At 41.5% G+C, this 243,099-nt stretch overlaps 6 protein-coding genes and 1 long non-coding RNA gene across 13 annotated transcripts; 3 read left to right on the top strand and 4 right to left on the bottom strand.

Moving 5' to 3' along the window:
• The first annotated feature begins 24,376 nt into the window (after positions 1-24,376).
• On the top strand, positions 24,377-42,075 carry col8a1a (collagen, type VIII, alpha 1a). The gene is made up of 3 exons (XM_033614756.2): positions 24,377-24,479; positions 38,089-38,389; positions 38,605-42,075. The coding sequence occupies exons 2-3, from the start codon at positions 38,098-38,100 to the stop codon at positions 40,548-40,550; spliced, it is 2,238 nt and encodes a 745-aa protein (XP_033470647.2). The 5' UTR covers positions 24,377-24,479; positions 38,089-38,097; the 3' UTR covers positions 40,551-42,075.
• Positions 42,076-43,475: 1,400 nt separating this feature from the next.
• Positions 43,476-46,430, top strand: jagn1a (jagunal homolog 1a). Of its 2 annotated transcripts, none has more exons than XM_033617038.2 (3): positions 43,476-43,569; positions 44,662-44,765; positions 44,878-46,430. In XM_033617038.2, the coding sequence occupies exons 2-3, from the start codon at positions 44,677-44,679 to the stop codon at positions 45,338-45,340; spliced, it is 552 nt and encodes a 183-aa protein (XP_033472929.1). In that variant the 5' UTR covers positions 43,476-43,569; positions 44,662-44,676; the 3' UTR covers positions 45,341-46,430. The 2 variants fall into 2 exon arrangements, with proteins under 2 accessions (XP_033472929.1, XP_033472930.1); XM_033617039.2 differs by having other exon boundaries at positions 43,489-43,569; positions 44,665-44,765.
• Positions 46,431-46,515: 85 nt separating this feature from the next.
• tfg (trafficking from ER to golgi regulator) lies at positions 46,516-69,038 on the top strand. Of its 2 annotated transcripts, none has more exons than XM_033617940.2 (8): positions 46,516-46,674; positions 48,636-48,849; positions 49,024-49,107; positions 54,483-54,629; positions 56,620-56,787; positions 56,888-57,034; positions 67,591-67,671; positions 67,809-69,038. In XM_033617940.2, the coding sequence occupies exons 2-8, from the start codon at positions 48,666-48,668 to the stop codon at positions 68,210-68,212; spliced, it is 1,215 nt and encodes a 404-aa protein (XP_033473831.1). In that variant the 5' UTR covers positions 46,516-46,674; positions 48,636-48,665; the 3' UTR covers positions 68,213-69,038. The 2 variants fall into 2 exon arrangements, with proteins under 2 accessions (XP_033473831.1, XP_033473830.1); XM_033617939.2 differs by having other exon boundaries at positions 67,591-67,686.
• A 1,408-nt stretch (positions 69,039-70,446) lies between these two features.
• On the bottom strand, positions 70,447-122,374 carry LOC117251509 (uncharacterized). Of its 2 annotated transcripts, XM_033617887.2 has the most exons (23): positions 121,517-122,374; positions 108,478-108,657; positions 108,263-108,331; positions 106,386-106,518; positions 104,926-105,116; positions 102,081-102,124; positions 101,256-101,304; positions 99,507-99,572; positions 99,230-99,307; positions 92,988-96,002; positions 91,428-91,505; positions 90,849-91,037; positions 89,992-90,057; positions 85,494-85,556; positions 82,965-83,090; positions 82,478-82,567; positions 82,106-82,315; positions 79,757-79,862; positions 76,828-76,907; positions 76,210-76,239; positions 75,914-76,072; positions 71,668-71,790; positions 70,447-71,585 (listed from the first exon to the last, which is right to left on the bottom strand). In XM_033617887.2, exons 1-23 carry the CDS (start codon positions 121,623-121,625, stop codon positions 71,470-71,472), a joined length of 5,370 nt encoding a protein of 1,789 aa, XP_033473778.2. In that variant the 5' UTR covers positions 121,626-122,374; the 3' UTR covers positions 70,447-71,469. The 2 variants fall into 2 exon arrangements, with proteins under 2 accessions (XP_033473778.2, XP_078030744.1); XM_078174618.1 differs by lacking the exon at positions 99,230-99,307 and having other exon boundaries at positions 121,517-122,373.
• A 46,212-nt stretch (positions 122,375-168,586) lies between these two features.
• On the bottom strand, positions 168,587-205,622 carry impg2a (interphotoreceptor matrix proteoglycan 2a). The gene is made up of 22 exons (XM_033616681.2): positions 205,146-205,622; positions 204,816-205,046; positions 198,295-198,461; positions 198,181-198,206; positions 198,049-198,081; positions 197,323-197,369; positions 196,533-196,600; positions 196,289-196,444; positions 195,309-195,367; positions 193,418-193,438; positions 190,665-190,873; positions 189,423-189,466; positions 186,575-186,770; positions 184,825-186,278; positions 183,721-184,008; positions 183,417-183,636; positions 180,544-180,754; positions 179,077-179,265; positions 176,636-176,837; positions 174,854-174,933; positions 174,299-174,359; positions 168,587-172,266 (listed from the first exon to the last, which is right to left on the bottom strand). Exons 1-21 carry the CDS (start codon positions 205,222-205,224, stop codon positions 174,317-174,319), a joined length of 4,023 nt encoding a protein of 1,340 aa, XP_033472572.2. The 5' UTR covers positions 205,225-205,622; the 3' UTR covers positions 168,587-172,266; positions 174,299-174,316.
• An 8,272-nt stretch (positions 205,623-213,894) lies between these two features.
• LOC117251428 (uncharacterized) lies at positions 213,895-239,656 on the bottom strand. Of its 4 annotated transcripts, none has more exons than XM_033617703.2 (23): positions 239,480-239,653; positions 236,944-237,032; positions 234,746-234,811; positions 234,520-234,638; positions 230,288-230,539; positions 228,209-228,333; positions 227,684-227,802; positions 226,337-226,667; positions 224,517-224,677; positions 223,789-223,911; positions 223,670-223,703; positions 222,604-222,831; positions 220,784-221,226; positions 220,354-220,481; positions 218,422-218,538; positions 218,160-218,276; positions 217,129-217,224; positions 216,836-217,041; positions 216,650-216,696; positions 216,477-216,520; positions 215,503-215,571; positions 215,267-215,417; positions 213,895-214,288 (listed from the first exon to the last, which is right to left on the bottom strand). In XM_033617703.2, exons 2-23 carry the CDS (start codon positions 236,998-237,000, stop codon positions 214,151-214,153), a joined length of 3,171 nt encoding a protein of 1,056 aa, XP_033473594.1. In that variant the 5' UTR covers positions 237,001-237,032; positions 239,480-239,653; the 3' UTR covers positions 213,895-214,150. The 4 variants fall into 4 exon arrangements, with proteins under 4 accessions (XP_033473594.1, XP_033473595.1, XP_033473596.1 ...); XM_033617704.2 differs by having other exon boundaries at positions 234,520-234,635; XM_033617705.2 differs by lacking the exon at positions 234,746-234,811 and having other exon boundaries at positions 239,480-239,656.
• A 1,271-nt stretch (positions 239,657-240,927) lies between these two features.
• On the bottom strand, positions 240,928-243,065 carry LOC117251059 (uncharacterized). Its single transcript, XR_004501184.2, has 3 exons — positions 242,926-243,065; positions 242,174-242,263; positions 240,928-241,756 (listed from the first exon to the last, which is right to left on the bottom strand). It is a non-coding gene; the product is annotated as an uncharacterized LOC117251059 (long non-coding RNA).
• Between the last annotated feature and the right edge of the window lie 34 nt (positions 243,066-243,099).

Here is a 243,099-nt window from a genome sequence, read left to right as displayed (position 1 = left end):
GAGCAGAGCAGCCACACACACACACACACACACACACACACACACACACTGCTTTCTCAAGTTACCTCATCTGGCACATCTTCACTACCTGCACATATGGATAATGTGAAATTTAATAGTCTGGAAATACAGCCATGGATCTCTTGCACAATAGTTACTCACTATTTTTCAATGAGTATTAACCAGGATTTCTGCGTTGGTCTCTAGCTGGAAACTGGTTAATGTTCGGGCTAAATGTCTAAGACCTCTTTTCACCCAGTTTTCAAGCAGCTAAAATGTGGTTATATCATCAACATGTCAAAATTTCAGATTTGTTGAATTATTTTGAGGGGTTTTTTCAGTTGCAGGTAAAAACAGAGACGATACTGATTAGTATGTAAGGTATTTCTCCAAGGTCATCATAGGTGAAATGTGGTCTACACTAAGACGTAATTTCAACTTATTTAATGTGTAATATAAATGTCATAAATATGGAATTATATAGTTTATAGCTACTAACTATATATAGTAGCTTTCAGGACATTTATAGAGATTCTACATCACTCATGGAAAATAACCCATTTGCGCTTACTGCTGCAATGCGCATGCGCAAGTACTTAACTACCGTTACAGCTTCGTCTAGTTCAAATGTACAGACTCTCGGACCAAGGAGCTGACGGAATAAACACGAGTCTTCACGCTTCCTACATACTTTGTAAGTACCCATGTTACTGTATTTCACAAAACAAACCAGAAATTAGTATTATTTGTTTTATTTTATGCCGCTCACGATGCAGGCTAGGCTGCCGTTGTGCCAAGCTAGCTTGTTGTTAGCATGCTACAAGCTAGCATGCTAACAACAAGCTAGCTTGGCACAACGGCATGCTAACAACAAGCTGGCTTTGATATGATGTGATGTGCAAACAAGAGGCCTTTGGGTTACAGCAACAAACAAACAATATAGAGAATAGTACTGTGTCATAAAATGTGTTTTATCCTTAGTCGTGTCGTTCACACTTTACTTACAGAAATTACAGTTAAGCTCAAAGATATATATCAAACTCTTGATGGACCCTAGTGAAAATATATTTCTTTTTAATACTTGTTGTATTTACAGGTTTCCACCATATCAGACTTCTTCCTCTAACCAGAGGGACCTTGCATCGATTATGTATTTTTCAATTTCATTGTAATTTTATTTCAAAGAGCATTTTTTATGTTGTATGTAAATTGTTGCTTGATAAATACAAATGTGTCATAGCATGTGTCATAAGGTCTTCTTTATCCTGTAGCTGTAAATGTGTTAATATGACTAAGTATGTAACTTGTATGCTGATTGTTGTCATTCTAAAGCCAGAACCTCTTTTACAGTTTTATATTATAGTGAGCATTTTGAGGTTTAAAAGACTTCAGAATTGTCAAAGGTGAATTTTTTTTTCACTGACTATAGACCATATTTCACCAGAATTTGCTATATTGACTTTCAACTTTGAAATTTGAATGTGACTTCTTAGTAAGATCCTCTACAGTGTATCTTTCGCACTGTAGAGGATGAAAAATCTCACTAATGCAAATCCTGGTGAAATGTCAAAATGTTAACGATCAATCAACGTCTACAAATAGCCGGTGAAAAAACTTTTTAAACGTGTTTTCAAAGGAAAAATGTTCACTGGGTGCATTCATATTGCTTTAAGGGCTCCACATGAAAACAAATTTGTTTAGATTAATAGAAAGCATGTGCATCCTGTTAATGTCCAAGTTGTGTGTGACCCTAAAATGATCCTAACAGACGACATCAACACATGATTTCTTTATCCTGACGCATAGGAAACAGACAATAGGCAGGTGCAGTACGTGATGGTTGGCTTCTTGCTGAGTTAAACAACTTTTAGAAATTGTTAACATTTCGACCTAATGTATAAGTATTATTTTTACTTATAAACTGCAGGTGGCAGTGGCTGCCCCCTCAGGTGCTGGCTCCTCACCCCAGCTCATAACTTGCAGAGTGCAGAGGAAATGCACTTTTAAGAGGTCCACGCTCGTGCACGCTCAGCTGTGGAGTGTGCCATCGGCCTTCTTAAGTGCAGATGGCGTGCTGTGGATGCCTCAGATGGCAGGAGTGGATGATGGTGTGCCACTGGTGGTTCAGTTCAGCGGCACAGGTCAGTCCCTAGAGTGGTAAGCAGTGAGTGTTCTACTGGCAGATGCAGCTTAAAAGAAATGAGCAATTTTGTTGGACTAATGCATATACAAAAATAAATACACAAGTTTGTTTTACGACAAGCGCTACCGTAAATGATGTTTTTGCTTCTGTCTTTATTGACAGTGAAGTGCAACATAGCACCATAAATAGTCTGTCAAAGTCCATGCAGTGTGCCCAAAGCTAGTATTAAAGCTATCCTCAGCTAACTTAGCCCTGTCACTATAGCCAGTCTGATTAATCTATAACATAAATATAGAGCGAAGTGAATAATGGGCTGCTGGTATTATTTGTGGCATGTATAGTTTATGAGAACATGATCAAACTTGACATCAAATTTAAATCCTTCAGATGGCCTGAAATGACCATGTGTGTGTGTTTATTAGACCTGTAGTTTTACTGTACATTCCAGCATTGGCTTCAGTCTGCAGAAACAGATTCCTATATCAGCCAGGAGAGGGCACTATAGGCCTATAGACATTCAGTAACTTGTCCTACTGCAGGGATCGAGTATTAGGTTCCTGGGGGCTTATTAAGTAATGTGATTGGAAACAGTAAGTACACCTTCAAAGGGGAACCATGCCCATTTTCAAAATTCATACATATTATTCCTGTAGTCTGGGACAGTCCAAAAATATAAGTAAACATTAACAACTCTCTCCCAAATCCAAAAACCAGAGTGCTAAAACTCAAATTTGTGATGTCATCAACCCATAGTGCTGCCTGAGCCAGTCATGTGACGTGCTGCATTAACAATACAAACTGATGTTGAAACAACAGAGCATATTTACCAGGCACCAGTGAACAATAACAGGAAACAGGAAACCATTCTGCCATAATCTTATCTCATATGACAAGTTTGTTTTGATCTCACGTCTCTTGACCTTAGCTGTTGATAAAAAATAAATAAATATATATATATATGTGTACCCCAATATCATACCAAAGCTACTGTTGAACAATAAAAGTCATATAAAAAAGTTGATAGCGGATACGTAACACCAGTTAGAAGGACATGAAACGACAATATATATTTATGCTGTTAGCCAAACTGACAAGTGTGAGGGGGAACCACGTAGCTCAAAACGTCACTCTGCATTAAAATTATTCTACACAGGAGCTACTTAGTGTGCGCACTTATTTGTTTTTTATTTTGCCAGATGTGTCTTTGGTCCAGCACCCACTAAATTGGCCGCTGGGTCTTTAGCACTGTTTCAGATGTCACTGAGAGCACCCAGGATAATGTTCTGAGTATTACATTATTTGCTCCAGAACTGAGAAAACTACAAAAGAATAAAACTCATCTGGGTATAAAAAATAAAACAAACATTATGTGGGTCCATAAAGTCAGGCTCCCATTCACTGAGCAGCTACAGGCTTAATACCTACTATGACATCACAAGTCTGATTCTTACTTCTCTACTGTGTGGCTTTCAGAGACGGTAGCTCACAAATATTGATTGAACTTTCCCAGGCCATGAAAATAACATATTATGTAACTGACGTGATGTTCCCCATTAAGTACGGATCTAGAGCCTGGTGATTAGCTTAGAATAAACACTGAAAGCAGGGAAAACAGCTCGCCTGGCTCTTCCCAAAGTTCAACGCAGTAATGTATAAACAACTTGTGGTTTTAGAACAGTCGCCAACCTTCACTATCAAAAGAGCCATTTTTCACCAATTTTTTTTTTTTTTTTTTTTTTTTTTTTTTGAAAAAGTCTATCTGGAGCCTAAAGACATATTAAGTCTTATAATGAAGGTAACACAGCTTATTAAATCTAAATTAGCCTGTCTTCATTACAGACAGACAAAGCAGCGTTCATTAATATGTTTCACCACCAGGTGGCACTGCAGTGTGCCATTTATGATTATCTGGAACTTTGCAGAGCTGGTGGTGAAAGCAAACTGCTGTAATCTCTTCACACACAATTAAATTCTGTTTTCTTCCAAACCTTGGAATCCAGAGTAGAGTAGTAGGCAAAATGTAGAGGGACAGGCGCTGGACTGAAGACGACTGACGCATATATTAGTCGCCAAAATGTTAAAACTTTTTTTTTATTTGATGTATAGGCTACACATTTTTACATTTGGAGAATGTCAGAATCACTTTAGGCCCAAAGCACTGTTAAATGAAAGTTAAAATATTAAAAAAAATAGCTGTTATTAATTTCCATATGATTGTTTTTTTTTGTTGTTGTTGTTGTCCCCCCCCCCCCCCCCCCCCCCCCCCCCCCAAAAAGCCAAAGGAGCCATGTGGAGAGGGGCTCCAGAGCTGGAGGTTGCCTCCCTCTGTTTTAGAAGAAGGTACATGTTGTAACTATTTCTTGATGAGCTCCAGTTTATCCTTCTCCCAGTGCTTCTGTGGCAAATGATTCATCAACTTTTTACTTTTGTTTATTCTCAGAGGTAAAATTTCACAACATATTTAATCACCCAGCACTGAGTCATCTTGTTAAAATTATTAGATGTTCAGTTTCAGTGAGTCACTGATGAGTTTCTGAGGCTCATATATAATATTGCATATACAAGACAAGGACTGTAATGGGCATGTCAGTGTGGAGACATTATCACATATTACCACTGTGTTCCCTGCATACAGCTGCACACTAGATTCCTCTACCCCCACCTAGTGGCTCCACACTGTAAAGTGCCATCCAGTCTGATTTGGCCACGCTGAGGTCAGGCTGAACATGAGCACTGTGTTGCGAGGCCACTCAGCATCATGAGGACACAGAGACAGAGTCCAAGTGCCTGCTACTCTGAGCTCTCTAACAGATGGGATGGGGCTGCACAGCTTTATGGGTTTCCCAGTTTGTAGATTTTGTTCATTTTAAACCGAATATCACGCCAAATTAATTAAAGTTTGACACTGTATCATGTCTTTCTACTTAATGGACTGAGGCAGATGAAATATACCACTGTTAGTGTTTAATTTCATTTGAAAAAAAAAAAAAGCAAACGGAAGCAGAAAATATCTGCAAATACACTCACAGCTGTTTAATGTAATAGTGCACGCATCAAGCTTACTTCGCCATGCGTGGCAGCCTAATTTGTGTAGGCTGATTGGTCATGATTGAAACATTCTCTGAAATGTCTTAAAATGCAACTGGACTTGTCTGTGAGTGCAAGTCGTGTGTGTGTGTCATTGACTGAATCAGCAAGTCTTTTCCATGCGTGCACCTCTGTTTGTGTGCATTTATCTGAGTATATACACAAGAGAATGTAAGTTATGTGTCATCCTCCATCCATCATCACAGAGGTTCAGCAGAGGAACAGTACAGTTTAAGTATCTGAGGGTCTGTGGTTGTCTGTGGTTTCAGCGATGTGGAAGGAAACGTGGTTTTCCAGCTACCGGTTTGTTCCATATTTTTGTTCTGCTAAATAAACGCGTGTGACTTGATGAGTCATTCTCAGTATCCTGCCTGTGGCCTTATGGGAGATCGTGGCTGGTGGTCCACCGCCATGTAACCATTAACCGCAGTGTCTGTCCACACCACAGCACCCTCCAGTGGGACAGTCGACATATGTACATACATCACACACCCGGCTTCCTACATACCTCCCCACACAAATAGACAGTTTAAGGAAGACATGCAGCAGTGATCGGAGCACAGATGGCTGTCCTTTCACTTGGAGAATCCGCTGTAGTTTTTAATGGGAGCTTTGGGAATAAGCTCTTTTTATCTGAAGACTAAATAATCAGCAGCAGACCCTCCAAACCAGGGGTGACTGTAAATGACGGGTGTCATTTTGCCTCAACTGGGAATCCCATCTTCACTGGGAATACACACTAATAAACACGTGAACAAGGAGCTCGTTTATCATTATCTGTGCACACAAACATACATAAACATAAAGAAGACATTACAGATTGATAAATTAAGTTGTGCAAGAAAAAAACTGGAAAGAAAAAATGTTAAAAACTAAAATATACCAGGTCTCCTGTTAGGGCATAGTTTGACTTGTTAGAAATTATAGCAAAACCAATTTACATTAAATATTTTCAGTTATTTTCCGCTCTCTGGCATCACTTTTCAACCCAGTGGCCAGAATACTTGTTGGCATTGTTTGTTTCTGCAAACCACAGGTATTTTACATTTGTACATTTTATATATTGAAACCTTACGTTTATTTACTTCTCAGTCAGTTTAATTTTATGTGACAACAATGTGGTTAAATTGTTAGTTAGTTCCAGGCACATAAACCACTTAAGGATTAGGAAAACATCCTATTTTGGTTTAAAATGCTCAGTTTGGTTGTTACAAACAGTTGAAAATGTCCTGAACTCTCGCAAAATAATAGCCGCTTTTATTGCTACAAAAATAGCCAGAAATGTCCCTACCTCTAGCTAAAGAATACCTGGTTTAATAAACAAGGCTGGTAATGGAAACTCTCACTGAAAAATACCTGGTTGGGTTGCTGCAAACATGGGTGGAAATGCCTCAAACTCTTGCTAAAAAATACCCACTTCGTTCACTCCAAATACAACTGGAAATGTCCCAACAGCTCATTAAATAATACCTGTCTCTCTCATCACAAACATAGCTGAAAATGTCCTGAACTCTTGCAAAAAAAAAGGATCTCAGTCTGTGAGCCTTTTTTGTGGCTGTTCAGCTCAGTTGAATTGTTGTGCGGGTATTTCTTCTGCCATCCTCTCTTGATTGTCCATTGTACTGATGCACCCAAGATAAACTTTTTTGTTGCCCTATGTAGGCGCAGTTTCACAGCAGCGCTAAGACTTGGAAATGTCCCAACCTCTCGATACAAAATACCCAGTTTTGTTGCTACAAACACTGCTAGAAATGTCCTGAACTCTTGCAAAAAAAATATACGATTCAGTCATGAGAAACATGATTTGAAATGTCCCGAACTCTTGCTAAAATGACTGAGAATATCCCAAACTCTCATTAAGTAATACCTGCTTTTGGCTCTACAAACATGGCTGGAAGTGTCCCAACCTCGCGCCAAAAAAACACCCGTTTTGCACCTCGGTTACTACAAACACGGCTCAAAATGTCCCAAACTCAGAAACCCCTGGTTTTGTTGGCACAAACAAAAAATACTCTATAGAAATGCATGTACCCTGAGATGCAACCAACAGTCCGGTGATGGATACATCTTGTATGAAGCTTATTTTATGTTTATATTTTTGTTAGTTTAACTTTGGTAATCTCTGAAACTGTAGTTTGTGTTGTTGATGCATTACATTTTTTGGTCACCCAGTGTACACTAATGTAAAGATTTACTGTATGTGATTGAGGTATTGGTTGTACAGGCTGTGGTTTGAACAGTTGAGTTTGAAGCTTCTCAAACTGGGGTAGATTTTTTAATCGGTGGTTTTTCTACCTTTCTAAGTGTTCTTTAATATCTAGTCTTGGTTCAAGGAGATTGAGATACTTGGACCTGAGCTGAGATGACTCTGACTTCATAGCTTTCTGGACACATTCCTTGTCCAGGTGCTGTGTATTTTCTTTTTCATTCTGCACGAGCACCCAATGTAAACCTTTCCAGGCTAAATTCATTCATTATTCACACACACAATAAAAGGTTTCATCTCCCTGGCAAACAGCTGAGTACTTCATTTTTAAAAAAAGATATTTTGGTCTAACCTTTAACTCCATTTAACCAGACTCAGAAGAAGACTAGAGTACAACAGCTGAGTTCAGGGAGAAATTTATTTATTAACTCAAGAAATAAAACCTCTTTTTCCAGTGACAAAGGCAGCAGGTCATACTTGATTCACAGTCAAACACAGGGAACATTTTCAGGTTGTATTATTTGTTCTGGTCCCAGTTTTTAATGGGGGAAGAAAAGCATATTTTATGAGTGTTTCATCTTCCAAGACAGAGCAAATAAACTGCTATATCTGTACTTCTCTGAGGTTCAAAGGTCAACTAGTAGGAGGTCTGTCTGGCCACACTCAACTCCCTTGTACTGTATATGGAACATGTATGCACGCATGTGTGTGTGAGTGTGTGTGTGGTCTAATGTTTGCTTATGTGTTTCACAAAAGCTCCACTACACATTGTTTACAAAGCAGGTTTTGTTGTAAAGTCTCCAAAATAGCAACCATCGTTCCAAGAATTTATAAGTGATTGATAGAAAACTAAGCGGTGACAGAAAGTCAAACAGTACCCTGTTGCTCCTGTTATAGTGGTATATTTCCCCCTGAGGGATCAATAAAGTTTATCTAATCTATAGTATCACATTATAATTTATTTGTTTCATATATTTTACGTTATTAATCGGGACATGCAAACTAATTAATGTTATCAGGTAAATGCAGTGAAGTAAAATGCAGGCGACGATATTTGCCTCCAATTGTAGTGAGTATTAGTACGAAGTAGTAGAAAATGGAAAGTAAAGTACAAGTATCTCAAAAGTACAGTACTGGAGTAAAGGTATTTAGTAACTTTCAACCAGAGCTGTCCATCTGTTCTAGCCTGGTTTCTCCAATCTAAAATGTCTATAGAGAATAAATCATGTTGTCCATGTTAATCTGTCCATGGTGTTTCTGTAACTGGTGCTGTATTGTGGTTTACCTCTGTATGTATAAATGTAGTGGTTCATCTGTTGTTACTTCCCCGTGAGAAGCAGAGTCAAACCGTAGAGGTAGTTTAGTTTTGGTGGTGAGATTGCACTCTAACTGAGAAGAGGACAGTTACAACTGTTTACAGAACCTGGGAACTAGAGAGACTTTTTGGCATAAACATCGGCACAGTTGTGCTTCTTTTGGGTTTCCCCAAACCTCTTTTTGTTCATTGTGTTCTTAACACTTGAGAAAGATTTTTAAACTGATGCACATGTACTAAAAAGCCTGCGGTGTTTGGGAAGGAGACCTGATTCAGTGGTCTATGTGCTCAACAACTAATTCATCTGAGTGACATATTATTATTACTTTATTGTTGCCACCCTGTTTCAGATCTAGTACAACAAAGCCAAATAAATATCATCTGCATATATACAGAACCTGTAGGAAGCAGTACAAGATTTTGGTGGGTTATCGGAAGCGTTCTGTTTTCCGTTCGTGGTCTTAGTAGTACTGACCCTACGCTGAGTCCCTGGAGAGGTTGGAAAAAGATATATGTTTCTTCCCTGTTCCAAAACCAAAATCAAATCCTGAAAAGTGTAGGGTTAGCTAGCTAGCTACTGAAGATATAGCCTACTGAATGTATACACATGCTGCTTTTGCTTTGTAATGATTATAACAGTGAAAAAAAAGGCTGACCCTGCTGTACAGGAACCAGTGAAGGGGAGCAGGGATGAAGGCTGTTTGACTTCCGCTCGTCCAGTGGTGGTGGTCCGGGTGTTGGCAGCAGCACGAGGACGAAGCCAAACACTGTTCATCTGCACACACTGCGATGCCACACAGCTGGTTCAATATCAGCAAAGTTTGCCTTTATATTCATTGTGTTCTGTGGCGATCAGCAGTGATGTGGTGGTTCACTTTTACACTGTGATCTGTAGCCTATAGTTCGGCTTTAGCTTCTAACTGTCTTTGTCTTTTTAACCTGTTGTTGCTGCTGAGTCAGTTTGACATCCTGGATATATCCTTCAAACACAGACTGTAGACCCCTCTGTCTGCTTCTCTCTGGAATCACTGTTTCATTTCTCCAAAAATATGATAATATTTCTTCAGGGAGTGCAGTTAGTTACAGTGTGGACTCCATGCTGACTCTGACAGCTTGTTGGACCATCACAAAGGGGCGGGGCTTGGCAAAAGGTCAACTGACACGCCATCCCTGAATGTCCAAAGCTGATGCTGATAAGTACAGCGCCACAGTTTGACATGAAAGGCTTCTGACCAAACGTTGGTATTTGACCAGTGAGAATGTGTTGCAACAACAGTGTTCACAGCTCAGGGTCCTGTTTATTTAAATTTGTTCAGGGATGATGATCACAGAAGGAATTAAAGTTTTTTTAAATGTTTGTAGCGTCGACCTGATGGCAGTGACTTTATCTTTAAACTCAATGGACATCCTTTACCTTGCATCTTTAGAAACTCTGTCTTGAAATCCATTTCATGTAAAGTTTGTGTGCATAAAATGTGAACAAATAACTTGGCACAAACTAATCGTCCCAGAAACATTTGTGCCATGTCACAGTTTTGGAAATACATTTTTTAGCTGCATTTTTTTCCTGCATATTATCCCTGGCATGTGTTGCCTGCCATGTCCCCTCGGTTTGACATTTAATGATGGCAGCAGTGTGTGTGGAATGGAATAAAAGCAGGTAGTGCGGTGGACTGCCTAATATATATGTGCCATTTGGGACCATGCACTGTACATTAACTGTTCTCCCCTGCTACCAGGAGTGCCAACATTTACAGTCATTATACAGATTATTTCAATGTGCTCTCAGTCACAAGGCAGACTTAAATAGTGCTTTTGTGCAATTGACAGAAACCATGATGGGTGGGTTTGGTTTCAAAGTGTGAAATTAATTAAATAAAGTGAAGCAGACTGTAAATTCTTATTCACTTGTGTGCAGTTTGGTTGTATTGTCAGCATGTGGCTCTCGGTCTGACTCGGTACATTGGCAGAGTCAAAGTAAACAGTGGAATCATTTTTGTTTTTTGAGAACAGAGCTCGCTTTATCTTCATTTTTCTTGGCTGTGTCATCCAGATTAAGTCATTTGTCATCAAGTTGTCATTTTGCATTAAAAGTATGCTCGATGTTAGGGCAGACATATTTGTTTTTTCTTTATATGGTGACCCCACTCTCTTTAAATACCGAATAATGTCTGTCTTAAATTTATTGGTGAGTTCCACATATGAGACAAACTGCAGATGCCAGAGCTGTCCTATCCCCATATGCTGCATCCCAGCGTGCTATCTGTTTGTCCCAGGTCAACACTGAGTCCTATGAGCATTCCACACATACTAACACCTCACTGCAGAATACCCTACCCACAATGCCTTTCAGCAAGCACCTGTGTTTATAGCCCAATACCTTACCCTTTCAGCCAGTGGGGAATACAGCTTTTTTCTGATTAAAAGGGTCGTTATCATAGGAAAAGCTTGTATACTAGGACCGAACTGAATCAGCATGTGTGCGAGACCTGAACATGCATGAGGTGATGTACATATTCTGTGTGCAGCTCCATCTCTAACATCTGTTATACTGCAAGTCAAAATTGCCTTTTAACCTACGACCTTTCAGCACCTAAATTCTGCTGTGCTGTGTGTTTGCTGTGTGCTCCGACAGCTTGCATTCACCCTGACCTTCCTGCTCTCCCCAGAACTCATCGTCACGATTGATATCAGGCAGTGGAATTAGCTAAAATCAGGGGCCATGATAGTAAATCATTAAAAACAGTGAAAGTCGAGTGTCAGACTTGCAGAGCCTCGTCATTAGTGTAAAAGGTCCAGTGTGTAGGATTTAGGCGGATATATTGGCAGGAATGCAGTATATATGATAAGTATATTTTCTTGAGTGTATCATCACCTGATAATGAAAATCCAATTCCTGAAATGGATTTGTCAGTAAATAGTTTGTTGGGCACAGAGAAACAGAGATCTGTGTGGGTACCCAAGAGACCCTAAAAAAGAGGGTGGATCATGGGGAGTACCACCAGGTGGTCCAGGAGCTTCACCTCGATTGTGGCCGTTTCCAGGCATATTTTAGGATGACTCGGGGGCAGTTTGACAACCGGCTGTCTGTCATATGGTCATTTGCTGTTAAATGGCATTGACTAGAAAATCAGCACCATCAACTGCTTATCTGAAAGCGCCCAACTCTCCATAATCCCGTAATAGTAATGGATGTAAATGTGCATTATTCCACATTTTCTTTTTCCAGTTTTCTGGTAATTCCATTAATATTTAATGTGATGACTGAATACAGTTTTATTTCATCAGGAAAACGGCTTCAATTTTCATCTATTTACAATAAAAACATGACAGATTTCAGGTGTGATGGTTACCGTTCCATGGCTTTCCTACACTTTTACATCACTGATCACTAATTAAAAGAGAAACATATCGCTCCTCATAGAAAATAAATGTGAGATGGCAGCTCTGCCTTGCTCTCTGTGTTCAGTTTGGCTCTCGATCAGTACCACGATTGGGGATAGGAAGCATCGGTTATTCCCACAGTAGCAGAGGAGGCGGGATTTGTACACAGCATGACAGGAAGAGTTGCCTGGGAGGCTCATCTCCACCATGGAGCATCCTTTTGCCTTTATATTCCCCTGCGACAAGGCAGGAGACACACCAAGGCAAACAGTTCATAAATCAAACATATAGATTGTTAGATCATCTGCACACAGTGTGCCAGATTTGGAACAAAGCTATGAAAAGTAGTGATCACACCAAGGCCACGTTTTTGTGCTCAAGCCTGATTGCAGCGTTGCTTTGATTTTTTTTTTTTCTTTCAGTAGAAAATTGTAGAGTTCTGATGAGCCCAAATCAAAGAAAATAACCTATGATTTACAGTATTTACTGCACATTTTTTCTGTGTCAAAGGTCAGGTTAGTGAGTGAGTGACTCAAACTAACTATAATCTGTAAGTATTAGATACAGAAAATCAGTTAATTACAAACAAACAAGCAGCAAATAAAAGAGAGTGAAACAGGACAGGCCTTAAACACACATCTTTTACTTTTCTGTCCATGTATGACCTTATTCTGTACAGCTATAAATATGTTTATCTATCACTCAGGTGTTTCTCCCACACACCTAAAATCTGACCATTAAATCAAATGTGACAGACGTTTACAGACTGTTTGTCTCCCCCGACATGTCTCACAGTATATTACACATATGAGTCTGTCTGCTGTGAATGCAGATGTATAGGAAAAAGGTGGTAGTACCACAGTGTGATGAGGGAGTACAGGGGGTTCTATACATATGTGTGACTGCGGGTGTTTGGGATTATCCAGCAGGTGTGACTTTACATTCCCATAAAGATTTCTTCCAATAATAAAACCTGTGCACAGGAGGTCACGGCAGCTAAAACACAATGGATGCTTTTGTCAGATGATATCAATGTCCCGCCCGTACATTAATGCTACGGTAATGGAAGATAGCAATGACAAAGAATCCAATGTCGAATGTGTCTCTATGTGTCAGCCCTGTGATAGTCTGGTGACCTGTCCAGAGTGTACCCTGCCTCTCACCCAGTGTCAGCTGGGATAGGCTCCAACAGCATTAGTCAACTTTAGAGGTGTTACTTCCTGCCTCCAGTCTTGATGCTAAGCTAACCTCGTCCCGAGTCCAACTCTGAATCTCAAAAGAAAACAAATAAGTGTATTTCAACAAAATGTGAACCATTGCTCCATCACTCATGTTCCCATCAGACAACGACACATTCCTTTAAGAAACATATGACAAATTAATTCTGTTTGTTTTCAATGTCCTGTTAAATATTTCCATTTGGATAAACTGGTGTTTTTATATGAGCCCATGAGAGAAGAGAGCCTTTTGAATCCGGCTTGACCCACCTAGCCACCTCATACCATGTAAACGGTGTCCTCGTTTCTCCCGGTAGAGTGATGTCATTGTCGGACAGCCCCGGGTGAGAGACAGGAATGTTACAGCCTGTTGATTGAGGCGAAGGATTGTGCTGTGTATGTGTGTTTTCTTAAGTGTGGAATGAAGAGACTATGGGCACATGTTTGTGCACATGTACGCCTGTGTGCATGTATGGGGGGCTTTGCTGCAACACTGCTGTGTGAAGTCTCAGGACAGGCCAGCTGTGAGCGGGGGAGTGTGTGGACCTCCTGTACATTCACAGCAAACACACAAAAGCCCACGACTCACTGAGGGGTACAGAGACATGTACAGTAGAGTGAAGTGTCTGTGCTGCTTGCACCATTAGATAAATTCCCTGGGTAGACTGAGAGGAGACTGTGGTGTTTGGGGTCACATGGCTGGTCATGGTGGTTGGTCCTGAATCATGGGAGCCTCCAGTGAGGGATTCGTTACAAATTTAGCTCCACTTTGGGAGAGAATTAGCCCAAATATGTGATCAAGTAGTTTGCCTTGTCCTTAATTCAAATTCTGTATGTACCCAAATACTGTAGATATGACAGATGGCTGATAATTTTGAGATAAAGTAAAGGTTGTGGGATTGTGACCTCACTGGAAGGCCTCACGCCTCAACCCCACAGTGTGCATTTGTTTCATAGGGTGGAGGTCCGTGAGAGAGGGAGGTGGTGGTACAAGTCCTGGGAGCCCCACTGTGTGAGCAACGAGCTTGTTTTCTTTAAAAACTGAATAACAAGCCTCTGGCCTTGTTGGTGGTGAGAGGGGCATTTTTGAAGTGACACAGGGGACTCTTAAACCCTGTGATTTATTACTACCCGTGGTAGGGGGCAAAGAACGAGAGGTACTCACCCTGAGTATAGCAGGTGTGGGCTGAAGGCTGCGACAGAATCGTCATCATAACCTATGATGAAGAGGGCAGGACTGAGCTAACTAACAACTGTAGCCCTACAGAAAATCTGTTAGCAATCCAGCTATGAGGCCAAAGAAGGATCATACTGCTGAGATGCCTGGACCACGTATGCTGGAGTTACAAACTACTTCCTGTTTCATGGCGAAACACGCAAGTTTGACTGCTCGCCACGGTCGCACAGATTGACCAAAACTCAAGCCTTTAACACACCAAACATGAAGTCGATCAGATTAAATATATAGGAGAAGTTCGTTTAAGTACGAAACCCGGAAATGGCCACAGTATATTCAAAATGGCCGACTTCACCCGCGAATATTCATTTCATTAACATCTTTTTGATAGGGATAGATTGTCACAGTGTGCACTTCTGACCTGCCATGCATGCCATCCTCTCAGCTCACACAGTAGTTTTCCACTGACTTCGCCTCTCCACCACACCTACCAGCCAGCCTATCACCTGTCCACACATTTCCAGCTCCTGTCGGTCCACCACGCCCACCTCATCAAGCTAATGCTGCTCATCTGTGGATCATTACTCCCTGCCTCTATAAAGACTCCAGCTTTACAGACTGAGAGGCCGTTTACACGTTGCCGGCTATTTTCATAAACGGACATTTCACCGTCTCCGTTTTCAAAAAGATCTTCGTTTACACTTACCCGTGTATATATACACAAGAGCATGCCAAACCTGTAGGTGGCAGTGTAACGAGAAGCTCAAGCCTTCCATGTATCCATTGTCACCATAGCAACATAGGTCGCACTTTTTACACAGGCGCAAGTTCCAGCGCATACTGTGACGTGGGCTGCCTATAACTCCGTTTATCTGCGTTTATCTCAGTTTACATGCAAACGCGCAACCGGAGTTTTCCAAAATCTCCACTCTGGCCGGAGTTTTTAGAAAGACTCGTTTTCAGAGGAGAAATCTCCGTTTGTGTGTAAACGAAGGGCACAAACGAAGGAAGATGTCTCTGTTTATCAAAATCACCGTGTACGTGTAAACGGCCTCTGTTGTTTCCAGATTGTTCCTTGCCGTTTCCATGCAAAACTTTTTGGCGCTTGTCTACGGACTGCTTCCCCATTGCCAACCTCTCCTGCTTTGTCTGCTCCCCAGTAAACCACTCAGCCCTCTGTCCCCAACCAAAGGCTCTGTACAGTATCAGTTATGTTGCTTGGTACACGTCCTGCGTCCCTGATGTATTAAAATCCGATAGGACTCACTGTTATATTTTCTCTGATAATGCTTTATTGTGCTAATGTGATTGTGCCACTGATCGATGCTTTATTCACTCATATCAATGATGCTTTAAAATCCAGGGGACATGCTGTATTGAAAAAATATTTTCACCAGCAGGTGTCCTTTCTCTTACTGTCTATATCATATATCTCGTGCAAAACAAGATCCTGTTTTCTTCCTACTCCCTGAGTTCAGGAAACGCCGTATCCAATTCTATTTATCCATCCATGGTGGTGATGGAGACAAAAGTCAAAGGATCACTAAAGTAATTTGGATACATGTTTTTTGGGTGCCTTGAATTCCTAAATCAAATTTCATGGCAATAGAACAGTTGTTGAGATATTTCAGTCTGGACCGATGTGATGATATGACATTGCATTAGCATGGGTAAAAATGACTTGATGAAAGTGAGATTTACACAGTGTGCTGTGGTGGCAGTGTCAGTGAAAGCATGATTTATGCAGTCTTGATATTATTCTTGACATAGTTTGGAGTTTGTTGGTTTACTTCCCCCCATTGTTCACGTGTGGAGTTAGTTCAGTGTGACCTGTAGGGTCAGAGAAGGAAGGTCAAGGTTCACCGTTCTGGGCACTGGGGCAAAAGTTCAGAATAGTAAAAGTCTAAAAGAAAGAAGCTGATCACACACTTGTTGAAAAGCATTGTAGGTATAACCCTGATTTACTCTGCTGAAAGAATCCCCCTGCAGCTGAAGACCTGTTGGTGGCATCATGAAGAAGTAAATATTGACTCAGTGTGAGATCACAATCTGGCAAACGGGACATAAATATTTTCTATATTCAGGTATTTATGCAGTATTGGGTTTCTCTTTTAAAAACAGAAATCACTGGTTTGCTGACATGGTGTGTGTAAGTAGCCTGTCATGCTCATGCTGGTGACAGTGATTTTCTTAATAGATCACTAGTATTTTTGGATGCTTTCTGGCAGGTCTAAATTCCACAGCTCTCTGTCCCTGCGGACGAGGTGACACGGACACTTTGAGATGTTAACTCCTGTTTGCACTGCAAATTCCAAGATTGCCTCATGGTGAAGAGAGGAGGAGGAAGGAATGTGAGAGCCTTACAAACTCAGATGCCATAAACTCATCTGAATTTGTGACGAGGACTTGGAGATAGCAACTCTTACAAGAACAGATTCTTTGGAGTGAGTTACTGTGGCGATGGGGTGAGTGTCTCAGCTTTATGACTGTAAAATGCAAACTCACAGCTGTGCAAATGTTTAAAAAAGATGCATCTACAGTTGCCGTGATGCCCTGAAGCAGAGACGTTAAGTTGCCTTTGGACACCATATGCACGCATTCACAGTGTTTGGAGGGTGGAGGTCAAAGAAAATGATCTGTGAAAGTTGGGGACAGGCAGTGATAAATAGCAGACCGGACACAGATTGCTGTGCAAGGTACAAATACATCTGATAAGCACATTTCTGCACACTGACATGCATACTGTGTCTTCTGTCTAAATGCCACTCCGTCTGCCATCTACTTGTTTTCACTATTAATAAGCAGTATTTATAGTACGGCCAGTTGAGTGTTTTCATTCAGCCTGTGAGTGGTGCTCCACGGGAACGCTGAGGCAAAAACACAAATACCTAGTGTAGCTTTCATCGAGGGGCTCTGGACAATGTCATGCATAATACGCATCATAAACTTTCTCAGGGCACAGACGAGACGTGCCAGCTGGTGGGAAAACAAAGACACTTGTATGCTCTGCGTGCAATTCTGTGTTTGGGCAAGAGCACACAAAAATATGTGTGTGTTTGTGTGTGGATTCTGGGATATGTGATCACTCAGGAATAATGTCCTTTTTATTGTCACATAGCAGCAAAGAGCATTGTGTGTTATATCTTTATATTAGCTATGTATTTTAAAGCTGGTAGTTAAGTCTGTAAAAGCCCAGACACACCACCAACTTGAAAGAACTTGCGGTGACGAAGGTCCCTGTTACGCTGCCTGAAATTGCCATTTCTCAGCCAAAAAGTTGCACATGAACACACCGCCAATACTACAGCTGACAGCCAACCAATATGCACGTTCTGCCTGCGTAAGAGGAAATGATTATCCAAACCAGACAACCGTCTTGATGCTAGTTAGCCAGTAAGCACATTAGCAGCACAATCCAATTTTGAAAGAACAAAGCATATTTTTACTGTGCGACAGTGAACAGTAACACAAACCATCACAAAACTTTTCTGCTGAAGAGCTCAATGGCTAAAGAAAAATAATCTTAACTTGTGTAATAAGTTGGTCTTGATCTCACTCCCTCTCGACTTGAGCCCTTTGTTTACTTTTCTCACTTCCGTTTATCCTCTTGTGCGCTGAGCTGAACTGCCAATCAGAGTGATTTCAGTCACTTTCATCGATGCTGATGCCAACGCCAACACCAATGCCAATTCAACATGCTAAATCGTCCAAAAAAAAAAAGCTGACAGGGGCCAACGAGGGGCAATGATGCGGGACACACCACACCAACTAGGGCAGCAGACACTCACCAACAGCCCAACATTGACCGACGGCCAACTGTTGGCTTAGTGTGTCAGGGCCTTTAAAGGGCCAGTGTGTAATATTTGGCATGGTTTATTGTCAAATCTGAATCTGAATCTGAATATTCTACCCATTAATATGTTTATACAAGTGTATAATCGCTATAAAATAAAATTTGTTTGGTTTTCGTAGCCTTATAATTATGCTTTCATACATATATATATAGCAAGGGCCTTGCTTTAGAGAGGTCGCCATCTTGCGCCACCATGTATGTACGGCAGCCCAAGCGGACAATCCAGCCAGCCAGAGAACACGTTTCGCGTGTATAAATAAACCAACGAAGAAGACAGCGGAAGGAAGGAAGAAGGAGGAGGAAACAGCAGAGAGTGTTAGTAGTTCGTCGATAGAGAGTAGTGAAAAGTTTTTTTAGTTATGAAGTTTGCGAATGGACCACACTTACCATGCAACAGGAGAGAATGAACCCAAACTGTCATCTGCGAGGAAAAGAAGACGCAACTTCACTCCTTGTGATGCACTCTCTGCGGCGCTTTTCCTCCTGATGATATATCTCTCCAACGATGGTAGCAGTAGCACTGAATCCCATTCTGTGCAGCAAAATGGGAGCAAAAGATTCAGCCTCTCTTCTCGCCCGACACATGGAGTTCCTCATCTGTATGCTCCGGCTCAAACAGGTATGGCTCTGGGTCTGTGTCCGCTACAAGAAACTCTTCAAAATCGCGTTCAAAGTCGTCCATTGCAGCTACTATAGTCCAGAGATATCGCTAGGCTAAATAAACAGCTAAGCTCTGTTTACAGGCTACGCTGTCGGTCAGTGTGCGGACTGGAGATTGGTGGAGCAGAGAGGGGAGGGCTGCCCCGCTGGGTACTGTAAGTGAGTATGTGTGTATGAAGTGTGTGTGTTACGCTAGAAGAGTCAGAGTTTGGGACAGAGTCTTTTACCCCCTGGAGTGTTACCGGAGTTTCTGGAGTGCTCAAATAAACGGGCCTTTTCCCCGAACGTTACTCTGGTCTCCTGCTCGTGAGTGATTCATTACAATATCGTAACATGGTTTAGATTTCTAAATAAATATTCACCTCGTCGCTAGATAGACCTACTCCTGAAAAACTCGTGTCTGCGCAAGACTTTTTGTCCCTACGAGGCCACCGTCATTTACCCGACGGGAGGGGTGAGCGAGTGAGCCCTGCAATCTAGAATTTGACCACTGATGTTACTGTTTTCAACGGTTTTCAACTCAATTTTACACACTGGCCCTTCAAAATTAAACTTGTTCAAACGTGGTCATTTATGTTGTATACTACACAGGATTTACAGAACACACTGTAATGTACTCTTTTGAATATAAGATTTTGATTTTTAAAACCTTCTCACCAGCATTTTCCCAACGTAACAAGAGATAACTAAACAGCACTAGAGACTGTCTCATGATGGGATCACTACAGCCACGATACAGCGATTTGCAACTTAAAACGAATGTCAACCAGGGGCATAAATTGAGGCAGCAATGGCCCTTTCCCTACTTCCTAACCCTCTACTTTCAGAGCCCTTAAAATGACCACACCCATCTTCTAACCCGACCTTGTTTTGATCTCAACTACACATCTGTAAAGTTTCGTGACTGCTTGTTGCACAGTTGAGTTGACAAAATCTGTTGGTCGACCGACCCACCCACCCATTTTCTCACCCGTTTTCTCATGATGACACACACACAGACTCACAAACTGAAAACAATTATCTGATAATCCATATATAATGCAGTAAATCATTTATATTAAACCTGAACTAATACATTTTTGGTCACTTGAGGGCGACGATATATTATCACCTGATAAAGCTGACGTGTGAACAAATAGTTGCTTGGGAGTGGGAGTGGCAAAAAGCAACAAAAAGCCACGTAACATCAAAACAGACTCATGTTAACATGACCAAACCTTATAGAAAGACACACACACACACACACACACACACACACACACACACATACATACATACACACATACACATACACATGAATCAGTTGTCATAGGGAGGCATCATCAGACTAGTGACAAGTGTTTGTGAAGTTGTGTGTGTATAAATGCCTGGATGTATGCATGTACGTGGCTGCAGCTATCACAAAGTTGTACTTGTTTCTGAAAATAGCTGCCTGCTGCAGCTGGAACTGACACTGATGAGAGCTGTAAGACTGATCCAAACAGTAACAGCTGTAGTAAAACCGAAGCAATGGCCTGGCAAGTTTGTGACTACAAGCTTCTGTTGTTAGTTAAAACACTGATTAGTGCAGCTTTAAATTAACTATAAGTTGCACTTCATTTCGGCACAAGAAGAAATTGAATGCTGTGTTGAGACAAGTTGATTTTACAGTACATTGAGTCAGCACACAGGGTCTGCTTCTACATGCCGCAGTGTACAGTACAACAGGTGCAGGCCGGATGGTGAGAGGCAGTTGTGAGGCCTGCTGAGGCTTCATTAATGGAACAGGAAGAGAATTGTAGCACGAGGGCAAACACACACAACTCATTACCTCCTGGCTTCGTGTACCTTTCACGCCACAACTCTAAGTGTGTGTGTGTTTAGGTATGTGTGTTTGTGTGTGGTGCATTTATTGCATTAGTGTGAGCTCTGTGTTTGAGTGGGCGGGTGAGGAACAATTACAAGCTATGCTCCCAAGAGATAAAAAAAAATGCAGTGCAGTATTGGATCTTAAGGTTGTGGGTTACATTATATACAGTATGTAAACGCTGTAGCATTAAAGCTGTCAGAAAGATGGGTTATTAATGAAGGAATCTGAGAGCTTTTTTCACACAGACATAGGACGAATCAACTCTGAGAACATCATCATTTCATCACAATAGACTGACAGATCTCAGCCGCAGAGTCACCTTGAGAGCAGTAAGCTGCTAAGGTGACACTTGGCTGTTGGAGATGCAACAGGACATCCACCCTTTTACACCACTGTGCCACTTAAGAACCGCACGCACCCACTGTCCCTCATATACACACACACAGATGAAGCCACCCTCCACCAGAACACACTGCCGGCCTCTGTTCTGTATCTAAAATCATGACAGCAGGGAAAACAGCGATTGACGCAAAGGAAATAAAAGATAAAAACACACAGTCACAGTCATAGCGGAGGTGCGGTACACAGGGTCGTGCTGTGTGTACATACTGTGTAATAGTTAGCGGGTTGGACATGTCGGAGTTACTAGGTTGTTGTAGACAGGTGTCAAACCTGCCCTGGAAAGTGTCTGTCGTCACTGACCAACAAAGACCCTCTGAGAAAAGGAGTATTTTTAGGGTGTGGCTATAACAGAACTCACTCCGCCTAAGTGTTCATGAGGCAGCTTTTCACCACATTTAATGCTGAGTAAATCCGTCACCCTGCTGCTATAACAGGTGTAAATGCAAGGATGCTATTTTTCACATATTCAGATGGTTAGCTTATGCTGATGGAAGATGATCCTCGTGTGACTCAGGCAACAAAAAGACAAAAAAAGTTCTCAAATGATTTATATAATCATAATAGAAACTGAAACTTGCTATTTATAGTTACAGCCCCACATTCAAATAATACTTAAGTGAATATACTTATAAGTACTACTATTGATGCATTGTTGTATAGTCAATACAGTAATTCTGTCTTTGCATCATTTCTGAATACATTATACTGTTAATATGTCTATTGATAGGACAGAAGGTGTCTTTAGTTTATGACATATTTTGAATTCTAATTCTAAGGGTTAATTAGTTAATTAATGTTCAGCTCATATTTTAAATACTTCTATTGAAAACAGACAACTTTGTATCCCTCACACCCCCTCTCGCATTTCTAGGTGCTATTATTTTTGGCATCACTGTCGCACAGACAACCAGATCCTTTTCCGTTTCCCTCAGAGCCTAGAAACTTCCAACAACACAGGACACACTTTATTTGTTTTCCACAGTTTCTTTGGTTGTTCCACAGTCCATCATTTCCGCTACTGGGGATAGTATCAGCAAAAAACTCTTATGCTCGTTGGTAACAAGGGGTAGCTACAGATAGCTACCAGGGAAAACAAAAGTGCTATCTTCATTCTGTTTTGGTTGTGCAGTGGTTTATGCACTCCATTTGTGCCATAAATCAAGCCTTCATTTTTTCAGGAAATCGTGTCTTTTGGCAGACAGAATTGTATAGTGAAAGTGAGCCTTAGTGTTGATGGTGTCATTATTCTATAGCCATTACATTGTGCAGTCAACCTTTACTTCGTAACAATAAAGCTGAAAACTTTTCGACAAGTTTTTTTAAATCTCTGTTTTATTCTATTTTAAGCTATCAGGGAACACAACAATGTAATATACAACACAGTCTTACAAGAATATGTGAAATAAACAGTAGCTCTTTACAGTGCATTTACTGTACACAGTGGTGGGCACAAAATGTGTTAAAATTACATCCTGGTAACATGAAACCAATGTCAGTGCATAGTCTGTTATGAAGAGTTTTCTTGTGAAATGGTCACAGTTTGGTTTAGGGAAAGAAAAACTTAAGAAATGATTGTGGTATTGGTCAACACAATCTCAGTCTGACCTCATCACATATCGCTGCTTGGTCATGGACTTTCCGTGTCAACAAATGACGTGCAAGGTAGCCTGGGTGCGGCTGTTGTTGACGTTCTGGGACGCCGTGTCAACCTCTGCCTGTTACATGCATTGTCTTTTCAAAATACACTTCCGTTTTCACAGTAAATGTACAGTTTACATACAGTTTCTTTCAAAATAAATGTACTTTGCTGGTACAACACTGCGATTTGATGTTTGTTTTTTTTTCTTCAACAACAAATGCACATGGTTAGGTTTAGAAAAAAATAACAGGGTTTAGCTTTATATTCATATGGGGAAGCAAACACTGGCTTCCCAGGTGAAAGACAGTGGTTGTTGGACCCATCCATCACCCCTCCTGTCCACCCTAATCTGACTTTTGCCTCCTCAACTTGCGTTGTTGTCCCCCTGACACCATCAGGCGCCATTACACAGTGACGGCACCCAACCATGTATCATGCCGACATGAAAGGACAGCTTTTTTCATTGATGTCCGACAGGGAAGTCACTGCCCAAGCACCAGTATTCAATGGCTTCGAAACTAGACTGGGTTGTATCGGCTAAAATACTATGCATAATTATGTAAAATAGCTACATAAAGTACTTTGTGTAGTTATGTCAAGTCCGCAAAGTCACGTCCCTACGTTGGCTTTTGGTTTTACACTAATAGCGGTCTCCTGGTTGAAAGTCCATGTTTGTTTGACCCATCTAACACATCTCCCAACAGCTTACGTGCCATAGACTTAAAATAATGGACGTAGCTACCACGACGTCACACATTTGTTTGTGGACTCCTGTTTTGAAGCCTCGAGTTCAGGAATTACGGTCATGGCCATCTTGTTTTTTTGGAGCCACAAGTGGACATCACAAATTCCCCATCGGGGAGTTAAAGTGTTAAAGTAACAGCAGTGTCATTATCTGGAAAATAAATGTCTTCAGTTCACACTTCTGAATATGCACACACATTTCTATATGTAAAGCTAATGTCTGTGATGCACAAGTGTTCAAATGCTATAAATATAATATAGTCTGGATCCTGAGTGTGTGTGTGTGTGTGTGTGTGTGTGTGTGTGTGTGTGTGTGCATCCTCGGCTGTTTCCCACTTGTTTCCCAGGTGTGTGCCAGGACAGGTGATCTTTAACAGCCAGCTCGGGCTCGTCTGGGCTCATACAGACGAATAATGACTTCCTTTTTTACTGCACACAGTGGCCCGCAGATCTCACCATTAATGAGGGAAACATTCCTGTTTATCATTGTCATCCACCGTGGGCACTCAGCGGGGGGATGTGAGCATGTTTTGCCGCTATAAATTATGGCATAACTTTTTTTGGGGAGGTTATATTTACTCTTGGTCAAGTCTCCATCCCTCCCTTCCTCTCTGTCTCTCTCTGTGTATCCCACCCACCAGAGTGGCTCCACCCTCTAGCAGATATAAGCTGTGTCCACAAGGTGTGCGTCTGTTATGAGCACATATCCCAGGGTTCCCTCTGTGTGGTTGTCTGTCTGCCTGCTATTCTGTCTGTTAGTCTGACTGCAGTGATTATATCCCCGTAAACGGCCACTCACAAAGGTAAGCATTGTCCTATTCTCCTTTTAACATGTGTTTCATTTGATTTTTTATCTCCTTTAGCAGGTAAATTGTGTGAATTGCGCAAGTATTTTCTTGTGCATCTGCATGAAATTTGCCTTTAATGAAGAGTTTGTGTGTTCTGTGAGTTGTTGCACTGCATACTATGCATCCAATACATCTTCTAATTAGTTAACTTAGAGTTTGCTTTTTGTCAGAAATTCATAGTGAAAATGAATTATTAGGACTTCAGCTCTGATTAAAGCTTTAAACTGAGGCTCTCATTTAAATATATCACGATAAATGTTAAATTGAAAACAAAAGATAAATGTTCATGACTCTTTATCGTTGATATTTTTAGTCCAAATTATTTGCATGTTTTAATTCCTGTTTGTCACAAAAAATAAATGTCACTGGTGGCTGTTCTGGGGGATCTGCAAGGCCTCAGGAATATGCCCTTTAGCTATGCAGTCAGCATCATTCCTGCACATCATCATCCTCCAGAGAAGCAGGCAGAACAGCTCCAGGATAAGCTAGCATGGTGTTTCCCAGGCTGCTGCATCCCTACAGTAATTAGTTTGCTTTCTCCCAAGCTCCAGAGAGCCAAAGTATGTGTTGTGCATCCATCTGTGAGAGAAATGTTTTGTGTGCATGTGTGCGTGTGTGCAGAGAGCTGGAGCCAAACTGTCAGATGCATGTGATGGAGTTAAGAGCAGCAGTTTGGTGAGAAGAGACTGTAGAGCAAACACAGTCTTTGGCTCTGAGCAGCTCTGTCTCACTGGAATTTGCTTAGTAATGCTCTGGTAAAGTGGGATTTGTACTGGTTTTCAGAACAGTCTCCAGTCATTCACGTGGTTCTGCCTTACAAATCAAAGGCCGCAGTTCTTTAGCTGCATGAAAATGAATGAGAACAATGTAAGGAAAGATATTTTGGATCCATTTTAAAATTGGCATCAACACAGATCTGCAGGTGTTCTGAGAAAATCACGATAAAATGTTTTTTGGTGCTTTGTTAGGATGCAGATCTAATCTTTTTCTCTTGTTTGATTGTTAATATGTAGTTTTGTCCTTGTTGATTTGATCTGTGTGCATGACGCTGAGGGACCTGCAGTGAAATACACTTTATATTGAGTGCAAGTAAAAAAAAAAATCAAGTTTCTAATAGCTTTCGGTATTCCTCACCTAATTAAAAATTCTTCTTTTCTTCACACACTTTCTTTCTTTCCTCTTGCCTTTCGCTTCTTCCTTTATTAATCAATATTGCATTGCATCGTGGGTATAAAATCAGTGTATTGCCCCTGCAGTGACCTCCTTGTGTGTAAAGGGCGACAGAAGACATATAGCTGCTCCTGTGCACAAAGAGTAACCTTTCGAATGGAGTGTGTGTTTGTATTTGTCTGTGTGCACATACAACAGTTTATCCTCCTGTACACATCATTCTGCAAACTTCAGGAATGCACCGCACAAAAAGGACAAAAGGACCCAATGCAAAGCAAGAATAATGGTATGGTGCAGGACAGGAGTAAACACTTTGGTCATTTAGCTGCACAGCTGTGGCACCGTGTGTGTGTGTGTGTGTGTGTGTGTGTGAGTGGTGTAGCCGTGCTCCTCTGGATTGTCTACGAGGTTTGTTTGAGCGAGGACGTTTGCAGCGTGACTTGAAGAGGTGTTAATTTTACGAGGTGTGCTTTGTGATAAAAGCTGTGTTTAGGGCGCCGAGGAGCTGCAAATGTTTTTTCCCCTCTCGCTGAGAAACCACAACGTCAGTGCACTTACCAAGATTGAGTGCACAGGCACAGCTGGCTTAAGAATAAATTTGTAAATGGTTTGCGGTGCAGGGAGGAAGGCAGAGTGGTTTGCCAAACATGTTCAGCAGGATTTAAATGGTAGCTTTTGGTCAGGCTGCAGAAGGAGGAACTCAAAGACCTAATTTAGCCGAATAATAGAATAGTTTAATGGCTTAGTGCTTCTGTAATGCTTTTTTTTCTATATATGCAAGCATCAAGCCCAAGGAAAGTAAATGCATATGCATGTGTGCTCATGTACAAACAGTTAAACACCTTATTTAGTGTGAAATCTTTGCCCAGAATGTAATCGTTACTAGTTGGCCTCTCACAAATCATCACCCCTGGACTTTTCTGTAGTGCCTGTCCCTGCTCTGTTAGCAAGGTAGTTTTAAGAGACACAGAAATCTGCGAGGTCACCGAGTGCCTGAGGTCAGTGCACCAGGAGAAAAAGGGCCAGAAAGGGCAAAAAGACAGACTTGAGGCAGAGGGTGAAGACGGTGCAGAACAGACATCGCTCTGTTCACACAGAGACACAGGAAGAAAGGGAGACGGCGAGGAGAGAGTCGTCTGTATCTGACAGAAGGGAGAGAATAGACAGATGTGTCTGGAGATGAGGAGACACAGAGCTGATATTTCCATCTCAGTCCAACGTATGAGAGGAGAGATTAAATAGAGAAGCGCTTTTGAGGAAGAATGTTGGCTGTCTTGTCCCATCAGCTGAGCTCTGTCACTGTTTGTCCAAGAGCCAGATTTTGTGCTCAGTGTGTGTGTGTGTGTGTGTGTGTGTGTGTGTGTGTGTGTGCTTGAGGACTATAAATCCAGGACACCAGAGACAGGTGTGTTTCCATGACTGAGGAATCAGCCAGCAGCAGCTCCCCCACATTTTTTGTATCTCTTATGTTATTCCTGTCCAGCATTGCTGGGTGTTGATGTGTATGATGCAAATTGCAACAGCTTAAAAAGAGATGTGTAACTTTTACATTAATCTTACCATGTTGGGCTTCAGTGCTACTAGTGTTTTTTTTTAATTCTTTCATTCCCACATCATCAAATGCAGACGCTTTGGGTTGGTAGTCAGACTGAACCACCAACTCAGAGTGAAGAAATTTGATGACCTGGGAATGAGACATGGCAGCATGTTGCAGTGGTTAACATTGTTGCCCCACAGCAAGAGGGTTACTGATTTGAACCCCGGGTTGGGGGAGCCCCTCTGTGTGGAGCTTGCATGTTCTCCCTGTGTCAGCGCAGGTTTTCCCCAGGTACTCCGGCTTCCTCCCACAGTACCAAGACATGCAAGTTAGGTTAATCGGTGACTTTGAATAGGCCCTAGGTGTGAATGTGAGCGTAAATGGTTGTTTGCCTAGAGTGGCGACCTCTCCAGGGTGTACCCCGCTCCTCAGCTGATATAGGCTCCAGGAAAATGAATGAATGTATGAGAATGAGACCCAACAATCAACTATACTCTCCAGAGTTACATACAGCACATTTAACAAACAGTGACAATATGATTGCAGGCAATCCAGACTCCAGAAAATATGTCCGTATTGTATGTTTCTGCAAACCACATTGCATACATTACATTATCTGTACATTATTATCATTATCTATACATACAGGGCCCATTTTCAGCCCCTTTGTCCATTGGTTCAATAATGGCCCCATGCCAGTTGCCTACATGGATGGGTTTGCCCAAATGGGCCATGCATGGGTTATGCTTGGGCTACCTGGGTACAAGTTGGCATGAGCCCAACATGGAGATCTTATCTCCAGCCCACTTGGGTAAAATCAACCATGTGGGCAATTGGCATGGGGCCATTATTGAACCTGTGGACAGTCCCATAAAGGGCCCATTTTTCAGCCCATTTACTATCCACATGAGCCCCATATGCAAATGTTGTCTGGGTCTCTTTGCCTAATTCCAGTGACTGAGAAACCCAAGCTTGCCACATTATAATTTAATGATAAAACAATGTTGTAAAATGTGCACTTAATGTTTTTAGGCTCATATGACATAGACAACAACAAAATAGATATGTTAAACTGACATTAAATTCCTGTTAGACAAGGGTCATGTGACACACTGGTTTTGTGTCTGGTGTACCAAAAACCTTTATGTTACAGTATTGTACTAAACTAAAAGTTTTGAGTGCAAGCTGTTAAAAAAAAAAAAAACTCACTTTAGAAACATTGATATGATGCATATGAAACATGTAAATGTAACATATGTTTGGTTTGCAGAAACATACAATACCAACATTTTCTTCCTAAACCCGACTGAGCTGTTTGCAGGCTGCCCCCTTTCCCTGTAACAGCAGTATCTTTTTCATCAGATATACAATCCCCCAACTTTGACCCTTGACACTAAAGCCAAGCTACATTCAGACTTGAACTCAGAATTACTCAGACCTGTAGTGTGTTTGGAATATACCTCGACGTTGTAGTGAATTCCTTATTATTATGTTTGATAGAAATACTGATGCAACAACAACAAAGAAAAAGATAGATGGTAATTCTAAAGCATTTGATCTTGTGTTAATAACTTTGTTGAACTCTGACACATTTTTTAAGAGGTTTAAAAATTTGAAGTTCGAAAAGATTTCTTGTTTTTGCAGTGAGTATCCCTTTGTCATGTGTGAGCCTTACAAATGTGTCCAAATTTCTGTTTTTAATGTCCTCTCCTTACGTGCAATGGTAAATCAGAAGTAACCAGGAAGCTGAGGTTCATTTCCACACACTGCAGTTTTGATAGCCTTATTCTTTCATTACACATTTGTTCAGGGGGTTGCACAGCTGCTGCGCTTTTAATGAGATTCTGGAGATCGCAGCTTGTATAAACCGCAGTAGACAACACCTCAGCTTCCGCTGGGCGAAGGTTGACTCAGCAAGAACAACATCTTACGGACACATGATGCCCATGAGTCCTCTCACATCGCACACCTGATGGGCGATTTACTATGTTGCGTTTATTTAAAATGTCAAAAAAAAGGACATCTGGAAGTAGTCGGGGAAACAGAGGCACACATATACACAAACGGTACACATGATGTGGACAACTCTGAAGTTTGCTTATTTTTGAGACTGTCTGGGCCAGGCAGGACATGCTGAGAGCTCAGTGGTGTGTGACCAGCCACACATGATTTTGGCAGCAGATGTTAAAAAGTTAGGGTCCGAACTGCAGATATTTGTACCTCCTTGTCCCTCTAGGCTGTTGTTGCATGGTTAATGTGTGAGTGACAGAACTCATAGAAGAACTCAAGGCGATGTGGAAGTGTGAAAACAGTCAATGAATAATTACTATTTCCCTATGTTTGCTATTTTATTAGTGCAATATACATAAGATTATAAAGTTTACTGAATATTATGCCCTTGGGCAAACTTCAACCTCACTTCTGGGACCCTGTGTCTTCATATGAGGATATTGCATTTTGAGTTTATTGCACCTTGTATTTCATTCTGCTTAACTTAGTCCTGTTGACCTCATTCGTGCTGTGCGTTCCAATACCCATACCACCATACTATAGTATGCCAGAAAAAGATTTAGTATGTCCCAATGCATAGTATGTCAAATGCAGTATGCCAAACATACCAGGATGTTCTACTACATCCGGTCCGATTTTGCAGCATACAAGCCAGCATGCTTTTCTGGCTGTTCTGACCTACAATCCTCTGTGCAGCAAAGAATACATCACAGCCACTGTCAGGAGTCACAATGATGGATGGCAGCGCATTTTGGTGACTGATGACCAGTTGAGTAATAATAGGAATAATAATTGTTGAATTGAATAACATAATCAATACAACAATCAACAATAAAAGGGCATAATTATTAAATAATGATATAGAAATGTATAGCGTCTTACTTTACTATCATGATTATAATATTTTACAATCTACAATGTATGCCATAATAACTAGCTCAGTGAAGAGCAAGTTGTTTTATCTCCATGGTAACAGATGTATGAGTAAGAGGGTCAAAGTTCAGGGTATGACATTAATGAGAAAGTAGTATGTCCCTATTGTGTACATACTCCATGCAACCAACCTGGTCTCACTCCGAAGTCATCGCAATCTGGCGCTTGAGCAATGACTTGTGGCGTCAGGCACTGTCGAAAAAAGCCATCCTTTAACGTCAGCATGATACGCGGCCGGTAACGGCGCTCGGCACAAGAACAAAAGTAAAGGTCAGAGGATCCAACAAACACTTTCACCCGGGAGAGCGGTGTTCACATCCCGTAAGATGATAAAGCCAAACCCTGTTCTTTTTTCCTAAACCCAACCACATGCGTTAGTTGTTGGAGGAAAAACGACATCAATTCACGGTGTTTTAACAACATAGTGCGTCTATATTCACAGTGTGTAAATTTTCACTGACAACGGAACTGTATTTTGAAAGAGGACAATGCATGTAACAGGCAGAACTTGACACGGTGTCCCAGATCGTCAACAACCAACACAACCAGGGTACCTTTTTACATCTCTGGACATGGAAGGTCCATGACCAAACGTCAACACCCATGATCACATTTATGTGCCATCTAGTGGCAGCAAGAGCACAGTACACTCATCTATGTTGAAATAAAGATGGCGGCCATCTCCCTCAAGTCAGTCTACAGCTGATCCAGACACAAGAAGTTTACAAACTACAAAACCTGACCAAATTTTACGTTTGAAACTTGTTCCTTTATTCTTAGTAACGTTTGTAGTTTGATATGAATATGATATTGAATTGGACCAATAGTAGCAATAGGAACAAACTAAGATACTTTTTGTTTCTGACGAACATGTTTGAGGACATTGGGACTTTGTAACTGAATTATCGCAGCATTTTACACAGGCGGTGTGACAGTCTGATCCCACGGACAAAAATGACATTTCTAGATTGCAGTATGGAGCAAGGAAAATACATACAGACTTACAAAGCCAACAAATCACAAGCCTTTTAGATATGTTGCATTGAAACATTCTTTTAGGTAAAGTAAATACATAAATACATAACTGATCACTTCTCGGAAACTATTTGAACTTGTTTTTGAAAGTGATCATAAATAGGTCTCCATTGCACATGATGTTGTGTATGTATTCTTTTGTCTAAGATTTGACACACTGAATGACACATGGGTGACATCTGCCTGGCATGAAAATGTAGAACATGGCTGCTGTTCCTGTTATAAATGACTTCTTGTCAGAGAGTCATCAGTGAGGGAGCCAGATTGTTTTACACCAGCGTGTGAAAAATTAAACTGTAAATCTCACAAATGAGAGAAACAGCTCACGCCACGTTACTCACGTCATCATGACTTCTCACAGCTGTGGCACATTTATATGTGACTTCATGTCTCACGTCTGTAGGGATGACACTAGTGTTTTAAAATAAAGCTAATTGGTGTAATGCACCTCTTCATAGTCACTTTGCTTTAACTGCACCCTGCAGTGAAAACATGGGAATATGCTGCTTAATGTTTATGTCAGGTGTGTGAAAGTGGCTCGACTGTATGAACGAGTCGCTCTGGAGGTAACACTTACGTAGAATAATGTGTTGGAGAAAAGCACACCAGGTAAAGACAGGAGGTGTTTCCATCACTCTGCGGTCGCCATGACAACATCATGGTGTTGCTCTGTGACATTGAACAGACCCTTGTTGTACGGTCTCTCTGATCTGTGGTCACACGTTTTTTCAGAATATTTCCAACCCTTTAAAAACACACACACACACACACACACACACATACATATATGTATGCATCTACATGCACATACCACCACTGCTGGGTGCTTTTTCCTGGCAGTTACAAGGTTGTAAAACTTTATTTTCTTAAACCTTCTTATGCACTTGGTCATATGCTCATATTAGGAGAAATATGTACATTCTAAATAACTGATCTCAGTGCAGCTAAGACCAAAAAATATAACATAAATATTTTTAATTAATAACTATTGTGATATCACATTTTAATGATTTAAAGTTTCTGTAAATTCTGTGAGTAAGTTTTATACAAATCGTAGAAGACATGGACAACACTGATCTTATCATTTAATTTACCCCAGTGGAGAGCTCTTTGAATACTCTTGAGTATTTGTAAGAAAATCATTAATGAAAATATGTCAAAAGTGCACTTACTGCAGGCTTGTCCTCCGTCCCATCATTAATCACATTTACATAAAATAAAGATTTAAGGCTTTTTATTTCTGAAAAATGCCTAATGACAATTTTCTCTCCTACAGTGTGACCAGAACCATGATAATTTCCACTTCCACTGCAGAATAGCCACCTTGACTTGATAGGCTGTATTATCTCTTCATTATGAGGCTAACATATGTTTGTGGCCTGTTTTACAGGATTTTGTTTTTGTTATTTTTGGTCATAAATGGCTTGTTTGATAGTAAAGCTTGCTGAACCCTCGCCTAGTGTGTAGGATTTTATTGGCATCTAGTGGTGAGGTTACAAATTGCAACCAACTGAAACTTCTTTCATGTGCTAAGCATGTAGGAGAATAGTGGCCGACGCAAAAACACAGATGGTCCTGTCTAGAGCCACTGTTTGATTTGTTAATTCTGAGCTACTGCAGAAACAACATGGCAGACTCCATGGAAGAGGATCCGCTCTGTAGACATAAACGGCTCATTCTGTGGGAACGAAAACACATCAATTCTTAAGGCCAGAACACCCCAGCAGTGAATCCAGGGTGTCGAAAAATACACCCCTATTATCTTCAATATACAACCCCAGACTGGTGGTGGCAAGAGGTGAGTCAGCGTTCTGGGACACTGCACTTTGCACCACTGTCCTATTTCCAGCCTTGTCGCCCCCAGAATTAAATGCCTTCCCCCCCCACGCGTTCTTCTACATACCAGCTCCCATCGCAGCTCATTTTCTCTGCTCCTATAGCAGTTCGACTCCTCTCCTCACCATTGATGCATGAAGAGAACTCTGTTGCTGTTGCTGTCTCATGTGTGACAAAGAATGGATGAGGAGAGACTCATTGAGGTCGAGAAATATTTGCTAGCTAGCTAAATGACCCATAATCCTGTCATTATAAAGACTGTGGCCAAAATGATATTGCCTGGCGAGTCACCGCTCTGGAGATCAGCTCTTCAGGTGGGAAATCAAGTTTAATTAGGGGCTCCTTAAACATGACTTTAAAGGGATAGTGCACCCAAAAATGAAAATTCAGCCATTATCTACTCACCCATATGCTGACGGAGGCCCTGGTGAAGTTTTAGAGTCCTCACATCCTTTGCGGAGATCGGCGGGGGGAGCAGCTAGCACACCTAATGGCTGACGGCGCCCCAGACTAACGTCCAAGAACACAAAATTGAAACCACAAAGTATCTCCAACATGCTCATCCATAGTGATCCAAGCGTGCTGCAGCCCCGACATAAAAAGTTGTTTCAAAAAATGTCATATGAACTCTGTTTTTAGCCTCACTGTAGCCTGTAGCCCTGACTTCTCTGTGCTCTGCACTCACGTGTGCACGCTTGCGCGAGACCAGCGAAAGCATGAGCTTTGCTTACCCGTGTTTACATCACGTGACACGTGCACCGCAGGGAGACAACGGTAACCACAGTAGCTAAAAGATAATTTGCACTACGGTCTTTTAGCAAAGGACAGCCCAACATGTCTGAAGACTTTGAAACTGAGGAGGAACAGCATTTCTTTGTTGAGCCGTATTTGTTTGAGCCCGAGTATACGGACGGAACTCAGGCTACTGGACGAAGCAGCCGCCACAGCTCATGAGCCTCAGCCAGCCGCAGAATACCGGAGTCGAGCACTGGAAACCTGGTGGTGTAGTTGTTTCAAATGCAAAGCAATGCCAACGGATGAGGAAAGTCTTTGCTGCTCAGACTGGCAATTGGCGATGCCTGCACTTGAGAATCTGGACATCAGTATGCGGAGCACAGAGAAGCAGTCAGAGCTACAGGCTACAGTGAGGCTAAAAACAGAGTTCATATGACATTTTTCGAAACAACTTTTTATGTCGCGGCTTCAGGACACTTGGATCACTATGGATGAGCATGTTGGAGATAATTTGTGGTTTCAATTTTGTGTTCTTGGACGTTAGTCTGGGGCGCCGTCAGCCATTAGGTGTGCTAGCCATTCCCCCCGCCGATCTCCGCAAGGGATGTGAGGACTCTAAAACTTCACCAGGGCCTCCGTCGGCATATGGGTGAGTAGATAATGGCTGAATTTTCATTTTTGGGTGCACTATCCCTTTAAGCTAATGCATAGGTAGAGGAGGTACAGATCTTTCAGCAAAAGTAGTAGTAACTTTGCGTGGTCATTTGTTGACAAGCTGCAGCGCAACACGTCCAGTGTGTGCTAGGGGTGGCATACACATGACACGCCACGTCTCAGCAGCGCCAGTGTTTTTTCAGTTTTACTTTCATGTAATTAAAACTAATGAAAACATAGTTGTGAAGATACCATTTCTACTGATAGAGCCCCCTAAATCCTACACACTGGTCCTTTAATTGTACATTTAGTGACATAAGTATCACTCCAATGTATGGAGGGGCTTGGGGGCTTCTGTGCCAGAAAAGAAGCCATTAAAGTTTGACCCTTTTTCACAAAACCTCAAAGCATTTCAGGCACTTGAGACACTTCAAATAGCTTTCTTGATGGTGAGCATTTGTTTGCAAAAGTGTGTCTGAATATTTTAACGTGACAAATGTCTCAGGATCTGTGAACCTCTTTCATCTTACCTCAACAACCAGCCTCCATCTCCCAGAGGTCTTTCAGTCATACCCTACAATACAAACATACATAGTGTCACCATTTGTAAAGAATTCTAAATCAATAATATACTGATGAAAAATGTTTTAGTGGTCATACATATTAATCATTCATTCATGTAGTTCGACTTCATCTGACTGTTTTGAATCCCAGAATGATCCTCAGGCCTCCTGGCACACACTTCCATTCCTTTTAGTCTTTTAAGAGAAACAGTATATATTCTTCTCTTTCTCTTATTAGACTGGGTATATTTCCTTTTTGATCTGCTTGGGGATCTCAACACAGCCTCACACAGACAATAGAAAAGCCTTGATGCTCAGGTTTTCATGCTCAGAGATCAACTTCATTCTTGTCCATTTCCTCTCCAACTCTGTATGATCAATAGACCTCACATTGTCGATTAGGATACTGAGAACAGACCACAGCTTCCTTTGAAAAATAGGTCGAAGTTCTTGTTGGGAAAACTCATCGGCATTCCTCCGGACTCTTTGGCATGTCTGGCCTCTGTCGCTGTGGAAGCTAGGTGAGCTTCTTTCAAAGGCCAGCTCTCATCGGGGGAGACAGTGGCACAGCCATGTCAAAATCACCAGTCGACTGAGAAAAACTCAGAGGGCGGAAAAGATCCAAAGAGCCAGTGATGGAATGGACACTGAGGATGTGGTTTAGGATGTGAATTAGAAAACTACAGATGAGTTGGCTGTAATAAAAATGAGAGTGGCAGGAGATGAGTAGACTGAGACTGGGGTGGAAATGGCACGTGTAAAGAGTGACTGGAGACACTCAGAGGAGCAGATTATAGTGGGTTATTCATGGGCTGTGGAGCCAAATAAAACCCCCTTGACTTGCTCCGTTACTGACCATCTGAAGCAGAAAACTTAGCTTGGTCTGAACTGAGCAGTTGGCACACAACTCTGCTTCTTTGGAAATGTAATTGTTGGACCAGACTTCTTGTTCTGTCATGTTCTCACTTGACTTTTTGTGTCATTAATTAGAACTTTTATTTTTGTGACTCCTTTGTGTGTCAATATCTGGCTGAATGTGTTGCAATGATGCAGGAACGACAAGAATGTTCTTATTAATACCAGCAGGAGTGGTGTGCATACTACTGAGTTAACTAGGAGGTGGTAGAAATACTTAACACACTTGTAAAAAGAGAAAGAAAAAAAGGTTGTGTATAATGTGATGAATGCATGTTCAAACAGTTGTTCTCATTCTAATGTCACCACACAGACAGCAGAGCTAATTAATCATGGCACTTGTATTCAAGCATCTTTGGTTAATTGAAAGGCATCACATTTTTCTCTACTCACATTTAAAGTAATGATATATGATATAATTTAATGATACTACTTAAATATGGACATCAGGGGACGTTGAAAAGATTCTGTGAGACATTAAGTGTGGCTCCATCTTGTGGACAGCTACAGTAACTGCAGTTCATCTCAGTTTACCCAGTGAGAATGACACATTGGTATTTGTCTCGTATTCATTTTTAAATGGCTTGTAAGAGTTTACCAGACCCCATTTCAGCTTAAGCTTATGCTTAATGCACATTTTAACTTATTGTTCTCAAGCATTATGTTTTCCAATTAGGTTATAAATCACCAAAATATTAAGGGGAGACACTACAGGTGAATCGGGTAACATTTTAAACCAATAGATATCATTTTGAAGCTTCCCCAGCTGATTACTTACATTAAGACAGTTTTTTTGTATTACAAGTTTTCTGAAATTTTATGTTCAAGTATGCAAATGAAGCATTATTATTTGCATACATTCCCGGAGCACAAATCTCAGCATTGGGTAAAGCCAGGTTCAAAATTCTTGTTTCATTTTGTTGATATATTAGCATCAAACTTCCCCAGTTGGTTACTGGTATTAAGACTTTTTAATACGTTTTCTGAAATTTTATGTTTAACTATGCAAATTGTGCATTATGTTATTAAATATGCACTTTTTGCATAATTTTCCAGAACACAAATCTGAGCTAAAATAGACACCTAAATGTATTTTGGACATTTCGTTTGCACTAGTCTGAAAGTATAGTGTCCCCCCCTTAAGAACCAAACCAGTATTTGACATAAGCAATCCAATCAATAAAGATTACAAATTATGAAAATTAAGAAGTACTCTGTGTTTTAAGAAAAGTGGGCATTGTTTGTCTCAGAACTCCACATCAAATGTCAAGATTTATAACTGCCTTCATACAGTCATTTTTCTGCAACATTTGGCGGTTAGAGACATGGCCAAAAGGTTATATAGAGAAAAAAACTTTACAGAATTTTAATCTGAATGTGGTTTTGTATCAGTCTGAAGAATGTGTATCATCTCTCTGAGGAACTCCCTCAGGATCAAGTCAATCTATATTATTTCAATTATATTATATTTCTGTATTCAAGTCCATGTGATTGTTCAACTCTTGCTAAATAGAAATTTGATTAAACTGAAAAATTTAAAGCCCTTCCCTTTTGTTGCTGTTGTTGTTGACATTTTATTTGGCACTTAATATAACTTTTTATGTATTTTTTGAGGAAGTCATTGAAGGAAATGATTTTTATTATTATTATTTCTTTGTTTTTACTGCCATTTATTTCCTGTTCATCACTTTTACGATCACCTGGGTTTTTATTTGTTTGTTTTGTAATAAAAGTGACCAACATGAACACAAATACATAAAACATATGACACAGCTCTAAACAACTGGACTCATTATGGTGTTTTTAAAGAATAATAGTAATAGAATAGTAGTTAACATAAATACCAACTTTGGTTTTTTGCTAATTGCCCACATTCAACCAGCCTATTTACTGAAAGGCTGAGCAGAAGCTGACATTCTGATACACACATATTGTGCAACTGACTGAAAACACTGTTCACACCATCCTTGTGTAGCTCTCATGTCTATCCAGCAGAGGGAGACAGAGTGTGACCTCATATTACCTGCATTTTAAAAATTAGGTCACCCACTTGTCTCATGCACTCGAAGGTTCATGGTATTTTAAGAAATGCTAACCTGATTCCACACCAATGTTTGATCTACTTACTATTTTATGGGATTTAAAACTGACTTTACGTCCTCTACCTTCCACACAGGCCTTGGCCATGCCTCCCCTCCCTGCCCCCCACTTCCTGACGCTGCTACAGCTCGCAGTACTCACTTATGTGGGTGCTGGGGCATATTATGGACACAAGCAACATCCTCAGCAGTACCAGCCGATGCAGCACCTTCAACACATGGGCGTGGCCAAAGAAGGCTTCCCCCAGCAACAGTACCTCGGCAAAGAAGTGCCCTACATGCAGTATCCCCACTATAGGAAGGAGCTTCCCCAGATGCCCATGCACAAGGGCAAAGACACTGCTCGTAAAGGAGGCTATAAAGGTGGACAAGACAAAGGTGAGACAGGAAACATTTTCTACAAACAGTTCCGAGAATATACATTCAGATCTTGAACATGCAACTTCACCTGCTAAAACACAGCAAAGGCACAACAGTTTCTTTATTTTGAATATCATAATGTACATTGTGTGTGTGTGTACATCCATTCAGTTTTTTTATTATTATTTTTATTTTACAGTTTATTTCTTTAATATTTTTCTCATTCCACACAGGCCAGACAATCCCTAGTGGTGCTGAGGGAATTCCACAAGGAGAGCAAGGCCCAGCTGGACCACCTGGACCAGAGGGATCTGTAGGACCTCCTGGGCCTCCTGGACCTCCAGGGAACGGACTGCCTGGACCTGTGGGACGACCTGGACCTCCTGGTCCACCAGGAGGGCCTGGAGTAGGAAAACCAGGTTTGCCTGGAATGCCAGGCAAGCCAGGAGCAAATGGGGAGGCTGGACCACAAGGAGAAATGGGCCCTAGAGGTGAAGAAGGGCCAGCTGGGCAGCCAGGGTCTCAGGGTCCCCCAGGACCCCCTGGGCTACCAGGAATAGGTAAACCAGGGGTACAGGGATTACCAGGCCAACCAGGGCCCAAAGGAGAGCCAGGTCACAAAGGTCTGCCAGGACTACCAGGATTACCAGGACCCAAGGGAGACAAAGGGATGGGCCTGCCAGGACAACCTGGTCACAAAGGGCTTCCAGGGCCCCCAGGACCTGCTGGCCCAAGAGGGCTGCCTGGATTTGGAAAACCTGGGTTGAATGGGGCACCAGGGCCACAAGGATCACCAGGAGAGAAAGGACATCCTGGAGAGGTAGGACCAGCAGGCCCACCTGGTGAAGGAGGACCGCCTGGACCACCAGGTCTACCTGGTCAAGGAAAGCCAGGTCAAAATGGCCTGCCAGGACAACCAGGCATGCCAGGTGGGAAAGGTCATCCAGGACCACCAGGTTTGCCAGGAAAGCCAGGACTACCTGGATTTGGTAAACCAGGGCTCCCAGGACCAAAGGGTGATAAAGGTATGGGTGGGCCACCTGGACTTCCAGGTCCAAAAGGAGATAAGGGCCACGGTGGACTACCTGGTATGCTTGGACCCCCTGGACCAAATGGTCCACCAGGTCCTCCAGGCCCTATGGGAACCCCAGGGGGTTTAGGTGCACCTGGTCCTAAAGGAGACTGTGGAGAAGTAGGACCTAAGGGGCTTGATGGAGCCCAGGGTGAGCCTGGTGCCACTGGGATACCTGGTAAGGATGGCCTGCCTGGGGAGAGTGGGGAGCCAGGACCAAGAGGTCCACCAGGACCAAGTGGTACCAAAGGAGACACTGGGCACAAAGGTCTACCTGGTAACCCTGGTCCTCAAGGACTTCCCGGGCCAAAAGGACAAGGTGGATTACCTGGTGAAGTGGGACCTCAAGGTCCTAAAGGAGTCCCTGGAATGGATGGCACAGCAGGACCAATCGGGCCTCCTGGTCTTCCAGGGACAAAAGGAGAGAGAGGTCTACCTGGTCCATCAGGCATTGCAGGTGAGGGTAATCCAGGTCTTCCTGGCCCCATAGGACCCCCAGGGAAAGAGGGCTCATCAGGACCCCCTGGACAACCAGGTCTACCTGGCCCTCCTGGACCACCAGGCCCACCTGGAGCATCTGGTCTGTCTCCTGACATGGCAGGAGTGCTCTCTGAGATGGGCCCAGCACTAGATGGTGTTAAGGCTGGTGGTTATGGTAAGAAGGGCAAGTATGGAGGTAACGGGGCAGAAGTAATGGGGGCCAGTGGGTTGGAAATGCCAGCATTCACAGCAGTAATAACGACTCCCTTCCCACCTGTGGGCTCTCCAGTCATCTTTGACAAGCTCCTGTACAACGGTCGCCAAAACTACAACCCTGACACAGGAATCTTCACCTGTGACTTGCCTGGCATTTATTACTTTGCCTACCATGTTCACTGCAAAGGAGCTAACGTGTGGGTGGCTCTGATGAGGAACAATGAGCCAGTGATGTACACGTATGACGAATACAAAAAGGGTTTCCTAGATCAAGCATCAGGGAGTGCAGTACTACCTCTACAACCTGGGGACACTGTTTACATTCAGCTGCCCTCAGATCAGGCCTCAGGACTTTATGCTGGGCAGTACGTTCACTCCTCCTTCTCTGGGTATTTGTTATATCCGATGTAAAACCACAAACTGCAGGGAGAGAGGCTTTAGTGAGAACAAAGTGGGAGCATATTTTGTATAATATGAAACATGATCATAATTCACTTTAGAGCAGAGATGAGAGGAAAAATCTGAAGTCTGTATGTACAGCGGCTTTTATATTGTATAGCCTTATATCGCTGTAATAGGTAGGATAAAGATGTTTTCTTTAACAGCTTTGAATATATGAATGTATAAAAAGGCATTCAAGAACACTTTAAAGATGGCCACAGACGTGTTTTCATACAGAAGAGTGCCAAAAACCAATAAAAGTGCAATTTATACAAACATATGTAGGGAACATGTGAAGAGTACGCAAAAAAGAAGATAACACCAACAGCAGTGTCAAACTTTGTCCCTGCACCTCTTCAAAACTGGCAGCTACCCCATGTGGTGAAGAATGTGAAATACACTCGCAAACATGACGGCATGTTCATGTTTGTCAGACATTTCAATTTTTGCATTTTTACCTTTGTACAAATAAGTTTGGGTTTCTCTCTTGACAATAGCAAGCGTGTAAAATGACCTCGTGTGAGTTTTGGTAGAAGGTGAACTGTGTACACCCTAATTCTGATTTTCAATGGATAATTTTCTCAAGCTCCCATGTGGACTACCCAAAAAATAATTAACTGAAGGCCTTACACACACAAGGGACAGCTGGTATAGGTCGTAAACCATTAATTGCATTTAATGTGATCACTTGTAGGCGCAAAAATAAAAATACAAGGTCTAATTACATAATCACACACATGTTATATGACAATTGCTCCCATGAGTGAGATTCAAAGAGTAAGAATGTAATATTAATTTTATGTTTTAATGTTTGTTATAGGTTTATGGATGTAAAGAAAACGTTTTGTACAAAAATGCAATGTCAAACAAACACACCATTTTGCCCTGAACTATGAAAACCACTCTTAATGCTATAATAAACATGACATCACAATATAAAGAAGAGCCAACACTCATCGGCATCTCTGTCGCTAACTGAACTGAAGTATTATACAATTATAAGTTACACACGGGTAACATCAGAAAGCACAGACCCTGCTTACAAACACATACAGTTGTAGAGATGTAACTACAATACAATGCTTTCAGTCAGGGATTAAGAGATAAGAGATAATGACTGCATTAAGTTTCATTTCAAAGCAAAATCATTTTTGATGTAAAATACAACTAAATGTGTTCTTACTTACTCCAGCATAAAAACAAAATTAAGTTCCCCAGCATCTTTGGTGAGCTACATTTTGGTATGTATGTGGGGAATATCATATAAATTTAGATTAGAAAGTCAGTCAAAATAAGTATTAGATGTCACAGTAATTCATAACAACGGTTATGTCAATAATTTATTACATTATCTGCCGATCACCTACATGCAATGACATGGACGTAAAGCATGACAATGTTTAAAGGAAAATAAATGTATATTTCTCATTTTAACAATAGTGCTAATATTGTTGTAACCAAAGATCTATGTCTTAATGTTTCACGTTTGTTATTATTGCTCATGTTTTTTTTTTCTAAATAAAAATTGTTTAATTTAAAAAACACTGTTGCTGACATCTCTATTTCTAAGATCAAAGAAAGTAAAATTAACACTTATGTCTGGAGCTGGTATATCAATTTAAAACTTTGTGGTTGATCTCACTGTGAGGGATTATCGAGGAGAAACTGTAAAAAGATCAGTTACTGAAAATTGTGGACAGGACTGTTGGGTGACACCTGTCCAGGTTGACACTTCCAAGTGTGAGTTTCTCATCTCAAATTACCTGCAACCTGTTAAATTGGTTGGAGAACTGGACACCAGCATCATTGGGACATGAGGTAAGACAATATAAGATAGGCTAAGGGCAGAACGTGTCACAAAACACCTGTTTGTTTGGTCACTTGGACTGATGAATGTTTGAGGCCATCATGATGATCACGTTATCACTCATAGGGTAGTAACTAATTAAAGCATTTTTGCACATCAAGAATCTGCACAGATGCACCAGTTTTCTTAAGGACAACTGGGATCATAATACACATATTGCCCTTTTACAAACTCTTGCTACAGAGTACAATTCTGTCAGATAAAATATCTATTAAAGAGGAAGACCACCTAAATTAAGAATTCAAATATGTTATTTTCATGGCCTAGGAAAGTTCAATCAATATTTTTGAACATGAGCTACTTTCTCTCAAAGCCAGAAACCAGAGAAGTTATGTCTCAAACTTGTGATGTCATTATATATAAACCCTGTAAACTAACCCTGTACCCACAAAATGGTTTTCTTTTTTACACTCAAATGAGCTCTATTCTATTGTTGTGTTCTTGATTTGGAAACACATTTTTACCATGTACGTAGATCATTCACCTGTGCTTTTCTATTGCTTGCGATATATAAAGTCCTGATGTAGGATTCTGCTTCCCTTTTAAAGGTACAGACAGAGGGTTTGGTTTTTAATACCTTCCATTTATGGATATAAAACTTGGCCAGCAATATGATGAGATTACACAAAAAAAACTCCTGTTCTAGGTCTTTCTTATAACTTCTAAGCCCAAAACAGTACGTCCCTAAAACAAAGTACAAAAGCATCATAGATGTAGTCCAGAACGAATGAGAGACAATCTCTGGGTGCATGTTAAAGTGCATATGGTGTCAATTTCCTTCTTGAACATGACAAAAAATCACTTGACAGGGTAAAAGCGATGAATGAACTCAAAGAAATCTCTTCAACTTTACAAACCAGTAGATATGTTTTAGAAAGATACCATATTTTCCCAGCAAACGCCCTGAACATGCTTATTCCAGGTTGCTGTTACATATGGGACTGAATGAGCATCACTGTCACCCTGCTGGGAGGAGAGATGCTGATGCTGCGGTGGGAGTGGACTTCCTGTTAGCGACTGAGGTTGTGCGCATGCGCTGAGCGGGTGGTAACATCTGTCACATCTTTTGTTTGGACAGATTCATTCAAGAAGCTCAGCTAAACGGTACGGAAATACGCAACGGTAAGCATTATAAGGAAGATAAACTTGATATGGTGTACAATCTGCTGATAATAACACGACGCATGTCCCAGCAAGCTTGTGACGTAGTTACGTTCTCCTAACTAGATGTGTTTACAGGTAATGCTGAATAAGGTTAGCTAGCATCTGCTGCTAACGTGCTAGCCTGCTTCATATCGCCCTAACAGCCAAATTAATCCGCCTGAAATCACTCACTTTAAATTAAATAGCTGGTAGTACCTTTGTGATTGAATTAAACAATGTTCTGGCTTATATTAGTTTAATTCATATCATTTTTTTACTCGTTTTTCTCTTCTTTGTAGTAGCATCTTCTTTTAGTTGTTACACCTGCCTCATGTCCAGTCTCATATTGTGATAAGAGCAGGATAACAATGTGCAGTGATGTGTCTAGGGCTTAACCAAATAGCTGATTTACTACAGCTATTTTGCTAAATGATTAATTGTTTGAGTCATTTTCAAGCAAAAAGTAGAACATTACTCAACAGGATTTGCTGATTTTCTCTTTTAAGTGATAGTAAATCAAACACATCTGAGTATCTTGAATATGTTTGGCTTTGGATGCTGCCAAAACAAAGAATTTGAAACATCACTTAGGGTTTAGGAAATTGTGATGGGCATTTTCCACTATTTCTGAGCATACTATACACCAGTGGTTCCCAAGTGGTCCAGCCACAGGGTCCAGATTTCTCCTCAGTCATTAGTTCAAGGTCTACACAGTTTAACTCATTCAGTATCATACTTGCATTTGGCCATGTCTCAAGCTAGTTTTCTGTCTCTGTCAAGTAGCTGTCTGTTAGTCACTCACTCTGCAGCAGGAAACAGCACTTCAAGATAAAAGTTCTATGATGGAAATTTGCTGTACCTGAAAATAAAGTGTGTTTTTCACAAACTTGTAATGTTGTGAGTCACTTCCGGTCCATTCAGAATGGACCCGTGACGCACCTTTTGACCTCGACCCACCAGTTGGGAGCCACTGCTATAGACCAAATAGATAAATCATTAGAATAATAAAGTTAGTTGCAGCTCTACTTCTGTCAAGTTTGGCTCTGAATTCGAATTTGTGTTGTGTATCAGAAGGTTTGCCTCAACATGACATCACGCGTTGGTCTCAGAGCTGCTGGTGCCAATGGAAGTGTGTACAGACACAAAGAGAGGGTGGCCCCATCTTACCAAATGAGGCAAGTAACTTTGATCTGATACTGATCATTAAAAATGAAGTTATCTCCGACTAGCAACAATATCAACAAGGAACGCTAACACACCTTTGTTTATCTGTTATCTGTTTTACAGTGCCTCCCTGAAGTCAGAGGTGCGCAAGTTAAACCTGGTCCACCTTCTCCTCTGGCTTCTGGTGGCGGCACAGGTGACTGTCAGCCACTTAAACCTGGTGTCACATGACACAGTATCCATGCCGTACCAGTGGGAGTACCCCTACCTGCTCAGCCTCCTCCCTCTGCTCTGCAGCAGCTTGTCACTGCCAAAGAACAATATCAGTTACCTGGTCATATCCATGATCAGTGCAGGGTTGTTCTCCGTGGCGCCTCTCATTTATGGTGGAATGGAGATGTTTCCTGTGGCGCAGCAGCTCTACCGCCACGGAAAGGCCTACCGCTTCATTTTTGGCTTCTCTGCAGTGACTGTTATGTACCTCATCATGGTGGTTGCTGTTCAAGTGCACGCCTGGCAGTTATATTACATGAAAAAGCTGTTAGACTCATGGTTTGACGCTACTCAGGAGAAGAAGCAGAAATAATGGTGTGAAGAAAGCTGTGACTGGGCAAAACTGTTTTTATCTTAATTTATTTACAAGTTATGCATCTTAATCATGTCTATTTATTTAGTCATTATCATGTAATATTGTACCTTAGACACCAGTGTTCCCTGACATTTATATGTAAAACGGAGTGAGATGAACAATTTATGCAGGAACCTGGATTTTCTTGTCATCGTTATTTATTTAAAGCAGATTAAAGTGTTTTGCACACAAGCAGGAGTGGCATCAAAGCAACATCAACAAACATGGCAGCATTCAAGGACATCCTTGTTATCTCTCAAAAAATGATTTGAGAACATGAGCTGCCCCCTCTCAAAGCCAAAAACCTTAGAAGTAAGTTTCGAGCTTGTGATGTCACAGGGTATCAAGTCTGGAGCTGCTCCATAGATAATAAATAGGAGTCTAATTTTTGTGGACCCACAGGATGTTTGTTTTGTTTTGTCATATCCAAATGTGCATTATTCTATTGTAGTGTTCTCAGCTCTGAACCTGAGAATATACCGATATACTTAGAACATTCCCCTGGGTGCTCTCAGTGTCATCTGTAACATCTTCATCATTTATTGTCTATGGAGCATCACAGAATTGAGATTTAGTTCTCTAGTTTTTGGATTTGGGGGCGAATTTTTCATTTCTACTAATATATTTGGACTGTCTTAGACCATAGGAATAACATGCATGAATTTTGAAAATGGGTGAAGCTCCCCTCTTAGATTCAGGCTTCCTCCAGTGATGCTCATGAAATATGTATGAAAGAAATATAGTGCAAGTTAAAATAAGGGATAGGAGATACAAAGAAATAGAAACGTAAAATATGAATATATACTGTTTGTGTTAAATGATTTAGCTTCTGCTGCAGATGTGCTGATGCTGCCTCCTTCATTAAGTCTACCTCTCACTATGTCCTCTTTTACCCCACAGAATTAATTTAAGCCATTAAAAAAGAAAGGTGGTAATTTAAATATCTGCCTGTACTGTTCTGTTTTCAGGTATTCTCATTCGCTATCATAAAGCAAGTGTACCTGCATAGAACATGCATTGTAAACCAAATAAAAAATAAGATGAATACTCTTCAACTTGCCACATGATATCTGGTAATGTTTACTTTTAGATGAGTCAATCCATCACAATGCACTTTGCTCCAGACGATCTGCGCCTGCGCAGAATGAATGCCACGTACTGGTTGACGTTGACAGTGTTGGAGGACACTTCCTGATGCTGGCACCCGGGTCTAGCTAGGCTAGTTAACAGATTTGATTTTCACGGTTTGGAGAAACTTGTGAAACACAGCGTGGTCAAGTCGTCTGATTCGGGTAAAACACTGTCTTTTGTTTAGTGTCTTCATACACAATTTAGTGTTTTATAGCCACACAGCAGCTTCTGTGTTTCAGTGTTTGAGTGCTATGTTGCTAGCTAGCTAGCTAAGTGGTTAGCTTGCTAGTTAGCAGCTACTAGTGGTAGTTCGCTACGCAGGGAGCTAACGTTAGCTCGCCCAAACAGGTGTTGAGGATGATTCATAGGAAGTTACTTACAAAAATGAACACTGCTATTCTTCTCTGGTGTCAAGGCAAGCGAGTTTTATACAATACTGTTTTAATAAAATGCTAGTTAAGCTAACGTTAGCTCCGGTAAATTATAGGTAGCTGTTACAAGTTACACAGGAAACCGCTTTTGCCGAGCGATTGCTATAAAGTGAAAGTATAGCAAGCTATACTACTGTAGATCATGGAATTTTACAAGTGGATATTACCTATGTTATTGCTTTTAATTCCATTGTCATAGTTTACCTTGTCACCATTGACAGGTCAGTGATGAAACGGCCTAGCTAACGTTAGCAGTCACTAGATAGCTGTTTATGGGCCACTGACAGATATATGACTCTGCGTTTGAGGATCTGTTACAGTCAGCTTTAGCGTCACTTCAGTGACATTTTAAATGTTTAATTCCGGTGTAGCAAACGTTTTACCAAACATCAATGCATCCAGTCTCGGTAGAAATCGGTTTTATGTTGTCCCCATTTATCCTAAGTGTATGCTAAAGCGCTAGCTACCACACAATCCCTAGCATCCAGCCAATTATTCATCTGGCTAGGAAAGTCAAAGCCGTAGCAATTCTGGAATTAAATTCACAGTTGTTTTATTGTCCGGCCTAGAAAATCAGCAGGTAACGTCATAGTGAATCCAGCTGCTGACTACACACAATCAATGAGTGACGTTCATTTGTCACGAACTGATAAATGAATGAATGTAAATTGCAGTTACACAGATGTAGGATTGCAACTCAAACACAATCTGTGAGGTCAACCTGTCAAGCAGACAAATAACCACACATCATATTCCTCTAAAAGATCCTGTAGACATAGTTGAAAGCTTTGATATTTTGGGTCAAAGTCTGTAGTAGCATAGAGTTGTCTTTGCCACCTCACAGGATGCTGTTTGACCCTTAGACTTTGCACCTCAAGTGAATTTGTGTGATACTGACACTGCAGCCATAGGCATCGTTCTTGATTGAATTACACTATATTCAGTACAGACTTCAGAAGACACATCACTGCCCTGCAGGGAGAGAGCGGCATTAAATAGCTTCAAAGTCCATTACATCAAATGTTAAGTAAAGAGAAGCTCCCTCCCACTCTTTGTAATTGTCAAAGTGCCTTTCAAGGATGACAATAAAGATCAGTTACAGTAATGAGGAGCTGCTAATTTGAACTTAATGCCAGTGTTCTTGTAAATGCAGAAACCACATTTTAATCACAAGTAATGACTCAAAGCAGCCACTTCCCCTGACCTATTAACCTACTAATACAGACCCAGTCATACCTGAGGCCTCAGTTTGACTTTTACTTGGCTGTTTTGATGTTATTGTTTTATTTATTCACAAAGATGGATGTACAGATTATTGTAAATAATTCAGCTGTTTTAATACTGAGCAGGGGATCATCGTCATTATTAATTTAACCACAATATAGCAGCCCTGGTGGGGTGCAGCATGTTGACTTGCAAACAGTATTGTTAGTATAGTCAGTTGCCTTGATACTATGGATGCCTGACGTTATCTGTTACCTCCTTAAACAATTGTATAAATGATAGCTTTTCTTTTTTAGTAATAAACATGATTAAAGTTAGTCCAATTCAGCTGTTGCTAATTTCTCATACTTCGATAGGCCCTGATTAGCACTGAGAAAGCGTTAATGAAAGCTAGAACAACAGGCTTAGCTTGTCTGGCTTGTTCTGTAGTTGGCTGTTAAACTTACCTCTCCTCTGACCCTGTACAGTGGTGGGAGCAGAAGAGGTCGGACGGCACCATGAACGGCCAGCTGGACCTGAGCGGGAAGCTGATCATCAAAGCCCAGCTGGGCGACGACATCAGACGCATCCCCATCCACAATGAAGACATCACTTACGATGAGCTAGTGCTGATGATGCAGCGTGTCTTCAGGGGAAAGCTGCAGAGTAATGACGAGGTCACCATCAAATACAAGGATGAAGGTGAGTCAGGACATAGGCCAGCTTATTTTTTATAAACCATAAAGTTTATGATACTGATAGTACTTACTTGACCAGGTCAATTATTCACTTGACCATGTAATTCCAATGTTGTTTAGTGTCTTAACATATTATCAAACATATTATCATTGGGTCTCTCTCTTTTACCTTTCCTAGATGATGACCTCATCACCATCTTTGACAGCTCTGACCTCTCATTTGCCATCCAGTGCAGTAGAATACTCAAACTGACTTTATTTGGTAAGATATCAAAGCATTTCCTTACTATTTCCCCTTTATAGACATAGGCAGCCATGCTGTGTGTGAATCTTGTCTTCAGGAATCCAAACTTTAAGCCTGCAGATGTCCTAAATCATGTGATAGCGTCATCATGATAAACAGCACACCAAAATGTTTCACACCAGCTGTTACAGCAGCCAGTCACTGGAGGGCAGTCCAGCTTATGTTTTACACAACAAACCTCAGCTTTTCCTCTGTCCGAATGAAAGTTGCCTACACTCCCTTCTGACTAATTTAGGGAGGATTGTGTTTCTTAGAGATGGTTCAGCAAACAAACAAAGTAACAGGCAGTGGACTGATGTGTTAACAAAAGCCTTTTGTGCCAGTTATACTGGTTCCTAATCTTAATCTTAAACATGGACCAGCCCAGCTAAATCCATAGTCAATCAGTAGCCCTGTAGCAATGTGACTTAAGGTATAGGTCATAAAGAATTTTTAACATTCCAACAAAACAACCAGTTAGCCTTGCCCTAATGTGTCAGGGTGAGGCCTGCTTTTAGTTATAGTGTATACGTTGTGTTGAACATGCAGGTTTTGTGCAGAACTTATATACAGTACTTGCAGATAAGTTAGTATTGATTGATTAATACTTGACCAAGGTTATGATTTTCATCATTGCTTGAGTAGAAATACTTAAAATGGCGTATACAGGAAATGCACATGCAGCTTTATGAGTAAGTGGTGTCTTCTGGCTTGTTTTATTACAAAATTTTAATAGAAACTTGATCTTGTCCAGACATTAGCATGTTAATTTTTCTTAAATTTGAGCTGTTAGTGGGGGTTTTCTTGTCATAAGACAGACAAAATGCACTGTTAAATCGATTAAGTTTTGGTAACTTGCAGACTTTGTTGCCATGGAAGCAAAGAAGGCAGACACAAGTGCTAAATTAAAGATGACTCATATTCCATCCATTAATCAGCTGTACCCGCTTTTCCTTTGAAGTAGGGCCGGGCGAAAATCAGATCACCTTATTTTTTTTTTTCGAAATACCGTGATCGATATTGCAACAATACTTTAGGGTTGACTATTGGAGCTTTCACTAAATACTTGCACAAGATTTTTTTTCCGACTATGTTTATTGGGTATAATTACATGTGAACTGAGCCCCCCTTTCTCTGTAACACACCTCTTGTAAAGCAAAACAGATTTACAGAACAGAAAACTACATACAGGGAGAAACAAAGAAAAGGTCTGGTGACCTGTCCAGGGTGCACCCCGCCTCTCGCCCAATGTCAGCTGAGATACGCTCCAGCCCCCCTGTGACCCTCAAGAGGATAAGTGTTACGGAAAATGAATGAATGAATGAATGAAACAAGACAATCACACTCAGTCCAGAGCAATATGACAAGCCATACTATTAACACATGACAAAAACAGATTCAAGGTCTTTTTCTAATGCATTAGGAGTGCCAGACTGAGTCAGCCTGATTACACGTGAGATTCTTAAAATAAATATTCATATGTAATGTCGTTATAATGACTTAGTGGGTTAAGGCAAATAATAGAACAGCTGTAACAGTCTGCTAAGTTCGGAAAATGACATCACTTTACTGTAACGCAGCCTTTTAAACCACGAAAAGGCAACACTTGTAATATGAGGTATCCATATAGGATGATATCTAGTTTCATATCACAGTATTGATATAATATTGATATGTTGTTGAAGCTGATCCGAGTTGATATTGAATTGTGCTGATCAGACATGCCATCTGGGACAGTTTTCTTTCATTCTTACTTTTAAATACATGTCCATAAAAGGCCTAATACACCACATGATCTGCGTCTGTAAATGTCAAAATACAACTTGATTTTTTTCACTGATTGTGTCTCCCAGCAGGCCGTTTCTACATTACATGTGTTTCTGTTAATGTTCATGAATTATTCTACGTCCTGTAGATGTTATTAATTTAAAGGCAGGATGATGACCTAGTGTTTGGCTAATGGATAGTCTAAATTGTGTTCTTTCCTGCCAGGAAATAAAATTCTGGTAGAGAGTCACTAGTATGGGAATATAGGCATAAATAAAAGTCAGAGCTGAGTCAACACAATATTGCTATCAGCTGTGGAAGGCAAAACTCAAAACCACAGCACACCGTGGATGTGCATCCTACAGATTTAATAATGTTATCATGATTTGAACTTAAAATGGCCCAACGTGAATCTGTAATGACAACATGATGTTGTTTCCTGCACTCTGCTCCAACTCAGTCAGTCCTCGTGTTGCTGCTATTATTAGCCAGGGAGCTGTAAGATTTTTCTCTTTCTTACTTCCTCCTAATCAAATCTGAGTCCTGGCTCCTCATTTCGTGTCACGACCTCACGTGGACCTGATATTCGCGGACATGTGTCAAGACTCAAACGAGTGAGAGTAGCTGGAATCTCGTGGCAGCCTGTGTCTCGGCGTAGCGCCTCATGACCCCGTGCATCTCTGTTCAGCATTATCCACTCAAACAGACAAACTTGTGTGAGAAAGGAATGTCCGGTGATCTCTTTTCTCACATCCATTTTTTTTTGCAATGGAAATTTCACTCCTAGGTCAATTTGTAGTAGGAAAATAAAGGTTGAAAGGAGGTAGAGCGACACATGTGGTACAGGTGACATAGGGTCAATGAGTGTGAAGGCCTCTGCTGTTTTTTTACTGCAGTCTGACAGTGTAATGACGGAACCTATTGGTTTGATTGTTGTGCTTTTATTTCATTAAGTAATCACAACAAACCAGCACCATTTTGCTCAGCATTCCCCAACTCCATTGTCAGCTGGCAGGATGTGATAATGAAGCTATTAATTCCTCTGTCAGCCCAGCGGCTGTTGTGAATAGCTTTGTGGATTCAAGCATGTGATACATGAATCTCGGGTATTTACAGTGTGGAGCCAACAGAATTGGGACAGGTCATTATTCATAATGTCCACATACTTAGTGTAGAATTATCAGCTTTTCCAGACCAATGCACTGCAGAATTATGAGTATCCATTGTGTTTATTTTAAATTAGCAGATGTTACTTTATAATACAGTTTGTACTCATCATGACCTTATTATACATTTTGTCTGTCTACTTACCTGTAAATCATTACTTGCCAGTTGAAAAAATACAGTGTGTCCTTTGCTTCTAATGCAGCCTCAATGTTATAAGATATAGTTTGGATGTTTGGGCATGGAGTTGTCTGAGATTCTTATCCATAGTCAGTTAATTACTTAAAGTAGATGGCAGTCAGCATGCCCTCAGTTTGGAGAAGCAGGCAGGAGTACCACCTTGAAAGCTCGGCAATGCATTGCTGGGAGTTAGGGTCAGCAGGAAAATGTATTTTAGCCACTTAAAAAATCAATATCAGTCTTAGTGGACCCTATTTGAGATTATTTTCATTGCTTTACGTTGCCTTCAGACTGCCAATTCCTTTGGCACTACATTTTTTCAACTGTACAACTTCCAAAATCCTACATATGAGCAAAACTGTGCCAGATACTGTTTTATGGCGCAGGTCAGCTGTTTGGGTCAGACTTTCAGCAGTTTATGGTAAAGACAACATATACAAGAACATTTTAAAAATGACTGATTGTGTCAGCAATAATGATATGCTGTTAACTACACGCCCCCAGTTTGGAGAAGCAGGCAGGAGTACTGCCATGGATACTAAGCAAGGTACTGCTGTGGACAGGTGTTAACAGCAAAACGTTTTTTCGCCACTTACTAAAAGGACTACCCCCAAAAAAAGCACATCAGTATCAGTCTAAGCGGGTGCTAAACTGAGAATAGTTTAGCACCCGCTTAGACTGATACTGATGTGCTTTGTCGTCAGGCAGCCCTTTCCTTTGGCACTAGCGCAACTGTATCACACAGCAGGTCAGCTGTTTGGGTCAGATAGTGATGTTGTGCAATAAAACTGAAACTGAACTTCACTGTACTAAAGATTTCTAAGATGGTGCGAGCTTGTTTTTTAATGGGCTTTTCAAACAAAGAAATGAAAACAGCTGTGGCTAGTTACACTGAATATAGACATCAACACTCCAACCGCAAGACTGAGACAACTCAGCGTTTTGGAGTGAATGTTTTTCTCAAGAGGATTATTTGAAGCCCCTGCCAAATGAGCGAGAGAGACACTTGTAGAAGAGCACTGCTGTGCCCAGCCATCAGGTTAAATTACGCTAAAAACCTACAAATAAATGAAGCGACTAACCAGACAACCAGTAAAGTGAGAAGTTCTGGCATCCTCAGATTCACACAGATCCTGAAGATGTGTTATAACCATGTCACAGTCATGGCAGCAGTAGATCTCTAGGTCCATGAGCATGAGCTTATAGTTTACATAGTTAGCTTGTGCTCTTTCTTTGCCTCCAGTTTCAACAGAAGTTTCACCTCTCTCTTTCGGCCTGTTCAGTCTCCCTCTGCACAAATTCTTCTCTATACTGGTTCACAAGGGTATCCTTTTATCTCCACAGTTAATGGCATATCATCATTGCTGACATTATCAGTCATTTTTTTAATTTTCTAGTGTATATTGTCTTTTCCACAAACTGCTGAAAGCCTGATGCAAACAGCTGACCTGCGCCGTAAAACGATATTTGGCACAGTTGCGCTCATGTGTAGGAATTTGAAAGTTGTATGGTTGAGAAAATGTAGTGCCAAAGGAATTGGCAGTCTGACGGCAACGTAAAGCAATGAAAATATTCCCAAAATAGAGTCCACTAAGACTGTTTTTTTTTTTTTTTTTTTAAAGGTTAATATGTTTTGCTGCTAACCCTAATTCACAGCAATGCATTGTTGAGCTTTCAAGGTGGTACTCCTGCCTGCTTCTCCAAACTGGGGGCATGCCCGCTGCCATCTACTATAGGCAACACACTGACTATAGGGCAGTCCCGCCTCAAAAAATCCAAACTATCCCTTTAAGTCCACCTGCATCTCTGTGGTAGCATTTTCCTGCCACCTTTGGTTTGGTTTACCATCTGCTGAGCTGTTGATGCACTTCTGCACGCTCTGACCCAGATATTACTTGGGGCTCATGGCTATAACTCAGATCTAGACCATGATCTATGTCAACACGCAGTTCAAATTCACGACAACATCGCCCCAAGTGGGAAATGGTCATAACTAATGAGATCCAGATTCAGTAATGGGCAAGAAAGCCCCATTAATAAAGGTATGAACCAGGGAATTGTTGTCTTCTGTGAAAGCGTTCAGGAATGAAGTTCTATCTGTCACCCTCCTCGAGATCTAACACACAAATGGAGACGGTTGTGCGGAGGTAGAGGAATGTCTGACTTTGTTCAATCTCATTCCCAAAACAAATACGGATTTGTTAAATTTGCTCACTTGTCTCTTCGTCTCTCGTTATCCGCAGTGAATGGTCAGCCACGGCCTTTGGAGTCCAGTCAGGTGAAGTACCTGCGCAGGGAGCTCATTGAGCTCAGGAATAAAGTCAACAACCTCCTGGACAGCTTGGAGCCCCCCACAGAGCCTGGTTTGGCCGCTACAGCACCAGACAGTGGTAAGCACTCCCACACACGAGCACACACATGTTAGATCTAAACTGACAAATCAGCCAATATTAGCTTATTGCTTATATCAGTTTGTACATGTTGGCTGCTATGTATCAAGGAATTACATTGCAGAAACAAAGTTTGAGGGACTTTTCTGTAGAAACTGTGTCACCTTTTAATAGTTGTCCACCAGAGAGCACCGATGAGTTGATTTTTTTCAGCTGTAAAGTGTCCTACTTAATATGTATCTTGGTCAAAATTTAAAAAGAAAAACTAATCTGATGGATCCATGTTAAGATTGTTTATGTTATGACAATTTATCATCGTCACATTTTCCAAAATGTAAAATATCGATATCAGGTATCAGCCTTAAAATCCAGTGTCCGTCGGCTTAAAATACGATAATAAATTTTACTCTTTGTGATTTCTGGAGTCATTTCCTACAGTGCTCATGTGCACACCTGCTCTTTGAATTGTTGAAACATGAGAACGACGTAAGCGGGATAATGTACAGCAAGCAGGTCATTATTGGAAACCAAGTCCTGACAGGGTGATACAGGACGCTCACGCAAAGTGTAGGGGTCTTGAATCGTCCTCACATAAACTAGTCGGATCCACACACAACATTCTGCCCCATTAGACAATGCCATATGTTCACACATACACACAATCCAGGTGGTTTGATTTCTCTTTGTTTTTCTAAATCACAAACTGTCTGTTAGGTCTCTTAACACCACTGATGGGAATCACAAGGCCTCTTTAACAAATAACGCTCGTTCATATTCCACATGCCGGCTGCCAGAATCGTAAGATCTGTATCCCACAGGGATGCTGGCACCAGACTGAGACACTTTATAAGGGTCAGTCATTGTTAGAATAATTTAACAACTTGTTTTCACATGGAGATTTGTCTGGCGTTATGCACTGCGTTTGTAGCTTTAATTATGAGCTGCGCACATACTGGTTCAGTCCAGTTTGGTTGTAGTCACACACATGCTGATCTCGTGCAGAAAAAGGCCCTTCCCGAAGCATTTATGCGAGGAACATGTGTCGTCATGTTACAGTGTGGTAGTAGGCTGCTGTAGTAAAATTGTAGTAAAAGTGATTTTGTGCTGTCGTTTATGATTCTCTCTGAGCTGTAACTTTTAATTTGGCCTATTCTTAAAAAGTACATAATCATATTTGTGATTTGGCTGGAATCAAGGATGAGAATAAACATTGGTGATGTGTAATTTGCAGTTTGGCCTCATGCTGAGACAAACAGGTGGAGTATAATCAAGGTCTTTTATGAGGCTTTGGCAGTGTTCATATTAAAAACCCTTAAATCGTCATACTTGTTGTGCTACATGTTTGTGTTAATGGTGTTATAACAAATCTTCTTTTACATATATATAGTTGAGTCAAAATGTTGTGTACATGCATTGCATTGTCCCCACATTTTGGCTGTGTTCAGACGGCAGGCAAATCAGATGATCAGGTCAGACTTGTGTGTCCATGCATCACCAACCTATGAGCATGGGTTGCTGTGGTGACAAGGTGGCATCAGTAACTACATAGCCACCCTAGTGACATGGATTTCCAACACATGAGAAATGGAGGCTAACAGCAACATTGACTGTTTTCAACATGGAAAATGGTTATGGGTTTATTTTACAAAGTCTCAAAAAACACACCGCAGTTCAAGGCTGAATCACAAAGCTTTTGAAAGGGATACGATGACACCGGAGCCCTCGTTGGGACTGTACGAAGGTTAGCGTTAGCTTCTGGGCAAATTTAAGCCAGTCTCTGTCATGCAGGATTGAAATCGCATTTCAGACCACCTCCAAATGTGGTTTGGATCCATGTTGCAAAAATTGCATTTCATGTGGTTTCTTGCTGTCTAGACTTTCTAAAATCAGTCTGGGTATGCCAAAACACGAATTTGGGCTGGCGGTCTGAACAAGGCCAGTGTCTTCTTCTCTGCTGCTTTTTCATCTCTGCTGTGGCTGTTGTTTCTAGAATCAGTGGATGGACGTGAAGGCAAAGTGGTGGTGGCGGACCCCACAGTTAAACAGGCCACTCCGGTCAGTGCAGCCAGCATGTCCGCCTTCGACCCGTTAAAAAACCAGGACGAGGTCAGCAAGAATGTTATCTCCGCTTTTGGCCTGAGCGAGGACCAGGCCCCAGGTATTGCATCCTATCCAACCCTACCCAATCCATATTGGTTATGTTTCAATGTATAGCTGTCATGTAAATAATTCCCATCTCCTCTGTGCCATCTGAGTAGCTCCCCCAGCGGTTGCACCAGAAGAGCGCTCAGGAACCCCTGACAGCATTGCCTCCTCCTCGTCTGCAGCCCCCCAGCCAGTGGTGCCCCCCCAACCACAGGCCCCCTATGCTGGAGTACAGCAGGGACCCCCAGCCGGCATGGACGGTAAGACCTGTGCACACACTTACAATATCCTCCAAGAAATCCTATATACACACATGCCATATTTATTACAGCGCAACTGGTGACTATTCAAACAGACACACACTGAGGCATATTTGTGTGGAAAGAATGCATTATGGGATAATATCCTAATGACCACAGGGAGGAGGAGATCCTGCAGTATGGGTGGTTAAGCAATTACATTCTCTTTTACAGTGGTGCCATTATGTGGGATGTTTTTCCAATATTATCACCAGTATAGCCTCATAAAAATGTCACCCCCTGTTGTTTAGCAAGTTTGAATGGTGTTGCCCTAAACGACCAGTTCGAGCTCTTTCGTTTTCCGATGAGTACTTCTGCCTGGGATGGGATCTTATAAACCTTAGGTAGGAAGAATAAAAATAAAAACGTATCCCCTGACGAGTCTTTGCGGGTATGATTTGATTTACAGGCCAGGTAATTACTCTTAGGGCTATATTTTGGCCAGGAAAAAAAACTGGCATGGCTGTTTTCACAGGGGTGTCTTGACCTCTAACCTCAAGATATCTGAATGAAGAAGGTTTTATTGGTAATGGGATTCCCCTCTTTACCGACATGCCTACTTTATGCTGGTCCTGTGCAGTTTTTGGCGAAAACATGCAGTTTTTGTGCACGCAGTATAAATGTGTTATATTCGCCTACTCTAAAAATGTTGTTTTAAAATATTTATGGTGTGCCTAAACAGTCTTGTTATTGACTAAACTGGGTATGACTGGAAAGCTGAGACTCTTGTGGATTCAATGAGCCTAGTTTTATTCATGTGTGATGATGATAGCCCCCACAGTAGTGATTTCATTGCAGTGAGACCATTTTTGAAACTTGACATCACTGTATAAAGTGACCTATTGTAACCTCTAGGATTATCACAGCCTCATGGAACTTTACAAACACAAACTACAGGCCCCAGACATTCAAAGGATGCATGGCTTTATATGCAGGTATATTGACAATAAGGGAGTTAAGAGACACATTTAAGCATGGGAATGGCCATTATTTACTTCTATCATAATATTCTAAGCCCTCACACACTCTAAACTTTTAAAGTTTGAATAGGCACCTAACCAAAACACATTTATCACTGATTTATGACTAGGAAAACGTAACACAAAGTGCTAAACTGCAACTCAAATTAATCGTCAGGTTCCCTGCTTTCAGATGATGTATATCACGTCTATGTGGTATATACTGTTGACCTGCTATCTCCTTATAAATATCCCCTGCCCCCTCTAAAAACGTTTGAAAAATGCATCAGTGATGGGTCTCAGAGAGTTCAAACCAGGGGTGTCAAATTCATTGTAGTTCATCAACCACATACGTCTGTGCACCATGCCAGTAAAACCATTACATAATAACCCATAAATAACAACCCCTTCAAAATTTTCCCTTTTTTGTGTAAAAAGAATACAAGTACGTTCTGAAAATGTTCAAAACTAACAGCCTGCGATATCCTTAGAAAACTATGTGCAAATACAACAGTCCATCTACTACTCACTTTTATTAAATGTGCATTTTTTTCATAATGTTCCACTCCCACTAAGTGGAAGCTGTTGGAGAAGCAGGTTGAGTCATCCCGTGCCTGACATTCCATTTACAAATCTGAAGTTTTGTCAGTGCCTTAGTGACAGGGCTGTGATGTGACCACAGTATGTATTTTTTTTATTATTTTTAGAGAGCTGTATTGTGGTCAGGGTGGAAAAGCCTCTGAGGCAGCATTTTATATGAAGTATCTACTCGCTGTTTAAATTGCTCCAGAAACCTGGCACCTCTCAGCCTTAATAAGTGCATCAATATTAGGTGTACAAAGTCATCTAGTGGGCCGGATTGGACCTGTGGCCGACCAGTTCTGGCCCCTGGGGCGTTTGTTTGTCGCCCTGGTTTAAACATTCTTCATCAGTAGTATTGGTTCTTGCAGTAGATGTAAAGGCTAGTTCACATTACACGATTGTCACCCCGATCATACCTGGCAACGTGTGTTTCTGTCATCAGGAGTCTCGCCAACTGTGTTACGACCTGTGTGTGCACACTACAAGATTTCTCCACCGAGCCCTCGCCGACAGAGCCCCAGATAACGCGGTGATATCACCAAACTACGTTTTTTAACTTGGACACGACACATCGTAAAGGCATGGATATTCTTCCCAGTGTTGAATCAGATCTGCCTCCAGGGCCTGGGTCTAAACACAACGCACACCCCGTGATCCTGTGGACGCTGCCATTGTTGTTGTTGCTTGCTGACTTGACTCAGTGTTGCCAGATCTTGGGAGAGAAACAAGCAACCAGGGCTACAGAAACAAGCCCAAAAGAAGCAACGTATATATATATATATAGAGAAAGGCGACGTTTAGAGAGCAAGCCCAAATAAGCAACTCCACTTTAGGAACAAGCCCAGAAAAAAGCAACCCAACTACCAACATTTGTAAGCGACTTTACAAAAAACAAGCCCAAAGTCGCGATTAATAAGCGGACCTGGCAACCCTGCGGCTTGTCCTCCTCATTTCTTCCGTCCTCCTGCGTGCTGACGTGGGATGTGTCCCGCCTCTCATTGGCTAATGCTCTTTGTCAGTCGTGTCAGACTTCTTCAGTTTTCTATCATGCCAGATATCCAGTCCCAGTCACAGACGAGGGGGAGACTTGCTTGCAGGCTTGTTCACACATGAGGACTCGTCGTGGCAGACTATCTGCCCACTCACCTCCGACCCAAGGTGACTCTCAAGATCTTCTGCGACATCAAAATCGCTTTGAAAATCGTGTAATGTGAACTAGGCTTAACACTCCACCACCCAGACAGATATGTTACTCCCCTCTCAGGTTGCTGTGCATCGTCTCAGAGTCGTGGTCCACTCACACAGTACAGCAGTAAAAACCATAAAAAGAAATCAAAATCTGTGACAGTAAAACGTATAAAATTATAGACACTGAAGTATTATAATTTTTTATGTTCGTATGAGTTTATTCCTGTCAGTACAGTACATTCACACAGGCTCGTTATGCAAAATGACCCCCTTTCCTTTTCTTCATAACTGTGACTAAAGGATTTACTCCAAGACTATGAGCAGTCACCGCTGCAGTCGTCATCGTCCTACTGTGTGTGAGAAGTAATTTCATGCCTCGCTTGACTGTGTCCACTCTGAAAACAATTACACGATCAAGTATAATTTCATATTTGTGTAACAGACTCGGATCAAAGAATACACCAGACCCTGCTATGCTACCTTTGTTTAGTTAGCTGTGTTGTTTTATTCCTGACTAGATTACAGATCTAATATCCTGTCAGCGATTAGATTAGATGAAATGTTAACAGAGTGGAAGAGTATTGTTTTGCTATGAGGAGAGCAAACTCCAAAGAAAATGTAAAAATTAAAGCAGCTACTTCAGTTAGAGGAACATATTGAGGAGGAAAATAGTTAGGATGAGGTCACAGACTTGTTGACAGTTTGCTGCATGTTCTATTAGCACGTGCATGTTCCTTGTTTTGGGGGAATCACATCCCTTCTGCTGTTGCAGCAGAAAAGATACTTGAGTCTCACCACTGTGGAATCTTAATCAACACTCTGTAAACAAGAGTATCCATGGATTTGGGGTTTATCTTACTCAGCAGAGACTTTATCAAAGCCCTCCCCTGTGTGCGATCTTTAACACGGACCAACCCAAGGCCAGGATGAAGATAAATGAACAAAGGATGTGGCAGCGTGTTGGCAAAAACAAACCTGACTTATTTTACTTCATTCTCAGCACAATACCATTCTGGGAAATCATCCTCTGTGCCAATCTTGTGTGTCCATTTCCCTTATCCAACTATGTCTGTTAGCATGAGGGAATTCTCTGGCTGTTTCTCGTGTTGTTATGAAGAAAGGCCCAGACAGGTGCAGCCACAGAGGTTAGGCATATTGTATTGTTTACGCTGTTAGTGGACCAGATTGTTTTCAGCTTGTGGTTTGGCCCCGCTGGATTTGGAGACCACTGGAGCAAAGGAGATGCCTCCTCCTTGCACCCTGTGAGAGCTGGAGCACGTTCGCGGAGCGGTCACACTGCTGACTCCTGACTGACCACACCTGCAACACAGAGGATCAGCTCACATGTGGTATAACTTCCATTTAACTGGTGGTTTGTGGTTTGGCCTGGTGGCGCTGCAGAGCCTGGCCATAGGGCTCAATAAGAGTTTAGTTGATCCAGATGAAGACTTGTTCAGTCAGGGGGTTTACCAGCTGGTGTACTGAAGGGATGCTTGTGCTCATTGGAGCTGTGGGGGTATATTGGATAAAAAAATGTTTGGGAACAACTGGTTCAGGTCAAGGACTGGGTGTAGGCAGCTAGAACGAACATTGTGTATGAAGTGGTTACCCTGTTATGAGCGAAGAATCCGAAAACAGGTCATAGGGGTCTGTGTTTAGTTTTAGTTGATTCAAAACACACATTAAACTTTTTTTTTTTTTTTAAATTTTATATACTTTATTAAATTAAATTAAAAAAATTAAATTTTTTCACTCCGTTGTCATTAACACACAGGTCCGAATGACACACACATGCACAAACAGGACCTATACCTGCACAAAGTGGAGAGATGTCAGAGTGAGGGGTCTGCCCTTGGTCAGGCGCCCCGAGCGGTTGGGGGGTTCGGTGCCTTGCTCAAGGGTACCTCGGCAGTGCCCAGGAGGTGAACTGGCACCTCTTCAACCACCAGTTCACGCTCCATATTTGGTCCAGATGGGGACTCAAACAGGCGACCCTCCGGCTCCGGACTGAGCTACTGCCGCCCATGGCTTAATATCGACGATTTCAAACACAAGTACACAAATCAGCTTTGTTATAACTGACAGCATTCATAGACAAAGAACTTGTCTTTATCTGGACACATTTTCCCCACAAATACAACATGCTAATGTTTTTAGCACAAGACTATGGCATTTTAAGTTGTATAAATTAGCCTAGTGGCTAGCAAACTTTTCCTCTTCTCATATGAAGCCAGGGACAACAGCAACATTTAACAAAGGTAACGTTACAAAATTCAGGTCCATGACAACTCACAAGGTTCACTGACAAAACAACGGTGTTCTACTAAACACGTTCTTCCAAACAAATACAACATGCTAACGTTATTAGCACAAGCCTATGGCATTTTAAATTGTATAAATTAGCCTAGCGATGTGCAGAGATTTCCTCTGCTCATATGAAGCCAGGATAAATCACACACAAGATTTAAAATGCTGTATTTGTGGAGGCTTTATTGTCTTCACAATTTATTGTTTCTTATCTGTGAAATTAAAGTAAATACAAGCTGCGTTTCCACTGAGGGAAATGATTTCAGCTTACAAAAATAGACAGGAGGTCTGCGTCGCTGCGACGTGTAGTTACATTTCTGGGGAGGTGCACATCAGGCTACGGCGTAAGGTACAGCATCAATTCGATGCAGAAATATCAATCCCTGCGATAGATTGTTGTTACAGTCTGTAAATAGTTCCATTTATAACTGAACTAAAAGTGAAACTCATCTGTTCTCTCTTCAAAGCCAGTCTCCATTGACACAAAGTAATTTTGACTTGATAGGAGCTGCTGGTCTTTCACTGCCTCCTTCAGTTAGTTTGTTTGTGTAATTGTGTGACTTTGTTGTTTGAGAGCGAGAGTTCAGATTACTCAATAAAACACAGACCCCTATAACTTCAGTTCACCAAGAATTTTATCTGTTTTTGCCTTCTTGATTCACCAGAGGCAAGCAGGAAATACAAAGTTTTCTTTACGAGTTCAATGTAACACAGGATGAGTAATTGATGTACAAATGTATGTGTTTGGGGGGTTGCAGCTTTCCTGACCTGAAGCTGCACTTTGACCTCACTATGCAGGCAAAAAACGTAATTTCCCCACTGAGATCAGTGAAGTTTTGTGATCACACACATTGGCAGCTCTTGCTAGATACCGTCTTGTAATCCTGTAGCAGGTCATTCGATACATCTCGAAACCTGATGTGGCAACGGACAGTCCATCCATTCCTTACAGTTTCCCTTCTTCGTCTCTTTTCTGACTTCCAATTCTGCAGATGGTTGGCACACACAGACAGTGAACTAGATCCTGCCCAGCCTCCTCTCTCACTCAACCCTTTCCTCACATTATTGCCTTCTCTGGCTGCAGACTGTTTGTCAGTATGACAGCCTCGAGGCAAATCAGAACAGCCAGTCAATGCACGAGAATTTATAAAAGGCAATACATGAGATTGGATGCCAACTGAGCATGTGTGGCCTTTTAAAGCTAGCCTTAAGCTCACATTTCAGTGCAAGCCCACTTTACTTGGTACCATAAGAATGCTGCTAACAAGATCCATAAGCAGATGGTACAGATTTCAACCTGTTGTCTGTCAGATGCTGACAGACCCTTGGCAATAATTAACATCTGTGCAAGACAGAGAGAAACTGTAAACACGTGTTTGCAGCAACTGCTCACATATTTGCTCGAGGCTCTTAATCAGATGGGCAGACATGCGTTTGGTGTGATATGTTTATTTAAAAATAGGACCTTGTTCTCATGACTCCATCTTGAGGCATGCTTAGACTGCAGCAGAACTACAGCCAACTGCATCTTTGTTCCAGTGAACATAATTTTCCCAACTTGGGGTTTTCTGCTGAAGCACTGCAGCTCTGTCTTTAGTGAGCCTCCAGTCATTTCTTTGTCCCGTGAGCGCTCAGCAGGCTCGTAGCTGACCTCTTGGTTACACCGGAGTGAAATGAACTCCCCAGGCCAAAGGGTCTGACGGCGCCACATCCTTCCATCATTCTTATATAACACCCCTGATGGATTACAGACCGGGGAGAACAGGAGGAGATGCCAATTTAACACACATGCCTTCTCATACAATGAAGACCGTGATGTTCATGTTAAAGGTGCTGTCAGTGAGATAACAGATGGTTGCCACATCACTACAGTGCTTATAAAAAGACACTGAAGAGGTACATTGTTTCAAGCTAAATATTTAGTTGTCAAGTGTCTACCAATGCAACTAATATGACTTGTTTTCTGACTGCTGATTCATTGAGCTTCAGCTGCAAAGACAGTTTTCTTCAGGACAATAATTCAGTGGTTACTGTGCTTCTTTCGGCCATTTTACACTGCCTGTTGTAGGCCGTAATGTCACGCCAATATTCCACCTCGCTTTTTTAGATGTAAAGTACGGTCTCGGAATGGGGGAACAGAGTCTTTTCACCTTTAACCCTTTGAAACCTGAACAAATTGGCTTCATTTCTTTCAAGAACATGGAAATAAACTTGAGAAGAGATGACCCAAAAATTAGCAAAAAATTAGTAAAAAGTACAAGAAAATTAATTAAATTTATTAAATAAATAAAAATAAAAAAGGAACAGTACAAAAACACAAATAAATAATGAAATGATTTGAATAAAAAAAGTTAAAAAAAAAACATTCTGTAATATAATTTTCAGTGCATTTTCGTGATAATGATAAATATATCTTATTTTTGATAATTTTCCTAATCTACTAATTTCTTGCAATTTGCTCATTGCCTTTTTCTCCATGTGTTGCACAGAAATCAAATCCATTTGCTCAGTGTTCAGTGGTTTAAATACTTGTGAAAGGCTTCTGAAGAAAAGTGACGTCAAGGTTTCTAAGGGTTAAGTTGGCAGCGGAGGCAGTAACAGTGCCGAATCAACGCACGTGTAAAAAGGACAGAAGGCAGGACAGGATGGGTGTGACTTTTTGACGAGATGCTAGGTGTGCGACCCATCACTGGGAGATTTAAAAAGCAGCTAGCAGCAGTTAGCAGCTAATTCAAAGAAAAACAACAGCAGCTGAAAGTGTCCATAAGCTCCTTACCCTTTGAATGGAGGATGAGATCAACCATCATGTAACAGCAATGGGAAATGGTTGTTATTCCCATATTATACCATCCATCGTTACTGTTTAGAAAGCGCCGTTGATGCATATGTTATATGTCACACTACAGGCCGACACTCTCTCTTTTATATATTTATATATTTATATATATATTTATATATATATATATATATATATATATATATATATATATATATATATATATATATAGTTATAAAGCAAAGGCGGCATTATGAAGGGACTCCATAGCGGCTCTCTTGCACATTTTCTGTGTAAAAAGGGCTTTTGAATGTTTTGAATTATTGGATACAAAAAAACAGGGTTACTTCTATGTGCATTAAATTTCCCTGACAGTACATAATTTGATAGGAGTCTCTTTTCAGCTTCGCTTTGTTGAGACTCTCAAGGATTGTAAAGTGTTATGTCAGCCCTCCCAAAGAGTGGAAAATCAGCACAGTTTTACCAGCGCTTGAAAAACCAGTGAACCCTGGTGTGGCCCTTTTTCATTATGCCCTCTCTCTTTGTGTATTTTTTATGTGTCGTCACACCGATTTATATGCCAGGCAGGAGATTTGGGAGAAAAATTTGGGCCTTGTTAAGGGAGAACACCAGTTTGCCAAGTCTTTGCTTTTCTGCCGAACAGTCAGGCGTTCAATGGAAAACTTGATGAGCAAATTTAGAATAACAAGGAAAAATAGTTTCCATGTTTTTCAGATGTAGAAAAGATGTGCGACAGCATCACTGTCAAGAAAGATACTACTGATTACTTGTCATGCTTTTCAAACATGTTAATAAGTATTAAGATGCTGCAGGTGTCTTTTGATATAAAAAGGCCTTTTAAGGCACGACACCGAGACGACCGGAGCTGTCGAGATAGTGGTGTCCATCCTACACATGTGCACGTATGTAGTGTGGACTGGTGAAGTCATTGTTAATAAAAGTGCAGCAGGAAGTCGCTGTCTGCAAATAAAGACATGTCTGGTGGTGCAGAGGACGACTCCTCCTTGTCTGTGTCTGTGCGCCTATAGTACCTTGATAGTCAACACATATGGCAACCTCAGTTTTGATCCTTAACTTTGTGTATATGTGTGTTTGTGTCTACCCGGGCACCTGCCTGCTGTTCTCTAGCTCGAAGGCAAATTTTACTGTAAAGTCCCACAGAGAGAGACATCTGTGGGTACTGGGCTTTTAGCTACAAATAGTTGTATCAAAGCGGTTGCAGCTGTTTTTACTGAAGCAGTCGTGTGTTATTCTGTCCAGATGCACAGGTGTTTCCTTGAAGATACAGAGACCCCATTTACACTTACTTACTTCATGCATCACAGATCGCTGTCTGATGGCAAGAAAAGCTGTAAATGCAACCAAGACGCATTCGTGAAGATGAATTTACCATCCCATTGAACTCAAGACAGATGTTAAGAGGGTATAAATACAACTGTCTCTCCAAGACGTATACACAATCTCATTCCTCCCAACTGTAACTACAAAAATACGTGGTTTATGTAAGAGCCTTGACAGCAGGCTGCTTATCAAGGTAGACCAGCCTGCCGATCAGTTCTGATTACAAATAGATCAAATTTGATACCTGATGAAAAAACACTGTCACTGTCACACTGTCACAAACAAAGTCACTCATTCATCACTGCATTCTTTATGATTTGGTGGGTTGGACATCACTGACCACTCACAGACAACAGCACTGGTATATTTTTATCTGTAAAGCAATACTGGGCAAACTTCCAGCCTACCTCTGCACCCTTCTGTGTGTCAGCTCTGGTAGTTACCAGCTACGCTTATCCAAGTGGTTGCTTTTTATATCCATTGATGAATTTAAGGGCATCATACAGAATGTGGTGACAGATGTGTGCTTGTTTTTCTTGAGAGGCCACTGTGTTTGATTAGCTGTTGTTTTATTGTGGATTTTTGTATTATATTTTGTATTTCTTGCATTTTAAATGTGCTCTTATTGGCTGTTACCTCACTTGTAAAAGAGATTTATAGTCTCAATGGGACTTCCTGGTTAGAGGTTAAGTAAATAAAAAATAAAATAAAAAGATCCTTCTTTTTTCCATGCCTCTGCACCAGCGATAGCCGCAGCCAGAGGCATTACGTTTTGGCATTGTCTGCCCATCCCATTCTCATGAGCGCAATATCTCAGGAACACCTTGAGGAAATTTTTGTCAAATATTGGCACAAACGTCCACTTGGACTCAACGATGAACTGATTCAATTTTAGAGGTCAAAGTCAAGGTCACTGTTACTTCATCTGTTTCATTCTCATGAAAATGAATGCAATATCTCAAGAACACCTTGAGGGAATTTCTTCAAATTTGGCGTCAGTGTCCACTTGGACTCAGTCATGAACTGATTGGAATTTGATGGTCAAAGGTCAAGGTTACTGTGACCTCACAAAACATGTTTTTTGGTCAAAATTCAAGAATTCATACACTAATTATGACGTGTGTGAAGCATCCATGTTTTAGAATGTGTAGCTTTGCGGCAACATTCATGTTTGAAGCATTGTCTGCTGTGATGGCAACATATGAGCCTGGACAGACATTGATGTAAACTGTTACTGCAGCGTGGAGGCATACAATACAATCACAAGACAATACTTCTAGTCTTGGTTCTATCTGTGTACTGATACGTGCTGACAGTTCTTGTCTCTCTCTCTCTCTCTTCAGGTCAGGTGTATCAGCAGTACCAGGCTCCAGGTGGATACCCGCCACAGCAGCCAGGTGCCCCACCTCAGCAGCAGCAGTACGGTATGCAGTACTCTGGTAAGATTTAAAATGGTCAGGGTTTGACAAGACAAAAGGTAGCTGCTGTGCTGTGAAATAAGGTGTTCTTTTTCATCTCTAGCATGAATTAAATACGCTCTTTCCCTCCTCTGTCTCTGCAGGATACAGCTCTCAGCCCGGAGCCCCTCAGCCTGGCCCACCACAGCCTCAGCCGCAGCAGCAGTTTCAGAACTACGCTCCTCCCTCCTCCCAGGCTCCAGCCTCCGGTCCAGCTCCAGCTCCAGGCTTCCAGGGTGGCCAGCAGCAGCCCCATCCATCTCAGGGAGCCCAGCAGTATCCACCAGGAGCCTTCAACCCCCAAAACTATACCTCCCAGGCCTCCCAGCCTGCAAACTACAGCCTGCCACCCAGCTCCCAGCCCGCCTCAGGGTACCAACCCCGCCCAGGATACACCCCGCCTCCAGGCAACACTGTCACCCCTCCACCAGGAGCTGCTAACCCGTATGCCCGTAACCGCCCCCCTTACGGTCAGGGCTACACTCAGCCAGGCCCTGGGTACCGGTAAAAGAGGATAGCGGATATTACTGACCCCCCCCCCCCCCCCCCCCCTCCCGTGTGTGTCTCCAACTGTTTGGAGAGGTGCAGGAAACATGGTTTACTGCTCTGCATCCCCCCAGTACAAATATCAAATCCAGATATGAAACAAGCAAACCCCCCCCCCCAGTCTGATGGTTAGTGTTTGTATGCTGTCTCTTCAACACACCACTCTGCCCTGACCCTGGTGTATTCTCCTTGTGTTATTTCTCTTCTTCAGTCACCTCCACCTCTGTCTGCTCTGCCCTCTCGTGTCTGTAAAATGTAACCAGTCTGTATGCACACACCTGGGAGACCAAAACAGGCTGTTGCACAAACTGTTTGTTCTTTTCCTGGTAACGCTTCATTTTGCGAGTGAGATCAGCATCTGCATTCTGCATTTGTGTGTCGATGACAAACATCTCAGCCGCTTGTGTTGAGTGTACTATGTCTGGATGCATTAATAAGACACTACCTTAATGAAAAGTTACCCCCCTTTGTCGTTTTGTTTTGTCGTTTTCTTGATTTGATCAATTTCACCACCGTGTCGGTATTAATGATGTGTCAATGAAACTGCTCCGTGTTGGGAACACTAGCTAAGTGATGGCTTATGGGAGGTGTAGATCCCAGTGTCATGAAGAAGACTTCTTTTGTTTAGCTAATTATATCATCTCCAGTAAGGCTTGCTATTCCTCTCTTTATCTTTCTCTTATCACTGGTTTTTACTAATAAATCAACTCCACCCTCAAGTGAGATTAGTTGTTCATGTATAAACTGTAACATTTTTTTTCTTGAACCTAATAAATGATTAAGACCCAGTCGGAGTCCTTCGTTTTGTTTTGGTTCTGTGTTCCTCCTGGCGCACACGTTGTCTTGCCGTCTTTCTCTTAACACTCCGTCGCACTTTGTGGTTTCTGAGTTCATGTCTCTTGTTAAGTTTGGCTTCTCTCTTCCTCTTCTCCCTCCACCCAGATTTGGAAAACTGTAGTAATGCTGGTATTTCTATTTTGTTTTTCCTGCCTGTGGGTTGTGGTTGGCGGGGACGTGGCAAGGGAGTGTGCGGTTGGTATTTCATGTCAAACTGTCTCGTTGAGTGAGAGGAATTGAGCGCACAGGGTTTATTAAAGATAATTTAGAGAAGTGTGTTTAGCGTTGCTCTTCACCTCGTCTGTGCCAAACTGAGATCATTCTCTTCAGATGCGTTTGTCCAATGTTAATACAGTTACAGTGTTAGGAATTTGTTAAATCTGATCAGCTTATGTCTCCCTCTGACAATGCATCATCCCTTAAAGGCATAGTTTGACGTTTTGGGAAATTTGATCAGCGTAATAGCTTCCCTAATTACCACTTTACATCTTGTTTGTTTAATCTGTGCTACAACCAAAGTGTAAAAACGTCAATTCACCATTTTATGGTGGGGTTATCTGCGACGCTACTTCTTCTGATTGCTTATGTCACAATTACGAAAAAAACATGCCCATTTTCCTGAATTAATGAGACTATAATCTCTGCAAAACAAGAGCAGATATTTTTTTATCTTAGGTAAATGCATTGTGCTTCCATAAATTATACTAACAACATAAAACATGTTAATTAGTAGGCTTTAGAGGTAGCCTGATAGAGCCAGGCTAGCTTTCTCCCCGATTCCAGTCTTTGTGCTAAGCTAAGTTAGCCGGCTGCTAACAGTAACCACAGAGTGCTCTTCAGTCGTCTCATCTAGCTCTCAGCAAGAACGTGAATAAATGAGATCACCTAAATCAGTGGTTCCCAACTAGTCCAGCCACAGGGTTCAGATTTCTCCTTAGTCATTAGTTCAAGGTCCACACAGTTTGATATTGTAGCAACGCCCACATTTCCCAGCATGCTGGGCTGAATAGTTTGTAATTGCAATTAAGTTTGCGGTTTCCAACTGGTTGGGTCGCAGTCCAAAGATGGGTTGCGGGTCCTTTCTAAATGGCACACAAGTGACGACACAAGTGAGTGACAAACGGACAGCCATCCGTTCGTTGCTCACTCTACAGCAGGAAACGCCATCTAAAAGTAAAAGCTCTGTGCCAGAAATTCAGTGTACTTCAAAATAAAGTGTATTTTTTACAAACTTGACATGTTCGTGAGTCGATCCATTTAGAAAGGACCCGCGACCCATCAGTTGGGAACCACTGCCCTAAATGTCTAACTTTACCTTTACAATACAAGTCATTGAAGTCAGATGAAAATGAATATCCGTAAATATAAAAACAAGATTTATTGCTGAAAACATACATGGTGCATCAAAAACAACCGTAGTCATGACAGATGTGGAAAAAACCTTACAATTTCTCTCCAATGATTTATAGCTTTATGTACACTTTGTAGTAAGTTTGAACACAAAAACATAAATTATGTCATTTGCTTATGTCTTTTCCACATCGAAGCATTTTTATATATATTTTATTCTTTTATAAAATACAGGACATGACTGCACTAGCATTAAAAAATACATAAATCTTTCCAAGTGACCCCATAGAAATGATGAGTTCAAGCTTTTGGCTTTCTTACAATAGATCAACAATTTTGCTTAAGCTGTTTTACCTGAAATGCATCAAACTATATGATCCCTGGTATACATACTGTATTTCACACCATATACATATATGAACAAAAGTTTAATACTGTGCAAACTGCAACTGCTAATAATCCCTTAGGGCCAGCAGAGGGTCAGTTCTGCATGTCTGTGCTTACTTGTATTTTACATGGTCCAAATGTACAATGAAAGTATGATTGGCCCCTTTCTGTATACAGATGACCAGAGTGTGTGCTCACTGACATGCATGATTTGGGAACAATTTTTACTTTCTCATCTCAAAAGTCCGAGCACACACAGAATATTCAATAAAGATCCCCTCTGATAAATAATATCATACAAGTTATTACACTTTGGGAGCCAGCTTCCCAACATTTTCTCTGTAATTACTGTATATTCAACATTTTGGTTCACGCAGACTCCTGCATTCCTTCACTGAATGCATTTTGATAAATAGAGAAATTAAGACCAATGTTACAAATGCACTCGATAGAGTTTTGTGACACCTAATAGTCCTGTGCAGGTTCATACCTGCGAGAGTAGGCTGAGTTCAAACAGACAGACCAATCTACAGTGTCCATGGTAACATGAAAGAAAGGCCCACCTCCCTTCAGGCTTAGACAGACGTCTTCTTCCTTTTTCTCTCTACCAAGGAAGTCATCCTTCCTGGACAGCTCTGTGAGGTCTTACCACTTCCCAGGTATAGGTGTGCCACACTCGTACCAGCCTACATAAGTGACATGTGACTTCCCTCCAATCTCTCCAAAGTGGACAGGTTCCTGTCTCAACGCTCTATAATATCCTGTTATAAAGACACAGAGGAATGTTTAAGAGTCAACATAACTTGACTTGATATGAATAATGGTTATTGTTGACTCAAATACCTAGCCTGCTGGGTAGCTGGTCAGCTAACATCTGGGTGCCAGTCCTTCCATCCAGGAAGGAGTCCACAAATTGACAATGGTCCTCACCATGCCCCGTCTGATCTCCAATGTTGTAGAACTTCCCTAGGGTGAGGACAGATGAGGTAAGATTCTGGCAGTGAAATAAATCTGGTTTTCAATCTGAGAATTCATACTGATATACAATTGGACTGGTCAGAAAATAATCATGCCATGTTAAAAAAGACACAGTTCAGCTTATTTTTCCTTAACGAACTGAAGTTCCTCGAGATGACGAGAAAGCTTTTAACCGTTTACATGGCCAGTGTTTTGTTTCATATTGTTGTGGGTTGATAAAACAACATTACTGACAATGACAGGATAAGAATCAACACATTTATGAAATATTCATTGAAAAGTCATGAGTGTAAGCAAATCAAAATTTGAAATCAAATTTTCAGCAAAAAGTGAAAGTAAAGTATGTCGTCCAAAACCATGAAAAAGAGTCATAGTGTAGTATGTCGTCCAAAATGATGAAAAACAGTCATAGTATGTCGTCCAAAATGATGAAAAAAAGTCATGGTATACTGTATTGTCCGACATCATGAAAAAAAAAAGTCATAGTATAGTATGTCGTCCAAAATCATGAAAAAAAAGTCATTCTATAGTATGTTGTCCAAAATCATGGAAAAAAGTCATAGTATGTCGTGCAAAATGATGAAAAAAAGTCATAGTATAGTATATCATCCAAAATGATGAAAAAAAAGTCATAGTATATTATGTTGTCCAAAACCATGAAAAGAAGTCATAGTATATTATGTTGTCCAAAATCACAAAAAAAAGTCATAGTATAGTATGTCGTCCAAAATCATGAAAAAAGTCATAGTATAGTATGTCATCCAAAATCACAAAAAAGTCATAGTATAGTATGTCATCCAAAATGGTGAAAAAAAGTCATAGTATAGTATGTCGTCCAAAATCATGAAAAAAAGTCATGGTATAGTATGTCGTCCAAAATGATGAAAAAAAGTCATAGTATAGTATGTCATCTAAAATCATGAAAAAAAGTTATAGTATAGTATGTCGTCCAAAATGATAAAAAAAAGTCATAGTATAGTATGTCATCCAACATCATGAAAAAAAGTCATAGTATAGTATGTCGTCCAAAATGATGAAAAAAAGTCATAGTATAGTATGTCGTCCAACATCATGAAAAAAGTCATAGTATAGTATGTCATCCAAAATCACAAAAAAAGTCATAGTATAGTATGTCATCCCACATCATGAAAAAAAAGTCATAGTATAGTATGTCGTCCAAAATCACAAAAAAAGTCATAGTATTGTATGTCATCCAACATCATGAAAAAAAAGTCATAGTATAATATGTCGTCCAAAATCATGAAAAACAGTCATAGTATAGTATGTCGTCCAACATCATGAAAAAAAGTCATAGTATAGTATGTCGTCCAAAATCATGAAAAAAGTCATAGTATAGTATGTCGTCCAAAATCATGAAAAAAAGTCATAGTATAGTATGTCATCCAAAATCATGAAAAAAGTCATAGTATAGTATATCGTCCAAAATCATGAAAAACAGTCATAGTATAGTATGTCATCCAAAATCATGAAAAAAGTCATAGTATAGTATGTCGTCCAAAATCATGAAAAAAAGTCATAGTATAGTATGTCATCCAAAATCATGAAAAAAGTCATAGTATAGTATGTCATCCAAAATCATGAAAAAAAGTCATAGTATAGTATGTCGTCCAAAATCATGAAAAAAAGTCATGGTATAGTATGTCATCCAAAATGATGAAAAAAAGTCATAGTATAGTATGTCATCTAAAATCATGAAAAAAAGTCATAGTATAGTATGTCGTCCAAAATGATAAAAAAAAGTCATAGTATAGTATGTCATCCAACATCATGAAAAAAAAGTCATAGTATAGTATGTTGTCCAAAATCACAAAAAAAAAGTCATAGTATAGTATGTCGTCCAAAATGGTGAAAAAAAGTCAGAGTATAGTATGTCGTCCAAAATCATGGAAAAAAGTCGTAGTATAGTATGTCGTCCAAAATGGTGAAAAAAAGTCATAGTATAGTATGTCGTCCAAAATCATGGAAAAAAGTCGTAGTATAGTATGTCGTCCAAAATGGTGAAAAAAAGTCAGAGTATAGTATGTCGTCCAAAATCATGGAAAAAAGTCGTAGTATAGTATGTCGTCCAAAATGGTGAAAAAAAGTCATAGTATAGTATGTCGTCCAAAATCATGGAAAAAAGTCGTAGTATAGTATGTCGTCCAAAATGGTGAAAAAAAGTCAGAGTATAGTATGTCGTCCAAAATCATGGAAAAGAGTCATAGTATAGTATGTTGTCCAAAATCACGAAAAAAAAGTCATAGTATTGTATGTCGTCCAAAATCATGGAAAAAAAGTCATAGTATAGTATGTCGTCCAAAATCATGAAAAAAATGTCATAGTATAGTATGTCATCCAAAATCACAAAAAAAAGTCATAGTATAGTATGTCGTCCAAAATGATGAAAAAAAGTCATAGTATAGTATGTCATCCAACATCATGAAAAAAAAAAGTCATAGTATAGTATGTCATCCAAAATCACAAAAAAAGGTCATAGTATACTGTGTCGTCCAAAATCATGAAAAAAAGTCATAGTATAGTATGTTGTCCAAAATCACGAAAAAAAGTCATAGTATAGTATGTCGTCCAAAACCATGAAACAAGTCATAGTATAGTATGTCGTCCAAAACCATGAAAAAAAGTCATAGTATAGTATGTCGTCCAAAACCATGAAAAAAAAGTCATAGGATAGTATGTCGTCCAAAATGATGAAAAAAAGTCAGAGGAAAGTATGTCGTCAAAAAAGATGAAAAAAGTCATAGTATAGTATGTTGTCCAAAATCATGAAAAAGAGTCATAGTATAGTATGTCGTCCAAAACTATGAAAAAAGTCATAGTATAGTATGTCGTCCAAAACTATGAAAAAAGTCATAGTATAGTATGTCGTCCAAAACCATGAAAAAAGTCATAGTGTAGTATGTCGTCCAAAACTATGAAAAAAGTCATAGTATAGTATGTCGTCCAAAACCATGAAAAAAGTCATAGTATAGTATGTCGTCCAAAACCATGAAAAAAAGTCATAGTATTGTATGTTGCCCAAAACCATGAAAAAAAGTCATAGTATAGTATGTCGTCCAAAACCATGAAAAAAAGTCAGAGTATTGTATGTCGCCCAAAACCATGAAAAAAAGTCATAGTATAGTATGTTGTCCAAAATCATGAAAAAAAGTCATAGTACAGTGTGTCATCCAAAATTTCAGCAAAAAAGTCATAGTAGAGTATGACGTTCAAAATCATGAAAAAAAGTCATAGTATAGTGTTGTCAAAAATCATGGAAAAAAAGTCATGTCGTCCAAAATCATCAAAAAACATCATAGTATAGTATGTTGTCCAACGTTATGACAAAAAGTCATAGTATAGTATGTCATCCAAAACTACGACAAAAAAGTCATAGTATAGTATGTCGTCCAGAGACATGAAAAAAAGTCATAGTATAGTATATTGTCAAAAATCATGAAAAAAGTCATAGTATATGTCGCCCAAAATCATGAAAAAATCAAAAAGTCATAGTGTAGTATATTGTCAAAAACCATGACAAAAGTCATGGTATAGTATGTCGTCCAAAACTATGACAAAAAAAGTCATAGTATAGTATGTCATCATAAATCATGAAAAAAGTCATAGTATAGTATGTCGTCCAGAGACACGAAAAAAAAGTTATAGTATAGTATGTCGTCCAAAATCACGAAAAAAATCAAAAAGTCATAGTATAGTATTCCAGAAAAAATTCATTACAAAAGTCATAGTATAATATGAATAAAAACTTCCCTCAAAACTTGTTGATTTTTATGCCATAGGAAATCTCATTTAAAAAAAAATCATAGTAAAGCATGCCATAGATCATTTCACATAAAGGGTCATAGTCTGGTATGTCATAAAAAAAAAAAGAAAAAAAAAAAGATTGAAATAGTCATAATGAGGTATGGCATACAAGATTATTTAAAAAGTCATAGTTTAATATGCCATAAAAATTAATCATTAAAAGGGTCCTAGTATAGTATGCCCTAAAATATGTCAAACTTAATTGGTTTAAAGTTTAAAGTGATTTTCTGTTTGCCCCTGAGGCCCCAAAGCAGCTGCTTGGTTCACTAATGTTTCAGTCTGTAATTACCATTGAGAGAGTCACTCAGGTAGATCTTGTATCTCAGGGAGTTGCAGAGCTGGATGCCCACAAACTTTCGGTACCAAGTTCTTTTCACATACATCTTTCCATTGCATTCAGAGTATTCATCCGATTTAAATGGGAACTGAGTCCAGATGGCATCTTTGCCTGTGGAGAAATCATTAAAAGCAAGGGCTTATTACACTGTTTATCATTATAAACAGGATCAAAACTAGGGACGGTTAAACATTTTAAAAATATTTTGTTGGAACACTCCGATAAGAAGAGAGCAAGACAGTATTCACCTGAGACATGTTCGCTCACTCGTGGATCCGCTACAAAAGTGAGAGAAATTCACAATCAATAACGTCATCAAAACAACACAGAATTAACACACACTCATGAGACATCTTGAATCATTGTGCTCAACAAACCCAGACTTGTATCAGAGCAGATTTGGCAAAGTATTTACAATATTTGGCCCCAACAAGCTGGGCTTTGATTGCACAAGGGCAGGAGGCCAATTAAGCAAAGCCTCCCCCTCTAAGTGTTGTCACTGTGAGTTTAAAAACACAACATCTGATCAACTTAGGGCTGCTCTTCAGCTGTTCAACAATTGGTGCAAATTTGGTTTCGATCAGAGTGCTGTGTACCAGGTGGTTGTTAGAAATTAGCATCTGAGGACATCTGGTAACCGGATACGACCCTTGAGTCTTAATCAGTCAGACCCTGGTGCAATGTTGAAATCATTAGACTAATAACTGCCTAATAGTCCACCTTCAAAGCAATGCTAATCATTGCCTGATCATTAGCAATGTATACAGTGGCATTAACATGCAGCGAATTAGTGTCTTCTGTCAGAGCAAACACACTGAGGTTTATATTGTGTGACTTCAGTGGATTAGATGTTTTGTAAAACTTGCCTGATTCTGTGTTAAAAGACACCGGATCAGTGGACGGTCCTGCTCCCATCTCATTCCTTGGTGTTACTGTGAATTCATAACTGAAATGAAACAGAAAAAAGGGGGAATAAGTGACATAATCCAAACTTTAAGGAATTTTCTATTTAAATTCCTCCCAACCTCAAGAACTGGGATGCATAATATTTTCATGCCTTTGACAGCTACGAATGTGTCAAGCACACACACATACACATACACACAAACACACAGAGCTGATGGTTATTCCACGTGCTGCGTTCAGATGTCCTGGCAATAGTTGGGCCAGAGAAACCTAGCCCAGAGGAGGGTTCTGGTGAGTTTTGAGACTCCAGATGCTGAGATCTAATTAAAAACTCAGTGAACCTCTCCACCCAGATTTACTCAGCTTTTGTGTTGATTTGACCCTTTGGTATTTGCAAAACTGAACATAATTCACTGCAAGAAGTACAAGTGACTCTGATGATACTTTTAAGTAGAATGCCAATAGCCTTTCAGTGCCAGTTAATACTCATGTCTTGATGAGATCTACAGTGAACCTTACTGGTGTAATCAGCCAACAGGTCAAGCATTCAGCATTTGTTAAAAGTGCTCCCTGGAGTTTTCTTGTAAACAAACAACAGTGATTCGTGCATTCACTCACCAAAACATGCTGTGTATCACTGAGGTCTAAAAACATGATGAATGCATTTCCTTTCTCATAAAACACTTGCAAAGCCAATTGTTCTGAAAAGTTTGAAACCTGCATTGTTCACATCCATGTTTAGCATGGAAAGAGACCTGGGGTCTCATTTATAAAACAATACGAGGATCCATACTAAAAATGTATGGACGGACAAAAGCCAAAAATGGTGTGCACCAAAGAAATTATTCGGGGCCAGCTGCAGGGGCAGCAGGCCAAGCAAAGCACCCCAGACGTCCCTCTCCCCAGCAGCACTTTCCAGTTCCTCCTGGCGGACCCCAAGGTGTTCCCAGACCAGATGAGATATGTAATCCCTCCAGCGTGTTCTGGGTCTGCCCCGGGGCCTTCTACCAGTGGAACATGCCCAGAACACCTCTAACAGGAGGCACCCAGGAGGCATCCTGATCAGATGCCTGAACCACCTCAACTGGCCCCTTTCGATGTGAAGGAGCAGCGGCTCTACCCTGAGCTCCCTCTGGATGTCTGAGCTCCTTACCCTATCTAAAGGAAACTGAAGAATCTCATTTTTGGGATGTAGATGAACCAGTAAATCAAAAGCTTCGCCTTCTGGCTCAGCTCCCTCTTCACCATGATGGCCCGGCACAGACCCTGCATCACTGCAGAAGCAGCAGCAAACCACTGATCCATCTCACGCTCCATTCTACCCTCACTCGTGAACACGTACCAGGATACTTGAACTTCCGCATATTAGACAGTTTCTACAATCAGGCTTCCACCTGTTGGTGCCTATTGTCATCAGGCCGGGGACTACAGCTGAATATTAGCCATGTTGGCTAAAGCTGCCCTTTTTACTGTTATTTCTACAGTCAATTAATTGGGATTGTCCACGATACTATAAACTAATAAACTAAACTAAACTAAACAATCTGCATTGCCAATTTCCTGTCTCCAAAATGTTTGTAAGCATGGGTCAAAGTTTCTCCCATTAAGTCTGTTTTTATAGATCACAACTTTTGCGTGGGAAGTGGCGAACGCCTCTTTCAGGCCACGTTATGTGCTTACGCAATGTTTATAAATGAGACCCCTGGATACAGTGGTGGAGGCACGGCCCTGTTCATTCCTATGAAAGTAGCTCAGTGGTGCATGAAGCCAAAAAATTTTGACCTCCAGGTATAAAGAGCTAGCACACTACAGACTTCCACTGGCCCAGCAAGCTCCTTGCAGTTTAGCTCTTTTCTAACTTGAATGGGGATAAAATGATGTAGTTGTGCAGCTCTTCTAGACTTTCGTAATGTTATTGAACCACATGGATCAAATACTGATTGGTGGGTTGTAGGATTGTGACACTCAAAAAGGTTAATCCGCTAATTTACATACATCTCTATACCCAATGAAAGTCTATGGGGAAAAGTCTTCCTAGGCCCAATGGCACCATGAGACGGACCCATACGTTATATTTCCACTGTTTGGCTTCAAAGGCCTTTGCACTTCTTGGGGGCCTGATGTTCTATCAAGAAGTTTTCTTCACTGTCTTTGTTGGAACATTAGCGTCTGTCTTGACATTTTAGTGGTAGCTGTTGATCAGTGGAGGATTGTGACACTATTCGCAGGAATATGTACATGCATCCATGTGCGCCCTCTGGTGCAAGATACACAAAACTGGGGACCCACTCATAGACAAACCGCTCCACAGTGCTACTAGAGATCTAAACCTCCACAGGGAACCTTTGAAAGAATACTTTGCCAATATCAACCAGCTTTGTATCAAAATAATGTGGGTAGTACGTGTAAATTGACTGTGGTAAACTTCCCTCCATCTAACCAGTGGCTAGAACTCCCTCACCCCTCGAGTCTCAGTGTGTTGCTTGAACTACAGGCTGTACTTCTGCAATCTCATATTGCCGGCACCCATGCCACCACCACTGACACAAAGAGTATCGAAGCAGATCAGGAGACAGACTGGCCCTCTTTCTTTCTCTCTCAACCTCAGACCGAAATCTGATCAAATGAAAAAAGCATCCTTTTCCTCTGTTTTCTCCAGTACTGTAGCACCAATGTCAAAAGTATTTGCATCTTTTATTGAAAGGTCATCTCTTTAGCGGTGGCATACTCCTTTAAAGGAAAAGATTTATGTGGATAACCTTATGGTAATGTAAACCTGGTGGTTGTTCCCAAACTATACACAACAAGAGGACCTAACCAACTAGAGGATTAGAGGAAAATAACATTTTTCCATTACATGATCTGTCTGACATAAATAACATCACATACCTGCTCTCTGGTTTGAGATTCTCCACGGCCGTGTGTGTCTGATTAGTTGTCAGTACAGACACCTCCTCTCCGTTCGGTCCTTTAGCGGTGGATACGACTTCATACTCTGACAAAAGAGACAGAATATCAGCGTGACTTTAATAACACAAATTTCACATTACAGCTACAAATCACACAACCTCGTTACCTTGTCACCAGTAAAATCTGACAATTCACTGTGTGATACTTTAAGAACCTGAGGCACGATGGAGGTTTGGGGTTACAGTGTGACATTAAAAGGCCTTCAGGATTTACCTGATGACACTTTCTAATAATTGTGTAACATGTTTAAATGTTAGCCTTACTAATGGTTGAGAAATTATTAATCAGTGTTCAGTAATTTGCTCATAGTAAGAAGTTGGAGGGGGACAAACGCCGACCAAAAGGGAACCCAGGCCCAGGTGCTAAGTTTATTATTATCAGTCTATAAATGATTAGTAAATTATTATTATTAAAGGGGTCTAATGCTCATTTTCAGGTTCATACATTATATTGTATTTTGGATTTCTACTAGAACATGACTATGTGCTTTAATGTTCAAATTTATTCAAAATATTGTCTGTGCTGAAACACCTATATTCACCCTCTGTCTGAGATGCTCTGTTTTAGTGCCTGTCTCTTTAAGCCCCCTCCAAAAAAAAAAAAAAAGCCCAGAGTGCTCCGATTGGTCAGTGTTTCCAGATCTTCTGTATCTCAGCATCTCTGCACCATCACTGCAGCCACGTAGTGACTATAACAGAGTATAGTGTCACTACTGTGAAAAATTACCAATAAAGGCTTCTAATCTGAAATCTCACAACCACGGCATGTTCCAGCAGGAATATGATCTGAAATCAGGGAGAAGCTAAAAAAACCCAACTCAAAATGTAATGTTGTAATGTATGTAATGTAAACACTTGCAGCAGCGTGCCTGAAACACATGACCGTATAAAGAAATCCATCACAAGCTGATGTCGGCTTGTCTCAAAAGTAAAAAAAAATGTTGGAAACAGAATATTCAGACTGGTCTGTTTTTGCTCACAGTGGTTACTTTAACCAACATTTACCTCATTATTTAAATCTTTGGCCATGTTTAATATGAACATCCAACATTGTAACATAATACCGAACATAGGGTAAAGCATAATAAGTCCCCTTTAAGGCATTAGTTATGACCAAGTTATAACCCTTAGATGCAGCTGGATAAATACAGCCTTTTATCAAGTGTGGCTGATGAGAAAGTGGTTCCATTTACATCACTGTCATGAATGAAGACACACCATAACTGAGTGGAGAGTGAGTTCTTGTCCATAAAAGTGTTTTTACATATACAAGCTTTGTCACAGCCTATCACTAATCGGCAGCTACTTAGGAATATATCTGAAGCTGATCTGTGTATGATTGAAGTCCTTGAGCTTCAAGATTACAGTGTCATGCTAAGTAGGTGTGTGTTCAATCTCTTTTCTAAGGGTGCTTTCAGACCTAGAGTTGTCTTGCTTTGGTCTGAATCAGGGATTAATTTTGTTCCAAAGTTGTATAAAGTTAGTTTGTGTTCTCACGGCAGCATTTACAAACGGACCCGATCAAATGCCTTGTGTGAGAAAGCTGCTCTTGATTGGTCAGACTTTCCATGTGGGAAAAATCCAAGAAGTAAACCAAACGCAGAAGAAGAGTACACTTGCAAGATAAATGTGACACTTTCTAATGTCACAATGGAGGGACAACTACGCAGGTTGATTTTAGCGCTGCTCATCGTGGACTATATTGCTGTCATTGTTCATTTTAGTCAAACCATACAGTTCCAACTAGAAAACAATGTTTTGATGCATTGGATGTGCTGAATGTGCATATTAAGGCAGTGCAGGAGGAGGTGCACATTAATAATCCTCCAGGACTGTAACATGTTCATGTTTAACCCAAACAATGTGTCATGTGACTGCGGTTGGTTCAGATCCAGGTTGGAACACGTTCTCACCACAAACGAACCACACCAGAGTTCGTTTGTAACCAGACAGAGACCACCTCTTCAAGAAGGTCTCGGCCCGGTTGTTTTGGTGCACACCTGAGTGTGATTGCTGTGTTCACACCTGTCCAAAGGAACCACAGGGGGCAAATGGACTTGAGTTTGATTGAACCGAACCAAACAGGGCAGGTGTGAAAGCATGCTTGCAGGCAAGTTCAATAGAGTCCAGACACCTGACGCAATTCAGACCTAGAGGCTCACCAACATGAGGTGAATGGGAAGCTGAAAGCATCGCTTAACAGGGCTTTAAACTCCAGTTCTGTCCCTTTTCTTTAAAAATGTCTGCCTTTCATCTGTATTTACTGTACCTCTGGTTTCATTGTCAGATTTCTGCCAGTCGAGAATGACAAAAGATGGGCAGCCCTCCACTGTTACCACAGTGAGGTTGGAGGGAGGGATGCGGGGAGGACCAGTCACGTTCTGATCGCTGCCTTCCTCGTCAGGGAAGTAAGAGAGGGAGGAAGTAATGGAGCACGGCTCATCTGGCTTCTTATCTGTCTTGTAGATCACATGGGGAGCTGTAGATGGGCACAGTAGAAACAGTGATAATTTTATTTTTACCTTTTTTCACTTTTTTTGGTTATTAATGCAGTAGTGCTGCATGAGAGAGCTGATTTTTTTCAGTAAGGAATCTTTCAAAACTGCAGTAGAGACGTAAATTGGCCACGATGAAGTCTTACCTACAAAGCGCTTCTTGCCCATGATGTCTACCTCTGACGCAGGCAAGGGCCTGAATATGGAAGAGTTTTCACTTAGGTCAAAACGGCTGGCTGAAAAGGAAACAGGATAAAGGAGCTGGGGTTAGATTGATGTGCCAGCAGTCCCTGGCAGCTCTTTCTGTCTTCATTTTTATAGCTTTGGCCCAGGTCAACAACCGGCCAGCCCAGCACCTGCTCTGGCTCCACTCGGACTCTTGGTCTGTCTCTCAATATTCAAAATGTTCTCATTTCTTTCTTTACCTTACAACTACACACACCTGCAAGCTGCAGCACCAATATCTCCTGATTATCATCATGTGCCTGCATCAATTCAAAGTCAAAAAGCTTTTTTATTTCATATTTTCTCCGGTTTATGGAGGTACGCAGTTTGCCAGCTGATACGAAAGCAGTTACGATAATGAGTCATAACATTCCTCCTTAGATACAGTAAAAGTTGTGTTAGTCGTACTGTTTACTGCCGGGGCAGAGGTGGTTGTCTGCTGCTGTCGACGCTCTTGCTTGGGCTTGGCTGTGACCAGAGGGAATGGCTTCAAGATGGACTCCTTGTCTCCCTGTTTCAGGTCCATGGGTTTATCTGAGGACAGAGAGCGGCAGGAGGAGGAGAAGAGATCAATTCTTCAACCCTCATCATCTGACTCATAGTCATACACAGTTGTGATCCATCTGTTCTGGCCATCCTCACTGAGCAACTCAGTGGCCTTTTCCTGGCTGCTGAAAGATCAGAGATTGCTTGTTAAGTAATATCTCTTGTGCACTTTAAAGGGGAAAAGGGTCTGCCAAAATACATCTGCTGAGACCAAAGATGCCCAGATGCGCAGAAGTATGCACACATACACACACAGGCTTTGTGCACGTAATAACACATGATGTGAGGACAAGGAGATACAAACAAGTGACAGCGAGAATGATGTGAGAGTCCAGAAAAAAGCCTTAGCGACAAGCCCGCTGAGATGAGCTGTAATGTTAGGACGAATGCCAACGCTGTACATTTCCTGGCAAGTCGTTTTGGGAGCTGTAAGCACGTTTTTATGTGCAGGAGATAGTTTAAGGCAGTGGACTATAACGGAGGGCGTAGAGCCGTTGCAGCGGAGACTTGCTTGACCTTGTGGAAAAAGTGTGCAGTGGAACTAAAGTTGAATAAATCTGATTCATGTGGGACTAATAAACAAACAAGAGTGCTTTCACGCTAGCAAAAGATGGAGCTTAGCAAGCTTCATTCAGACAACAAAACAACATGTTAAATTTGGGATGGGCAGATTTTTAGAAAGGAAGAAAGGGAAAATAAGAGATGCTCATTCAGCAATGATGTTTAACAAGTCAATGAAATACAAAAACAGCTTGTTTTGATTCAGGTTCACTGTTAATGTAGCAAGCAAGCCTTATGTCCTATGTGTCTTTTAGTAAAGTTTGAGGAACAGTTTGGGATTTGGGAAAATTTGCATATTTGCTTTTTTTGCCATGAGTTAGATGAGATTGAAACCATTATTGTCTGCATAAGAAAATATACAATCAGTCAATGCAGCTGGTAGCCTGTTAGCTTAGCGTAGTGTAAAGACTGGAAACAGGGGGAAACAGTTAGCCTGGCTCTGTCCAATGGTAACAAAAAATCCTGCATTCAGTCTTTGTGCTAAGCTAAGCTAAGCTAATTGATACCTGGCTGTAGCATCACATTTATCGTAAAGACATGAGAGTGGTGTCAAAATTTGCATCTACCTCCCTGAAAGAAGGCAAATTTGGGTGTTGAACACATTATTTAACTTCATATACTTTGGCTTGTTTTTTCTCCAACATGGTAAATGGCTGATGAAAATGAAATTGGATTACAGGGAGGCGGGAGGCATGAAATATCTTCTGCATCTAAAGGGGGAGATAAAGGAAAAGTTTGAACCACTAACTTAAAGAAATACTTTATCCCCAAAATGATCATTTGTACATCAGTTACTCATCCCATGTAACAATGACTTTGGGAAGAAAACTTTGTTTTTGTTCCCATGCCTGCACAGGGAATTAAGAATACTTAAACAGAGGTATTACTTGATGAATTGAAGTCACAGGGTTCAGCGTTTAACAGCAGCAAAACAACTCATGCAGTATAATCCAAATCTCATTTATCCAGCTATATGCTCAATACTTCCCAAACACACAGCCCTCTATGACTGGGAACTGAACAAAAGTGAAACTTATCTGTGCTCTCTTCAGATCCAGACTCCATTGACAAAAACTGTAATTTTAGCTTTGAACATGGAAGCTGCTGGTCTATAGCTGCCTCAATGAGTTATTTTGTTTGTGTTGTTGTGTGACTTTGGTATTTTAAATAGTAAGTAATAGTTTTAAATAGTTAGTTCAGAGTCACCAAAGTCACACAATAACACAAACAAAATAGCTCCCACTTTCAGCTAAGTTAAAATGCAACCAATTGACAAATCTCATTCAGTGTGCCCTATTCAAACTGCTCTGGCCTGCCTACTGTTGCTGCTTCCTCTGCAAGCCGCTTTGCAACCCGCCTCCACCCCAGCATCTCCTTTTCATGCTGTGTCTGACTTATCAATGTCATTTCTGTCATTGATGCTGCTCTGTTCTGTTCCTGGGGGGTCTTTGCTGCTGCTCTCCCTGCCTTAGGCTCTCCATGTAGGCGCATGGAAGGGCAGAGAGGTTTTGTTCTCTCCTCCTTAGGCTTTCCACCTAAGCGTGTGGAAGAGGCTTTCAGCTTAGGCACAAGGAAAGACAGAGAGGCAAGAATGTTCCCAGCTTGTGGATTCTTCAGTCACCAGATGCATGCAATAAAAACATTTTTGTCACATATTCAGTGTAGCAAGATAAGTAATTGATATACAGGTGGTCATTTGGGGTGTTCAGTATTCCTTTAAGGAGCATCTTTAGTCAGGCCTTCCCCTCAGCTTGCTGTTGTGTGTGTATAATTACAGTATACAGGACAAGGTGCAGCAGTGTTCAGTGCAGCCATCACTGTGGCCCTCACCATGGTCACTAGGTTTTCCCACCAGGTTGGGTCTCTTGTTGACAGGAATAGGGGGACGCGGGACTGCAGAACACAAGTCCATTTCAGATTAAGAATCACATTAAAACAGAACAGGTGGTCAGCACTGAAGAAGAGATACAAAACTGAAAACAAGTGTTGTTGGTTATTTTAACTGTGCAATAATGATGAAAGAATGCCAAGTTTATAGACTCAAAAAAGACAGAGACATTTTGTAGAGCAGAACACTGCAGTAAATACTGTGCGCTTAAAAAATGAGTTTACAAACACAGACATTATATACAAGCAACAACAAAAGCACATAAAAGCCAAGCAGATTGCATGTGAAATGCTGAAAAGTAACTTTGTGAAGTGTTGCCACAGAGCACCGCCATGGTCTATGACTAATGAAAAACATGTCAGTGTTTAATAACCTTGAAACTATAAACCGGTGTTTTAACCACTCACCCAAAATCCCCAGATGCATAACTGAGGAATTTAAAAATCCTAAACAGGAAAGTAAGGCAGCAGATCCAACAGCTTTTCTGTACGATTTTGACTTCCCTCTGTGAAAAATCATTTCGGATCTAATGCTGTTTGACCACCAAATTTTCCACCAAATTCCTGCACCATGGCAAAAAAAATAAAATAAAGATCAAGCCAAGCTATGAGACAAAGACCAGATCTATTTCACTGTAATGAACACATGGAATGAATTGGTTTTAGTGAACTGGATAAGTAATCACAACGAAGAAAAAAAAACACCTTAGCTACGAACTGTCAATCTTACCATCAGGGCTCTCAAATTATTCAATGTTGTTAAACAAGCATAATCTCCCTAAATCTTTGTTGTGATATCTCAGAGGTGGCGGCTAAGCCTTGGGAGGTTTGACACATGAAATTTCTGTTACACGCTTCATATCCGAGTTACTTTGAGATAATTTGTTTTAACTGTTGGGCTTCATTTCCAGAGCATCCACTCCCTTTGTCATATTCTTATCTCGGAGATTTCACTAATGGTCCCTCTGTCGACAAGACTCTGTAATTGTCCAACTGCAGAGGCCAAAACACCTCAAAAACATTTCTCTTGGATGCGTTTCCTCCCTTGGAGCTGACCTCCCCAGGAGTCGGCATAAATCAGCAATGTCTGGCATCTCCCCAGAGAGGGAGTTGAGGCGATCAAGACTGAAACAACATCTGCCGACAAATCTCGCTGATTAACGCTGAGAATACATTCGCGGAGTGCCTCTGACTCACACATGGTATAAGTGACAGCTAATGGCAAACATATGCTCACACATAAAGTCACACAATATGGTGGTGCGGTAATTTAAATGCCAGTCTCGAGATACACAAACACAAAAGATGACGAACGTGATAGTGAAGAGGTGATGGCTCAAGAGTGATGTCATGGTTATCTGAACAGAGCCAACACTATGTAATGTCATAAGATGTGAAGTCAACATTGTATGTCTTCAATATGTCTACTTGGGCTGCAACCAGCGATTATTTTCATTCTCAGTTAATCTGTCGATTATTTTCTTGATTAATCAAATAGTTGTTTGATCTATAAAATGTCAAAAAAATATGAAAAAAAAAGTCAATCAGTGTTTCCCAAAGCCCAAGACAATGTCCTCAAATGTCCTGGTTTGTCCACAACCCCTAAGACATTCAATTTACTGTCATAGAGGACTAAAGAAACCAGAAAATATTCACGTTTAAGAAGCTGGAATCTGAGAATTTTTAATTTTGTTTTGAAAAATGACTCAAACTGATTAGTTGGCGATTGATTTAATAGTTGACAACTAATTGATTAACTGTTGCAGCTCTAATGTCTACAATGCATATTCAATCTGATCGGCGTTCTGCGGTTTCCACAGCGGGTGTATTTCGTCTGCTGTCCCCAAAATAAACCCCTCAAACACCAGGACGAGCCTCTGATGTGCCAGTGGCTTCAGACCCAGTTCTGTGATGTAAAACAGCAGCGGTGGTGTGAGCGCTGGTTTCTGTCAGATAACTTCATCTTCGGGGTGAGAATGTGAAAATAGATGCAATCAAAACACAGAGATTTACGTTCGGTCCAGAAAAATATTCCCACTGAAATACATCCCGGCACCTCACATCACTGAGGTTTGTTGCTTTTGCAACACATAATCAGATTTCATGGAAGGGATTCGTGGATGGACGCTGTCCATGACACACCTGCAGTCCACTATAAGCAGAGCTTTGAAACAAATCCCAGTTAAGATGCCAATGTGAAACTGAGCTCTATAAAACTGTCAAGGAAACACTATAATTCAAGCCAAAGGCAAACTCAGTACCAGCTGGTGTATACCATACAAAGTTTCAGGGTGCTGCGGGGTAAAAGACGTAATAATGATATTTTGTTGCATGTCATTTACATCATGGGGACAGGAAGGTGAACTAAGGCCCAATCCCATTTCATATTTTTACCCCGACACCTCATTTTCTTGGAACAGAGTTACATGGGCTGGAGGTTGAAAACTTTACCTATGAAAAGGGACAGCCCTTCTTGACCCTGATATGTCATTGGTATGCTGGCATTTACGTAAACAGACGTGGTAAGTGCGACTATGTTGCACTCTGCAGTGGCGATGTCTCTTGTGTGGGCTACAGGCCAGGATGCTCACGTTTCACTCACAACTTCAGTATCAAGCTATCAATTGATCAGACAAGTCATCAAATGAAAAAGAGCACTTCTTCATTACCAGGCAACCAGCAGTGCTCTGTAGGTTACGTTAATAACCTGTGTTCCTGATGCGACATCAAAATATGTCAAACTGAGGGACTGTCATGCACAAATCAGCAATAACAATGTAATGTTAGCTAGCTAGCTAGTTAGCTATCGAGACATCAACATACTAGCAATTTTTTTGTTATGCTCATTATAAAGAAAAGGACCATAATACACTGAAACAACATTAAACTAAGATTATACAATGGTTATCATAATTTTTAAGTCTTAGTTAACAAAAAAGAATACATTTGTTGGTTTCTTTTGTTACTTGTGTAGTCATTTTGCTGATGATCTCTCATAACACTTGATTTGAAGTGTGCCTCTGAAAAACCTTTGAGGGACACCTAGCCCTAACACTTCACCCTACCACTCTGAAGTATTGGGAGCCCAGTCTCACTCCGAAAGTTGCCGAAATCTAGCGCTTGCGCAGTGATTTGCAGTGTCAGAAACCAATGAAAAAAGGCGTTCTTTAACATTGGTATGATACCAGGTCATTGCCGATATAGTTTGACGGCACCAATCAGTGTCAGGAGGAAACGTGGCGAGACAAGGGCGAAAGTTAAGGCAGCAAAAGTCTGACTGGGGTGGGCGTGAGGGGTGGTGGATGGGTCCAACAAACACCGACCTTCTCCCAGGAGAGCGGTGTTTGCATCCCTTAAGATTGTAAAGCCAAAGCCTGTTCTTTATTCCTAAACCCAACCAGGTGATTTTGTTGTTAGAGGGGGGGGAAAAAATCAATTCACGGTGTTGTACCAACTGACTGTATTTAAATGGTAAATTTCCTGTTAAAACAAAAGTGTATTTTGAAAGAAGACAATGCATGTAACAGGCAGAACTTGACACAGTGTTCCAGAACTTCAACAACCAATACACCCAGGGTACTATGCACGTCGTTTGTGGATGTGGAAAGTTCACGACCAAACATCAATATGTGACAAGGTCGCAGTGAGAATGTATTGGAATCGGGACACCCTAGCACCAGACATGTACATGGAAAGAGAAAGGCTAAGGGCTAAGTGCTAGAGGCAAAGGGTGTGTTGGGATTGAGCTTAAGTCTTATTAGACAGGTACAAACAGTCATTATGAGCTCTTTGCTTGGATGTACGTGCAGGGTGGCAGGCACAAATCTTTTCTGTAGAGTTGCTTCCAGAGAGCCATGTGACTCCTTGAAGACCTCTGAAACTGCCACAGTTTCCAGAAATAACACACACCAGCTGTGACATGGGACTGAAGCACAACCTCTATTCACAACTCCGAACAACAAGGAGTGAGTGGAGCATCACCGTTAATACATGTGGTCCAGACATGGTTTGCATTACTGCTTGGGATGGATTCAATTACTCTAATTAACTGAGCCTGCCTGGCAGAATGGAAACAATGTGATTGACCAAAAAAAAGGACAAACCACATTCACCTTTCACAACAAGCAGGCTAAAGCTATTCTCAAGCTAATTCAGACCAGTTCCTGAATACATGTCCATATGTGTGGTAGACTAAACAATGTGGAGAGGACAGGTATATGCCAAGATTGGAATTATATATGGCTTCAGTCTCAGTCAAGTATAAGCTACTGGGACTATTGGACAACACAGACCACGACCAGACACAAAACGTCACACTGACAGACAAGTTGAAAGCATGAGAGGACTGTGACAAAAGCACTGCGTGGGACGGGACATAAAAGTGCCTCTTAGGTTAGTGTGTGAGGAGCGCTGACAGGTGATTATCTCAGTTTGTTTTTACCAGGTTTCTCTCTGGACCACACCACAGGTTTAGGAAGAGCATTGCCCCTATGATGCGCCCCATCGGCTGTTGGAGGGAGAGAAAGGTCTGTTATAAAATGTTTTGTGTAACTGTGTCAACAAATACCAAAGAAGAGGAAAGTCAAAAAGAAAAAATGCTTTCTGTCTTTCTTCATTTCTCAGCATCTATTTTCTCACTGTGTAATGTAAGTGAAAATAAAGCTGATGACTTGTTTGCATCTTCAACCTGGTTTTACAGATGTTCTGCACATACAAATGGAATAGCCATGACTTTAAAACATAAATTCAGTCCTTTGACAGTTCTCACTCTATTCTCCATAACTCATTGGGGAGTGTGCGGGTGTGTTTGAGAAAGGAGGAGATACAGAGAGAGAAAGAAAAAGAGAAACTGGCTGTGGCGGCTGTACTGTCTGCACAGTGCTTGGCTTGGCGTGGTTGGTGTAAAATGTGGTGTGTCCTGGCCAGTGCCGTGGCCAGACTTCCCACCCGGCCAGCGAGAGGGACCGTAAATCATGTTAACGACCTTGACCCCAGAGACGCCACTGATGCTCGTGGTAAAACTGTGAAATACACACTGAGCACATGTGGCAGAGCATGGAGAACACATGGACTGTGGAGAGGAGGTGAGGCAGAAGATGGAGCGTGAGAAGGAGAACGACACAAGCATCCATGTGTATATTGTGCGCATTCAAACACAGATCATGTGTATTTGTTTGCCTTCTTCTGCAGATGCACAGCTGCAGATGAGAGCATGACAGAGTGCTGACAGGAGAGAATAACCTGAGGTAGCTACATGGGAAGAAAGAGTGGGAGAAAGGGAAGTGAGTTCTCCATTACCCCCAGGTGTGCTGGAGCTGTGAGAGGAGGTGAATGTCTTGGATGGAGAAAATGGTCTGCCACTAGTACGAGTGGAATGAGGAGGAACCCGGGTGCGGGGCAGCGTGGTGTTTCTTACTGCTGGAGGAACTGATGAGCTAATGGGAGAACGAGGAGCTTCAGGAACGGATGGCTTACGGACGCCAGTACCTAGATGAGCAGAAAAGCAATTGGGGAGGTTAGGGACGATTCACTCCTTCCACTTTACCTAGATGGAATAAATGACAGAGCACATCAGTGAAAAGAATGCAGAACAGTGGACAATGAATGAAAATGACAGAGAGACATAAACGACATCGAAAGCCAGCCAGACTGCTCTGGTTGTGAGTGGGCGCGGTTGAGGTGAGTGTGCTGGGCTGGAAATGGAAGCACACATGGAGGCGGGTGTAATGATGGGGTGTGTAGGGTGGTGAGATGGAGATGGAGATGGGGAAGCAGTGACATCATCCAATGGTTTGAAATACGACTGAAAGCACTGGGTTCCACGTGACTTGACAAAAAGCAGACATGGTAATGGGACAAACTGGTCACGGTGTTTACCCTGATTGTAACTACCAGCCTTCTCTGTAGCCAGGGCAGGTCTTGGTAGAGGCTTGCCCACTTCTGGTCGACTAGGAGCTGTATGAGAGAAAACTCACTCTTTATCACTCTTTATCTAAGATAATGTATAGGTGTATATGTTTATACTTTTAAAGGGGGCATAATGGAGATAATGGACAAGGAGATTATTGCTGGTTTTAAATCAGTACATCTAGTACAGGTATTTGTTGTGATCATGATATCCATGAAGACTCTTTAATGTAGTCAGACAGTACTGAACTTTGATTGGACCAATTTTGATGGCACATAAGAGCTTTGATCAGGCCCAAAAATTAGTGCCAAACCCTACTTAAACCCACAGAGTTACTGTCCAAGCCAGAACCGAGCCACGGCAGTAATTTTGGGCCTGAGCCCTATTGAAAACCCATAAATATGTATTTTTAAATATGAACACATTTATTACAAGCTAACGGTGGATTTATACTTGTGTGTAAGCTCTAAGCAGAGCCTGTGCAAAGCCTACACGTGGTCTTTGCCATTATGAGCATTTATACTTGTGCGGTGGTCTGTTTGTGTCACTTTGCAATTACATCTCCAAACCACTAGTTGGTGGTGGGGTTTCTGTGAATTGATTCAAAACACACATTACACATGGCTTAGTAGCCGCAATTTCAAACACAAGTACACAAATCAGCTTCACTATAACTCACAAGATTCACAGACAAAGCCCTTCTCTTTACCAGGACACATTTTCCCCACAAATACAACATGCTAACGTTATTAGCACAAGCCTATGGCATTTTACATTGCATAAATTAGCTTAGCAGCTAACGGACATATCCTCTATGAGGCCAGGGACAACAGCAACATTTAACAAAGGAACAGGTACAAAATTTGGCTCCATTACAGCTCACAGGGTTCACAGACAAAACAAATTTCTTATAGTGAAGGCATTTTCCAAACAAATACAACATGCTAGCATTATGCTAACGAGATATCCTGTACCCATATGAAGCCAGGATAAATAATACATAAGACATAAAATGCTATTTTGTGGAGAAATTTATTGTTTATTATCTGTAAAATTTAAGTAAATAAAAGCTTTGTTTCCACTGGGGGAAATGGTTTTCAGTTTAGAAAAATGGACAGGAGGTCTGTGTCGTCGCAACATGTAGTCACAGTTCTGGAAAGGTGCAGATCTCTCTCTCTGTTTCCCTTTTGATTCAGTCAATAGCAACTCCTGTCATTTACGCACAAGAACTGCCAGTTTTATTTGGCAAGAACCTGACCTGATTCAAGCCTGGGGGAATATTGAGAAATTACAGCCTGGCTCGAACCCGGCTCAGACAGAGAATCAGAGCTCTATGGCACATGTGTATATGGACTGCTGTGGAATTTATTGACCAGATTCTGACAATAAAAATGTACATCTGATTTGACCACTTTTTCATATACAAATACAAATACAATCAGTGTCTAAGTCAATATGCCCCTTTTAAAATGTAATTCTAGATATGTCCTTAATACTTGATTGCTGATGGCAAAAAGAAGGGTCTTTACCCGTAGGGACTGTCTGCCTTGGGGAGACCGTGGTGGGATCAGAGTAGGTCCTGGTGTGAAGCCCAGGTTCAGGTTGTGGCTTGGGTAGAGGTTCAAGCGGGGACTGAGTCGGGGTATTTGGTGGAGGTTGTGGTTGGGGAGTGGGTTGAGGTTGGGCCTGGGGCATTGTTGGAGGTTGTGTTTGGGGCTGTGGCTGAATCTTTGGGTAAGTTTCTTGTTCCTTTGTTTGGGGCTTAGGTTGAGGCTTAGACCTTTTTGGTTGAGGTGGTTGCTGAGGTTTTGGCTGGTTTTTTGGCTGAAATGGTGGTTGGGGCTTGGGTTGGCTCTTTGGTTGAGGCTGTGGTTTGGGCTTGGGCTCACTGTTTGGTTGAGGCTGTGTTTTGGGCTCGGGCTCACTCTTTGGTTGAGGCTGTGTTTTGGGCTCGGGCTCACTGTTTGGTTGAGGCTGTGTTTTGGGCTCAGGCTCACTGTTTGGTTGAGGCTGTGGTTTGGGCTCGGGCTCACTGTTTGGTTGAGGCTGTGTTTTGGGCTCGGGCTCACTGTTTGGTTGAGGCTGTGGTTTGGGCTCGGGTTCACTCTTTGGTTGAGGCTGTGGTTTGGGCTCAGGCTCATTCTTTGGTTGAGGCTGTGTTTTGGGCTCGGGCTCACTCTTTGGTTGAGGCTGTAGTTTGGGCTTGGGTTCGCTTTTTGGTTGAGGCTGTGTTTTGGGCTCGGGCTCACTGTTTGGTTGAGGCTGTGTTTTGGGCTTGGGCTCACTCTTTGGTTGAGGCTGTGTTTTGGGCTCGGGCTCACTCTTTGGTTGAGGCTGTGTTTTGGGCTTGGGCTCACTGTTTGTTTGAGGCTGTGTTTGGGGCTCGGGCTCACTCTTTGGTTGAGGCTGTGTTTTCGGCTGGGGCTCACTGTTTGGTTGAGGCTGTGTTTTGGGCTTGGGCTCACTCTTTGGTTGAGGCTGTAGTTTGGGCTTGGGTTCGCTTTTTGGTTGAGGCTGTGGTTTGGGCTTTGGCTCACTTTTTGGTTGAGGCTGTGGTTTGGCCTTTGGCTCACTTTTTGGTTGAGGCTGTGATTTGGGCTTTGGCTCACTTTTTGGTTGAGGCTGTGTTTTCGGCTTGGGTTCGCTTTTTGGTTGAGGCTGTGGTCTGGGCTTTGGCTCGCTCTTTGGTTGAGGCTGTGGTCTGGGCTTTGGCTTGTTTTTTGGTTGAGGCTGTGGTTTGGGCTTGGGTTCACTTTTTGGTTGAGGTTGAGTTTTGGGCTTGGGTTCAATCTTTGGTTGAGGCTGTGGTTTGGGCTTGGGTTCAGTCTTTGGTTGAGGCTGTGTTTTGGGCTTGGGCTCACTCTTTGGTTGAGGCTGTGTTTTGGGTTTGGGTTCACTCTTTGGCTGAGGCTGTGTTTTGGGCTTGAGTTCGCTCTTTGGTTTAGGTGTTGGCTGGGCTTTAGACTGCTGCTTGGTGGTTAGTTGAAGCTCTGGGTTGGGTTTTACTGTAGGTTGTGGCTGAGACTGCCAGTCGGTCTTTGGTTTTGGTTGTTTTGGGGTTTGTGGCTGAGTTGTTGATTGAAATTGTGGTTGAGGCTGTGGCTGGGTGTAAAACTTTGGTAGTACTTGTTGGGTCTGAGGAATGTGATGGAGTGTTGGTTGAGGTGTTTGAGGATGTGCCACAGGTGTGGGCTGTGGAGGTGTTTGAACTTCAGAATGGGTCTGGGTCTTTGGATGTGGTTTTGTTTGAGCTTGGACCTGGTACTTGGGCTGTAATGTTGGCTGAGGTTGTGGTTCAGCCTGGAGCTGGGTTGTGGTTTGAGGCTGTGACTGGGTATGTGGCTTTGGTTGAGATTGTGACTGAGGTTGAGTCTGGACTTTGGGCAGAGGTGTTGGTTGGGGTTGTGATTGGGTCTGGACTTTGGGCTGGGATGTTGGTTGGGGTTGGGTCTGGAATTTGGGCAGAGGTGTTGGTTGGGGTTGTGATTGGGTCTGGACTTTGGGCTGGGATGTTGGTTGGAGTTGGGTCTGGGGTTTGGGCTGGGACTTTGGTTGTGGTTGGGTCTGGACTTTGGGCTGGGAAGTTGGTTGGGGTTGGGTCTGGGGTTTGGGCTGGGATGTTGTTTGTGGTTGGGTCTGAGGTGTAGGCTTGGCTGTTGTTTGGGGTTGAGTCTGGGGTTTGGGCTGGGAGGTTGTTTGTGGTTGGGTCTGAGGTGTAGGCTTGGCTGTTGTTTGGTGTTGAGTCTGGGATTTGGGCTGGGATGTTGTTTGTGGTTGGGTCTGGGGTTTGGGCTGGGAGATTGTTTGTGGTTGGGTCTGGGGTTTGGGCTGGGAGGTTGTTTGTGGTTGGGTCTGGGGTTTAGGCTGGAAAGTTGTTTGTGGTTGGGTCTGGGGTTTAGGCTGGAAAGTTGTTTGTGGTTGGGTCTGGGGTATAGGCTGGGATGTTGGTTTTGGTTGGGTATGGAGTATGGACTGAAATGTTGGTTGGGGATGTGGTTGGGTATGGGGTATGGACTGAGATGTTGGTTGGGGATGTGGTTGGGTCTGGGGTATAGGCTGGGGTGTTGTTTGTGGTTGGTTATGGAGTCTGGGCAAGAACGTTGTTTGGAGATTTGTTTGGGTCTGGGGTATGGGCTGAGATTTTGGTTGTGGTTGGGTCTGGAGTATGGGCTGGGATGTTGGTTGGGGATGTGGTTGGGTGTGGGGTATCGGTTGGGATGTGGGCTGGGATTGTGGTTGGAAAAGGGGTCTTGGTTGTGGTTGAGGTTGAGCCTTCACCTCCTGCTGTAGATGAGGTTTCTGGGTTTGGGGCTTTGGTTGTGGTGATGGCCAATACTGCGGCTGCAGCTGGGGGGGTTGAGGTTGTACAGGAGGTTGGGACCGGGGCTTTTGTTGTGGTTGACTCATAGGATGCTCTTTATGTTTCTCTAGATTTCTTTGGGTGGCTGGCACAGTGGCTGTAATGTGTGGTGGAGGAGGGAGCTTGGGAGCTAAGGGGCACTCTGTGAAAGGAGGCAAGACAGATCTGGAGTGGTCTCCTCCTCCTGGGTTGTGTGAGAGAGAGAAAATATGGCCATGAAGCCACAATACTGTCCTGTACAATATAATTTTAAATATGATTTTCAGTAGGAAAGATTCTTTTACAAAATGAAATTAAAAAATGTTATTTAATTGTCTAGAAAATGACGAAAGCAAGACATAAAGGCATAAAGTTAGGGAACAGCTGAAATTTCGATCAGCAGAAGTGCCAACAGCTTCTGGGCTGAGAACTCACAGTGCTAATCTTGGACTAAAGCTGTGGTTACACAATACCTTCTACCTGGCACATGTGTGATAGAGGGGGTCCAATATCAAAGGCAAAGAGACCATATGGAGGTATTTGAAATGTAACAGCCGTGTTACTACAGACAGACTCAGCTACCAGGGCCAGGATGCCTGTGAGCGACAGCCACCCAAATCCATTGGCTGTGCCTCTAAGAAGCTATGACACATGGGGGTTTAATAGTCGATGACTGATTGCTTGCTGTGGGACTTTCGACCATTCTAAATTGATTGTTCAATCTGATGAGATGTTCACCTTGGTCAAAGAGAATGAGAGAGAAAAAGAGAGGAAGTCAGAAAATAAGAGAGAGCGTGAAAAAAAACAGCAGGAAGGGAAAGACAGCAGTAGATAACATGGAATTCCAGGCTTTTAGTACCTCTACTTAACTTTATGGCCATGGAATGTTTTAAATACCTCTGCTTTTGAAGGTTCTTGGCTAATTCAGTGGAATTAACCATTCAACCAAGAACAGGGAACATCGGTTAAATGATTATTTCCTGGAACTGCCTCCTGTGAATCAAAATCAAATGGAAACTACTAATACAGGGACTGGATCCTCCAAATCAGCTCATGAATGCATCATTGAATGACTTACTGATGCAAAATGGATTTAGGAATAAAAAGGATTGCAAAGAATACAGTTACATCCTTCAAACTCAGGCTGTGTTTGAAGAAGCCTTTGAAACTGAACAGGTCTATTTGGTTGTATTCAGATGTATCCAGTCTTGGACTGGGCAAAATATTGATATTATATCAATATTGTGATTTGAGAGTAGATATTGTCTTAGATCTTGGATATCATTTTATCGTAAGTGTTGTCTTTTCCTGGTTTAAAAGATTGCATTACAAAAAGTGATGTGATTTTCTGAACTTACCTGATTGTTCTAGCTGTTCTATTATTTGCCTTTACCCACTTGTTCATTACATCCGCATTACTGAGGATTATCAAAAATTTAGCATAGTGTTTGTTCAGGCAGGACACAATGTCAAGCTCAGCTCACATCCCAGCAAGAGTCAGAGAGTCAGCTGATAGATCACATGATTCCTTTCAATACAACAAATTGGCAAATCTCATTCAGGGCGCCCTATTTAAACTGCTCTGGCCTGTCTACTGTTGCTGCTTCCTCTGCAGGCTGCTTCGCAACCTGCCTCCACCTCAGCTCCTCCTTTTCATGCTGTGTCTGACTTATCAATGTCATTTGTGTCATTGATGCTGCTCTGGTCTGTTTCTGGGGGGTCTTTGCTGCTGCTCTTTGTGCCTTCTGCTTTCCATGTAGGCACATGGAAGGGCAGGAGGTTTGCTCTCTCTGCCTCAGGCTTTCCTCATTTGCACGTGGAAGGGCAGACAGGTGTGCTCTCTCTGCCTTAAGGCTTTTCACGCAGGTGCGTGGAAGTCAAGGAGGTGCGCTTTCTGCCTAGGCCCAAGGAAAGGCAGAGAGGCCCAAGAACAGAGCCATACCACAAAATATAATACTGCAAATGGAAAAAAGTGTTCCTGACTGAAATCTCATTGCATAAATATTTTTTAAAAGAACCAGTAGTCAACCCTATAATATCCTCGCAATATCAATAGAGGTATTTGGTCAAAAATATGGTAATATTTGATTTTCTCCATATCACCATGCCCAAATCCAGTCCCTGTATAGGGACATGCCATTTGTGTGGCAACACTCTAGCTTTACTTGATAAGAATAAGCATACTTGGAAATGAAATACAAGATAAATGTTGAATAAAGGAATGTAAAAGGACAGGGTAATACAAGACAGGTAAAAATTCTGCTTGACTTCCTGTGGGAGAGAGGTAACTTCTGGTGCATGCAGTTCTGTCATGCAGATCTTACACTATCGTTTGCACTGCATTAAAAAGCGAAAGCTTCAGGGCTATAATCAACAAAAATGGTGATGAATAATCACACTGTCAATACTGGGGGGGGGGGGGGGGGGTCATCACGGCTTTACAAATGGTGAAGACATTCGAGAAAAACACAAAATAATTAGGAAATACAGTCTGTAGATCCTCCTGAGACCCGAACTTTTGTTTGATATGCATCTTTAATTTTCCCTAACTATTTGGGATCAGTAGGACCCGGTAAGTATAAAAAAAACTAAACATTGTCAATGATAATTAGCTCCCAATGTCCTCAAATAGGACGATACAAAAGTCCCAATGTCCTGAACAGCGTCTCAGCTTGTTACTGTTGCTAAAATTGGTCAAATTTGTTCCCATATCAAACTAAAAACATTATTGATCATAAATAAACAAGTGTCAACCATAAAATTTGATCTGGTTTTGGACCTTGCCCACTTTTGTGTTGCAATCACCTGCAGATCGACTTGGCAGAGATGGCTGCCATATCATTTTTATGTGGATCAGTATATTGTGCTCTTACTACCGCTTGATGGCATAAAAAGTGTCCATGAATGAGGACGACCGGTCTTAGTTAAGTAGAATGAAGTATAAGGCCAAGTAAACCCCAAATGTGATGTCCTTACATAAGGACACAGGGTCTCAGGAGGATATTTCAGATATGACTTAGCTGAAATGTATTGATTGACTAAACAGCATCTAACAAGGTTCTGAGATGACACTGTACATTATATCTTTAAAATAAGTTACTGTAAAAATATCTTGACATACAGAACAGAACCTGTTAACCATCATTAATAATACCTGCAAGCTTTGTTGTTTTGCTAAAATGCCATGCAGCCAAGGCCACCTACCTTCCGCTCATTACAACCCAAACAGTTGACACCATCGAGTTCCACAGGGAGGGTCTGACTGCTGTACTCACTCATCGCATGCTACTCTTACTCATGCAGCTAAATACAAAGGACTCTGTAAAGCACTGACAGCCTTTTCAGTTACAGTCTGCCAAGACTATGACTGCATTCAGCCTGAATAAGAGCCATTAAGCTTTTTCTAAAGAAGTACCAGGATTCACTGTTTACCGATTGGCTGTTTGGTGACCACAGGCCGTGTGGGTTCAGGGGTTGACAAAGATTCCTGTTTAGTAGTTGTGGTGGGAGCTGAGAAAAATAGTGTACATTAGTAGACCTGGGAGAAGAGTTATTACTGTATGTCCTGAACGATGTACAAAAAACCTAGTGTATTTGTAGTGAACAATGAGCAGGACAGTGAGGGAGAAGTCAGGTAGAATAGTCAGACCTGAGGTCAGCAGTGTTTTTCTGACCTCTGAACTCAGCTTTAGGTCAGAAAAGTCATTACCAAGAGTTGTCTTTGGGGCTATGTTCCGGGAGACGGGCGGTCTGCCCTGGGTCCTGTTATGGAGAACTGACAAGAACAAGGGAGGAAAGATTTAAGTCAATGAGTCACACATGAGATGTCCTCATAGTCCTGAAAAAGAGTTGTTCGAAGGAATTATCATCATGCATAAATTTCACAACAGCAAAATGTGTTTTGAATGAAACAAAGTCCCCTGCATTTTATTCCTGTGTTGTAAGTGTTGGTCGAAATGTTCAATCTTTATCCAGTGTTTTTTCCAAATTTTTCTGAACCTGGCATCTCCTGATTTTTGGCCACATGGTGGCAGCAGAAGCAAGCTGTAAACATACATTGACATATTATCGCTTTTAAAGTTGAAATGATGACAAGTCATGTCTCTGTCAACCTGAGGAACATAAGTCCTATAATATTCATTCTCATTTGCAGCTGTGACTATGATTTTGGGCTAATAGTCACAGCTGGAGCACTACAGCAACTGGCTAAAGTTTAAAATATTGAAAATTCATAATAAATCAGTCATATGTGCTGGAACTTTGCAACATTCACTGATATGTAGCCCCAACTTAGCTGATTTTTTTATATATATTTGAGCTGCAGGAATTAGGAAGTCCACTTGTTTTTCACAGAAACTGTAAAACTATTCAAAGACATATCCCACCGCATTTTTTGCTCAACTGACACTAAACTCACTATAGCTTCATTAGACCTTTTCAACACAAATGACCCAGATAGCATTTTGAAATATAACAATCTGAGCCCACAGCTTCACAAATTATTAGTAATGTAACAGTAATGTTTCAGGACAAAGGTCCATGGAACACTCTCGACGAAGGTTCAGGAGGACCGAAATGTTGGTGTTTATGAATAAATTGTGATGCTCAGCGAGAGCACTGTGCGGGATTTTCTCTTCTAAGTCTAGATAAAGTACCAAATTTCTCAATTCATCTTTCACATTAGCTTGAAATCTGCCTTTACATGCTGCTCCGCTGTTTATCGAGGTCACGCTGTAAAGCCAATCTATGGCTTCTCACTCAAGGAGCTCAAGAGGATCATGACTTGTCCCTGGTGTCTAAGGTTGTGACTTGTGCCAAAACATTAAAACCACTGGCAGGTAAAGTGAATAACATTAATTGTCCTGTTACAATGCAATGTTCTGTTGGGAAACCTTGGCTCCTGACAAACATGTGGATGTCACTTGATGCGCTCCACCCAACCAAACGTTGTTGCAGACCGAGTACCTCTTCTCATTGCAATGGCATTTCCCAATGGCATGGGAAAGCAGGAAAATGTGCCATGCCATGTTGCAAAAACTGTTCAGCAATGGTCTGAGGAACGTGATGAAGGACTTGTTAAAAATGAACATAATTTGCTGTAGATTGTGTTGTGTTTAGTGGTCTCTCTGTTATCTTGAATATTTCATGTTAAGTCCATCATCATAAACTCACAGTTTAAAAACGTGGCATCTGCAACAAACCAGCAAAATGAAAATTAAAAAAAAAAAGAAAAAGGTTAGACGGGATATGATGAGGTCCTGTCTGCAGAAACGATAAATCAAAAGTTCTAGTTAAAATTCTTCTAGCGCTGAGTCTTAAAGCAGGGGTCAGTGAGAAGGGCTGAAACAAACATTTCTGAGCAGCAATAAATCACAGAATGTGATAAAAATTCTGCTGCTGTATTAAAAAAAAAGGTTCAATGGGTTTGACCAAAAGCAGCATGTCTCTATTGGCTTACCATGGTGCGGAGAAAAGGGGAAAGGCTGCTTGACTGGCGTTAAAGGTTTCTGAAGAGTCAAAGACAAAAACACAAAGGAGAGAATTGCTCATTAGTGTTTGTAATGACAACAGCAAGTCTGAGTGTTAGCATTTGACCTCAGTGCCATCTCTGCCTCTGCCTCTTTCATAACTTCTAAGCCCTCTGCTCCATGTCGAATCGGTAAAGTCCCTGCTGAGGAGCTCGTTATTTGAAGTTTTCCTCTTCAAATAAGGGGCAAGTGTTGTGGCTGATTCTCAACAGCTGTGATGTTTTATGAGCGCAGAGCCAGGAGCACGTGACACATCAACCCTCCGCTGTCGGTAAATCAGTGCCACCTTTCTCCTCTCAACTCATTTCCACACTGTTATCCTTCCTTCTCCATCATGCTCTTTCATCTCCTTTTTTCCTGTGTTTTATTCCACTCTAGAAGTTAGTTAGCTACAGACTGCTCTCTTGGCTTGGTCAGTCCTGGCTGTGCTGCCGCTGTTTCCATTCAGTAGTTGGATGGAAAACTAATGAGGCAAACAACCCTGAGAATAGCATAAGCTCACTAAAGTGCACAACATGGACTCTGAAGCATGTTGCCTGCTCCAAATAAACACCCTGTTCTCAAAAATATTTCTTTTGAGAAGAGGAGCTGTACCTGTGCTTTTTCTGTACTCTCACTACTTTATGACACTTGCTTCATTTCACATGTTAATACAACACAATGTAAGACAATCTGCAACAAAACAGCTTCGTAATATATCAGTGATAATTCTTTAGTTATGCTTGGATAAGACATTACGTGTGTCCAATACATACCACAGGGCTGATGGGACGTTTAAAGATTTTCTTGATGGCTTTCTCTATAAACATAACACAAGATGAAAATCAGTAAATGTATCAGCGCAAGTGGAACTAATACAGAGTGAAGGAACTAAACAAAACCACATTGCACAACCACATGCTTTGCTCAAGATGCATTTCATCATGGTAGACTGAATGAGAGAGTTCCTTCGTAGTGGCTAAATATAAGTTAACCACAGGATGGTTTTGATACAGTAGGACTGGTTTGTGTCTCCTGCTGCCGTTAAGAAAACACTGCTGAATTAGCAAGAGAGCTGTTCCCTGAATGAGCAGTCAAAGGATTTGTACATGAAAAGAATCATGCAGAAGGTTTAAAGACTGTCTAAACTCAGTTTCAAGTGGTTTTTTTTTAATTGTCCACAGAAAACCAGAAATCTTGATGATCAGGGTGAAAATTTCTGCTTTAAAATACTGTCCTACAAAGGCTAACTGAAGCTAACCAACTATGCTACTGAAACTGAGAAAAAAATGGCTTCAAATACCTCTTTTTCCGCCAAAATTAGCACATGCATATGGGTTTATTTCACACTGGAAAACCCACTAAAAATAAGCAATAGACTCCTTTTCCATTTCCAGTGGACCAGAGCTGTTCACACAGCTCTGCAGAAGATGAGTATGCCTTTTTTTAAAAAAACTCAGACTAATTAAGATCAACATTTGAGCACTGCATGGGCGGAGACAGAAGGTATTTGTGGTGGCACGTCATTGCATCTTGCCTGTTAAGGGGCTAAAATTAACCCATTCATCAATGTCGATCGGATGTGTTTTCATCAATGTCGATCGGCGCCAGAGCCGATTAATAACTGTGACTACTGCAGTGTCATTTGACCCGTGTGTGAATGTCAATTATAACATTCCCATGACATTAAAAAGCCAAATGTTAGCAGGTGTTAGCGGGTATTTTGTGCAGTGGAAAAAGGCCTAAAGCTTTTTGACTCTACAGCCAAATGTATTATTGGGAGAAAAATGGTACTGCACTTATTAAATAGGTATTCAGAAAGTAAAACCATGATCAATTATTTGACCTATGACCCCCAAATGCACAAAATTGTAGTTACTAAATGCAGTATGCAGCATGAGGTAAAATGTTTTCATTTCTTACTAGATTCAGTTTGTATAGGTTTGATTTATTGATGTCTTATTGATGTTTTAAAACAAAACATCAAGTATTATTTTATCTGGTTTGACCTAAGTTAGAATTACTTGACACCATCATCATCTTCATCGCTAATGTTGCTACGAATATTGTATTGTTATTTTTGTAGTTGGCATCACCCTCATTCTCCCCAATTCGACATAATACGCTTACTGCGATTTTCAATGGAATCCCAAATCTCCAGGAACCCAAGACAGAGCCCAGTGACTACATTTACTATAGCTTCACACCCAATTTTCTCCAGAACCAGAAACTTTTGTCACAAGATAGAACGGATATCCAAAGGTTTAATTTCAGTTATAACTCAGTTTTGACCAAAACTGTAGTTACACTAAGTCTATAAATACACACCTTACATTACATAAAGTACTGATGATTAATGCAGACATGTGAAACTAAGAGAATTAAATCGATACAACAAAAACGTACCAAACATAAACAAAAAATGCACAGAAACAGTGTTTGGGGAAGAGGTATCAGTTATAATTGAGAGGATTATGTAAGAAAACAATCTCACTGGACCCTACGCTTTTTTGTTGGGCTCATATCCAGAGAAACATAACTACAGTAAAAATGAACAAGAATTTATAGACTTCAGCTTGTTTTATGCCAAAACATGTATTTCAAGTTTATGGGAAAACACTCACAGACCAAGCACTACTTAATGGATAAGACAGATGTGATCAAGCCTTCCACTGGACAGAATCACTTGTATATTACATAACATAATACAGGGTCAACAGCATACATCTGAAAATATATAGAGGGCCATCATAAGTCATGTTAAGGATTTAAATTTATTACATGATCGAGTGAATGTCTAGTTTCTGTGGACAATACAGTTTTTCAGCTTGTATGATTTTCATTTTTATTTTAATTAATTTCAATTAATACTTGTCACCTTTTGCATTTATTGCAAATAATATGCTCTAATTTGTACAGAACTTCTGTATCACAAAGTGAAACTTATCGATGCTCTCTTTAAAGCCAGACTCCATTGACAAAAAACGGAGTGACGCTTGCGAGCTAATTCAGGCAGTCAACTTTAGTTGCACGTATGTCATACGTCACTCTCCATGTGTCATCTACAAAACACATCCTGCCAATATGGCGGTGTATCTAGCGATTGGTCGCATTTGAGCCATTTTTAAGCATTTTTCTGTTGTTATAGCGCCACCCAGTTGAGATATGCCCATTCAAAGTTTGCAATTTCAATCGGTTGCTATAGCGCCCCCCTTTGGCCAATTGATGTAATATTGTTTCATTCGCATCCTCCCATGACCCTCTACCACTGTGCCAAATTTCACATGGATTGACCAAGTCAGTGAGGAGAAAAACATGGAACAGACACACACACACACACACACACACACACACAGACACAGTTTTCGTCATTATATAGTATTTACTAAGATGTTGTATTACTCTATCATTTGATATTTTTTTTAAATTAACAAATTTTTTTGTACTTTGTTCCCTGGCTGTAATATTACACTGAGTGGTTACATTTCGTAGGTAGATATTTGCACTATGTTGACTTAAAGGTTTTTTTTCTCTGCGTGAGCCTGATTTTCATGAGGTTTAGGGAATTCGCAACTTGTAGTGGTTTGTTGTATACATGTGATAAACTGACATCAAACATACCCTCTATGCCCCCGGAGCTGATGTTGTGAATGACCGGCTTGCTCCACACTCCAGTGCCGTCCTTGGAGTTGGGCTGGACGCCGAACTCATAGACTGTGTTGGGCTTCAGGTTGTCAATGACCGTGTCGCTAGTCGGGCAGGTCTGGTAGTTCCACTTCCTGTTCCTCTCACGATAACGCACCGTGTAGTGTCTGAGCCAAAGACAGAGTGAAAGAGAACATGGAGATAAACAGTAAATCCTGCACATGTAAATGAAATAACTGAGTGTGAGAAGTAAAAGGAAAATGCATTTTCCATTTTGTCACAGGAGAACCGCTAAGTACTTTCAGATGCCATAAAATCTTAATGTCTTATTCAGTAATGTGTATTTATTTCAAGAAGTCTCACAAAGTCATAACAAGTGCAGGGTCAGGGGTTGATCTTAGTTTCAGCTCTTGAGAAAAAAGTCTATCTCAAGTTTCCAGTGTAGTTAAACAGTGTTTGTTTCTGCATGAGCTGCAGTCAGGATTCAGTGTCCTGATGCCCACACAAGGGCAAATGCTTCTGCACATGCTTCTATCCCTTTATTCAGAAAACATATGAAACTAATAATAGACATAAAACAAAGAAAGATTTGTACCAAAAGAAAGCGTAGGATTTTTTTTCTATCAAATACTTCCTTGCTTTTTTTTATTTGAGAGAAAGAAGGAAGACTGTTCACATGCTGTGTGGGTGGACTCTTCTTCTAAACACCTGTGTGCACAGGCTGTCCTGGATCCACCACTCCGTAACCTGAGAGACGTCAGGGAATAATTTACTGTTTATGTAGTTATACCAGAGTCTCTGCGCCAAGTGCATGTGTGTGAGAGCGAGAGCGATCTGTTAATATGCTTAACAAAACCACAATGCAGCCAGCAGTTAAATGGAAAGGCAGAAAATTGAATCTCCATGTGTTAGCGTGATTCTCTTTTAGTACACCTGTACCAGTCGATCTATCTGTCTGCCCAGTGCATGTTTGACAGCAGTTAAAGAAGTATTTAGTATTTTATCATTTGAAAAGCATATTAAAAGAGGCACAATCGTAATGTGCTAACTCTGTCTCGTGGAGGGATTTCAGGCATTTAAAACCCTCAGCAGACTGCAGGAAAACTACTGCATCAAAATTCTTACTCCTTCTTCTTGAGTCATAACTCAGTCAAATCTGAACACACATACATTATATAGATATTTTTACATTCAGTGCGACTTATACTTCCCGAGGATATCATAACATTTGATGTCAATTGCATATCAATATCCATAAATCCAGAACTTGCCAGAGAATCACCATGTTTTAACATTTTCTTCAGTATTTAAGTAACGGAAAGTGGAAAGTTGCCAAAATGTGAACAAATACAGGGGCTTAAGTTGGCAGCATTATGCACCCTGTGTAACATTGAACTCTCCTACAGAAGGGTATTACGGTGTCGCAGTAAACTTACCCATCCTCAAGACAGTCATCCATGACATTGCCTTCATAGGGAGTTTTCAGGAGGGTCCCCCAGGACAGGAGAACTGAGCTGGGCGTCACTGACCCAATGACCAGGTGTAGTGGCTTCTGCATTTCCACTTTACCTGAGATCAAATGAGACATTTTAATTCACTATCATCACTTTATTTCAATGCTTGAAAATTGTTGTGCAAAAACAAAATTACAAACAATGCAATATCTGTTCAATGTTTTGTATCTGTACAGGTTAGGAGCCCCTGCAGACTTCATAGATGTTACAGTCTGCTGTCTCTGGACTTGTGGTGACTTCGGCTAAGCTCAGCCAAAAATACTTTATTTTTTATGGTTAAAAGTGTGTTTTATTCGCTATAAATGTGACATAAAAGCTCCCCAAAACCACTAATTAATGTTTTTGACCCACTGATGGGGCTGGTTGGCACAAGGGGCTCTAGTTTCGCAGACCGGGTGCGGCGGAGGCGCAGCGCACCTGCACTTCGCCAACTGGGTGTGGCCAGGCGGACTTTGTAAGTTTGGCACTCGGTGCGTCCTGGCGCAGCTACTCCTCTTTATCACTCCCGTCCCTCCTACCGGCGCAAGTCGCAAAGAGGGAGGAGAGAAGGCGTGGAGTGGGTTTTACACACATCACACCAATCAAATGAGCCCCTCTCCTCGCCCTTAAATGCGCCGCGCGAAGGCGTAATGAGAGTTTACTCAATTCACCATGGCAGAAGAGAGCAGCAGCATCAGACGGTCAAACTTCTCCCAGGAGGAAACTGATGTTTTGGTCCGGAAGGTCCAAGCTCGCAGTGTCCGAATATATGGAACTGCGAGCAGACCTCCACAGGCTGATGATGCAAAGGTAGCCTGGGAGGAGGTCACCACAATTGTAAATCAATGTTGCGTTTCTCTCGTGCGCGCACTCTCTCTTTCTCTCTCGCAGTCTCACTCTGTTTCTTTTCTTTTGACTTTTCTAAGATGACAGATGCTGAATATATACTCCCTATCTAATGCTGTGGCTGTTTGTGGTTGTCTGAGAAGGATGTGAACTCATTAGTTTTGTTAATGAAATCAGGTTGGGTTTCCATTACGCGTGCCAAACGTGCCAAACGGTGCCAATCCCCTTTGATCTGACATCAGATGTGACGGGACAGTCGACATAGAGATACATTTATGTGCTGATTGCAGATAGTTGCATTGAATAGTGGTTTTGAGTCTATTTATTGCATCGTTAATGTGCCTGATATTCTGGAAACCTGCCTGTGAGGTTTTGGTGACGTGTGCGCACTGTCCGCCCGTCAGCCAAACTTCGGATTACACCGGCTGCGCTCCCCCTGCGCTGACAGTAGACCTGGTTTCAGTTGGCGAGCTTTTAGCGCACCTTCGGGGAAGCCTTTTGGCAAGAAACTGTCACTGCGCCAGGCTGGATCTGTCGACACCTCCCCCTGCTGCGCCGCCACACCCATCTCAGCGCACCTCGGTCTGCCAAACTGCCAAACTGAGCGCGCCTCGGGTTGCGCTGCTCGAAACTAGCTCTGCGCGGGGTTCGCCACCCTGCGCCACCTGTGCTGCGCCGGGAAACTAGAGCCCAAATTCACAACATGACTTAACTTACAAATCACCTAATTTTAGAAATGATTTCTCTACATGGAAATATATGTATTAATGAGAAGATGTTCACCTTTCATTTGCTGCTGGCTAGAATAATCTAACATACATTATACCAGAGAATTATGGCACAAAGGGAACAATGTGACAACCCACCCTGGTCTCCCCTGTACCTCCACGTCCACCCTCAATGCCCATGTCCTCTGTTTTATCATGTCACCTTGATGATGGTTTATTTTCCTATAATTCTTACAGAATCATTACCTGTACACTGCTTTTTCACCTCATTGACTGGGATGGGCTGGACAGCGATAAGGTACTTGGGCTCAGCATCTAAACACGGGAGAAAAACAAACTTAAAGTTATAGATGATCTTATTTCCCTCTTTTTACTAGATAAGGTAAAAATACAAATCACATGTGCATCATAGCTTCTCATCTTTAGGCTGAACAAACATACATATCATAAGCCTCTCTTACCAAACTCAGTCTCATACGGCTGTCCGTTCTCAGGCAGCTGAATGAACTGTTTGGAGAACATGCTGCTGCCATAGCCCAGGATGTAACCCTCCAGCTTAGTGTCAGGGCTGGGACGCAAAAACTTCATCACGATGGTGTCTCCTGTGGCGTTGATACGGACTTTCATGTTCTGGCGTCTCACTGGGGAGGCAGGAGAGGACGTAAGTGTTCCATTAAATCTTTAATTTTGAGAACATTCAGGACACAGTGAAGTGCAAGAACGCCCAAAAGTTTCTGCACATTTAAGTCCAATGCAAGTATTTAATGATAAATCCAAGCTTTCTGTCAATATAGACCTTTGTCGTGGCAAATGCTTGACCAAAGGAGTCTCAGAGCTTTGAATGACATCAAATAGAGCAGTCTACAGGGTCTACAGTCTGTGTTTGAAGGATATATCCAGGATGTCAAACTGACTCAGCAGCAACAACAGTTTAAAAAGACAAAGACAGTTAGAAGCTAAAGCCGAACTATAGGCTACAGATCACAGTGTAAAAGTGAACCACCACATCACTGCTGATCGCCACACAAGACAACGAATATAAAGGGAAACTTTGCTGATATTGAACCAGCTGTGTGGCATCGCAGTGTGTGCAGATGAACCGTGTTTGGCTTTCAGTAGGCTATATCTTCAGTAGCTAGCTAGCTAACCCTACACTTTTCAGGGTTTGATTTTTGTTTTGGAACAGTGAAGAAACGTATATCTTTTCCAACCTCTCCAGGTAACGAGTATCATTAATACACGACGTGCCCCAGGCACAACATTTAGCTCCAAATCCACAACACCAGCCTAAAAATTAAGGAAATCCGAAAGTATTAGAGTCAATGGAGCACAGCTGTATTGTTGTCAAACCCTGATGCTACATTATGATTGGCCAGTCTGCGTCCAAGGGTGGAACTTAGCAAAGAGTCAACTGCAGTACAAACTACCCTTAACAAAGTGCTTTTCTTCTTCTCCTCCTTTGTCTTGTCATCCCATTTTAGTCTTTTAAAAGTAGACTGAAACCCAGACTTCATGCTGGTTTAAATTCTGCTGAGGTGTAAATTTTACTGAACATAATAGTGATATAATTTAAATGAGCATTAACATAGAAGAAGTACCTTGAAACCCTTTATATTGTGTGCTGTCTAACTGGATAAGAACATTACTTTTATAGCGAGTACACACGTTAAGGATCTGCCACTTACGAGCATCATAAACTGCATATGCTGAAGCTTTTATATGAGGTGTAAATGTCTGTGTCTCAGCCTTTTTAAATGCATATGTTGTTATTGTAAATGAAAATCTGTGAACAATGGTTAGTAAAATGTGAGGTCAGCTTGAGCTTGTGTTGATTTGACAAGAAAATGATATGAGGTAATACTTTTCTCTCTGTGTGTGTCTGTCTCTCTCAGACATACACTGACATCACTTTACAAGAAACTGCACGTTTGCTGCCAGAACTGATTTTTACAGAATACAGTCCTAATCAGCAGAGCCTGGGGACAGATATTGGATAAGGACAGGCATCAAAGGGTGGGTCGCAATAAAACCAAAGCCAGCTTGATTTGTTCTGAGGTCATGTTCTGAGGTCTGAGGTTCACAGAGCTACTTGGCAACACACTACAAGCAAACATAGGGAAGTGATACATCAAAAGTAGGTGGGAAATCTTCTTGAGTTCACATGAGACCGAACATTTTATGGAAGCGAACTCAGAGTTGATTACAAATGTAATTGTTTTAATGAGCTGACCCTTAAGCTGGACATGACAGCATTGGTTTTTATTTATTCATAAAGCCTTTAATGGCAACTTGCCATCATATATCACTTCCTTATATTAAACCGGTCCTGTGGTCATTATTTGAATCAATCAAGTGTTTTGCTAATGCTTAAAGTCCTGCATGAAAATACCTAGTTTTTGTGCTGCACACACTTGAAACATTTTACAACACACATTCAAACAAAACACATTTGTAGCTAGCCAGTTTGTGATGCCAGGGGTCAGCACACAGTACTGGCACTGACGGAAGACCCCAGGGTAGACCCAGAGCACGCTTGAGGGATTATATATATCTCATTTGGCATGGGAACACCTCAGGATCCCCCAGGAGGAGTTGGAAAATGTTGGTGGAGAAAGGGATGTCTGGAATACCTTGCTTAGCCTGAACTACTCAATTGCTTATCTGAGGCCGGGTTGCAGGGCCAGCAGGCTGAGCACCAGACACTCCTCTCCCCAGCAATGCTTTCCAGCTCTTCCTGGGGGACCCTGAGGAGTTCCCAGGCCAGACCAGATTTACAATCCCTCCAGCGTGTTCTGGGTCTGCCCCAGGGCCTCCCATTAGTTGGACAAGACTGGTAGGCACCCAGGAGGCGTCCTGATCAGATGCCCGAACCACCTCAACTATCTGACTCCGGGCTCCCTTTGAATATCTGAACTCCTTACCCTATCTCTAAGGCTGAGTCCAGCCACCCTTTGGAGGAATCTCATTTCGGCCACTTCTATCTGCAACCTTATTCTTTGGGCCACTACCCAGAGCTCATGACCTTACGTGAGGGTTGGGACGTAGATGGACCAGTAAATCGAAAGCTTTGCCCTCTGACTCAGCTCCCTTTTCGCAACGACAGTCCGGCGCAGCACCCGCATCACTGCAGACGCTGCACAAAACCGCCAATCCATCTCATGCTCCATTCTACCCTCACTCATGAACAAGACCCTGAGATATTTGAACTCCTTTGCTTGGGGTAGTAACTCAATCCCAACCCAGAGGGGGCTGCTATCCAATGTTATCCTGCAGAGAAGTATGTCCTTAGACTTGGAGGTGCTGCTGACTGTCATCCCAACTGATACCAAACTGGACCCCCTCAATGATTTCTGTGATTTAAAAAAGCTCAAACAAGCTTGTTTGGCTTGTGATACTGAGTGACAGCATGTAACACTGATCCGCAAAATAATCGCTGCAGGCGAATGATCCGATATCACCTCCTTTTAGAAAATACAAAATATGTTACAAATGGTTCTCAGAAAGCTGGCTTTGTAATGTTGAATAGTGGTAATAGATATGTTTTAAGTAAAAGAAGAAGTAGGTAAGTTATCATTGGTTATGTTCAGTGCAACAGGTATATTAAGTTTTCAGTTTCCCAGTTGAGCAATGTGCAATGGTTTCATTGTGGAAAAACCATGATGTCATCAATAATAATAACTGTATAAAGGTGTATGTTTCATTCATGGTAATGGTTTAGATCTTTTCAGAGGCCTCAGATCCTTCACTGTCTGCATGCAGGTATGTGAGGAGGCTCCAGGGAGTCTGAAGGCAATGATACTGTAAGATGAGGACCGTGTGGATGTTTAGACTCCAGTGGTAAACAGTACGCACCAAGGGTTACATAACACTGTCTGGATGGTATATCTCTGTTCACGCACACTTGCTGAACCGAAGGCTTCTCTGATCAGATTTGTGTTGTAATAAAAATATGTTCAAGTAAGATCCAGTTTACTCTGCTATTCTTCAAAATAAAGACTGACCCAGAGTACAAGATTTTCCACATCAGTTTTATAGCTCTAGAGAATTACATTAATTTGCTGGTATTTTTGGAGGATTTGAGCTCGCTGAGGTCACCAAAACTGTTCAGATCAAGGGTAACGCTCAGGCCAATGATGGTGGAAAAACCTATTGTGACTGATGTATGTTCAGTTCCAGAAAGCATGTAGTAGAGGTTACTTTTATCATCTGTAAATCCTACGTGATATAATCTATGTATGATGGATGTACAAGTTGTGTATTTGGGTTGGAAGAAACTTTGAATGTATTTGGACATAAAGGTCAACAGGGCATGTTAAGGAGGACTCTGTTAATTTTGGATGTGACTATCTTCCTATCAATCATGCTCTGCTGTATCTCTTGGGGATTAATTATCTTTATCATTATCAACACTCATGCTGAACTTTGGTTATTACCTTCCAAACCAACTCAATCACTGGCTGTGAAATTATTTTTCTCTCATCACTTGCCTCTGTCATGTGGCTTTGGAATAAAAAGCCAAGAACCAGGCATGCTAACAATTAGCCTATTTGTAGCAGGCGTGCTAATAAACAGCAGAAATTTCAGATGGGCGCAGCGGGACCAGAACTGTGACTTACGACTGACAGTTGGCCAATGCACATGTAAAAATAATAAACCACACCAGTGCAGATTGGATGATAGACAGTGAACAGTGGTAACAGAAAGATAGACAGGTTTGTTAAATTAAGCCTGATTTTATTGCAGTGTGGTTCTGTTTTTATCATATTTAAGAGTGCTTTAATTCAATGATCCAAGCCCTTGTCAAATCAAGAGAGAATTAAAAGCAAATTAGTCAATTTAATTATATGTCCATCCTCTGTTTTGTAGCGTTTTTATTCTGTAGTGGAAATCTATGGGGCCTAAACCTCCACCCCTCTTAGTCTACGAGGCTTAACGATAGACTTTCTGCCTGGATTATGGCTTGTACTATACTCTCCACAGCATGTCCTTGGCTCATATTTCAGCATTAAATGAAATAGTGGAACTTTGCATGAGGATTACTGCCAACAGCTGCCAGACGCCAAAACAGACACTGACAGTGAAAGAGGGGGAAGCCCTGGATTTGAAAAATACCCTTGTGCTTTTCCAGCTATGTGTTTCCTATCAAAACGGCATTTGTTTTGATTCTTCCATCAATATTTCCGATAAAACACAAGTGAGATTGGCTCAGAGGGAGAGGGGCTCAGAGTGTATGAAACATTAGGAAACTCCTGGCAGCGCCATTTGAACTCCAGTACAAGCAAACACTGGCTCGGTCCCACGACAACCATCCAAAGCTCGGCCATTTGGCCCACACGCAGCTTAGGGACTGTTAGGACTTATCAGTATTTCCAGAGTAAAATGAATAAAGCTTTAGGAATGGATCCAGTTATTGTCCCGATAATCAATCAACTACATTACAAAGGAAAACTATTGACATTAATCCTACCCGTAAAAAAAAACTGCGAAGCCACAAAGTCATCATATGTGTGTTTGTGTGGATGAATAGTGAGGGAAATAATGATTGATGACTGTATTTGAATCTAAATTCTTCCTGAGGGCAGCCCAGCTGGTGACTCTGACCCTGTCAAATACATGAGATCACTGAAGATTTACAACCTCATCAAAAGACATGTAACCAAAGTATAATTGAATCCATAATCTCACCCTTAATAACCATGGATGGATTACTGGACAGGCCTAGCAGGCAGAAACGGAGCCTCAGCTCAAATTGACTGTGAACATTTCTTACTGGAAAGTCAATGAGACAAGACCACAAACGGACACAAAGAGACCACAGAGAGATGCAAAACAACCACAAAAACCACTTTACACCAAAATAAGTGCATGTATGTGGGTTATTTAAACCTTCTAAAAATAGGCTAGAGACTCCTTTCCCATTGCCAGTAGACCACAGCTGTGTACACGGCTCAGCAGCAGACGAGCTTGCCTTTGTATGTGTGTGTTTGTGACAGGTTGGAAAACAGGTCAGTAAACAAGAGAGGAGAGTAGAGGCCAGTGAGAACATCACATTGGTTACTTCTTTTAATATATCTCTTAGTTATTCAGTCTTGCTCTTAAACTCGGTGCAGGCCAATTTGGATCAATGTTCGAACGCTACTTGGATGAAGATGGATGGTCTTTTGTAGTGGCGTGTCATTACATCTCGCCAGTAGCTAAAAGTAGTGCATTCACCTGGGTGTTGTGTTTCCATCAATGCTGATCAGAGCCAGAAGCCATTAATACTGTACCTGTGACTACTGCAGAGTCATTTGACCCAAGAGTAAGTGCCAATTGTAACCTTTCCCATTACATTAAAAGCCCAGATGTTAGGGAGGGGTTTGTGCAGTAGAAAAGCAGCTAAAGAAACCCAAAAGGACCACAAAGAGACACAAAATGACTACCAAGATATGCACAACAACTTAAAAAAATACACAAAATAACCATTAAACGATGCAAAACATCTAAAAAGAGACAAGAAAAGAACACAAAGAGATGAAAAACAACTGACAAGAGACACAAAATGGCCACTAACAATAACTACAGAGGTCACAGAAAGACATAAAACAAACAAAAAGAGATGCATAACATCTACAAAGATTCACAAAATGACCACAGAGAGATGCAAAACAATGACCAAGAGACACAAAATGACCATGAAGAATGCAAAGCTACTAAAAAGAGACAAAAAGACTTCAAAGAGATGCAAAACCACCACAAAGAGATGCAAAACAAATACAAAAAGACACTAAATGACTACAAAGACGACTCCAGAGACCCCAAAATGACTTCAAAGGGATGCAAAATGACTAAAAAGAGACAGAAAATAACTAGAAAAGAGACACAAGATGTTAAATGTCCACTAAGAGATGTGAAGTAGCCACAGAGAGACATAAAACAACCACAAATAGACAAAATGACCACAAAGAGGTGAAAGACAACTATGAAGAGACACTGAGCAACTGAGAGAACAAACAAAGAGATGCAAACAATCACTTTCAGTCTCTTGGTCATGATTTATCATATGTATAGGGGTGGGACATCTTTTACATGTTTATGCTCAATGGCCTATTGTCTCATGACCTGTCCATGTTAATAATGACTAATCTATCACAGGGGAATGTTGTGAGCAGCACACATGCCAACTGTTTCATTCAAAATAAATCTTTGTTGTAATCTGTTTCATCTGTATGTTGTGGAGTGTTGGTGACAGAGTTTGGAGACAGCTTTCTGAATGTCACTCCCACCCATGATGTTGGTGACTATCGTCTATTAAATAATATACTGTAAATCTCATCCCTTCAATTAAAACTTCATGACATCAGCAGTCTGCCTCAGTCACGCTGCGAATATAACCAGCTCATCAACGATTACTGTATAAGCGCATCCATCAAAATGCTGGGATTCAACCAATAAACATGTGCGATTATGAAATAAACGATGCCACATCATTCAATAAACATTTCACCGTTGTATTCATCCTGTTTTGGACCGATAGCTAGAGGATGTAATCCTATTGGCCTGGAAAGAAGAAACACCCTCAAACTGGAAACTTAACCTTGGCTCAGCAGAACGGCTATCTTGGATCATCAGCAGTGATGGATGATCTTCAGGGAAAGGGAGTAGGTTAATGGGGTTGTCAGCATAACACGCTCAGTCCACTTTGAACTGTTGTACAACATGATATCGCTATGTGTGTTTGGAGTTTCAAAATAAATATTAAAACGTGCATTGTCCAACGTGCAAACATAGTTTGGCATCAACACATCCTGATTTACAGTCTGACGTTATCAAACCACAGATTTCCACTACTGGCAGCTCTCTTCTGCTCCACTGTCTCTGCTCTGTTGGTTCAGATGAGGAGGAGGACTGCATGAAAGTAAACACTCTGAGAATAAATACACTGAGATCATCTCTTTCCACTCATGCTGATGTGTGAACTAATGAACTATAAATATCTGAAGAAAAAAAAGGTTGGAACAGAACTACAAGTCTTGTTTTGTTTTCAAAATATGCAATGGAAAAGAACTTTTCTGCTCTTTGTTGAAACAACTGTGGAGGTTTTGGTGGATGGAAGCGACACAGAATAATGAAGTCATGTCAGTTTGTCTGGAGCAGCAGAACGAGAACACAGCTGAGCTCAACAGACTGTGACACCCCGCGACTAAATAAGGACAGGGACTCTTAGCACTGGTGCAATATATAACTCTCCACACACTAACCCTAACCCTAACCATATAGAGTTATCCGACTTGTCACCATTTAATAACCCTTTTTGGTTGTTGTAGAACCTTTAATAAAGGTTTCATTTCAAAGGGCTCTACTTAGAAGTCAACATAAAGGGTTATATCTAGAACTATCTGTGAATGGTTTCACCAAAAACCCTCTCTGGAGGTTATATCCAGAACCTTTCCACCTTCTAAGGTTGTTGAATAGAATCCAACCAGAAGGTTCTACCAAAACCCTTTTATATTTGAAGGGTTTCATCAAGAACCCAGTCACGGAGTTCTACCAAGAGCCCTTTTATATTCCAAGATTTCACTCTAGACCCAACCTAACACTTGCTCACAAGAACTCACAAAGGAGGTTCTAGCAAGAACCTGTTAATATTCCAGGGGTTCAATCTAAAACCCAGCCAGGGAGTTATACCCATAACCCATTTATATTCCAATAGTTCATCAAGAACCCACCCAGGGGGCTCTACTGAGAACCATTTCATATATTCCAAGGATTTGATCTAAAGCTGTCTGTGAATGGTTTCACCCAGAACTCTCTCTGGGGGTAGTAGCCAGAGCCACTCCACCTTCTAAGGTTGCAAACAAGAACCCACCCAGGAGGTTCTACCGAGAATCCTATATCTTCCAAGTAGGGATGTCCCGATCCAGCTTTTTCACTTCCGATCTGATGCCGATATTACAGCCTTCAGTTTTGGCGGATACCGATGCCAATCCGATCCAAGCGCGTATTATACATATTCACTTATTTTGTTGTCAGTCATGTTAGAAAAGGTTTGATCAAGCGATATTACTCTAACAAGAACAACTTAATCGGTTTATTTAGAATGATCCACAACAGTTGGTATAAGAAACTGACCTGTTTATTGTTAACAGGGTTAAATAAACAAACTTAAACATTAACATTAAATAAAAAATATAGCTGGTTTGCTCTGGCTGCTTTGGCCCCTTAATAAATAGAAAATAAATCAACACAAGAAATCTTTAAAATGTCTAACATTGAAATTAAAATAGCAGCAAGACTCCACACACTTGTGCTTTGGCCCCCTAATAAATAAAAAATAGATTAACACCACAAGACATTGTTGACATTTAACAAACAATGCAGCCTTTCCTTTTCAGTTATTTTTGCAGTGCCAGTGCCAGCCTGGTGCTGCTGTTTCCTGTGTGTCTGCATGCTGGCCTGGTGGATTTATAGTAAGTGCTGGAGCGGATCACTGGAATGGACTGCTTGAACTGTGGAGCGCTGGGCTGGCTGGAAAACCTGGATCGGACTCCATGAAAAACGATCCGATGCCGATGCACGTTTTTTGCTAATATCGGCGGTCGATACCAATCTGAATATCGGATCGGGACATCCTTACTTCCAAGGGTTTCATCTAGAGCCATCTGTAAATGGTTCCCCTCAGAACCCTTTCTGGGGGTTGTATCCAGAACCTTTCTGGCTTCCAAGGTTCGTAATGAAAACCCAGCCAGGAGGTTCGACTGAGAACCCATTTATATTCCAAGGGTTCCATCCACAACTGTTTGTGAATGGTTCAACCCAGAACCCTCTCTGGGGGTTGTATCCAGAACCTTTCCAGCTTCTAAGGTTGCTAACGGAAACCCAGCCAGGAGGTTCTACCAATAACCTATTTATATTCCAAGGGTTTCATCCAGAACCCAACCAGGGTTTTTTGTGAAACCCTTGACTGAAACCCAGCCAGTGAAATCATTGCCACTAAAGCCTTTACTTTTTTTTACTAGTGCAGCAGGGTTGGGAACCAAAACTGAAAACCAAACTCAAAATGCCAAGTACCTGGTGCCCATTAGATAGAAAAGAAGAATTTCAGCAGACCACGTGGTAATGAAATGATGATAAAAATATCAACTATGGCAGAACATGAATTGATTAAGGGGGTTCCAGATACATCTACATTTAAGAATACCATTTGAAACATGTATAAACATTTGAATATTTAATGGTTGAGAATCTTCAATGATCTTTGAAGAGCTCTTTCTTCCAAAAACTGTTCTTTTGGGGTGAAAAGGGCTCTTAATGGAACCTCTTGTCTTTCAAAGAATTCTTGAGGGACCTTTTTTCAAAAAAGGGTTCTTCAGAAGTAAATGGTTCTGGGTACAACCCTAGCCTTTCTGAAAGAACCCTTTCGGGACCCTTATTTCTAAAAGTGTAGTATTAATTATACTGTAGGTGACGTCCTTCCTCGGTGTTTTAACGCAGCTCTGGCACACAGTATTTCAGCCTCTCAGGTTTCTGTCCCAGAGAAGGAGAGATGGAAGAGTAGACTTGGCATTCAGCTCCGTGGAGACAAAGATGGATGGTTTATGGCTCCCTTGGTAAAACAGTCACCTTCATTTAAGGCAATGAAAACTTTTCTGAGCCTCGTGCCAACCAGAGCACCAAGGGTTTGAAATTATTTAGCTGGTGTGCAAACAACAGCTGAACTTATTTGCTCTAATGGGAATATCCCAGGCCTGTCTTCCAGCCTTGATCCAGACCTTCTCTGGAATGATCCCATCTCTTAGGTTCACATAAGGCCTTACCCTGCACCCCAGCGTGAGAGAGCCATGCCTGGGATCATACTACGACATTTCCCCGCCAACCCTGGCGGCTTCCATGCTGGTCCCCTGCTCTCACACTATATATTCATCCTGTCAGATTCGATGGAGCAACAGCTGTTTTCCCCTCCCCTGTGGCGCTACTCCATCCCATCCCTCTCCACCTTCACTCAATCTCCGCCGACCTATATGTGTCAGCGACCGTCTTTCCATCAACCTGATCCTCACTTGACTTCCTAAAGTGCCTGGAATTCATTCGTCTTGTCCCCTTATCTCCTCCCTCCGCTTCCACATTTCCCCTTCATTAATCTCTACGTGACATGTGGCTATGTTTTGTCTGGCCCAGCAGCAGTTTCCTAGACATGTATTGTACTGAAGTGGCAAATAATTTCTTGTATTACAAAAGCGTCAGCATGTATAAACAGGTATCAAAAGCCTTGGGAAGAAGACATTGACCAACAACTCTGACGTGTGTTTTATGTGAAAGCATCTATGACATAACACACCTTGTTCCGTAACATGTTTCACTCTAAAAACCAGGGCCGTGATCCAAAAAGAACAGAGATACAGACGATTTACTCTCCTCCCAAAGCAAAAACACACACAGTTTCCTTTCATCCGGCTCCCAAAGCTGCACACTGTGATTTGCCTGCAAACCAAGTTCAGCCTGAAAGTTATACACTGGATGCAGACTATTTTCTCCACTGTGCATACCCCTTTATAGTCTGCTCACCTCAGATCACTTTTACTACCATCAGAAGTCTTCAAAGGGGCGCCAAAGTTTAACTCACAAAGTAGAGTGTGGCTGCAGAGCAGAGTCAGAGTTCAGTATGCATGTGTATGTGTGCAGTGAGATAATGAGGCACTATGGAAAATGTTCCTGGAAAATTTGCTGTTTTCCAAGAACATAGTGAGAATCCCAATCAGAGAGAGGCTCAGTATGATATAATCTGCTTATTAAAGTCAGTCTGTCTGCCTTTTATGGCATGTTGGAGAAGAAAACACTGCTTCAGAGAGGGTAAAGGGTTTGGCAGCTCTGTCATTGGTTATCTTCATTTTGGGATTTGGTATGTTGGTGTTTTATACAACGCAAAGATGCTGTGACTATTTCCATGTTACTGTGTTGGAAACAGTTTGGACATGTGTGGTTTGCTCTGGCCAGAACTGATATATCTTCTGCACTGTCTGTGTTTCATTTTAAAGACTTTCTGCAGGTGTTTTGATTAACAAAAAAAGGAATCTTTTAATAAGAGCTGTGCTCGAGAAAGTAAAATAAATCTTCTGCCTGAAGCAATGAAGGAAAATAATTACCCAACTTTCACATCCATCAAGTCATCTGTTTGTTGGGAACAGTTCCAGGAAAAGCCACCCCAACTGGTCGTCTACAAGTCTAACCCCTGACCCGTGACCTGGAAACACTTTCATTAAAACCCGTGAGCGGTAACTGACCTGTTTCACCCTGTCTGCTCACCTCATTTCAAAGAAATGTGGATAAACCGCAGGGATTGTAAAAAAAAAAAAAAAAACAGTGTTTCTAATCAAGGCAGTTTGAAAGCCTGACAGGTGGCTCGGGAGAGGAAAGCTGATTTTCCTTTTAGGTTTTAGGGTTCAACAGCAGAAGTCAATATCAGATCCATGTATTGAGTATGAATCCTTTCAAATCCCCTTCCGAATCTATTTCGGTGCCTTTTGTGGAGGCATAGGCGTAGATTTCTGGGGTGACACAGGGGCGACATTCCCCTCAGTATTTAGAACATGAAAGTAGCAGAGGGCTTTTTTTTCTGATTAGTTAAAGGCATTTACATCATAAACTGAGGACGAAAGGCACAAGTTGGTGCATAAAAGTTCATGAGAATGCAGAGGCAGATGCCTGAGGCGAACCCCTAAACCCCCTTTCATATGTGTCTCCAAACGCTGAAACAAATATGTACTTATTTAACTTCACTCAGTGCACGAACAATACAACTTTAAGTCACAAAGTACATAAATTCCTTCATATCCTAAAGAACTATGATTAAAAAGTTGCTATTCAAAGAATTAAAATACAGAAGCATGGTTCATTTATTTCCAAATATGGTGTATTGCTCTTTAAAAATCTTGGAATGGGACCCAAAATAAAATCTGGTATTAACTTTCTCCTGCTCTCCATCTAAAGCCAAATGTCATAATCACACGCAACCACTAATGATGGTATGTTCAGCAGATATCAGTATAAAAGGAGGAGGACAGATGTCAGCGCGAAATGTGTTGCCTTTACTTATCCTCCTATTTAAGCCACTTGTTAATCTTTTCCTTCTCTTTGTTTGTATTTGGGGATTTTCTGCACGTCCGACGCTTCCAGCTTTCTTCATGATGATACAAACAATATGTGCCAAACTGCATCTGATCATTCAACATACTCTGCAGTGAATGGTTTTCTCAATATGGCCACAAACGCTGTTCTCTTGTCATTTATCCTTGAAACAAAAATCTGTCTTACTAAATATGACACACTGTCTTTTCAAGCATATCCCAGCATGCATTTGGCAGAGGGCAGCGAAAGACTATGGAAAAGCCATCAGAGCATCACAGGGCTAATAGAGGGACAATCACACTGATGTTCACTTTCACCTCACATGCATCCAGTACTGTTTATCTCCTCATGTGGATTTCTCAGTGGAAGACATTAACACTTGCAGGTGTCACTTACCTCTGCTCTTGCGAGGAGTCGAGGGACCACAGAGAACTATCCCAGCGATGAAGACCATGAGAAGAAGGACCAGAAAGCTGTGTGAGTGTCGCTGCATTCCCATCATCATCTCTGCTGTGGTTCAGCTCTGAGTCTCAGGTGTAACAAGCTGCCTGTGATCTGAATTAGCTCAGCTCAGTGTGAGAGACACAGAAATAAGAGGCTGTCACTCAGTGTCACCTTGCTGATTGAATGGATCTGTTGCTAACAGGTTAATGTGTGCTGCAGCTGCAGTATTGCAAGCTGGGTGTTTCTGGAGTGGCTGGACTACTTCTCTGAGCTGGTGGCTCTCAGGACTAGTGCAGCTCACTGAACTGGACTTCTGGCTGCTCCTGCACCATCTATACCTCTCTATAATGGAGGGAGGGAACAGACAGTGCCGGACACACCCACTCCCATTACCCTCCCCCATCTCCCCTTTTCTTTCACTCTCCATCTCACACTCTTTTTCTCTGGAAAAGGAGTGCGAGTTCTCTCCAAGCTTCCCGCCTTCCTCAGTCTCTTTTTTTCTGTTCTCTTTTTTTCTCTGCTGAGTCTGGTGTGTCCCCAGCAATTCTTCTTTCCATCTGCAGAGGCCTTTTGACACTTTTCATTGTTCTTATTCCCTCTGTATATCCTGCTTTCTTTATCTCTTTTTCTTTCTTCTCTCTTTTGTTGCCTCACACTGAGCGCCTTTAGATTCCAGTTTTGATATCGACAAGACATTTACACTGAAACATAGCAATCTGGTTATTCATATCCATGTATACATGATTCTGGTGGTATCCAGGTTTCTTACCGTCTATGTACCAACCCTATCACCACACAAAAAGGTTGGTCAATTCTGCCAAACCCTGGATTATATTCACTACCAGCATTTTTTTAAAATCTCACTTGGCATACCAGCACCTGTCAACCCTGTCAAATACACCACCATTAGGCCCGTTTCCACCACAGGAACTTCGGGGTAAATTTACGGGGCCAGGGCCGTTGGTGCGTGTCTCCACCGCAGGAACCACTCCCGAAGGACAGAGTTCCAGAACTTTTACAGGGGCTAAACTAGTCCCTGCCTCGGAGTAGGTACTCAGAACGGCCCTGAGAAACTCCTGGCTGGGGCTTGGGGGTTACTTGGTGCTGATTGGATATAGTCAAGGCAGGATGTGACGTCAACAGAAAGAAACAAAATAGCCGGCATTTTTAAAACTCAGCAGACGAGGGTTTGCTTGTTCATAGCTTCCACCGCCATGTAAAAAAAACTCAATAACCGGTCCGTGAAAAACATATTTTTTCCAGTAGATATCTTAGTTACAACATGATTGAGCTAGCAAAGCAATTTTGTGTTGCTATGTGTGGTATTTATTCAGTTTTGGGAAATCACGATGTCTAGAAATCATCAGTGGCTGCAGCTGACAGGGACAGCTAACAGCAGCAAAGCTAACATCAGGACGTCATCTGTTAAAAGCCTCCCATTGTCTAAAACGACATGAAACTACTCCAGTTAGCTCAATCATGTTGTAATTAAGACATCCGCTGGAAAAAATATTTTTTTCACGGGCCACTTTGTGAATTAAGTGAGTTACTACAGACACCGCTAACAGCTAACAGCGTCCCTACACCACTACGTCGCCCCGGTCAAAATGGTCGCGCAACGATTACATCACATCCAGAGGCCGGTAACTTTGCAGGAACCTTCCTCCTACTCCGCTCTCTCAGTGGAGACACGATGGTTGAGAGGGCCAAGCGAGAGGACGTTCCTGTAGTAGTTCCTGCGCCCCAGATAGTACCAGGAACTTCTTCAGTGGAAACAGGCCTTTTGACTTCACCACATGGTAGACTGTATGGGTTGTAGCTGCTGCAGTAGTGAACCTGTCATACATCGCATTAAATCAAAGAATGGTTGTGGTGATTGGCTGTGAGTAAAACCATACAAATAGTAAATACTAGCTGGTGCTGGGTTATTTCAATCAATGCCTTAGAGGTACCAAATATCATCACTCAGCCCTGATGGCATGATTAGGAGACTAAAACATGTGGTTAAAGTTAGGGGAAAGATCATGGTCACAGCTAATAAAACACTGAACACTTATAAAATAAACTCTGGTGTTCTGCATAAAACTCAGCGTGCTACTTGCCCATCCCCCGATCCCAACTTCCACAATCATGCTTCCTTACTTGTGACACAATAGGCAAAATATGTATGTTGTATATTGACACTGGACATACATCATGAAGTGCAGAGTCGTTCAATATGAGTGAGAGTATAGTTTATACCTCACGTTAATTTAATTTACTTTATTGGCATGACAGATTTCTACTTTAATTCTCAACATTTATCGTGTCAAGAACCCTGAAATTGATAACCACTGGACCCCCATTTAATAAGATTTTGCTTCAGGGACCTCCAGCTGTAAGGATTTTGGTTGTTAGATATGATTAAGATCAAAATTCTGTGATTGCCATCTACAATTAAGAACATAACCGTGAAGGAAGTGAAACCTATGATCAGAACTGACTGCTTACTACTGACCTCAAGGATGCATCTGCACACACAACAGAGGGACATTAGAAACCTGAATGAGGTGTTTACATGCACATTTACCAGGTATATCCTGGAGTGCCCCAGCTAGTATATTCACCTAAAGACCTTGAGAAACAATAGACCACACACTCACAAGAGGCAAGACACAAGGATGCAATCACACAGAGGGAAAAACGGGATGCTCAGAGGGGACGAGGCTGTAAACTGCAGACAACACGTAATGTGATAAGTGCTACAGATGTGCTTAAGTGAGGTAATAAAGTCTTATCCAGGTTTCTGAATCCATGACTCAGTATTTACACACACAACCCCCAGGAAACTCCAAAAAACAAAGAAACTTAGGATAGTAGTGTGCCTGTAAACACTTGCACATGTATAATGGTTTGGAAATTTGAATTTAAAGAGCTCTAACACACACGAAGCCCATGTCTTGCATGTCTTTAATTTCCTAGATCCTGACAAAATCTCAATTTAAGCCTGATTCTCTAATTAAACCAAAGCAAAGTCCTAAATACTAAAATAAGCTGGTTAAATTGGGAGGACCAACTTTTGGTCCCCAAAACACAGACTAGTCCCTGCAGTGGGCTTCCAGATTCAGGTCCCCCCAGTGCCAGATAAACACGAATACACACTTGAGTCAAGAGAATTTGAAGAGTAATTGGAACAGACATATAAGCTGTGTGTATCCAAAAAGCTATTAGTGTACAGAGGTTTGCTGCCATCATATTCCATGGAAACAATGTCTCTCATCATCCTATCTATAAATATATTCTCTGCCAACGACAAAAAAACACATTAACATCACGTGCGGTGCAGACCAGCTGACAAAAACATGGCATTTGGAGCCATGTGTCATACATTCAGACATGACTCTGTGGTGCATCACAAACACATGGCAACAGCATTGCATCATGGGCTTCCTTTGAAGTTGAACTCATGGTATATTGTTGTTTACAGACAATGAGTCCAGTTTTGTATCTGTTTGTGTGCAAATGTTTGTGTGTCTCCCAGAGCCAGTTTTAATCCTGGTCAGCCAAATATCTGAGCCAGAACTGGGCCTCAAGGACCACGAGTGTGTGTGCGTTTGTGCAAGGCGCACACATGTCTGGTAGCACGTGCATGCGTTTTTGTGTGTGCACTCCAACATCTCCACCCTTCAGTGCAGTCGATTATATCCCACATGTCTTCACACGAGACAGGAAATGATGTTGCGGGCCAGAGGAGGTGTGTCTCCCGAGGAAGTCCCTGAACAGATTGTTGCAGTGGAACCCCGGCATTCAACACGCCAGAACCCATTAAACGCAGATGAATCACAAAGTGCACTCTGTGAAAATGATAAAACAGTTTAGGGTTTGACCAAAACTGCTTTGCTGATGAGATTAGTTTGTATTTGGAGTCGGGGTGATGCTGTGATGAGAGGAAACATGGCAGATAAAGATGATCAAATATCGTTTTTTCATCAGGGACAATTTTCTGCTTTCGTTTAATCTTAATCTTCTCTATAAAGTGGTAGAAAGAACTTTAGCTATAACTCAAGTACTTTACTTAAGTACATTTTTGAGGTTGTATTTCTGTTTGATGCTACTTTTATACTCCTACTCCACTACATTTCAGAAGGAAATATTGTCCTTTTTACGTCACTACATTTACCTCACAGCTTTAGTTACTAGTTACTTTACAGCTTCAGATTTGACATAATAGGCTTATAAAATACAATGCATTGTTAAATATTAAAGCAGTGGTTCCCAACTTTTGGGGGGTTCATGACCCCTCCAGATGTCTCCAAGAAACAGAGATTTCCACTTTATACTTCTCAGATGGTTTCATTTAAGTAACTGTTTGATTTCTAAAGTGGTAAAATTATCCCAATTTTTCACAAAAAAAAAAATAGAAAAGCCTAAAAACTGAAACCAGATTTTTGGTTTTTCTTCTTTCCTCTCTCATTAGTCATCTCATGACCCCTCAGATTTATCTAGCGACCACTACACTAGGAGCCACTAAACTAAACTACCAAATGTTATAAAGTAGGTTAAACTGTCACCGCCAGTGTCCAGCTACAACATTGATGCGTCACTATTTTAAAGGGGAACACTACCTAAATTAAGAATTCCAATATGTTATTTCCATGGCCTCGGAAAGTTTAATCAACATGGGTTACTCTCTCTCAAAGCCAGAAACCAGAGAAGTCGGCTAAGTCTCAAACTTGTGATGTCACAGGGTGTAAATTTCAAAGCTGCTCCAAAGACACTGAATGGGAGCATGGTTTATTGGACCCACAGGATTTTTGCTTTCTTTTTTAATACCCAGATGAGTTTTATTCTATCATAGTGTTCTCAGTTCTGAAACAGAAAATGTACCTCCCCTGGGTGCTCTCAGTGTCATCTAGAACATCTTTCCCATCAATGTCCATGAAGCAGCTCCAAACATTATACCCTTCAAAATCACAAATTTGAGTTCAGTCAGGACCACTTTAGTTATAGCTTAGTTTAGTTATGGCTTTGTTTGGGGGCCTCTCTGCCTTTCCTCGGGCCTACGCAGAAAGCCTACAGTGGAGAGAGCATAAATAAGACAAGGTGCTTGAGCAAAAGCCTTTGCTGTTATTGCACTGACCCCAGGGGCAGCCTTTTGTGTTGTATCTTGACATAGAAGGGGTTGGCGAATACTCAGGTGAGTCAACTCACATAACTAAGAAGAGGCTGGCATTTAGATTTAGGCAACAAAACTACCAAATTGGGATTAGAACAATACTGACTGACTAACAAGTGACTAACAACTTATGTGACAAAATAACTGTGACACAAACACCGGTCTCCTGCACCAAAGTCCTGTGCTTGTTGGACCCCTTAACCTAAGCAAATTTTTCCTTTTTAAACTTTGTCTGTTGCTCTGAGTATCTTAAGTAACGTTACTAACATGTTACTAGTAATGCGTTACAGTAATAATATTACTTTTCTTACGAGTAGTGTAACTAATTCCTAATGAAATTTCAGTGACAATACTACAGATACTCCAAAACCAAACATCTCGTTACAACGTTACTTTTGTTATCACATCGCTACTGACTTGAAATACAACAATCACATCAGCTAACTCATTTTAGTAGTCATCGAGCTGTGCCTGCATGTCATAAAGCAGCAAGCTAACTGGAAACGCTTACCTTAGCAGCTGGAAATATTCCCACTACTTTGGTTTTGTCAGGTGGAAAGATGATAAGAACACTGTTGCTGCAGGTGGTCGTACTAAAACTCTTTCCACTGCAAAAACGGCCTGAAACACCTTGGCTACTACGACCAACAACACAACAACGTGAAGCTCCAGGAAATACACCCCACCAAAGGTGAGCGCTCCTCGGCCGCAGAGGTTGGCTGTAGTGCTACACTGGTTAAACAACTTAAAGTGTATTTTAATCATGGACAGCTGCAGCTATAAAGACGTATTGAAGGTTGTGGCTGGATGTGTTGTGGATGAAATGTTGCGCCATGAGTGACCCTCCATCTTTCGGGCGGAGCCTTGGAAAAATACCCGCCACAGGCAACTGAAGACCCCCAGGTAAATAGAAGCCATCTAGCCTTAGCTACACTTAACGGCTATCACCCTGACATTCACACAGAGGCACACATCTGAATTTTGGAGAGATATGCAATACCAGTTTTTGGGATGTAACAGAGAAGTAATATAACGAGTAGTGTAACAAAATACTGTTGGCAGGGAATAATAAGTAAAGTTATATTATTACTTCTGAAAGAGTTACGAGTAATGAGTAATACAGTACATTTTTAAAGTAATGAGTCCAACACTGCTCATGCAGATGCCAATTCAAATGGTGTATTTTGACGCCCTGGGAGTGAGATCAGGGTGTTTTACTTGTTACTAGATTGCTGCACTTCTTAACTCTTCGAAAATAAAGGAATACATGTGTGTGTTTTAATTACATTTTCTAATTTTGAATAACTGATATAAGTATTAAAATATTAAATCTACAGTTTGTGTCAACACTTTCTGTCCTTCACGCCAGAAATAAATCCAAAGCTTTAAGGGGTTCAATTAAATATCTTTCTTTCTTGCTTTGTCTTTAATCAGTCGTCCTCTTTTTCTGGCTCTGGTGCCTTTTACCCTCCTCTTGCAACCACAAACCTTTTCCGGCTCTTCTGTCGTCTGTCTGGGTTTGTGAAGCTTGTGTAGGATAGAGGAGAATGGGTCAGGCACACTGTCCCCACTCTGCTTTTGTCATCACAGACTTGTCATTCCCTTCCTTTATTTTATTGCTTTTCAACACATCATCAGCGCCACCTGCCAACATGCGCCACGCAGCCGGAAAACTGTGTCAGGGATGGGTACAAAAAGGAAATGACACACTCACACATACGGTTATGTGCATGTCAGTTTCCGATCAGTCGATGATACTGAAGGAAACAATAAGTGTTTCTCCTGCTCACAATAAAGATTACAGCCACTACGCTCCCTGAAGAAGGATCACCTTTTCTCAGGTGGAAAAAAATACACAGAAATCTGAAAATGACATGATAAAATTTTAGGACTTTTTCTTTTGCATCCTCCTGGGTTTCTTTCTTCCAGTAGGTGCAGGCGATTGGAAAACGTTTGCTGCAGCAGCCAAGTGCAGAAAGGTCTTTCACAGCTCAGTCAATGTGTGCACGTCTCCTCACCAGGACTGGTTGTGATTTTGAGTATGGAAAAAGACAATAATTTAGATTTTTTTCCACTCACTTTTTCCAATCTGCTGATGCCATGAATGGAGTGGCTTATTAAATTACAGACTTCCATACCAGGTCGGAGCAGTTTAAGGACGAAAAATGTTGCAGACACATATTCATACTTTTCATACCCTGCTTCATGCCACACCATAGAAATCAAGGTCCTCTGTCATTACTGCATCACCATGTTTCTGCATTAAATCCTCTATACTGATACATTTATTGAAAGAATGCCTCTGAGTTTTGACTCTGCTACGTTTTTGGAATTTTATTATGTGCCTGTCAGGACATGTGGTAGCGCAGTCTGGTTTTCCTGCCAGATAAACGAGCGCTGCTCTACATTCTGTCGCAAAGTGGAAAATATGATGTATGGAAATAATCTTCCAAATATTCACACAGTTTCTTAGAGGTCACAGACTCTTTATAGTTTCACTTATGCATCCACTATGTGCACATACAACCCAGTCGCCAGGATAAGTGTTGGCATTTTATGTTCAAACTACATATACGTTATATTTGTACGTTATTATGCAGCAAATAAATTTAGTCTTTACATTTCTTTACAACAACACTGAGGCACAAAAACACTTGCTTATGGTTAAGAAAAGATCCTGTTTTGGCCTTAAATTCCTGCTTTTGGTAACCCAGTCTCACTCCAAAGTCGTCAAAATCTGGCACTTGGGCAGTGACTTGTGGCGCCAGACCCTGCCGAAAAAAGGTTAGGTGGGAAGGGTGGTGGAATCGTCCCAAAAAACCGACTTTCACCCGGGAGAGCAGTGTTCGCGTCCTGTAAGATTATAAAGCCAAACCCTGTTCTTTTTTCCTAAACCCAACTACGTGTGTTAGTTGTTGAAGGTAAGGAAAAGTCAATTTGCGTTGTTGTACGAACGTAGTGCGTTTATTTTGAAAGACACTGAATGTAAATGGTAAATTTCTTGTGAAAACGGAGGGTAGAACTTGACATGGTGTCCCAGAACGCACCCAGGGTACCTTGCATGTCGTATCTGGACGCATTGAAGGTTCATGATCAAACGTCTATATGTGACGAGGTCAGAGTGAGAATGTGTTTCTTTTGGTGGCGCAATCCCGGCCGGAAATGCAGCAATGTCTCGGTTAAAAAAAATCTTCTTGTGGTACTATCCTGGCAAGAAACACAGCAGTTCTCATTAGAAACAACTGCTTTTCATAGCAGTTATCGGCTGGAAACAAAGCAATGACTCCGTAAAAAACAACCACTTTTTGTGTCACTATCCTGGCAGGGAATGTAGCAATGTCTCGGTGGGAACAACCACTTTTAGTGGCACTATCCCTGGTGGAAACACAGCCATGGGTAGCTATAACACACCCACTTTTAGAGCCTAAAAAGCTGCTGGGAATACAGCAATGACTCGGGTTTGTTGTTGGCCACGAACAGTGGTCTGCAGCTTGGCAGCTATCTCACATCAGTGTCACACACGTCACCAACTCTCCCATCCACCCCTCGATGACAAAGTTAGTTCTAATACCATGTCACTTTAGAAATGTTGATATGATACGTAGGCTGTGAAATGTTAAAATATAATGTATCCATGGTTTGCAGAAACATAGAACGCCAACATTTTCTTCTGGCAGCTGGGCTGGCACACACATTTTCTTTTTCATGTGTAGATAACAGCAGATCATTCTGTCATGTTGCTGATAATAATATTAAGTCATAAATTTCAACATCCCAGCAGTACCTGGACCCACCCTGAGGATGACTTCATTGCTGATTACTGTAACAGTTGTTGTGCACATTGTTAAAAGCTGACATACTCCCACAAGGAGCAGGTGAACAACATATGTGCATTTTTCCTCATCTGCTGATTTGTATCTGAAGATTTTTAGAAAGTCCTCCATAACAGACAAGTCTTTACACCACAGGCTAGGGACCAGTAATTCCTCTTTGAAAACGAGCCCCACAACCACAATACAATGGCGTTTGATAGGCAGGTCGGTGTTATTGCCAACTGCCATGTGGCAATCAGCAAATCTTTCTTTTTGGAAAGCCCGAGGGGACAGCAGTGTTGTGGATGATGAAGCAGAAGGATTTAAGGGGACTAGAGGACAGAGAGAAGAGACAAATATAATTCATCCACTCTAAATTTGTCTCAGAGAGCAGAGGAGAGAGACCAAAAAGCTCAATGTGGTTCTCATTTTGTGTGCCTGTCTTTGTGTATAAGTGTGTGTGTGTGCTCCCTGTGCCCGTGCAAGCGGCGTACTTTATGTATGTGAGTGCGCTCGACGGGATGGATCCTCCATCTGAAAGATAAATAACCACATTACATGGAAGGATCAAGCGTGCAGCTTAGAGCTGACAGCAGATAGGATACTCGACAAATCCACAGGCATTAAGTAAGAATCTGGGTCTGATTCGCCGATACAAAAACACACAGATGGCTGCATCATCACTTTTTAGACACTTTCTGCTCTGCTACTGCACCTTTCTATCACTCTGAATAGTCCTAACAACCCAGCAATACATGCTCTCAATCTTTATTTTTAAAGGAAAAGTTCAACATTTTGGAAAATACGCATTCATTTCGCTGCTATAAGCTGAAAGGATGATGCCACTCTCATGTCTACACATTAAAGCTGCTATAATTAATTAAAAAAATACTGACAAAGGATCACATGGCTGCTTGTATTTGAAAGGAGTTTCTTGGAGTCCCGAACTCACAGAGCAGTATTGCCCAACTCTGCAGTTCCTTTCAGCTCTATGGAGCTTTATAGTGAGTTTCAGCTGAGTGTTTTGGTGTAACAGCTCTAAAAACCCACTGTTCCCCACCTGCTAAGCCTCAAACAACAGGCAGATAACGTTAGCATCTTGCAGGTGAGCACAGTTGAGTATCTAGCATCTAAAGACCCAAAACAGGAAACCAAACAGAGCTCAAAGACTGTAAATATATAGAATATATTTTTCTTTAGCCATTTAGCTCTTCAGCAGAAACATTTCATGATGGTGTGTGTTATTGTTCACTGGCGTTGAATGACGGTTACAGACTGCTGCCGTATGCTGGTATGGAGAGTTTGTTCCTCTCACACAGGCGCAGAACATACATGTTGGTTGGCCGTAGGTGTAGTCTTTGTGATGTGTTAATAGGCAATTTTTTGGACAAGACACAGGCGACATGAGGGGACAGTCAGGTTTCATTGCCACTAGTTCTATGATGTCACTTTGGTGTGTCTGGGACTTAAGGTTTAGGCAAGTAAAGTTACATAGGTTAGGTTTAGGAAGTAAAGTTACGTATAGGTTAGGTTTAGGAAAGTAAAGTTACGTAGGTTAAGTTTAGGAAGTAAAGTTACGTAGCTTAGGTTTAGGATGTAAAGTTAGGTAGGTTAGGTTATGTAGAAGAAATATGGTGACGTGTCTGGTTTCATATGGTTTCGAACATCTGGGGGAAAGTCCTGTGTTGTTTGACCTATTCACCATCCTAACCTGCCTCCATACATGGACTTTCGCTCTTCATACTACTTCATTCTTTACTCCCATCAGCGCCAGCGACTATGTGGGTTACACTAGTTACTGGCTCATGATTACGTGGGTTATATATAAATTGCGATGCATTACTTTTCGTAGGTACATGTTCAAACAGCAAATGAGAACAGCTTGCACACAGACATACAGTAAGAGTGGTATCAATCAATAAACTATTCCTTCAACCCAAAGTTTACTCTGGCTAAGGCAGAAAAATATTTCTGCTCTGTGAATAAAAGGAAAACTATGCATGATGACAAAGCAAACATATCTTAATGCTCAATGAGGTGTGTTAATAACCACTCAACCATCATATATTGCAATACGTCTTGCATTCTCCACCACTTCACCACTCTGTCAAGCATCCAAATGCAAAATACAGACCAGTCAAACAGAGAAGAGGGTGCATCCCTGACAATAGTTAAAACAGCAAAACTTTACGTAACACATTTATGACCAAAGTCACAAAGCAGATGCACATCATGCTAAAGTCATTTTCAGGCCCTGACACAATGAAAACCGTTTACCTCTGCTTCATTTCAAGTTTAAAAAAATCCAGCATCATATTCAGTTTTAAAGTTGAGACATATTTCTGAAATAATGTTTTATAGTGGAACATTGGAGAGCTTTTTGAGTGCAGCCTTGTAATGCACATGACGGGCGCTGAAGAATGGGTCAGTGTGCGCACAGCCGAGCAAACACAGGAGGCATTCAGAAGCCAAGAGATAAATTGTTTAGATGTGTTTGTACACAGTGCCCCATTCCTTACCTGCACTTCATCGTTCATGTTATTGTGAAAGTTAACACTGCACTTTTTGTCTCCAGAAATAAAGCAAACACTGCGAGCTGACGTTAGCGCAGCAGCTACAGTATCTGTCGTCTCACCCAGGAAAAAAAATTTTGGATGAAGAAGCAGTAGCAAAATGTAAGTTTAATGTGTTTTTAATGTTTTCTTTCGATCACAGTGACATATCGCCCCATGCTAAGATCTGTCACAACGATGGGAAAATAAATTATTAGAAAGAGGTTCAGCAAGAGACAGAAAGAAAAGAAGGACCTCTGATTGAAGTGAGTTTGTTTTCCTGGCTTGGTAATATGATTGTACTAAAGCCTTCTTTGGTCTCGGCTCCGTCTTTGTTCCTCTGGGTGATTAAGACAAATAAACCACGGGATCAAACTAAGACAGGCTCTGGAAGACAGAAGACAGGAGAGATTTGGACATATTTAGCACAGCCCGGCTCAGTAGGTGAAAGCAAACGGGATGCCAGTGCGCTGGACTGTGGAAAATAATCACCCACTCCACATCACATCATTTCACACTTACCGAACAGAATACAAACGCCACAGTTTACAGAAAGTGATGTAACAGACTGAAAATAAGCACTTTCTTGAGAAACTTATTGCTCCTTCTTTCCATTTTTCTAACCCTTCATTTATCTGTGAGGTAGAAAAAAAGGGCTCTTCCACTGAAAAAATATACATGAGCGAATCAACATGTGACACATGATGAAGTAAGAGGCACCGTATGGATACATAGCAGTCCTTGTGCGACCTCACAGGAGATTCATATAACTTTCCACAGGTGTCTGTGTAGGGTTTCACCTATTCGTCTTTATGTCAAATAGTGGGAAGGTTGGAGAGCTGGTAACTGCATCGCACGCTGGCACAATGTTTATAAAATGATAGATGGAGGGAACGAAAGAAGAAGAGACGGAAAGAACTGTATAAGCCATATAAAACATATTAAGAGACTCAGTGCCCAGTGGGAAACAGAAGAAGTAAAGACAGAGGCACATTACCATGTAGACGGCCTAAAATATGAAGAAGAAAAGGAATCAGATACTAAAATTAGTTCATCTTTGTTAAAAAAAAATCAGGATGTCTCTCTGAACAAGAATAGAGTTTATTAAGAATGTCTAAACACCACAAACAGCATTCATGGCCCTGCTGCACATTAAACCATCAATAGAAGGTAATAGAAGTAGCACTCCAGTAATACCACAGTGCAGAAATAATCTCTTACAAGTAAAAGTACTTCATTCAGAATTTTACATAAGTAAAAGTACATAAAATTTACTTACAGCACTAAAAGTAGAAGTACTAATTATGCAGAATGGCCCATTTCAGAATAATGTATATTACAGCATATTATTGGATCATAATTGACCCTTCACTAAGTCCCACCCCTGGACACAGACTGGCCAGTCATAGCGTAGCATCAGGCCAACTCAAACCAGGGATCCGACAACAACACAGCTCAATCAATCAATCAATTTTATTTATAAAGCCCAATATCAAAAATCACAATTTGCCTCACAGGGCTTTACAGCATACAACATCCCTCTGTCCTTATGACCCTCGCAGCGGATAAGGAAAAACTCCCCCAAAAAAAAACCCTTTAACGGGGAAAAAAAACGGTAGAAACCTCAGGAAGAGCAACTGAGGAGGGATCCCTCTTCCAGGACGGACAGACGTGCAATAGATGTCGTACCGAACAGATCAGCATAATAAATTAACAGTAATCCGCATGACACAATGAGACAGAGAGAGAGAGAGAGAGAGAGAGAGAGAGAGAGAGAGACAGAGAGAGAGATGCAGGTAATGACAGTAGGTTACAACAACATTATTGAAAGTAATAATATTATAGTTATAGTTCTGGCTACTGTGGTACAATATGTTGAAAGTATGTATTAATATCTGACAGTATACATGTGTGACAATAGTCATATGTGTATAATAACAGTAGAAGTATGACTAATGACTAATGATGGCAGCAGCAGCAGGAGGCATCTGGCGGGACCACGGCAGCAGCACAACCACACACGTCATGCTGTCCAGGCACCGCTGCGATATGAGTTAATCTGAGAGACAGTGGAGCACAAAGGCTCCGGAGAAGAAGCCGAGTTAGTGACATCCAGAATGGCCGAGTTAGCAAGATGCAGTAATAGAATACGAGAGAGAGAGAGAGAGAAGGAGAGAAGGTGCCGGTGTATTATAGGGGGGTCCTCCGGCAGACTAGGCCTACGTCAGCCTAACCAGGGGCTGGTACAGGACAAGCCTGAGCCAGCCCTAACTATAAGCTTTATCAAAGAGGAAAGTCTTAAGTCTAGTCTTAAATGTGAAGACGGTGTCTGCCTCCCGGACCATAACAGGAAGATGATTCCACAGGAGAGGAGCCTGATAGCTGAAGGCTCTGGCTCCTGATCTACTTTTGGAGACTTTAGGGACCACGAGTAACCCTGCGTTCTCAGAGCGCAGTGTTCTGGTGGGATAATATGGCACTATGAGCTCTCTAAGATATGACGGAGCCTGACCATTTAGAGCTTTATAAGTTAACAGTAGGATTTTAAATTCAATTCTGGATTTTACAGGGAGCCAGTGCAGAGAAGCTAAAACAGGAGAAATATGATCTCGTTTCTTAGTTCCTGTTAGTACACGTGCTGCTGCATTCTGAATTAGCTGGAGAGTTTTTAAGGACTTACTAGAGCTACCTGATAATAGAGAGTTACAGTAATCCAGCCTAGAGGTAACAAAAGCATGGACCAATTTTTCTGCATCTTTTCGGGTCAGGATAGGCCTAATTTTCGCAATATTACGCAGATGAAAAAATGCAGTCCGTGAGGTTTGTTTTAAATGAGAATTAAAAGACAAATCTTGATCAAATATTACTCCGAGGTTTCTTACGGTAGTGCTAGAGGCCAGAGCAATGCCATCTAGAGAAACTATGTCATCAGATAAAGAGTCTCTGAGTTGTTTGGGGCCAAGAACAATAACTTCAGTTTTGTCTGAATTTAACATCAGGAAATTGGTGCTCATCCAAGTTTTTATGTCTTTAAGGCAGTTATGGAGTTTAGTTAATTGATTACTTTCTTCTGGCTTCATCGATAAATACAACTGAGTATCATCCGCATAACAATGGAAATTTATAGAGTGATTTCTAATGATGTTACCTAAAGGAAGCATATATAGAGTAAATAGGATTGGTCCGAGCACAGAACCTTGCGGAACTCCAAAACAAACTTTGGTACGTAAGGATGATTCATTATGAACGTCAACAAACTGAAAACGATCAGATAAATAAGATTTAAACCAGCTTAGTGCAGAACCTTTTAGGCCAATTAAGTGATCCAGTCTCTGCAGTAGAATTTGATGGTCAATTGTGTCAAACGCCGCACTAAGATCTAATAAAACAAGTACAGAGACAAGTCCTTTGTCTGAAGCAATCAGAAGGTCATTTGTAATTTTAACTAGTGCTGTCTCAGTGCTATGATGCACTCTAAATCCAGCTGTGCTCCATTGACTCTAATGCAATCGTTTCAGATTTTGATGAGGCAAAAATCGGTGCCTGGAATTGGGCCTGTAGGCTTCCGACCTTGTCCTCAACGTTGCTTCTCAGTTGTCCTCTGATGTCGATCTGGTACCTTGGGTTCAACTAATTAATATTCAAAGAAACACTGGAGACAGGCAGAGTCCGATGCAATCGAGTTTAATGTGTTCACAAGCTTCAACACATACAACTCTCGAGTCAAGCTCCGGAGCAGGACTGAAAACTGCTTCTCAGCACGTCTGCTTTTATGCTGGTGGAGACTGGGTAGAGTCTCCACCTCTTTTTGCTAATCCATCCCATTCTAATCTAAATCTATTGGTAGCAACCTTTTCCTTTTTGTCCAATCATGAGCAGGGCCGTTTTTAATGGAGTATCACTTTCATTTTGAGCCTGGAATTCCCCAAATCTCCCACCCTTAGCTCTGGATTCGCTTTCACTTTATTTTTAAAAACCATGTGAATTTTAGGGACTTTCTTTATACAGCCCTTTGTGCTCTCATGTACTCTCATGCAATATGAACCTTTAAATGTGCATCAGGTAATACAAACATTTGAATGTGTGTGTGTGTTATCCTTATACAGAACATGATAGGTTATATGTGTGTTCTTCAGTGTGTGGACACAATGTGAGCTCATAACTCTATATTGTGAATACTTTGACATGTATGACAGTGTTTTAACACATATAGATGCATCTCACTCAGTTTTATAAAAACTTATACATAAAACATAGTTATATGATGGTTATATGGCTTTGTTTCTTAATCGACTTATGCAGTATAACACTTTTACTTGATTAGGGATTAACTCTTTACACTACAATTTCCTTCATTTTCAGGCTGGTTTTGTGGATTTGGAGCTAAATGTTGTGCCTGGGGCACGTCGTGTATTAATGATACTCGTTACCTGGAGAGGTTGGAAAAAGATATACGTTTCTTCCCTGTTCCAAAACCAAAATCAAACCCTGAAAAGTGTAGGGTTAGCTAGCTAGCTACTGAAGATATAGCCTACTGAATGTATACACATGCTGCTTTTGCTTTGTAATGATTACAACAGTGAAACAAAGACCGACCCTGCTGTACAGGAACCAGTGAAGGGAAGCAGGGAAACTGCTGATATTGAACCAGATGTGTGTCATTGCATTGTGCGCAGATGAACAGTGTTTCATACCTCCACGCCGGATGGCCAGGGAGCTCCCCGGCCATCCGGCGTGGAGGTATGGGCGCTAGCAGCGGCACAGGGGCGGAGCCAAACACTGTTCATATGCGCACAATGCAATGACACACAGCTGATTCAATATCAGCAAAGTTTCCCTTCATATTCATTGTCTTCTGTGACGATCAGCAGTGATGTGGTTCACAATGCAGAACTGAAACTTCACCCATGTGCCAAGCATGTAGGAGAACGAGGAAAACTTTTGCTGATGCAAAAACGCAAGAATGCAAATGGCCCTATCTAAAGCCAGTGTTTGATTTGTCCATTCTGGGCTACTGTAGAAACAACATGGCAGACTCCATGGAGGAGAACGTGTTCCATATGTAGATAAATGGCTCATTTTGATGTAACAAAAACACAGTAAGTCTTATGTTTTAGGGGAATATAAACTAATGTAAACAAAGTTATGAATATTAAATACCCTTTCTGCCAATATATCACCCTAAAGCCTGCACACTGGACCTTTGAGTACAGTACTTGTATAAATGTACTTCTTTCCACCACTGCCAGTAAAGAGGAATGATGGCTAAAATGACAAAGATAAGTGGGATTTGTTCACAGTCCCCATCTGACACTCAGCACACACTGGATGCAGACTGAGGTCTGGATATGATGAGCCCAATCAGCACGGACACATGCTGCATATTGTTTAAGTTAAAGAGGAATGCTTACGAGCAGCATGTGAAATTAATCTAAAGGACAGCTGATGATCAGCCAATAAAGCAAAAACGTTACTTAAAGCAGCACTCCTATTGCTGAGGGATATCCTCGAACTGACAGGGTAACTCATGAGCCAGTGGTCTGCAGTTGTTTACTATGTTTTCAGTCTCCCCTAATGACAAAAACACTCCATTCTCATCCACATGGACTCACATGGAGAGCGGATTTTCTGCTTTGTAGGGGAGGATTACAAAGAATACAAGCTGGGGAAGGATTGGCTTTGACACAAAGGCAGACTTGGTGTATTTGGAAAATATTCAACATAACTTATCAGCACCGCTCTGCGGCTTCAAGAGCAGCAACTAATCCACAATGCTGATGTGAAGGATTACAGACTATTTTTACAGCAGACAGTTTGGAGAGGCTTTGCTAACTCTTAGGACCTTTAAAGGCAAAGGACTAAAAATCAAAGCTATGCAGTGTAAACCCAGAGCTGAGGGCAATGAAACCTAAATTATTATTAATTATTTGGTCCATAGTAACAAATGATTTTGTATGTTTTGGCCCATTAACTGCTGTTTTACTTTTCACTTTCCGAAGTGCATCATGAGGTTTTTTTAATTGATTTTCCTAACTTCAAGGCGGTCGTTGGTTTCAGTTTGTTTCAACTTGCAGAGACTTTCAATTTGCTCAAGATGTAACCAATCAAAAAGAACATTTGTTACCTTCACAGCAATTCTCTGTCCTCTGTCCTCTGTTATGACTGAGTGTAAATTCACTTGTTTGCAGAAGGGTTTCTTTGAAAATGTTTCTTGTTGGTGCGCTCCAAGTGGAGTCAGCTGCTGAACAAAAACCTTATACATATACAGCAAAATTCAGATTATTTAATTTACAACATCCATATTACCATAAGAAAAAAATAGAGAGAATTCTGCTCGGATCTGACAGTGATGTAACAGCAGGTGCTCCTGGTGTTTAAAGTTTAAAGTTTAAAAGCCTTTACACTGGTGGTGACATGATTAAACACTAGACCAAAACATATCGACCACACACAAGTATTCCTCAGCATGGGCCCACCGTGTCAGGGCCCCCCTTTGGCCTTCATCTACTAAATGTCACTCAAAAAGACAAATACTGACCAGGAAGAGACTCAAAATGACCACAAAGAAAGATTAAACAACTGCAAAGAGACACAGAAAGACTAGAATGAAACACAAAACAACTACAAAAGGATGCAAAAGAGCTGCAAAACAACTACAGTTAGGTGCAGGCTGCAAAGGGACACAAAGAGACTCACAACAACTATGAAGAAGTCAAAACAACCAAGAAGATGCATTTAATGACAACAAAGAGACACAAAACGACCACAAGAGGCACACAACAACTACAAAAAGATGCAAAACAGCTGCAAAGAGACACAAACAGACTCATGACAACAATGAAAATGGGAAAAACAAAGAAACACAATATGACTACAGAGACATAAGCAATTACAAGGAGATGCAAAATGACAAGAGGCACAAAACAACAACAAAGAGTTGCAAAACAACTACAAAGAGATGTAATACAGCTACAAAAATGGGTAAAATAACCACAAAGAGACACAAAATGACCACAAGATGCACAAAACAACTACAAAAGAACACAAAACAGCTGCAAAAAGACACAAAGGAGAATAAGGAAAGCTACAAAAAGGGGGAAAAACAACCACAAAGACACACAATATGACTACAAAGAGATGCAAAATGACCACGAGTGGCACAAACAACTACAAAAAGATGTAAACAGCTGCAAAGAGACACTAAGAGATTAAAGACAACTATGAAAAAGGGGAAAACAACCACAAAGACACACAATATGACTACAAAGAGGCACAAAGCAACTACAAAGAGATGCAAAATGACCATAAGAGGCACAAAACAACTAAACAGAGATGCAAAACGATCTTAAGAGGCACAACACAACTACAAAGAGATGAAATACAACTGCAAAAATGGGCAAAGCAACCACAAAGAGACACAAAATGACCACAAAGAGATATAACACCTCAAACAGATGCATAACAGCAACAAAAGATGCAAAACAACAACAAAAAAGAGGCAAAACAACTATAAAATGCATATCTTGCTCCTATGTAAGTGGTGCTGGGGCCCTCTGCATGTCTGTGTCCGGGGGCCCACTGGCTCAGAATCCGCCCATGCACCTCAGGGTCAAAACATCACACACAGAGACAAGTGACGAAAAGTACAAGCATCATTCGCATATGTAATCCACATTAACTTCTTGTTTGCCTTGCAGGTTTCTTATGAACGCAGTCACAAGCACAGACGTCATCCATTGTCAAGAGGAAAGAAACACAAGTAAAAGCCATCAGAAATTCCTGGAATGAATTCTAACTTCACCTTAAAGTGCACAAACACCTCCAGCGAGCTGAAAAGTGAAAGCATACACACCTGAGAGGCTGTTACAGTAAATGGACTCAGCAAAGGGCTGCAATGAACTGCAGATAACCTGACTGCATGTGCAGCATGTGGGAGATATTCTCCATGGCAGCACTCGGGGCCAGCTCTGTAATGACCATGCTAATGCCTGATTGCATTTAATTTGATACAAATGAGCACATTATCCAGCAATTTACCAGGAGCGATTATTACATAATACCTCACTTCATTAACAGACCGGGTATTGTGACTGGCATTTCACATGAAACACAAGGGTCCTCTCTTTCTCTGTGTCTCTCAGGAGACAGTATATGCTCTCAGCTGTGGAGAGGAGACGTGCTGCTGGTGTAATAAACCATGATTCCCCCAAAAACTGCTGAAAGATTCCTGACAGAAACAGGCCAGCACCTAATTGGGCCTGGAGAAGAAGTTCTAACTCTCAACTCTTTTTTTTAACATTATCCATCCCTGCGTTTCCCATTAAAATAGTTTCCAGCCACTGAAAAGAGGATTTGAAACAGCCAGCCTCAGGTAGTACCTGCTGGAGTGTTTGCCAGACAGTCGGGCTGAACTCTAGACTCTGGTTCTGGTGTTGGACTCTTTCCAATAACCTTCAACCTCTCAGCTGTAAGTCTGAATCTAAACCATCTATTTATTCCTCCTTTTAATCCAAAACACACACACACACATCACTTTGTGTACAATAGGTCTGTGTTTCGGATAATCAGTGGTAATTGTTTAAAAATTAGAAAGATAACTGAGCTATTGTATTGTGTTTTCTCCACGCAAGGCTGCACATAACAGTAAGTGAGACTAAAACAGAGAGCCATATGGACAATGTGTTCTGTGTGAAATAAGACATTTTACAGAAGGAGAAATGTACACCAAAATAGTTCCACCTGTGGAGGCACGTGATTTTTATCCAGCTGGAAAACTTGTGTCTGTCTGAGGAGAATTTAGCTCAGAGGATCATCTTGTTTACAAATTTCAGTCAAGGGAATAGTGATGCAAATATACACTATGTTGGAAACAATCAATAATATGGTGAAAGGTGTACATCATCAACAATAATCTGGCCATGAAATGAAACCCTTTGCCAGATCTTACTCCTCACCTTCCAGGCCATCAACAACCAAGTAACAACTCTTGCACATCCACACCCCCACCCGCACTCTCAGATCTTCCTCAGATGCTGAATATTTATTCATTATGTTATTCTGTTTTATTATTCATGTATTTATTTTATGTTACCTTATTCCTTACCTCGTTGACTTTTTTAATCTGCTGTCATTTTCTCTGTCTTTGCCTGTAAGGTGACCTTGAGTATCACGAAAGACGCCTATAAATCGTTAATAGTCGCATGTGTGACAAAGTCTGCATGTAGGGCAGGAAGAAGAAAGATGGGTAGTACATGGGTCAAACAAACACAGGACTTTTACACAGGACTTTTGTCATTAAAAAAGCTCATAAAATCATTACTGCTAAGGGCTAAAGGAATACAAGGCTCAATAGAGCTTTGACTCTCAGTCAGCCTGGCTACAGTGCTGAAAAGAAACCTGGGGTTATTCTTGTTTTCTTCTATTAATGCTGAGTAATAGTTTGCTCTGGCATTGCGAAGGCCCCTCTTATACGTTTTAAGACTGTCTGCCCCTAATTAGGCTGACGTAGGCCTAGTCTGCTGGAGGACCCCCTGTAATACACTGGCACCTTCTCTCCTTCTCTCTCTCTCTCTCTCTCTCTCTCTCTCTCTCCCTCATATTCTATTACTGCATCTTGCTAACTCAGCCATTCTGGATGTCACTAACTCGGCTTCTTCTCTGGAGCCTTTGTGCTCCACTGTCTCTCAGGTTAACTCGTATTGCAGCGGTGCCTGGACAGCGTGACGTGTGTGGTTGTGCTGCTGCCGTGGTCCTGTCAGATGCCTCCTGCTGCTGCTGTTATTATTAGTCATACTTCTGCTGTTATTATACACATGATTATTGTCACATATGTATACTATCAGATATTAATATATATTTTCAACATATTGTACCACAGTAGCCAGAATTATAATTATAATATTATTACTTTCATTAATGTTGTTGTAAGCTACTGTCATTACCGTCTGTCCTGCATCTCTCTCTCTCTCTTTCTGTCTCATTGTGTCATACGGATTACTGTTAATTTATTATGCTGATCTGTTTTGTACGACATCTATTGCACGTCTGTCCGTCCTGGAAGAGGGATCCCTCCTCAGTTGCTCTTCCTGAGGTTTCTACCATTTTTTCCCCCGTTAAAGGGGTTTTTTGGGGAGTTTTTCCTTATCCGCTGTGAGGGTCATAAGGACAGAGGGATGTCGTATGCTGTAAAGCCCTGTGAGGCAAACTGTGATTTGTGATATTGGGCTTTATAAATAAAATTGATTGATTGATTGATTGATTGATTGATTGATTGATTGATTGATTGATTGAGGACTTTGACAAAGGGGACTAGGGTTCAAGTCCCATGTAAAAGTCCTGTGTTTGTTTGACCCATGTACTACCCATCTTTCTTCTTCCTGCCCTACATGGGTCAAACAAACACAGGACTTTTACACAGGAATTTGACAAAGGGGACTAGGGTTCAAGTCCCATGTAAAACCACCAACAACCAATGTTTACGTCCAACAATAACACTTTCTTAACCTAACCCTAACCCTAATTTTGGTGCCTAAAAAAGTGAAAGCCTAAGCAACTGACAATGGCCATTGAATGAGTTGATGGCATCCCAATTGGCTGCACCTTGTGTTTTTGGTTTTCATATGTATGTGTTTTACAATTAGGCCTACATTCCTCTGGGTTCATGCTATATAGTGATGCTAGGATGCTATATATTTGTCAGAATTCCCAACTTGGAATTACAACAATCAAGCTGATATTTGCTCATAATTATTATACAATATGGCGTGAATGTGACATTTGGCAGTCTTAGAGGTGCTGTATGTAACTCAGTATGTAAAAACCTTGTGACTAGCCTGACACTAATTTTAAGTCCAGTTCAGACCAATAATTCATGAGGAGAAAACTGTTTTAGAACGCTGCAGAGAAAAGTTGCAGCTGGGTGAACTGGTCGAATTGAGCTCGACTCAAGCCGACTGATGGTGTCACCTCAGCTGGTCAAATGGCCTGTGGCTGGTTTTAGAACGTAAAGTTCGTCACCTGTTTCTACAGTCAATCAGCTTGTATTGAAGTCCACTGGTCAAGTCAAAATGGCCACAGATGGTGTGTTTGTTTGCTGCGGCAGGTGCTCCATCCCCACCGAACCCTCTGTTTCAGTGTCGGACAGTGGGTCACTGCTGCTGCTTACTGTTTGTGCTTATGCCCCGCCCACACACACATTCTCATTGACTGATTAATTGGCGCTGCTCACTTATATTATTGTGGCATATTGGAGAAGCTAAGAAGCTACAGTCAGGTCCATAATTATTTGGACAATGATACAGTTGTCGTCATTTTGGCTCTGTACACCACCACAATGGGTTTTAAATGAAACAATGAATACCTGCTTAAAGTGCAGACTCTCAGCTTTCATTTAAGGCTTTTTTCAAAAATGTAGTATGAACCGTGTAGGAATTACAACCATTTCTTCACACAGTCCCCCAACTTTAAGGGCTCATAAGTATTTGGACAAACTAACATAATCATCAATTAAACAGTCAGTTTTAATACTTGGTTGCAAATCCTTTACAGTCAATGACTGCCTGAAGTGTTGGACACATAGGCATCATCAGATGCTGGGTTTCTTCCCTGGTGATGCTCTGCCAGCCCTTTACTGCAGCCGTCTGCACTTCCTGCTTGTGTTTTGGGTGTTTTGCCCTCAGTTTTGGCTTCAGCAAGAGAAACGCATGCTCAGTTGGATTCAGGTCAGATGATATGACTTGGCCATTGCAGAACATTCCACTTCTTTGCCTTAAAAATGTCTTTGGTTGCTTTTGCAGTATGCTTCAGGTCAATGTCCATCTGCACTGTGAAGCATCGTCCAGTGAGTTTTGAAGCATTTGGTTTGGTTCACCTCCACCATGCTTCACTGATGAGGTGGTGTGCAGTTCCTTCCCTTCTTCCTTCTCTTGTCTTCCCATCATTCTGGTAGTTGATCTTTGTTTTATCTGTCCATAGTATGCTGTTCCACAACTGTACAGGCTTTTTAGATGGTTTTTGACAAACTCTAATCTGGCCTTCCATTTTTAAGGCTAACCAATGGTTTGCATCTTGTGATAAACCCTCTGTATTTATTCTAGTGAAGTCTTGTCTTGCTTACAAGAGCAGCAGGATGAAAGCTGAAGTGTTTGGGGCACCATTATCTGCTCAGATTCAATTAAATGCTTCAAAACTCACTGGACGATGCTTCACAGTGCAGATGGACATTGACCTGAAGCATATTGCAAAAGCAACCAAAGACATTTTTAAGGCAAAGAAGTGGAATGTTCTGCAATGGCCAAGTCATATCATCTGACCTGAATCCAACTGAGCATGCGTTTCTCTTGCTGAAGCTAAAACTGAGGGCAAAACACCCAAAACACAAGCAGGAAGTGCAGACGGCTGCAGTAAAGGGCTGGCAGAGTATCACCAGGGAAGAAACCCAGCATCTGATGATGCCTATGTGTCCAACACTTCAGGCAGTCATTGACTGTAAAGGATTTGCAACCAAGTATTAAAACTGACTGTTTAATTGATGATTATGTTAGTTTGTCCAAATACTTATGAGCCCTTAAAGTTGGGGGACTGTGTGAAGAAATGGTTGTCATTCCTACACGGTTCATACTACATTTTTGAAAAAAGCCTTAAATGAAAGCTGAGAGTCTGCACTTTAAGCAGGTATTCATTGTTTCATTTAAAACTCATTGTGGTGGTGTACAGAGCCAAAATGACGACAACTGTATCATTGTCCAAATAATTATGGACCTGACTGTATATTAAGAAGCTACAAATTATATTCAGCAACAAAATATGTCTGAAAAGCTGCACATCAGAACAGAAGTACAGAGAGTTGTTGCATAGAGATGATACACCGTCACATCTAGTTGCATTGGTGTGAACCGGCAGGTTTTTATAACATTGCAGAATGGAGCATTGCAAGTAGTTGCCTGTTTCAACTCATCTCGTCGTGAATCTTTGGTCTGAACTGGGCATTAAACTACATTTAAACCATGACTGACTGAGAAACCGACAATTTAAACCATACAACATACTCAGCTACACATCCATTCAAAACTTCATGAACCTTTTTGAAAGCTCTGAAGAAGGATGACGGATCTCAAACTGAATACATGCAGATTAAATGGATGTTTTTAGAACGTTTTATGTCTTTTTGAAAATCTATGTGCTGTATGTTTTAAATATAAACTTAATTCATGGACATGAACATGTATTTCTGAGCTGTGCTTTATTGCTTTGATTCCAGCCTTTGACGTACGTCTGGACAATGACTGCTGAGGCCATGGAAGGAGAGAAGTGCAAAGACATCCAGGTCTAATTGTGAGCAGGTGATCAGCAGGGAAACGGTGGACAATTTGGAAAAATGGCCCACCCTTCCAAATGCCATAGTCACCCCGACTGGCCCGTCTCCCTCACAGGCCTTTTTAATTTTCCATAACATTCCTTAATGCACCTGGCCGACTCTGCACACACCATACCCAGACACATGCAAACATACACACACACAAATGCACATACTTTCACATTCGTAGATGGATGTGTGTGGGCAGCTTTCACTGATGCATGCTGCACGCACACCACAGCGTATGTCAACAAACAAGGAAGAATGATCCACAATAATCAGAGAGTGAAGGACACACAGAGGTTTAAGTTACATACACACACATAGATGCATTGTGTTACACTACGCATGATACAACATTCAAGACTGGTTGTTTATCTATGGTTGACAGGTTGGTGTGTAAGCCACAATCTCTTGATTATACACACTGGTTAAAGCCTTGGAAGACTTGTTTGGGCAAAGGACCATCTGGTTTCCATATGTCTGTCAGAAACAACTCTTACTATTGGCTGCAAACCAAAAAATATCAGCATTGCTAAGCTCAGCAGTTGGCTGAGGGGCTCGTCGCTTCCTGAAGAGAACAGAGAGCCCTCTGATCTATTAAAAACCCAACATGAAGATGGATGCCTCATGAAAGTGCTGTCACACCCAAGACTTCATTTAAAACGAGTGCAGCTGAGCTTAAAAAAAAATCATGTTTTGCACCACACAGCTAACTCCACGTGCATACATCCCATATCCTATCAAACAGACAACTGGAAAATAATGAGTTGTCATTGCCACTCATTATAGTTTGTCACTTGGGCTGAAGCCCAGGCGTTACTGAAATGATGTCGGGGGAGCCTTCTGTGTTGACGCAGAAGGGGTCAGCGGTAAAGTTAAGGCATCAAAACTACTTGGGTATGGTTAGGAAACAATTGCAAATGTCACTGAAAAAACACCCATCTTTGAATGGCACAAACATAGCTGAGAAGGCAGTGGTGTGTCACTATGAAAACACCTGGCTTTGAGTGGCACAAACGCAGCTGGAAAGGCAATGGTGTGTCTTTACAAAACACCCGGCTTTTAGTGGTGCAAATGTGGCTGGAAAAGCAGTGATTTCTCACAACAAAACACCAGGCTTTGGGTGGCACCAGTGTGTCTGGAACGGCAACGTTGTGTCTCTACAAAACACCCCGCACTGAGTGGCGCAAATACAGCTGGAAAGACAGCGGTGTGTCGCTACATAATACCCATCTTTGAGAAGCACAAATGCACCCGGAAAGGCAGTGGTGTGTTGCTACAAAACATGTGGTTTTTAAGTGACACAAACGCAGCTAGAAAGGCAGCAATGTGTCCTTACAAAACACAGGGCTTTAAGTGGCACAAATGCAGCTGGAAACACAGCAGTGTGTCACTACAAAATACCAAACTTTGAGAGGCACAAATGCGCCCGGAAAGGCAGTGGTGTGTTGCTACAAAACACGTGGGTTTGAGTGGCACAAACACAGCTGGAAAGGCAGTGGTTTCTCACTACAAAACATCCAGCTTTAAGTGGCACAAAAGCGGCAGGAACGGCAATGGTGTATCTACAAAACCGTCATCTTTGAGTGGCACAAATGTGGCTGTAAAAGCAACAGTGTAATGCTAAAAACACTCAGCTTTGAGTGGCACAAACTTGGCTAGAAAGGCAGCCAAGTGTTGCAACAAAACACCAAGCACTGTTTGGCACAAATGCAGGTGGAAAGGCAGCAGTGTGCCACTAAAAAAACCACCTGGCATTAAGTGGCGCAAAAGCTGCAACCAATTTTGTTGTTTGGTGATCTTCTGGCTCAAAGTCCAGTGTTTGTTGGACCCATCCACCTCCACTCCCACCTACCCTGAACAGACTGTCACTTATCATTATTATGATGCACCCTGTGAGTGAGAAAAGGTTGGTACATTAGGTATGAAGCTCCAACCAGCAAGCGGTTAGCATAGCTTAGCATACAGACTATAAACAAGAGGAAACTGCTTGCCTTGGTCTTTTAAAAGGTAACATAATCTGCCTACCTACACCTGTAGTGCTCACTGACACTAAATAACACATTAAAGCTTGTTTGTTAAGTCTGTACAAAAAAACTAAGTGTAAAAATGGCACGCTGTGGTTTTCTGGGGGATTTTGTGAGGTTATTTGTTATGTCCTGGAGTCTCCTCTGGTTCTCTGGCAAACCAGGAAGCCACTGCACCTAGCCAAGAAAGTCTGACACATAATTCCCAATAAAACCACAACATGTCATTTTTACCCTTATGTAGGTGTTTTTGTTAACTTAGTTTAAAAACATGTTAGACTATTTCTTTAAAGAAGTAAAAATAACAATGAGCCTTCATGGTGCAATAATCTGAACTGTTGAAAACAAATGAAACTGTTCAAAAGATTAATTGAAATCCAGTAATTGTCAGAGGCTCAGATTAGTTGAGGCACATGCTTTGGATTGCATGAGGGTTCCCTCTGATCCTTTGAGGTTTAGCCAGATCTGTCTGTCCTCAAAGTTATCAGGATGGAGATGTCGCATCACTCAGCCAGTTGGACTTGAACACAGCGAGGAATGTGCCAGGCTACAATATCCATTTAGATTTTTTAAGCCAGTGTAGAAAAATAAAGTAAATGGAGAGGTTAAGATGAGAATGGGAGGTGGAATTAGAGGGCAATCAGTTTAGGCAGAGTGGAAATAAAACATGGAGATTCGAGAGGAGGAAAAAGCTAAGTGGATCAAGAGATTCTTTAAAAGGAGTGTTGTTATCACAGATGATTTAAAACATCCTCTCCTGCTGAACCCAGAATGTTGTTTCTGCTTTGGATTCGTCTGTAAGCCACGATTTCCCCCTCACAGCACCATGTATCTAAAATATTATCGCTGTCGACCGCAGATATGATGAGAAAGACCTCAACGGGAGGGCCAAGCAAAACAACGCCGGCGACTGAAACACAGCAGGGCTGATACAGAAACAGAAACAGTTCTGTCTGCACTGCAAGAGACATCAAATCAGATTACTGGGGTCCATCAGATGGAAGTCTTAATGTCTTCCCCTTTTATAGTATGTTAAAGGAACTGTTCTACAGTTTGGGAAATATACATAGAGAATTTGTTGAGGAGGTCGATGCCACTGTGTGTGTACTGTGTGTACTGTAAATATGAAGCTGGAATCAGCAGACAGGTAGCATAATGACTGGAAACAGAGGGAAACAGCTAGCCTAGCTCTATCTAAAGGCAACAAAATCCACCCACCAGCACCTGTAAAGCTCATTGATTAACATGTTATATCTCGTTTGTTTAATCTGTACAAAAGCCAAAGTGTAAAAACAAAAAGTAATGGCTCTAGCAGAGACTAGGTGCGGAACTATATCTTGGCAGGGAGCAGTGACTTCCTGTTGAAGCCAGAAGAAAATGTTGGCAAAACATTGATACATTGCATTTGTGCATTTCATACATATCATAGTATAAATGTCTCTAAAGGCACTATATGAGCTGACTGTGTCGTCAGAAGGTGGAGGGGATGGTAGATGGCATGGCAACTATAGGCAAGATGCCTGCCAAGGTGCATACCACTGCAATCCACCGTCCAAGACCAACAAGGGAGTTATCACTGTGTTTTCCAATGGCTTTTAGCCATCAAACAAGGTTGTTTTTTAATAACCTATCACTGTGTTTCCAGCTGGGATAGTGTCACAAAAAGCAGTTGTTTTTCACAGAGACATAGCTATGTTTCTGGCCAGGATGGGGCTACGAAAAGTGTTTTTTTTTTTTTTTTTTACCAAGACGTGGATGGTTGTCCTGTAGATCGCCACCAGCAGCTTCCTCTCTACATTGTTCCTCCTGTGCACTCTGAGGAAGTGTCTCTGTTGTGCTCTTTTTAGTGTCACCATGGCGTTGGGTGACAGGAGAGATCTTCGGAAACATGGACTCCCAGGAATTTAAAAGTCTGCACTCTTTCCACACGTACGCCATTGATGCAGAGGGGGCAGGTCTGTGTCACGCTTCCTCCTGAAGTCCAGTATCATCTCCTTTGTTTTTGTAGTGTTCAGTGTAAGGTTATTCACTGAGCACTACTCAGACACTCTCTGTACCTCGTCCTTGTACGCAGACTCATCCCAGATTCATTCGGCCAGGACAGAGCCATGAAAAGCAGTTGTTTTTACTGAGACATCACTGCATTTCCTGCCAGGTTACTGCCACAAAGACTAGTTGTTGTTTTTTACCAAGACATTGCTACATTCCCACCAGGATAATGCCTCCAAAAGCAGTTGTTTTTTACTCAGATACTAGTCCATACCCATTGGTAGCTTTGTCACCTTCTACCTATGCCAATCCTCAATGCCTATGTGCAGTTTCGCATAGATTGGCCACATCAGTGAGTAGAAAAACGTGTGACAGACAGAATGACATACATACAGCATACCATACCATGACTTAGTCATACCGAAAATTAGAAAAAAAACAATAACATTGGGCCACAGGGGGAGCCACAGCGATCGGTCGCATTTTAGCCATTTTTAAGCATTTCTGTTGTTATAGCGCCACCCAGTTGCCAATTAGAGTTAAATTTCTCCAGTCACCTTGAGGCGTCCTGTTCTACATATCTACCAAGTTTAGTAAAAATCCATATGGCGGTTAGGCCTAGATAAGAAATGAGCTCTCTAGCGCCCCCATTTTGTTTGATCAGGTCAATAATGGAGGGGTCCCCTCAGATTATGTGTGGTCATATGCCTACAAAGTTGTGTGGTGATGGGTGAAACCTTTGACATATTATACACCTTTATGTGATACGGGGCATGAGATATGCTCATTCGAAGTTTGCAATTTCAATTGGCTGCTATAGCGCCCCCCTTTGGCCAATTGATGTAATATTGCTTCATTCGCATCCTCCCATGACCTGAATTGACCAAGTCAGTCAGTTTTCGGCATTATATAGTAAGATTGCCACATTTCCAGCCAGGATAGCACCACAAAAAAGCAGTTGTTTTTTACAGAGACATCACTGCATTTTCCAGTGTCTTTTTAGCCACCAAAACCAGGTACCCGAACCACAACAAAGTGACTTTTGTGTCTAAACCAAACCACGCGTTAACCACAACGTAGAGTTTCAACATATTCGCGACATAACATACAAATGTAACACATCTGGGGTTTGCAGAAACATACAATGTACATACATACAATTATTATTCTGGTGATTGGGTTGCCTGTCCACCTCCTCCATAAGGGTATTAACTTTCCTCACAATTGCTGGCTAAGGGCTTATTAAATACAGCATTTGCTGCTTCAGGAGACAATGGTTTTGATTATGATGGCATGATTTATGTTATATTATTTCTTTTGTTTTGCTTTGATATTTGTGGTGTTTTGTTTTGTAAAGGTTTTTATGGCACCATATGGAAAAAGTAAAAATTCTTTATTTTTGTGGGAATACTTTGTTGTTAAAGCAAATAATGAGCAGGATAAAATAGATTCCATTCTTTCCATTTCTCACATGTTTGACACAACTCTCTGTTATGTAACAGAAACAGCTTGTTAACTTGGATGTGTGTCAGTTTCAAACACCTTAAAATAATCTGTCTGGGCATAAATAAAGTTAGGCTTCACAATATTTTATCCCAGAAAGCTTCAGGGTGGTGTTCGCCAACCAAGATTAAAGGCCAAAAAAAACATCAGGTAAAAACAGTCCGTGACCCAGCAATGCTGCAGTAACCTGGGCTTGTCGTTTTCATGTGTTTTATAGACGGCCCCACTGGTTTTATAGCTGCTCTGAGGCCCCCGCAGAGTAGCTTGTCCCAAGAGGAAGAGATGTGACAGACAGACATGAACTGTCTGCTCTTCATCTATTACACAACGCAGTCTTTCAACCTGTCACACCATGGGTAGTCATCTTTTTTTTGACCCATAAATAAAAGATTAACCCGTGACATAGATTTTTAACAAAGGTAGTAAATCTCATGCTGGTTGTCCAACATTAGTTACATCTCTGTAGCTGGTTTGATAAACGCTGCATCAAAGCTGGATCAGAAGTTGTGAAGCAGCCCCTGATGTTACACCCTGGAGAATGTAGGATTTGATTTCAGCCAAACATAAAAGCCGTAGTTAGTAATTTTCATGAAAATAACAAGTAGTACATGAGACAGATAGTCTGTGAAAAAATTTATGTTCCTCCTTCTCGTAGGGCCTCTAATGGCATTTGCCAGAATCCATGACGTCAGAAGGAAAACAACCAATTTGAGCCAAGGAGTCTTAGACACAGCTGTCAATCATGTCAATCATTGCTTGTGATTTGTGGTCAGACTGTCAAACTAGGCAGCACTGATCACATGCTCCTGCATTGCCTATTTTTTACCTCAGATATTTTCCATCCATCCATCCATTAATTTTCAACCGCTGAAGCTGGGTCGCGGGGCAGCAGGCTGAGCAAAGCATTCCAGACGTCCCTCTCCCCAGCTCCTCCTGTGGGACCCAAGGCGTTCCCAGGCCAGACGAGATATGTAATCCCTCCAGTGTGTTCTGGGTCTGACCCAGGGCCTCCTACCAGTGGGATGTGCAGGAAACACCTCCAACAGGAGGCATCCTGATCAGATGCCCGAACCACCTCAACTGACCCCTTTTCGACGCGAAAGAGCAGCAGCTCTACTCCGAGCTTCCTTTGGATGTCCGAGCTCCTTACCCTATTTCAAAGGCTGAGCCCAGCCACCCTTCTGAGGACACTAATTTCTGGAGCTTTTATCTGCAACCTCATTCTTTCAGTCACTACCCAGAGCTCATGACCGTAGGTAGTCTGGCATAGCACCCATGAACTCCTTCGCTTGGGGCAGTAACTCACTCCCAACTTGGAAGGGGCAAATGTTTTCAGAAACATCTTTTAGTGTACTGTTTAGCTGTAAAATGAGAAAGTTTGTGACGCAGCTGCCATGTTGGAGATATTCAAGCAATATCTTCATAAAAGTTATCACCTACTGCGTTAAATGGGCAATAAGTCCAGGTTTTTGTGCTCCTTTCTGCTGTTAGTAAGTAAACACATATGTGGTTTCTTGTTTTAGCCCACCAACTGTAAGTAATGCATATTTTTCTCTACATCTGACCATCCAAGTTTATAGTTCGACTCATTGCCTATAGGCACCTACTGCTGTAAATTAATTTCAGCACCCTATTAATCGATCACAATACACATTTTAACTGGCTTCATTTTTTGCCAAAGCCACACTGATGCATGGTGATACAGATGCAAGCTAGGAGTGGTTGGGAAAATCTTCCTTGAAAGTGCATTTGAGGAAACTCCAGCATTACACCACAAAAACCAACGAACTGATCCCTTTCCTGACATCCATGTTTTATTTCTGTTTGTCTTTACTGCACACCACCAAGCGTGAGTTTTCAAATTAATCACTAACACAAGCTGCAGTATTGTGGCTTTAAAAATTGGACTTCATTTTCACTGTGATGGATTATGTTGTGCAAGTTTCTGGTCTCCACAAGTTCTCGATCATACTGTAGTGAAATTACCAGAAACCCATTCCTGATTGTGAGACAGGAAATCCTCCTCAATCTTCTGGTGTGCTTTAGAAAGTGGTTAGCAGTAATATTTGACTTTTACTTAACAAAAAAAACAGGTATGAACCACCAGAGACTGCTTCCACAGTATTGACGAATAGATTATACTGCAGGAAAGGGCAATGATCGGTGATCTGTGCACTGTTTTACTCTTTTATTTAGTGCTGCTATAAAACGCCTATTTTACCTACTCCCATTCCAACCATAATGTTCGTAAAACCCAATGAAAGTTGTCAGGTTTAGAGAGCATCAAACTGCTGAAGTGCTGTGAAACAATACTGATTGACAGATTTAAATAAAAAGAGAGAAACCCTCAGACAATCACGTCCTACCACTATTTCTCAACAACCAAATATCCAGAGGGACTTCACGAACCCATTTACTGAGTGCTTAAAATGTCATACATCAAGTAGCATAATCTTAGCTTGAAGATAATAATAGTAATAAATAAAAATGTCTCCTGACAGGACAAGCATTAATATTGCACGTGCAGAACGAATGCTTTGAAAATTAAAAGAAAGTTGGGAATTATTAAGCTTCTGACCACAAAAGTATCGTCTCCAAGGATTTGTGTTTGATTCAACTTCTTGATGATGATGAACAGTCTGATGGTTTTGCTACTGTCTGCTGTTTACAGACTTATATTAGACTCTGCAGCTGCTCTCTCCACATGAGCGGAGGGCCTCAGAGGGGCTTTTGGTCCACTCTGGTTTCTACACCTGCACACTGTCTCATGCTGTTTTCCTTTTCCATGCAGTTTATGTCTCGTCCAAATGCTGCCTTGATGCTGCAGCCAGCAGGTCAAGTGTCACACACACACAACACACACATGTGGTTAAATGATAAACTGCAGCCAACCATTAACAAACAATTTTGACTTTATTTGAGGGCAGAAAAGGGGGCTTATTAAACAGACAGCTGAGGTGAATTTCTCTGTTCCAGAAACATCATTTAAAATCTTACTGACATTTATAACAGCTAACAGGGCGGTGTTGGCTAAAGGAGGTAGAGCTGATCGTCCACTAATGGTTCAATCCCTTGCTCCTCCAGTCTACATACCCAAGTACCCTTGGGCAAGATACCAAGCCCCAGATTGTGCGAGTGCATGTGAATGGTTACGTAGCAGGTGACATCAGCCCTTTTTAGATAGGAATTGTGTAAATTTGCAGGAAAGCCCAATCAGCCTTTTTTTCAGCATTGGCAGCATAAAAACAATATCAGGGAGTGCAGCAAAATACCACCTACCTACTTTTGTTTATACAGAATGCGCCTTTTTCGGGGCACTGGGGGGCCGGAGCAAGTAACAAAATGTGTAGTTCAGCGTGTGACGTAAACAGTGACGTGGGAGTGAAGCCGCGGCTGGTCAGTCCTTCGGCAACTCTCTCGTAAGTCGGCCCGTTCTTCACTGTTCCCGTCATTCCTGGTTAATGGCCTCTTTGTTTGCGAGGACAAGGAGGGTGCGCAATTCCTTGTCTCCCCAGTTGCTCATCTTTACAGTGTCTGTCAGGTTTGCATTTCCCTCTTGCTACTAGCTGCTCGCTAATTCCTGCTATCAGCTGTTTCCTGTTTATCCACCGCCAGTGGCTCGCACGTGCGGCGTCATCAACAGCTCCCCCCACAAGTCTTCAACAGCCCCTACCGTTGTGAAAGACTGCCTCGATCTGTTTAAACTAAAAGGGTTCTGCCAATATGTCTACCCTACGAGGCGGAAAATTGGGCACCTCAGATCAACTCGCCAATCCAGCTCTGTGTGTCTAAACGCTCGCAGCTTGCCGGCGAAACAGCCCAACATTCACCGAAAATCTGGCAGTGTAAAAGGGGCTATCTTTTTTGGTAGCCTCGACCAACAGCATATGAATTTGTGTGTGAATGAGTAAAAGTGACAGGTAGGGTAAAACGCTTTGAGTGGTCTGAAGTCTAGAGAGGTGCGATGCAAGTGCAGTCCATTAAGCTTGACAAAAGATCACAGCTATAAAGTTGTTGACTTAGACAGCGTTAGTGACTTTGGAGGGAACCAAGCTGCACTGACGCAAATACCCATGATTGTAAATTTTCATGGAAGCTTTAGTTTTTGGTATGCTCATTAAGTAATCCTTTAACTGTGTTAAACTCACAAAGGTTTCAGTTTCCATTAGCAAGTGCTGTTGTGAGTGCTGATTTGTCTCAGAATATGGAAAGTAAACCCCAGGATCCCGATTCATTTATTTCAGATAGACAAATGAAATGCTGAAGGAGAGATCGCATTCAGTCAGACGCCAGAGGAACAGAGGTTGTGATGTTGTGACTTCTGCTCTCCGCAGTTTCCCACAAGCTGCCAAGGTCAACAGCCTGACATTCGGGTCAATGTGGTGAACAGCAGCTTGACTTTGACTTTGATCATTCCTCATTTTAGATGTCAAAGTGGGAGAACATTTGGGAATGATTGAGTATTGTTATTCCACACACAAAGACGACCAAAGAAAATAAGACGGGACGTTTTGATCTAAATTTGTCCAAGATCCTGTCTTGTCCTCGCTCATTTACAGTCATCATGGAGCAGGCAGTTATGCAACCTAAACAACAAAGACCCCCAGATGAGCTCACATAACCAATACTGTAAAATCGTAATCTCATAAACAGAAAGCATTTATTTATCATAAAGGAGGAAGAAGTCATATATTTTTCCTAACATTTATCACCCTCGCCACTAAAAGCTAGAATGACATCAGTTTATGAGCTCAGTGGATACGTGAGCAGCTTCCTCCCAATCCAGGAAAGACATACCTGTCGGTCGCCATAAACTGAGGTGCTAATGGGTCAGGGGAGGTTTCCCTGCCACATCCATCCCCTTAGATGAACTGTTTGCTCCCATCCACCCCTGCTGAAGTCTTCGCTGACAGAAGGTCTGGAACAAGACAGCTGAGATCATGTTTTTCACACTCTTGATTTAGCAGTTCCAGTGCAGTTATAAATAATGTCATGGAGGGAACACTCCATTACGCCCATATAATAGCGACAGAGCACAACTGGAAACAAGAAGAAAACGAATATTAATTTTGCATTTTTTGTGTCAGTGGGGACAAATGCCTCATCGCATCAAAGGTTTTCTTTTTTACACAGACTGTCTCAGCCTGTTAGACTGTAGGTCCAGTGTTTGAACAACACAACAACAATCACCAAAACAGAGAGATAACCGGGGCCAAATATCCAATTGATACTTGCTGATAAATAGCCAACTGGTTCGTGTTGTTGCCAAAGGACCTGGTCTGAATCTATCCCTGATTAAAGAGGGATGACAGTAAGAACTGTGTGTGACAAAATGCTTCACTCATAGTATAGATGTCCAGGTTTTATCTGAAGACACGTCTTCCTGCATGTTGATTTAGAATATCAGGGTATCTAAACATTTTTGGACCCGTTTTAGGGACTCCATGAGAGGAACTGCCCACTGGGAAGCAGCCCCGAGATCTACATACCTTCAGGGGCTTGTTGCTGTTTGTATTCACCCCACTGAAAGGAACACTGAAGCCAGTCAATGCATATTTCGTTCTAACGAGTCAAAAACACATTACCCACCACGGGATTATGATCAGTAAGGCCTGGACTTCACTCACAGTCCACATTCTTCCATTTTTTTCCCTCTACAACCTGTTTGTGTTTTGTGTTATTTGTTGTTTACATGGCTTCATTCTTTCTAAAAATGGCAGTCACCGGTGTTGCGCTGGCTTGTGCTTTTGACTTATCAACTTATGCATACATCGCTCATGGTTCCTCTTGTGCTGAGAGAGTATCTCTTTTGAAATAGGAGCTAAAAAAGTCCCTTAAGGGGCTGTACATGTGTTGCGTTTTTTGCACCCTCAAAGTCCTTGTTTTTAATGTAGATGCGTGGAAGGCACACTCAAATGCCAAAGCGATGCCAGAGCAAGGCCAGAGCTATACGCACGAGTTCCCAACGTCTATTTTTCAGGGCTTGGCGTCTGTGCTTCAGATCAGTGTCCTCATAATATGACACATTTAGGAGACTTTTCAAAGGGTCTTATGTGCTCAGCAACGTTTATGCCTTGTAAGTTATGTGTTCAATGTATGTTTCCCTTGGTTAAAATCGCCCCCCTACGGCTTATAGCCTACTGATGTTGTACTCAACTTACACCCTAAAACTTGCAGACAAGACAGTTTTCTTGACTTTAGCCATTGGTATCACTGCAGTGGCCGAAACTACATTTAAAACGTTATTCTCACTTCATTTTTTTTTTTTTTTTTTACAATTTTAACTTCAATGATAGCCCTTACCATTCTCTTACAGTATCGGTTTATGTAAAGAGACACATGCTCAAAACTCAACACAAGGCTAGACTAGGACCCTGGGAACATAGGGATGACCCCTGTGAGGAGTTGGGGAGTACCTAGCAGAGTAGTAGCTAGTAGCTAGCCAGCAAGCAGAGCTCAAAGCTATTGAACACACCACCTATAGATACCAGGGAAGCTAGCTTGCTAAATATTTTTAAAAGAAAGCTAAAAACATATCTGTTCACTTTAGCCTTTAACTAGCTCTGAATTCCTGATACAGGTCTGAAACTCTTTCTTTTTATGCTTTTACTTTCTATTTAGACTTCACGCTGCTGCAACTCTTTTCAAATCTTCACGACTTTATGATTTTATGAATCAGTTAATCCATGTTTTAAACTGTTTTAAATGTCCTTTTATATTGAATTGACAAACAGTTGCTCAGTTAGCTCAAAGTAGGCTAATGGTGAATCGTTAAAAGAGAAAGTAATGGATAAATGCTCGAAATGGTTAGCTAAAGCTAATGGTAGAACCAATTAAATAGAGAAGTAGTTGGAAAAAGAGTTGTCAGCTAAAAGTAACTGATGACTGGCTAAAACAAATGGTTTTGGATAAATGTTAGGCTAATATAGCTAAAATGAATGGATAAATGGTGAAATAAAGAAAAAAGTAATGGATAAAAAGTTGAAACAGGAAGCTAAGTGTTGGCTAAAAAGGTGAATCATTTGCTCGTGCTACTTATGGATGCAAACTTCCTCAAACCAACCAAAACACTGACAGTTCAATTGTATGCAAAGAAAATACTGTAAAAATGTAAACTTATATGTAATTAAAAATGTGAAACACAATCCAGATTAAATTCAAAAGTTGACTTTTGAAACATGGTGGTGTAAGAGAATGGGTGCTTGAGCTTATTTGTGAGGTCCTGTGGGGGTATCAGACAGAAAAGGGTTGGAAACCACTGTGATAAAGTATAACTGCACTAATGTGCCTTTTCTCACCGTGATAGTGAGGAACAGATTCTCCTAAATGTGGGGAAAATATTTGAAAAGCTCTTTTCATTACAGTGCCATAGGACCTTAAGTGTTTCCCCTGCAGAATACCTTGGACAGCTCTGCAACGCAGCTAATGGCATTACACTCATCACACAGGCACTCACACGCACTACTTCCCAACAGGATGACTGCTCATCCCAGAACATCTGCGTGGTATAAATCACCCTCAGAAAGAGGTTACCTCACAAACCACCAGACCTCAGAGTGACAGAGAGAGAAGCCCTTGGCAGCGACTGCCAAGCAAGAGAAAAGAATTTAACTATCACAAACTGCAATACATCATTTTTTATAATTGCCAAAACACTGAAATTATGCTTCAAGTGGGGATTTGGGGATGAGAACTAGAAGCAGGCTGAAAAATGGGGTGATGCAAGGGCAAGCTGAAATCAACACCCCATTATGCTGAATGTATCTCCAGAGGTATGTATGGCTGTGTAGATGTTAATCTGTCTGCCTTGAATGTTACTTTACTCCTATGAATTATATGATGTACAATAGGAAGTCCAAATTCTCGACTTGGCTGGGAATTGGCTTAAACATGTTTATATCCTGATTTTTGGGCCAGTATTCATAAAACCTACAAGAGTTACACTTAAGAATGCACTAACAAGTCGAGTAAAAAAAAAAAAAAAGGTTTGCATGGAAAATGCAAACAAAGACTCATTTTTCAAGCAACTTCATTCTTTTTTAGAATGCAAATGCAAACCACAAATACATTTGCACTTTTCATGCATATCATATCAATGTTTCTAAAGTGACTTAGTATATAAGCTGACTTCGTCATCGGTAGGTGGAGAGAATGGTGCATGACAAATCACCTTGGCAAGACACCTGCCAAGGTGCAGACCACTGTGCGAGACCAACAAACAACAAAACTGGTCGTGTTTTAGCGAGTCATTGCTGTGTTTCCAGCAGATTTTTAGGCTCCAAACATGAGCATTTTGTAGCAACCTGTTAGTGTTTCTCTAGCATTTGTTTTAGTCTCCAAATGTGGGTGTTTTGTAGTGACCCACTGGTGTTTATCCACTGGCTTTTTAGGCCTCAAACTTGGATGTTTTGTAGCGACCTGTTGGTGTGTTTCCAGTGAATTTTAAGGCCTTAAACATGGGTGTTTTGTAGCAACCTGTCATGTCTCTCCAGCAGCTTTTGGGCTCCCAGTGTGGCTGTTTTGTAGCAACCTGTCTGGGTTTTAGGCTCCAAACATGAGCATTTTGTAGCAACCTGTTAGCGTTTCTCTAGCATTTTTTCTTTGTCTCCAAATGTGGGTGTTTTGTAGTGACCCACTGGTGTTTCTCCACTGGTTTTTTAGGCCTCAAACTTGGATGTTTTGTAGTGACCTGTTGGTGTGTTTCCAGTGACTTTTAAGGCCTTAAACATGGGTGTTTTGTAGCAACCTGTCATGTCTCTCCAGCAGCTTTTGGGCTCCCAATGTGGCTGTTTTGTAGCAACCTGTCTGGGTTTTTTTTTTCCAGCAGGTTTTTAGGCTCCAGCCATGGGTGTTTTGTAGCAACCTGTCTGTGTTTTTCCACCAGGGATAGTGCTATGAAAAGCAGTTGTTTTTTACCAAGACATTGCTGCTTTTTGTTGCCCAAGACTGGGGATTTTTACCAAAGTTAATTTCACTTGTGTGTCATTTCACCTGCATCAACACCTGCCAAGGTGCAGACCACTGTTTGAGACCTAAAAACAAAAAAAAACTGGCTGTGTTTTAGCAAGTCATTACAAGCATGAGTGTTTTGTAGCAACCAGTCAGTGTTTTTCCAGCAGCTTTTAAGTGTCTAAATATGAGTGTTTTGTAGTGACCGACTGGTGTTTATCCACTGGCTTTTTGGGCCCCACATGTGGATTTTCTGTAGCGACCTGTCAGTGTGATTCCTGTGGCTTTTTAGGCATCAAACGTGGGTGTTTTGTACCAATCCGTCGTGTTATTCGGCTGTAAACGTGACTGTTTTAAAGCGACCCATCAGTGTTTTTCCACCAGCTTTTCATGCCCCACACATGAGTGCTTTGTAGAGACCTTTAGGTATGTTTCCAGTGGCTTTTTAGGGACCAAACATAAATGTTTTGTAGCAACCTGTCATGTCTTTCCAGTGGCTTTTGGGCTCCAAACAGTTTTGTAGCAACCCATCTGTGTTAGTCATCTTTTTTTTTTTTTCAGCAGGTTTTTAGGCTCTAAACGTGGGTGTTTTGTAGCGACCTGTCTGTGTTTTTCCACCGGGGATAGTGCCACGAAAAGCAGTTGTTTTTTACCAAGTCATCACTGCTTTTCCTGCCGAAGACTGAGGATTTTTGCCAAAGTTCATTTCATTTGTGTGTCATTACACCTGCATCAACTGATGTTTTGGCCATATGAGGGCAGCACATTAAACTGTAAGCAGAGCACTGACATATTATCACCTCAAAAAGCAGCCGACAAGTCTTGCCTGTTTAAATTCAGCAGATAAGAGCAACATTAGCATTCATTTGGAGTTTGTCGCCACCTGATGAACTTTCCATCTCGCTCAATTTTCGTCTCCCTTAAGTGCTGGGGGAAATATCTGGTGATAAATGCTGAGTGTTTAATAACGGGCAAATTGTGGCCTGAAGCAATCACTATCAGGCCAGTGGGACTTGAGAAAATGCAAATGATGACTTGCACACTCCTATCAGCCAGTGAACTCCTGGTCACCCATTACATGCACTACACTACACTGCTGGTGAGGCACGTGGGCCGAAAACAGAGCAGTAATCCAGCCACGTGCCTTTCCTGATACTTTCTCCCTCGTTTTCGATTCACTCTCCTCTTCTGTCCTTCTCCCACTGACACACACCCACATAAGAAAACATACTGGAGACATTAATAGGCCACATCAGGCTGAGAGAGAAAATACACAGTCATAGGGTTTAAAACGAAATGACCAGAGGAGGGACTGGTGCAGAGGAGAAAGTGCTACGACAGAAAGTGATGAAAGCGAGTATGAAATGCTAGCAGTCCTTGGACATGTCCCACAGCTTGTTGCATCTTATCTATCAAAGCTGATTTGCCTCCAGACGTCATCTTTAATGACAAAACATTCCCAAATAGCTGCTGGGAGCAATGAATACACTTGCAAACTCATTTTTATGTTGCAGGTTCTGGAGATAAACTCCATGGTGTCTTCGCAGTGTTTCATAGCCAGCTGGTGAGGGCCGTCCTTACTGACTTACTCTGTCATTTGTCTGCTCATAAATCAGCAGACTTTTATAAGACACTTAACAAGAGACTGCACAGACGCGAGGGAATGAGCTACAGGCTTATTGAAATATCAAACAACACCTCTGCAGGCTTATTAGTATAATTGCATGCTGTTGTTAAGGAGGAGGCAGGAGGACAGGAAAATAATCATGTAATATGATGAAGTGGGGATTACTTAAGATGTCTGTCCAAAAAAGTGGGACTTCTGTGTAATCAGATATTAGTTCAGTGTTCTGTGCTAATTTATCTCCAATCGCACTTGCAGCCTTTCAAACTACACTGATTTCTAGACACACATACACACATTTGTGTCATGATACACAACAAAGATTTAAATGGCTCCAATAATTATACCTTCACCATCACAATACCTTCAATGTCCTGGTGCACTCTGGTATATAATGAACAGTTAGTTTGATATCTAAATAAAAAAGCTGAATTTAATTCAGGTTGAGATTGATGCAGCTGTCCATCTGAGTGCAGACAAACAGAAAACATGGCCCTCTTGTGGTTGCACAGGATCAGACACAGCCAAAACAGCACAGACTTCCTGTAAGCTGTGAATATATCCCACAGCAGAAGTGTTTCTAAGTTTCTTCACGAACATAACTCCATTTGTAACTTTGCGCAGCTGCTTTTTACAACACAGTTGACACTCACAAAAACCCATCGGTTGCTAAAGCAGCTGTTGTTGTGAGTACTGATATGCAGATTGATTTAACATACAACATTATGGAAAGGATCCCTACAGAGGTAAGATCCTATGCAGGATTTTCCTAGAAAACAAACAAATAAAAAACATCCATCCATTATCGTCTGCTTATCTGGGGCCAGATCACGGGGCCAGCAGGCTGAGCAAAGCACCTCAGATGTCCCTCTCCCCAGCAACACTTTCCAGTTCTTCCTGGGGGACCCCAAGATGTTACCAGGTCAGATGAGATATGTAATCTCTCGGTGGGAGGTCATAGTCTACCCTGTGACCTCCTACCAGTGGGACATGCCCAGAACACCTCTAATGGTGGGCGCCCAGGAGGCATCCTGATCAGATGGCCGAACCACCTCAACTGACCCGTTTCGACGCGAAGGAGCAGCGGCTCTACTCCGAGCTCCCTCCACATGTCCGAGCTCCTCACCCTATCTCTAAGGCTGAGCCCAGCCACCCCACGGAGAAAACTCATTTCAGCCCCTTGTATCCGCGATCTCATTCTTTCGGTCACTACCCAGAGCTCATGACCATAGGTGAGGGTTGAGGCGTAGATGGACCAGTAAATCGAAAGCTTCACCTTCTGGCTCAGCTCCCTCTTCACCATGATGGCCCAGCACAGCGCCCGCAACACTGTAGACGCCGCACCAAGCTGCTGATTCATCTCACGCTCCATTCTATCCCCACTTGTAAACAACACCTCAAGATACTTGAACTCCCTTGCTTGAGGCAGTAACTTTCCCTCAACCCAGAGGGGGCAATCCACCGATTTTCAGCAGAGAACCATGTCCTCAGATTTGGAGATGCTGACGCTCATCCCGACTGCTTCACACAAAAGTAATTCCTTTCAATCATCACTTATGACCCACTAGCAGTGTGTGGCGGTGTCTGTATCTGCAGAGAACCTGCCCTCTGTCTGTATTTTCTTATTTTCTTCTTATTTTGGTGTGTTTGAAACTTTTCTGGATGTTAACCTTTGTGTAGCGATGTGTAGCCCCAGCCAACAGCAGTGTGAAGTCATGACTCTATGAAAACGTAATGACCAGGTTACACTGGTGTCTCTGCCTCTCTGTTCGGCTCTGTGGATGCAAGCTGAAAGTCTGTGTGTCTGTTTGATCAAGGGTGAGGATGAGCCACACACACACACACACACACAGAGTAGAGCACAAAAAATCCTGCAATGCAGCACCGTCCTGCAGGGTTGTGCGGAGGTGTGGGTGCGTGGAATGGTGCTTTAGAACTTATCTTGTGTGAAACAATATGAATAAAATGTTTTATTTCTTGGATTCAACACTTAGTTTGTGTTAACACCACACCCTCTCTTCAATCACTCTCTGGCTCACTTGACCACAATGGACCACCACTGCTCTCTCAATTGTTAAGGAGATGAGGAGGGGCCCAGTTTGAATGTTTTGTTTACAAACAGTGAGCAACAAATCCTGTATAGTATGACTTTAACCAGGAACAGCCTCGAAATTGCAATCGACAAACCCACCAAACTTCACATCTAACTGGGTGAATTAGGGGTTAATTTCAACCAAGTCAGAGCTTGTGACTGTCGGAACACTGAAAAAAAACCCAGACAGGTTTGGTAAGTTTCAGTTTGTTTCTATCGACTTTAAATAAAGTTGTGTTTTACGATGATAAAATTACTGTTTATTTGAATGGAGTCTGGTGGCTTTTATTTTGGGGTTGTTTTTGGTTTGACAAAAAAAGATCTTACTCTTTAACAAAAAGGTTTGTCTCTGTAGGGATTCTTTTATAATGAGGTGATACACTTACAATAACAGTCTGAACCTGTCGGTGGCTGCTGACTTCAGTGGTCTCACTCAGTACTGGACCATATTAAAAAACTGACTATAGTAAGTTAGACACAAAACATGGGAAAATATGGTCTAGGTTTAAAAAAAATAGTGACAGTCCAGTGTATGTCCTCAGGAGAGCATTTGTATGAAGCCATACTGTTTATTGACTGCTGTTATAGTTCTCTTGTATGTCCTCATGGGGCACATACAGCCACTCTGTTTATGACTGCTGTCCATTCATTCCAAATCTATAGCATGCTATAATATTAGCCAATGACTGTGCAGGCTCCAGTGAGTACAGAGAAAGCAGGTCCCTTCTGCTGTGTATGTATAGAAGTAGAAGAAGAACAAGAAGAAGAACAAGAAGAACAAGATACACTTTATTGATCTCCATTAGAAATTCAATTTTTTTTTTCATTCTGCTGTCATATACGCACAGCCCAGAAAAACACACACATGCACAAACAGGACCTATACATGCACTAAGAGATATCAGAGCGACAGGGCTGCCTTGGACAGGTGCCCCAGGCAGTTGGGGGTTCAGCGCCTTGATCAAGGGCACCTTGGCAGTGCCCAGAAGGCGAACTGGCACCTCTGCAACTACCAGTCCACACCCCATATTTGGTTAAGATGGGAACTTGAAACGGCACCCCTCTGGTTCCCAAGCCAAGTCCCTATGGACTGAGCTACTGTCGCCCCGTCTTTTGTTCTTTATTTTAACATGTATTTCAATTAAGGACCACTTTAGTCAAAGAATTTTTTTCCATTTGCAGTATTATATTTGGCGGTATGGCTCTGTTCCGGGGCCCCTCTGCCTTTCCTTGGGCCTACGCAGAAAGCCTCTTCCAAGCACCTACGTGGAAAGCATAAGGCAGAGTGAGCACACCTCTCTGCCCTTCCACATGCAAAAATGAAGCCTGAGGCAGAGAGAGCAAACCTCCCTGCCCTTCCATGCGCCTACATGGAAAGCCTAAGGCAGGGAGAGCAGCAGCATTGGCTGTTTGAGATCAGCTGATGTAGCTGGGATGTGAGCTGAGCTTGACATCATGTCCTGCCTGAACTAATGCTATGATTTGGCTATTTGGCACTATAAGAGCGAAAGTCACTGATTGAGTGAGTGAAGCCACTTCCTGTTTCAAATTAAAAGCCCTCTAGCGTTTCATACACAGTTAAAATTAAATTGAAATTAATATTACAGTGACTGCCATTTTCCATAGTAAGGGAGTGAGGACTGTCTTGTCTTCTGGAGAGAAAACATCACTGCATTTTGGGGGACACAAGGAGGTCACCCCCTGGCCCCGCCCAGAACGTCCACAGAGTCAGAATGAAAAAGTATTTTAAAGAAAAAAACAGTTTTGTCATTATTATTACTACTATTATATCACATACAGCAGTGAGATCTGTGGGAAGAAATGCATACGTCAACTGAACACAAGGGTTTTTCCAGAGACTGGTCACACACAATTGCGTTGTCATATATGACACACCCAATATCTTGGCAGCGCCTTAAGAAGAAGTCCAAAGCTGGTGGAAGATGCTGTTCTCATCCAGGCATACACTGACTGACCCGGTCAGGAATGTTCTCCACCACTGGGACTTTTATCTGTTACTCACCCGTCTACCAAAATTATCCTCCAGCATGAACACACTGCCTGTTGGTCCGTCAGCATGCTGTAATGATTTCCTCTCTCACTTGTATTTTCCATTTTTCATCCACTGCCATGCGCCACAGTGACACTGACTTCATGCAGGTAAAAGATCCAAAATCAGCCACTTAAAGCAGGCACACCCTCCTGCTTTGTCACCATGATGATGTAGATTTTCTAATATTAAATTTAATGAAGTGACGCCATCACTGGCCACCAGCACACCCGCTGACTTCACCAAACCACACCAAATATAATCCAAACCTCTGGAACAATGCTCGCACTAAAACATAACAAAAGAAACAACAGCTGGATCCAATTTTTTTCTGCATGCACAACAATGACACAACGCTCGTAGTTGTATTGTTTCACCAGACCAGTGCCATGTTTACACACAATGTCCTTTACTTGTGCACAGGCACTACACAGCCACACCCTGACATGTGTGCACAAGTGTGACGCAGGCTGATTACTGGTATACACTCTTTTAGAAACTGTCACGGCCACAGTCGGGCCTATAATCCATACCTGCTGAGGCTAATCTGCTCTTGGGATTATCAGGGAGCAGCCAAACACCTGGTCCAACAGCATAGTGGTAAGAGTCAATAATGTCAGTGACTCTAAGAGAAAGAGCAAGTCTCTTCCCACTTTGTTTTCTTGACAATGACAAAAGTGACACAGACGTATTCACATCCTCAAATTAAGCATGTATTTACTCTGTTAATGCATTTTTAAAGGAATATCTTAATATTTTGCTTTACTTGCTGAGAAGTAGAGGAGAGGATGGACACAACTCACATCTGTACGGTGAATATGACGCTACAGCCAGGAGACCATTAGCTTAGCTTAGCTTTGCGTAAGGCAAAGAAACAGGGGAAACAGCTTGACCTCTTCCTTTGGATGTGGCCTACTGGTTTACAGATTTTGGCATCTTTGGACAGGCTAGCTTTTTTCCCCCTGTTTCCAGGCTTTATGCTAAGATAAGCTAAGCTGCTGGTGTGAAATCAAGTGAAAGTTCAGCCAAATGTTCTGGAAGTGTCAAAAATAAACATAATCATTTTTTAGAATAGCCTTATAGAGGTCGGACTATTACATTATCATTAAAGATGCATCAGAGGTGTAGTTGTTAACTTTTTAAAAAATGACTTTTTGTCATATTTGTTTAAATCATCTGTATCATGTTACAGAAAAACAAACAGTACACTAAAATATGTCTCAGAAAACATCTGAGGTGAGATACAGGTTGTGCAGTAACTGGATCTTGTTTCAAATGTTATCAGTGCTGCCTAGTTTGACAGTTTGACTGTATTTATAACTGTATAAATCTAACAAGCACAACCTGTACATTTCGAGACACAATGCATGTAACGGGCGTAAACTGACACTGTGTCCCAGAACATCAGCAACAGACACACCCAAGATACCTAGTGCGTCATATGTAAACGTCAAAAGTCCACTAAATATGTGACGAGTTGGGAATGAAAATATGTTGTTCACGGGCAGATCATTCATTATCCATAACTGCTTATCCTGTTAGCTGACCCCTGCCGACCCTGTGATCCCAGTTGACACTGGGCGAGAGGCGGGGTACACCCTGGACAGTGTCACCAGACTACCGCACCGCACATTCACACCTACAGGTAATTCTGAGTCACTAATTAACCTAATCTGCATGTTTTTGGGAGGAAGCCCAAGAACCTGGAGAAAACCCATGCTGACACAGGGAGAACGTGCAAACTCTGCACAGCTTCCCCACCCTGGGGTTCTGACCAGGAATCCTCTTGCAGTGAGGTGACGAAGCTAACCACCACATAAAATCTTAATCTGAAAGGTAACTACAGCTGCTAGAGGAACAAAGTTGCATAAAATAGAAATACTCAAGTACCCCAAAGTACAGTGCTTCAGTCTGCATTTTATATAAAACATTTTATTTTTATGCGTTACAATTTGTTATGAGTCATTTACACAGCTGCACGGTATGATAACACTGTTAAAGTGGTGAAACAGTTATCAGTATAAAAAGAATATGTTCATATATTAAAACATTTGAGACAAACATGATTTACATCCTACGACTGTTAACGTCTTCACAGTTATTTACATGACAGAATACTGTGTGGGGTGATCGGCCGTTTGTCCAGGTGGCATATGGAGGACGTATGCAGACACTTAAAAAAGCATGCATATAAAAACACAATGGAATATGCAGATTGCAAAAGGCATGACACTGTCACAGGAGTCTGCTTCACTGGTCTTTGTCACCTGTATGGACCTCTACAGTAAGAGCAAAGAAGCACGTAATGTAAACAAGAAGCTAGGACATGATCTACGTGTCTGATTCTGACGGTCACACTGGCCGACAACAATCTAAAACCTACAGATCGTAATCAGCTGCAGCTGTGAGGGTCCACTCGAGGGACAAGAGGGATCAAGCAGAACAAGTCCAGAGAGGAACATGTGAGAATACCAAAGAAAACACTGGGATTAGTCTGTCAGACGGTTTTTCAGATTGAGGAGCAGGATCAGGGCCAAACAAGTAGTCACAGGGCAGATCGTTTTTTAAAGAATCGCTGGTAACCTTGAGGTTTTTTCAGCAGGAGACACAGCTTGAGGTTGTCTCTCCAACTAGCACATGTTGTTTATCAGCCTGCTTTTCCTGTTCCCTCAGTTGCATTACATATGACATCTGAAAGCAGACCATTTGATCAAATCCCTGGGACGCTTGGCCCCGCAGCATTTTTCCACTGAAACGTGTTTTCACTTATTTCTGAATCTCAGAGCTATAGAGGGTTCATGCTCTCTGCTTTTCTCCCATCACCACTGTTTTTACTTTGTCATGTCTACCAAGTCGTACATTTGCAAACATACAGCGAAGCTTCTGATGGATGGAGCCATTAAAAAGGCAGAGAAATCACCTGCCAGGAGAAAAGTTGCTGGAGTAATATTCAGATTGTGAAAGGCTGCTTTTACATTGATGAACAGCAATAATATATACACCATCACTACATTTGGCCATCTTAAAGGAATAGTTTGACATTTTGGGAATTGCATTAAATGTTGGGCTACAGCAAGCAGCTTTTTGGCTTAGCACAAAGACTGGAAACAGGTGGAAACAGCGAGCCTGGGTCTGTCCAAAAGTTTAAAAATCCATCTACTAGCACTTCTAACATTCGCTCAATAACACGTTATATTTTATTTGTTTAATATGCAGGGCCTACATGCTTATATCGACAAATTTTGTTACATGTGGACAGAGTCAGGCCAGCTGTTTCCACCTGTTTCCAGTCTTTATGCTAAGCTAAGCTAACAGCAGTAGCTTCATATGCACTGGACAAATATGAGAGTCATCTCAGCCTCTAATAGAAAGATAATAAAAATGTTTAACTATTCATTTAATGTACAGTAGTTCATACAGAGCTGATCCACCGGTGTTGATTTTAAATTGTAAATATTTTAAAATTAAGATAGCACCATTGACTAAAAGAGAGCCACTCACGTCTCTCTGAGAAAACATAAAGAGTAAATTTCATATATCTTAAATATCTTAACATCTAAAGCCCAGTTCAGACCAAAGATTTGTGACAAGACAAAACCCTTTCAGAACGCTGCAGAGAAAAGTTGCAGCGGTGTGAACTAGCCGTCTAAGCTCCACTCAAGCTGGCTGATGGTGTCACCTCCAACTCAACTGGTCAAATCGCCGGCAGCTGGTTTTAAAATGCAAGGCTGCTCGCAGGTTTCAACAGCCAATTGGCTTGTAGTGAAGTCCGCTGAGGAACTCAATGTCGGACGGTGGGTCGCTGCTGCTGCCGTCCGTATGTGCTTATGCCCCCCTCACACACACATTCTCATTGACTAATGAGACTGGTGCTGGTTATTCATATTATTGTGGCGTATATATCCTGAATACAGTCCATCTGATGCTTGTTTTTTTACAGTTCCAAATGCAGCTGTAGCCAGTATCTCACTATCACTATCCTCAATCATATTTTAAGAAGCCATAAATTATATTCAGCCACAAAATAAGCCTGAAAAGCTGGAAATCAGAACATAAGTACAGAGAGTTGTTGCAGTTAGATGATACACCATTTCATGTAGTTGCATTGGTGTGAACCAGCAGGTAGTTGCCTGTTTCAACTCGTCTCAGCACGAATCTGTGGTCTGAACTGGGCATAAAAGGGGACCTGTCATGCTCATTTTCAGGTCCATACTTGTATTTTGGGTGTCTAGTGGAACATATTTACATGCTTTAATGTAAAAGAAAACATTCCTCATACTGTCTGTACTGGAATACCTGTATTCACCCCATCTTTTTGAAACATTTAGCGCCTGTCTGTTTACGACACCCTCCTAAAAAAGCCCAGTCTGTTCTGATTGGTCAGCGTAATCTGGTCTACTGTATCTCAGCATCTCTGCAGCCAGGAGAATGACTGTAACAGTGAATAACCAACCAGACATGTTCCAGCAGAAACATGATCCAAATCAGGGACAAATTAATAACATTAACAATCAAGATTACAGGTTTCCCTGACATTAGCATATTGCTACTCGTAGCAGTGTACTTGCAGCTAGGGAATGACCATGTATGACGCCACTTTCTCCAATGAAAAATCACCAGTTAGAGCTTTTAAACACAACTGGACATGTTTGAGCAGGGATTTGATCTTAAATTGGGAAGAAATTAAAGATACCTGCAGCCAAGATTACATGTTTCCCGGTGTTAGCAGGTAGCTACATGTAGCAGTGTACTTGCAGCCGTAAAAAATCCTGTGAAAAACCACCAATAAATGCTTCTAAACCAAAATTTTCACAACCAGTCATGTTTCAACAGAAATATGATCCAAAATCAGGGACGAATTGACAACATCGCTATCAAAGATTACATGTTTCCCTGATGTTAGCATGTAGCTTCATGTAGCAGTGTATGTAATGTAAACACTTGCCGTAGTGTGGCTGGAGCAGATGACCATATAACAAAATCTGTCCCAGGCTAACGATCTCATGCCTTAAGTTTTTGCATACAGGGATTATTTTATATAATTACCTCATTATTTAAAACTTTGGCCACGTTTAACATGAACATCTGACATTCTACAAATATATAGAAAATACAGAAAAGCATGATAGGTCCCCTTTAACTAGCAAACATACCAACGGCAACACTATATACATATTCACAGTTTTAAGTTCTTCCCTTTAAAAGAATGGATAGTTATGACATGATGACACAAAACTCGATATTTGACTAAACAACAGTACTAGCGTAGACAGAATTGTGATGAACATTTCAAGTAATAGGATGCAGTCCAGTTTTCCCATGAAAGGAGATGTCCAGCAGATGAGCAGCAAACACTCGATGTCACAACCAGCTCACCCAGTCAAGAGAAGGCACAAAAGAAGGAAGAAGAAGAGTCAACACTTCAGGGACGTACGCAGAGAGACAGACAGAGCGAGGTCGTTGGTCAGGAAAGTAAAGAGCAGCGTGCTGAATGACAGTCCATCTCAAACAGTCCATGAGCGCACAGTGCCATGATGAAGAAAGTGGAGAGTCTTGACAGGGAGATTCAGTTTTTAACAGAGAGGCAAGTTTCTGTGCATCAGGAAAAAGTGAGTCAGTTTGCAGAGTCCACATTTTTATATGTATGAGATACATCTAATACACACACTACAGTCTAGTTTTTTTCTGAGTGGCAGTGTCTTTTATCAGTTGTTTCCAGTGAGGAGAGATTGTTTTTGGCAGCATGCATCTCCTAGAGAAAAAGCGCAGCACCCAGCATCTTTTTTAGAGTACTCTGGCTTTTTTGTGCGACCACTCTAAGCGCTTAACTCACTCAACTTTTCAGAAAGACACTGTTGTTGTCACTGCCGCTCCTTTAGCTACTGTCTATCCCAAGCTATACGTTATGTCCGTCAGAAACTATCACAACAAGGACAGAAAAGCCTATTTGTGGGAGCAGTTTGCCCAAACACTGAATGTTGCTGGTGAGTGTTGGGCTTTTATCACTGTATACGCTGTAAGCTTGTTGTGAGCTCTATTGTCAGCCCTGTAGCATGACATTAGCTAACTAGCTAGCATCAATGTGTAGATATTGTTGTCACAGAAACAAAACCCTCATGTAGCATGCCCAAAAAAAAGCAATGGGAGCACTTTTTTATGAAGCCCTGGAATGATGCCAAAGAAAAACACTATCAGATTTATTATACGTGGACACACACCTTGAAGCTCTTAGGAAATACAATATTCTATTCTGTTTATGAGGCTGCAATATCCTGTAAGCCCACTTGAGATTGAACTGATGGGAAATAAGCTTGATTGGTTTCTTAAGAGAGAAGGTTGATACCACTCTCGAAACGGGGAAACAGCTCGCCTGGCTCTGTCCAAAGGGAAAACAATTGGTGCAAAAGTCAAGTTGCAAAACAACAATTTGTGATTTTACAGGAGATAAGTGCTGGAATTTTTCCTGATCTGGAGCAATGACTTCCTGTATACGGATTGGTCAGGCAACATAACCCCCAATAAAACTGCAGTGTGTTGTTTTAAGATTTTGTTTTTGCACAGAATTAATAAACAAGATGTAGTGTGTTAATCAGGGCAGTGGTTCTCAAACTTTCTGTGGCCAAAGCACCCCAAACGGCAAGTCAAAATCTCAAGGCACACCTATTAAGATCTGTGCACAATGACTTCTATAACATGTGTTATCACTCTAATCATAACATAAGACAATAAAATTAAGAACAAATACGACAGGTAGCTTTTGTGATACTGTCTACTGACAGTTTTTTTTCTGTTTTCTTTTGTTGGTAGGTTGTGTTCGCTGGTGCTTTGTTATTTGTTGCATACCATAAAGCGATCCATCGTCCCACTCATGGCTTTCTCCTTTTAAATGTTACCATCCCTCACACTGGCTGCCAATCAGGGCATTTGATGTGTCACACACTAATGTAAGAATAGGAACAAATATTTTCCCAGTTAAGGTATTTTTAAAATAAATTAAAGTAAATTTTTTAGCCAGAGTTTGTCTCTTTATCAGGAAATGGGTTTGCACAACATGCTGATCCAGTAATTCATAACTTTTTTGTATAGGCCCAGTTGAATATTGCAATACTAATTTTTGTTTATCACAAAATCCAACAGAACACCTGGGTTGGCATCACAGCACACCATTTGAGAACCACTGAATTCGTGCACCATAGAAGGGCTGGTAGGCAGATTTTGTTACCTTTGGACTGCCAGGCTAACTGTTCCCATTTGCTTATGGTCTTTATGCTAAGCTAAGCTAAGAAAGCAAATTAGTATATTTCCCAAAGGTTTGTACTATTCCTTTAAATCTTCTGTCATGCATACTTACGTGTATTATGTATATTATAGTTATATGTTCAAAACTGCAGAAGCTACACCCCCTTTGCTCTTTAGTCCATATGCAACCAGATCATAATTTGTCTCTTTTCCGTTTCTTTTCCTAAAACAAAGTCTTGGCATGTACATAGCCCCACATTAAGTATTTCACTGTCTTTTAATCCCCACTGACTCTACAGTAGCTGATAATATTGACAAAGATCATCAGAGGACTTGTAATTCAAATTAAGTACTTGTAACAGAGTCCTAAAATAGAAAGAAATACCTTGTTTACAGTAGAGCTTCATGTGTGCACCGAGGAGCTCTCTCTGCGGGTATCCACAACGCTGCAGCACATAAAAACAAAAACACATTAGATTTCATCTTCCTATTGTAATTGGTTACTTCACTGCACAAACAAGTGCCTACAACTTATCTTGGGTTTATCTGGCATGAAGAATCTCCATGGCACAGACGGCGGTGATCTACAGCCAGATACGACTTAAAAACACCCACCGCTTTAACACACAGACACAGTGCTACTGCCAGACTGTTGGCAGACAGAGGAATGTCTGTGTCTCCTAATGGTTTCTGTCTCATTGTATCAGCTCCGGGCCTGATTGGTGAAGATCTAAGGATGATAAATTTGTTTCCACACTGGTTTGGCATGACTTGAACTTTTGGTCATCCTCCAGCGCCTTTTTTTTTTTTTTCAGCACAATCTCGCCAGACTGCTGTATCTCAAACTCACTTCCCTTTTTCCCTCTCTCACATCCTGGTGCGTTTGGTCCATGTGTTTATCTCATTGCAGTCTAAAAGGAAAAACAACAGAGGCACTCACGCTTGATGATGCCGTACAAAGTCTGCAAACTGCCGGTCCTTTGCGTAGAGCTCAATAATGCGTATCCTGTCTTGGATTTCCTGCAGAAACACATGATATCAGTCGGGAGGGAGCATTACATCATAGGCAGATAAAAAAACAAACTGAACAGGCTGTGGCTCAACCAAAATGTGACATTATGCACTCAGAAAAAAATATAATGGCTTCCTATTTAAGAGCAAATAAAGCCAGCTGGTAATATACCAAGACTTCCCAGTTCAGATTCTTGTCAGGTAAACTTTTGATGTGGGAAATGAAAGTGATGTATCCCATCCTGGGCACATCTTCTACCTGCATTTCAGTACAACTGTATAAATTTTTCTTTATGAAATGAGAGAAGACATCTCCATGACTTGGTGTACATCCATATTAGGCCAGTTAATGTAATAATACTTATTTTTCTCCATTTCAGATCAGTAAGCTATGCGGTATTATATAGAGTAGTTAGAAGGGCCCCAGCTGCACCATTAAAGTCATGAACACATAAATGCATTACTAATCATAATTCAATATAAAAAACTATTATATCATTCTAATATGGGCCAACTGCAAAATGAGTTCATTTGTTTTGGTACATTATGTATATTTTAGTGCATGTACCTTGTACTTTTTCTGAAAGGGAACTTATTTTTGAACCTGGACCCTATTTTCTCATGTTTTTGCATCTATGTGACTAATACAGAGACGACAATTTTTTAAATTAGTCCAGTATTGAGAGAGCGATAGAGCCACAGCGATGAAACAGGCTGCAATGTAATCACTATGGGCTAGTGTAGGGTTAGCTAGCTAGCTACTGAAGATATAGCCTACTGAATGTATACACATGCTGCTTTTGCTTTGTAATGATTATAACAGTGAATAAAGACCGACCCTGCTGTACAGGAACCAGTGAAGGGAAGCAGGGAAACTTTGCTGATATTCAACCAGCTGTGTGTCATTGCAGTATGCACAGATGAACGTTGTTTGACTTCACCTGGAGATTCATTCCCCATCTGGCGGCGGAGGTCTGGGTGCTGGCAGCAGCACGGGGGTGAAGTCAAACACTGTTCATCTGCACACACTGCGATGCCACACAGCTGGTTCAATATCAGCAAAGTTTCCCTTTATATTCATTGTCTTGTGTGGCGATCAGCAGTGATGTGGTGGTTCACTTTTACACTGTGATCTGTAGCCTATAGTTCGGCTTTAGCTTCTAACTATCTTTGTCTTTTTAACCTGTTGTTGCTGCTGAGTCAGTTTGACATCCTGGATATATCCTTCAAACACAGACTGTAGACCCCTCTGTCTGCTTCTCTCTGGAATCACTGTTTCATTTCTCCAAAAATATGATAATATTTCTTCAAGGAGTGCAGTTAGTTACAGTGAGGGCTCCATGCTTACTCTGACAGCTTGTTGGACCATCACCTAAGGGCTGGGGCTTAGCGAAAGGTCAATTGCCCATAGGGTTTACATTGCAGCCAGTTTCATCTCTCTCAATACTGGACCAGTTTTAAAAACTCCATATTACTCACTTAGACACAAGAACATGAGAAAATAGAGTCCAAGTTAAAAAGTATTGAAGTTTCCCTTTAAGTAAAGTTTTGAGTGCATAAATTTTACTTGTAACTTAACTCAAAATATAAGTAAGTAAATATAAGTATTCTCCCACCACTGATCATCTCTAACTTCCTCTGTGATCACTTATTTAAAATGTCAATACACAGCTTCTTCTAAATCGACCAGTGAACAGCAGCTCACACACACCTCTTTGGTCAGCTCACTGTTCTCATAGATGTGTCGTATCTCTTCACTGCTGAAATCAGTGGAGGCCTCAGCGCTGGCGCTGCTGTACACAGGAGCTTCAGGGTAGCGGCGGTAGTAGTGGCTGTAGCCTGTGGTGGCCTCACTCTCATACATGGGGTTGTACTTGGTCGCCCTCTCCAGAGACGGGAGACTCTCTGCTCGCCTGTGGAGCAATGCACAAATAACTCAGTCACAGCATGGAGCCAGGACGATAAACAAAGCAACACGTCATGTAGAAAGCCAGAAAAGAAAACTGAGCTGCAGTGGTTATGACTGATTAACCTTCATTAACCTTGGATAAGTCCCTTTAGTTACTGCCTGAGTCCACACTAACAGAGAGCCTATTGTGTTGGGTGTTTAAGGCTTTTTGGAAATAGATCAGCACCATATCTGATCAGTTAACTGGCTTAGGTTAACAGTGTTTCTCCACAGGCTGCTCTGGGAAGCATGCCAGACACTCACACTCACACTCACTCACTCACTCATTAACTCACTCACTCACTCACTCACTCACTCACTCACACACACACACACACACACACACACACACACACACACACAGATAGATGGTGAACAGATACTTTGCGTGTCTTTGTGTCTGCAAAACAAAAGGTAACAGAGGGCTTAAAGCAGGACAGGAGTAAATAGATACCCAGGCACAGAGAGGTGGATCTCCTGCTGTGAGTGCAGAGGAGTACAGGGATGGTGGTGTGGATAAATTTGGCTGTCTAACTGGGGATGCAGTCATGGCATGTCTCAACTTATTCGGTCCCCTAAAGAAAGTAACCAGGCTCCTTTAATCTTAAAACGATCTTGTGGAGGAGAGAAAACTTCAAACAGACTAAATTTAAGCGTTTCTGTTTACTATCAAACAGAACCGTAAACTTTGCTTATGTCAAAGAATATATTTAACAGCAAAAATCTGACAGGTTAATTCATCACATACTGTTTATTTTACAATGCAGTGTGGTGTAGGTTATATGTATATAGAATATATAGAGAGTTTTAATATATATGTGAGTGTCAGAGTTACATATACTGTATAAAGTATATGCTGTTTCTGCTTGTTCTACATGTGAATTGCACATCTATTCAGACCCAGGGTTACATTTTTGGACGCAACATGATGCACCTTCATGTCCAACAGAAATATTTTGGGTCTCTTGTGAAAGTTTTGTGCACGTATTTTAAATTCAGCCTGACATATTTGTTATGTTTGGAAATATTACTAGAAGATGAAATACAGTCAGAGTGAAAAAACGACAGTGGAGCCAGGGGACGCTTGGCTCCTCTGAATAAGACATGAGCTCACCTGAAAACATGATTTGTGAAATTTTAGGAGGTCTCTCAAATATTGACTTTATGCTATTTTTGCACTGCAATATCATTTTTCAGTATCTTTATCATCATTGATCATGCATAAAATTAGGCTAATACTGATGTATGCTGGTTTGTTGATACGTGATCCTCATATCTGAGGACTTGATCCCATGTGGGCAGCCTAGCATGCTGTTTTTGATTTAATGCTCATATTAGGGCTGCCCCCTGAAAGTCACTTTGCATCATAAGTCTGAGACCCCTTAGACGACTGTGATTCTTCAAGTTGAGCAGAATTTTTCTTCTTTTTGTCGGAGGGCGTGCAGTGTACTTTTAGGGACATTTTGGTCCCCAGATTCTGCAGCAGAGTGAGCACTCTTCTGTTTCACATTGCTCTCTGGTCCAGGCAGCTGCAGACTCAGACCAGTTTGGTTCAGTCGAACTCATTCATTTCGCAGGGGTGCTGGAGCCTATCTCAGCTGACATTGGGCGAGAGGCGGGGTACACCCTGGACAGGTCACCAGACTATCACAGGGCTGACACATCGAGACAGACAACCATTCACACTCACATTCACACCTACGGACAATTTAGAATCACCAATTAACCTGCATGTCTTTGGACTGTGGGAGGAAGCTGGAGTACCTGGAGAAAACCCACGCTGACATGGGGAGAACATGCAAACTCCACACAGAGGGGTTTCTCCACCCTGAGTTTGAACCAGGAACCCTCTTGCTGTGAGGCAACAATGCTAACGACTGCACCAACATGCAGCCTATTGTGTTGCCTACTTTGCTCTGATATTTCAGGACTATTATTACAAAACTGTGCTGTCATTTCCTTTGGACTATCTCTTACTGATGTCACTGAAAACCCCCTCTTGACATGTGGTGGCGAAAGCTTGACAGGCTCGACAACAGCACATATGGGGGGGGCAGGGCTTAGCAAAAGATCTGTTTAAATCTCCACTGTGTCACTTACTGATAACTAAACAAAATCTAAATCTAAAAACTGGAGAGACCCAGTGAAAATAACATGGATTAGATGTCAGATCTAACTCATGATTCGTGGGTGGTTTGCCTCACCGTATGGGGTCCTCTGACTCATCCTTGTCATACTGGTCCCGTAACGTCCTGGCGAGGAAGAAGATGACTCCGGAGGCTACCAACAGGAATCCCGCTACTGAGGCGATCGCTATGCCAACCACAAGTGGCTCGGACACGTACTCCTCACAGTGCTCTCCTCTGTACCACCAGTTCTCCCCGACACGACACCTGAGGTGATGATTAAACCTTGTCAGCTAAAATAATTTCCACTCAGAAACAAAAATTGAACACAGACTGAATCCTTGTTAAAACTCTTAAGCACTCAGGAAACTGCGGAAGAACAACATCCTCATCGCTGTTCCTGGTTTTTATTGTCTTGAATAATTAAAGAATGTAGAAATGAATGACTTGATCATGTTCGTATTATGTCTTGACATGGTTAATAACAACAATTATAATGTTCCGTATGTGTCGTTAAATCAGAAATGTTTTGGAATAAACTAACTCTTCAAATGTTTGTTTCCTGTCTCCATGGAGCGATGCAGCACTTTAGGTTGGATGGCGTGGAGTAAACAACAATCCAACAGCATCTGGAGCTGCTTGCATGTTTTATGATGTGGTAGAGGGTGTGAAACAAAGGTTAGCACTCATCTGGGCACACAGCCTCCTATCTGTCTGTTCATAATTATTCAATTTCAAGTGCACCACATACAACAGAGCTTGAACCAAACCAGAGGACATGTTTCTGTCACGGATCTGGAGTACTGGCACATCATCTTACCAAGCAAATGTCTGTTTGGACATGAAAACACGTACACAAACCCACAAAAACACACACACACAGCGTAATTTTAAGCCTTAGAAATGTTGTAGATAATAACGGAAATAAAAGAGGGCTGCAACACCATATAATAAACAGTATTTCACCAAACAAAAATGTGATAATATGCATCCTGGAGCTAAAAAATAAATCACAGTATTAAACAAATCTGAGTATTTATGCCGCCACAAATGGTGCTCATTGTTCTAATTTATGTATAGTACATTGAATGCTGGAGGGCGCAATTAGATTAGTATAGTAAACTGCCAAAGGTTTGAGCTCTGACTAAAAATGTTGACATGATTTTCTTTTAAACAATCTTGATCTAGGCCAGAAAATATAAAGGTTTGGAGACAGTTAATTGGTATTTGCAGCCAATGAAGGTGTAAAACTAAATCTCTATTCCATGTATTTGGTTATGATTATAATTCTTCAAGCTAGAGCACATTTTGACACCCAAAGGCGGATAAAAGAAAGGCTTTTAGGGTGCACTGGACATCATCTGCCTTCGTATGATCAACATCCAGTCAAACAAACTGATTTTAAAACGGGAAGCTAAGCCTCGTGCATGAACCGTTGACAATCTGTTTCTGTGAGGAAGCACTGGCCTTGCAAACCTGCAAACTCAGACACTCTTTCCCAGCACACACACACACACTCACAGATCACTTCCCCCTAATCCCCACCTGCAGATGGCTCCCTGGCCGGGGATGATGTCACACTTGCCGTCATTGAGGCAAAAGTCAGTGCGCAGCTCACAGATACTCTGACAAGGCAGGCCGTCCACGCTGAAGTAGCCGGCATTGCAGACACACTCCGCCTCCCCCGACCATTTGTTCACTTTACACTCCGCATACTCGTTACACGCCTGGAACTTACAAGGGTCGGCCTTGTCACCTGGAAATTAAAGAAGCAGAGGTGTTCACTTTAAAGGCATCAAAAGAAACTGAAAAAAGCAGGTGATCTGCTTTTTTAAGAGGCGAATCAATTCTTTCACAACGTTTTATTACTGGATTGCCCCTTGAGATGAACCATCTCGTTTTCGAGGGGGTCCAACACAAAACATACAACACACTTCGGTAAAATGGACACAGTCATAACATAAAACACATGTACATGGCTCTCATTTACCGACCCAACACTCCCATAATACCCACACATAATAAAAGGGATATAGACAGAAGAAGAAGAAGGAATACAGACCTGACAAAGTATCTTCTCACCCAACTCTCTGCAGGAAAGCCAATAAGCATACTTTTCTTTTAAATTACACCAAAATAAAACAAGAGTAAACAAACTCAATTCAATACTAGAGACCATCTTGAGATGCGGCGGCGCAAGATTGGTGTGTATGGTGCAATTGCATGAGGGAAGTGAGTTTGGTGAAACAGATGAAGTGTGCCAGATTAATTCAATATGCCCTGGATCAGTGGTTCCCAACTGGTGGTCCATTCTGAATGGACTGCAAGTGACTCACAAATGTGTCAAGCTCATAAAAAGCACATTTTACTTTTAAGCGCAGTGAATTTCCAGCACAGGGCTGTTATTTTGAAGTGTCATTTCTTGCTGTGCAGTGACTGACTTAAGGAGTACTAGCTGTCCTTTTTGTGACAGAAACAGCAAACTAGCTTGACGACACCATACGTGTTAAAGTGTGTGGTCCTTGAAATAATGAGTAAGGAGGTATCTGGACCCTGTGCCTGGACCAGTTAGGAATCACTGCCCCAGACTGGGTTGGACCAGTGAAAGGGAATGATTGATTAAAACTGGGAAGTGGCTGTGAACAAATGTGGGCAAAGGGCAATGACAACTTCCCTATGTCATACCCCTTTACTTCTGGTGCACTTGTTTGGACCACACCTATCTTAAAGCTCAGCCTTCATTATCATCTCAGCAAGACACTTGTAAATTTTTATGACTGAGTTTTGCACAGTTGTGACGCTATTGCAGTAACAAAATCTGTCTGCAGTTCCCACTTCAATCTGTCCCCAGGACAACACTTTGTCATGATGACATGCACAAACACACCCACACACACAGACTTACAAGGTGAAAACAATACCAGCCACGTGTTGCTGTGCTGGTAAAAATAATAGCCTATTGTTGAACACAAGATTCTAAATTGTAGTTGATGTTTTTTTAAATTACCTGACTACAATATTTTTGTCCCCAAAATAGACAGACAAATAAAAGGCCATTCTTCCTCCCAATCTAATGCAGCCCCAATGCATGCTGGGATCCTGCATTGTGCGCTGGCTGTGACTCTGACAGATTACAGCAGCTCAGTCATGATTATAAACACAAGCATGAATCACTGATATTATGAATGGGTGATTACAACTGATGATGTTTTCATACACAGAAGCATGGAGATCGATACCACATGAAGACATTTTTCAAAAAAGAGCACAGAAATGTCACGCTGGCTCCATAATTGAGCCTCATTATGAAAACTGGAGGCGATAAAATATACACACTGTGTGAAAACAGAGCTGCACACAGTAATCAGTCGGTCACAGTGCAGTTAATGATACTGCATGTGTCAACTTGGCTGCAGTCCAGGGAAGCCCTGATTATCTCAACCCAGCTGATGTGACCGTGACATTCACCTCTTTAGATCAATAAGAGTCACGTCAGGGATTCGACACCTGTTTTCCCAGGCCTCCTCACACATTAACATGTCTTTCAATACTGACTCATTGAAGTTACACCCATTAAGGAAATGATTCAACATCTTGGGAAACATGCTCTCTTGCTGAGAGTTGGATGAAAAGATCAAACCCGGTCTCATATTTAGTTTCATTATGAAGCTGGGGCCAGGAGCCAGTTAGCTTAGCATGGGATAAAGACTGGTAACAGGGGGAAACAGTTAGCCTGACTAACTAGTTTGTTTATAACAACAGTTTGTAGTTCTACAGGGGGTTATGAGCGGTACTACTTCTTGGCCCAGCAACTTCAAAAGCTTTTCAGGTGCTGGGTGGCAAATTTGTTGGACAGCCAGGCTAGCTGTTTCCCCCCATTTCCAGTGTTTATGCTAAGCTAAAATAGCTGTCTACTGGCTCCAGCTTTATATTTGCTGCACAGACATGAAAGTGGTGTCAATCCTCTAATCCAACTCTCTGCAAGAAAAGGATAAAGTTCCTTATAAGAAGTTGTTCAGATTTTTTTAAATGGGGTTGTATGAGGTACTTATCCACAGACAGTATATCCTCCTGAGAACTGAACTTTTCTTTGTTTGTTTGGAGCAGGATGTCTAAAGGGAAGGTTTTTTTGGTGGAATTTTTTTAGGTGGCTAAAATAATGCTCTCCCCCCTCTACAGCAGTATATTGCTTATTCTCTGTGGTAGACTCCAGCCTGCTTCTCCAAACTAGGGGTGAGCCGAACCAACATCTACCATAGGTAATATGTTGACTATGGATAAGTACCCCATACAACCCAACATAGAAATAATCCGAACTACCTCTTTAAGAAAAATCTGACATAAGCTTCAAACTATTACAGTTGTTCTTGCCCAGCGCTTTCGTAAAAACATCACAGTGTACATCGATGTGAACCTACCTGACTCCACGTCCAGTGAGTACTTATCGATGGCCAGGTTCATGGTCTGGTAGGCTGTGTTGCAGAAGTCCTCCAGGATCAGATAGACAGTAGTGGTGACGCTTTGTGGCACAGGTTTGCCAAATTTCATCCGGCTGTTGACCACAATGCTCCCGTTCCTGAAGTTCAGGATCTCCAGGTTCTCAAAGTTACTCAGGTTGGACTGCAGGTAGGGCACAAGCTGGGAAAAGATGTACAGTTGGATGTTACAACACAACAGTGGGAACACTAATAACCACAAGTACGGTAAATGTGAGACGTTTACCAGCTCTATGAAGCGCTGCTCCAAAGCTTTGTATTCTGGGGAGCTCTTGTTGAAGAGGTCGTCTGAGAAGATCATGTTGGTCACCCTCAGGCTGAAGAACACCATCAGTGCTCGTCCAGGGTTCACAGGCATGGCAAGACTGACATGGTCTGTGCCGTGTGCCACACCAAACGGGAAGCCAGTACTGCCCTCCTCTGTGTGGTTAATCAAACCATAACCATAATGGATCACATCATAGTCCTGGTCTCCATTGGTGGCATCATCCAAGCCGCTGTTAGTGGTCTGGATCTGGGGGTAAAAAAAGTTTTGAAAGATTGATTGTGGGGAGAGGTATTTTGGGTGTGGGTTAAGGATTGTGGGTCAGAATAGTCAGAAAAGTATGCTGGCTTGCATGCTGCAAAATCTGACTGGATGTAGTAGAACATTCTGGTGTTTCTGGCATACTGCATTGACATACTATGTATTGACACATACATACATACATCTTTTCCTGGCATACTAAATAGTATGGTAGTATGGGTATTGGCACGGACAGTTTATTTCTAACTGGGACATAACAATGGTTACTTTGTCTTAAAGAGAAACTATGCCAATTTTCAAAATTCCTACGTTATTCCTGTGGCCTTAGATGTCCAAAAATATTTGTAAACATGAGCAATTCTCTCCCAAATCCAGAAACTGAAGTGCTAAAACTCAAATTTGTAATGTCATCAAGTGTGGAGCTGCTCCATAGACAATGAATTGGGAAAGATGTTCTAGATGACACTGAGAGCACCCAGGGGAATGTTCTGAGTATATGGGTACATTTTCTGTGTCAGAGCTGAGAACACTACAATAGAATAAAGCTCATTTGGGTATTAAAAAGAAAAGCATTCTGTGGTTTAACAAAATCAGGCTTCCATCATTATCTATGAAGCCGCTCCAGACTTTATATTTGAGAACATCAGAAGTTTGAGACTTGAGGCAAAAACACAACGGCGCTGAACATCACGCATCAAAACAGCCACCCATATTATTTTACATGTACAACCCCACACCAGCAGTGGCTAGACGCACATGGACGTGCTGCCCTTTGACACCTTAGGGCAGATAATTTTGCTTTACCTCCACCACTGAAGGGATGATGATGTCAGGTTGCTCATCAGGGGCAGGGTCGACGTCAGAGATGCGGGTGAAAGGCGACTCCCTCTCTGGAGACAGGGCAGTTGGTTCGGCAGGGATCAGAGAATCTGTCACTGGTGGCTCCAGTTCATCTCTGTTAACCAGCAAGATCTCATCCTCTGTCAGATCCTCTGTTGAGATCTCTGGAGCTGCTGGGCCCACTTCCTCTACAGGTGGAGCTCCAGGAGCTTCCTTCAGCTCTTGTCCCTCGTTGTCCATGCCACCCTCTTCAAATACAGGTTCTTCAGGGTACGTCACCATCACGTTGACTTCTGCGTCTTCCACAGGTTCTTCTGGGTTAACTTCCTCATCAGCGGATGGAACATCTGTGAGGTTTGAGTCTTCTTCTGTGCCCTCCACTGAGTCTTCACCAACAGGAAGCAGACCTGTTTCTGCAGCCTCCGGCTCTGATGCTTCGCTCGCTACATCTACAGCATCAGGAGGAGGGACCAGGCCAGGTAGGCCTTCTTCTTCTGTGGTCTCAGTTGCGATTGTAGAGATCTCTAGCTCCTCTGGAATCTCACCCAGAGTTGCCTCTGCCTCATCCAGAGTTGCCTCTGCCTCTTCCAGAGTTGCCTCTGCCTCTTCCGGAGTTGCCTCTGCCTCATCTAGAGTTGCCTCTGCCTCATCCAGAGTTGCTTCTGCCTCTTCCAGAGTTGCCTCTGCCTCTTCCGGAGTTGCCTCGGCCTCATCTAGAGTTGCCTCTGCCTCATCTAGAGTTGCCTTTGCCTCATCTAGAGTTGCCTCTGCCTCTTCCGGTGTTGCCTCTGTCTCATCTAGGGTTGCTTCTGCCTCTTCCGGAGTTGCCTCTGCCTCATCTAGAGTTGCCTCTGCCTCATCTAGAGTTGCCTCTGCCTCATCTAGAGTTGCCTCAGCCTCATCTAGAGTTGCCTCTGCCTCATCTAGAGTTGCCTTTGCCTCATCTAGAGTTGTCTCTGCCTCTTCCGGAGTTGCCTCTGTCTCATCTAGGGTTGCTTCTGCCTCTTCCGGAGTTGCCTCTGCCTCATCCAAAGTTGCCTCTGCCTCATCCAGAGTTGCCTCTGCCTCTTCCAGAGTAGCAGTAGTAGGTTCTTCTTCAATTGCCGCAACCTCAACATCCACAGTTTCAGCTTCAGAGATTGCATCTGCATCTATGGGGACATCTTCTATTATCAGCCCATCTTCTGATCCAGTCTTCTCAACAGACACTTCTTCTGTGGGTGTAGATGGCTGGAGCAGGTCTTCCACGTTGGCTGTGCCTGAACCAGAGGCCTCGACCTCCACTGGTGGTTCAGGCAGCATGAGGTCCTCTGGCAGCTCAGGGGAGGGAAGCTCAGCTGGGAGTTCCTCTGGTGGGGGGTTTTCTACAGCAGGAGTCTGCACAGTGTCCCCTGGTAACAGACCCTCCTCCTCAATGCCTGGGAAAACAAAGACGAGAAGAAACTCAAGTCAATCTGGGAACCTTTTTCCAGAGCCCACAGACAAAACATTTAATCTAAGATCGACAAAATGGGACCTGAGAGGTACAGAAATCATCTGTATATCTCCTGAGAAGTAGTTTTAGTGCAAACATAAAGCAGTCAGAAGTGCAAGACTGCAAGAGTGTCACAAAAATGGAAATAATAAAAGAAAAGGTAGAGGTGAAAGAGAAAAACACCACAGGGGGATAAAATGCATGACTGAATGTCTGCTTGTGTTCAGGATAAACACTCACTGCCAGCTTGAGGTGCACTCGTGGTCAGGACAGGAGCAGGAGACACAACTACACTCTCCTCCAGAACAATTACGTCATTTTCTGCTGCGGACACTGTGTTGGTTTCAGAGAGCTCGGGCAGGACATCATCTTTGTTGACATCCTCTGTGTCCTCTTCCAGGATCATGACGTCCGTTGACTCATCGGCAGCATTAATCTGCATCACAAACAGGCTTTAATACCTCAACTTTCTGGCCCTGTTTCACTTAGAGTGTGCCATGCAAGAGGAACTCTGATTGGCCAGCTGCTTTGTGTTTACAAGTCAGGCCAATCAGGGGGCCTGCTGCTGGTACACTTTGAATTAAATTATCACAAAGACTGAACTGCAAAGTAAAGCAAAAGACAAATTAACTGTGCGCTGGAATATGATAGGCACAGAAGGAAATATTTATCTTATCTTTTTATTAAATTATCCAAAGGTACTTTTTAATCATGTATTTTGTGACTGTTAATTTGTGATTTTTCTACAATCAGCTAACTGCTAACCATGCTAATATACTACCTAGTTTTCTAAGGGTGCTTTCACACCTAACCTGTTTGGTTTGATCAAAACAAACTGAGGTCTGTTTGCGCAGTTAGTACAATTTGTTTGAGCCGGTGTGAAAGCTGTCAATCGAACCCTGGTGCGGACCAAATAACCAAACCGAGACCACTCAAAAAGGCTCCAACTAGAAAACAATGTTTTGATGCACTGGATGTGCTCAATGTGCATATTAAGGCAGTACAGGAGGAGGTGCACATTAATAACCCTCCAGGACTGTAACATGCTCATGTTTAACCCAAACAATGTGTCATGTGACTGCAGTTGGTTCAGATCAAGGTCGGAACACGTTCTCACCACAATCAAACCGCTCCAGAGTTCGTTTGTAACCGGACTGAGACCACCTCTTCAAGAAGGTCTTGGTCCTGCTTTCACATGAGTGCGATTGCTGTTTCCACACCTGCCAAAACGAACCACATTTAGGGGGCAAACAAATTTGAGCTCGATTGAACCGAACCAAACAGGGCATGTGCGAAAGTACCATAAGGCCCTGTTTAGACGACAACGGTTTCTCTAAAAACAGAAAAGTCTGTCCTTTGCGTTTTAAAAAACTTCTGCGTTTATATGGCCACGTTATTGAAACGATCCCCGTTCACACGGAGCCACAAAATCTACTGGAAACGCTGTAGTATGCACGCCAGGTCAATAGGTGGCAATGTAAATTTGCAAAGCAACACCACGGCATGACGCCATGCACCTGCGCTGAAGCGCCTTCCTCTACAACACAGTGATTACAAACCAAAACAAAGAAGACACAATGGCGAAAGCATGCACAGATAACTTTGTCTGGATGGACGACGAGGTGGAGTTGCTACAGTAACAGATCTACACTTCACTTCAAATCAACAGGGTGAGCAGCACAAACAGAGCTCGGCATTGTTGCTGTGACAGTCAACTTTCTCGCACATGCCTAGTGACTGGAACCGTAATGCGCATGTGCTAAAAGTCTCCATTTTCAGAGGAACTGCATATTGCAAGTTTAGATGACAACGGAGACGCTGCCATTTCCAAAAAATTGCACTCTGGAATCCGTTTTCAAAACGTTGCGCTTTCAGGCACCCAAAATGCCGCTGTCGTGTAAACAATCGGCCAAACACAAACGCGGCTGATGTGTTGCTCATAGTGCTGCGCATGCAACACTCTTGAACCACTGTTGGGAAAATTGTCATGTGTTTCACTCTTTTTAGTTTCACTCTTGCGGATTTTATGTCTTTGATTAATTATTCTGTTGTATTTTCCATGATGGTTGATCTTTCACTGGTGACACTCTGTTTGTTTCCAGCTAACTGACCAGTACTTTTGGGAATTTAGTTTCCTTGTTATTGTCACAAACTGATTATTTCAATATGTTTGGTCTCTTGTACATCTCACTTTTGGTTCGTAATCACTGCCAAGGGATTTGTTGTCCAATATTGTCATTGCTGCTTCCAGTGAAAACTTTAAAGTCAAACTGCTCTCATCCACCTTTACTGGAAGTGTGCTCAGCTTGCTTCATATCTGCGCACCAGATTTACCAGAGTTATTGATGAATCACATAGATGCAAATTGAATTAATAAATGTACAACAGCTATTGATTCATGTATTGGCTGAGCTGTTAAAAGTCACACAGCAGGCGTCGTACACTTTAATATCAACTCATAAAGAGTTCGAAAAACAGCAGCCGAAACAAAAATGATCCAAATCCTAACCAGGGCAGCAAAGTGCTTCGGTGGCACAGTAGCTCTGCTCTGTTGCCTGTGAATCAATTACTGATGAGAAGTTTTCCAAACTCCCCCAACTCCTATAATGAATCAAATTAATCACTTAGCAAGCTGAGCTACAAAGTGAACCAGCAGACACATTTAGTGCAACCCAAACTCTGATTACCATCAAAGCACACAGTCGACCACAAGACAGCACAAATAAAGACAGACTTTGGATGGTATTACTTGTCTGAATAAACTCATATGTGCTGTCTCTCCTCATCGCTCGCTGTGGTGCGGCGCACTCGCTGTAGCTTTTGCCCCAGAATAGCAGTGGATTATAATAGCAAGAGCCAAACTAATCCTCAAAGCCTCACTTCATCCTTACTGGTGATCTCATCCCCTACCTGCACTGGTGTGGGTCTGGATAACATCACAAAGCCAGTTACAGGTTATCGCAACATCACTCATACTACAGCTGTCGAGCTTCCTTAAACAGAAGTGATGAATCAGCTTTGTGGAGCTCAAAGCAGCTGGAGAGCACGGAGAGAGATTGTTGTCATGATAGCTGTGGAGGTAACTCACCGCGGCTCCGTCTGCAGCGTTGACAGACTCAGGGGCCTCAGACACTGTGGAACCAGTGGGGGGAAACAAATATTAATATAAACTGACACACAATATGCAAACGGGCCAAATAGCAAAAATAATCATGCCTGCAGGAATCTGCAGAATCCTTTTGTGCCATTTCAGCACTGACAGCTTTCTATTTGACAGCATTACCTTCAGGGGTAAATATCTACAAATCAGAGCTAAAATCTGGAGCGAGTATCAGCCGCTGTGGGGCCAAGGCTATTACTGCAACGCCACCAAGGCAGAAAAACAAAGCCAAGAAGTGCCTTCAAGTTCCCCAGATACACATGTCAGCCATATGAGAGTGTTTAGCCCTCATTTCACATGTCCAAGCTTATAATTAATGTGAGCATCAGATGGCATTCATCTCCAGGGGCGCTCGCTAACTAATGACACGCATTTTCTCAAAAACATGAGCAGGGAGAAATCTCACAGGAGGAGGAGACGCTATAGACATTATCACATCATTCAATTTCTTCACATTTCTGGTGAAGGCTGCTGGCCAGAAGGAGACTGCAGCTAACCTACTTATTGCCTGGCTGAGTCTAACAGATGCGCAGTGGTTTAAATATCCCTATGTGAGCGTTTGAGAGTGTGTGCGTTACTTTTTTGTCCTCTGCTGCATCACTTTTTATCTTTTATTTTTACTATACCGTCCATCCTGTGTCCAGTAAAGTACTGTAACTGTAAGATCCACTGGGTTTGAGCCAAAATAAAGGACTTAAATGAAGAAAAAACTGGATGCTCAGGTTTCAAACATCCTTTTTGCTCAGCTCTCCTTGCAGACCACTTAATGACAAGGATTTAAGTGTAGCTTAGAATAAATACACGGTTCTTATAACTGATGACTCTGTTATTCGTTCATTAAAAATGGCCCACTTTTGAGCTGAGGGTTCTTATAAATATGTCTCTGTCCTCTGCGACAGAGAGAGCAGACAAATAAGAAACAGATGAGACTATTAAAACCCTGGAATGTTTTCTCAAGTGGTGTAGCGTATGTTGTAATATCAATGCCGGGTTTACTGCGTCTCTATTTGATATGACGTTTGGAGGTCTGCCCTGTGCTGGATGCACTGCCTTTGCCAATGTGTTCCCGGCGCTGCCATGCCAATTAAATAAACAGCTATAAGGGTGGCATGTGTGTGTTCTGTTACAGTGGGGGGAATATCAGCAGTCGTGCACTGGCCATCATCTTACCGCTCTCCAGTGCGTCGTTATGCAGGGCTTCAGTGATGAAGTTCTTCACCTCGCTGATGGTGTAGACCACCGTGGGGAGCTCCACGACCTCACGGTATGAGCTCTCCACCAGGTTCGACTGCAGCGTCAGGTAGTCCAGTTGCTCCATGCTCACTCCTGTTCCATCCACCGCCACTGTGACAGCGTAGTCCACCACAACACCACCCAGCCTGAAGACACAAATACGTAGCAGTCACATACTGAATGGTCTCAGGGCAGTTATTCAACGTTACCGTTCTTTGAGTGGAAATGTATTGTGATATTCACTCCCTGGCCTCTTTATAGGTACACCTTTAAGTGTAATGCAACAAATCTGCCACAAACTCTGCATTTAGGATGATAAGTTCAGTTTTTGTTGACACTTTAACCTAAACAATGTGTAATGCGACTGCAGCTGGTTCAAATCAAGGTCGGAACACATTCTCACCTCAAACGAACCGCACCAGAGTTTGTTTGTAACCAGACAGAGACCACCTCTTCAAGAAGGTCTCAGTCTGGTTGTTTTGGTGTGTGCCCCAGTGTGATTGCTGTGTTCACACCTGCCCAAACGAACCACACTTAGGGGGCAAATGAACTTGAGTTCGATTGAACTGAATTAAACAGGTTAGGTGTGAAAGCACTCTAAAAAGCCTATGGGATTTTTCCACTGGATTTTGGATTATAGCAAAAAATAAGCTCTGTGGCAATAAAAAGTTAATGATACTTACATACTTTGATCAGAAAGATCACAAATGAACACCACTTTATAATTTTTGAAGCTTAAATGCAATCACCAGAAGTAAAAAGATAATGTTAGGCTAAAAATGAACTAAAGCACAGGACTTGAAGAAAAAATTTCCCAATCAACACATCAGCACCTAAACACCATTTTACATCCATCTTATAGGCACATTTACAATAAGAGAGTACAAAATAGTGTCTTATAGGATGAAAGTCACTTCATCATTAGCACGATTTAACATCAAACCTGTTAAAAGAGCTGTAGAGCGATCACACATGACTGATGACTCGAGTGATTTACTCCTGCTTGGCATGCAGGAGCTCGACAGTATAGGCCCCAAAAATGGCAGAGTCAGCAGAATGATCAATATCATCATAATGAACATGGAAACCTCACAAGAGATTCCAGACCCTGGAAAAAGCCAATCTATCAGCCTTCATTTGACTGCTGGGAGCCCTCCACTCTGACCTAGTTTGTGGGGTTTCTGGCGGACAGCTGAGCACGTGCCGGCCCCATTTAGAAGCAGATCCAATTTTTTCCCCCTGTAGCTTCACACATACGCAGCGGCAGGCAGAGCTCTACTCCTGCTGTGAACTGGGATCTGCAGTTAGCAGCAGCATGCAGGATTAACCACAGCATCACCGTGGGAAGGTATAGATACGGTATATTTCTCAGTGTACTTAAAGGAGTTCTTTACCCACAACATTACCATTTGTATGTGAAGACAACTTTTTTTTCTTGCATGCGTCCACGGTGAACAAAGAATGCAAAAACAAGAAAACTGTCTTAATGAACTGATTTAAAGGGACCATGTTTAACAACAGAAAAACTATATATAAAAAAAAAACAGTTTACAAACTCTCACACAACTCATGCAGCATAATCCAAGTCTTATTTAACCAGTCGCACGCTCAGTACTTCCCAAACACATGCATTTTAGAAGATGATGTAAGTGGTGCATTCAGAAATAATCATTTCAAGTGCCAGAGCGCACTCACAAACTGCACCAATCATAAATTCAGAGCACTGTCTGAATGTACCATTCGGTTATCCAGAGCACACTCTCGGCCCTAAAAGGGTCAATAGTTTTGCTGTTGTGAAATGTGGCCCCTTTTACTGCAAAAATATTGAGACATTTGGATTATTCGTTCACTATGGAGGCATGCAAGAAAAACAATGTTTTCTTACGTAATTCAGCATTACATGGTTTGATATACAGTACAAATGGTCATTTTCTTGGTGAGGTGTTCCTTTAATGTCATAGGTATGCACAATTATGGCCATGTGTAAACAAAGTACAGTTGAAAACAAAAAGAGCAGGACATGTGTGTCTAAAGCCCCCCAAAACTGCCAAATATTTTAGTAAGTTAGAGGAGCTAGTAGGTGGATTTAGTTACTTTGGGCTGTTTCTGTCTTTATGCGAAGCTAAGCGGCTGCTGCTCTATATTTACAGTGCATAAGTGTGAATTGTATTTCTTAAAATGTTAAAGACTTTTACCTTAAGAGTTTTACTTGTAACAGTAACAGAGTATTTCTACACTGTGGTATTGCTACTTTTATGTAACTACAGTATCTAAATACTTCTTCCACAACCAGTGCTACAACAGCCAGAAAAACAGTCACACTATTACCAACCATTTTACAACACACACATCTTTCCCTCTAACCCTCCTCCTCTCCATCGCTCCTCCAGAGGCTGATTGGAGAGGTCGTAAAGCCCCGCTAATCGTCTCTATAGGAGAGCACCTGCTCACTTGGTTGGCCCCATCCTGATCCCACTTAACAGGCGAGTGACCACACTAAGTCCATTAACACAGGCAACTAGTGGCACACCTCAACACGTGCCCGTGCTCACAAGTAAATACAGTGCGAGATGAAGGTGATGCCACACACACTCACACAGATCTAGCAAACGAATGGTTGATAGGGATCTGTGGGCTTAAATACGAGAATATTCCAGGTCAAACTACAACAGCTGGTACTGATGACTCACCCTTGGGTGTCCTTCGGGGGCCTATGTGAAACAAGAAGAGAGAAACGGGGTTAATAAAACAAGTTGAGGTAGTTTTAGTCATAAAAGTTCAGCTTTGTATCATAACAGTGTAGGCAGTAGCTAAGTAGGGTTGTAGCTTATATCCCCCCCACTGCAGACACAAAGAGTACAGAAGCAACTCTTTGTCTCAAACTCAAACCGAATGCTGATCAAACATACAACTAGGCAGTGCTGACAAAATTATGTTACTTGCCAAAAATGTCTTCAAAAACAAATTTTAGTGCACTGTTTTTCTATAATATGAGAATTTGTAACAAGATTCTGTGTCTGCATGGCCTTTAAAATGCTTTCAGAAACATATTTAGCTTATTGTTTAACTGTAATTTGAGATCGTTTGTTACCAGCCATCCACCATATTGTTTCCTGTGTGGAAATGGCCAAGCTCGCATTATGTCACCCACCAGCAGGAGCGTTTATTGGTTTATTGGCTGTGCATTCTGGTAGTTGTAGGCTTTCTACCTCTTGAGCAAAAGCGACTACCACAGCCTTTTTCTCTAACCCCTTTTACACTGCTTCTTCAAGGCGGAAATTTCATGCCATTATGCTGCCTTCTGTATAAAAGGTAAGATCATGGAATGGGATGACAAAGCTGTCTCACCTTGAAGGGGCCGTGCACATGCCTCATTTTTTGTGCTCTCAAATTAATTGTTTTCAATGTAGACAGGCAGCAGGTGCGCTCAAACGCCAGAGCAACGCCAGAGCAACATAACAGCAATGCTAGAACAGCATGCATGCGTTCCCGAGCGCCTGTTTTTTAGGGCACATCGGCTGCGTCCTGAGATAAACAGAGTTCAATTTTTGGAATGCAGCAGCACGCACCGCATGTCATGTGACGGGGACCAACCAATCACAGCCGACAGATATCTTCTCCTTCTTCCATAAATACCAGTCTGTGTTAAATTCGGAAAAGTTGATCATTTTAGTGCAGGGCTACCAGAGCTTTACATCTGTCCCACAAACAATGGGCCTACACACAAACAGGTGAACGAAGAATCCAAAAACAGGAACAGTCTTGATTAATTTAGAACCTGTGAAAAGATCAGCTCTGCACTCAGGATTTCAGGTAAACAGACTATGATACGGTGCTTGTTATGGTTGCTTAGAAACCTCAGACACAATCTGTTGCCACGCTCTAGCACCCAGCGCGTGACCACCTGTGTTTACTAGGCAGTTACAGACGTGGCATGTGTACGGCCCCTTAAGCAGCCTCGAAGGTAGACAGAGCACCGAAACGACCTCAGTATAAACGGCACAGCGGGCAGGATAGGATCATAGGTGACATGGGTGTGACGTTTTGATGATGTATTATACATGTGAACCACCGTGGGAGAACTAAAATGTAGCTGATAGCAGTTAGCAGCTAACTCATTTGTACAGTGGCGAAAGAATGAGGTCCACGATTTCCTTACCCATTGAACATGGGACAACGTAAAACACCATATATCAGAGATGGTAAATGATTGTTATTGCCATGTTATGACATTGTTATTACTTATAAAGCGCTGCTGACGCAAGTTATACATCACACCAGAGGCCAACGCTGCTGTGCTACTGGTCACATCTGTAACTCCCCTTTTGCTTTTGCAATGCCATTATGCTGTCTAAAATCAAACACAGAGGCGGTATGATGCCGCTGTCGCTTGGTTCTCTGTAAAAATGCAAAGGCAGCATAAAGAAAGGACTGTGTAAAAAGTACCTCTGTTTTCTGTGGTCATCGAGCACCAATTTCAAGGGTATTTGCTTCTTTCTAGTGCACACACAGTCTAGTTTTATGAAAAGACCATCTCTCTAGCAATAAAATACGTCTTGAAACAACAGCAGAGACACTGACCTGAAGTCCAGCACGGACACACTCTTAAATCCAGGAAGCCCCTGCAAAGCGTCCTCGATCTGCAAGGACAAAAAAGATCAAGCATCACAAACAAGCCTCGGGAGGAGGTTTCTTAGTTTGCCTGGGTTACAATGAACTTGCTTGGCAGAGTAAATCAGATTTATTGTACCAAGAGGGCTAATTTTGTTCAAAGCAGTTGCAAGGTCTTGAGTCTTTTGTGCTGTGGCCCAGATCATAATCCTCTGGAGGCAGACTGCTGCACTGTGGTCAACTTTTTTTATTAGTCTACACGGCCTTGCTTCTAGGCACTGAGAAAAAAAACAATCCATATACTGTTCTGCAGACTCACTGACCCACTTTATTTAATCCATCAGAGGAAGAGGACGCAAAAAAATAAAGGTCTGCTGGGCCTTTTGTCTCCTGGCTTGTCCTCCAATTCCTCCTTCACTGCATTCATTTACTAGCCTGTCCGCGGCTCCACTCAAACTTATAATCTTTTCATGGCACCTGGGTTTGTGTGTTCACAGCGTGTGTGGGTATATATGTATTTTATGTGTATAGCGGATCTCCACTGAGAATTAAAAAATAGGTCAGTGATCAGGAAAAACGTTGTGCTTTGTTGACATAAAATCAAAAATGGGCTTCTGGTGCCAGGAAAAAGCACCTAAACAAATTTACTGAATTTTCCGAGTACCTGTAAAACTACTGAAGTCGCCTCCAAAGGTAGAGTACCTGCGCATACATGTCCATGTGCAAAGGTTTATCTATTCCCAAGACACGTCATAACGCTGTATTTCAGCACATACTTTGGGTTTAACTACTGCTGCTGTTAGAGAGTGTGTGTTATTAAAACTAACAATGCATCCATCACAGACCATAAACCAGGAGATATACTGAGTCCAGTCTGGAGCCAAGAAACAGTAGCACTAAGGGGAGTCGTAAAGATAGACAGAGAGACGGAGTCAGAGCCAGAGACGAACCTTTTCAGCAAGCTGTCTGCTGAGCGTTTGGTGCTGGAGGCTGGCTGGATCATTGAGGTCGTCATTGTACATCTCTCCGGTCAGGAGGATGCTCAGCTCCACCACCTGCTCCAGCACAGCTGGGGTGGGAGGCTGCATGGCAATGTCATTGTCCAGCTGTGCCATTAGAAAGAGGCACAGTAACGTTTTAGTTCAGTGTGCAAATTATCAAAACATTATATGAACAATCTGTGTGTGCACTCACTGGACTCTCCTCCACCTCTGGGACAATGACGGCTGCTTCCTCCACCTCCTCTTCTTTAGCTGTCTCTTCTGGGTGGTTGAGTTCATGTGCAAAAAAAAAAGGAAATGTTGGTTTATTTCAAGTGGATGTGAGCTTAAACCGTTGGCAGGTGCTGCGATTCCTGATGGTTATATGGATTAGACTGTCCTGACCCTGAGTACTCTCGAAATCTCAGGCATACAGCCAAATTCACTCACCAAACACACACAGAAACATTCACTAACACTGAAACAATGATGCTTGTGCAAAGGTACGGCTATAATTGGATGTTTATATGATAGTAGAGACACCAAGGCCCAGTTGTTTAAAAGTAATTTGATTGGATTTCAGATATTGGATTGGATCTAATCTTGAAAAAGTGTTGTTTAAAGGGAAAAAAAGGATTCTGAAATTGGATTAGATCACATAATTCAGTTTTGGTTTTGATCTGGATCACATCTTCAGTATGTGTTGTTCAAAACTTTTATCCTTTTCCAACAGAAGGGTGGATTCAGAGTCAGTTTCAGTGCTGCTGTGCATTGTGATATGTAGTCAGATTTAGAGCATTGGTTATCTAATCTTGAAAAGTTTGTATCTGGATGAGGGTGATAGAATCCAATACTGCTTTGAAAAACTGGCGCAAAATTAAGATGGATTAGCTGATCCTGGATGGCAATACCTGGGATCGTTCTGATCCAGACTGAATTCTTTAAACAACTAGGCCCATGTGATTAAAGTCACATAATGTCATTCTGTTATAAGTAACACTGACCTAGCTCAGGAGCTTCCACCGCTTCCGGTGCTCTTGGTGTTGGAGAGCTGTGAAATAGAAGAAGATTGTTTCAACAGGGGTTATATTACATTAGTCAATAATACACGGCACACATGCTTTAAAGGATGATTCACACTGCGGTTAGAGATAAAAGTAGGATCTCAAGAATAAGTTAATAACATGTCGGGCAGGAAATCCAAAGGGTGGGATCATTTTGAGAAGGTGAAGGACGAACCCAAGGTGATATGTAAACTCATCTTCATTGGTCGACTACAAACATGACGTATCATCTGAAACATGGAAGTAGCTACATGCCCATTAGCTGACAGCGTCATCAACAGGCGGCTCACTCAGTGTGTGACGTGCACTTGTAGATAAAATATAGGCCTATATTAATGAAGGTTCATTAGTATGGTTTTGTATTTCTCTGTAATGTAGCACAGTGTTAACAATGTTACTGATACTATACTTTCAAAATGTATGACTTGTCTGCTCACGTTTCTAAACGTGAAGGTGGCTAAGCCAGTGGCTAACAGCTAGTGGTGCTAACTCCATAAACAGTGCTACATGATGGCAACAGTGCTGAGAGAGAATTTGGATCTAAATGTGAGATGCACAAAATGGGGAAAAAAATCAAACACAAACAAATGAACACGAGGCATCTAAAGCTCTGTGTGGGAACTGACAAGCAAGACTATGACCAGGTAAAAGTCATGACAACCTCACCTGCACATGTGTTGCCAGGACCTGGTGGGCTCACTACAGAAGAAGAACAGATGCAGAATTAATAATGAGATCAATGAATGTATGATTGAAATGGTGGCTCAGCAGTGAGGGAGGTGAGGAGGTGTCTTTTACCTTTTAAAACCTGGCAGTGACATTATCTACAAATAGAAAAAAAGCAGAGCAGTGTTTTATGTTCTGTATTTCTCACAGATACTGTTTTTATTCAAGCATTAGTCAGGTACTAACCTTTTTAACCAGAGCCTGATGCTCCTCTGATTGGCTAAAGTAGCTGCCAATATCTTGTGCCATGACTGTGCCCTCCTGGCACTGGCTCATCCAGCTTTGGTACTCTTCTTGCTCTGGCAGGCGGTCCCAGAAGATCTTGAAAGCCTCCCATATGGTCTCCTGGCACACTGGACAGAGCGGAGAGAGACACCAACTACTTGAAAACACAAGCTTGTAGAACTTGCTTCTATAGCAGTGTTTTACACGTTATTTTGGTTGAGTTGACACTTAAATTCAAAATCAAGACCACCCTGTTTGATCATTAGCAGAATATAAAATAATTTTTAATTAATTCAAATAATGATAGACCTTGATGTTATTAGCAGAAAATCCCAACGCCCAATTCTAAGCATGTCCCTTGCCATGTTAATGTCATGACATAACTCCCTTTCATGAGTCAGCCTACTGGGCACCGACCCAAAGTCTGCGCACAAACATATGCTCCAATTGTCTTCCCTAATCAACGCTGACTGTGAGACTAGTGGTCACCTCCGAGTCCAAATCTATCTTACATAACAAACCTCGACTTTTCGCCATTCACGGACATTCACACACTGTTCCTTGGCACTGATAAAGCTGTCTACGTTTAGCTGCTCAGGAGTTCACTGACAGGAATCACACCTTGATCTCAGCCCACTCACACGCACATACTGTACATTGTTTCCCAAGTAAGAACAGATCAAAATGTTTCTTCTCTGCTGAATATACTGCTTCACAACTGCTGCCCACCTGCGGTGCACTGCATCTGTTCCTGGAGGTGTCAATTCACACAAATCACACCTAAAAACATATTCTCTAACTTGACCCCTAGAGGTGTCGAGCAGTGGTGGAGGAAGTATTTAGATTCTTTACTTAAGTAAAACTAACTATATCACAATGTAATTATACTTAAGTATAGAAGTATTATCAGTCGGGCTGACCCGAATGCTTCGAAGCTTCAATCGTTGTCATAATCAGCGTCCAAATGAGTATTTAAATGCTTTCATTTTTGTTTTGTTTTGTTTTTCACCACTAAAATGGTGGAGGAAATTGAAAGCAGGTGGCGAGTGTTAGACACAATTGAGACCAGTGTTCTCAGTGCAGTCATCAACCCCTGCTTCAAGCATTAAACTGGCTGTCCAAAGGAACAGGTGAGATGAACTGCAGACAATTATCTACTGTGTTCTGAGTTATTAATAAGTTACAGAAACATTGCTTGCAATAGTCCAACTTCCACCTTTTCTTCCCTTTCTCTATCACTATTTCAAACACACATGCAGCAGCGCTAAGTCCTCCTAAAGCCATCCCGGGTGGATGTGGTTGATTATTCATTCATTCATTCATTTTCCCTAACTGCTTATGTTGTTGGGAGTCGCAGAGGACATTGGGCGAGAGGCAGGGTACACCCTGGACAGGTCACCAGACTATCACAGGGCTGACACATAGAGACAGACAACCATTCATACTCACATTCACACCTACGGACAATTTAGAGTCACCAATTAACCTGCGTGTCTTTGGACTGTGGGGGGAAGCTGTGGGACCTGGAGAAAACCCACGCTGACACAGAGAGAACATGCAAACTCCGCACAGAAGGACTCCCCCACCCCTCCCACAGGTGGGGTTTCGAACCCTCCACCCTGGGTTCAAAACCCGGAACTCTCTTGCTGGGGGGTAACCACTGCAACACCGCACCACCATGCTGCTGATGTAGTACATTAGCATATATGAATTTGACTGATTACCATTATCCACCCTCCCAGGTCCCGTCGCCTCCCAACGAAGCTTTGAATATGCTATGGTTATTATCACTGAAGCTTCAAAGCCTCTAAAATGGTAATCAAGACAGCCCTAATAATCAGTAAAATGTACTAAAAAATATTCTATGCAGGATTTTCCTAAAAAAACAATGTATAAACTTATACAGAAGTAACTATGGTGGTGTATTGATCTGCAGAGACTCTGCCCTCTGCCTGTATTTTCCTATTTTCTTCTTATTTTCTGTGTTCGGGATGTTTATGGGCATGAACCCCCACAGCACACAGGTGAGGTTGGGACTTTCTAAAAAGGTTGCGATCAGGTCCCAGAAGGAGCAGGCATCCAAGAGAAACAGCAATTTAAAAAAAAAATGTAAACACAGCAAGGTGAAACCAAGCAGCAGCCTGTGGGGCTGAAAAGTGAAGCCAACATGAAGTGCCATAGACTGGAGTTTTTTGAAAAGCCACTTGAGGCTGGCTCCAGATTCCAGTCAGTCCTCATATACCCCTATGTTAAAACTACCAACTTTACAGCAGAAATAAACATGTTTACAGCCTGGCACAAAAAATGGTTTGGGTCTCTATTGCTAATTTCCCCCTACATGACAACAGAATGGGGGGGTAATTTTCAAATAAATTTTACATTTGCATTTTATTAAGGCTTAAGGTTACGCATATTTAAGGTGAGGCTGCTTTGAACGACAGGCTGTCTGCTGATAGTGTCCTCGGACTCTCAGTCAGACCCAACCTGCCTCCTCCACAGCTCCAGCCTCTTGCCCAATTACAGTCACTTCTGGCTCTAAAAACTAAGATGGCAGCGGCCAAAATGCTGAACTCGAGGCTTCAAAACAGGCTTCCACAAACCAGTGGGCAACATCATGGTAGCTACGTCCATCATTTATTCATCATTTTTTCACACTGTTTGTATTCTTAATAAAAGACAACAGCAGTCTTTAGAGTTCAGTGTGAAACAGGTTTACTGTACATTATCAAACAGTACACGTAAACCAAGCTGGTCCTAGGAGGACACTGAACTGTCTACATTCACTACGTTCAAATATGTTACGTATTTCTCATACTCCTCCTATTGTGGCCTAAACAGAATGTACAATCCTTTCGCTATGCCTCCTTAAACTGTCACTTGTTTGATACACTAATATTTCTTTCATCTGGATCGTCCAAACTGTCCCTGAATACTTTCCAACACATTCCTGCATTGCTCATATCACACACAGCTTCACACCGGACTCCATTATTTCCAACTCACATCTATGTTTAACCAAAATAAATGATTAATGATGTTTAATGATTAACGATCTTTGTTTACAATCAAACATATGCTGATATATTTAAGTAACTATTTTCCACATTATAGGAATACTAAAGTATAAGTAATTCAAAATTGTACTTCAGTACAGTACTTGATTTAATTCTACCACCAATATTGAGCCATGCAGACAGTTTATATTCACCCCTGGTGGTTTATAGGAGACCTCCATTGATTTTGCACATCAAAGTCTTTTTACAGGTCATCAGGAGTACTATTATGTACTTGAAAAAAAGTTGTATTAAGTCTTTTGATGCTCCTGATGAGGCTGCACAAAATATAATAAACTGACTCAAGTGATGTGGCTTGGTTGTGGCTGAAAACTACAAGTTTAAAAAATGAAAAGAAGTATCTGGGTGTGTGGAGTTAGAAAGAAGTGATCCTAGCTCACTCATAAGCTCTGCTTAAAGCTAGCAACTCGAGGCAACATCAGCCTCTAGTAGCATAACACACCGAAATCTCTGACCAAGCTGTCTGCACTGAGTTACATTGTGGGTAATGTAGGCACCCAGTTTTGACAAGGTCGGAGGATAGATACAGTCAGTATTTATGGGAGGGCCGACAAAACGTCATTCCTTTTACACAGAGGAGAAAAGCAAAGCATTGGCTACCATGCTGTTGTTGCTGTGTGACCTTCTGCACATCTAATAAACGTAGAACTTCAGAGTATTTTTCAACCTGGACCTTATTTTCCCATGTTGTTGTGTCGTAAAATATTGATGGCAAGTTTTTGAAATTGGTCCAGCATTGAGTGAGAGCACTGGCCAGGCTGCAATGTTAACACTCAGGGTATGTTCACACCATTAATGTACATCCCCTATAAGTGTTTGTTTTTGCTACTGACAGGCTCAGATTGTTATTTTAAGAGTCTGGCAAGATTACTGAAAGGATTCCTATGGAGATAGACCTTTTTTAATCAAAGATTATTTTTGTTTAACTAGAAACAGCTCCAAAATTGTTATGTCAAACCAAAGATGGTGGAAAAACCAAGACGGTCCACTGCGAGTCAGTTTCCTGTATCAGTGTCACGTGGGGTTCGCGACCACCACGCCCCTTTAGGAGACTAACAGCAGGTCCTGAGTCCATTGACTTCAGTGGGAGAAATGAACGTGATTACAGATTATGGCCGATTCTTTTGCCCCATAGTCACGGAAGCAAATATTGGACCCATTTATCACAAGCCACATATTTTCAGAACATTCTGACACCAAAATGGCAAATTTCAGACAGACAAATCAGGAGAAAATTTACTTTGTTTAAGAGCTGTCTCTGTCTCAACAACACACTCTCACGAGATCTGGCAACAGATATCTCCTCTCTGGTGCTGAAATCAGTGCAGTTTCACCAAAGATACTGGATTAAAAAAATATTTTTTTCCAGCGGATATCTTAATTACAACATGATTGAGCTAGCAAAGCAGTTTTGTGTTGCTATGTGTGGTATTTATTCAGTTTTGGGAAATCACGATATCTAGAAAGCATCAGTGGCTGCAGCTGACAGGGACAGCTAACAGCAGCAGCAAAGCTAACATCAGGACGTCATCTGTTAAAAGCCTCCCGTTGTCGGATACGACATGAAACTACTCCAGTTAGCTCAATCATGTTGTAACTAAGGCATCCGCTGGAAAAAAAAAAAATTTCACGGACCATTTATTTATTTAGCTTACGGCCAGTAAAGGTACACACATGTTGACAGAAGCGAGGTTGGGGATACTCATCTTTGATTGGCGGTTCTCCATCGTCTTTGATTGGGGTACGTGGGACAACGCCTACTTAGGAGCCCGCCGGAAATGTATACCATTTCATTCAATGGGAGTATATTGTAGGTGGGCCATCTTGTAGTAATCCAGTATCTTTGGTCAAACCCACCAGACAACATTTAACCTCTTAAAGCCTGGAGCGACATGGGAAAACAGTCGGTGAGCAACTTGGTAAGAAACAAATTCAGTCATTCAGGTCATTTCCTTGTTTGTTTTGAATTTTCTTTTAATTTCTTGCTAATTTTTGGGGGGATGGCAGGAGAAATACCCACACATCAATTCAACTGAGCCACTAAACATCATCAGTGCACTGGTGATAGTTAAAGACTGAAACATTTGCTGCCGTTTTTAACAACTTTTTATTATTTTTTTTTAACTTTGAGCACCCTTCTCTTTGTGCACGAATGCTCTGAATAAATCAACATTATTTTGGTATTGATCTCAGCCTGTGAACCTTTATTGTGGCTGTCCAGCACCCAAGATAACCTTTTTTTCTGACCTAAATAGGCGCAGTTTCACAGCAGCCCTAAGACTTTGCAATTTTTTTGGGTGACTTCTTCTCTGGTTGCTTGCTGCCCTCTTCCTGTGTTTTTAAAAGAAATCAAGCCAACTTGCTTCAACGGGTTAAATAAACAGTTATTTCATCATCGTAAAACTCACTCCACTCAAAGGCAACAAACACAAAATAAAACCCATAAAAACCTCTTTGTTCGTCTTTCTGATGTTTTAACAATCACCAACTCTGGTTGAAATAAACCCCTAATTCACCCATTTAGATGTGAAAACACACTGGCTTTGAAAACACTAAAATTACTGTTTATATAAATGGAGTTTGGTGGGTTTGGCGATGGTGATTTCAGGGCTGTTTCTAGTTACACTAAAAGGATATTCGTCCAAACAGTTTTAGATTGTTTAGCTGCTTGTGAAAAAAGTTGTGGCTTCTCCAAGGACCTGTAGTTCTGGTGGTTCCCTGCATGATATAGCACTTTGTCAATATAGTTAGGTTAATGGCATTAAGTAATGGTAGTGCTGCTGTAATGTCTCTAAACATGCATGGAATCCACTAGAACATGCTAGTCTATTACATCATAATGTGGGGTAATTTTCTATGGTAAGTTCAGTTAATAATATAAATATATAGTAAATGTAAGTGTCTCTGATGTCAGTTTAAAATTGTGTTTTCCCAGCACTTACAGGTTGATGGAAAGGGATGTGTCTCCCCCCCCCCCCCCCCCCCCCCCCACTACCACCACGCCTCCTAACTATCTCTCTGGTTCTGCGATATCAAGTAAACTCTGGCCACATATACACAAAGCTATCTGCATGTCTACGTACCACTAGGGTACGTTCAATAGCGCTGTTCTATTTGTAATATAGGTGAACTGACCCTGTAAGTGGACCACAGGCTGTTTGAAAGTAAATCTAATAAGTCCTAATTGCAACTGGTGTCCTCACAGATGTCAGCTGACATTCTTCTTCTTGACTCGGGTGGATCACTCACTGTAAACGTGGCAAAGGTTAACACTTCTGCGTATTGGACGACTAAGTCCTTAGAGATGGGACAGAGGGGGCAAAATCTCACAAAATCATTTGTTCACTTCCTGCTGTTTGTGTTTCCTCGACCCCTTATCTAACCCAACATCCATCCAGTTCACGGTACCTCTGAGATGAAAGTAGCTCAGGTGGTTTGCGATGACTTGCTGGGCGGTCTCTTGTGCACAGAGTTTGACTCCACTTGGGAAAAGGATGTTCCGTTTCCGTCGAGAGATAACTGGTTGGGCTTCATCAGATACCTTGACATCGGATACATGAACGACCTGTGGAAACACCTCAGGCTCCTGACTATAAGGTAGACTCAGGTAACCCATTGAGGAACCCTCCAGTGTTGCATCTATGGTACCACAAAAAAACAGCACATTTAAGGCTTAAATTTGACTCTTCTTTGGGTAAGTCGTGAGCAAGAAGTTTCAAAGTTAACGATAATACATACCTGTCCCTATGTCCAAAAACACGACCACTAAACTAAACGCAGCAGAGTAGAAAACCAGCTTCCAAGATACAATGCTCATGTTAAATCCGTGATTGTATTTAAATCCGTGGACTTGGAAAAGGATCGAGTAGATATGTACTTCCTCTCAACAGCTTCTTACAAGTTTGCATAGTTCAGAAAGTCTCCAGACGCAGAAAAATACCAGAAGCATGTACAGAAATCATTTGACGACACTATGACATGCTGGTTTCCTGTGTAGCTGAAGAGAGGTGTGTCCCACGGTGCGGAGAGGACAACTCCTGGCTCAGGTAGATAGGCAGATGGCTCTTGGAGAGGGGGATTTTTTAATGCTTTCTAATCCTGTTTACTCTAAGCCCTTTAGAGGAACTCGCCAAGAAGTTACTGGAGCAACACTGGGAAGGGAGGGCGCTTAGGGTGGAAGAAACGTGGACAAGAGGAGGTAACAAAGGCCACAGAATCAACAGCAAACAGAGAGATGCAGCAATACATACAGATATTATAATAGTTTACAGATTCTTGTAGGGAGATCAGTCGGGATGTTTTCTGCATGAACTCAGTAAAGTAATTGTCCAATAAAGAGACTTAATCCTGGTCTCCCAGTTGAAGGACAGTTCCCAACTGTGAAAACACCCTGCTACTCAATTAGACAAATGGCATTAAACACACACAGCCTTTGACGATCATAATGGTGGTCATGTGTGCTGCTCTGGGAGAAAAACATCAATCCAAAGGCAACAGGATCACATGACAGACTAAAAGAATTGCATCCCCTCACAAATAATACATGCTGTTTTGTAGAAACCCCCCCTACCCACCCACTCCTGCACAAAAACATAGTGATTATGTCTCAGGTTAGTCTAGCTGCTGAGGTGTTGAGCCTAGGAGCGGCGGCTGAAATCCTCTCAGTATGTATGTATTGACAGCAGTGAGAGTCGTGGGCTTAGTCTGGAGTTGACCTTTAACCCCAGACTCTTCCTCCTGTGGGGTTTATCCCGTTTTTAAAAGGAAGATCTGCCTCTTATCGTTAAGTCGCTGCATGTGAAAACAAAAAAAGAAGAAAGGAGCCAGTAATAAGGGCTAATAACCTTAGGGTACAGTAAGCTGACAATAACAAGCTCACAATGACAATGAAAACATACTAATGTTTAGCAGATAGGTTTTTCCATATTCACCATCTTAATTAAGAGCATTAGCATGCTCACATTTGCTAAGTAGCACTAAATACACAGTACAATTCGGGCCATAAATGACATTAGTTTTGCAGGTTACAAAAACTAGACAAATAGAAATTTTGGCCTGACAGTAGTGCAAGGTGAAAAGTTAGGGAATCACCAAAATCACTAGGATACATCCTCCTAGAACCGTGAATGTCTGTACCAAGTTAAATAGCAATCCATCCAACAGGTGAACCAAAGACATTACGACTTATCCTCTGGGGAACATGAACATCTGTACCAAATATAACAGCAATCTATGAAGTAGTTGTGATACTTTGATCAAAGTGGTAAAGAGACATTGCCATTCCTGGCGCTAAGATGAGAACATGGCTAAAAAAGACTTTTTTTTGTGCTGTGACCAGCAGATCTACAGCTTGCTCCATTGGTTAGGCTGACCAAACGTCCTCTTTTGCCCGGACATGTCCACTTTTCACGTCAAGTCCAGGGCGGGTTTATAAATTGATGATAATGTCCGGTTTTCCGTGTGTGTGTGTGTGTTAGAGTGCAGCACAGGCAGCATATTTCTGTCCGAACCCGACCCGAGCCCGACATTATTTAATTACTAAAGCACTGAGTTTGTGTCACACAGTTGTTATGGTTACAGGCTATTTAACAGGCCGGGCAAGCACCGTGGGTGCTCAGCGGAGAGGGAGACCCCTGTGTTTGAGACGGGAGCGGGAGGCGGGAGGTCCAACGCTTCCAGCGAGAGGAGAGGGACAAATTAACAAAATAAGATAAAATAGGAGACACCTGTCTCCCTCTTTTATTTTATTTTCAGCTTTTAATCAAGGCGGGCGGCGGGAGACTTCCAGCGAGGGGAGCGGTAGAAACAAACAGCCAATGTATATCTGTGTGTGTTATGTTCAGGTGTTGTCACGTAAATAACAGTGCCCAAGCAATAAACAGGACAGACAATAGGATTTTATTTATTTTTACACAACATTTTCACTGAAAGCTGACCGAATCCGATCCGAGCCCGAATACAATTTTTACATTTTTGACCAAACCCGGCCCGACCCGTTGGGACCCGTTGGGCTCGGATCACCACACTCTAGTGTGTGTAGGCCTATGTGTCCCCTATAGGGGCCTATCTGAATTTCTGTCTTTGAGAGATATTATTTTGTAATATAACTGAATTTTCTATCCATACATATAAACTTTAAATAGGCTATAGGCCTATTAAAATTATAAGGCATCTTTGAGTAAACTGCGAGTATCATTTAAGTAGGCTATGTCGTGGCCGGGCCGAGTGTCCTCTTTTTTGGAAATCAAAATATGGTCACCCTACCGTTGGTTGTTTGGTCAGTCCACAAAAATTTCCCCACCCTTTTGCAGCCACAGTTTTTGCCCTAGGAGGCTGAAATTTGTAAGTGGTTTGTGAAGTCAAGGGTGTGTGTTTGTGTTCATGCCAACCGGCATGGTGCTGGGAACCCAATGGCTCCATTTCCTATATAGTCAAGGTCCGGGGCTTATGCTGAGGGTTGCTCCATTGTGTCAACTAGTTGGCTTTTAGCACCAACCAAAAAAATCCTGGACACAGAAACAATGAGAAACAGTTTAACAGTCTAACTCAAAATTCAGTGCTACCCAGTTCCCAGACTACATTTACATGTTAATTACAGTGTTTTGACATGTATAATGTGTTTAGATGTAAATTTCAGACTTTACTTTACCCAGACTTTAAGAACTTGTTCAAAGTTAAACAAAGGTTGCTTTGCTTAGTTGCAACAGTTTGACAGTTGCTAAGCTTGCTTACTACAGCTTACTGAAGGCTGTCTGCAAGTCCTAACTGAAGGCTAACTCACAGTCCTAACTGTAGGCTAATAAAGGCTAACTGACAGTCATAACTGAAGGCTAACTGAAAATACTAACTGAAGGCTAAATGAAAGTCATAACTGAAGGCTAATGAAGGCTAACTGACAATCATAACTGAAGGCTAACGGAAAGTACTAACTGAAGGCTAACTGAAAGTCCTAACTGAAGGCTAACTCACAGTCCTAACTGAAGGCTAACTGAAAGTCATAACTGAAGGCTAATGAAGGCTAACGTTAACTGACAATCATAACTGAAGGCTAACTGAAAGTCCTAACTGAAGGCTAACTGAAAGTACTAACTGAAGGCTAACTGAAGGCTGATTGAAAGTACTAACTGAAGGCTAACTGAAGGCTGATTGAAAGTACTAACTGAAGGCTAACTTAAAGTCCTAACTGGTGGCTAATTGAAAGTCCTAACTGAATGCTAACTGAAGGCTAACTTAAAGTCCTAACTGAAGGCTAATTGAAAGTCCTAACTGAATGCTAACTGTAGGCTAACTTAAAGTCCTAACTGAAGGCTAACTGAAAGTCCTAACTGTAGGCTAACTGAAAGTCCTGACCGTAGGCTAACTGAAAGTCCTAACTGTAGGCTAACTGAAAGTCCTGACCGTAGGCTAACTGAAAGTCCTAACTGAAGGCTAACTGAAAGTCATAACTGAAGGCTAATGAAGGCTAACTGACAATCATAACTGAAGGCTAACGGAAAGTACTAACTGAAGGCTAACTGAAAGTCCTAACTGAAGGCTAACTCACAGTCCTAACTGAAGACTAACTGAAAGTCATAACTGAAGGCTAATGAAGGCTAACGTTAACTGACAATTATAACTGAAGGCTAACTGAAAGTCCTAACTGAAGGCTAACTGAAAGTACTAACTGAAGGCTAACTGAAGGCTGATTGAAAGTACTAACTGAAGGCTAACTTAAAGTCCTAACTGGTGGCTAATTGAAAGTCCTAACTGAATGCTAACTGAAGGCTAACTTAAAGTCCTAACTGAAGGCTAATTGAAAGTCCTAACTGAATGCTAACTGTAGGCTAACTTAAAGTCCTAACTGAAGGCTAACTGAAAGTCCTAACTGTAGGCTAACTGAAAGTCCTGACCGTAGGCTAACTGAAAGTACTAACTGTAGGCTAACTGAAAGTCCTGACCGTAGGCTAACTGAAAGTCCTAACTGAAGGCTAACTGAAAGTCATAACTGAAGGCTAATGAAGGCTAACTGACAATCATAACTGAAGGCTAACTGAAAGTCCTAACTGAAGGCTAACTCACAGTCCTAACTGAAGGCTAACTGAAAGTCATAACTGAAGGCTAATGAAGGCTAACGTTAACTGACAATCATAACTGAAGGCTAACTGAAAGTCCTAACTGAAGGCTAACTGAAAGTACTAACTGAAGGCTAACTGAAGGCTGATTGAAAGTACTAACTGAAGGCTAACTTAAAGTCCTAACTGGTGGCTAATTGAAAGTCCTAACTGAATGCTAACTGAAGGCTAACTTAAAGTCCTAACTGAAGGCTAATTGAAAGTCCTAACTGAATGCTAACTGTAGGCTAACTTAAAGTCCTAACTGAAGGCTAACTGAAAGTCCTAACTGTAGGCTAACTGAAAGTCCTGACCGTAGGCTAACTGAAAGTCCTAACTGTAGGCTAACTGAAAGTCCTAACTGTAGGCTAACTGAAAGTCCTGACCGTAGGCTAACTGAAAGTCCTAACTGTAGGCTAACTGAAAGTACTAACTCTAGGCTAACTGAAAGTACTAACTGTAGGCTAACTGAAAGTACTAACTCTAGGCTAACTGAAAGTCCTAACTGTAGGCTAACTGAAAGTACTAACTCTAGACTAACTGAAAGTCCTAACTGTAGGCTAACTGAAAGTACTAACTGTAGGCTAACTGAAAGTCCTGACCGTAGGCTAACTGAAAGTCCTAACTGTAGGCTAACTGAAAGTCCTAACTGTAGGCTAACTGAAAGTCCTAACTGTAGGCTAACTGAAAGTACTAACTCTAGGCTAACTGAAAGTACTAACTGTAGGCTAACTGAAAGTCCTGACCGTAGGCTAACTGAAAGTACTAACTGTAGGCTAACTTAAAGTCCTAACTGTAGGCTAACTTAAAGTCCTAACTGTAGGCTAACTTAACGTCCTAACTGTAGGTTAACTGAAGGTTCATGTCTCTCCTCCACCACAAATAGAAACTAATTCTGTGGGAAAACACTGAAATAATGTCAGATATATTACTTTGCAAACTTGTTACCAAAAAAACTCACATTATTGCCCATGTAATTACATGTTTTCACCTGTGTCACGTTACTTACCCTTGGGCTGCAGACCGTATCTTCTTCTGATTAGATGACTGTCCAGCTGTTACTGTCGTTGTCATGGCAATGCCAGTCCACAAGATTGGGGGGCGGAGCTTCTGAAGAAGCACTTGTGTTTGTTTTGGTTTTGAGTTCTGTTATCAAGAGTCTTTCTCAAGACTACCTCTAAACAATGGAGGTTTTGCACACCTGAGTCACATGCATGCCTTTTTTTCTACTTTGTGTCCAAACTGTGTTCAGACTCAGAGATAATTTACAGGTGCATTGATGCTGAAAACCCTTTTAAGGCCTACTTTTTTTCCACAAAAAAACGATCAGGAATCAGTAAGGAACTGACAAAAAATTGGGCTGATGAGCAGAAGCAACACTGGCAGTAGTATAGTTCCCATTCCTATCTCTTTAATTGGCCTAACAGTTCTCCTCATGGTGCCGGCATCAGAACAAGGCAGTCACAGCGGTCAGCAGAACAATGTTTAACTCACAGATTGATCCTGTACTATGAGATCATGGACAGCTGGCAGTCGAGCCAAGTAGGCCTCGAGAGCAGTGGGTCTACTCTTACTACTCACTTACTGTATTTCTGGATGACTGATTTCAGTGATTCTGCCTCTAATGCTACAGTTTTAAACACTGAGTACAAATAACACTGTGTGCTGACAGTGAGCAGGGCTTGTTATCCATAGATGTTTGGTAACATGCATGCGGTTGCCAGTTTATTAGGTATACCTAGCTCAAACTAATGCAGTCTAGGATTTATTGATGTATTAGGCTGCATTACGTTGAGCTAAGTGTATCTAATAAACTGGCAACCAAGCATAGATGTTGTATACGCCCAATGGCTGCAGCTCCCTGCCATACAGGGGGGGATTACTCAGAGTCAGACTGTGAGGGGATCTGACAGGCTGAGACAGTAAATACACCTAAGCCAGCCGTGTAACCCTATGAACAGATTGTATTGGCATTGTAATGTAGAGGCATTTCAAAACGAAGCCTGTTGGCTTGAGAAGAGTTGAAGAGTTTGGCTCATCCAGGCAAAAAGAGAATTATTTACAGTAAAAGAAAAACAAGGGTTTTCAGAACTGGAGCCAAAGAAAACCTCCAATACATAAAAAGAGTAAATTAAGTGATTTACAACACAGACATTCAGGCTCTGTTTTAGTTACCGACCTCTAATCTTCATCTTGTTAACGGGTAGGACAGGAGGTCAGGAGTCAGGACCCCACTCAAATATCATCTAGTTGGCATTATGCACATAGCAATTAACAGGAAACATACTGGGCTTGTTTAATGCATCTGTCTAGGTTCGCGGCTCCACAAGAAAATAAAAAAACAACAGAATAACAAGTGTACTTTGGTCTACAAGTTTTAATATACCACTGAAACCAAAGATATTTTTGGAATCAGCTGCTGTACATTCATCCAACACAATGTCTAAAAAAAACATAACGTCATAAAGTGTTAAAGAGGTATAAACATCTGAACAAACAGGGAAAATACTACAAGACTATCAACACTGATCTCTGCTGAGAAGAATTTAGGCAACGGTAGTGATGGGCTGCAGCGTCTCTGAGGTCTCAGTTAAGTAGGTTTTACATCTGAGAGCGGTCTATAAACACATGCTAATGTCTGTGCACCCCTGACCTTTCTGCAAGTTGGATTATTGATAAAATAATGAATTAAGGATTCAAGTTTCTTAGATGTTGTATATGAGCAAGCCAAGATGCTGCTGCTAAAATAAAGTACTTTATTAAACACAACACAAACTCTTAAATTATTTGGACTGTGTGATGAGGAACCATCTCCCACATAATGTACCAAAATATTTATTAATCTAAATACTGAAGCTATTAGTTTACATGGTCAATCTGGAGGGACCAAAAAGAACTTCAGTGCCACATGACTATAAGAACTATAATTTAGAATATGTTATATAATCCAGAGTAACAATAATCAGTAGCCTGTTTTGAGTCTGACATCCCAGTTAAGTCAAATCCAGCCAGTTTGTGCAGGCAACATCAGCAACTTAGATACATGCATAAAATATTCCAGTTTTTGACCTTATTCAGAAAAAGATAACGTGGCTAATGATACTGATATTTTCACCAAAATTCCGGTTTACATTCAGTCAACTACACTCAGAGTAATGTGCCCTATCATGTCGCTGATCACATCAAAATATGCAACAGTGGAACTGCTGAAGCAGCCTGTAGAAATCTGCTTCTTTACATCAAAATAAGACATTCAAAGCGCTGGGTTATTTGAAGTTATCTAAAAACCTGTTGACATGCAGGTCTCTAATAATGTTTAGAGAAGGTGTCTTTCTTTCTCTCTGGGAGGCTAACAGGATAACTGAGTGAGGCACTGAGGCACTGAAAAAGTGTATTTTTTCTTTGTATCCAAAAGGGGTTGATGTTTGGATTCTAGTTCCCATGGGAATTTGAAATGAAATCAAAAAAAGAAATGTAGATCAGAATCACGTTTTAAGCCTGATTTATAGGAAGGCGCTTGACATGTTTGATGAGTTGCTCCACAGAAATGACGTATTTCTGACAGAGAAAAGTATCGCTCGACACTTTCCTTTCATGTCGCACACCTGGAGCATAATGTTGTAGTGTTCCTAACTTTGCCATGGAGACAGTGGTTTTTAATCCATACCGATCTCCAACCTGCATTCAGCGTAAGAAGCAGCCGTCCGTCAGCAGCAGCGTCTCTGGAGCTGAGAGCACAGCGTCTGGTCAAACTGCCTTCACCAGGCTGACTGACAGTAGATATTTACTGAACCAAAACACTTTTCATGTCAGTTCCACGGGAAGAAATCAAGAGTGTTTGTCTTTGTGAAGCTGACTGCTACATGCAGATTTGGTTATTAAGTTATAAATGCATAAACAGTGGGATATTTGTATGATTTAAACAGCTGTCTGTCCAGATTATGCTTTACTGAACACTATAGAAATACACTCAGACCATTAAAACAAAACACTGGAGGTCTCTGGTTACCATGGAGACGACTTTAAACCTTTTCCCAAAGCACAAATTGACCAACACTTGACTGTTTAATTTCTATTGAGTGACTCAAAATTGTCGAGCATCCAACTATAAATCAGGCTTCAGAAAATCCATGACCCAGACCGAAATCAAATGATCATATTATTCTACTTCTATGACTGAAATATGAAGTCACACCTGAAATGTCTACAATCATCTGCAAAGCCAAGTAAACCCAACTAAAACGAACTAGGTTTTACCGTGATTATACTTTTACACAATTTCCTATGATGATGCATAAAAAAATAAATACAAATAACTGACTTTATAAAATATCTTGCAGCATAAATACCATCAGTAAAAAGTCATGGGGTGTACAAACATTTCCATGTCTGGATATAATCTACAGTGAGAACTCATTCTGGTTGGATGGACATCTACCTGTTTATTTTAAATTAACTCATGCCTTCATGTTCACTCACAGGACCCACAGATAGTCAGAGGTTTACATGTGTTGCTTGAGTCAATGCATAAAACAATAACAGCATCTAATGCAAAGGAAATATTTTCAGTTCACGCTGAAACGTCCGTCGCTCAGTATGAGCAGTGATTTATAATGGCTACAGGAATGTGATGCACTGAAGAGCAGAGCTGCTTTATCTGTTACCATCCAGGTTCTGAAGTCGGTAAAGGTGGAGGACCAGATCTCTGATTTCGTCTCGTTTCCTCCGCACCTGCTGCCGAGGAAACCATCGTTGTAGCTGTAGAGGGAGGTCAAAGTGCACCACAGGGTCCTGAGAGCAGAAGCAGAAATATTGTCCCATTACTATACTTGTCTTAAAGGGACAGTCCCAAAATCAAAAATACATTTTCTTCCTCTTACCTGTAGTGTTATTTATCAGTCTAGATTGTTTTGGTGAGTTGATAAATGTTGGAGATATCGGCCATAGATGTCTGCCTTCTCCCCAATATAACGGGACTTGATGGCACTCAGCTTGTGGTGCTTAAAACGCCAGAAGAGGGCATTTTAAAAGCTCTTTCCAGAAACCATAATCCAGTTGCTCAAGATAATCCACAGACCTTGTCATGAGCAGTTTTATGCAAGAACTATTTTTCTTTTTCCCAAACTACACCCCCCAACTGTATCACCATGTAGAAGGAGGCACGCATCTACTGCTAGCTCCTTCTCTGTACAGAGAATTTTGCTAAAGTTAATAGTTTAGCCTCTCTACTAATACGTGTTGTGTCAAAGACTGTTTCCCCATTGACATCTGCTTTTCCCGACCTAAACCTGAACATAACCCTATCTCTAACCCACCGCACGCTTTCTTCTTAGCAGCTATACGGTTGGCAGATGTAGTTCAGTAAGAGAAAATAGTTCCTACACGAAATTGCTCACAACGTGGTCTGTGGATTATCTTGAGTAACAGCGTCATTATTTCTGGAAAGAGACATTGCTGTTGAATTATTTAAATGTATCTTTTTGGCGCTTTGAGCACCACAAGCTGAGTGACATCTAGTTACATTACATTAAAGCGGAGACAGAATAAGGGCAATGTCTCCAACACTTGGCAACTCACACCAAAACAATCTAGATTGATAAACAGCACTACAGGCAAGAGAAAAAAAATATGAATTTTTCATTCCACTGTTCAATGTCCTACTGAGTTTCCATCTGAATAAGAAATTTAAAGCTGTTGCTGACCACTATTACATTAAACATGTCAGACAATGTAGAGCCCTAGAATTAAAGATGCTGACAAGTTCTTTACCTCCAGAAAACTCTCAACGTATTGCAGCAGGTAGAGGCCGCAGTCGCTGCTGTTGTCCTGAAGGGGAACTTGGCAGTGTGAGCTTTGCATCTGATCAGGACTGAAGTCCCTCGATGAACCACGCCGTACCTCCCACTCCGACTGCAAGTACCTGACAGACAAATACACATTGTCTTACATCAGTTTACAAACACACACGCGGATACAGACAGATGGATTAAAAGTGTCATACTTACTCCCGTAAGAGTTTGAAGACTCGCTCATGAGGAGAACGTTTAAGGGAATCCATGATGAGAATACACGGTCTACAGAGAGGAGACATACATGTGTCATTCAGTGTTTGAATCCATGTTAGGCATATGTTTTCATGTATAGAGTAGTGTGAATGCAACTGCAAACAGATCACCATGACTGCTAAGTAAATGTTGTATTATGTGTATATAAAGAGACAAGCCTCGAAAATACCAGTCCAGACTGTTTAAACACATCTGAGTATCTTTGAAAATAACCACCACAATCATTTTCTTCATCTGTATGGTCAATATTAATACAGTTTCGCCACACATACAATAAAGTGTGTGCACAGATGTGAAATCCAATCTCAAGCGGTCATTCAAGACATGATGTTGTCAGGTTTTACCTGCAATCCATCTCATCTGGACACAGACTGAATACACTGCATCTGTTTTCAAGGCACTAGGTCTAAATGTGCTTTTAAACTGCACTGAATCAGTGTTTATAAACTCAGTACTGCTGGACTTAAAGGGTAACTTCGGTATTTTACAACCCAGACCTCATTTTGCCAAGTTTTTGTGTCTAAGGGACTAATGGAGACAACAATTTTTTGACTTACTGAGAGACAAAGGGCTGCACTGTTAATATATTGTACGTTCACTAAAGTGCTTGTTTTTGCCACTGATGGGTTCACATTGTTGTTATAAGTGTCTGACAACATTATGGAAAGGATCCCTACAGAGGTCAATCTTATGCTAAAGAGACTGAGAGAAGATACTGTTACTTTGGAGCCTTGCAGTGGAAAGTTTGTCCTCCTCTGTGTCACTTGTATTTCAGAGTAGTGTGAAAAGCAAGAGCGCACACTCCGCAGCAAAATCTGGGGACCAAATCACCCCAGAAGTACACTTCACTGCACACTGACGACACCGAAAACGACACACAGTCATTGTGTAACTTCATGTACCAGCACACTCACCTCTTGCTGACAGTTTTCTTCGAGCAGGTTCGCTCTGTGCAGTTCTGCAGGCAAAGAAAAAATTAGACTGAGCAGATCTACAAGGACAATCAAAGACCCAATTAGTGAAAAAATTGTTGATGAGATAAAAGAAATTGTTAGTTCTCATGAGCCAGGACAGAGAGATTTCTTACCACTGGACCAGGTGGTGGGTCTTTGGTAGATTCTTCTGGGGCCTTTTCTAAAACACATGAAACCAACCAGCTTTAGAATCACAGCATGAACAAATAAGGGGCTTGAAAGTTTCAACAGATATACAGAATAACTGCAACTGCTGTTCTTTGATCCTGACAAAAGCTGCAACATTAAGTCAAACATACCTGTCTCTGCATCCGTGCTGTCAGTGTGGTTTAATGAAGGTAGTGTCTCTGTGTTATCATTTGGGCTTTTAGACCCCTGAGCCACCTCTTGATCCTGTAACTTGCCCGTCCCATCCGGGCTCTTTCCCGAGTTCCGACCACTCCAGGCCTCAGATTTTGGCTCATCCAGTCCAGGGAAGCAAATGACAACTAAATACCAATGAGCCCTAAACACACAGCAGATCAATGTGATATATAATGTGATACACTAAAAAAACAACAATTCTGTACACCTTTTCATGTATTTAACTCACTCCTGATTGACGGGCACAAACAGGAAGTCCTTTTTGAAGATGTCCACATGGCGTGTCCAATTCTTCACCCGCTGGTGCCGCCTGTGCCTCTGATTGCTGAGTGTACACAAAAATAAGGTTTTAACAGTGTTTCATATACATGCACATAACTGTAGACACTTGAGAGTGCTGGGAAATTCAAGACTTACATTGCTCTAATTTATACCAGTTCTGGACAAAATATTAAGTTGAAAGCTACACTACGCTAATAACTAATGAAATCATAGAGCAATTTAATGTATTACGGCACTTTGGTAGAGTGTCCAGGAGGCAGGACATGACAAAATAATTACACTGTAGTCTGTAATGTTAATGGTGTTTATTTACAAAGCCGGTTGTTATTTGGTCAGAACAACTACGTCTTTTGCCGTTCCTTAAATGTGTCTGAAAATTTCAGCAACAACCCTTACTAACAAAAAGTTCCTAAATCTAGTGGTCTCTTCAATCAGACATTTTCGTTGGCAACTTTGTGTCAGTGATAGGTCTGTCAAAATAATGCCTTAATTTCGATTAAATAATCACAGAACGTTCAAACACACGAACACAAATCAGCTTCACTATAACTCACAGCATTCACAGACAAACACTTGTCTTTTGCTGGACACATTTTCTCCACAAATACAACATGCTAATGCTTTTAGCACAAGCCTATGGTATTTTACATTGTATAAATTAGCCTAGCGACGAGAAAAGATTTCCTCTGCTCATACGAAGCCAGGATAAATCACACACAAGTCTTAAAATGCTATTTTTGTGGAGGCTTTATTATCTTCACAATTTATTGTTTCTTATCTGTGAAATTAAAGTAAATAAAAGCTTCGTTTCCACTGAGGGAAATGGTTTCAGTTTACAAAAATAGACAGGAGGTCTGCGTCGCCGTGACACATAGTAACATTTCTGGGGAGGTGCACATCAGGCTGCGTTGTCAGGCTTTTGCTATTTCCTGAAAGCATATCATAGATTTTTGTTTATTTTTTGGCAGCATTACTTACGAGTCATTGGTGACCCCTTCACTGGCGTTGTCCCTCCGTGTCAGCTGCTTATAGAAGAAGCTGCTGAAGATGTGTGAGCTCTCGGCCAAAGCCTCGGAAGCTTTGTGGAGGAGATATCTGGTTCAAGGACACAATCATAACACATTATGATACATAATGGCATGCATAAACACAATCAGTTCAAAAGAGGATCTGTTCTCCAGAAACTTGTGAGGAACTCCAGTAAATCTGAAGCATTTTGTTTTTTAAATGTGTTACTTACTTGAGGTAAAAATCAATGATTACGTCATTGAGGAAGTGCCCGGTGTCAAGGCACTGCAGGTCCTCCATTGTGACGGTTATTCCTCCTTTCTGTGGCGGAGGAGGAAACTGGATCAACCTAAGCAGAGTGGAAATAAGAGGAATGAGCCAATGACAGTGGATAACAGATGTGGCAGTGGAATTAACAGCTGTTTCATTAAGGCCATTGTAAAACTGAGTGTTTCATCTATTAATTACATTCACTCAGATACAATTGGATGCAGATTTTTAGTCTCGCCTCTTTCATTACATAAAAAGTATCTTAATGAGTTTCATACAGTGAGAGATGCAAATTTTAAATTTGGGGACTGATTGTTACTGTTATTCTGTAAAGGCAAATACCCTGAGTTGAGGTGTCAGAATCCAGAGAGAAAACCTTGATTAGTGCATCCCTAATTTTTGTTTTATCTTATTCCTAAGTGTGAACTTGTGTGGGATTTACACTTCTGCGTCCAATCGACACCATGTCTACGGCGTAGGCTCTACATCGACGCAGACCCTACGCTGTAGCCTGACGTACAACTCTCCATTAATGTAACGACATGTTGCGGCGACGCAGACCTCCTGTCTATGAATAGAATTTTATAAATAGCATTTTAAGTCTTGTGTGTTATTTATCCTTCAGGATTTATCCTGGCTTCATATGAGCAGAGGAAATCTCCACTTGTCACTAGGTTAATTCATACAATGTAAAATGCCATAGGTTTGTGCTAATAACATTAGCATGTTGTATTTGTTTGGAAAACGTGTTTAGTTGAAGACAGTTGTTTTGTCAGTGAACCTTGTGAGTTGTAATGGAGCCAAATTATGTACTGTTGCCTTTGTTAAATGTTGCTGTTGTCCCTGGCTTCATATGAGTCGAGGAAAAGTCCACTAGTTGCTAGGCTAATTTATACAATGTAAAATGCCATATACTTGTGCTAATAACGTTACCATGTTGTATTTGTGGGGAAAATGAGTCCAGACAAGGACATGTGTTTGTCTGTGAATGCTGCGAGTTATAGTGAAGCTGATTTGTGTACTTGTGTTTGAAATTGTTGCTATACAGCTGTGTTTAATGTGTGTTTTGAATCAACTAAACTTAACAGTACATCGCAGAAACTCTGCCGCTGGCCAGTGTTTTGAAGGTGTAACTGTAGACTGACACAGACACATCACCGCATAAGTATAAATGCTCACAACAGCATAGGCAAAGTGCATAGGCCACAGCGTAGGCTCTGCATAGAGCTAACGCACAAGTATAAATCCCACCTTAGTGGCTGCAAGAATTAGGGATGCATCGATTTATCAGCTGCACCTATGTATCATATGTATTTCCCTTGTTGACTGCCATCAGCCTATCTGCAAAAAATCTAACATTCACTGATGGCAGTGGCTGATGTTTTTCCATTGTGTGACATCAGTTTTGCTCAGGCTAAAAAGCAGAGCTCGAGACTAATGGTGTCCCATCGTCTCGGGGACAATAGAAAACTTGTTTGGGATGAAGAGAGGTCTTCAGCGGGACACCTTCAGGAGGAAAGGAAACTGTAAACACACTCTCAACCCGTAAGAGGATGCAGCCTATTGTTTTCCTGATAATGCTACGTTGTGAACAAAGCCGTGCTAAGATCAGCAGGAGGAGAGTTGGTTAGCTGTTAGCAGCTGGTGACCGAAACTAACAGCTCACAGAGGTTGCACTGAGTTACTCTTTGTTTCCCTGGCACAAAAGGGGGAAGAAACAACAAAAAAACAGTGGTATTTGTTATCAGCCAAATTGTTCTTTCAAATATTGGACCAACCCAGAGTTTCACCATCAGTGCATCCCTGGCAAGAATCTTAATTTGTAACCACGTGCAAAGCCCTCCTCCAGCAGGTTGCATGAGAAGCTACACACATGATAATGTAGGTGACTTGCCTGCGAGCATGGCCCTGATGTTTGTATTTAGTCCAGCTGGAGTCTGGTACACACAGCGACGTGGAGTAGGACCCTTTGCTTCTACGATGGCACAGTGTGTATACAGGCGCAGGCTCCTCCTTTTCTTTCTGTGGGAGGATATTCACATCACAGGAGTAAAGATTTAATTGTAATCGTTTACTGAAGATGTTGCCAGATGATCAACAGCAGATGGAAAAAGAAACAGTCAACGGTTATGTTTATTCTTTCAGACTTTCCTCTAATTTTTGCTTTTGTTCTTGTGAATTAACACAATAAATTCTCTATAAATGATTCAAATTTAGCAAAGAACTCTGACTTAACTGGTCACAGCTAGTAAACACATGCATGAGGAAGATACTGCTTAATTTAAAGGGTCAGTAGCCAAAAAAAAAACTTGGGAATAACTTACCTCAGGGGGCGTTTGGGGCTCTTGCTCTTTCGGACTCTCCTCTGGTCCAAGTTGTGTCTCTGTGTCTTGTTCCGTCTCCGTCTCCAGCTCCAGCACTGTCTCTTTCTGTGACTCCAGCTTAATGTGTGGTGTGGTGCTTTTGTCTGTGTCAGAATATGGACCCTCTTCATCAGAGTAAAGCCCAGGGTCAGTGCTCTCAAGGCCAAGCAGAGTCAGCAGGTGACAGTCCAATCCAGTCCTTCTAATCAGCTCTATGCTATCATCCAGAGAAAGAACGGGAGACGGGAAGTCTTTCAAGCAGCTAAATCTGTCGACATAGTCGATGGATTCCTCATGTGCCAGACAGTTGAGGCAGTCAATGTCTAGGAGGGAGCGTATCAAAGCCCCCACCATTCCCTCCACAGGATTCCTCAGAGTCAGCAGGATAAAAGGGCTCGCCATGTCTGTTGAATTAAAAAAAAATCATGTACTATCATACACCAAAATCATGCACACTGAGAATAATGTGACACATTAATCAATACTTATTATATCAGAAATATGAAACAAAAAATGGTGATATTTGTAAATTCAAAGCAATGAAATAGAAACACTTTGCAGAGCTGCTGACAGTTTAGTAAAAATCTAGTCTGCAACCTGTTTACATCTCTGTGTTTATAACTTCATTACACATATACATCTATTACAGTACATTCCTCTTTACATTCAGTTTATCCATGTCATGCAAAAGTGTGGGCAACCCTGGTCAAAATTTTGTTTACTGTGAACAGCTAAGCAAGTAAAAGATGACTTGATTTCCAAAAGTCAAAATGTTAACTATGACACATTCCTTCAGTACTTTAAGTAAGATTACTTTTTCCATTTAAATCATCTACACTTCAAAATATAAAAAAAGGCAGGGGGCCTGAAGCAAAAATTTGAGGGATTTTTCACCCATTCTTCCTGCAAAAGGACACAAGAAAGGTTTTCTGGGGTGCCCAAACTTTTGCATGGCGCTCCTTTCCCTTTTTTCACTCTAAAACTGTACAAAAGACTAATAATACAGTAATCTTGCTTGAAATGTTGAAGGGCATGTTTCATCTTTAATTTCCTATCTTTTGGAAATCTTCTACTGACTTAACAGTTCACAGTAAAAGAAATTTTGGGCAGGGGTCCCCTTAATTTTGCATGCCATTATACATAGTCATGTGCGCATATTTATACTGCTCAGGACCCCTCAGCAAAAATGAGTTCCAGCAGGTCTACCTTGACTCATTGAAAAGAAAACTATTATTTCCCGAGGCCTGTGTGTTTAGTTAATTCTTTGCAATGGGAGAGCCAGGCATTTACACTTTACTACACATGCCAGCAGCGTGACGAGGTGCTGAGTGTCAATTCTGCCCTGAGCGCCATTTTTTTCTGGTCACCCAGAGTAAAATAAAAACATCAAACATGCATTTCCCCACATTTCAGCTTCTGCACTTTTTTATATTTTAGATTCTCATCTTTTACTTGCACGGCTTTTTTTCATACATATTTGTACGAGCATTGTTTATTGTTTATTCAAGGACTCCCATTAGAAGCACATGAATGTGCCTCTAGTGTTGGAGGGTCTAAGACTTTCATTGCCAGCGACTGCTTTCATGTAACTGCTGTGCATAAGACATTAAATAATTTGGAACAATGTAACCTGTAACTTCTGGACTAATGCTTATGTCTGCTTTGTGATCAGAATGTAAGTTATGTTTTTCATTCCTAAATTTAACGTTTCTCCAAAAAACATTTAGAGATGCTAAAGGGCTGAACTGCACTCTGAGCTCTGAGCCTTCCAGTGGTCTTACCAGTGTTTGTGATTCCATCGTGTTTGACACACAGCTTGAGGAGCTCTCGCTGTACAGCAAATGCAGCAGTTTCCGACACACACAACAGAAGGATGCCAGCAGGGTTGGGTTCCTCGTCGCGCTCAAAGTAAAACTCCCGGTCCTCCAGTTCCTGCCGCTCCCACACACTGTACTTCCTCAGTTCCTTACGCTCCACGGTTAATATCACCTCCACCTTTTCATCAGCATCTGGGGACACAGAGGTGGTCGGGTTAGCTCGGCAGCTCGTAGTGTCGGTATCAAATGATGAACACTGTCGCCTCTTTATCTTAACTAGTCTCAATGTAAGGCCTCACACTCAAACAGGGACAAACCTTTTCTGACCAAGTGGTGAACATACTACAGACACTCCTTTTGAACCATACAAATCCCAGTGCACACTAGGAATGTCTGAACAGATTGAAAATCATGTACAACTGAAGTCGTGCTGCAAGTGTGGCTAAAAACATCAATATCAAATTCGCTTTGGAAAACAATGCAGGATTGCAGAGCATGACTGATCACATTCTGTTAATTCTTGTGAAAGTCTCAAAGACTCGGCTCAAGGCTGAAGTCATCAGGCATTCTTTCATTGAAGCTCATTAGGTCATGATTTGTTTTTCAGAAACAAACTCATAGTTGCTCGAAAATATACCCAAACATGGATGTTTTTCTGTTTGTCCAAAATATTTAATAAAACTAATATGCACCATATTTCTCACACACCCATGACCAAGCTCAAATCTCAGGAATAATCACCACAATTCCCTGAAGGGGAGATTTCACAAGCTCAGAAGGTGAAAGTGCACTAGGGCCTCAAGGGTCTAATCCAGGAACACACACACACACACACACACACACACACACACTTTGGCATCTGAAATAGACCACTAAGCTGGGAGTGGATGGTGTGCAGACAGCATGACCAAAACAAGGCGTTTATACGACCCAGACCAAAGGGCTCGGGCAGGCTGCAACCTCTCCACAAACACTGTGATTACACTTCAGTGTGCCTGACAGCAGAGTTAAAAAGCTATCACAGCATTACCTGTCAGTGGGATGATGATTTCGTGGTCTGTTATCTGTCAAAAGAAATTAAAAATGTGTTACACTTCATGTTCTGATACGTGATCCGAATACTGAGTGTGATCAGTTTACACAAGTTACCATAGCGTTTCCATTCGATTTCCCGTGGTAACCTCCACAGTGCAGACTGAAGAAGGAGCAGTCTATACTGGGGATGGAGGAAGCGTCCATTGAACCAGGAACATCTACAACTAAATGCAACACCTGCAACACACAAATATAAAGGAATGTGATGCTAACAGGTTGGTAGGCTGTTGTTATTATAATGCATAACACTAATACACAATAACAGTACAATAATCCACATTCTACAATGAAACCGATAAATATGAGCAATATAGTTGAATCCAATATCATGGCAGTAATAAGGTTCTTTTTCCAATGTCAATACTTTAAAGCCACTATTTAAAAATGTCTTTACTTTGCCGCCATCTAGTGGTGGCACCAGGATTGACACTGTAGTTGACAGCAATGCACACTGCTGCTTTTTTATGTGTTGTTATTAAGATATCTCATGTGAAGAATATCATGTTTGCATGAGAGGGAATTGGGAGTAAAAACTATGCAAATAACTCTGATTAAAAACTGTTTTACAGCAGGAAACTTGTCTATTTTGTCTACTAAATTTATCGTAAAGTGAAGGTTGAACGAAGCTCCTATTGGATTAAGCTTCTGTGATTACAGGAATGATAGGAATATTAATTGTTTAATTAAAATATATCAAGTATTAAAGTGTTTTTTTTTGTAATGTATGTCATATGTAATAAGAGGTATGGATCAAACATAAAACAAGAACACAATCTGCTAACCTCCATGTCCTCTATGGCAGATGCTTCTTGCTGTTTGGCCACAGCTTCCTGCGAGGACTGTCCCCGCATTACTGCGTCTTCCACGGTGACCAGCGTTTGGACCGCTGGTCCGCTGCGCCGAGGGATGTCACCGCCATCCTCATCATCACTGGACAGCACAACTGAAATACAAGCACATGATGAAAAACCAATCAGGGTGACTGTGAATTTCGCTTGGGAGTCATGCTACGTTACTTCTCTGAAACACAGGCACACACACACACCCCTAATTGACCCTGCATGGAGGAGGTGTAATGGGCTTTAAAAGGAAGGACGGTAGTAATCCTAATAAAAACACGTGAGTGGGCTGAAAAGAGGAAACACAGTAGTGACTGAAGATGCAGGGCGCACCCAAATACTGCGGAAACAAGAGGTTCAACACAATATCTTACAAAAAATACACCCAGATGCCACTTTATTAGGTACAATGAGCTGACGCTGATGTAAGTCCTGCATCAAATCATTCATGAAGGTTGTAGGTTAGTTTTTCGTTGAAACTGTGTCAGAGGTGCTGAACTGTACAGCCCCGTTTCCACCGAGCATTTATTGTCACGTTTGCCTATCTAAGAAGTGTTGACTAATAACTTAAGTCCTACTAATAAAATACTTGATTTTAGTCTATCAAAGACACATTAGCCGTTTTCACACTGTACCTAGCTCCAGGCTGACTGGGCTGTTAGCAGAGGGTGAAGAAAGCGTTCACACAGGCACATTCCTGACACATTTTAAAGTGAGCTAACTCAGACTTTAGCCTAGGGCTTGCTGGTCCTGGTCTGGAGCAGAGTTAGCATCAACCTTGCCGGGTTATCTCCTGAAAATCTAACAGACACTGGGCTAAAAGATGCCAGTGTGACACAGAGCTAATACAATTTGCATCTTGTTTTTGTTGCCCATTTGCACAACTCTGTCACATCTTCAGTAAGCATGTGCTTTATGCTTATGTAGTTACCCTGGTTACTACTACTACTTACTTCAATGTAAAACAATAGATGTCTTTCTTCCAGGTTTTTCTTTCTCCACTGTTCTCTTTTTGATGTTTTAGCACTGCTCTCACATGAAGCCCTGCTAATGGCAACATTTTAACGTTGCTGCTTCCTGTTAAAGAGTAGTCACCCGTCATTCCAGACCGTAAACATTAGTCATGTGTCCCAGCGGACATTTAATCCCTGGCTAGTAGAAGTGCAGTGTGAATCTTATAGCCCTGGGCTTAGAGGTGGGTGTGTGTGAGAAAAGGGCCTAAGTCTGCCAAGAGCTATTGTTAGCCCAGGGCTAAGAATATGCATTGTGAAAAGCTGTAAAGGTACTGGCATGGATGCCGGCCTGTTAAGGCTACTGAATGTATGACCCTGTTATGAAAACTAACATCAATATTTAAAATACAAGCATAATCTAATATAAGATTGTCTGACATTTTTTAAACTCTCAATGTCCGAATCAACCTCAAAAATCCAGAATCAGTCAGGCTCTACTAATAATGGATTCTAACAGAGAACACAACTGCCTTTTATCTCATAAAATTGCATTACATTAACTGAAGACTGTGATAATGTCATAGACAATTTGATTACGCCTGTTCTTCCCAGAGCCAGTTTCAGAAAACAGTCGCCAGAAGCAAAGGCTTTAAAATCAGATGATTTGTTTATGTACTGATAAAATGGTATTAAGCTGCCTCAGCAACTGTTTCCTGAGCTTTCTCAAAGATAATTTCAAACAAAAGTTTCAGCAGTAGAATGAAGCTACAGAGTTTAGGATATTATCTCATCCTCTGTTGGTGTACTAACTGGGTTCAGAGGGGCTGGCTGTGGTTGTGTTGTCCTGGCTCGATGACAGACTTTGTCTGGGGGTACCAATAAACTCTTCGGACTCCAAGTCAGGATTGATGATTGGGACCAGAACTTCTGCTTGATCTTCTGCTCCCACCGTGAACTGTACAATGGTACGGTCCAAGCTTTCCAAATCTCCATCTTCTCCACTTTCTTCTTGAGAAGTTTGTGCAGGTGACGGTCCTCCATCTCTTCCATCTTCTCTGGTGAGGCGAAGCACGCTTTCTCGGTGGCGTTTCGAGCTGCTTGTCCCATTGCACTGAGAGCCTGTGTCCTTCATTTTCCTCTTCTGTTGAGACGAAACAGAAAAGAGAACCTCAATTTAGATGCAAGCTCATCAGATAACTTGTGTGGCTGGACACCAGTGAGTGAGTACTGATATCAAGAATGACAGGCTGCAACAGTTACAGATTTTGAAACTTTTCTGATCACTGAAGTTTTAACTAATGAATTCTTCTTCTCAGTAGTGAATGCTCTTAACTTTTTTTCCTTAATTCTATCACTGACAAAGAGACTCAGAGGATTCTGATTTAAAATTTAGACTACTTTGCTCACAAGCTGCATGTAACACTTTGTGCTGGTTGTTCATATTTTTATCCATTTATGAGGAATTGATGACACATTTTCGTTCTTGACAATGTGAGGGACTTGTGTCGTGTGAGTGTTGAGGAAATGTTACCAAGTAAAAGCCATTTCACATCGAACACGGATCTTCATCTGAAATATTTGCATGGGAATAAGGGCACTTATAAATAGTTGCAAACCCCTGTGGAGCACTTGTGCGGGAGGAAAAATATTTGGATGGATCTTGATTTTAGCAGACTTGTACCATTGCAAATCTATGTTTGTCCAGTGAAACCCCTTGTTACAAGTGATGTCATACCTCAAGGTGAAAGCTAGCTGCAAATTTTTTTTTATCAATTCTGTTTTTCAACATCCAATATTGTACAACAACCACCGCTATGACTACTTCAACAACCAAATAAAGGACAATATATGGCTTCATCTAAAGCAGTGGCTCCCAACTGGTGGGTCGTGGTCCAAAAGAGTGTTCAATTTGATGGTTAGACTACGCCTGGAGTTTTGCTGCTTCATCTGTGCCCAGAGTACGCTCTGCCACACTGTGTGGTGCTCTGAATAACCAAACCATATATATTTATTCCCAACAGCTGTCTAAAGGAACGGTCAAGCTCCAAACAGGGAAATCAATGAGTGATGGCAAATGCTGATAAGAAATAAATGTGTAAATAAACTCAGGAGAGTGTGAGTTTTAAAGCTATCTCTGTGACCCTGTGCGGTACTCACCAAACTGTGTTGTACGTCTTTATCTGGATCAGTCCACCCGTCCTTGATGCTAGCTGGGGAGAACTCATTACAGGTTCCTGTATCCTTGGCATGCTCCCAGCTCACTGACAACCCACAATCTGGATGAGAAAGAGACAAGCTGATCAACCCCTCATGCTAAAATAAACACTACTGACAACCTGACTACTACTTCTGCTACTATAAGAAAAAAGAGACGTGACTGTGAGGTAAAAGTTGAGTAAATTCTGCTGTGTTTTATTTCACAGAGCTATAAAGTGTAGCATCACTTTTTTTACTCTGGAAGCAACATCTGGGGTATCAATTATTCTTTTCCATTAAAGGAACCCTTAAATTAAAGGTCATATGAGGGAAAGTCAGGGGAAAGCAGGAAAATGTCAGCATGATGCTTTTTAAGGTGTAATGTAATAAAGTCAAAGCTTCAACCAAAACCAACATCAGAAAAACACAGCGAAGGTGACGAGCAGCATCACATCAGCAACTGTGTTTGTCTGAATGTTTACTCACCTACAACTCCAGCAAATTTGTAGTCATCTCCCTTGTCCTTTCCTATTATCACCTCCTCGATATCTTTGTTTTCTTCTATGTCTGCTGTGTCACCAACATTTTGTGACCTTCTCCTGAGTCTTGGCCTGAAAAACATGACAGAATCACACCATGTTCTGATTATACTGTACAGCAAAGTCACATAAAGTAGTGTAAAACTTTGGATACTTCGATAATACCGAAGACCAAACACATAAAAACAAATGCAGAAACACATATTTGCACTTGAATCTCAGGTTGTGAAATGTTCCTGTGTGGTATTATTCCAAATAAAATCACCCAGCTCTCTGCCTGGAAAATACCCTGAGCCAAGGATGCAGCCGGCCGAGCCAAACGCCATTAAAAGGTAATTCCTCCTAAAACTTATCGAAAACAAATGACCCTAATAAAGAATACCTCCTCCTGTTTTTGTGGCTATTTTTGTTCATTATTCACACCTCTATGTGACAAAACACCACATTATCCTGACTATTGAAGTTAATTTCTTACCAGTACATCATCATATGGAAGAACTGAGAAACACACTTTGTAGAACAAAATGACCCGATGAGCTTTTTATGTGAGTGGGTCTCATTTTCTGACTCATTATTCACAGTCAGGCACTTAATGGTGTGAATCTCTATTTCTCCTCTGCAATTGTTCATCTATTACCTCGCACGGGGGCTGGATTATCAGGGTATTGCAACATCACATGAAAATCCATCTTGTCAGGCTTCAAGTAATGCATTTGTGTCAGACCAATCAGCGTCCTGTGAGGAGCTACTGGTAGCTAAGAGTGTGGTTTGGAGTAGCAATTGTTTTTTCTTTCAGAGGTCAGCATAACGGCAGCATATTTTCACACCTAGCTCTGTTGACCAAACCACATTTGATGATTGTTGGAACAGTGGACAGAGTAATCAAGACAGTTTCCAGGGATTTTATTTAATTTCTGTTGAGTTTCAATAAAATGTGTTTTACGATGAGTTAACAAGGCAAATCAGCTCATCTTAGCTCACTGAAAAAAATAAACTTAAATTCAGAAGGTGAATGATGGTGTTCTTGTTTAATAAGGAAAACAGATGTAAGAATATCTCCGTTCTTGATAGGGCTAGGCGATGTAATTACTGTGTTTATCGCAACAGCACACATACAATACTGTGGTCCTTTTCCACTCTCACTTTTGACTGTGCCGAGTAAAGCCATGTCATGCCAATTTGCGTTTCCATTGTCAGACACACTAGAGATGGACCTTCTCTGGAGTAGGTCCAAAGGCTGAGCCACCTGCCCTCAAGCGGGTAGTGGTGACTTCTCGTTGACCGCAGCCAGCCAACCCCCGACAACTTCGCTTCTCCCCTTTAAACAAGGCTGGTTGTGTTGCAAGACTGTACTCACCTCTGTGTGTTCAGCTCTCAGTACTTTTGTAGCTTCTAAGTGAATCTGTGGTTTGGATTTTAGTTTCACTGCATCCTGTTTTTACTTTAGATATCTACTTTATTTTACTGTTTCGTGTTCACTATCAGCCGTCGTAGAAGTGAAGTTTTTGCTGGAAAACTCAACGTTTCCTTATTTGCTACCTCACAATAAAAGTTTTTACATTACAAAATAACAAGGGACTTTTATTGTTTAGGATCTATAGGAAATTTTCAGCTTGAAAATACCGGGATATGAAGTTTTGTCCATATCGCCCAGCCCAATTTCTTGACATCTTGTACGTTGTTTTGTTTATTTATTAGACTAAAAAGCTGAGAGAGCTTAAAGGAACGTAACAAGCTCATATCTCGAACACAGCAAAACCACACCTACGCCAACATATCACCCATCGCCCAAGCCTATTGCCTGGCAACACTGCGGTGACAACAAATCTTAAGGAGGTCATTGCCCAGGAATTTTGCTACAAATGGACAGAGTCAGGCTAGCTGTTTTACCCCGTTTCCACTTTTTAAGCTGAGCTGACCAGCTGCTGTAGCTCTATATTTATTGGGAAGATACAACTCTCAGCAAGAAAGCAAAAAAAGCATATCGCTAAAATGTAGAACTTTCCTTTGAACAGAGTCTTCCTACCTTTGAGCAGGAGATGAAATGGTCTTCTGGTTGCTTTTAGGGGTTACACTCTTGTTTTTGTCATTCCTGGTCTCCCTCTGAGTGGACCTCATTTCTCTGTAGACTTTGGGTTCCTCTCGGCATCGACCACTCTCCCTCCGCGTAAATGACGCTTGTCCTCGATTTCCCAAAGCATGATGTTTTATTCTTTCCATATAAGCCTTTCCCAGTTCGGTCTCAAGGACATTGGTCAGGATCAGACAGGGCTTCCTCCTGAAGGATGAAAGAGGGAAGGAATTATTCACAACCTTCCTAGAGCAGCGTCTTCTCTGCAACATGGTGCCCCCCTCAAGGTACTCTTAACTTACAGCTCATCATCTACCGTCACAGGTCAGACTCTGTGTACACCAGCTGATCAGCGGGGAGGGGTGTAGATAAGCCATGTGCGCAGTCATGATAAGCTTGGCCTTCAGTCATGGTGCTTATGAGCAATGTTTTCTTTAAAACTTTGCACAACACAAAAAACAGACACCTGGCAATCTTAAAAATTGCAGCAACAGTGGTTTTATGCTTGCTGTTTGGACTAAAGAACATCTCGAGGTGCCATAAGTCAGATGTAGACAAAACTTGGGAGAACAATGCACTCTGACACACAAACATAGTCAGTAGAGCAATGACGGGTGTATGATAGACATGTCAAATTATCTCACCACTGATCCTATTTCTATGAACCATGGAAGAACGATGAGTTATGGTTTCACTGGTTTGTGTATAAACAGCAGAGACAGCATGACACTTGCAGTATTTTTGTAACTTAACAACTAGAACTTCCTGTTCGTGTTACGCATGGTGTTGCTTCATCTCAAACATGCCGTGATGTCGTGTGTAAACAAAAACACCAAAGATTCTGAAAACAAATACAGCACAAAAAGTAGGGTAAACCGAGGTAAGACACGCCCCTTAAGGGAATACTTACCCACAAAATGACCAGGTGTCTATCAGTTAGTCATGCCATGTTGTTAAATGTGGTCCCTGATCAATAAATGAATCAATACGTTCACCATTTTCTGTGGCAGCAGGCAAAATTCAAGGTAATATGGCATGACTAATGTACAAATGGTCATTTTGAGGGTAAAGTAGGGCCAGTCAATGGCATCAATAACTTCATCATCCAGGAACTGCCGACACACTCTGGCCACATGAGGCCAGGCACTGTCCTGAACCAGGAGGAACCCAGGGCCCACTGCACCAGGAAGAACCCAGGGCCCACTGCACCAGGAGGAACCCAGGGCCCACTGCGCCAGGAGGAACCCAGGGCCCACTGCGCCAGGAGGAACCCAGGGCCCACTGCGCCAGGAGGAACCCAGGGCCCACTGCGCCAGGAGGAACCCAGGGCCCACTGCGCCAGGAGGAACCCAGGGCCCGCTGCGCCAGGAGATCCCACGGCCCGCTGCGCCAGGAGATCCCAGGGCCCACTGCGCCAGGAGGAACCCAGGGCCCTCTGCACCAGGAGGAACCCAGGGCCCACTGCACCAGGAAGAACCCAGGGCCCACTGCACCAGGAGGAACCCAGGGCCCACTGCACCAGGAGGAACCCAGGGCCCACTGCACCAGGAGGAACCCAGGGCCTGCTGCACCAGGAGGAACCCAGAGCCCACTGCACCAGGAGGAACCCAGGGCCCGCTGCACCAGCTTAAGGTCTGACAGTCACTCTGAGGATTTCATCCACGTACCTAACAGCAGTCAGGGTACCGTTGGCTATGACATGGAGGTCTGTGTGACCCTCCAAGGATATGCCTCCTTCAACCATCACAGGCAGCAGAACCAAACTTCATCAAATACGGACAAACATCTGACCAAATTAAATCCAACTATGAACAGACAGCCATGGCACACCAAATAAACATCTGCATTTGTCTGTGATTGTAAGAGAATGTTTAATTGGTACGCCAAGGGTTTAAAAATAAGTTTGTATATGTATATCTTCTTTTAAAAAAAAAAAAAAAAAACGGGCGCATTTTGTTCTATCAAAATATCCTACAGTACCAGTTCATCCATGTTCTATCATAGAAAGCAAACTGCTGAGTAACAAAATGTTATTCAGTTACTTAAAATAGAGCTTTAAATTCATGATAAACATTTGTTACAAAACATTTACCAGTTTCAAACACTGGCACAGAATTGCTTTTCCAAATAGTTACCTCTCACCATTTAAAACTTTACCAAATAAAAATAAATAAAAGAGCATTTACAGATTTAACATACAGCACACAGTGTCTTTTATGTCAAAGAAAATTGTAGCCATATAGACACTAGGAAGTAATTTGTTTAATGAGACTATTCCTGCTTTACATATTGTGTTGACAGCTGTGAATCACCTGCATAAGACTCTTAACATTCAGGCTGACAGCTCCATCTATTGAAGGTTTCAGAAACTGCAACAAGCTGCACAGTAAAAGGCCGGTTTATTTGTGCAGCAGCTTTCAACAACAAGGAAGTTTAAAGTGCTTTACATAAGACAGAAAGGCACTGAAAATGATAAAGATAAGACGAGCAGAAAGCAATGTAAAACGACTGCACTGATGCCAGGTAGATTTGCCTGCGGCTGATTTGAATAGCTGTGATTTAAATTGCAGGCGGTGGAGTTCAGTAGAATCCATTAAAACCACATGCAGCACATCTCTGATCTTTGTTTGTTTGTTGGAGATAGCTCAAAGAGGGAAGTGATGTTGTAGTCTCGTCTTCCCAGACAAGACAGAGTTCTCCGTCTGTCATCTTCGGTATCAGCAAGCTGACATTCAGCCAACTCTCCTCATAATGCTTCCACATCTAAACTTATCAGTAGTCGTCTCCATTTCTGTCTCAAGGCCTCATTAATAATTTGAACCTGTTTTCCAGTTGTACCATCTTCCCATTCATAGCAGGTGACTTTATGTATCAAATTGTGTGAACCTTAAATAAATGACTATGGAGAAATCTGGACCCTGGGGTTGGACCAGTTGGGAACCACTACACTGTTAATGTTTTACTTGCTTCCAGCTAGTTTTACTTCCTGTTTCATGGTTAACATAAGTTATTAATTTGATGAGTTAACCGTTTATCAGAGCACAAATGAGACAACATTTAGCACAACACAGCATCATTCTTTTACTTGCTCACTTCTTTACTGTCTCATCCTGCTGCAGTGGTCAGTTGTTGTAGTGACGAGGCGCTGTTTGGCTGCTGCTGCACAGATGAGCCACACCACCACAAGCCGGCCAGTCATAGTCCACCACAAGAAGGATAGATATGAAACAGTTATGGGACACTTTGGAGGTGCACAGTACACCAGCAATGGCCGCTCGCACCTCAACTCCCAGCACCAACTCTGCCACAAGCAGCACTGTGATTCTTTTTATTTTTTTGTTCTTCTAATGGGACTTTCGACTTTCTGACTGAAAGCTGTGTGCTTCCCAGTGTTCGGATCTGTTGGAGGTCAGTACTGGTGGACGGTGCAAACTTTTAACACGTCCCAAAATTGCATTTAAGATGGTGGACCTCGGTAACATGTCTTTCCATCCTGCGGTGCACTGTGGCCAAGAGACAGTACAGGCGTGTGTTGCATTGCTCAATTCACATCCGCCTGTCTCTGTGCTAGGCTCTCAGTACTCTTGTAGCTTCTATCTGAATCTCTGTAGTTTGGAGTTTAGTTTCTCTCCTGCATCATCCCCATTTTACTTTAGATATCTGCTTTTTTTTTTATTGTTACGTGTTCACCTGTTAAGCAGTCGTGTGAAGTTACCGCTGAGGAAAACCCAGCATTTCCTTATTTTGTTGTTTCACAATAAAAGCTTTACATAACAAAAATAATGGGGGACTTTTATTTTGAAGAATCTAAATGACATGAAATGAGTTTATCACTGAATTAGCAGCTATTCGTCAATAAAACAAGTCTCCTCATACCACAGGGAGGAAAGTAAGAGCAGAAACAGCCACAGTGAGATGTTGATGAAGAGCTGCAGACAACAGGCTCTTACTGCACCTCTGCAAACAGCTCACCTCAAACAGGTAAACTTATTTTAACTTCCCTGCTGCGTGATGGAAAAACACTTGGAGCAAAATAACAGGGGACTTGAGACAAGCAAATGGCATAGTCGTAATGGAGACGTAAATCCCACCACACTGGGCTGATGTGCCGAGTCAAACCAAGCCAGCCCATATGTGTTGATAAGCGGTGTGTATCTGTCATAAGTCTCTAATCAGCGCCTGCTTACCTGGCCATTTCCAATTTAACCAAGGCTGCATGCTTGTGATCAAACAGCCTGGATCCATTTTTATGCTGGGAATCACGATGTTGGCGTCTACAACCTGCAAATGCAGTCCAGGAAACCTGCTAAAAGAAAGAAAACAACGTGAGTCTCAAGAATAATCCAGCATAGCCTTGCCGCCACTATAACATTTGTTCATGTGGTCACACAGAGAGCAAAGATATCGCTGTACCTGTCTTTCTAACTGCCCACACTCTGATGAAAGACATGGCATGGAGATTTTGAGTGGGTTTTCCATCTAAAATTCACAGGATGGTTAGTTACCGTGCTTTTAAAAAATGAAGGACAAGCAACAGCATAAGGCCAGCAAAAACAGCAAGTGGAAATGAGCCAAGCTTGTAACTTTGATTTGTAATTCATTATGTTGACATTATTTTTCTACGTGAGCTGGAGCAGCGGTTTAGCAAAACCGGTGTTAAAGCAGCATATATAAATCAGTTCACTGATTTGTGGAGCGACAGGAAAAAAATCAGCAATTATTGTGATGGTCGATTCGTCTTGTATTTTGTTTTAGGCATTCTACCAACATTCCCTAATTCCAGCTTCCCAGTTGAAAGGATTTGCTGACTCTCTCCGTCTTGTGTGACGGTAAACTGATTATTTTTGGTTTTACATTGTTGGTCAGACAAAACAAACCATTTGAAGACATTGACGTGGGTTTAACAAAATTTGAACAATCATAATATCTTCTAATATTTATAGGCAGCAAGATTAACTGAGAAACTGAAAAAAAAAAAATCCATTATGAAAATAACTTAGTTGCTAATTATGGTAACCAGGGATGTCAATGGTTAACCATTAATCGCATAAACGCCAAGAATATTTCTGACCTGTTGAGCATGTCAGTCTACTGATGCATTTGCATACACACATAAACACTCTGCTAACAACCCGAGAGAGACCTGCTGCAGCTGGTGTTGCACCTGCAGCACAATTACGCAACTTCTGGGAGGAAACTATCACAATCCTGCACACCTTGACCACTTGCCAATTAAAATCCTGATAGCTACAAGCACAGCCTCTGACGGGTTTAACAAAAGCATCATGGACAGTGGGGACAGCCAAGAACAACTAACTGTTTTCAACACGGAGAAATGGATGAATAATCACAGAAGACATTCAGAAGCCTATCCCAGCTGACACATAGAGACAGACAACCATCAAATTCACACCTACGGACAATTTAGAGTCACCAATTAACCTGCATGTCTTTGGACTGCGGGAGGAAGCCGGAATACCCAGAGCTGACACAGGGAGAACATGCAAACTCAGCACAAAACGCTTCTCCATTTTGTGTTTTTCTTAAAAATTACCAGGTTATTTCCACTGGTCTAAACAAAAAAACTCAACAGGATATTTCCAGAAGTAAATCCTACATGTAAACACTGTGGGCTTGCACCGGCATCAGTAGTTCATATGTTCTGGAGTTGCTGGAGAGAAAATCAAATTATGGAGTGATATTTTTCAGGCCTTATCGAGAAGTACACAAAGACCCACTGACTTACATCCTTTGATGACGGTTTTTGGATTTACAGGCTGGATTTACGGAGCGTGAAACACATTATGGTATCTATTTTCTGCCTCCTGGCTCGCAGGTTGATCTTCCTCAACTGGACACAGAGAACCGCACCAACACATTCAAGTCTAATGAAAAACTTGGGACTAGACAATTCTCTCTGAAAATATGGCAACATTTTACTGATCACTTCAACTACATGAAACCTTCTGACCATAGTTAAGATGACATCCACCTCCCTGTCTATTCTCCCTCTTTTTCTTTATTAATTTTATGCTGTACATAATTACTGTAACTATACTTTGTATGTGTATATGAGTGTTGAGGTTTTTTATGTACTGTACAATATTGTTGTAAAACTATAAATACAGTTCTAAAAAAAATAAACAAATTGACTGGTCAGTTACTGGTTAATATTGGTTAACTACTGGTTAAGGCCTGTTGGGCTGTTGAAAAGCAAGACTAACCGAAATGATAACTAATGACAACTATAGCATAATAGCAGCTTTGATTATGCAAAACATTGCTGATTGCAGCTGCACGTGCTGAAGCAGTCATGTGTCCTGCCCTTACTAAGATCCATTTATTTAACAACAGGGACATGTGCTTACTGATCAACACAACGTAGCAATGTAACATTAGTAATCACAAAAGCAGATCTGTGTGAGAGCAGAGCCATTAAACAATCCCACATCACCATGATCATGTAATCAACACGTGGTCAGCCCAATCTACAACAGCAGCCATAAAGCTAGTGTTATTACAGTATGTTGCCAGGATGAGAAAGCATTTGATATTGCACACCGAAAGCTCACAAGATAAATGCATGTTATGAAAAAGTGGGTCACACATACCAAGTTGTCCTTGTCAACATTAAATGGAATAGTTAAGGCTCTTCTTTGCTCCATCATGGTCTGCTATTTGGTAAGGCACAGCAGGAACACTGCAAGAAAAACATACAGAAAAATTATAGTCACAGTCTGTCACCTTCAAAATAAATCAAACACTGTATGACAGGGTGATCACCTCCTATACAGTAATTTTTTCTTTTTACAGGCATTTTCGAGTCCCCTAGTAATCTTCCTCTGTGTGGGTATCAGACGGAAAGTGACTGTCATTTAAGGTGGTAAAAGTAGACAGAAATTCATCATAAGCTTAGTTTGGATCATAATTTGAATAAGCCTTGTCTTAGCTTTGCTTCCTTAAGTCCCTCTTGAAAACAACAATAGCTTCTGGTATTTTGTGTCGAATCATTTTATACAGAGTTCTGTACAGTCACAAAACAGGAAGATGGTCACTTACATCATTTATAAGCAGTCCACTCACAACTGTAGTCTCAATTTCACTGGTAAAAATTATATCTAAATACTACATTTAGAATTGATTTTAAGGTCCTCCCCCTTGTGTACAAAGCGCTACATTGGCTGGGACCGAGCTACATTGCTGACTCCCTTGTTAACAATTTGCCTCCAAAAACACTGTGATCATCTGCTGCTGGTTTATTGGAGGTTCCCAGCAACAGCCAGGAATAAGATCAGGGATGCAACCTTTGTCAATTACGCCCCAAAGCTATTGTACACACTACCTGTAGTTGTCACAGAAGCTAGCTCACTAAATATTTTTAGAAGAAGTCTAAAAACGGATCTGTTCACTTTAGTCTTTAACAAGCTCTAACTTCCTGATACAGGTCTGACACTCTTTCTTTTAACACTTCACGCTGCTGCAACTCTTTTAAAATCTTACTTGACTTTATGATTTCTAGTTTTACAACTCAATGATTTTATGCATCATTTGTGTTTTATGTTCATCCCGTCTATTTCGTGTGAAGCACACAGTGCCTTGTAGTAAAGCACTTTGGACTGCATTTCTTGCATGAAAGGCGCTACATAAATCATGTTTTTTATTATTGTTATTATTATTAATATTATTATTATCATTATTATTATCTACAAATGTAACACTGTCACTTGTTATTCTAGTTGGTTTCAATATTGTGGGAAATAGACTTATACTGTGCATTGTGTCAATAAAATCTCTATTCTTTTTGTGCTCATTTGGATTTAATGGATCTATATCAAAGTCCCCAAATCCAAAGGCCAACTTTTTGTCATTCATCTTCTCATGTATATCAACCATCTTATCATTAAATGTGTCAATACAGGATCCTGGTGCTCTATATACACAGCTTTATTTCTACGGCAACACATTCCATGATATTTTCTATTGCTGTTGACATACTCTCCACTTTTTTGCATCTGAGGTCATTATTGACTAACTCCTCCTCCTTTTGCATTCGTTCTGTTGATAGTAAACAGCTGAGATGCCGAGTGTTGGAGATATCTGCTGTAGAGAAGTCTGCCTTCTCTCCGATATAATGGAACTAGATGGCACTCAGCTTGTGGTGCTCAAAGTGCCAAAAATATACATTTGGAAACTTAACAGCAATGTCTCTTTTCAGAAATCATGAGCCGGTTACTCAAGATAATCCACAGACATTCTTGTGAGCAGTTTCATGTAGGAACTATTTTCTTTCTACCAAATCACTGCTCAGAAGAAAGCGAGCAGATAGGGTCATGTTTAGTTGGGGAAAAGCTGGTATCAATGGGGAAACAGACTTTGACACAACGCCTGTTAGCAGAGAGGTTAAACTACCAACGTTAGCAACATTTTCTGTACATCTCTGAAACGCTTTGTTGATACTGACACCTGTTTTATTTTGTTTATAGTCAGATTTTCTTTTAGACTCTCTTTATGATAAGTCTGTCTTGCTTTCTGGGTTGCTTTGCAGTGTGGCACTTGTTGCCGATGCTGAATATCGATTTTATCTCCAGGATTATTCGCCATTGAATCAGTCTTCCACATTTGTAGAGGAGCCAATATAAGGGCCTCTCTGTGACATGACCTGTGATTGGCCAAAGTCTCCCGTTATGGACTACATTTACTGAAGTCTCAAAACAGAGCCAAGAAGAGGGGCACAAGTCTAGTTTTCTGTCAGTCCACTTGAATTACAATATGCTCAAAATTTAATATGACATGTTTGCCCAATGTAGCCAAAACAATTCTGCACACTCCCGCTTTAACAGGCAGTTAAACATCAGGCCGAGGGACAACAACTAGCCTCTTGGCTAACACGGGCACATTTATTGTTATAGTGCTGTTACTGAATGTGCATTGCCCCTGATAATAAATAAGGGGATAAAAGGTTTCCATTTTAATGGACAGCCTCACAACGACCACCTGTTAGCTACTAAAGTTGATGCCTGGTGACTGGAGAACGGCAGAAAGTGAACAAAAACCCATATAAGCTCGCGCTCGCGTTAGCCGACGCAGCTAGCTTGTTAGTGCTATTTGTCTATGATGCTAGCTAAACGTAGCAGAGATAAAGCTTACCCTAGACCGGGACCTCTCTTGGGTATAGCAGATGATATAAGGAGTATGCAGACAGCTACTTCCCCGCCACCGTTCCCAGCAGCATCTTTCAGACGCAGTAGGAACACATTTCGCTGCGGTTAGATTGTGTTTCGGTACTGCACAAGCTTTTCAATGTGTGCTAGCGACATCCGGTGTACACCGGAAGTGCGTCACTTTTGTTTTTAGCGCCTCCGACAGGTCAAAGTTTCTGTTATCGTTTATCGTTATTAATTTATTTATTTTTAATTACCATGCTAAATAAACACACGTTTCCATACAGCAGACAATCTGACTTATCGTAGCAGGAAAAGTTGAGATGTAATTAATGATATTTATGATGGCTGAGTTCCATTTAGGTGTTTCCTGCATTTGGTATCAGTCATGTTTCTAGTTACACTTTTTTCTTTATTCAGTCGTCATAAAATGATGCAAAGCATGGAGGAATATAATAAATAACAAGAAGAACAGCTAAGTACTTACATTCTTAAAATAAAAGAGGTTTAAAGGGAATTTTAAATTACCATAGTCCTGATGGCTTTCTGATTTGTACAGTTTAATTTCATACTTAACATGATGAATATTGGATTTCCTTTCAGACCATTTGCCTTTATGGATATAAAACTTAACATATAAAATGAGAAGATTTAAAATAAAAACATGACTTCTGTCCAGATCATTTTTCCCATAACAAAAAAGAAACTACATGTTAGATTTTTTACAGGAGACTCACTGGTCCCAGACAGTCATGAATTTTTTTTTAAAAAAGTTTGGTTTTAGGAAGTCATATTACAGTACATATAAACAAGGACATAAAAGGGTCGGGCTATAATATTATTTCCAAACTCAACTATATTTGTTTGTGAAAAGGAAATTAAGGATAAAGAGGATCAATATGTACTAGTGAAGGGAAAACTAGAAAATGAATCTGTTATGCTGATTAATGTCTATGCACCACCAGAAAGTGACTTCTTCAAATCCCTCTTTAATGTTAGAACAACAGAAACAGAAGATATTTTAATTTGTGGGGGGGGACTTTAACATTGTCGTGAATCTCAGTCTACATACATGTCAAAAACATGTTCAACATCAACCCATAAGAGTTTTACCTAAATGCATTCATAAAACAAATATGTGATTGTTTCTGTGCCACCACTCTAGAAGACCCAGAATTCAGAAGTGGTTTGTTGAATAGATTAAATTAACATTTTTAAAATACACTTAACTAAAAAATTGTTAAAGTAAACTCAGATTAATTTCCAATTTATATTCTCAAAGTGATTATTCCAATAGTTTGCAGCGTTATGTTGCATACTTGTGCTTTTCCTACTATAATTCAAAACATCTTCTATAAATACCAGGTTCATTTCTTGGCCATAACCAAGGCTCAATCCCCGTTACCTCATACACAAACATCACCCCTGCAGAGATTTTCTTTTTAAAATTATTTATTTATTGATACAGCAGCAGAAACATCAGGACTGCTCAGCCCCTGGAGAGAGGTTGGTGAGTCAGCCTTCACACACTGCAGTACATAAATACAAGCCTTTCTCACAGAGAACATGTCGACTAACCAAATAAATGTAATAACATAAATGTCTCCATCACTTTCACTACGCAATAGTAATAGTAATAGGGTTACTATCTCCAGAAGCAGAAATGGTGGAAGATGGAACAACCAACTTTGGAAACTGTTGCTAGGCTCTGAGAAAAACAGAGAGTGATTCAGCTTCCTTTGAGACGGCGGCACCAACATTTGCACCACTTGACCAGGTGGAGAAAAGTTGAGAAGTTGTCTGTTCATCATTAATGTTATTTGCAGCTGTTTTGTTCTCATGGTAAGTCAAAATTTCCTCTGTGAAAAAGGCATGCATGTGTGTCATTGGGAACTGGACGTTGGCTTGAGCACAGCATGGACACTGGAAAGCAGTGATGTAATCGTCTTTGTGTTGGAGTCCATTCTGACAAAATTGATGTTGATCATTGCACATACGGTTCTTAATATACATCAAATCATCCATAATAGTGTATTACTGTCCTGTAACTCAAAAACACAGAGACAACAAGTAATATTTTTCCGATGCGGCGATTGCAGTCCAAGTGTCCAGCTGTACCCTTAACGTCAGGAGCCGCATTTTTGCACAGCTGTCTCCGAGGACGCCCCCGAGCCGACTGCTCCAACGAGACCTCCATCAGGTTCTGGGCTCAGTGCGGCCGCTGAGGCGATTCCCCTCGACTCCTGTCCCGCTCTCATTTCAGCTGAGCAGAAAAAAGACACCCATGTGAGTCAGTGACATGCACATAATACTCCTCTAATACCCCTAATCTCATGGACATGCTTCATGACATAATGCTAAGACTAATTAAGAACCAAGATTTCTGAGCAGGGTGTTGTACAAACAGTGTTGAGTTTGGTGCATAAGGTCATAAAATTAGATTTAGATTGTTTGATAAAAAAAAGACATGGTTAACAATAGTTTCACCCTCTCAACAGTGAGCAGTTGACCATCCTCTAAAAGCTAAAATAGCTGCAAGGATTACACAGTTAAGGTAAACAACTATCTGTTTATTCTCACGAGTCTGTATACAAAGTTAAATCTGATCTACTAGTCTTTCAACTACGAGTTCTTCCTGTTTTTCTTGCAGGAGTTGTAGCAGGTGTCGTCACTGTCTTACCTCTAGCACTACATGGTGTTATGATGGGCTTTTCCAGTTGCTCTCCAGCGGTGATGGAAGCCCGGATCTTCCTGACCACATAGATGCTAGCTATAGGATAAGAGGCAAAAAATTAAAAGATGTAAACTGTACATGAGTAGAAAAACTGTAAGTATCATTGTGAAGATGTTTTGCATGTAAACACGGTGTCTTCAAATATCAAACACATAAAAACAAAGCTATTTGCACTCTAAATTGATAGATAAATAAGTGGGAAAACAGCAACAAAGCCTTAAAGTATCATTATGAAAAAGTCTTTTAAATAAACTGTCCTTACATACTGTATATTCAGACGTGGAAGATGATAATATATTTAAGTAAAAGTATCACTACCACATGTGGAAATACACAAGTCATGCATTTACTTAAAAGTACAAGAGTATTAGCACATTTACATTCAAATAAAAGCACCTTTTACACAGAATATTACATATTATTAACAATAATTACTGATGTATTGATATGTATCGCTTTATTGGTGCAGCTGGTAAAGGCAGGGCTCATGCTAACTACTTTATATATTGCTGAGCAGCTTAATCATAATAATAATACATCACAAATGATTGATTATAGTGTTTATAATCTACAGTTGCATCGGCTCACATGACTGCTTTCATTACACAGGAAACAAAGCTTCGTGATAGGAGGGCGTAGCCGCGGTAAACTACGGTTTTATTATATTAAATGTACAAAAAACAATAAACAAATCCTACCTTTTATTAACAGTCAGACCATTGTTGCTTCCTGTTTTGCTGTCTAGGAGATTTAGCCTTCTCTGTTCCGTGTAAAAGCTTCTTTCTCTTTCTACGACCTGCGATAATATTACCCGAGCTGTCACAAAAGCAAACAGCCAATTACATATCGCGGATAATACCGGGGGCGGGACT

Source organism: Epinephelus lanceolatus, chromosome 14 (genome assembly GCF_041903045.1).
Source record: "Epinephelus lanceolatus isolate andai-2023 chromosome 14, ASM4190304v1, whole genome shotgun sequence".
Taxonomy (NCBI): domain Eukaryota; kingdom Metazoa; phylum Chordata; class Actinopteri; order Perciformes; family Serranidae; genus Epinephelus; species Epinephelus lanceolatus.
This window is presented reverse-complemented; position numbering and strand designations above follow the sequence as displayed.

Excerpts from the sequence above, each read along its gene's own strand:
- col8a1a (XM_033614756.2), top strand. The coding sequence starts at position 38,098 with ATGCCTCCCCTCCCTGCCCCCCACTTCCTGACGCTGCTACAGCTCGCA. Across the intron at positions 38,390-38,604 it reads TAAAGGTGGACAAGACAAAG|GCCAGACAATCCCTAGTGGT; the intron begins GTGAGACAGGAA and ends CATTCCACACAG.
- jagn1a (XM_033617038.2), top strand. The coding sequence starts at position 44,677 with ATGACATCACGCGTTGGTCTCAGAGCTGCTGGTGCCAATGGAAGTGTG. Across the intron at positions 44,766-44,877 it reads GCCCCATCTTACCAAATGAG|TGCCTCCCTGAAGTCAGAGG; the intron begins GCAAGTAACTTT and ends TCTGTTTTACAG.
- tfg (XM_033617939.2), top strand. The coding sequence starts at position 48,666 with ATGAACGGCCAGCTGGACCTGAGCGGGAAGCTGATCATCAAAGCCCAG. Across the intron at positions 49,108-54,482 it reads ACTCAAACTGACTTTATTTG|TGAATGGTCAGCCACGGCCT; the intron begins GTAAGATATCAA and ends CGTTATCCGCAG. Across the intron at positions 67,687-67,808 it reads GTACGGTATGCAGTACTCTG|GATACAGCTCTCAGCCCGGA; the intron begins GTAAGATTTAAA and ends CTGTCTCTGCAG.
- LOC117251509 (XM_033617887.2), bottom strand. The coding sequence starts at position 121,625 with ATGATGATGGGAATGCAGCGACACTCACACAGCTTTCTGGTCCTTCTT. Across the intron at positions 82,316-82,477 it reads GGGCAAGAAGCGCTTTGTAG|CTCCCCATGTGATCTACAAG; the intron begins GTAAGACTTCAT and ends GCCCATCTACAG. Across the intron at positions 79,863-82,105 it reads ATCTGACAATGAAACCAGAG|AGTATGAAGTCGTATCCACC; the intron begins GTACAGTAAATA and ends CTCTTTTGTCAG.
- impg2a (XM_033616681.2), bottom strand. The coding sequence starts at position 205,224 with ATGAGCATTGTATCTTGGAAGCTGGTTTTCTACTCTGCTGCGTTTAGT. Across the intron at positions 197,370-198,048 it reads TCCTGGCAACACATGTGCAG|CTCTCCAACACCAAGAGCAC; the intron begins GTGAGGTTGTCA and ends TCTATTTCACAG. Across the intron at positions 174,934-176,635 it reads ACAGTGAGCTGACCAAAGAG|GAAATCCAAGACAGGATACG; the intron begins GTGTGTGTGAGC and ends GTGTTTCTGCAG.
- LOC117251428 (XM_033617703.2), bottom strand. The coding sequence starts at position 237,000 with ATGATGGAGCAAAGAAGAGCCTTAACTATTCCATTTAATGTTGACAAG. Across the intron at positions 227,803-228,208 it reads CAAATTTGCTGGAGTTGTAG|ATTGTGGGTTGTCAGTGAGC; the intron begins GTGAGTAAACAT and ends TTTCTCATCCAG. Across the intron at positions 218,539-220,353 it reads CATCAGGGCCATGCTCGCAG|GTTGATCCAGTTTCCTCCTC; the intron begins GCAAGTCACCTA and ends CACTCTGCTTAG.